The sequence below is a fragment of the Aedes aegypti genome, chromosome 2, assembly GCF_002204515.2.
Source record: "Aedes aegypti strain LVP_AGWG chromosome 2, AaegL5.0 Primary Assembly, whole genome shotgun sequence".
NCBI classification, from domain to species: Eukaryota; Metazoa; Arthropoda; class Insecta; order Diptera; family Culicidae; genus Aedes; species Aedes aegypti.
The window spans coordinates 264709848-264973096 of NC_035108.1; the positions used below are offsets into that span (position 1 = coordinate 264709848).

The 263249-nt window shown below is 38.7% G+C and overlaps 8 protein-coding genes and 1 long non-coding RNA gene across 20 annotated transcripts; 5 read left to right on the forward strand and 4 right to left on the reverse strand.

Annotated features, from left to right (window-relative positions):
• Window positions 1–1986: 1986 nt before the first annotated feature.
• On the reverse strand, window positions 1987–3998 carry LOC5572922 (ATP synthase mitochondrial F1 complex assembly factor 2). The gene is made up of 3 exons (XM_001654205.2): window positions 3781–3998; window positions 3356–3663; window positions 1987–2452 (listed from the first exon to the last, which is right to left on the reverse strand). Exons 1-3 carry the CDS (start codon window positions 3848–3850, stop codon window positions 2021–2023), a joined length of 810 nt encoding a protein of 269 aa, XP_001654255.1. The 5' UTR covers window positions 3851–3998; the 3' UTR covers window positions 1987–2020.
• A 12896-nt stretch (window positions 3999–16894) lies between these two features.
• Window positions 16895–21332, forward strand: LOC5572921 (conserved oligomeric Golgi complex subunit 4). Its single transcript, XM_001654206.2, has 4 exons — window positions 16895–17150; window positions 17228–18253; window positions 19964–21096; window positions 21178–21332. The coding sequence occupies exons 1-4, from the start codon at window positions 17061–17063 to the stop codon at window positions 21218–21220; spliced, it is 2292 nt and encodes a 763-aa protein (XP_001654256.1). The 5' UTR covers window positions 16895–17060; the 3' UTR covers window positions 21221–21332.
• A 14243-nt stretch (window positions 21333–35575) lies between these two features.
• Window positions 35576–52321, forward strand: LOC5572923 (trifunctional enzyme subunit alpha, mitochondrial). The gene is made up of 6 exons (XM_001654208.2): window positions 35576–35754; window positions 35823–35916; window positions 49656–50503; window positions 50569–50748; window positions 50814–51403; window positions 51466–52321. Exons 2-6 carry the CDS (start codon window positions 35844–35846, stop codon window positions 52085–52087), a joined length of 2313 nt encoding a protein of 770 aa, XP_001654258.2. The 5' UTR covers window positions 35576–35754; window positions 35823–35843; the 3' UTR covers window positions 52088–52321.
• On the reverse strand, window positions 44296–44645 carry LOC110676571. Its single transcript, XR_002500524.1, has 2 exons — window positions 44538–44645; window positions 44296–44473 (listed from the first exon to the last, which is right to left on the reverse strand). It is a non-coding gene; the product is annotated as an uncharacterized LOC110676571 (long non-coding RNA).
• Window positions 52322–62955: 10634 nt separating the features above from the next.
• LOC5572924 (testicular haploid expressed gene protein) lies at window positions 62956–81456 on the forward strand. The gene is made up of 3 exons (XM_001654209.2): window positions 62956–63613; window positions 80776–81116; window positions 81192–81456. The coding sequence occupies exons 1-3, from the start codon at window positions 63171–63173 to the stop codon at window positions 81347–81349; spliced, it is 942 nt and encodes a 313-aa protein (XP_001654259.1). The 5' UTR covers window positions 62956–63170; the 3' UTR covers window positions 81350–81456.
• Window positions 81359–92854, reverse strand: LOC5572925 (isocitrate dehydrogenase [NAD] subunit beta, mitochondrial). Its single transcript, XM_001654210.2, has 5 exons — window positions 92646–92854; window positions 92443–92490; window positions 91786–92367; window positions 91511–91720; window positions 81359–81947 (listed from the first exon to the last, which is right to left on the reverse strand). The coding sequence occupies exons 1-5, from the start codon at window positions 92685–92687 to the stop codon at window positions 81717–81719; spliced, it is 1113 nt and encodes a 370-aa protein (XP_001654260.2). The 5' UTR covers window positions 92688–92854; the 3' UTR covers window positions 81359–81716.
• Window positions 92855–92921: 67 nt separating this feature from the next.
• LOC5572926 lies at window positions 92922–104145 on the forward strand. Its single transcript, XM_001654211.2, has 3 exons — window positions 92922–93092; window positions 103304–103523; window positions 103597–104145. Exons 1-3 carry the CDS (start codon window positions 93013–93015, stop codon window positions 103645–103647), a joined length of 351 nt encoding a protein of 116 aa, XP_001654261.2. The 5' UTR covers window positions 92922–93012; the 3' UTR covers window positions 103648–104145.
• On the reverse strand, window positions 103953–208049 carry LOC5572927. 12 transcript variants are annotated; one of them, XM_021844998.1, is made up of 22 exons: window positions 207754–208048; window positions 193891–193983; window positions 193700–193832; window positions 180275–180423; window positions 179747–179923; window positions 166545–166707; window positions 166260–166477; window positions 165760–166134; window positions 165478–165694; window positions 163961–165406; window positions 163248–163588; window positions 149644–149844; window positions 143631–143930; window positions 143432–143542; window positions 142892–143372; window positions 142672–142763; window positions 137740–138039; window positions 115266–115838; window positions 107248–107595; window positions 107009–107181; window positions 105742–105910; window positions 103953–104268 (listed from the first exon to the last, which is right to left on the reverse strand). In XM_021844998.1, the coding sequence occupies exons 1-22, from the start codon at window positions 207757–207759 to the stop codon at window positions 104239–104241; spliced, it is 6096 nt and encodes a 2031-aa protein (XP_021700690.1). In that variant the 5' UTR covers window positions 207760–208048; the 3' UTR covers window positions 103953–104238. The 12 variants fall into 12 exon arrangements, with proteins under 12 accessions (XP_021700690.1, XP_021700689.1, XP_021700681.1 ...); XM_021844997.1 differs by having other exon boundaries at window positions 141688–142763; XM_021844989.1 differs by lacking the exon at window positions 105742–105910 and adding an exon at window positions 105983–106151 and having other exon boundaries at window positions 137740–142763; window positions 207754–208049.
• A 15605-nt stretch (window positions 208050–223654) lies between these two features.
• On the forward strand, window positions 223655–249726 carry LOC5572928 (uncharacterized protein KIAA0513). Its single transcript, XM_001654213.2, has 9 exons — window positions 223655–224501; window positions 238337–238457; window positions 239961–240071; window positions 240153–240389; window positions 240448–240701; window positions 240765–240954; window positions 241018–241351; window positions 241410–241504; window positions 248788–249726. The coding sequence occupies exons 1-9, from the start codon at window positions 224268–224270 to the stop codon at window positions 248856–248858; spliced, it is 1647 nt and encodes a 548-aa protein (XP_001654263.2). The 5' UTR covers window positions 223655–224267; the 3' UTR covers window positions 248859–249726.
• The last annotated feature ends 13523 nt before the right edge of the window (window positions 249727–263249 follow it).

Consider the following 263249-nt stretch of genomic DNA (forward strand, 5'->3'; position numbering starts at 1 on the left):
GGTACATAATGTAACCCACCATAAAAAGGGGTTTTGCTCCACGCGTTTTTTTTCGTGCTCTCGTTTTTTCCGCGATGTTTCAGGTGAATTGGCTGGTGCTACGCCATCCAGATTTCAATTCGGAAGCGAAAATTGGAAAAAACGCCGATATTAAACAGTGAATAAACTTTCAGACACGTTTAGTGGCTATTTTGTGGCTGGTTCTAATTGGTTTTGATGAGATTTGTGCGCCCACGTGATTTTTTTTTTGAGGCTGCGCTTGTTTTCCGGCCGACGCTACTACGACACCCAGACGAATGGTTCCGAGAGTATGAAAAAAAGTTTTTGTGAATATGCTAAGTGGTTACGTTATTCAAAAGATTTTAAAGTAAGAATTAGAAACGATAGTGATGAAACATGCACGCAATGTGGTCTAGCAATGACAAATGACATGCGTCACATGGAGAAGCAATTGGATGCCACCCAGATGAGAAGAATAAGAAGAAGGAAATCGATTGCTGATTGGATTAGATAACAACGCCGCCTTAGATGGATTTTGGTGAGATTGTTCTGATAACATATTTATTTGTACTTAAAGCTAAGTATGCTGTTTCGCTCAAGAAAAGTAAAGAAATTCCTTGATTGAAAGGGTCAAGAAATTTCCTACAGAGTCCCCCTTTGAAGTGACATTTCTTCTCAACTGCGTACTGCGATCAGAAAAATGTGATTTTCTTAACCATTTCTTGGGAGAAATTTTCCACGCATCGAGATAGGCGATTCCTTTTCTTGTCAGCAGCAAACCGGCCTTAAACATTAAATACGCGCCAGTTTCAAAGTAAACATCTTTGAAACAGGAAGTGTGTATGTATTATCATTATTCATTTGATAATGGTAATGCATACATGGGGGGCTTGTTGTTAGTGAAAGTGACTTCTGAATGGACGTGTCTCTCCAGCCATTTTGAAATGGGTCACCGGATCTGCAATAGAGCTATCACCTTCTAGCTCCCGGACTGAAGCTTTTTGCAAAAATATACTACATTTTTGCTGAAAACTTTTTTCCATAATACCACTGCCGGACAGTGGGGGTTAGATGGATCACACACACACACACACACATAATGTAACCCACCATAAAAAATAAAATGTAAAGGTTTTTTTTTCTCATTTTTTTACGTTAAGGTGAAGATGAATCGAAGCCAAATGTTGCGACCGTCACGAAATTATGTAAGATTTTGAATACTAATAATTCAGCCATTTATCGGTAGATTTTTAATATTTTCCCACCATTCGATTGAAAATTCATACAACATTTAACTCAAATAGAGAAAACTTTTTGATTTTTGACGATAGACTGTTGAAAATTGGGAAAATGTCGCCCCTTTCTTACGCAACCAAACACGTGGGTTGGGAAGCGCACTATAAAAGGAGACCACTTTCTACTTCTTCGCTCATTCTTCTTTTGATGTTAAGTACATCTTACGGGAATATACTGGGTGTCAATTTAAAATCTAAAATGTTGCGGCCGTCACGATATTATGTTAGAGTTTGAACTAAAGGAAGGCTGCAACTATGACAATCGAATAAAATTCAAAAGCAGAAAATCATTTGGCGTAGTTAACGTCATGCCGTCATGCGGTTGTGTCTTGTACACAACTCCCTCTGGTTTTTTACTTGAAATATTGCTAATTTTTAAGACTGTACAAAAATAAATAGTAAAACGAATGTAGATTTTGAAATATCACCAAAAAACAAAAAGTGTCCGGGCATAGAGGACTCACCCCAGGCGTGCGAATTTTTGTTTTTCGTGCTTTCACGATATATGAATGCAAAAATGATCAATGGTCAAGGAAAGCTCTTAGTCAATAACTGTGGAAGTTTTCATAAGAACACTAAGCTATGGAGCATGCCCTGTCCCAGCTGGGATTTAACACGCTCATAGAACGCTAAGCTGAGGAATATGTTTAAATAAAACTAATATTTCTCATGCAAAACAAAATCTACAGCATTTTAGCAATAAGCCAGATGAGTTTTTATTTACTTTAAATGGATATTTTCTCCTTCACAAACACATTACTAGAGTTAAAGTACACAAAAAGTATCGCAGCGGAGAGTCGAGCCTGCAAATCCAGCATGTTGACGTCATGAGCCCACTCCACTCGTCCCCAGTGCCCCAGCTGGAATTCCTCCTCTAACCGTGACAACAGGACAGCTTTTTCCACCGCAATAAACCGATCGACGCAAGCGCACGTCAAGATGACGGATTTCAAAGTGTCCACAGCGTACATTATTCCGTGCAGGGCGGCTTCGTTGTACGACGACAGATAGCGACTTATGTTCATTGCCGTACCGGGCGCAAAGCTTGGAACTTCAAGGGCATCTGTGGCCTCCAGTTGGACGTCGTAGCGCTTGTTGAACCATTCAATTACCGGGTTCCATTCGACAACTTGCAGCTCTTTGAGACGTTTGTCTTCCTAGAAACGAAGAAAAATTTCAGCAATTCAGTTAATAAAATAATTCGAATTCATGGTGTCGACTACCTGAAAATTGCCCTTAGGATTCCATTAGAACCCAACCCATAATACATTTTTTAAACCTGTCCTATAGTCTGCAGAAGTGCGTAGAAACCACAAAGAAATTTGTTAAGGATTGTTTGAAAATCTTTCCCAGGATAAAATACAGGATTCGATCATAAAAATGGCTAAGATTTTGTGAAATTTTACTAAAGAATCGGTGACAGTTTTGCTCAACGTTTTGTGAGAATTCTGCCTGTTTTCCGTGAATTTATGTCCCTGGCCTTGTGAGAAAATAAATAGAGAATACAGATATTTCATCGATCTAGGCTATTGAGTCAATTTTGGCCAAACTCCATTTTTTCCGACCATGGCGGACCTGGCGGAGTAGAGAATGTTGCGATATTTTTGCGAAATAGTAAATGGACAAAATAGCTAACATATTTTCCTAATAAAATTTTTAATCATTTAAAAAATAAAGCAAATTTAGAAAAATCACAATCTATAATGTAAAGAATTTTCAAAATAAAATAGCTTCAAATTGAAGAATCTAAAAATGTAATAATCTGCCTTGGAATGTTAAAACATCAAGCTGGTATTGCAGTAAAAGGGTGAGCTATAAAAAAGGTCGTCTAGCTCTACATGGACCGATCAAAAAAAGGTGGCTAGGCTGTATGCTAGGCAGGCCCGCCTAATACAAATTTTTTTTTTTTGATAGCCGGTTTTGTAAGTATGTATCTGGTAAAAATCATGCCTATTTCGTTTCAAATTGACAAATCTAATAATCTAGATTTTTCAGATAATCAGAGATTTTTGATTTCATTAATTAGTCAACACCCTGTAAATTATATACCTTGAACTTACATTCGATTGAAACAGAATCGCATCGGTGCTGGCATAATTCACCAAATAGTTCACGATGTCGGCTTTCTGTAGATTATTCGGATTATCAATAACGGTGCTGCTAAGGGCCGTCAAGTGCATTCGGGATCGATCGATAACATCCTTCTGGGCGTCCCATTCGGTGGCAATCGCAATAGCAAGGGGTTCACTCTCCACGAAGAAGGGGGCTCCTTTGGGTGTCTTCAGTTTTCTTTGGTCCAGTGTGATTTCAAACTTTCCATTACTGGTGATGATGCCGGTTTGACGATAAAATCGTTTCGGGGGAGCCGCTATTATACATTTCATTAAGTATTAATGACATTGTATTCAATTTTGTGTAAAATTTGTTGATTTTTTAAGATATTTTTTTCATCTCAAGATTAATTACATAATATTTGTACACTTACGGTAGTTCCGTATACTGATGTTAAATGATTTTGTAACTCTGGTAAGAACTTTTACACTGTTTCTAAACATTACGAAGCTGAAAACACCTTTTGGACTATTTTTTATCAATTGAACTTGCTAAGAATATCGCTAAAATTTCAACGCATATGCCGCGATTTGCCGAAACCGTGAAACAAACTCGTAAACAAAAACAAATCAGACACGTGCTTTGCCCTTCAGGATCGGACTGTAACAAAACGTCATCACCGTACACTGTAAGACCAAAGTACCTTGTAAAGGGTAAAAAGTACCCTCTTTGGGAGAAACTAGTTAACTCATAAAAAGAGTAAAGGGCTGTAACGATGTATGGTTTCATCGAGTCGCCAACGGTCAAGTTGAACTACGTACGCTTTCAGTGACGGGTATCAGGAATGACAGCTTGAAAGAAGAATGTATTGGTACATGCATGACGAAACCGTGTGTGCGTGGGTTTACTCGGGTACGGCAAAGGTGCTGCCGAACACGAGCGTCATTCGTGGTACAGAAGTGTAGCAGAACAGACGGCTGAGCTCGAGTGTGAAGCGTAACGAGCTGGTACAATGGCGACGACGGTAAAAATAGGTAAGTTTCGATCTTCTGAGTTGCAAAATTGGTGAAAAACGGGAGCGATACTATGGATAAAATGTGAAATTACCAAAAATGTCCGAATTGGAATTTTTCTACCCTGAATGCTTACGGCGTGGTTAGAGCGAAAAAAAAAACAAGATGGCGAACAAAGGAAAAGAAATCAACAGTGCAAATTAAAAGGAGAAAATGGCGGCAGTGAGATAATCAGCATTTTGAACATCTATCTGGATTTTATGGAAGAAAAAAATATATCACTTCGTGTGTGTTAAACAGCAGAAAGGCAGAGTGGAGAATTGGGTCCTAAAGCCCTGTCCCAATTTTAGTGCCAAACGCTTCAGTTTAGGCCAAAAACACATGTTTACTCAATTTTCTAATGTTTTCCGTTGGTTTGAGCCCAAAAAAATTTTTATTAGATTTTGTCACATCCTTTGGCTTAAACTCAAATTTTGGGTGTATTTTGTTTTCCGTGTCCCTTACGAAATGTCAGATAGGAACAACCCCAGTGGTCGAACTAAAACCCCTGTGGTGTTTTTGTTGACTAAGCGAACGTCAAACATGATCAAAAGTGTCAAGGTTCATTTATGGACCAAATTTTTAAATTAAAGTTTAAACATGATATAGCCATTATTTGAGCGGGAAAAATTGCTAAAGTAATTACAGTAACATGCTTTTTCGTGTTATTAAATAAAAACAAGATTTCATTACAAATTTTAGGACCCAATTCATCATTTGTTTTTTGGGTGAAAGATTGTCTCCGTGACTAGAGGTACAAAGGAACGCTGCGTGCGAAGAAAAGTGTACCTCGTTGGAAAGGCCATTTTGTGCCAAGCTTCGTGCTGGTGGACGCTTAGTGCGAAGTAATGCTTAGTCCGAAGTAACGCTTAGTGCGAAGGAACGCTTAGTGCGAAGGAACGCTTAGTGCGAAGAAAGATCAGTACGGAAGAACGCTTAGTGTCGAACTGACTGAGTTTATTGCATTTGTTGATCGATGGACACAAATTCTGGAGTGATGATGATCGGTTGAGTGGACATGTTATTGTGGATCGGAGTGGAAACTCAATTTTTGGATTACAGTGGACGTAGCAAGGTGATGTTTATAAACCATAAATAAAAGAAATTTGAAAGACGAAAGTTTATTGCAATGGATGGAAACATAAGATGCTTAAAAAAAAGTCAAGTTATTGGAAAATATTCGTTGTGATTTATCAAGTGGAAAGAAACTAAGGGAGGCATATTTTTTGATTTGTTTTTGGTTGTAGATGCGTCGGCGATGCCACCTTTCAAGATAGGTGCAGACCCCAGAAACGACTGGATCAAGTGGAATAGAGCTCTGGAACGGTTTTTAAATGCAAACAAAGTGGAACAGGACGAAGAGAAGTTCAACCTTTTGTTAGTTCTGGGAGGCATTGATCTTCAGACATATTACGACAAGGTTGCAAAATGGGAGGTTCAGAAAACGGTCGATGAAAATGAAGAAGTTTTGGAAGAAGTGATCGTATTGAAATACGAATCAGCGATTCTCTCCCTCGATGAATACTTTGCCCCACAGTTGAAGAAAAGATTCGAACGACATATTTTTGTTGGGCAGAGGTGGACACACCACAACGCAGAACAGGGTCACCGAAGCGGAACACAGAACCAGGATTTCGGTAGGAAAGAACACAACTACAAATCAACTACTGTACGCTACGAGAACTTTAATAAACACGTCTGAACGGATCGAACATCACATTACGGATGAATGGCAAACTTTCCATTCTCCCTTTCTTCATCCTATTTGGCGCGCTCACTGCCGCCGCTGCGACTGCCTTCAGCGCCGCCTCACTCATACAGCTACACACATCCAGTGTTGCCGCTTTGCATACGAGGCACAATCATTGCATACTCCAACACTCCTCCTCAATGTTGTCCTCGTACTCGTCCGCATCCTCTCTGCCTTCCTTGCTGGGTTGATCTCCTCCTGCTTCAAGCATCGACTAATCAACCAACCGGCCGGGTCGAACTCCACGATTACTCCTCCTGGATCGCCTAACTTCCCTCCAGTTATCAGCATCCGAATCTGGGCTTCCACTGTTGGACTCCGCCACATGCAGCGGCTCCACTTCCTCGCTTGAAGTGTCCGCATCGAAGTATTCTTCTTCATCATCATCGGCTCTATTCGGCTTCATCTCCGAATACCAGCTCACAACATTCACTGGTGATCTTCTTCCGCTCGTCGTCTTCTTCTCGCCAATTATCGGCCGCTGGCCCTCCACTTTCTTCATAATCTTCGCTAGCTTCAGCCGATACAATGGCCCCGACTTTTCACATATCACCACTTTCTTACCGGATGCATCACAAATGTCGCAACCATCTTTCTTGAATTTCACTGAGAACTCTTTCGCCGTCAATTTGTCCACTGACACGAGTCCACTCGCCAACGACGGAACGTACAACACATCGGTAAGTTTTATCTCCACTTCACTTCCGGTTCCGTCCATACCGTACACAAACCCATAGCCACAGCCGGCGGCGGTAACCACTTTACCGTTCGCCAATATAACGCTTTGACCTTGTCCTTCTCTTAGCGACTTGAACACTTTGAAAAAGTTTCTGTCACTCGTCATGTGCCTACTCGCTCCACTGTCAATGAACCAGCACTTTTGCTGATCCATTCCAGCCATAAAACACACACTTCTGGCACCACAATTTTCGTCCTTCACATGCTTCGCATTTTGCTTCACACGCGCACTGTCGTCCGGCTTCTTCTTATCTTCGCACTCTCGTTCTAGCTCCTGCTTCGCTAGCAAAAACGAACGACAGTCGCGACGCAAATGACCGGGCTTGTCGCAAAAATAGCATCTTCTCACCGGCGCTCTATCGTTGTGTCCACCCACGCTTTGCACATCGTTTCGCACAACAACACTTTTCATCGCCTTCGTCTCACACGTTTCGCCGGAACGCTCCCTCCGACGTTCGAACTCATCGATCAGCTTTGACTTCACAAGCTGCATCGTGATGTCCGCATCGGCACGACTCTCCAACGCCGTGACCAAACCACCGTACGAATCAGGCAAGCTGCGCAGGATCATCGCAATCCGCAGTGACTCCTCCAGCTGTTGGCCTGCATTCGACAAACGATCGAATAAATCCTCCAACACCACCAGATGACTCTCAAGGTCACCTTCTTCCGCGAGATTTGACGAGCACAACCTCTTCAACAAAGACACACGTGACGTTACCGTGTTCTTCTCGTGATAACCACGCAACTGATCCCAAAACGTTTTTGCACTGTTTGCTTCCTTCACCAGTGCAAACTGGTTATCGTCAATACACAATCCGATAGTGGCACGAGCTTTCCTATCGTCCTTCGTCCACTGATCGGTCACTACAGCCGGCCTCGCATCACCGACCACATACCACAGCTCCTCCCTGGTCAGGAGCATCTCCATCCGGAACTTCCATATTTGCCAGTTCTGATTGTTCAGTCTGGCAAACGCAAACTTGTTCACATCCGCCATTTTGACCACGCAAAATCACCACCGCGGAGATACAACTCACACACACTCACACACGGCGTGATCACTTTCGCTCTCTCGGATCCTTTTTCCTACGCAATCCAGAACCTTCCCTTCGGCACTGCTGGGCCAATAACCTGTTGGGCAGAGGTGGACACACCACAACGCAGAACAGGGTCACCGAAGCGGAACACAGAACCAGGATTTCGGTAGGAAAGAACACAACTACAAATCAACTACTGTACGCTACGAGAACTTTAATAAACACGTCTGAACGGATCGAACATCACATTACGGATGAATGGCAAACTTTCCATTCTCCCTTTCTTCATCCTATTTGGCGCGCTCACTGCCGCCGCTGCGACTGCCTTCAGCGCCGCCTCACTCATACAGCTACACACATCCAGTGTTGCCGCTTTGCATACGAGGCACAATCATTGCATACTCCAACAATTTTGAGGTCAATGCGGCAAAACAATCAAGAACCCTTTGAAGAGTTTGTGTATCGATTGCGGGAACAAGCTAACCGTTGCATTTTTTCCGACGTGGACGATATGATAGTCGATCAAGTTATCGAGGGTTGTAGTTCGACTGAACTCCACATGGCCAAGTCAGCTTGTTAAGCAAAGGAACTGCTTTTGCATTGGGGATTTTGAAAATCGGCTATCATGTGAACAGTATTTCTGCTAGAGATCGTTCAAATGTGGAGGTTCAGGGTCATGAAGAATTCCCGAAAATACCGGATGTAAAGCTGCCCATCCAAGTTGATGATTCGGTCCCACCAGTTGTGCAGGCAGTTCGACGTTTTCCCATGTCAATGGAGGCGGATGTGGAGAAAACAATTCAAGATTTGCTGGACAAAAACATCATCGAACGAGCGGAAGGACCGATAACTTGGGTTTCGCCACTGGTTCCCGTTAGAAAATCGGATGGTAGAATCAGACTGTGCGTAGACATGCGGGCTGCCAACAAAGCGGTGAAACGTGAAAACTACCCGATGCCTAATATCGACGATGCAATGTCCGGAATTAAAAAGGTATGCTAATAAATAAGAATGTTGTAGTTCGTAGAAAACATACGTCATGGTCTTTTTTTTATTTCAATTAGGTTGCTAAATTGTCCAAGATCGATCTCGAGGCCGCTTATTATCACTTTGAGCTTGATAGCAACAGTAGGCATATCACTACATTTGTGGCCAGGAGCGGGGTATACAGATTCTGCAGGTTGATGTTCGGGATCAAATCCGCCCCAGAACTTTTCCAACGAGAAATGGAAAACTTGTTCAGGGGTATCAAAGGACTGATAGTTTACATGGATGATTTCCTAATTTATGGGGAGACAGTCGAAGAACACGACGAAACTTTGCGTGAAGTTCTTCGCCGAATTAAGAAATTCAACATGAAGATTAACAAAGAGAAATCGGTCTTTGGAGTACCTAGCGTGGAGTTTCTGGGTCATATTGTGTCCGTTGAAGGTATTCGTCCGACAGACGGAAAAGTTAAGGCTATTTTGGATTTGCAACCACCGTCCTCCGTTTCCGAATTGAGATCTTTGTTAGGTCTCATAAATTTCGTTGGGAAGTTTATTCCTAATTTGTCGGCCCACACTTTCAATATGAGATCCCTTTTGAATAAGGGAACCTTGTTCATTTGGAAGGATAAACACAGTCAAGAGTTGGATGCGGTGAAGGGCATGATTGCAAGCGCAGGTTGCCTCGGTTTTTTTGACCCTAATGACGAAACGGTGTTAGTGACAGACGCCAGCCCATACGGTTTGGGGGCAATACTGATTCAGACTAAAGACGGTGTATCGCAAACGATTTCCTGCATATCGAAGAGTTTGGCTGAGTTTGAGCAAAAGTATTGTCAAACAGAATAAGAATGCTATGCCATCATATGGGCCATGGAAAAACTTTACGTATACCTATACGGTAAGCATTTCACGCTCGTCACAGATTGTAAACCTCTGGAATATCTATTCAACCGGGTAAAATCGAAAACCATCCGCGCGTATAGAGAGGTGGATTCTTCGGCTGCAGAGCTTCGATTTTACTGTAAAATACGAACCAGGGGAAGACAATTTGGCTGATTCACTCTCTCGGTTGTCCCAAGGCGTGAAAGATTACAGTACTCGCTCGGATGTCATTAGTTGGTTAGCAGGTGAGATTAAACCGTCGGTTTTGTCAATTGAGGAGCTGGAAAAAGCAACCCTGGCCGATAATGATCTACAGAAAGTCAAAGAAGCGATATACTCGGGGATCTGGGATGAAGTTCCGAATGAGTTCAAAACAGCAACAGTCAAGGATGATTTAACACTGTACGGGGAATTGATATTAAGAGGAGACAGGATTGTCATTCCCACTGCGTTGAGAGAAAAGATAGTCAACCTGGCACACCTAGGACATCAAGGAGGAATATCTATGAAAGCACTGCTTAGATCCAAGGTTTGGTTCCCATTCATGGATAAACTGGTTGATACAATTATTCGCAACTATAAGCCATGTAAGATGACTGCGCTACCGGATAAGCCTAATCCCATGACTCGTCGGATACCAACTATGCCGTGGCAAGATCTGGCCATCGATTTTAAAGAAGGACTCCCGGGGGAGATGTCACTATTGGTTGTTGTTTGCTACACATGCAGGTTTGTACAAGTAGAACCAATGAAACCGGCAACGACACAAAGGGTTATCGGAACTCTCCTGAGGATGTTTAGTGCTTTTGGCATTCCCCGGTCAACTACATCAGATAACGGGCCACAGTTTAGAGCGATTGAGTTTCGGAACTTTTGTTTAAGCTACGGCATACACCTCAATCTTTCTACCCCATATTGGCCGGAACAAAATGGGGCAGTAGAAAGACAGATGCGGAATATTGGGAAACGAATCAAAATCAGCATTATTCAGGGAACAGATTGGAAGGCTGATCTCTATGAATATTTGACGCTGTACCATTCAACACCTCAAGAGGCTACAGGAGTGTCTCCAGGTCAAATGATGTTTGGTCGTGAGATACGGAACCGAATCCCATCCATTCACCAACCACCAAATTTGAACTGGGAATCTTCCAGAGATAGAGACATGCATCAGAAGGAGCAGCATAAACTACGAGCAGATACATCCCGACAAGCCAAGGCGCATAATTTGGGGAGAGGAGATGTAGTGTTGATGAAGAACTTCAAGTCTGGATCGTATGAACCAAACTTCGGGGATGAGGAATTTGAAACAATTGACGTCAAAGGGAACGAAATCACTGTACGCTCAAATCGAACAGGTAAGGTGTACCGACGCAACAGCTCCCACCTCAAGAAATTGTTGACAGCAGGCTCAGCACTTTTCGATGAGAACAGGTCTTCTAATACACATCTTAGTATTACGGATCGCTCGGTGACCTCCACTGAAGATCAGGGGAAAGATAACAGTTCCTCAAAACGAATTAGCAGACGACCGGTTAGGTTTAACGATTTTGTAACTTAGTTAATGTAACAGTTTGAGAGGATATCAATAAAATGTTTGTAACACTTGTAATATGGATCTTAAGATATATTATGAATCCAAAATATGGGAGGAGTGTAACGATGTATGGTTTCATCGAGTCGCCAACGGTCAAGTTGAACTACGTACGCTTTCAGTGACGGGTATCAGGAATGACAGCTTGAAAGAAGAATGTATTGGTACATGCATGACGAAACCGTGTGTGCGTGGGTTTACTCGGGTACGGCAAAGGTGCTGCCGAACACGAGCGTCATTCGTGGTACAGCAGTGTAGCAGAACAGACGGCTGAGCTCGAGTGTGAAGCGTAACGAGGGCTAATTATTCGGCTGGTACAAGGGCCTTTACTCATTAAAGAGTAGACGGCTTGTACGTCAAATCAACGAGTGAATTTTACCCATTATCTAGAAAAATCGTTTTTGGGAACCAGAGTAAAATTTTTTTTTCTTTGCTGTCTTTAGAGCTCGGAACCCAGAGTAAAATTTACTCTTTTTTTTGCAAATATTAAATTTTAATTATTTTAATATTCATTTTCGTATATAAAATCATCAGCTCTGAGACTTATAAATACAAGAAAGATTTATTCAATAAACGATTTACAATAAAAATTTTGATCCAAGAGAATAATCCATTCGTCAACTAGCTTTATGAGGCAGGTGCTCCTGGTACTTTTATACAGCGGGACATGCAACGGGATGTATTGAGCAGCAAAGTCATTCTATAAAAAAATTTATTGTTTGTTTATAGATAGATGACGCGAAAAGAAAAGAAAGGTAACCTACCTTCTATGAATCCGCATTTTTAAATGCTTATTACTGTTATAATATTAACAAACTAAAGAACAACAAACGCTGTTTCGTGAATCTATTATACAAAATTGTAAGAACTTTTTCACCCATTAAAGGGTAAATAAATGGAATATATAAATGGGCATAAAATACCCTTTATTTCAAAAAAATTAAGTTCCCTTTATTTGACGTTTCCATATTGCGGCGCTTATATTAAATCCACATCCAGCGGCGGCGGTAACGCGCAGAAGATATGCACGCAATTCAAACGCAACGTCAAAATTCTAGTAGGCTTGGATTTTTTCATCCTTCGAAGACACAAATGTTCCAAATTTGCTAAATCTGAAACATTTGGTGATTTTCATTACCACTGCGACGATATATCGACATTTTCAGATAATCGCATTACGTGGATTTATCTTGCAGAGAACAATATATCAGAAAATAAAGGGTATTTTTCCCACATTAAAGGGTAATGCCGAGTTTACAGTGTATGTGACTAGGTCGTATCAGAGAGTTCAAGTGTGTGCTAGAATAAGGAGGTAAGTCGCATGATCGATTTCTCTAAATCATCAATCTTCTCTGCTGTGAATAGATGTAACAAGTTGCGGGTTTGTTAGCATTTTTAAACTTCCAATCGCTTGGTACACTGATAAAAAAGGCATGGTAACGCCGACTATATGAAGGGTGAGATTGAAACTACTTTACTACACGGAGAAATATTTTTACCTAGTTTTTGAGTTTACTTTACCCAAAATTAAGTATATCGATTATAGTTTCAACCCAAAATCTCTCGGTTTTCTCTTTCTCCCACACGAATGTTGTCAAAAATAGAGAAAGCTGCATCTACCCAATGGGGGTACTTTGGCCCAATAAGCCAAATTTGGGTAAATGCAACTTTTCTTATGTTTGGCTCGAAAGAACTCAATTTTGCGTTAAATCAACCCAAAATTGAGTATATTTTTCTAATGGAATTAAAGCCAAACTACCTAGTGGGGACCTTGGAAATTTAGCCAAAATTGAGTTATTGGGCTCAACTATGAAATTGCGTTGAAACAACCCAAAATTGAGTTGAATTCCGTCTCCGTGTACTTGATTTTTGCAGAGCATGTTTCATTACAGCGGGGATTCGCTGGTTGGAACACGACTGCCTTCCATCTAACGAATCCGACCCGATAGTTGGAACGACTGACAGCTGGTGAAAATGCTGCAGACTAACGCATCTGCAGCGCAAATCGTCACGAAACGCACATATACTAGCACATGTGTTCTATATATGGAGACTTCAATGCGACGGTAGTCAGACGTCAAAGTCAGTTTGACATCTTCTCCTGACATTCGAGTGCTTTTTAGTTGGATTTTTTTTCCAATCAGCGAACATCCAACCATCGAGTCATTCGATGTAGCGGACCCCCAGCGAGCGAATCCCCAGGGCTTATTCACAAATTTCATAACGCTGTAGGGGGTGGGTGGGTGTCCTCGTGTTGTTACGGCTCATACAAAATTGGTAGAATATTCATACAAAAAGCGTTACGAGGGGGTGGGTAGGTGTCTAAAGTTGCCATTTTTGGCGTTATGAAATATGTGAATGAACCCACACTGCATTGAAAATACAAAACGGTGGTTATAATTACTATGTTTTGACAGCACATTGGCACAGTAAAATAAACTATCTTTGTAGTTGTTATAAAACTGGAGGGTAGTAAACTTTGACTGCAGACTGGTTTGTTGTGATTAGAAAGAGAATGAAGAAATGGTGCCAATTTGTTTTTATTCATAGAACTTAACAGTTTATTGGATATTTATAAATGATAAATTAAACAGATTGATGTAATTGACGGAGTCAGTCAGGTCAACTTGTCGCAACTGTAGAGATTGTAGAATTCGTGCTGTAGGCTCGCCTAAGCTATCCGCTCCGTTTTGCCAGTTGCCGGAGAGCGGCTTTCCTAACCTCGCAGCATCCTGCTTCCAAAATGTTCCAATCGCCGAAGAGCTAGAACGTTCTATTTTCCGGATAGTGCTGTGAATTGAGTTTGGTCTGGAACAAATGCTTATAGTTAGATAAATCTAATATGCGCCCAATAAAATAGATTCAAACCTCGCAAATCCAGTTTCATCCGATTATTTGATCCTTGGCCGCACTTCATAGCAATGTGATCTGGAAAAGTAACTGATCGAAATCAAAATCTCTTCGCCCATGATTCCTAGCGGTGAATCTTTATTCACAGAAGAGAGGATCGATGAAGAGAAATCGAAATAGTTCCATCAGGTCCGTCCCACTTGTGTTCAGATTGGATATCACTTCTAGTACTGCATTTAGTCCCTCTGTACTGCAAAAGGTACCCAAGTTTGTCTTTGGTTCCATTCTGCAATCTGTTTTTATGTAGACGGTTTGATAGTGCAATAGGTAGATTTGGTTTCACTCTTCGCGCAATTCTCGCAAATCCACCTGTCAAATCATTTCCTTGAGCATTTACTCAAGGGTTCATTCATTTATTTCATAACGCTGAAATTGGCAATTTTCGACACCCACCCACCCCCTTGTAACACTTTTTGTATGAATATCATTCAGTTTTTATGACACCCTTTCGGCGTTATGAAATTTGTGAATGGGCCCAAACGCAATGATATCGGAACGGCAACGGAATGCGGAACCGGTACGCCAGCATGAATCACACCATCTCAACTGCGCTGACAACGAATGAAATTGAACAAAAAGTGCACACACTCATTTTATGGGTAAGCTAGGCTATACCCATAAATGGATAAACTTACAAAACCCATTTATGGGTATTTGATTACGAAAGGAAATTTAGAAAAAGTACTCATATTTGAGTATTTTAATTCTCTTTTTGTAAAATTCAATAATCATACCAGTGAATTCTAATCATGAGAAACAAAAGTAATAGTTTTATTGTAAGTTTAAGCACAATAATGTACACACATATTCCAATCTTCAAGAACGGCTTATGCCTATTAGATCCACACAAGTCGTTGTGCTGCTAATGATACGCCTTCTGGTGGCAAAACACTGTTCGAGATGAGTGACGGATGGTGCATCTTCCCTGAGAACATCCCTGTTTGTTTTCAGTATGCTACTGGTTGGAATTTTCCTGATCGATTGAACGCTGAAGAGATTAAGATGAATGCTGACGATTGGATCATACTGGACGATGACATTTTTGGAGTCAGCACATATTCCAATAAAAACTGAAACAGAAAATGATCTTCGTATGATTATGATTAAACAGTATAGTTTAAACACAGACAAACAGACGTAACACTTAGAACAAATGTCGATCAAAATGATAGTCACGAGGACATGTACGCCCAATGCTAAAATTGGGTCCTAAAATTTTAAATGAATTCTTGATTTTATTTGATAATACTAAAGAGCATGTTCTTTCAACCACTTTAGTAATTTTTCCAGCTCAAATAACGGCTATAACATATTTAAACCTTAATTTTAAAAATTATTCCAAATATGAACTTTGACACTTTTGACCATGTTTGACGTTCACTTTGTCGACAAAAATGCCACAGGGGTTTTAGTTTCACCACTGGGATTGTTCCTATCTGACATTTCGGAAGGGACACGGAAAACAAAATATACCCAGTATTTGAGTTTGAACCAAGGGGTATGACAAAATCTCAAAAATTGTTTTTTGGGCTTAAACAAACAAAAATCATTTAAAAATTGTGTAAACATGTGTTTCCGGCCTTAACTTAAGCGTTTGGTACTAAAATTGAGACAGGGCTTTAGGACCCTATTGGTGTGTTTGGCCGATAGGCCAACAGATGGCGGTAGTGTGCAAACGTCAAACACGAACAAAAACGATGCGAGCGCTGCGGGTTGTGAATCGGCCACCTACCATATTTTTGAACCGACCGTTAAAAAGGTGGTCGATGGCCAATGATGAGAGTGTGACGTCTGTTTGTCTGTGGTTTAAAGTAATATTTACTTACCTAGAAAACGTCCGTTTTGTTATAGTTAGTAAAAATAGTTCTTAAACAATTAAATAATTCCTCCTCCTCCGCGTCGTCGTGTCGTGTTGATTTATGTTGATGTTTAATTTTTCATCCAAATATGGGTAAAACAGCTACCCATATTTGGGTAAAGCAACTTTACCAATAATATGAGTGAACATTACCAATTTTTATTGGTAAATTCTACCTATATTATATGTTTTGTATCAACAACCTATAAATGGGTGAATCAACTACCTATTTATGGGTAATCTGATCTTAGCGTGTATAGGCAGCGATTTCCTTCATTCACATAAGATGGAAAGAAATCGATCATGTTACTTACGCCCCTATAGAGCTTAGTGACATTTGAACACACGTAGACTAGCATACGCTCGTCATACACAGTTTGTTTTTGTTTTCCTCAAAGAAACTTGCACACCCTTTCCAGACTCATCAAAATGCATATGGAAATATTACCCAATTTGAAAAATTTATACCCGGATTCTGGGTGTTTTTCGAGACAGAGTGCATATTGTTTTCCTCTAAGGTTCACAACTACTTCTACTCTAGGGCACTCATACCATTGGGCGTGATAACCACTATTCTGACACACGCTTGAGATATAAAAGTGCCCAATTCTGCAAAATGACGTCATCAATCAGCTGGAATGGACCAATGCACGCGTTCACTATTTGACGTTTGAGCGGTGCCGTGTTATTTACGTGGCCATGGCAACGAGTGAATTCGGCACCGCTCAGACGTCAAATTAATGAACTCGTGCATCGGTCCATTTTAGCTTGACATCAGTTTGGTTGCCAACATGTCAATTTTCTTGATGTAAACAAAATTTTCGGTCAAAAATCCCGGTTTCCTACGCAATATTTGTGAAATTTTTGTGATTTAACGATACGAATGCAAGTGCTTCAAACATGATTGGACTAGACTTATTGTTAGACGATTGCGACACAAGCACTCAAGAAGGAATTGATGAAGCTTGTAGGAGGATTTCTGTAAAAGAGGTTTGTGTACCCTTTACCGATAGTTTCAAGAACTAGACTTATTATCTCCATATTAATTATTACTATTGTATTATAGAAAAAACATCGATTCTCGCTTAGAGGAAATTCTTTCACAACAATGCCAACTGGAAGCGAAAATGCGAAATATCGGAATGGCTCTGAGCAATCTCTCGCTTGTGGCGGATAAGAGTCGCAATTTATCGGAAATGATTGACCACACCTCTCAGCTGGCAGAGAACGTAAGCGCCAAAGTTCGCCGGCTGGATGAGGCCCGGGGTCGCGTTTCCGAGTGCCAACAGCGAGTGCACGACTTGATTGATTTGCAGTTGTGCAGCCAGGGAGTCATAACCGCCATCAAGGAGGAAGATTTCGAAAAAGGAGCGGTGCACGTGAACCGGTTCCTGTCTATGGACAAAAACCTGCTCCAGAAAACAGCAGACGACGTTTCCGGTTCGATAACATCGGTCAGCAAAGCGGTTTCGACTTTAGAGCAAGCTGCCACCCAGATACGGCAAGTGGTCACGCAAAAGTTCGACGAGGCCGTTAAAAAGGATGACCTTGCTTCGGTGGAAAGATTTTTCAAAATTTTCCCGCTCCTTGGCATGCACGACGAAGGATTGGCAAAATTCATGACGTATATCTGCACAAAGTTGCAAGCCAAGGCTCAGAAGGAGCTCCGTTCCTCGATGGATATTGCCAAGGCTGAAAAACGGACCACTGTTGCCTTTTCGGATACGTTGACTGTTCTGCTTGAGAACATTGCTCGGGTGGTGGAAGTCAATCAAGCAATAATCGAGAACTGTTACGGCGCAGGAAGACTAGTGCAAGTTGTAGCAATACTGCAAAGGGAATGCGATGACGAGGTGGTGAAGCTGGTGCTTGAATTTAACAAAAATCGTCAAATTGGACGCAGAGTCGCACAAATCAACGACTACATCAAGAGCAGTGGTAATCCAGCGGCTATGGGTCACTATCGGAAGGCTTCCGGTGGAGGATCGGTTGACAAGCTGAATGCTAAGGATATCGATGCATTGATCGGAGAAATTACCATCATACATTCCAGAGCAGAACTATACATCAAGTTCATCAAGCGAAGATGTTTGGTAAGTGTTTTATAAATAATATTCCTGTATGTGAGAAGTTGCTAGATCAACCGTGAAGTGATATTACGCAGGTCTCTTTCTTAATAGAAGGTCTTAAATATCACTTTTAACCAAAATAGACTCTAAAGTCACTGTTTTGCTTCTCCTTGTAGTGAATTCTGATTCGAATACCTATCAACAGAGATTACGCTGAAAATGTTCCAAAATGTCATTTCAGGGTTTCCTCCGTAGATTTTTTCCAGTGGTTACTGTAGTAGATCTCCCAAAGGAATCTTCCAAGAAAATCCCAAAGGTTTATTACAGAGTTTATGAAGCAATTCGTTGATGTTTTTTTTTCAAGAAACTTTTAATGAATTTCTCGGGGAGTTCCTATGCCAATGTTTTTGTTTATTTTTCCAGACATTTTCATGGGTGTTTTTTCTCGACCGGGTTATCTGAAGCTTTGCAAAAAAATGCGTTTCAGTACCACGCATCTTGTGGCCGAATATTAGCTTAGTAGGTTTTTATGAGCCCGAAGTGAATCAAAAGTGCCAAGAATAGGATCCGGTTTGCTATTAGAAAATCCTCCTCCAATAAATTCGACCAATGATGCACCATTAAGTTCTTCCAGAAATTTATCTAGAAATTTGTTCAGTATTTTATTCGATATTCTTTCAATCAAATTCTCATGTGATTTTTCAAGTAATACTTCATTGGATTCTTCAAAATTTCATTTCCGGTTTCACACCAACAAATACTACAGCAATTATTGCGATCGTTTCTACACAATTTTTTGACAGATTCTGTTCAATGGTTTTCAGAAAATTCCTCCAAAAAATCCTGGAAATTATCCAGGGATTCAATTGTTTACTTTTTCAATTATCTTAGCAATTCTCAAATAATTACTTAACTTTTTGAAGGAATCTTTGGAGCAGTTTTTAAAGGTAGCCTTAGAGAAATTCTCCTTTTGAATTCTTGGAGAAACTGAGCGACAATTCTTTTAAAAAAAATCTTAAAATCAGTGGAGGCTTCTCTGGAAAAATTAGCAGTTCTTTGAAATATGTATACCGTGATGCTACCATATTTCGCGCACGCTCCTAATTTCGCTCACTGCCATTTTATCCATATTTGTTGATACATGTTGGACTATATAATTGCATGTTTTGTAACCATGGCTGAAGTAGAATTATTCAACAAAAATTTCTTTCGCTAAATATGTTAAAAGGTCAGTGAGCGAAATTGGGAGCGCGCGCGAAATATGGGTACTTTACGGTACTTACATTACTTTTGATGGCGCTACGTCCTTCAAGGCATGACCTGCGCCACAATGTTACACCAACTAACTCGATCCATGGCTGAAAACCTCCAGTTTCTCGATCGCCCCACACTTACAAGATCCTGCTCCACTTGGTCAAACCATCTAGCTCCTTGCGCTCCCTTTCGTCTTGTACCGGCCGGATTCGAGGTTAACACCATTTTCGCGGGATTGTTGTCCGGCATTCTCACAACGTGTCCCGCCCATCGTACCCTTCCAGCTTTGGCGACTTTCTGGATACTGGGTTCACCGAAGAGTTCATTCTTCTCCTCCATACGCCATTATCACATACTCCGCCAAAGATCGTCCTAAGCACACATCGTTCAAAAACTCCTAGCGCTTGCAGATTCTCTTCGTGCATGCTAAGTTCAACAATTCTGCTCGCCAACTCATCATACTTATAATATTTCTTTCAGAATGACCTTGAAAAAAGTACTCTTGAAACCGAGGCAAAGGACGCAAAACTCAAGCAGCTTGACGACCTGATCAAAAAATCCCGCCTGAGCACCCAGATGCAGGAAGTTCTCGGCACATATCTGCTCTTCGAGCGTTACTTCATGGAAGAGAGTGTCCTCAAAGCCATCGCCTTGGACAATCTCGAAGCCGGACAACAGTGCTCGAGCATGTTGGATGACGTATTTTTTATCATTCGTAAATGTATCCGCCGCTCGAACGGCACCCAATCGTTGGATGGTATTTGTGCCGTTATAAACAATGCTGCAAGCTGCCTGGAGCAAGACTTCATGAACGCGTTAAAGAATCCACTTAAAGCTGGCTATCCAACGGGTTACATGGACCTTGCACAATCGGCTCTCCAAAGCTCCATACAACAGGGGAGGTTGCAAACCAGCGATGTAGATCAAGCCAGAAGCAAATTTATTACGGCCCTCAATAACGCCGACATGTCTACGGAGTTTATAGAAACCCTACGATCTATGATGTCCGATGAAATAAAAATGAATTTCCCGGCCATGACGGTTCGAGAGAAGGAAAAATTGGACAGCTGTTTGTCCGGTTTGAAATCCGTCGGAGATTCGTTGAAAGCTTTGGTAGATTTTGGATTACAACAGTTGCGTACGTCCGCCATCAAACCTAGGCTTCACCCGTGGGTGGATCAATTTATTTCCCACAACCACAATCTGTCCGAAGAAGAACTTGCTACATACGAAGCCGGCGAAACATTCATTCAGTATTTGATTGTTCAAATAGACGGATTGTTCACCTTATTTAAATCCGCACTAACCCCAAGAAACTACGATGCTTTGGTTAGCATAGTGACCACTGAAATAACGGCACGGTTGGAACGTGCCATCAAAAAGTCCACATTCAATCGACTTGGTGGACTAGTGCTAGATCAGGAAGCCCGTGCACTAGCGTCGTTTCTAACAGGGGCCACGTCGTGGTCCGTGAGGGACAAGCTTGCCAAGCTACTGCAGATGGCAACGATTCTCAATCTGGAAAGTGTTTCCGAACTGCCGGAGTACTGGGATTCGTCGTCTGCCACGTGGCGATTGACACCCAATGAGGTGCGAACAATTTTGGCATTAAGGTAAGCGATAACTAGAGATGAGATTTTTGCTGTTGAAAATAATACCTATAAGAACAACATTAATTTTACTCTTTGTTTCAGGATCGACTTCAAAATGGAGGACATTAAAAGGTTAAAACTGTAAAAAATTTGAGAGGTAAGTGCTTGATTATCGCAGTTATGTTGCCGCCTGGAAATTTTTATTCGTGTATTCTATTCTATATAAAATATGCTACGTTATATTATCAACAATTCAACTGATAAAGAGATATTTATCTGAGACAACCGAAATCCCTGCGAAAAAAATGACATAATGTAGAGTTCCATTCCATTTCTGGGGGTGTGCTAACGTAAGAACTTCCACTACGATCACATAAGACGCGACGCGAGACGGAACACAACCCTTATTGTTCTTACAAATAAAAAGGATATTAAAACATTACCTTTTTATGTCGACCGGTTTCGGGCTCGATGTTGCCCATCTACGGGACGATGTCCGACTGATTATTCAGATTCACAAACACATATTCATTGACTTCCAAGCGTTAAGGTGTGAAGCTTTTCGGACATTTTTTAGCAACTTGGCCTGTTGCCAATCGATGTTATGGTTTTGTGTTTTATAGTGTGGGCTGCTACACTGGAATCGTTCGGTCGTTCATTGTCCACTGCATTTTTATGTTCACGCAGGCGAACTCTGAACTTACGGCGAGTTTGGCCGATATACACTGCAGGGCAATTTTGACACGGGATTTCATATATTCCTGATTTTTCCTCAGCAGGAACCTTGTCCTTTAGATTGCATAAATGATCCTTCAGTGTGTTGCCTATACACCACATGAATACCATGGTGTTTCAAAGCCGCCTGAATAGGGTTTGTCATTTTGGGGGTAAAATGGAAGACTTATCGTTTTTGTTTCTTCTTTATCAGGGTGAAGAGTTGTGGCAGTCTGTCTGTGTTTTTTGCTTTTATGTTTACGGAGGATTTTGTCAACGAAATCTTTACCGTATCCATTAACTTCGGCTGCAGCGTGAATTCTTTTTCGTTCTGCCACAAAATCTTCTTTTGCCATCGGTATATTGAAGAGCCGATGGGCCATGGAATGGAACGCTGCTTGTTTTTGGGCCCCGTAATAGTTTGAATCCGATGTGATGTACCGATTCGTTAACGTAGGTTTTCGGTAAATAGCAAACTTTAATTGATTGCCTGTTGTTTTGGAGACCAACAAATCTAAAACGGGAGCTGACCCTCGTTTTCTTTCTCTACCGTAAACTTTGTTGTTCTATGTCGGAGCATATCGAGTGTTTGTTGCAGGTAACGTTCTTTTATAACAGCAAAAATATCATCCACGTAGCGCCTCCAAACTCTGGGGAAAAGTTTGTAGTGCTTTGACAACTTTGCACTCAGGCAAATGGACTAACGATAAACATAGGAACCCCTTATGAAAATTCGCCACAAGAAATCGGATTGAAATTCATAAATTTGCCTTATGAAACCAGAAATTGAAAACAAAAAAAGGTATTCGCGGCAACCTGGAATCGAACCAAGAATTTTGCGATCGATAGGCCGAGCACCACGCGCCTATCGACGCACAGGAAATACAAATGCTTATCAAAAGTACAATTCTCACTAAAAACGTTCAAAAATTGCCAATTATTTGACAAAACATGATTTTTAGAGGTAATTTGATAGAAATAGTCGCTGAAATATAAAATCGATATTTCCGGTACATTTGACAGAATTAGATTAAAAAAAAGTACATTTTTTTTAATTCAATAAATGAAATCCGTATCCAGATCTAAATAAAATGATACAGTTAACTCTCCCTTACTCGATATTCCGTATCTCGATATTGAGATAGAGAACCATAAAGGAAGTTGGTTTTCATGGCTACCGCGATGGTCCCTTGGATCGCATTTGCACTGGTTTTGTGTTCTATAACTCGATACCTCCCTATGGTCCCCTCGATGGTCCCTTCAATATCGAGTAATGGAGAGTTGACTGTACGTAATTATTTCGATGCCCATTTGAAGTTCAATATCGTGGGCAAGCTCGAGGTGGTTTTTAAATCTATTGGGGAGCATATAATGGTAAAAAATACGATGGTCTAATGGGCTGATTCGTAGTGTAACTAAAAACTATTTTTTCTTAAACTGACACTTATATTGAGCTATTCGGTAATCCAATCCGCATGGTTATTAAATTAATTAACTCATTACGCGTGGTAAAGATGGACAAATTATGGGTGAAATTATGAAAAAAATTCACGTGCTCGGCTGGGATTTGAACCCAGGACTCTTGTATGCTAGACGAGCATCAAGAGTCCTGGGTTCAAATCCCAGCCGAGCACGTGGATTTTTTTCATAATTTCACCCATAATTTGTCCATCTTTACCACGCGTAATGAGTTAATTAATTTAATTTATTTTTTCTTATTTTGGCGCAAAAAAGCGCAAGTGAAGCCATTGTACATCGAATACTATGGAATATTTGCCACACATTGAGGGGTAAATGATCATTTTAGAGCGTTTCCCAGATATCTTGAACTACCTTTGAAAAAATACTTATTTTTGAAAGAGCTCTATGTTATACACTTCTTGACATTCTCGAATGGTAAACATGTCAAATATGGTTCAAACTATCTTCAAAACAAAGCCTAAGGTATATTCTTTCGAATGAGACCAGTTGAGAAAGATTTGGTCATGATTTAGTACAGAAACTGCAATTTCTATAGAACAAACTTCACGAAATTTGAAATATTCAAAAGGGTCAATTTCAGCTGACATCTCTCCAGGTCACATGCTGTAAAAAATCGAAATATACACCAATCGATCTGAAACTTTGGAGAATTGTTATTCAATACTGAAGAAGTCAAGAAAAAATATTCGAGAAGGAATTTGCAAACTTCATTTTTTGACTTTTGGCCAGCCTTGCGCCACTGTGCGACGCCTTGATGTGGAGTAATAGCTAAAACGATACATAAAGCGTTTGTATTGCAATAATCGTTCCACCTTTCATAAGGCAAAATGTATGAAATTCGATAGTCTAGTTTGCTGCGTGTGCTTCCAAATCGCTCATGAAAGCCTCCGCTAATAGTGGTGACAGTTTGTTGCCCATGCTAAGGCCGAACGTTTGCTTTTAGAACTTACCCCTGAACGAGAAGAAATTCTTGTTCATACAAGCTCTAGCAACTAGAAGGTACGCATCAATTTGGTTGAGAGGTACGCGATTTCGTTCTAGATGTCTTTGCAAGCTATCCAATGCATTTTTTACTGGCATGCTTGTGAAAAGCGTAGTAACATCAAACGATACCAAAATATTGCCTCGTCGTAGTTCAACGTGTTTCAGTTTTCCTACCAACTCTACTGAATTCTTAACGCTCTTACCGCGGCATATTGGATACATCTTCATCTCTTCAACCAACCAAGCAGCCAGTTTTTCGGTTGGGGCACAGATGTTGGACGAGATTGGTCGCATCGCTACCGGTTTTTTTTTATGAATTTTCGCTAAGCAATACAGTGAGGGTGCTTTTGAGTTTGGAACGAGGAAACGACGTTCAAGTTTCTCCTCTTCCATCCAGCGTGCAGCATTCTGGCGAACGGAGTTTGCTTCTTCGATCATCACATTCAGGGGATCTATTGGTTTGCCGTTCTTATACTTTTTCTTATCTGTTCTATCAATGATCACAACAGCATTCCCTTTATCCGCTCGAGAGTACATCACATCCCGAGCTTTGAGCTGACATATTACGCACCAAGTATCGAGACTCAAACGTTTTTCTCTAACCCCTTTGCTTATTGCAGTCGCTATACGCTGTTGTACATCATGCCGTACAGCAGACTTGCATATAGACCTGTTGTACTGGATGGCACTTTCAATATTGTTTACGGCTTCAGCAAGAGGAGCACACGAAGGAGAAACAGCAAAACCCAACCCTTTATTCAACAGATTCAGCTCTGCTGGTGTGAGTCTGGTGGACGACAGGTTGACAATAAAGTTGTCAATGATTTGGGGAGATGTAGAGCTAGTCGGAATAAAAATAAACCGTCTAATTCAATAAATTTTCGAAGTGGGTCGTATATTTAAATGGTTGAGAATCCCTACAATAAAGCATGCCTTTCAGTAACGTTATGATTATAGTATGCAGACTGCCCATGAACAAAACCGATGTTCAACTTTGGTTCAAACCACGCAAGGGGTCGTCCATTAATTACGTAAAGGTTTGTGGGGGAAGGGGCGGTTTAAGATTTCTTACGCGTCATACAACATATTTTTAATGTTCATACAAAAATCTTACTATAGGAGGAGGGGGGTCTTAAAATCGCCAAAACGTAATGAATGGACAACCCCCAACTTGTGTTGAACCACGAACGCGCTTTGTCTCTGTACCAGTGTACCACGCCGGATATATGTGTACTTCGGTTCAAACTCTGGTTCAAATAATGTCACAAAGCAAACAGACTGAGAACATTTGAAATCCACGCGGATAAATTTCTACGATCATATGTGGAATTTCTTGGTGAAAACCGCAAGACCCTTCAGTCTTGAATAAATTATTATTATTATCTTTATTAACGAGATTTGGCAACATTTAGCGCAAACTTTATGAATATAAGAAGGATTCAAATATTTCATACAACAAGACACGATAAGTATAAATTGAAAAGAGTGGATTGCAACTGTTTTCTGGGGATTATCAATTCCATTTTTCCAATTTTTAGGTCCGAGGAGCGACAGCGAGTCCGGACAGCAAGCGTTTGCCCGGTATAATGCCAACATAGGCTTTAACGCAACAAGCAGGAGAATGATTGCTTAAATAGTATGTAACACGTGTTTAATTAATCATAAGAAAACTAAGTTTACTAAGAATACTTTTCATAGTACAGTGTCCGTTCGACTTTGGCACGGTTTGATTTTGGCAAATTTACCGTTGGATTTTGACTCGGTTCGATTTTAGCAACACAGAAATCCTTGTACACAAAAAATTGAAAATGGACAGTCATAAATTCTGTCAATCTCAATGTTTCTTGGTGTCTTATTGAGGCTTACCATATTCAAAATAGGCAAACTGAATTCATGGTCATCATAACGGTAATACAAGTTTTAATAAAAACAGCTGTTAAATTTTGGAACGATTCAATTTAGGTAACATGAAAATTTTTGGCATGTTGCCAAAACCGAACGGCTACTGTATACCCTTCCTTTTCGCGAGGTTTTTACACTTGTGTTGAACAAAATACAACAGCACGACTACTTAAGCTCCAATTTTAAAAAATTAAAGGGGTCTGTTCTTAGCTGACACACCCACAAAAACACTTATCATATTTCAGCTGGATAAACTCTTATTCTGCTAGTACTGTTACTTATGCATCTTGTCCCGCCTTACCCTACTGTAAAAATGTCCATAGTATTGTAGAACAATGTGCTGAATGTTTGTGGCTTTCACTAAAATTTATTTTAAAATTTTAGCCTTCTGTGATTCCGCCTTTTGTGATTCGACCTTTTATGATCCGGCCTTCTGTGATTCGGCCTTTTGTGATTCGATGTTCACCTTACACATGTTTGGGTTTAGGTTCAGGTTCGAAGGTTGTTTGGGTTTAGGTTCAGGTTTGAACCAACGTGTTCGTTGTTCATTCGTGAATACTGAAAGTAAGAATCAAAGAAATTGAACTAATATTTTAGTTCCTTTAGTAAGGACATGTTTCCTTAAAGCCTCGGGCGGCTTTTGTTTTTCTTGTAAAACAAGAAAATACAGAATATTTAACGTCCATTTTGCTACCAATTGGAATCAGAATGGGTAATCCGTTTCATGGAAAATCGCAAATTAAAATGTATCCAACCTAATCAATAAAGTCTGTCCCATGTAGGACCCAAAAAACTGTTTGATAAATTTGAGCATTATCGGTTTCGTTTACGACCATTATGCCAAACGGCGTTATGCCAAACGTGAGACCTAGCCTACCAAAGTTAATCATTTTGTACGAACAATAAAAATGGAAGCAAATATCATGTTTTATGGTTTAAAAAAATCAAAATCGCGGTTTATCTATTCCATGACTGATGTGATCCTTTTGCGGAAGTAGCAAGACAAAATAAGCACCTTAAGGATAAACCGATTTTTGCTAAATGTGACCAACATTTTTTATTGACATAGAACCGCTAATATAACATGTTTTCTATCATCCATAAGCATAACGGGTTAAAAAAGTAATAAAAGTTACATTATATAAAATGATTAAATAAAAATATGTTTTTCAGTTGGCTCAAGGTGAAGATGCATCAAAGCCACAACTCAAATATTCAAAAGTACAGATCTAGCGAACCAGACTACCAGTCAAGCTGAAATCTTGATTGATTGTTAACTCGCTGATGTTGACTAATCGACCAAATTTTCAGCGTAAACCACTGTCTGGTTCTCTGAATTTGTGCTCTTAAAATTTTGAGGTTTGGCTTTGATTTATCTTCACCTTAACTATGCTGCAGGGCAAGAAGGGCACTCTCTTAGATTACATTTGTTTTGACTATCAATAGTTTCTCATCAATACTCATTGTATAGTCTGCACCAAATTATTCATTTTAAATTTTGTTTGCGAACAAAACTCTTGAAGCCATTCTCAATTTGGAGACTTGAATGCATTACCTATTTTATTGTACTAGAAATGGAAGCAAACGACCAGGAACGATTTAATTGTATGAAAACAAGCTAAACAACAGATTTTTTAAAGTGAAAGCATCTAGTCACAGCCTTGCTAATCGTATTTGAATTATTTCGAAATAACTTTCTTATCTCCATGAGGCGGGCTCAAATCAAGTACTTAACTTACTTAAATCAAATAAAGGTCCCTACAATTGTGTTGTTGTTTTTAATTTCTTTATAAACTAAAACACTCTACAAAAGGCTTGAAATTTTGGCTGGAAATCAGAAATTTTGTCAAAATATTGTTAGACGACAATAGTCTTTTTTTTTCTAGTCATTTTTTATAAGAATATTTATTATTTTCACAAGTTATGATAATATACCTATATTTCCAAATTCTTATTATTTCTAACTAGTGGTCCCGGCAAACTTCGTCTTGCCATCAAGTAGGCTGTTCAAATACGCTAAGAATCGTTCCATACAAAACGACAGTTCCATCTACTCTCGCTTTTTCCGACTTTCTCGTTGAATATCCTGGGATTTTTATACACACAAACACGTCGGAACCCTTGACGAACAAAACGAAGAAATAATCATTCAAATCCGTTGACCCGTTCGTAAGCCATTTCGTGACATACAAACACCATTCCATTTTTATTTAGATAGAAGATAGATAACTTTCATCAAGGATAGTACACACTTAAAAACGATATCGCTGTTCGGTAAATTATTTTACGGTTTTTGATCAGTAAATCACAAAAAATACTGAGATTCCAGTATTTCTTGATAAAAATACTGATTTTTCGGTAATATTTTTCTTTATTTACTGAATACGGTAAACGTTTGTGCTGATAGCACCGTAAAATCACAAATTACCGAGAAAATGTAAAAAGTCAGTAAATGTTAGTACTGACTTACCAGTACTGCATATTTTTTACCGAGTTTTCGTTAAAACGCAACGAAAACAAGTACCTAACCAAATTTACAATCTGTCAAGAGATATTTTTTTCTTAGTAAGAAGCTCCTGCAACAGAATGCCTCTTGATGAGGATTTTAATGGAATGGACGGACGGAAATTCCAATTTATCAATATTTCTGCCCCATCGCTGCTCACGGTAAGTATTCAAAAAATCTTTCGACGGACCAGACGGTATGCCACCTATGTTTGCGCAGCTAAACTCGCACAACATCGAACTGGCCGGAAAGATAGCATTGTACATCTGTACATTGTTATTGTACAGATTTTTTATCTTCTGTGAGATATGCAACACCAACAGGTTAGTCCAGCATTAAGTCTTCAATTCCATACTTCCGAGAGGCCATTCCAGTTCCGGTACAATGAATTTTCGATCGACTGCGCATCCCAAACTTTTCGCGGTTATCCAACTCGTCGGAGGCTAGTAGAGTTTTCAATTTTCCCGGGATTCGACTTCCCGGGAAACGGGAAATAAAAATGCCATATCCCGGAAAATCCCGGGATCCCGGGAAATTTTCAAAATCATGAAAATAGAGAAAATTTAATGGAATTTTCTTTTAAGCTATTCGTATTTCATGTATATTTATTTCACAGCAGTAAATATGTAAGGTTAACTCTCTTTCTTGTAAGTTTGTGTTTCAAAAAAAAATCTGTTGGCTTCGTTTAATCGTCAGGCTTGAAGCCTGAGAAAGTTTATAACATTGAACAAAAGTCCATATGGAGCTTATTCTTGACAATAAATCAATCATTTCACGCACTAGAATAAAAAAAGCTTTCAACTGCACTTATGAGAATACAAGATATGTTCAAAAAAAAAAAAAATAAGAAAAAACACCCAGTCAAATTGTCCCATTATGAAAAGTAATCGCATATCAGTCCCCCAACGGATTTCCGCACGGTGTAACACAAAAATGAACAATGTTTTGCTCATCTTATATTTTTCACGTACCAGAGTGAACAATGAACAATGTTTTGCTCATCTTATATTTTTCAGATACCAGACTGAAAAGCAATTTCTGAAATGTTACTTTATATCCATGGTAGTCAAGGAAATTTCCATTACCAAAAGATCCTAGACTGACTGGGAATCGAACCCAGACACCTTAAGTATGGCTTAGCTTTGTAACCGTGGACTCTAACCACTCGGCTAACGAAGCTCTCTAGTTAGAATGATATGAAAAGTAAATTGTGCGAAGGTTTTTGTTTCAAAATAGATGGTCTATCCTTTTTTTAATATAACTACCTTGGAAATATGGAAATCCCGGGAAACAGAAAATCATTTCCCGGGAAACGAGAATCCCGGGAAATTTCATTTCCCGGGAAATTTCATTTCCCGGGAAATGTTCCCGGGATTGAAAACTCTAGAGGCTAGTTTGGTCTGCATAATTAAGAGAACTTCCGACAAGCATCGTGAAAATTGAGTTTTTGGGTGCGTTACAATAGGACACCACATTCCAACCACGAGCAGTCGACAGAAGCGAAATATGAGAATTAAAAAAATATAGTGGAAATTATTAAAATTGTGGTGAAATTTGGGGCAATGGGAATGGGATTGGGGCTGTTGAAAAAACTGGAAAAATCAGCTATCAAAAGTAAACAAAAAGCACATTACCGAAAAAGACAGTAACGTTTTGGAAAGATTTTTACTGACTTTATCGGTAGTTTTTTGACAGCTCAATATTTTAGAGTTTGCGGAGTTTTCGGTACTCACAAAGTATTACCGACTTAACTCTGCTGTTTAAAAATCTAGTAAAATTTTACCGACTTCGGTAATAAAATCTTAGTGTGTGTCCGTCTAGGAAACAGTGTCACGATAGACAGGGATTCTTTCGAAGTGGTTGATGAGTTCGTCTACCTCGGATCCTTGCTGACAGCCGACAATAACGTTAGTCGTGACATATGAAGGTTCATCATCTGTGGAAATCGTGCCTACTATGGGCTCCAGATAAAACTGTGGTCAAGAAAGATTCACGCCCGCACCAAATGCACGATGTACAAAACGCTCATTAGACTGGTAGTCCTCTACGGGCATGAAACTTGAACTATGCTCGAGGAGGACCTGCAAGCTCTTGGGGTTTTCGAACGCCGCGTGCTTAAGACAATCTTCGGCGGTGTGCAGGAAAACGGTGTGTGGCGGTGAGGGATGAATCAAGAGCTCTACGGCGAACCGACTATCCAGAAGGGGGCCAAAGCTGGAAGGACACGCTGGGCAGGGCATGTTGCAATAATGCCCGACAATAGTTTTTCATTGATATGTTTTACTTTTCTGAAGCAACTGGGCTCATAGTTTGCAACAATATGCTCCTTCAAGTGCACCTTACTGACGAGTTTCAGATAATTCGACCGATAAAAGCTCCTGATACCAGTAATAGTGGAGGTAGTGGAGAGATCTTGGGAAATCCAGGGATTTCAAAAATAAAAATCCTGCATCCCGGAATTTTTTAAAGTTTCGGAAGCAAGACCCTCTAATTCTGGCAATGTTCAGTTGATTAATGCGATGTGATAACTCAAAAATATACATTTATTTAATAATATGAATTCAATTTGAAAGATGTATTACTGTTGGAGCATCGAATAAATCGAATAGCTTCAACATGGGAGGGAGGAAACTAGTTTGGTTTTTTTTTATAAGGTACCGCGGGGTAAGTGAAAACAATTGATATAGGGTAACCAATATATTTTGGACCTCTATATATTTTGGACCCCCTGGGCCGTTTTCCTACAAATTTCCTAGATAAAATCAAAAGGCCAACTCAATTTGCAAGTCATTTAGAAAGATAGGACTATTCCGCACTTGCATCAACCGTGTGTACATGGAAAATGTATTTATTTTATCTGAAATTAATTAAAATCAATCGGTCCATCCATGCAACCGTTATAACACGTTACACACAGAAATTGAAGCCGTCAGAAATTTTTCAAATGTAACCAAAAACTTTTTTCAAATTTGTGGACTAAATGCGTAGAGTTTCTTCGCTTATCCATTGTCAATCGATTAATTAGACTATGGGCAAGCATATTATACAACCATTATCGTGGACTTTGTCCCCAATCGATAATAAATGCCGGAGGTCCAAAATATATACTTTGAGGGTCCAAAATGTATTGGTGTGTCCAAAATAATGAAAACCAGTGCTTCACAATTCTATTATTTTCGACGTATTTTGGATCCTACATGACCGTGTGGGCATTTTAATCTCGTAAAGGAAGTTTTTCCCTACATTGTATCATGTTTTTTGAGTTGGTTACGCTGTGCAATTAGTTAATTATGACAAACAACCAAAATCACTTCCTTAGGGGGTCCAAAATACGACTGTTACCCTATTTTACTGGCTATGTGAATTAACGTTTTAAACTCATGCGTAAACCTTTGAGGCCATTCAGAACATTACGATAGGTAAGAGATTTCTGAGATTTTTCAGCCATTTTTGCATAATAGAGCGAAAAATTGATAACCTGTCAACTGTAACTCCGTAACAAGTTGGCGGCGTACAATCTTATTTTAATATTTTCAATGGAAAAAAGTTGCGGAAAATAATTTCCTGTACCACTTCTTAGTTGTCCTCTGTGACAGTTTTAAACTGCAATAAAAAAAGTTTTAGAATATTAATTCGACGTAGACCTAAAATAACTAAATTTAAACACCGTCAATTTTCTTATCAGGTGGGGCAAGTGAAAAGTTGAGTGAATTTGAGTTTTCGTACTTAAGTAGCCATAAGTAAACATGGTTCGCAATTATCATAGAAAAACAAAACGTGCTGATAATTCAAGAAACACTATACTCAAGCCTGACACGAATGCCATATGTTTGGTAAAGTGTCATTAATAAATAATAATAATAATAACTATACTCAAGCGTTAAAAGCTATTAGAAATCATGGAACTTCTCTAAAAGATGTTGTCAAACATTACAATATTAATATGTCTACTTCGGGCAGCCAATTAAAAGAAAGACGTTGACTGAAAAGTTGCAATATTACAGAAACCTCGTGGAATGTCTATGTAGGGGGACATGGGGCAAGAAGGACACCCGGGGCAAAAAAGCCACCTCTAATTTTACGTAGTTCAAATCAACTTTTTGATGTTTAACGCAGGATAAGAATAAATTGAGGACTAATTGAGGGTTGTGTAAATATTACAGTTAAAAATGTTTAGTACAAAAAATTAGAAAAATGTATTTAACTCACCAACGCAAAAAATGCGAAATATTATAAGAATGTAAGACTGGAAAACAAGGTTTGACTCCCAATAAATACAAAACATATATGTTTTTCCGCACAGTATTGATGATTTTCAATTGTTTAATATAGCTGTGAGGATTTTTTTTCGAAAAAGTTCTTTTGACATTGAGTTTTACATATATAAAAACAGTATGTCTTATGGGGCAAGAGGGACACCGTAATTTTCTCATATAAAATCACATGAACTTTTATTTTTCTTGTTTAATATTGCATTAAATCAATGCTTCCTACTAAATTAAATCAAAATAAACCATCTTGGACATTCAAAATGGTTTCTGAAATTTTTTACTATTATTGTTACAGTCAAATAAGATGAGAACTAAATTAATTTCGTAAAATTACTTTTTAACTATAAGTCAACTTTTATCCCTCAATTTTTATCTTTACCTACTTACTCTAGAATTTATCGTTTAGGTGGGGAAATAATAATATACAAAATTTGTGGCATTTTGCTCTGGTGGTGGTCTATAACCGAGACATTACCCACTTGCCCCACGGTACCTTAGAGCTATATTTTCTGTAATTATTTATATACCTACATTACGATAAGTTTTTAAAATGTTTCTGAAATTGTGATATGAAATATTCTCGATGAAGTCAATTGAAAAAAAAAAAACTATTTTGTAATAATTACCGTGAACGTACCATATTTGACGCGGGTCCAAACTTGACGCATTTTCTAATTAATGTTATCATAAATTAATTCTAGATCAGACTAGCACTCGAAAATGTATTGCTTAATCTTTATTTACATGTTATTGAAGGATTCCAATCCAAAAAAGTTTATATTTGATTGATAATAGTTAAAAAATAAAATTTATTTGGAAATGCATCCGACAAGTGCGTCAATTTTTTCATTCCTTAGTGAATGTGCTAACTATTGTTGATCAATTTTCGTGAAATTATTGTGCTGTTTTACAGCAATATCATCAACAATAGTCAGTAATATTCTTTTATTCATGAATTGACGTCGAAGGTTTTCTACTTTTAAGCTTTAAGACATATTTTTGTATGAAAATCTTGTGCGTCAAGTTAGGCACACAATGTTCCTAATTATTTGCTATTTTGTTCAGCATGTTTTGTTGAATCGAAAATAGGAAAATAAATATTTATGGTGCTTGCATTCAAAAAATCCGTCCGCAGAACAATCCAAGGCTTTATGTAATCACATGTAAAGGGTCATTCATAGATTACGTCACGTTTTCAGGAAGAGGAGGAGGTTCAGAGAAACGCAACGATTCGTACAAAATATTCGCACTTTTCATAAAATAAATGTGGCCAAGGTTGAGAGGGGTTGAAAATTGTACAATTTATCGCGGTTTATGGACGTCCCCTAATGTTTCAAGGAAGCTTCAATAAATGCGTCAGGAGGTGAGTTGTAGGTTCAATGGTTTGTTTCGTATAATTTATACAATAGGGGGTGTCCACGAGATACGTGTCACAAAAACATACCATTTTCTACAAAAACCCCGCCCATCCGCCCTACTTCACACTTTTTATATGAAGCCTTTAAAAAACTTGTATGATTCGTCACATCTTGCAGAACACCTCCTTCCCCCTAATAACATGACGTACTTAATGTATGACCCATATATGGTTCTCGATCTATTTCGAGGCCTATACTGCCGTTGGTTCTACGCATATTTGTCCCGCGGTCCATATAGGTGACATAGAATATGGGACAAGTAGGCGTAGTTCACGTGTTATAAGTAACGAAGATTATCAAACGGCCATTTTTGGAACCGGTTGTTTTCGTTCTAGTTTTTGACCAATTTGTCCCTTATTTTAGCAACTACCTTCCCCGTTCCAGCGCAACGTAGTTTCCAAACCTTTCCCTTGTTTGATATCACGACGAAAATACATTAAACTAAACAATAATGCTTAACTATGGATTGAACTCAATCGCCGGTTTTATTTTCTACACTAACTAAACGCATAGCAAAAGTGACTACCGAATGACGTCATTCAAAACTTTTTCCAAAGGTTCTAACTTTTATGTCCTCTCTAAAACGCTTTTTTCAATTAATTGAACTTTTGAATACTGAAACTCTTGTATATTTTAAACTTTAGCAATTATTTGTAAGTGCGTCAAATAAGGAACATAGTGCGTCAAATTAGGCACATTGAAGAATTGATGCGTCAATTAAGGAACCTAATGTGTTCCACAAAAAGTCAATCAAACGTAAAGAAAAAATCGTTCAATATTGTTTTACTGATTTTTCCCTAATTCTATAATAGTTGAGCTATCATAGGTTCAAATTTCAACAAAATCGGATAGATTTAGACGATTTGACAAGTGTTTGAATTTAGAATTTTCTTAACCGCGTCAAATATGGTACGTCCACGGTACATGTTTTAGCTTTTTTAATATTCAAGTGCTCCTCGTAAACCTCATTAATTCAGATGTCAAACCCGCCGTAGTGACTAATGTCGTTTTCGTTTTTAGGAACTGGGTCGGTGATCAACACATAAACAGACCAATGTCAAATAAATTGTAGTTCGGTCGAACCTGAATCGGGTTGGGGTTGAAACTGTGATTCAGAACGGGTTGCGCCAGTTCCAACCTAGGTTCAAAAACGAATTCGACATAACACTACTCCAACACCCGGACATCACGGACGTCACGTACGACGAGTGCGAACGCAGATAACACATTCATCCATTCATTTGTCATAAGTCATTGCAACGGGACAGACATCGTTGCTGGTCAGTTTAGTGGCTTAGTTTTCCTCGTTCCGTCTGATTGTATTTTGATATTATTTTACTTCGTGGACATTTTAGTTACTAAGTTACGAACCCTTTAATTTTCCAAAGTGCCAATTCTAGCTGTAAGTATGCTATAATTGCAATAAATTCCTACAATTTACAGCCTCTTTTCAATTGTTTCGTCACTCAGTGCAGCTAAAGCGACAAGAAAATGGCCAGCTTAAGACTGATTGGAACATCTATGCAGCGCAATCTGACCTTTGCCCGGTCGATCAATTTCAGAGGTAAGTGCAAATATTCTCGGAACTTGTAGGTATCCAAATAAGTCCCTCAGTGGTAGAAAGGTGTTTTCGAGATTCGCATCCTTATCAGTGCGCTTCTAGCTTTGGATATGTGTAATCCATCGCACACTGACTGTAAGTCTCCTCAATGTTGGACTTTGATCGCGAGAGCCGATGACGGAATGTTTCAGCTTCAGTTGATTCTTCCTCCGTTCGCTCTATCTTTGTGAACTTGTGTAATGAACGATCGGTGACTGAAGGTGAGATGGTTCGAAATGGAAGAGCAATATGATGTGTTGTCATGATGTTTCGTGCTATCAAGCAACATAAAATATAGGACTTGGATACTTTCGTTATGCAGTTTTGGTTTTTGGGATAAACTTTTGTTATACATATCGAGAATTTTTAGTATAACCGAGACAACTTTCGTAGTGTGATGAAAACATGTCTAGCGTTTACCATGTCCACTATCTCTACGTGTTATGAAACCATTTTAAAATACACAAGTCAGTGTAGGTGATGATTACGATTGTTATCATTGATAATGGTTACTTATCAGCTGTGGATCGGAATATTTTTTGCGACCTATTAGACAACCGGCTGACTAAAATTAGGTTACAAGTTTTAATTAGAATTATAATACAAATTATAAATCAGTCTTCAGACTAAATAATCGTAAGGTATAGGAGAAAGAAGTCTGTACAATAAATACCTAATGATAAATTGAGCCTAATTATGGTAGATCTGGTAGCAGGTCTCCTTTTAGAGAATTGGTCACTATTTCGTGCAACTCTACAAAACCACTATTTTTAATGGAACTTCTTTCGTTGAGAAAAAGTTTTAAGTTTTCTACAAAGTTTTATTTAAAATACTTCCAGGGGCTCCTCCAAGGATCCTTCCAGCCAGAATTTTTCCTAGAGATTTTCCATCTGGTATTCCTACAGACTGAGGTGCGTCCACGTTGTAAACCGTGGGTAGCACAAAAGGTGCAAAAATATTCAAACTTCGTCATTAAATCTCAATAAAATGTTTAGAATCTATCGCGGAGAATAATTTGTTTATTTTTAGTATTACAGTCAACTCTCCCTAACTCGATATTCAAGGGACCATCGAGTTAGGGAAGTATCGAGTTAGAGAACACAAAACCAGTGCAAATGCGATCCAAGGGACCATCGAGGTAGCCATGAGAACCAGCTTTTAATATGGTTCTCTAACTCGATATCGAGATACCGAATATCAAGTAAGGTGAGAGTTAACTGTACTTTCAAACTGTAATTCAATAATTCACTCCTTAATTTAAGGTGAACATGTATCGAAGCAAACATCAAATTTTCAAGAGCATAAATGTGAAGAACCAAGCAACCGTGTAAACTGAAAACTTGATCGATTGGACACTCGCTGGCGGTGACAAATCGCTCAATTTTTTTTTATCATGAATGGCGTTCTGGTACCGTGTGGGACCGAAATCCGTACACCTAAGCGCTAAGCCAGATAAAAGCCTATGACTAAAATTTGTGGGTTTGTATAGAGAAACGATCAGCCTTTGTTTCAGTTACCTTAACATCTATTTAGATGTAAATAATTACATCAAGATCTAAAAGTTTAGTAGAAATCATTAAAAAATAGGAATAAAAATGACTTGCCTTGAATCGAAATCCGTACACCTATGATTCGATATCCGTACAGCTATTTACAATTCAAAACCTGGATGCTAAAAATGGCATTTTTATCTTCTTCTCTCTATTACTGACATTACAGTCCAAATTGGACAACATTGTGTTCTAAGAGCACTTTCATGGTTTGTAATTCTTCGCAAAATAACATATTTTGCATTAGCATATTGTATACTGTGAATTGATGTGAATAACAGCAGTGACGTACGAAGTTACCTATACATTAATGCATAAATGAACAGATCACCAAAATTGATAGATTTAACATACCTGCTTTTCACCCACCGGCAACCCTGCTGCGGCCGTTGCAAGGATCCAGTTCACAATTCCGGCTTCCTCATCGGTTGTGAAAACTATGGGTGCACCTTTTTTGAGCGTACCGATTTATAACAGCATCTCTGACAGTGGTCTTCGGTATACCAAAAGCATCCGCAGCTTTCCAGAATGCTGACCATTACGCAATGCTTCAACGGCTTTCTCCAAATCCCCAGCGCTATATTTGGGCTTCATTGTATCATGTGTTTTGGCTAGAACATGATGAAATATGTTAAACTTTTCCTGTGTACGGATTTAGTTTAAGAGTTTTTTTTTTAATTTAGAGTCCTTAAATTGAAATAAAACTTGAAACCAGTCCAAACATTTTATTCCGATTTTAGCTCTTTCCCGATTTTTTCAACCCTAAATGCAACATGGGGCTGACAAAATCAGGGCATTACTGTATATTCATATATGAACATTAGATCAATCTAAAAGTCATTTTTTAATAGTAAAATTATTGATAAACATGCAAATTGCTACTGAAAAACAAATAATTTTTTTGACCAATTTCGAAACATGTTGCCCATGTAACATTGTTTGTTCCAGCACTTTTCGTAAAAAAGATGTTTTATATACAAATTTTCAATCGAAGTTTCTAAAAGAAGAGGGTTAAATTTGATGCTTTGATTTTGATACATGCAGTTTTATTACAGAGTAGTGCTCTAATTAAACGCAAAACCTAATTCGGCGCATCTAAACGATTTTTTTTTAATTTTGAGTTTAAAAAATTAAATTTTTACATTTTGATAATCGCACATAATTACGGCAATTTATGGTACAAGGATTACTCTAAAAATTTAACAGAGATTCATCCTGAAATTTGGCAAGGGTTTGTCCCGGTGTTATCCAAAGATTACTCATGGAAAACTTTGACGAAGTGTCCCATAGAACTTTTAGAGCACTTCCTCAAGATATGTTCCATTTTTTTTTTTGAAGTTCCTCCAAAGATATCCAGACATTTATTTGAAGAAATTTTTAGAGGATTGTTTCTAGTATTTTTTCATGAATTTCTATGCCTTTATATTGCTGGAATTCTTGGAAAATTTCTTCTCAAGTTTTAAGATAAACCTCAGATATTTGACAAACATTAAAGTTCATCAACTTATCAATTTGGTCAAGTATCAAAAGAGGCTGATCAATTATCAAGAATTCAAGAAAGGCCATGTGAAAACTGTTTTGGTGCAATAAAAAGAACTCCTTGGAAATGATTTACAATTTAAAGAGGGATCAGTACCCAGGACTTAACAGGCTATGTTTTTACATTAAAGCCAAGTCAGAGAAACTTAAAACGTAGGATTAAATGATGGGGGAATTAAAGGAATATCCCATTAATTTATAAATTTCAGAATTGTACATTTTTACCGCCAAAGTGTTGCAAGAAACGAAGACGCTTCAACGAACTATTCTCACAACCATATTAATGATTTCTAAATCATACATTATGATTTTCTTTCCTTATTACATTAGTAGCATTTTGCGAGACATTAAATTTTATAAATAAGAATATATTAAATTCTCAAAACAGCAATCAGTGAGAGTGGACGGCCGTTCAAAAAATGTGGCTGTCATTTTGTTTCGTACAAAAAGTTGAATTTCGTTACTTTAGAGTTCTGGCTTATCATGCACATTTCAAATTTCTACATTTTTCGAGAATACATAGTTTTTGTGCAAAGTTTCATCAGTGAAAGTGAAGCGAAAATATTATATTTGAAGAAATATTTAACTTTTGTTGCTGGTTGAAGATTGTTCGGAGTTATGTTTGATCCTTCGACCTTGACGCTTGCTCCTACGGGGGCCGGCGATGAGGGCAGGATCAAACATGTCGCGCGTCGGTCGAGTGAAAGTGAAAAAGTGGCGTGATCGTTTATTTATGTTTGATCCTTCGACCTTGACGCTTGCTCCTACGGGGGCCGGTGATGAGGGCAGGATCAAACATGTCGCGCGATCGGTCGGGTAAAGTGAAAAAGTGGCGCGTTCGATTAGTTCTTTTTGATCTTTCGAAGTTGACACTTGCTCCTGGGCAGTGCAGCAAGAAAGCCCGAGCAGTCGTCAGTTGTTTTCCCTCTCGGGTCGTGCGCCTATTTTCTCTGAGTGCTTTTATATAGCCGAGCAAACGAGTTAAGCTGAATGTGGATTGTTGCTGCTCAGTCAAGGATGACGGATCAATTGGTGAGCTCGTTTCATGCTACTATTTCTAATCTATAAAATAAGTATGACTGCACCTTTAATCGTTACAACGGTGAGACGTAAATATGATTTTTCAACAAACTATGAAAGGTTCGTCACTGTGAGTGTCGACATAAACTCTGATTCATAAATTATGAATGTCTAATTTTTTTTTTTTTTTTTCAAAACACCTTTTTCCTTTTACCTTTATTTTTGTAATTAAAAAAAACTTTGAATGGTTCGACACTACGAGTGTAGACTTGCGAAGGGTTCACTTTATTTAACAAACTGTGAAAGGTTCGTCACGTCAAGTGTCGGCATAATTTTTCTCTACACAGATATTGTTCATATCAAATGAAAAAATAATATTTACATATAAGCATGTTTATATCTCACCAATAATTATTTATCATGGTCTAATCGCTTATCAAAGTGAATCCTGTGACCCAACGATCCTCCCCATTAACAAACATCCCTCCCAGTAACCTTTGTGGAGATGCAGAGGCAAACACGGTCTCCAAATAGCAAAGGTTACACACTAACATTCCTTCCCCCAATCCCACCTGACTGCAAGGACGTGGCCGGCGCCGTTATTGACCATGTATAAATAGAGGCACTGAATTATGCACACTGAAGAAGATTATGGCCAATCCCAGCCGATCTTCTAGTTGATTCTTTGTGCATTTTCACTGACTCCGGTCAATCACGGAATAGCAACGATTAATTTTACAATCAACGAGCTAGCGCACATGGAAGCTAGTGTTGCCAGAAATTGTGTCCAAATATTTAAATTTTGAATCTTATGTTACATTGAGATGCTTCAGATTGCGAAGCGTCTTCATGTGTTTCCGAACGATCAAATTTAAACTGTGATTTTTCAATGAAATCTTCGAAATTTCTTCATAGGGTGATTATTTTTTTACAATATAGGACCCGAATAATAAATATCGCTTTATATCAGAAAAATTAATTCCCTCTGATGACGTGCGTTGGTTTATGGAGTTATGTTTGATCCTTCGACCTTGACGCTTGCTCCTACGGGGGCCGGCGATGAGGGCAGGATCAAACATGTCGCGCGTCGGTCGAGTGAAAGTGAAAAAGTGGCGTGATCGTTTATTTATGTTTGATCCTTCGACCTTGATGCTTGCTCCTACGGGGGCCGGCGATGAGGGCAGGATCAAACATGTCGCGCGTCGGTCGAGTGAAAGTGAAAAAGTGGCGTGATCGTTTATTTATGTTTGATCCTTCGACCTTGACGCTTGCTCCTACGGGGGCCGGCGATGAGGGCAGGATCAAACATGTCGCGCGTCGGTCGAGTGAAAGTGAAAAAGTGGCGTGATCGTTTAGTTATGTTTGATCCTTCGACCTTGACGCTTGCTCCTACGGGGGCCGGCGATGAGGGCAGGATCAAACATGTCGCGCGTCGGTCGAGTGAAAGTGAAAAAGTGGCGTGATCGTTTAGTTATGTTTGATCCTTCGACCTTGACGCTTGCTCCTACGGGGGCCGGCGATGAGGGCAGGATCAAACATGTCGCGCGTCGGTCGAGTGAAAGTGAAAAAGTGGCGTGATCGTTTAGTTATGTTTGATCCTTCGACCTTGACGCTTGCTCCTACGGGGGCCGGCGATGAGGGCAGGATCAAACATGTCGCGCGTCGGTCGAGTGAAAGTGAAAAAGTGGCGTGATCGTTTATTTATGTTTGATCCTTCGACCTTGACGCTTGCTCCTACGGAGGCCGGCGATGAGGGCAGGATCAAACATGTCGCGCGTCGGTCGAGTGAAAGTGAAAAAGTGGCGTGATCGTTTAGTTATGTTTGATCCTTCGACCTTGACGCTTGCTCCTACGGGGGCCGGCGATGAGGGCAGGATCAAACATGTCGCGCGTCGGTCGAGTGAAAGTGAAAAAGTGGCGTGATCGTTTATTTATGTTTGATCCTTCGACCTTGACGCTTGCTCCTACGGGGGCCGGTGATGGGGGCAGGATCAAACATGTCGCGCGATCGGTCGGGTAAAGTGAAAAAGTGGCGCGTTCGATTAGTTCTTTTTGATCTTTCGAAGTTGACACTTGCTCCTGGGCAGTGCAGCAAGAAAGCCCGAGCAGTCGTCAGTTGTTTTCCCTCTCGGGTCGTGCGCCTATTTTCTCTGAGTGCTTTTATATAGCCGAGCAAACGAGTTAAGCTGAATGTGGATTGTTGCTGCTCAGTCAAGGATGACGGATCAATTGGTGAGCTCGTTTCATGCTACTATTTCTAATCTATAAAATAAGTATGACTGCACCTTTAATCGTTACAACGGTGAGACGTAAATATGATTTTTCAACAAACTATGAAAGGTTCGTCACTGTGAGTGTCGACATAAACTCTGATTCATAAATTATGAATGTCTAATTTTTTTTTTTTTTTCAAAACACCTTTTTCCTTTTACCTTTATTTTTGTAATTAAAAAAAACTTTGAATGGTTCGACACTACGAGTGTAGACTTGCGAAGGGTTCACTTTATTTAACAAACTGTGAAAGGTTCGTCACGTCAAGTGTCGGCATAATTTTTCTCTACACAGATATTGTTCATATCAAATGAAAAAATAATATTTACATATAAGCATGTTTATATCTCACCAATAATTATTTATCATGGTCTAATCGCTTATCAAAGTGAATCCTGTGACCCAACGATCCTCCCCATTAACAAACATCCCTCCCAGTAACCTTTGTGGAGATGCAGAGGCAAACACGGTCTCCAAATAGCAAAGGTTACACACTAACATTCCTTCCCCCAATCCCACCTGACTGCAAGGACGTGGCCGGCGCCGTTATTGACCATGTATAAATAGAGGCACTGAATTATGCACACTGAAGAAGATTATGGCCAATCCCAGCCGATCTTCTAGTTGATTCTTTGTGCATTTTCACTGACTCCGGTCAATCACGGAATAGCAACCATTGATATGTGTAGTCAGTCTAAGCTAAGCTAAGCTAAGCTAAGCTGTTGCTGGTTGAAGATTGTTCGTAAATTAAAAAGCTGGAGAAATTTGATGAAGTGGGAAAGCCGACTAAAAAAAAAAGAAAAACATCGCTGGATTTGGAAGCAGATGACCCTGATTAGCAAGACTTCAAGCAGGTATCCTATTTTAATCATGGAGAAGTGCTTGGACTTATGATTGGTGAAAGAAAACGTTGAACATCAATTTGGTGAGAGAATTCCCTTAGATTATTTTAAAATGCTTGCTGTGAACGAATTAATTCTAGTTTCATGGCAAGTTTGTGTATGGATTTGGGAATCGTGGATAAGTATTTCACAGCGGCAGTTTTTCCGAGACAGCATCACTTTTGCTACTTGCTCCAGCCTCAATTTTGATTTTTGGCCGGTGAATCAAATTGTCATTTAAACAAACGAAAAACAAACAACAAAGCAAGCTCGCTCACAACCATTTTTCCCAACTGTTGCGGATAAGGACCGTGGCGATTCCCTAACCTCAAATCTACCTGTTCCACGAATAGAAATTCTTGAATTTCAGCAACAAATTTGCATATAATGAATAGAGATTTGTTAGAAAGGACGATTTCAATAATTATCTTTTTGATTTATAATCTAAATTTGCCGAAATAGTCATTTGTAGAGTCGTAGAACAGGTAGACAGTGAGATTACGAGTCGCCACTGGATAAGGATACAATCAAAAGCAAAATTGTCATGACAATCACAGAGCGTAATATTGTTGCAACCTTTTCAACTCGCGAATAGTCAGTTATTTTAAACACAAAACCAAATTTGTTTTATGGATGCTGTTCGATAATGTGTCAATGTTTACCAACACGGAGAAAGTTCTCAAAAATTGCAATGCGAAGCCCAGAAAATCGCTGCCCTAGTGGTGATCGATTATTGTCATATTCTGCACTGAACCAAGTATTCATGTCAGATTTATCTGAAAACACATATAGTTTTTTTCCATGTAGCTTTTCACATAACGTTCATCAATTCGCAATATGAACTGTTGCTTTTTAATTTTAATTACATCCATCAGATAAAACACATACATTTGATTATAAATACATATGTGAGTTATTGGATTTTGTTAATGAATTCCATGTGAAATTCAGATGAGAAGTATTCCTTTTGTTCGTGATTCTTATATGGTCGTTCAATAAATATGAAAAACAAAATTTCAGATTTTAGGGTTCTACTAAATAAAAAACACATGATTTTCGTTAAAATTTATTTTTCAATATAATATTTGAGTTTATCCGTATCACTATTTGCATTTGATAAAGATTAAGTTTGATATTATTTGAAGGCATCAATAATATCAACAAAGAATATTAAACTATACGATTCGAAGTTTGTTGCTTCCTGTCATGATCCATCGCCTGAAGATTGTACAATTTTGGTTGATTGGTTCCTCTATTTTTCTGTAAATTTTGGATTCAAAACGAATTATTATTCATTTATTTTGTACTTAACCCTTGCACTTACCTTTTGAGTCGTTAAACAATTAATTTGCTCACAAATTGTTGTGATTAGCATCTCAAGAATCCTAAACCTGCAAAAATCCAATACACCAAATACGCCATCTTGAAAATACTGTTTTGAAAACCTACATTTTCATATCTGCAAATCACATGTTTATTATCGGATAACCTACATGGCTTTTGTTCATATACAATTTACAATATTGACCAATAAATATGATAAGGAATTTTAATGAGGTTTATTTACTTATCAAATGAGTATTAATGGATGCACATAACATGGATAGGGTTTCAATGATTCTTGATGTATGTGACTTTTTTAATACTTTTTATGATATTTATTGGTTCAGTGTGTTCAAGTGATGATAAACCAGGCCCATGGCACGGGACGATTTTTAGCGTAGTCAACATCTCCATGTGTTTACTCATTTTCGGGTAACTTGAATCGAGAGTGCAATCAGAATGTGAAGTTTTGTTTAATGTTTATGATCCATAATCGAGCAAGAGTCGCAATCAAATCACTGATTGCTTGCTTGGAGGCTTGCAGGATGCCTTTTAAAGTTTGCTCTCCTTCCAAAGTCATCGAAATGTTGAATGTGCTTCAACTTTTTGGCACATTATTAGCTGATTTAACAATATCAAAAATTGATAATCAAATCATAACAAACAATTAAACAAAACAATGGTCTCTATTTTCACAGTTCTTACAACTGACAGTGGGCGATATTCACTTATCGCCCGGGACATCCTGGCTACAAAGAACACTGTGTATCGATATATGGTTGTCATGGGCCTGTGATAAACTGACGTTGTGGAACGAAATTGTTGCAACAAGAGTAGGAGATGACAATATCTTTGTAGCTGCGTGTTGGGTGACAATAGGGTCCTAAAGCCATGTCCCAATTTTAGTGCCAAACGCTTAAGTTTAGCCCAATAACACATGTTTACTCAATTTTCTAATGTTTTCCGTTGGTTTGAACCCAAAAAACATTTTTTTAGATTTTATCACACCCGTTGGCTTAAACTCAAATTTTGGGTGTATTTTGTTTTCCGTGTCCCTTCCGAAATGTCAGTTAGAAGCAACCCCAGTGTTAAAACTAAAACCCCTGTGGTGTTTTTGTCGACTAAGCGAACGTCAAACATGATCTTAAGTGTCAAGGTTCATTTATGGACCCAATTTTTAAATTAAAGTTTAAACATGATATAGCCGTTATAGGCCAGGGGAAGTGGTTCACCTAGAGTGAATTTCTATCAAAGAAAAAGTAGATTTTGTATGAGATTTGACAGAAAAATGAATGACAAGTTCATCCACTTCTCCTGGCCTATTTTAGCGGGAAAAATTGCTAAAGTAGTTGCAGTAAAATGCTCTTTCGTGTTATTGAACAAAAACAAGGTTTCATTAAAAATTTTAGGACCCAATTGATTCACTGTTTTGGCCATGCCTATTTTTGCTCCTGTGTTTTCAATACATTTACTTTGTTTCATAATGGGAATGGGAATGTTTTCTTTTCCTTTCAGAGAGCGAATAATGGCGCTTAAGCCAAGGCTCTAGAGCCAGGGCGTAAGGCAAAAATACCCATGTCCCATCCCAGGAATAGGAAAGTTCACTACGATGGAGTGCGCCCTAACATTCTTAGCAAAGCCACTCCCTACAATTTTATCTATCCCCTATTATCTATCAAACTGTTAAGATATTATCGTCTATCATATTATTCATGAGTGAATAATCTGATCGCCGTCAATTTCTAAACTATCTTCAATACGAAGTCTACACAGTGGGCCTGGTATTTTAATATTACCGATTTGTTGCAAATATTAATGCTGACAAGAAAATACTGGAATAAATTCCGGAATCTCCAAGATGCTTTTCAACATTGGCTGTGCAAGCGCTTAGAATAGAATAAAATACGAAAACGAATATATTTAATTCTCATACTCATGGCTTCTACATGAAATATGATTCACAGTCAAACGCGCACACTTTTTCAAACTTCGATAAAATTCCAAGTTAACGACATTTGATTCTCAATTGTCTTGATTTTTAAGGAACAATTGTTTCAAATACTATGGCGATCTCACATAAACGTGCAAGTTTATTGAAATTTTATATCTGGCCGTCTTATTTCATCCGCAATCCGTTGCACAAGAAAAATCTTTAAATATCATGAATATCGCCGATAATGGCTAACTTCCTTGAAATGTTACCTTTGAAATTCCCGTATTACACCGAATTCTTAATTTATTAATCAAAAGCCACCCAAGTCACATTGATAGCAAAATAACAGCTAATTCAGCTAAAATACGGTTTATACAACCTCTTTTCAGCTTAATAAATTGTTATCCAGCTACCAATGTAACCTGGGTATTAGTTTCAAATTCAATAAAATATGACAAAAATATTGGACACTGGTTTTGACAAACAAAATTTAGAATTTGATGCGGTACGAAGAGTCTGTAAAAGAAATCCAAACGGAATAGTATACTCTTATTGAAGTTCAACAAATATTTCGTCAAGACTCATATACAATTATGGGTAAGACAATCCTTATCCTACCCAGGTATTATTGTGCGTAGGACTTTTTTACCTGTCCTACTCACTTCTCGTTGCAATGCCTCCAGAGATTTCTCAAGTAATTTTCAGAGGGATTCCTATAGAATTTGCTCCAAGAAATTCTTCAATAACGCTGCTACCTCCAGTAATTTCCACAAAGGTTGCTCTGGTAATTATCCCAGGCACTACTCGAAGATTTGTTCCAGAGATGTTTGTAGTAATTCTTCCAACGATCTATCCAGTTATTACCCTAAGAGATCTTCCAAAGACTCCTAAACGGTTATTTCAAGACAAATCACAATGGTTAATTTACAATTTTCTAAGGTAATTCATTCGGGATTTTTTTTCTTCAGAAAATCCTTCTAGAATTCTTGTAGTAATTCCTACGCAGATTTTTCCAGTGATTCGTTTTTATTTCGATCCCTTTTAGAATTAATTTTCGTTTTTTTTTTAAAGTTGCGCCAAAAACTGCTCTAGGAATTATTGCAGAAGTCTATCAATATTTTTTTTCCCATGAAATTCTCCAAATAATTTCTACTGATTTCAATGCAGCGAATACACCTGCACACTTAAATCATTTCACCGGAATCCGTTAAATTTCTACGGAATTACGGTGTTCGATTTTACTGAACTCTTCAGCTGTTTAGATTACGGTGAAATTCTTGGATTCCGGTAAAATAATTTAAGTGTGTGCAGTTCTTTATATAGAAACATTTCTCGAGTATTTTTTCAATAAAATTCAAAAAATACTACCACTATCATTCCAATAATTCCTCCTCGAATATATTCAGAAATATGTCTGATATTTTTCAGGTATTGCTTCATAAAATCCTGCAGATTATTATCTTATAATTGTTTTGATTATTTTTCCCTGTGATAAGGTTACCTTAGCTAATTATCTAGAAAATCCTTCAATGTTTTTTCAGGAGTTTTTTCTGATTTTGTTTATCACTCTCTGGCTAATTTCTTGGAAAATTAATTCAAAAATGTCTGGAACAGGATAGAATATTTTGAGTAATTCCTGAAGGTATCCTTAGAGAAAATCCGGGTTCTAATTTTGAAGAAATCCTGATCGAAAAACTCGGAGAAAATTCTAACAAATCCCTGGAGCCATCTCTAAAGTAATTTGTGGAGATGCCCTTAGAGAAATGACTGGCTGAATTCTTGAAGAAGTCGTGAACGACCTCGCAAGAAATCATAGATAAATAAATGTAAGAACCACTGGAAAATTTCCTTGAAGCTTCCTTGAAAAATTTCTTAAAGCATTTCGATTCATATTTTGAAAAAAATTATGGTGCAATTCCAGGAGTAATTTCTTGGATTAATATTTCTAAATTTCAAATTATGGAGCATTTTTTTACCAAGAAGAAATCTGAAGGAAACCTTGAGAAAATACCTACCTAAATTAATTTCTGATGAAATTCCTGAAAAATCATGAGAATAGTAGGAGCGGTATTATTTATCTTGACGTCGTGAGAAATTCTTAAAAACAATTCCTTTTTAGAGAAACATCTTGTCGAATTGTCTGAGGAATCCATATTGATTTTATTTTTCTTTTTTTTTGGTTCCTGCTGATTGATTACTTTTTGTTAGCTTGGTCTGTTTTTTTTCAGGCAGTCTCTGGTTTCCTCAGAGACTTGATCACTGTTTTGATGCAAGTCTCTTGAAAGTATATGTTATACTTGGAGGTCTCTTAAGTCACTTATTTAAGAAAGATGGCATTTTTTCCCTTTCTCTCTGATGTAAATTGTAGAGGCTCCAGAGAATCCGATGATGCTATTACATGTTTTTTTTCAACAATGCACCTAGAAATTTGTTCTGAATTTGCTCCAATAATTCCTTTGGTAGGCCAACGCTGGTACCTCCAATAACCTTCACAGGGGTTATTTCAGAAATTCGGTTGCAGTTTCTCTACGAACTTTCATTAAGGATTTCTCTGGGGATTTTTTTTTAGAATTTCATGAACGGATTACTCCTGCAGTCACTTCTAGGGTAACATCTTAAGTAAATCATGGAATTTCAAAAGTTCGTTCATTCCAAAAAATGCTATAACAATTATTCTTGTTTTTTTTTTGGCTTTTTCCTACATAATCATTTCCAAGGTTTCCGCTCGCGATTTTTCAAGGATTCCTCCAGAAAACCTTGCAAAGTTTTGTTTTGTATCTAATATTTTTTCTCGTAAAATTTGAGAATTAGAAAACATCTGAGATATTAGAGAGTAACTTCTAAAGATTTCCTTAGAGAAACTTCTGTTACTCTTCTTAGCGGAAATCATTTATTGTTTACGATTTCGGAATAGGTGAGGATTTCTTGAGAAATTTCAGAAGAATTCCTTAAAATGTATTCTTTCTTTAATGACTATGATAGTTATTATCCATGGTAAAGCTTCTGATTCAATTCTCGAACGATAATCTTGGAGGAATTCCTTGTGAACTGTGAGAACGAGTCACTGGATCAACTTCTGAATAAATCTACAGAAATACATTCTGATGAAATTCCTGACTTTAAACAATGAAAGATACATCAGACAAATCCGCTTAGCATTAACGAACGCTCTCTTTTGTTCTACAGGCAATGCCCCATTGATGCAAAGCCGTTTTCTGGCCAGTGCTCCGGTCGGTAAACACATCAAAACGAAGGTCGTTGACAATGTCCTCGTAGTGACACTGGACTCACCGAACGTGAAGGTAAACTCGCTGGGTGCAGAAGTCCAGGCCGAGTTCGATGCAGTGTTTCGCGATTTGGAAACCAACTCGGCAGTTAATTCAGCTGTAGTGATCTCCGCCAAGCCAGGATGCTTCGTCGCGGGTGCCGATATCACTATGCTGGAGAAGTGCAAGAGCGCTGAGGAGGCTACCAAAATTTCACATGAAGGTCAACTTATGTTCAATAAGTTGGAAAAGTCACGAAAACCTGTAGTAGCTGCTATTAATGGCGTTTGTCTGGGAGGTGGACTTGAGTTGGCAATGGCTTGCCATTATCGTATCGCCGTTAAAGACAAGAAAACAAATCTTGGGCTTCCAGAAGTGATGCTTGGATTGCTGCCAGGCGCTGGAGGTACCCAAAGATTACCTAAGTTGAGTTCAATTCCTACAGCACTGGATCTGGCTCTCACGGGGAAGAATGTCAAGGCTGATAAGGCTAAGAAACTGGGTATTGTGGATTTACTTGTGACTCCCTTGGGACCTGGTCTAAAGTCGGCCGAGCAGAACACAATTGAATACCTGGAGAAGGTTGCTATCGAAACGGGAAAGGAGATTGCCTCCGACAAGCTGAAAGTTAACAGAAAGAAATCCGGATTGGTAAACGCAATCACGGATTATGCCTTCTCGATCGATTGGGTTAAGGATAAGGTATTCGGCAAGGCTCGTGAACAAGTTATGAAGTTATCTGGAGGGCTCTACCCTGCACCGCTCAAGGTACAGTTGTTTGATATATTTCTTGATGCAATAGTAGAATATAACATTAATGAATATGATTCTAGATTATCGATGTGATTCGAGTTGGTGTCGACAAAGGTTTCGAGGCTGGATCTGAAGCGGAGCGCAAGGGATTCGGTGAGCTGTCACAAACACCACAATCGAAAGGTCTCATCGGATTGTTCCGCGGACAAACCGAATGCAAGAAGAACCGTTTCGGTAAGCCTGCCAATCCACCCAAGAACGTAAGTAGTTTCAAGGTAGATTATTATGTAACAGTATTCAATAATTACTATATTCTTCGTCATAGATTGGTGTGCTGGGAGCAGGATTGATGGGTGCTGGTATCGTTCAGGTAAGCATCGACAAAGGATACCAGGTTGTGATGAAGGATACAACTGAGGCAGGTCTAGGTCGGGGTGTTGGTCAGGTTCAAAACGGTTTGCAGAATGCCGTTAAACGCAAGAGAATCAGTGGCATCGAAAAGGATCAAATTCTATCCAACCTGAATGCCACACTCAGCTACGATGCCTTCAAGAACACAGACATCGTCATTGAAGCAGTATTCGAAAATATCGATATTAAGCATAAAGTTATCAAGGAGTTGGAACAAGTGGTACCAAAGCACTGCATCATTGCAACGAATACATCAGCTATTCCCATTACCAAAATTGCTGCTGGCAGCTCGCGACCAGAAAATGTGGTTGGAATGCACTACTTCTCGCCGGTGGATAAAATGCAACTGCTCGAAATCATCACGCACCCAGGAACTTCCAAGGAAACCGCCGCAGCAGCCGTCGAAGTTGGTTTGAAGCAAGGCAAGGTTGTCATCACAGTTGGGGATGGTCCGGGATTCTACACGACTCGTATCCTTTCGACTATGCTGTCTGAAGCGATCAGGTAATTTCGATCCGATCCGACTCAATTGCTCTGGTTTCTATAAACGATATTTTTGTTTTTAGACTGCTGCAAGAAGGTGTCGATCCTAAAGACCTGGACAAGATGACCAAATCGTTCGGCTTCCCAGTGGGTGCCGCTACTCTGGCTGACGAAGTCGGTATCGATGTTGGTGCGCACATTGCCGTTGACCTGTCTAAGGCCTTTGGCGACCGGTTCAGTGGTGGAAACCTTGGTGTAATGGAGGACTTGGTCAAGGCCGGCTACATGGGACGTAAATCCGGAAAGGGTGTGTTCGTTTACGAGGGTGGTAGAAGCAAGAATCGTGAAGTGAACCAAGGTGCTCTGGCTATCTTGAAGCAGAAGTACGCACTCCAATCGCGAGGTGCTAACAGTGTTGAAGATATGCAACTGCGAATGGTTTCGCGTTTCGTGAATGAGGCGGTATTGTGTCTCGAAGAGAAGATCTTGGACAGTCCACTGGAGGGTGATGTTGGTGCGGTCTTCGGTCTTGGATTCCCACCATTCACCGGTGGTCCATTCCGTTGGGTGGATCAATACGGAGCCGGCAAACTGGTTGACAAAATGCGATCGTATGCTGATCTATATGGCGCTCCATTCCAGCCGGCCCAAATTCTGGTTGACATGGCAAAGGACCCATCGAAAAAGTTTTACCCGAGCAAGTGAAGCGGCGAGTTGTTTGTAAATTAATTTAGGACTGTTTAAGTTGGGAAATTTCAAGACGAAAGATAGATTCTTAGTTATTTTCAAAATCCCGTCGTTATATTTGAACGAAATACCTGCCTAAGCATACTGTAAGATCCTATTTTAGAGGATATTCTATATTTTTCGTTTTCTGTTGTTACTATTGTATGCATTTTTTCGTGTAACTTAAATAAAATCGAAAGGTTTAAACAATTATGCAGAACAATTTTTTTTATTGTTTCTGAAAGAAAATTGGACATTATGATTAGATATTGGTTTGACAATGGCTCTGTGATTGAAGTCAAATCTTATGCAAAATTTCACCACTGAATAAGTGTTCAAATGGACAAAATCAACAAACAACAATTCTGGATACCATTTTCACGGATAACATGGGCAAAATTCTCAAATAATCTATAACATAGACTTCCATAGACTTGTAAACATGGATGCAAATAAAATCCAAATGGAGAGACAATTTTCTTCTTATTTATGATAATTACAAATTGAACAGAATCTATACAAAAATGATCTTAAATGTATATATTTGGAAACAAAAATCACTTTTTTTATTTATTTTTTATTTTAAAATACTTTCTCTGGTCAACTAAATCGTGTGATATTCGGCAGTAAGATGCGTTCATATGCAAAGAACAGATGTGCAAATTTACAGTTCAATAAGTTTCTGAAAAGAACAAATCTGCCGAAAGTATAACAACTTACCCTGACGAAAAGTACACCCTGTCCTTCACTCAAAAAAATCGACACGTCGTTGCTACGTGGAAAATCACGTAGACCGTTTGAAATTCATTTCGCCTCGACTTCACCTGGCCAAGGTGATGTTTACCATGCTATTATTAAACACCAAATGGTGACTCGGTAATGTTTACCGTTGTTAACCAATCAGAGTTACGTGAAGTTCACATTGGCTCTTGAATTCATTTTGACAACCGCATTTCGCATTCATTCAATGTTGTGTTCAAGCGCGAAGAAGACGTCCACTGTTTTTTTTTTTCTAAGAGCTTGAGGAGCTGCCGGACTTGACAACAATTTTAAAAACAATTTCAAGGTAAAAAAAGTTTGGATTTGCAAAGTTTACATATTAATTAGTGTTTTATATCTGATGTTATTCCATACAGCGGCAAAGTTAACTGGAACATGGATACTTTTGATGGAGAATTCAATATAACCCCAGAGATGAAGAGCATTAATAAACGACAATTGCCGGCAAACAAATCCAAGCAGTGTTCTTATTTAACTACGACTTTAAGTTGCTTGATCTATATACCGTCAGTGCACAAGTACCCGTGAGCGAACTACTTGAGCAGTGATTGCATAGAATAAATGTCTAAAAATCTCGCCAATTTAATCTTTTTATTACCAAATTGAAAGATGAGAAACAGTACCAGGGCAGTTGATATCAAAATATTTTAATAACTTCCATTGAAAAATCATCTCGAGCCTACTGAACCGCTTTGTAAAAAGTACGGGAGAATCCACGTAGCTCTTACGTGTATCGTTGGTGGAACGGATGAAACTCAGTAGTTCATGCGTTCATTCTGTGGTACCTACGATTTACGTAAGTGCTACGTGAAAAGTGCGATGGAAAAAAACCACGTATGTTTTCACGTAGCAATGACGTGTGGATTATTTTGAGTGTTCGGTTCAGAAAGGGGTATGGATGGGCGCGTTCTGCCAACTCGGTCGAGGCAGATTTCTTGTGTGAACAAGTTTCAACACGGACGTTCTAAAGTGCCAGAATGAAATGTTGTGCTTGTGGTGAGCACTTGAAGATGGGATGGAAGGTCATTACTTCACGTTCACGCTTTACTTTTACTTCTGTACAAAATTAAATACAATAATAGAGCCTGAGCTTAACTACCTATCTAAATTAACAGTTGCAAATAAATAATCGTTCTTAGCTTACTAACATGTCGTCGCGTTAATTTTATCATAATGATCTTTTATCTACATCCGTCGAACCATTCTGAATGGCCATTGTGAGAATATCACCAAGAACTTCTAACATGCAATAAAGCTGGATTGTCTTACATTGAAACATTAAGATTTTTTCTCTTTCGGATAAATTTCATGTGATTCATAATCAGTTTCAGGGATTTTTATCGTGGGAATCCAAAGAGCGAATTTTGTATGACTTCAGTATAGGCCAATACTGCAATAAAGCATGTTACAATCACTAACATTTCTTCTCTCCCTATCCTTTTTTCATATTTAACCCGCCACTACCACGAGCAACAATTCATCGGAGAGAAAGAACATCCCTTATCTTAGCGTTATGGCCGAGGAAACGCGGATACGGGAACGACCGTCGAAACCAACGGATCCACGAAGGATCGCAGCAACTTCAAGCTAAATAGGACAAGTATCGATATAACAGTATAATTTGGTTCAGACTTAAATAACAATTTAACATTGACATTCAAGACTATAATCTCACGTAAAAGACAAGGGTAATCACAGTAGCATGACTAAAAAGTGCACTTAAATGACAAATTGTTTAAATTATTTCGAGTAGATAATAATAATACAATAATTGAGCTCTCGCCGAGCGGTGTCACGAACACATGCGCAAATTTGCTGGTTGAAAATACTGCCATTTGATTTTGCTGGGAACAGCTGATCTTTGTTTATATTTTCCACCAGCAATTTTTAAGTAGTGTTGGTGACATGTACCGTGTATGTACACGAACGCAGAAACCACTATAGGCCTTTTCATGTGACAGATCCGTCTATGCATTTGTTTACATCGGTGGAGGACCGGTGCTAACACGGGCCTGTCATTTTCATAGAAGAACTGTCAAAGTGCTTCCCGATCAGCTGATTTGAGACGTCATGTGAATAGGCCTATGACATTAATTTTTCAAACAAATTCGGGATGGCCTATTTTCACAATGTTTCCTTTTAAAAACTATAAGGGTACATCCCTATGGGGTTGTACGAACTGGTGACGTAGGACTACGTAACAATAGAAAATATATTGCATCCCAACGGCACAGCAGCAGCGTCCTCGGAAACATCCTCAAATTGCAGTATTGTCAATAATTCGTAATAAATCAATTATTGTATGCTGCCATGAGATGAATTAAGAAATTATAGCAAGTATGTGGTAAACACATTAGGGAATATTACACAATTAACTCTTTGACACATTTGTTGGCTTTGGAAAAGGCCGATTGAATTGTTGAATTTGCGTAACATGGACACATTTTGACGGCGCACTGGTTGCGTCCTCCTCGCCCGATGAGATTTGCGGTGCTGACAAGCGGTGCGCTTCAACAAGCGGCTTTGGTCGATTTTCTTCAGCCATCTCGAACAAATTTGGGAATATTACACAATCAACTCTTTAAAACACATTTGTTGGCTCTGAAAAGGGCCGATTGAATTGTTGAATTTGCGTAACAAGGACACATTTTGACGGCGCACTGGTTGCAATCCTCCTCGCCCGATGAGATTTGCGGTGCTGACAAGCGGTGCGCTTCAACAAGCGGCTTTGGTCGATTTTCTTCAGCCATCTCGAACAAATTTGGGAATATTACACAATCAACTCTTTAAAACACATTTGTTGGCTCTGAAAAGGGCCGATTGAATTGTTGAATTTGCGTAACACGGACACACTTTGACGGCGCATTGGTTGCAATCCTCCTCGCCCGATGAGATTTGCGGTGCGGATGACGATGTGCGCTTCAACAAGCGGCTTTGGTCGATGTTCTTCAGCCATCTCGTAGCTTGCCTCTGGTAGCGAGGAGCTGAGCCGGTTTGGAGGAGCTCTTACCAGCTCGAAAGCGAAAACAGAATGAAACCGAATTCAACGAAGGAGGGATGCTTTATACCCTTAGAATAGCAGGTGATGCTCCTCCTTTCAAATTCTTCGTTTTCTTATCTGGGAAATAGGCTGTATGAAACTGATGTCTGGGTAAGGGATGTACAAGATTAGCATTATGCTGTTATTACATCCCAACGGCACAGCAGCAGCGTCCTCGGAAACATCCTCAAATTGCAGTATTGTCAATAATTCGTAATAAATCAATTATTGTATGCTGCCATGAGATGAATTAAGAAATTATAGCAAGTATGTGGTAAACACATTAGGGAATATTACACAATTAACTCTTTGACACATTTGTTGGCTTTGGAAAAGGCCGATTGAATAGTTGAATTTGCGTAACACGGACACATTTTGACGGCGCACTTGTTGCAATCCTCCTCGCCCGATGAGATTTGCGTTGCGGATGACGATGTGCGCTTCAACAAGCGGCTTTGGTCGATTTTCTTCAGCCATCTCGTACAAACTTGCCGCCGCTTGCTGATCGGACACACTTTGACGGCGCACTGGTTGCAATCCTCCTCGCCCGATGAGATTTGCGGTGCTGACAAGCGGTGCGCTTCAACAAGCGGCTTTGGTCGATTTTCTTCAGCCATCTCGAACAAATTTGGGAATGTTACACAATCAACTCTTTAAAACACATTTGTTGGCTCTGAAAAGGGCCGATTGAATTGTTGAATTTGCGTAACACGGACACACTTTGACGGCGCATTGGTTGCAATCCTCCTCGCCCGATGAGATTTGCGGTGCGGATGACGATGTGCGCTTCAACAAGCGACTTTGGTCGATTTTCTTCAGCCATCTCGTACAAACTTGCCGCCGCTTGCTGATCGGACACACTTTGACGGCGCACTGGTTGCAATCCTCCTCGCCCGATGAGATTTGCGGTGCTGACAAGCGGTGCGCTTCAACAAGCGGCTTTGGTCGATTTTCTTCAGCCATCTCGAACAAATTTGGGAATATTACACAATCAACTCTTTAAAACACATTTGTTGGCTCTGAAAAGGGCCGATTGAATTGTTGAATTTGCGTAACACGGACACACTTTGACGGCGCATTGGTTGCAATCCTCCTCGCCCGATGAGATTTGCGGTGCGGATGACGATGTGCGCTTCAACAAGCGGCTTTGGTCGATTTTCTTCAGCCATCTCGTACAAACTTGCCGCCGCTTGCTGATCGGACACACTTTGACGGCGCACTGGTTGCAATCCTCCTCGCCCGATGAGATTTGCGGTGCGGATGACGATGTGCGCTTCAACAAGCGGCTTTGGTCGATGTTCTTCAGCCATCTCGTAGCTTGCCTCTGGTAGCGAGGAGCTGAGCCGGTTTGGAGGAGCTCTTACCAGCTCGAAAGCGAAAACAGAATGAAACCGAATTCAACGAAGGAGGGATGCTTTATACCCTTAGAATAGCAGGTGATGCTCCTCCTTTCAAATTCTTCGTTTTCTTATCTGGGAAATAGGCTGTATGAAACTGATGTCTGGGTAAGGGATGTACAAGATTAGCATTATGCTGTTATTGCATCCCGACGGCACTGCAGCAGCGTCCTCGGAAACATCCTCTAATTGTCGTATTGTCAATTATTCGCAATAAATCAATTATTGTATGCTGCTATGAGATGAATTAAGAAATTATAGCAAGTATGTGGTAAACACATTAGGGAATATTATACAAATAACTCTTTAAATCACATTTGTTGGCTCTGGAAAGGGCCGATTGAATTGTTGAATTTGCGTAACACGGACACATTTTGACGGCGCACTTGTTGCGTCCTCCTCGCCCGATGAGATTTGCGGTGCGGATGACGATCATCTCGAACAAATTAGGGAATATTACACAATCAACTCTTTGAAACACATTTGTTGGCTCTGAAAAGGGCCGATTGAACTGTTGAATTTGCGTAACACGGACACATTTTGACGGCGCACTGGTTGCAATCCTCCTCGCCCGATGAGATTTGCGGTGCGGATGACGATGTGCGCTTCAACAAGCGGCTTTGGTCGATGTTCTTCAGCCATCTCGTAGCTTGCCTCTGGTAGCGAGGAGCTGAGCCGGTTTGGAGGAGCTCTTGCCAGCTCGGAAGTCGAAACGGAATGAAACCGAATCCAACGAAGGGAGCATGCTATATACCCTTAGATTAGCAGATTATGCTCCTCCCCTTCGTGCTCTTCTCTTTCTAATCGACCAATCTGGGAAATGCATATGTGCCAATAATGAGTTGGACTTAGAATTACTTGATAATTGCGAAAAATGATAATGCGTGAGAAATTGGTCGAACATGAATGAAAGGGTTGACAATTACTAAATATTCAATAGATCGCTATTGATAATCAATAGTTTTCTTTAATATGAAGGTAAATTTCTGATCCATGGTGCCAAAATTATGAAAATTGTTCAATGGGAATTTCTTTTCAAAAGCATTCTAAACATGTCGCAATTTTGTTACATGTGATCATTTTCGTAATCGAAGTGTTCTCATAAAATATGGCAAATCAAAGACACTGTCGGAAATTCCACTCTAGTTTACAATCGTTATGAAATTTTGAGCACTCACCCCGACGGCACTGCAGCAGCGTCCACGAATTGTCTCAAATTGACGTGCCATCAATTATTCATAACAAATTAAATTTTGTACGAAGCTGCGAGATTGATTGAGGAATATAAGATGTAATAAGGTTGGAAATATTATTCCTTCAACTCTTTTCCACAAATATTATGGCCCTGACAAGGGCCGATGGCTTTCTTAGCCTCGATTCGGTTACAGATAAATAGCACTACGGGATGTTATCAGTTGATTGCCATGGTCAAACGGGGAATTTGCTTATACGACGAACCAGCTGAATGGTTCGTGACGTGGATGGCGCACAATAGCAACGGGTATTGGATCCCCGGGCACAAGTCGAAATCAGGAAACGATGCTCACTCTTGAAAGCTTGAGCGATTTCACCAGTCCGACGCTCGATTAGCAGCATCTCCTCGGATCAGCAACTCTGGGGGCTTCTGGTTTCTGGTTCCTAACGGGCTTGCTTCTGGACCACCGATCACAAGTCGAAATCTGGGAGCGCGGATAAATTTGCAGCGGCGATGACGATGGCTTGGACGCTTCTCTGAGCAGCAGTAGTTTGCCGCTCGGAGAAGCGCCCAAGCCATCGTCATCGCCGCCGCAAATCAATCTTGCGTCTTCCTCTTCCGACGACACAAATTGGACTGTGACGCGGGTGCAAAAGCAAAGCGAGAATGACTCGCCCGACCGTGTTCACAGTCCGACCGCAAGAAGAAGACTGAGGGAAGAAGCAGGGACCCATTTGCTTTTATAGTGGGAAGCGACACCGTCGAAAAGTGCTCGAACGTGATTGGTTGGATAAGAAAGAGATCAACATTTATCAAATTTTCAATAGTTAAACAACAAAATTCACTTATCGGATATATTACTTACGATGCGTACATATATTTCTGATCGAATGATACTAAAATCGTAATAATTGGTTCATAAACAACGTTCAAAATCTCCCCTAATTTCGTTACATGTCTCATTCTCCGTACTTTTAAAGTGAAATTTTGAGCACTCACCCCGACGGCACTGCAGCAGCGTCCACGAATAGTCTCAAATTGACGTGCCATCAAATATTCATAACAAATTAAATTTTGTACGAAACTGCGAGATTGATTGAGGAATATAAGATTTAATAAGGTTGGAAATATTATTCCTTCAACTCTTTACCACAAATTTGATGGTCCTGACAAGGTCCGATGGCAGATGAATAGCACTGCGGGAAGTTATCACTTGATCGCCATGGTCAAACGGGAAATCCTCAACGCAAACAGCAACGGGTAGTGGATCCACGGGCACGTGTCGAAATCTGGAAACTCGAGCGCTTCCGACGCTCGATTAGCAGCAGCTCCTCGGATCAGCAATTCTGGGGGCTTCTGGTATCTGGTTCCTATCGGGCTTGCTTCTTGACCGCCGATGCTGAATTTATCACGGGTCGAAATCTGGGAGCGCGGATAAATTTGCGGCGGCGACGGCGATGGCTTGGACTCTTCTCCGAGCAGCAGTAGTTTGCCGCTCGGAGAAGCGCCCAAGCCATCGTCATCGCCGCCGCAAATCAATCTTGCGTCTTCCTCTTCCGACGACACAAATTGGACTGTGACGCGGGTGCAAAAGCAAAGCGAGAATGACTCGCCCGACCGTGTTCACAGTCCGACCGCAAGAAGAAGACTGAGGGAAGAAGCAGGGACCCGTTTGCTTTTATAGTGGGAAGCGACACCGTCGAAAAGTGCTCGAACGTGATTGGTTGGATAAGAAAGGGGTCAACATTTATCAAATTTTCAATAGTTAAACAACAAAATTCACTTATCGGATATATTACTAACGATGCGTAGATACATTTCTGATCGAATGATACTAAAATCGTAATAATTGGTTCATAAACAACTGAGTTATTAACGTTCAAAATCTCCCCTAATTTCGTTACATGTCTCATTTTCCGTACTTTTAAAGTGCACCCCAATATAGAAAACAAAGACGTAGTCCTACGTCAAAATTCAAAAAAGCAAGGGAATATGAGTAAAAAAAACTTTGGGCGTAAAACAAATAATTTCAAAATAAATAATTAGTTACACAGGTAGTTTACTTGACTTTGTTTGTAGAAGTTCAGATAACAAGGTGGATTCTAATTACTAAAACGACAAATCAGAATGAAGATTTATCTCGACAGACAATACTTAAATTGGAAATATCATACAAATGACATGACAAAACAAAATCTTGGTACAGCAACGACGTTGAACAAAACTTTAATACACGCAGTTTAAATGAATAGTTATGAAATAACAGATTACTTGCTTTATTGCTTGTTTAGCTACATAAGTAGATCGTTTTCATGGCAGCGTAATAGCCGAGAAAACTATGAGTATAACGTTTCTATAATCCTTCTTATTATAAATTGAAAGGTAAATCAGATTAACTAATTATTTAACTAATATCAAATTTGTTCCACAGAGCTATTTACAAAACACCACACATAATCCCTTCTTTCCCAAATCCTTAGGCAAAACACTTCACTACCGCTATACCTATGTATGACTGATTCCATGTTCTTTTTACCTTGCATCATTCATACGTGAAGTGGAAGAGTAGAAGCAAAACTTAAAGAACCTTCTTGTCAAAGATGTTGCGTTGCCTACTTCCCAAACTCCAAAACCCCCGGTGTATTATGGAAGGTGTGAGTTTTTAAACTTATGCTGGAGACTTGGCCCCTGACCCCCTTGTACATCAATAAAATAAAATAAAATAAACTTACCCTGACGAAAAATACAAGCAATTACAACGATCCGAAAATACAACAAGTTAACTGAAAAAAAAATAATATTGGCCCATTAGTGGGGCTTGGTCTGCCGCTACGGCTATCTGGGCCCCCAAAAATCTACTTCAGCGATCAAATTTACTTGAGCAGCGTTCATTAATTATGTAAAGGCCGGTTTGCTACTGACAAGAAAAGGAATCGCCTATCTCGATGCGTGGAAAATTTCTCCCAAGAAATGGTCAAGAAAATCACTTTTTTCTAATCGCAGTACGCAGTTGAGAAGAAATGTCACTTCAAAGGGGGCTCTCTGTAGGAAATTTCTTGACCCTTTGAGTCAAGTAATTTCTTTACTTTTCTTGAGCGAAACAACATACTTAGCTTCACGGTGAAATTGACAAATTTTGACCCTCTCCGTAACGCTTTTTGTATGAAAAAAAATTGTATGAGCCGTAACGTTTGAGCCTACTGCCCCCCTTCTCCTAGTAGAGTGTTACGTAAATTGTGGACAGAACCTTGCGAGATAATTGAAAATCGACTACAATTTCTCAATATGTATCCATAACGCGCTTTAAGGCTAAGTACCCTGTCCTTTGGTTCAGAAAGGGGTACGGGCGCGTTCTGCCAACTCGGTCGAAGCAGATTTCTTGTGTGAACAAGTTACAACATGGACGTTCTAAAGTGCCAGAATGAAGTGTTGTGCTTGTGGGGAGCACTTGAAGATCGGATGGAAGGTCATTACTTCGCGTTCGTATCTATAAAGTTCTATACAATAACCGACCCTTAGCTTAACTATTTAAAATAACAGTTACAAATACAATAATCGTGTTGAGCTTACTAACATGTCGTCGCGTTAATTTAATCATAATGATCTTTTATCTACATCCGTCGAACCATTCTGAATGGCCGTTGTGAGAATATCACTAACTTCTCACATGCAATAAAGCTGGATTGTCCTACATTGAAACATTAAGGTTTTCACTCATTTGGATTCATTTTTTGTTGTTCGTCATCAGTAGTGTTGAGATGTCCTGAATGCCGCACATGGCGTACAATGATCATTGCCATGGAGTTTCTCGGAAGCTGCATGGGGATTGTTATCATGGGAATCCAAAGAGCGAATTTTGTATGATTTCATTGTAGGTCAATATAGTAATAAAGCATGTAACAATCACTAACATTTCTTCTCTCTTTATCCTTGTTTTCATATCTAACCCGCCATTACAACGAGGAAAAAATCATCCGAGAGGAAAGACATGGCAGCGTATTGGCCGAGAAAAGATAAGTATTATGCTTCTGTAAATATTCTTATTATTGATTGCAAGGTGAATCACATCAACTAAATTTTTAACTAATAACAAACTTGTTCCACAGAGCCATTTACAAAACACCACACAAAATCCCTCCTTTTCCATGTCCTTAGGCAAAACACTTCACTACCGCTATATGTATGACTGATTCATGTACTTTTGGCCTTGCATCATTCATACGTGTATTGGAAGTCAAGTGTAGAAGCAAAACTTAAAGAACCTTCTGGTCAAAGATGTTGCGTTGCCTACTTCCCAAACTCCAAAACCCCCTCGGTGTATTATGGACGGTGTGAGTTTTCAAACTTACGCTGGAGACTTGGCCCCTGACCCCCTTGTACATCAATAAAATAAAATAAATACCTAACGTCACTGTTACGGGCTGATAAGTGCCACCACATGGTGTTGTGATGCGGTCATTGCTGCGATTGCACGTGGCATTTGTACTGTAGGTAAATTTTGACCATCTTGAGGAGCTCTGGAGGAAGCTCACATTTCAATATATTTTCAATCAAAGTAAGTCGGGATTGAACAAATTGATTTCAGACGGAAAAAAAAATACAAAAAAGTGAACCTCAAGTCGGACATCAGTGGAAACCATTCTCGCAAAAATGGTCTGTTTCAGCGAAGACAAGAACGTGAAAATTCCAAATTTCAGTGACTTCCGCAAATCCTTTCTCTACACTCCGTGCAATTGTCCCTTGGTCGATTGTGACTTCTCTGGTCAGCGGAAGGAGTCCACCAAGCGCAAGTATCGCACTTCCCGCCGTACTCGCAAATTAGCCAGACCAAAATGTCGCGGAGCGAAGTTCTACCAGCGACCGGTAGCGCAATACGGCAGGACCATTCAGATGATACGAGCCTACCAAGAGCCTTACGCATCGACGCGGATTCAACAGTTGGCGCTTCCGAAAGTACGCAAATTGATCGCGGCTCGAGATGCGTATCGTCGTTTCATCAACCGGTGCTGGTACGATAGATTTGGGAAGCGAATCAAACGGAGCATGTTCACGGTGTACAGCCGACTGGCCAATGTCAATCTACCATCGTCAGAGTAAGTGATATGTCTAACAGAAAATGGCACCTATCGACGTCGTATATAGGGCCTTATACACGGCTAATGTAGAGCTGCTTAAAAGCTTATTAGCATTAAGGTGAAGATGAATCGAAGCCCAGCCTCAAATTTTCAAGAGCACAAATCTGGAGAACCATACATTCACTTAAGCTGAAAACTTAATCGATTGGTCACTAACTATCTAATCGATTATGTTTTGAGCTCAAAGGGGTGTTCGGTTCTCCTGATTTGTGCTCTTGAAAATTTTGAGTTTGGCTAAGATTCATCTTCACGTTAAGGACTGTTCTGTTTTATAAAGTGGACAGCTTGTATCTGTTATATCTTTTTTATTTATTAATGAAATCATAATCGGTTTTCTGTGCATCGTTCACCTACTATTCAACGATGTTATAAAATTATAATATCTAACAAATTGCTTGTGATTGAAGAACTAAAAAGTTTTTTTTCCAAAAACTCCTATGAAACGCTGTTCTTTGAATTTAAATATTATTTTTCACATAACAAAAATCCTCATTTTTATGAACAAAATGTATGTTGATGCCATTTACTATTCTACTGAAAGAAGAGCTTTCAAACTACCAATAATTTCACTAATCTCTGCCACTAGGTCGCTCTAGTGATTTATCCATTCAAAGTTGCTGTAAAACCATCATTTAGTCCCAATAGTAGTAGTAAAGTAAAAAGCGTATTCAAAATTGGTGTAGATTGCTGAAGAAACTGTATTTGTATGATAGATAAGAAAATCATGAGTTTTAATCGCATTCTAAGGTATAAATTTTACTATTTATAGCGTCTTATTGAAAAATCTTATTTTTTTTAAACATACACGCATATTTACAGATCTACAGCAATTTGTAAAGTTTTTATCCAAATATTTTGATCGGTTATCTCAGAATAATATATTATGAAAAAATGCATGGAAAATAAACTTGTTTAAGTGTTGCCAATTTTGATGATTTTCATTGTGCTTTGATAGTTTTTCTGAAAATAACGCAATTTTTCTGTATAGTGCTTTAAAAATGACAAGAAGATTAAATAAGCAACATTATGGAGGCGTGAGCTATTTGCCACGTAAACACTAGACTAGTACTTCCATCCGGACGCATTTTATACCTGGAAGATCTATACAGTTCAGTTATCAGTCAGGGGATTCTTCACGTTAGATCACTTTTTAAAAAGCACAAACTTTAAATACAAAAGTGTCTATTGATATAAGTAACCTTACTTGTACACCTAACTAGCAAGAACAAGAGACCGAGCCACGCTGCTGGCTCGCTTTTATTAATAATTAGTGCACACCTTGCACATTCCTATGCCTAACACCTGATTGGTGCACCGCGTGGCGTGATACCGCCGCGTTGCGCGCCAAACGTTCCTATTGGCTAATCCACCTACCAGAGTTTCCTGACTACTCCCCGTCTACTTGAAAGCCGTCCTCGGCTTTCGCGATCTTCGGCAGCTACGGTCCTCCGTTGCTCCGGGCGTTCGTCGGTGTGCAGGGTCTTCATTGTTGCGGGATTAACCTCGGTTTTCTAGGCTCAGGAATGGTACTAAGTTCCTCTCTCGATTCTGGTGGCATCATCTCTTTCTTGTTGACGTCACTAATGCGTAGGATAATACCTCGGAATAGCCAAATGAAAAAGACTCCAATGCATATGATCATCGTAGTAGAGATTGACCCGAAAGAAAGCCATTTGAAGATGTTGAGCCTTAACTGAATGTTTTCCGTGGTAAGGTTCAACTTCCTAAGGGTTTCTCGATGCTCCAGGTGAAATGTCTGTAAATACTCTAGGGGTATACGGTCTATAATTTTGGTAGCATTTACCTTTAGTCCGGTCGTTGGTAAGAATGATTTGGTTGGTATGATGGTGTCCAGGTTGACGTACTCCTCTCCGTCTATGTATACTGAGCAATTTGACATTTTTTTTGATTAGAAAGGATCCAACTAAACTTCTCGGTTCCCTCCCCTTGGTTATGCGACCTTGCCGCGATGGGAGGGCATAATCCATTAGCCCATATGATGGAAACCAAAGGCGTAACCTGTAGTGGTGGTATCACATTTTGGCATTTTTTGCTTAAAGCCGCGTCATAATTCATATGGCATAGACGCAATAATATCTCGGATGTGATCCAACGGACATTCTGCGTCATTGATAGAATTGATGCCCATTTCAAATAATTAATCTATTCGAAGTGGACATTAATACTATTGGTGACGTTCAGTTTGCCTTTTGCTAACCAGAATGATCCGTAGCCACTCTTACTATTAGCTAGCTAGATACATCGTTATCATATACGACGTAGGGAATACTTAGGAACTCTTAGGAAAATGACTAGTAGATTCACTGAGTAGAAATAAGTGGCGACAATCTTATTTTAATATGGTTTTTACATTGCCATAATAAGAAATACCTCTTTTGTAACAGCGGTATAAATAATCTAATTCCAGCTTCATTTTCGCAAAATTTACAAGTAGAAAGTAGGCGTTGTGAAGCATTGCATTTGCCACCGAAAAGTGAATCTTGTAGGAGACTGTAATAGAAGCCTAAGGTAACTTTACTCTTCAATATTCACTATAAAAATGACTATGGAAAGTAAGACGCTGAGATCGATCATTAGGGTACACTTGCTAGTTTCGAAAAATTGTTGAACAGACAAGGAAAGCGACTTTTTCTTTAAGGATATATGAACGTAATGACCAATAAATACTTTTAACAACAAAAAATGAAATTAACTAGAACTACTACTAAACAGCCTAATTTTGTTAAGACTTGACGACACTTGACATTTAAGACTCTAATCTTACGTAAAAGACAATAGTAATCAGAATAGCACTTGAATGACAAATTATTCAAAACCATTTCGACTAGACAGTATTAGTAATGCACTACTATTTCAAACAAATTCTACACTACTATTTTAAACAAATTCTAATGGAGCTGCTGATTTTCATAATGCTTCCTTTTCTCAGAAGCAAGGGAATATGGGTACTTTTCAAAAACTACCACGTCACAATACTAATAAAAAACAGTGTTCATGTGGGCGCCATTGCCTAGTCCGTCTGAGTATTGGTCCTGGTAGAGGGGAAACTTGGCAAAAGCCAGACCGAGGGTTCAGCCTTGACAAGTTAAGCTGTCAGGCAGCTCCAACTGAATACCATACAAAAAAAAAAAAAAAAAAAAAAAAAAAAAAAAAAAAAAAAAAAAAAAAAAAAAAAAAAAAAAAAAGGATCCAACTAAACTTCTCGGTTCATCCAAACAGTTTGATGATATGGTAGTGTTTCCGTTGTTGATGATGACATTGACTTCATCAATTCTCTTGATGTGGTTCTTGCTGTATGCCTATTCTATGGGACAATCGGCTGAGCTTCCACTAGTTAATTTCGTAAGGCATTCATCTGTCGGTTTGAGGTCGGAGTTGGAACAAATGTAAAGGTTTTTCAACTTTGGACATGGTGATTGAACTGTGTATGATTTGATGCCTTTAAGGAGATAATTTGACTGGATGTGGATTTTCGAACCATTATTGATGATGGGCTCTATGTAGTATAACTCGTAGTTGATGGCTTTTATCTTGGGAATCTTAAGAACGTAGATTATTTGTAGAGCATTGTGTAGGATATAAGCGCCTGCGATGTCGAGAATATCATTGGGTGAGTCTAAGCCAAGGTGGTTATCCGAGATAAAATTCCTGGCTAGCTGCAGCTCCTGTGCGGTGATGAGACGGCTGCTGGGGATATTTGCCCTAGCCAATGCAATGGCCTCTTCTATTGTTTCTAAGTGTTTTGTTAATTCATCTATGTTGAAAAGCAAGTTGACTGAACTCATCCGATCAATAATTTCGTTAGAGACATTTGAAATGAACATTGATAAAGATGTAGACATATTTTGAAATCTATTCTCAAAGTACCGGTTAATTTTGACTTGTTCGTTATTCTGGTCTATCAATAAATTTGTGGTTCTATTAATGATTCTCAAGTCTTCCGCGTCAGGGCTACCGGAGATGTATTTCCAAGCTGAACCTAAGGTTTCCCATCTCTTTCTACGTCTCGACGTAACTGGCCTAGTTTGGTGTAAGTTCCGGTTAGTTTATTTAATTTTAGATTAATCAATGGCCCTAACATATCATCTTTCCAAACCCTATTTTCGACTACTAGTTTAATCTGCTCGATCGCTTCCTCTATGCCCTCTAGGTTTATTTTGTGTAGAATCCTAAGGCTACTGCTGCTGATTCTAGTGTCGCCCATCATTACCACTGCAAGGGGGTTCTGCCCAAGGTCGTGGACATGTAAGAATTTTGAAGCCACCGTCGCCAAAAAACATAGTCTGAAAGTAAAATAGTTGGGTGTTACAGAAGTTTGATGTCAGTCTTGTGTGTTTTTATGTTATGTCCGTCGGTGACAGTCTTGTCCGTCTGTTTTGTTACGTCTATCAGTCTGTATCGGTTGCCAGAAGGGTGTGGCTTAGCCTTTCCTTTGACCAATACTTGTTTTTCACTTAAAATTTTGTATTTGTTTTCATCTGCTTTAGTTTTGTCGTTCTCGTTTGTGGCCATTCGCGTCTACGAAGGTAATTACCACAGTTGACCCTATGCGTGAAGCTCCGATTATTTTACATGGCAAAGCATAGGAAGTCAATTTTCAAATGCTTCTAAAAAATTCAAAACACTTTTTAATTAAATTCTGTTAAGTGTACGGGGTTAGACTATTGATCAACTATAGAATCAGCAGCATATTGAGAAAAATATATAAAACTCAAAATTATATGCCTAAAATGTAGCCCATCAAAAGTATATCAACAAATACTGAAAAGATTTTAAATAACTATTGTAGTTAATTTTATATGAGCATTTGAAATTTCGCTTCCTATACCTCGCCGGGTAAAATTTTCGACGCTTCACGCATCGAGCAAACTTTTCCCAGATGGCAGCACCGTACCTTCGTACACTCGAATTGCCTTGATATTGTCCCGAGCGGTTTGAATATTCCTTTGCCTCGCGAGATTAATTTCTGCAGGGATCAAGGATGAACTCGAAAAATTTCGCGGGGTTTCAGGTTGGTGGCGCTATGCTTCGTATCATTATAGAGCGCTGTTATAATTGCCAGTCCCTCGTAGAGAGTCAAGTTTTCGACTTTGCTACGATTAGCTAGGTACATTTCAAGCAATGTATTGTGGAATCGTTCCACAATCCCATTGCCTCTACTGTCACTAGCGAAGTGCAGAGCGACTCCTTGCCTCTCCAGAAATTCTTTGAACCGAGCATTTCTAAATCCTGTTGCCTGGTCACAAGTAATCATTTTCGGCAATCCGAAGATTTTGAAATACTCGATAAGTGCTTCTGTTAGCTCTTCAGTGCTTTCGCTGGAGATTTGATATAATTGCGCAAATTTGGAGAAGGAATCTACGACGGTTAGAAATTTCTGAGTCTCTTTAAAGGCTGGGCCACAATGATGTGAGCGGCAACGCGGCGCGGTAAGATTTGACAGTTAACCCATACATTTTCTGTCAAAACCTGCCGCGCCGCGTTGCCGCTCACACCATTGTGGCCCAGCCTTAACGTATACGTCAATAAAGACGTTTCCAAAAGGCTCGTCGTATATTCTTCTCGAAATTGGAATTTTGAATGGTCTTCCTTCGTACTTTGCGAATTTGCACTCTTCGCAATTTTTTACGAAGGTTTTGACTTTACCTAACATACCAGGAAAGTAAGCAGATTTTCTCACTTCCTCGTACGTTAGTTTGTAATTCCTATGGTTGAAATTATGCGATTTGCGTATAAAATCCTGTTGGTCCGTGGCTGAAATGCGATCAGGTAATAGAATGTTAGAATAATGTATCTTTAAATTTTTATTAAAATCTGTTTCGATGATTTCCTTACAAATCTTAATTATCTCTAACGGTCCAAAAATGCCGTTACTTTCGGCTGGATCTAAATATTTTTTGATTATAGCCGCCAATTCATCTCTTGAATAATTTGACTTGTGAAAGATATGCCTTCTTTGGCTGGGGAAGACCTTCCACATCACATGCGGGCTTTTCCGGTCATTGCTATCTAATCGAATAATCAATTGGTTTTGAAACTTATTGATTATTTCGGAACCATAGATAGCGTCATTTGGGTAGCATTCGCTGAAGAGTTCCTGTAAGTTTAACTCGACTGGTGGGATTCGCGATAATCCATCAGCTACCACATTTTGCTTACCCTTCTTGTAAACGATTTTGAAATCATACTGCTCCAAGTAAAGCCTCTGTCGAGTGACTCGTCCAGTGGCATCGGTAAGCTTGAGCTCTTTGGTCAGAGGCTCATGATCAGTGTAAATCGTAAAAGGTTTGCCATAGAGGTATGGTCGAAATCTTTTAGCAGCAAAATAGATAGCTAGCAGTTCTTTGGCTGTCGCGGAGTAATTCTCCTCTGCCTTGGACAGCGTGCGTGAAAGGTATGCTATCGGCCTCTCCTTTCCGTCTTCTAACTGCGACAGTACTGCTCCAATGGCAATGTTGGAGGCGTCTGTCGTAAGAATGAATGGCTTATTGAAGTCCGGATAAGCTAGCAACAAATCTGTAGACATGATTTGCTTTAGCTTTTTGAAGGAATGTTCAAAGTCTTTGGTGTCATAGTTTATGACTTTGCTTTTACCTCTCAACTGGCTGGTGAGTGGTTTGGCAATGTTAGCAAATCCCGGTATGAAGCGGCGATAATAGCTAACGGTTCCAAGGAAAGACTTAAGTTGTTTTGGGGTTTTTGGTAGTGGCCAATTTAGAATAGCCTCTATCTTACTGGGGTTTGGTTTCACCCCTTCTGTGGTAACAACGTGACCGAGGAACTCGACCTCCTTGCGGAGAAATTCCGACTTGTCGCATTGCACCTTGAGGTTTGCATCGCGTAATGTCTCTAGGACTTTCGCGATGTCCTTAACATGCTCCTTCAGAGAGGATGAGAATATTATGATGTCGTCCATATAGACAAAACATCTTATTCCCAGGTGTTTCCGAAGGACAGAGTCCATAAGCCTCTGGAATGTTGCAGGGGCATTCTTTAGGCCAAATGGCATTCGAACGAATTCGAATTTGCCGTGGTCTATATTAAATGCAGTTTTTGGGATGTCTTTAGGATCTATTTCGATCTGGTGAAATCCACTGGCCAGATCTAATACTGTGAAATATTGGGCCTTTCCGAGCCGGTCTAGTATTTCACTGATTTCTGGGATAGGGTATCGATCTGCAGGAGTTTTCTCATTTAACTTCCTGTAGTCTACTACTATCCGGTATTTCTTTTTTCCGGAGTTATCCATCTTTTTGGGTACCACCCAGATGGGTGATGTCCAAGGAGACGATGACTCTCTAATTATACCCGAATCAAGCATCTTTCGAACTTGATCGGATACTTCATCCCTTAGATGATAAGGGTATTTATAGGTTTTTTGGTGCACTGGCTTATCATCGCTAGTTTCAATTCGATGCTTAACCTCGTGCGTGAACGTCAGTTTTTGGCCTTCACTAAAGAAAACGTCCTTGAAAGGTTTGAGCGTTTTTACTAGCTCACGTTTTTCTTCCTCGTTCATGCGACTTCCGTTGAAGTTAATTTTGCAACAAGTCTCATTTTGATTCAAAAGAAACTTTTCGTTTGCAAATGGTTTCATATTGGCTTTCACACCTGGTTTAACAGTGGATAAGTGGACAGAAGCTTGGTGTCCCTTGGCGGAATATAAGCCAGGTTTCAGCGAAATGCTTGGGGTGAGGTTTATTTCATCCTCGATTAGAAATGTGCCATCTGCCGTAGTGCAAATCGTTACCATCTGATCGGTCTGTTCATGAAAGTTCATCAAAGAGGGATAGTATCGTGCGAGTTGATACTTTTTATCACCTACTATAAGCTGGTGGTTTTTGGAGTCAATCAAGGCTTTCATCGATGCTATGTTTTCATACCCGATTAGGCCGTCGAAAAAATGATGAAATTTGAAGACATGATAGGGGAGCTTTGTGCTGAATGCCTCCGAAAAGAGGTTAGCGTGAACTACCTTGTCAACAAGGAATTTCCCATTATTATTTGAAACAATTGAAGGAGACTTCGCTTTGGAAGATTTTTTAACATGTTCGGGGTTAATATATGATTTATTAGCCCCAGTGTCGATTAAAAAGTTGAGGTACCCTTTTGTGGTAGGAAACCTCAGGTATGGTATAAAGTTCAAATAGGTCGTTCTTTGTTCTTGACCGTCTGAAAATTTAGCTCATCGCATTCTGTGTCACTGTCCAATGTATCGTATTCTTCCTTCTGTTCCTCTTCTTCAGGTTCACTTATGATATCATTCTCCTCCGTGTGATTAGTCTCGGCCCTTGGCTTACTGTAGAACGGTTTTTTATGTTTATGAAAGGTGTTGGGTTGCGAAGCGCTAGCTTGTGGGGGACGAGAATCGTTTGCCTGTGCATTCTGTGATTTGTATGGAGTAAATTTGCTTGAATACGTTTGCTTTTGAATGGGTTTCCTAGTTTCGGCGTTTTGATTGATAACGACGGATTGATAAGCGTCGTCAAGGGATTTTGGTTTAGAATTGCGGATAATTGAAGCTAATGGTTCACTGATCCCATCTAAAAATTTGGTCACTGTAAGGATCTCCAGCAGTTCGGTTGTGCTTAATGGGTGGAGCTGTAGGTTTGACTTCAGCTTCGTATTTAATTCTTTTATCTCATTAAAATACTTGCTGTTGCTTCTATCACCCTTGCGTATATGAAACAATTGGTTAAGATTTGTTACGAAATCTCTTTGATCGCCAAAATTGTCCCGAAGAATTTGTTTCAACTCTTGTATTGTGTCTGGATTGCCGTTTGCACAAACAACTGTACGGGCTTCCCCTCTTAATTTATTTTTTATAGCCCTTAAGTAGTGGGCGTTTATAGAATCTGGAGCACCGTTCTCTCCTTTAATTTTGAACTCTTCGAAAAGTTCATCTACTTCCTGGAGCCAGGCATTTAATTCCTTTTTATTGCCTGTGTATTCGGACAATTGTTTAATTGGGTCGGGAATATGGTAAGCATTTCCCGTCCCTTGAACGAGGGCTTGAAGCTGTGCGATCTGTTCCCTCAACTGCTCAAGTTCACTGCTGTTGTCACGATCGCGTGGCATTTTTACGGATAGAAAGTAAGGCTGGTATAGGCGGGAATTATTACTTACGATAAAATTCGTAGCATCTATTCCGGTTCTGTGAGCGGCTTAAATGTTGTCGTCCGTCCGGTCGATGTCGCTGCGGTGCTCGAAGGATGGTTCCTCGTGCTGATGCGGAGCGTGATGCGATTCCTCTGGAGCTGTTACACTAAGCACTTTAACAACACTCACTTTATAAATATCCCACTTCTGACACCAGTCAGGGGATTCTTCACGTTAGATCACTTTTTAAAAAGCACAAACTTTAAATACAAAAGTGTCTATTGATATAAGTAACCTTACTTGTACACCTAACTAGCAAGAACAAGAGACCGAGCCACGCTGCTGGCTCGCTTTTATTAATAATTAGTGCACACCTTGCACATTCCTATGCCTAACACCTGATTGGTGCACCGCGTGGCGTGATACCGCCGCGTTGCGCGCCAAACGTTCCTATTGGCTAATCCACCTACCAGAGTTTCCTGACTCTCTAAATTCAAAATATTTCTCTCTACAGTGATACCTCCATGAGTCGATGTTCCATGACTCGATATCGACTCATGGAACCATACTAAAAACATAATTTCATGGTTACTATGATGGTCCCTAGAAGCAGCTTTCCAAAGAATTGCTGTTCCATGACTCGATATTTCCATGAATCGATGATCCCTTCAATATCGACTCATGGAGGTTTCACTGTATAAAAATCGACGAAATTGTTAGTCCAACATTATCTTGATTATTTTTATTGTGATTTCTTATTAAGCCTTCTTTGAAAATAAAAAATATAGATTGTCGAATAATTCAGCCATTTTCAAATAACTATTTATTTTGATAATCTCCAAAAAATCGCCCGCTCTAAACATTGTTCCAAGCATTGTTCCTTATTGGTATGAAATTCTATTATTTTGTTGCCTTTTTTATTATCACCACAACGTACAATGCACTTTTGTACGATTGCGATTTCATTGATAAATTTAAAAGATATTGCTTGCACAAGGTGTTCACTTCATAAAATGAACAGTCCTTACACTGCCCATGTTTGCATGGTCGACGTAACCACCAGCACTTCTTTGCTGGGAAATGCGTTTTTGTGTTCCCAGTTGCATTCTAGAATCTTTCAACAATTTCGGTCAAATAATCTGCGCCTTTGCTAAAAACTGAAATTCAAAAGTTGACTGGGTTTGATCAATTTCTTACTTTTGTCATCTGTAGACGCATACGTCGTTTTATCCATCCAATCGTAAACACCAGGTCACTGTCATAGCAATCTGGTTCATACGCTAAACTATCCGAATAAATACTCGGCAAAGCGGGTGTTTCTTCAAATAAGTTGATGTGTGTGCTCTTAGAATCGAAAAATATGGTTATTTTGATAGTAATATGAAGACTTACAATCTATTTGAAGGGTATACAATTTTAAAATTTTGAAGACTCTTTAAAAAGTGTCACGTAAGAAAATGTGTTTAAATTTTATTATTGTTCACGTTGAAATTACATTAATTATAAACGGATCAATCAATCATGCTCGAATTTTGGATAATTGATTATTTATAAATTATTAATATAATTTATAAATTTTTATAAACGCTTTAAAAAAATACAAATTTTATTTTTTCGAATTTTATTTTATATTTTCGCCGAAAAGTCTATTTTAGGACCATTTTTTTATACAAAATCGATGACCAATATCTCCTAACCGGGTAGAGAAGAATTGCAAATGATACAATCAAATAATACAATCAAAATATAATGTTAGTGTTAAAATTTGTTGTTGAAATAAGTTAAGGTTAAAGTTAAAATATCAAAAATAGTAGGGGTAAACGGGGCAGTATCACCACCAGTTGAAAACCGCATATATTCTTAGAATTTCATCAAGGAAATGAAGCAATAAACATGTTGTTCGGTCTCACCGCAACGATATCTCCCATTCGCTTTATGCTAGGCGCACTCGTAAACAGCAGCAGCGCAGCCGTGTACATTCAATTTCTCTGCTTTCTCCCCCAGCTAGCAGCAAGCAGCCCAATTGCTTTGATGCTCTTGCGTTGGGCTGCGTGATGCTAGCTGTCGGCGCTTCAATCCTTTGTAACTTTGTAACCCATTACACTCATCCGTACTACCTCTAGGATATATAAGAGGCACCTCGTTCTGTATGTAAGTTAGTTGTAAGTTGTAATCGTTCCGCATAGTATTCCCCACCGAGCAGGAGCACTGCCTCTCGGTGGTGGCAATAAATTATCGTGAGATTGAAGTAAAAGAGTTTCGTTAATCGTCTGCCCCTTCGGGACCTAAAGAAACACAACGTAGGGCCTGGTCAACCCTGGACGAAACATTGGTGCCGTGACCAGGATAACGGACACCCCGGAGGAACGATCGACGAGTGATGGACTACAGCATCGGACAACTCACCCCGGGCCGAAGTGTCGCCCAAACGGACCTCGCCGTCCACCTGTAGGACCTAGCGTCCACCCGCCGGACCATTGTCGTCCATGCATCGGACCCCTGCGTCCATCCCAGGACCTCTGCCGTCCATCCGGACCCCTGCGTCAACCTGTTGGGACCCTCGTGTCCACCCGCCGGACCAATGCCGTCCATTCCCGGACCATCGCCGTCCATTCCGGACCCCTGCGTCCATTTGTGGGACCCTTGCGTCCACCCGCCGGACCTTTGCCGTCCATTGCCGGACCCCTGCGTCCACCCGTCGGACCGTCCCGTCCACTAGCAAGGCCGAAGTGTCGACTTGCGAAGGAAACGTCCATCTGTGCAAAGCCGAAGAGTCGATTTGCCGAAGGAGAGCGTTAATCCCCCGTCGGACACCCGCTGGATCCACGCATCCAATTATCAGACCGTGATCGTCATCAATGGACCCAAGCGTCATTACAATCAATCAACGATCAAGCGAAGTTTTCATCCCGTCCAAGTGTTCTGCCACAGCGAGAAGCGAAAATCATTCCCGTTCACCATCAAGCGAACGGCATCAAGCAACACTACCTAGACTGACTGCGCATCACCACCGTCGAAACCGTACATCTTACTCTGCCAACAGAAAGCTGTCTTCGTTTGCGCCGAGCCGAGTAGCAAGTGGAAAACTTTCGTTTTCGGGCGGGAGTATGTTCGGTCTCACCGCAACGACATCTCCCATTCACTGCATGCAAGGCGCAGTAAGATATAGCAGCAGCGCTGCGGTGTATGTTCAATTCAATTTCTCTGTTTCGCCCCAGCTAGCAGCAAGCTGTCGTCGTTCGCGCCGAGCCGACTACCTACAGTAGAAAACATTCGTTTTCGGGCGGGAGTATGTTCGGTCTCACCGCAACGATATCTCCCATTCGCTTTATGCTAGGCGCACTCGTAAACAGCAGCAGCGCAGCCGTGTACATTCAATTTCTCTGCTTTCTCCCCCAGCTAGCAGCAAGCAGCCCAATTGCTTTGATGCTCTTGCGTTGGGCTGCGTGATGCTAGCTGTCGGCGCTTCAATCCTTTGTAACTTTGTAACCCATTACACTCATCCGTACTACCTCTAGGATATATAAGAGGCACCTCGTTCTGTATGTAAGTTAGTTGTAAGTTGTAATCGTTCCGCATAGTATTCCCCACCGAGCAGGAGCACTGCCTCTCGGTGGTGGCAATAAATTATCGTGAGATTGAAGTAAAAGAGTTTCGTTAATCGTCTGCCCCTTCGGGACCTAAAGAAACACAACGTAGGGCCTGGTCAACCCTGGACGAAACACATGTTATAAGAGCCCATTAACAAATTTCATAACGCTGGAGGGAGTGGGTCTGTGCCCATAAGATGTTACCGGATATGCAAAATTATGAAAACATCTATACAAAATGCGTTACGAAGGAGTGATTGGGTATCAGAAAAGACCGATTTCAGCGTTATAAAGTTTGTGAATGAATGCTAAGTCAGTGCCCTAAACTTAAAAAAAAAAGTGTTCGAAGACACTGCCCACATTGCCCCGAAATGCTCTAACACAAATCATCGTTTTAGTATAATGATGTTTGACTGTTAGAACGTTTTTTTTAATTTAATCTTTATGCACTAGTTGTTTATAGATGTAATTAACTCTCAAGTGTAGTGAAATAAATAATTGAATTTTAAGATTATTGGTCTCAGACAAACCAAAAATATGGTGCTCATAACGCCCCATCGCACGATGGGGGATCGCCATACAACCACACTGAGATTAAATCTCCATTATATTTTATGTGCAAAAATCAGATAAAACGGCTTCTAGAGTCTCAAACTTTGATCTATGTGTAACATTTAAAAACTATTAGATTCCAATAAAATTTACTGCCATTTCATTTATTTATTTATTTATTTATTTGATTACTTCCATCGGACATCATGGTCTTAATGAAATACTAATACTAACACAAAAATGTAAACATAGTCAATTTATAAAACGTGTTCTGCTTAAGCATTGTCTAAAAGTATTTGTTAAAATCAAATACACCATAAGCTTGTCGGAATTCATTGCAAATGGAATTTAACGGATCATTTGCTTCATAACCAGTATTCCTGGAAGCTATCTGGATCGGTTGCCTTGTCCGTAATACGCGCTCTGGAGCATAAAATTGCATATTTTGAAGCAAAGCAGGACAATCAACCTCCGTACGAACAATTTTCGATCCATAAACAGCTCGGCTATTTTTGCGCCGGACGTGCAGCGGTTCCAGTCCCAGCAATCTGCAACGATGATCGTAAGGAGGCAAGTTCAACGGATCACGCCACGGTAGATCCCTCAAAGCATGTCTCACAAACTTACGCTGAACTGCTTCTATTCTGGTTATCCACACTGCCTCATAAGGTGACCATACTATCGAAGCAAATTCTAAAATGGATCTAACCAGAGAACAGTACAAGGAACGCTGACACATCGGGTCATTAAATTCTTTTGTAATTTTTAAGATGAAGCCCAGTTGACGATTCGCCTTGTCAATGATAGTGGCATAATGCAGTTTAAATGTCAATCTGTAATCCAACAAAACGCCCAGATCTTTGACCTTGTCCACACGTTCGAGTTCCTGACCATTTATATTGTAATCGTACAAAATTGGTGATTTACAGCGACGGTATGAAATCACACAGCATTTGGAAACGCTAAGGGTCCATTCATTTATTTCATAACGCTGAAATTGGCCATTTCGGACACCCACCCACCCCCTTGTAACGCTTTTTGTATGACTATCATTCGGTTTTTGTATGGACCGTAACATCGTTAGGACACCCACCCACCCCCTCCAGCGTTATGAAATTTGTGAATGGGCCCTAACAGCCAGGAAATTCATGGTACACCAGCGTGCGAACTGGTTCAATAGCTCCTGGAGCTCTCTGCAGTCCGCTTCAGTTCTCACGACGAGGAAAATTTTTAGATCGTCTGCGTAGATTAACAAACCGCCATTTGCAAAAACGATAGTCACGTCATTGAAGAACAGCGAAAACAGTAAGGGTCCCAGGTTGCTGCCCTGCGGTACCCCAGATGCAGGGTGAAAAGGATGCGATACAGTAGATCCAACCTTCACACAGAGACTCCTGTTTTTAAGGTACGATTGTAGCCAATTACACATTCGTGTTGAAACACCGAGTCGGAGTAATTTCGCCAACAGAATCTCGTGGCTCACAGTGTCAAAGGCAGCCTTGATATCCGTGTAAACAGCAGCGTCTATTTGCGCTCCATTATCCATTGACCTAATGCAGGTCGAAGTAAAATCAACCAAGTTACTATCTACCGACCGCCTAGGGAAGAAGCCGTGTTGAGCCTCACTAATATAGCAACAGAACGAGCTGAACATTACTTTATTAACAATGGTTTCCAAGCATTTCGCACCTGCTGAAAGGGATGTTATTCCACGGTAGTTGGCAAAATCGGTCTTGTCGCCCTTCTTGAATACCGGCCGCATGTAGGATGTTTTCCAAGCAGTTGGAAACAGTTGCGATTGCAGCGTTAAAAATGCTTACCAGTGGAGCCACCAAAGAAGCACCACATTTTCTAAAGATGCAGGACGGAATACCATCAGGTCCAGGGCAATTCGATAATTTAAGCTTCTGTAATGCAGCATAAACCATTGATTCATTGACATGAAAGATATCAAGGTCAACAACGTCACGTGGCATTATACAAGTGGCAGCTTCAGTATCCTGAACAGTAGGAATGCGGCCAACGAAAACGCTTCATATAGTATCCACACTCAAAAATAGAAATAGTCACAGAATTACTAAAGTTTATGCACTAATGACTATTGTGCATAAACTTTAGTAACACTAAATGTCATTTCACCTGGGTTGAAGCTGAGCGATGCTTCAACCCAAGCGAATTGACAAATAGGAATAAAATTCCCTGCAGTGGTTCAATTCGGTACAACGAACAGAAAAAAAACTGTTGAGAAAATCCACTCATCAGTTTTTAGTTTCCGAAGGTCTTGTAGGTAAAATGTTATTTTATAAAATTTGATTATGGCGAAGGAGGCCGTCATTGAAATTTGTACGCGTCGTTGATGATTGTTGCTAATTCATCTCACGATTTCGAATCAAGGAAAATCAGTTGGTTTTGCACTGATACAGCTGAAAAAGTATCAGCATCATTTATGCATGTAAGCGCGTACAGTGATACTTTTTCAAGTCAATATAAACTATCAAGACTGAGTTTTATCACTTTGAAATGCAAGCTGAAGTTCAAAAGTTCATGCGTTCATTCTGGGCTACCTATGATTTACGTAAAAGCTATATGAAAAGTGCGATGGAAAAAAATCACGTATGTTTTCACGTAACAATGACGTTTGGATTATTTTGAGTTATAATTTATTTATTTACATTTCCATGAGTTCAGTTCACAATGATTAAAACAAACAAAATGGCGGATCAGGTCTTCATACATCAGAATCAATAATAAAACGAACTGAAACAAACAAATCCTTAATTTAAAATGAAGTTTTATTGTCGTTGTTTCAACAATAAATCTGATTTAAAATACTGCTAGAAAATACAAAAATATTTCTGTTTTGTAAAAAAATGGAATGGTGTTTGTATGTCACGAAATGGCTTTATAACGGGTCAACGGATTTGGAAGATTACTTTCCCATTTTGCTCATCATGAGTTCCGTCGTGTTTGTGTGCATAAAAATACCAAGATATTCACCGGGAATGTTGGAAAAACGAGAGTAATCGGAACTGTCATTTTGTATGGGACGATCCATAACGTTTTTAAACAGCCTACTTGATGGCAAGACGAAGTTTGCCGGGATCACAAGTTGAAGATATTTGAAGTTCTCTGTCAAAATTTCATGTCGATTGCATACAGAAACAAAGTTACAGCATCCCAAAGTTGTGCATTTTGTATGAAAATCGGCTTTAACTACTATTACTCTGAACACAACTGAAGCTAGGTATTTTTGTGTGTTCCAATAACCGCTCATGCAAAAAATTATACAAAATTTTAAACTGTCGATTTTAGCATTCAGCTTTCTTTATTGCAGTAGTGACTATGGTTTGACCATAAAAAATATCATGAGCGGAAATAGGAACACTTAGATGCAGTAACAAATGCAATTAAATTATTTTTTTATGCATGTGTTTCAAATTATTTTTATTTTGCCACTGATTACCTATACTTGGGCTACATTGTGACATAAAAATGGTATTGATAGACTCAATAGTTATTTTATGATAAACATTTGAACACATAACTTCCCTCAAATTAGCGGAATCTGGTGCACTGATTGTATTTTGCTATTGATTAGTTATTCGAAGATTTTAAAGTGTAACATATTAACAGCAAATTTAGCTATGACTGAATATTTTAATAATGATGTGATATTGAATCCCATATATTAATAATATAATACATAATGGGAAAACTAGATATGGTTACAAAATTTGTTATTTTTTATCATCATTTTGAATCACTCACATGTACCTCACTACAGTAATAAATTTTGAAATTTTGAGTTGTTATTTGACAAATTGAAGCATTGTGGTGACTTGGTTGGACCTTTTTCAGATCCAAAATGGTAAAAATGACCCCGGAACAATGGAAACAGCATCAACAATGGTTGTCGAAAAATGCGCTACCGAAACCGCTCAAAAAGCCAGAGAGAAAACCTCGCAAACGAGTGCCACTAATACAACTGTTGGATCGAGTTATGGATCTATCTGCGCCTCGTTGGACGTGTAAAAAATACGCAGGACCCGTGAAATTTAGAGCGGTGGAACCGGGTGCACTGAAAGCAGTTGCAAGTGATCGCGTAAAGACACTTTGCCAACCCAAAGAACGACATCGACGAGCGAAAGGACCTTATAAGGAAGACTTATCTATCCCAAAATCTGCTCTAGAAGCTGTTGGTAAGTTTGAAAGTAAAACTTCTGATTATTGTTTAACAAATAAATAACGTATGATTCACCTAATTCAAATTGAAGCGACATCACGTGTAGTTGATCTTGCTAAACCAAAAGTCTGTCGGAATGTAAAGAACGAATATCGCGAGAATCCTTTCACGGTGGACCCTCGAGCGCTTAAGGCAAAAGCGAGTGACCGCATACTGGAGCTTGCTAAACCGAAGAAGGTGAAGAAATAGAACACTAAATTTTTGAATATTTAGCTATATTTTGTTAAACAAATTTAATTGTAACATCCTTGAACGAGAACAATGGGAGTAGTTGGATAATAAATGGTTTCAAATGATTTTTTTATTCGAATGATGACTGTTTCAGTACTTTATTTCGGTAGGAAGGTAGGTATTTTAATAAATAAGATTTTTATTCAAATCAACGATCCATAGACGGGGTATACATAATGTTGCTAAAAGTAATGATCGCGGGAGCTAGTTTACGACTTAAAGTGGTTCGCTTGCACTTAGTACGGTGCAGTGTTTAATACAGATGCGTGGTTAATAGGTGTCTTACTTAAAACGCAGCCAAGATGTCGCCAAGGTTTGCAACTTCCTATTGCAGGTTGTGGATGACGGCTTTGGTGAAATCGTCGGTAGTTGATTGCCCGCCGAGATCCTTGGTGCGGACTTTACCAGCCTTAAGTACGTTCTGCACGGCCTGGAAAATCATCTGGCTGTATGGTAGCAGATTTACGTGACGCAGCATCTTTGATGAACACAGCAGAATAGCAGTGGGGTTGGCAATGTTCTTGCCCACACCTTCAGCGAAGGTGTGACGCGCGCCCTATAAGTTATAAAGAAAAAATAAAACAAAAATTAGGTTGTGCAGATCTCGAGTTAAAAACGCTGTGGATGTAGAGTACCTAAAGTACCTAGAGAGTAAAGAGAAGAAGACAAAAGTTTTCCTCTTATGGCAAACTTTGGACCGGGTCTTAGTCTTTAAATTTCGGCACATAAGAATGCCAAATTGCAATTTTTCACCTGAGTCAAATAGGGGAAGGCGGGGCAGTATGGTCATACGGGGTAAAATGGGCCACCTTTTATTTGAGCTTAAAAAAACAGATTTTGATCTCAATAACCTTAGGACCTCGTAAAGTATGCTTCAATTAGTCACCACTGTGAAAACCACGCAAAAATATGATTTTGAACTTCATATATCGATAAAAATCTGAAACGTTGATGCTACTACGAAAATCTTATAAGATTTTGAATGTAAAAATAAGCTTTGCATAAAGTTTTGTTTATTTATTTCAATTTTTTCACTGTAGTTCGTTCTTCCATTATTTATAGACATTATGTACTGCCCATAACTGCATAACAGTCACATTCGACATTTTTGACAAATTGGAGTTAATACCGGGGAGAGTCATCAAATGATAAATACTTTCGATCAACTTACTAAAATCTGTGAGTTTTTTCTAGAAAATTCGAAAAAAATACCAAGTTGTTTTGTCACACTGGCAAATGTAACCGCATAACAGTCACATTGAGATTATACATGAGCCTCATAATGTAGTAGTAACGAAATTTCTATCAGAATTATTTTCTGTCTATTCACCAAATATGCGGTATGAGTTGTACAAGATTTCAGCCTCAAATAAGCTCTTTTGAATTCTTAATGATTTTTTGAAATTTTTTCTGCTCGATTTACAAAATAGGCCCCTTAGTTTCCTCCCATACTGCAGTAAAATATAAACTTGGTATCCCATTTACTCAATGCCTACTTTTGTCGAATGTTACAAATATGCAGTTATGGGCAGTGTACAAGAAATTGTATGGATTCTAAAATAAATTCTCAATAAAACAAAATGTATATGAAACATCTAGGAACGGGGCAATATGGTCATAGCCGATCAAAGCTATCTTATCACAAAAATAGGTAACCAAAAATGGCATGTCATTTTAGCAGTTTCAATGCAATATTGTTGTCGCACGTAATTTCAATTAAAACTAGACTTTTTAACTGGTAAAACTTATTTGAACGACTAAGTTTGAAAACTGAAGCTCTTAGAACCATGATTTATTGAATTGTCAGCAAAATATACCTTTTCATGATTCAAATCAGACTTCAACCCAGTTTTTGTACTAAACTCTATCATACATTATTGTCTTCTTCTAAATTAAACCTTGCAAACGGTTTTCCAATTAAAATAATAAGATTTAGTATGGTGGCTCATATTGCCCCGTAGGGGGGACCATTTCGCCCCGTATAGTGTAGAGTCACACACAAAATAGTGTTTTTAAAAATGTTCCCAAAAAAAAAATCTAAGTAATCTTTTTACTAAAATACAACTGTGGTAAGAAAGAAGATACTTCAAACTACAAATTAAGCTTATGGATTAAATTGTATTGTGTTTCTATGCTTTCAAGAACTTTTGCTTAGGTGGACCATACTGCCCCTATTGACCCTAACACGGCACCGCTAAAACGTCAAATAGTGAACCCGTACATAGGTCCATTGTCGTTCTCGTATAGCGAGGTAATAATTCTCGACTCGAGTGAAGTGACTCTCCATTTGATTTACAAGTTAAGTCACTTAACTCTCTTTGTTTATCATCGTGAACTGAACGGAACTTTCAACTGCATCAGTATGCTTCTTCTTGAAAGTTTTTTAGTACTGCGTTCTCGTGTAAAAAGATTATGCCTCATTCATTTCTATGGGTTTTGACGTTATCTACGTCTTACGGCAATATACTGGGTGTCAATTGAAAATCTAAAATTTTGCGACCGTCACGAAATTATGTAAGATTTTGAACGCTAATAACTCAGTCATTTATCGATGGATTTTCAATATTTTCCCACCAATCGGTCGGAAATGTATACAACAATTTCCTCAAATGGAGAAAACTATTGATAATTGACAATAAACTATTGAAAATTGGGACCCCTTTCTTACGCAACCAATCACGTGCAAGCAGTTTTCCACGCTTCTTTTGCGTTCCGCTTCGCACTATAAAAGCAGACCGATTCCTGCTTCTTCGCTCATTCTTCTTTTTGCCGTCAGACTGTAAACATGGTCGGCGAGCAAGTCTCGAGTGCCTTTCGCATTCTCAGCTCAGTTTTCAATGGAACGCGAATGGAACAACAACACGCCGCCGCGACTGAAGCCGCTTGTTGAAGCGCCCATCGTCATCGCCACCGCAAACCTCATCGGGCGAGGAGGATTTCTATCAGTGCGCCGTCAGCTCCTCGCTACCAGAGGCAAGCTGTTGATCATCAAGCGGCGGCAAAGCAACGAATGTCTGGATTGTGAAATCGCTCAAGATTTCCTAATGGACTCGCGCTTCCAGAATTGGCGCTACAGGAATCGGGGCGCAAAGGTAAGTTTGTACGAGATGGCTGAAGAAAATCGAACAAAGCCGCTTGTTGAAGCGCACATTGTCATCAGCACCGCAAATCTCACCGGGCGAGGAGGATTGCAACCAGTGCGCCGTCAAAATGTGTCCGTGTTACGCAAATTCAACAATTCAATCGGCCCTTTTCAGAGCCAACAAATGTGTTTTTAAAGAGTTGATTGTGTAATATTTCCTAATTTGCTCGAGATGGCTGAAGAAAATCGACCAAAGCCGCCAAAATGTGTCCGTGTTACGCAAATTCAACAATTCAATCGGCCCTTTTCAGAGCCAACAAATGTGTTTTAAAGAGTTATTTGTGTAATATTCTGTAGCGTTCGATTATTATTTCGTTAAACTTCACGTTGAATTTTGATTGGGCAAGATTACCACTTCAAATTTAGTATGCAAACGAAGGGCGAGGATAAGTGAATAAATTTAAGAGTGTTCAACCAAACGAAATGCTGCATGGGCACGAAACAGAAAAAGGCGAAAACGGAGATGTCACAACTGTCAATCGGATGACAGTTAAAACTGTTTCCGGAAGACTGGCACGCACACATCGCTAAACAAATGGAGCACGAAGAAACCGACTGAATTACTGGCACAAAGTCTCAGACCCTCGGAGTAGACGGTTCGGTGCGGGTAGAGAGCGTCGTTGGCGGTTGAAAAACACAATTTCCACACCGCGTGGTTCGCAACGGAAAGCGGAGAAAAACGTAAGTGGCTGCACGCGGTCTTGTCCGAATCGCCAACACGAGCCCCGACATCCATGGTGCCGAGACTGAACAAGTAGGCATTCTCCTCGAGCCGTGCATCCGAACGATCTCGACGGTTTAAGATCGGCGCAAAAGAACCGCCTCATCAGAGATTTCCGCCACGCTGGACGGAAGGGAAAACAAGCCAGGAACACTGAGACCGGAAGAAAGAACCAGCGCGAGCCCAAAACAACACGATCGAAAAAGCCTGCAAAAGCAAGCTTTTTTCTCTTATCCTTTTGTCGGCTTAGTGTGCAGTCAGCGGGTCCGCACGGAGGAACCAAGTGCTTGGAAGACGGGCGGCATCCGAGCGTGGCCGTAGAAGCGACGGAGCGACATCGGCGTTGACGAACGCGGTCACTGGCAGGCCCACACACATCAGATCTATTCGGCTGGGTTCCCCGGTGACAAAAAACAGCATCATGTGCGTGCAGTCCGGTTGCGGAAAGGTGCAGTAGTCGACTGTCGGGGAAAGCAGCCATCCATATAGAATAAGCTCACCAGGATAAGGCCTACAGCCGTTTGTCCTCGCACAGTGCGCAAGCCAAGAGCCAGCGCCAGGGTTACAATTATGCCAGATTAATCTGGCACTGCAAGACTTTTAATCGAGGAAAAGACAAAAAGACAAACTACTCGTTTTGCAAGACTTTTCAAATCCAGCCAGACTTTACAGACCGACGGGTAGCCATACTTACTTTAATTACGCAGATTTAGAATTTTTCTTATGATTGATGAATTCGCTTTTCAGAATAATAGTTTGATGAGAGCCTGTAGTGTAGAAGTGAAGGAAATCGGTGCAATCGTTTTTGAGTATTGAGTATTCATGGGTTTAGTTCCACCCTGACCGTAAAGAGATCTTGAAACCTTCGAAAAACATCATTTTGTAATTTATAGTTTACTTGAAGATAACTCAACCAATCTAAACGATTTTTTTAAGAGAATCTCCTTTAAACCTGACATTGTTTTGCCCATGTATTTTTTTATAAATTAAGTAAAAACAAAATGGTGGCCAAAGGAGTTTTATACGGGGAATATTTTTAAAACCAAGTAACCAATGATTCAATGGGGCTCTGCACTGTTTTGATTTTGTATGGGATTTTGACGTTTACTGGCCTTGTTGTTTATTAATTTCATGGAAGAGTGAAAGAGAGGGATTGATTTTTGTGCAGAGCCCCATATCGATACCGATTTCAAAAACAAAAGAATTGTTTAGAACTGCTAAACTATTGAAAAACAAAAAAGTCATCGTGAATAAAATATTGTTTTGTGGTAGATAAATGATGATGGTAGTAGAGAGGTTACCCATTGTGACTTTGATTATTATGCAATGGTATTTTAGCATTTAGACTCTTCTGTTCATTGAAAAACTGACGGTAGTAGTTTAAACTGTGTCCAGATCAACTCTACTAGAGTGCAATTCTCATTTATAAATTTGATATAGAGTTTTGAAAACAGACATGGTGAAACTTTCTCAGGGATTCATTGTTTTGACTTTAATTTTGTACAATCATAAGAATCTATGTGCCAGAATGTAAATAAACATAAAGGACTTATTTGATAAATACCATAGCTGAAATACTAGAATGTTTTCCAATACAAACTTAAACATTTAGAAAAGGCCATGTTTTAGTGCTGATGTGAATTTATATTTTTTTTCTATGTTGTATATATTTTTGTTACCGACGAAAATGGAGTCTAGTAGTATACCTGCACAATGGTATCTGCCAGACTTTGCAAGACTTTTTATCTTGAACTCGCCAGACATTTTCAAAAATCTAGTGGCAACCCTGGCCAGCGCGGTCGACGAGCGTTCAGTGTGACACGAGGAGTGCAATGCCTCGGCGCTCCATCATGCTGCCCTTCCGTCAACGATCGGCCGATTGGATTTCCCGGGCGTAAGCCCAGAAGAAGAAAGGGTGCACCCTAGTGATGAACCGTGAGTAAAAGAAAATTGTAAGAGATAAGAAAGATTGAGCCAGAATTAGGGCCTAGTTAGGGTAGTCAGAAGGTAGGCTGGAAGATGGGAGAAGCTAAATAAAGTTTGCGTACGATGCAATCCGATTTTTTGAGGTGTCCAGTTTATTAGCCGGTCCGACCAAGCTTCAGTCTCGCTAGGTCAAACCTAACAATTCCCTAATGTGTTTACCACATACTTGCTATAATCTCTTAATTCATCTCATAGTATCATACAATAATGGATTTATTACGAATAATTGACAATACGGCAATTTGAGGATGTTTCCGAGGACGCTGCTGCAGTGCCCTAGTGTAGATGTAGTTGTGAACCTTAGAGGAAAACAATATGCACTCAGTTTAGAAAAACACCCAGAAACCGGGTGTAAATATTTCAAATTGGGTAATATTTCCATATGCATTTTGATGAGTCTGGAAAGTGTGTGCAAGTTTCTTTGAGGAAAACAAAAACAAATTGTGTATGACGAGCGTATGCTAGTATACGTGTGTTCAAATGTCACTAAGCTCTATTCCCCAGATAAGAAAACGAAGAATTTGAAAGGAGGAGCATCATCTGCTATTCTAAGGGTATAAAGCATCCCTCCTTCGTTGAATTCGGTTTCATTCTGTTTTCGCTTTCGAGCTGGTAAGAGCTCCTCCAAACCTGCTCAGCTCCTCGCTATCAGAGGCAAGCTGTTGATCACCAAGCGGCGGCAAGTTTGTACGAGATGGCTGAAGAAAATCGACCAGAGCCGCTTGTTGAAGCGGACATCGTCATCCGCACCGCAAATCTCAACGGGCGAGGAGGATTGCAACCAGTGCGCCGTCAAAGTGTGTCCGTGTTACGCAAATTCAACAATTCAATCGGCCCTTTTCAGAGCCAACAAATGTGTTTTAAAGAGTTGATTGTGTAATATTCCTCAATTTGTTCGAGATGGCTGAAGAAAATCGAACTAAAGGAAGGCTGCAACTATGACAATCGACTTAAATTCAAATGCAGAAAATCACTTGGCGTAGTTAACGTCATGCGGTCGTGTCTTGTACACAACCAGAGGCGCGTCCACGTTCGAAACCATGGGTAGGACAAACATTCGCAAATATTTGTTGCACAGTGAAACTTAGAAAAATATTAACCCTATGGAATCCTAGGCTGGAAATTGAAAGTTACTATATTTGAGGAGCTCAAATGCAAGGGATGTAAGTGACATCTTGGTCGGTTTTGAGTTGAGTTGAGGAAATTCTATTGCCCAACAGAAAAAAATACATAGGTAATTCTTAAAAGATTTGTTATTATTTTGATTCCCATAGAATGAAAAATTGCTGAAAAAAATTCAAAGCCGTTTTTTTAATGGATTTTATTAAACTAGAGCGACAGAGTTCCTTAACAATTAGGAATTAGGAAATTAGAAACCTCTAGTCTGAATAAAGCCACAAAAAATAAATAAAAGTAACCAAGAAAACAAAACCTAATAGAAGCCAGAAGATAAGATTTTGATTCTTCTAAGCATCAGAGTAGACATTTCTCAAAAATCTAATACATTTTTCAGAATTCCTCGAGACATTACGACAAGTATTACTGTATTTTTTTTCATTATTCTTTCTTAGAATTTCATTACAAATTCATTTAGTTATTTGCCTAAATGTTTGCATAGTACTCCGAAAATTTGTAAACTGGTTTAAGGAAATTTCCACTAAAATTTTGTTTAGGATAACTCAAGAATTCAACTTAGATTTTCTCAAGGAGAACCTGAATTCCTCAAAAGATTCTTTGATGGATTTTTCAAAAAAGTCCTAACTCAAGATTTTATAAAGTGATTCATCCATCGATTTCCCTGGGAAATCCTTGAAGATTCCCGATCAAAACGTGCGATAATATCAAACCCGTCCCGGTCTTCGAGGGTGTGCTCTTACGAAATCTGCAGCAACGAATTTATATTATCAATAGCAACGAGAAGTTGGCATGCTACGCAGTATTTTCTAAAGAAATTTCTCGAAAAACGTTGAACAGAATCTCTACAGGAATTTGTATAGGAATGATCGGAGGAATCATTGGAAAAATTGCTGTCGTATTTATTAACTAGTGTGAAAACTTTGTTTGAAGATTGGTTTTTTTTTTTAGATAAACATTTTTAACTTGAATGAAATGCTGGAGAAATTAAGGAATTTTGGATTTCTGAGTGGATACGTGGATGAATTTTTGAAGGAACAAGCGGGAAAAATCATGCAGGGTTTCTCAGGCTATTTTTTTGAAAACTCTTACAAAACTTTGTGGTTTCCTCAGAGGAAATTCTGTAGAAATGTAACAACCGGAGAATTCAGTTGAAGTGAAATAAATATTTGGAGGAAATTCTAGGACAATTTTGAAAAAGAATCCTGAGTAATGCCTGAGGAAATCACTGGAGGTAGTAGGATTTCCTAGTGCAAAATCTGGAGAAATTCTTTTAGGCATTTTTTGAAAATCCACTGAAATAATTTCTTGTAGAATTGGTAGAAAAATCACTTGAAGAATGTTTGGAGAAATCCCTGTAGGAGACCCTGAATGTATTCTAAATAAAATCACTATAATAATTTCTGAAGCTTTTCCTCGGGGAATCTGAGACAAAATTCTTGGTGAACCTTTTGAACCCGTTATAGTCCCGGAAGATTTCTTTGAAGCCTGTTCAATTTTGCATCAGGACTCAAAGCAAGCAGAATAAAGATAAAAGAGATTTTAGAGACATTTTAGAGACTAACATTGAAATAGAGGCCAGGTCCAAAAAAAAAAAAAAAAAAACTATTATCAGTCCTTTCCTTAGGATTATTCATTGGATCAACTTTTATTATCATTCATATTAAAAAAATATCCTTTATATATGAAACTATCCTTTTTGAATCAATGTTATTAAACACATTCCACAAAAATAGACAAAACTGCTTGCCTGTTCAACCAGTGAGGTTGTTCTAAATTGCTCATCTATTTCTAGATAACAAATGAATGAACAGCAAAAATTCTGTTAAATTGTGTAGTATTTTCAGAAGAAACTGTAGGTGCTTGAAAAATGTTTCGTCGCTCTAAAACTCCATCAAATAGTTTGTATGTATTTTAAACAGATGATAAATACAGTTAACTCTCCCTTACTCGATATTCCGTATCTCGATATCGAGTTAGAGAACCTTAGTAAAAGGTGGTATTCATGGCTACCTCGATGGTCCCTTGGATTGCAGTTACACTGGTTTTATGTTCTGTAACTCGATACCTCCCTAACTCGATGGTCCCTTCAATATCGAGTAAGGGAGAGATTACTGTAGTTAAATTTATTTTTTAAGCCTTCTGCTGAACTTTTTTTGTTAAATCGTGGGTAGGACAATCATTTGACTGTCCTACCCAGGTGTTTTTGTGCGTAGTACATGTCCTACCTGTCCTACCCACTTCCCGCGCCACTGTACACAACCCTTTCTGATTTTTCATTTCAATATTAAGTATCAAGACTAAGTTGTATCACTTTGAAATTGTAGGCTGAAAAGTCGTCACGGGCTGCCAGAACAATTGACAGTAGCCCGCTTTCAGCCTTAACTGAAAGCTTTCTCTGTCAATTGACCATTTCTGCATATGTATATCGTGTGACAAGCACGAAGATACTCTATGCCCTGGGAAGGCGAGAAAAAATCCTTTACGATAAGATCCTCGACCGATGGGATTCGAACCCACGACCCTCAGCTTAGTTTTGCTAAATAGCTGCGCGTTTACCACTACGGCTGTGGGTTAGGGCGATTCAAATTTTAAAAATGTTTGAAAATCCTATCTCCCATATGTTCCTTACCATCCGAACCATAAAAATAGTGTTCTTTGAAATTTTTAGCTTTCTAGGTGGTGATTTAAAGGTGGCCCAAAGACAATGCAGGTTTATATGGAAATTACTATGGAGAAATTTTGGGAAATGTTTAAAACACGCTAGTACTGTAATTTAAGTAGAACGTTATCATCCCGTATAAAAAATTCATTCATTTCATTGCTCTTCCCCTAGCAAACAAATTCATGAATATCTCTTCTGCTCTCCATCGGATCGAATTTCTCTCTTCAGCAAATTTCTTTATTATGGTTTGAAGAATGAGTTTTTACTATGGAATGATAACTTTGTACTTACATTATAGTACTAGCTTTTTTGGAACATTTCTCAAAATTTTTCCATAGTAATTTCCATCCTAGAAAGCTGAAAATTTCACAGAACACTATTTTTATGGTACGGATGGTAAGGAACATATGGGAGATAGGATTTTCAAACATTTTTAAAATTTGAACTGCCCTACTGTGGGTTGAAACTTACCGGTTCAAAGACAGCATGCTCAGAGGAGTACGAAGCGCCAGCAACGACACCGGCACCACCCACCAATCCGGAAGCAATATTGTCGATAATATTGCCATACAGATTCGGTGCAACCATGACGTCGAACTGGTTGGGGTTGCTCACCAGCTGCATCGTGGTATTATCTACAATCATTTTCTCAAACTGCGTACGCGGGTACAGCTTGGCAATCTGTAATAAATTTAAAGACCTAGATATTATAGTCTTTATATGAATCGAAGCCGATGAACTCTTACCTCTTCACATTTCCTCATGAAGAGACCATCGCCCAGCTTCATGATGTTGGCCTTGTGGACGCAGGTGACCTTCTTGCGGTTGTGCTTGGTGGCATAGTCGAAGGCAAACTTGGCAATGCGAGCCGACTTCTGGGCGGTAATAATTTTCAAACATTCAATCACCCCAGGGACGGTTTCATGCTCCAGGGCAGAGAATTCGCCTTCGGTTTGCTCGCGAATGACGACAGTATCGATGCCCTTGTGGCGAGTGTTAACGCCTTCCAAGCTCACCACATGAACAACGTTTGCATACAAATCCAGTTCGTTACGCAGCTTCATGTTCATTGTTTCCAGCTCTCCGGTACGGCTGTAATCCGGAGTGGCCAAAATACCCTTGAGGCAAACTTTATTCTTGCGGATTGACCGCACCACATCTTCCAGGGGTGAGCTCAGCACAGGGTTAACCTCCGATAGAAAGAAGGTTTCGAAATCTACGGGAACATCCGCAGCCTTGAACACCTCTTGCACCGAGTACATCAGTTCTGGGCCAACGCCATCGCCGGGAATCATAGTGCAAGTGATCCGACCCTCCTTGTTGGATTTCTTTTAGGAGGAAAAACAGGCAACCGGTTAGTAAAAAATCAATACATTCGAGTGATAACAATGCAGCAAACTTACATTTGAGGATTGAACCGCTCCAGTAGAATGGATCCCACGGCAGGAAACCTAAAATTGGAAAAATATGATAAGCTTTCTGCATTTTACACTATAACCTCAGCAATATCCCCCCAAGGACATTGAACACAATCGCGCAGCAGAACCCCAGAGGAGTGGTTACATAAACATTTTCCTGCGCCCCCGCGAATCAAAATAAAACCTACCTGCACCAGGCTTCTCGCCACATTGCGCGCGAGGAAAGACATATTGGTTAACGGCTGGATCCACTAAATGGTCACAGGACTAGATTTTATCGTTGGAATCGGGAACCAAACGAATCCCTCGGAAAAAGAACGCACTGCTGATGGATCTGTCCGTCACGAACAGCCAGAAAAAAAACGGCACTTCGAAAAGTGTTCTGGTGCTTCGGACTGGTGGGTGACAGCTGCCAAATTTGACATTTTCTTTCCGCGGTGAAACATTTCAACGATTTTTTGTTTGCTGCTTTCACGTGCATTTGTTATTGTTGTGTGTGAGACGGTGTTCGGATAAGTTTCTGCAAGTTTACTCGAGAAAGTTAAATATCACAAAATGAACGAATATTTGTGGGAATTTGCCCAAAAATTGCCCAGTGAAAATCAATTTCAAGTCATCCTGAAGTCCGCCTTATCGTAAGTTGTATTTCTTACCTGATCATTGAATTCAGTGAATTTTTGTTGATAAGAATCACTTTGAAGTTTGTAAACATCATTGCACAGTAGCTAAATATCATGAAGCACTTGGTCAAAAGTCGTTCCATGATAGCACTTTGCGACTTTGCTATTAATTTATTTATGTCAAGGACAACATAAATACTAATAAGTTTTGATATAATTGTTGCATGGTTGCTATTGATATGTTTTTGAATGTTATGTTTAAATAGCGTAATAATGCGCAAAAAGCTCGCTTGATATTTGATTTTGCTCTAAAACATCTAAATCATGTATTTTGGACAGGCTAAGGATAAGTCCAAAAAAGGGCCCATTCACAAATTTCAAAGCTGAAAGGGGTGGGTGGGTGTCTCTAAGATGTTACAGCTCATAGAAGAAAATGAAGAATACTCTTACAAAAAGCGTTACGAGGGGGTGGGTGGGTGTCTAAAATGGCCATTTTCGGCGTTATGAAATTTGTGAATCAACCCAAAAGTGATCGATTTACTGCATGAAAATAAGTATACTGTTTCGCGCAAGAAAAGTAAAGAAATTTCTTGACTGAATGGGTCAAGTTTTTTTTTTCTATAAGCTAAGTATGCTGTTCCGCTCAAGAAAAGTAAAAATTTCTGCCCAAGAAATGGCCAAGAAATTTCCTACAGTGAACTCCATTTGAATTGACATTTCTTTTCAACTGCGTACTGCGATCAAAGAATAGTTATTTAGGCAACAAGTTGCAAAATGAAGATTTTTTCAGCACGAGTTGTACATTTATCCAACGATGCTCGCCGAGTTGGATAAATACAACGAGTGCTGAAAAAATCGAGTTTTGCAACGAGTTGCCTACAACATTTTTTGCTATTTCAAAAAATGCCATTTCTGCTGGATGAACTCTAAAAGCACAAACAAACATTTCATGGGCACACATCCATGCGTAGTATCAATTGGGTCCTAAAATGTTTAATGAATTCTTGTTTTTATTTAATAATACGAAAGAGCATGTTATTGCAATTACTTTAGCAAGTTTTCCAGCTCAAATAACGGCTATAACATTTTTAAACTTCAATTTTAAAAATGGTTTCGAATATGAACCTTGACACTTGTGATCTTGTTTGACATTCACTTTTTCGACAAAAATGCCACAGGGCATATAGTTTGAACACTGGGGTTGTTCCTATCTGACATTTTGGAAGGGACATGGAAAACAAAATATACCCAACATTTGAGTTTAAACCAAAAGGTGTGACAAAATCATAAAAAAAATGTTTTTTGTACTTAAACCAATGAAAATCAATTAAAAATTGAGTAAACATGTGTTTCTGCCCTAAATTTAAGCGTTTGGTACTAAAATTGAGACAGGGCTTTAGGACCCTATTCAGTATTTTTCAATCACGTAGGCTGTGATACAAAAATACCGATGAATGTCACAAGTTTTCACGCTCCCATCGAAATCAGGTAAGACAGCACAAACAGTTGCTGACTACAAATGTTGGACTATTCGATTCCAAATCAGAATCACGTGGTCATTCATGGGGAGAGGGAGCGTCTGGCCAATGATCACGGTCCATACAAATTTTATAAATTTGTGTATGGACAAATGACCACGAAGGGGGAAGGGGTTGACCAGGAATCCCAAAAAAACTGATCACGTGGTGAATGGACAGCCCCTGTCGGAATCAGATCGCACAACGGATCAGATGCAATTATGCTAATTCTGCGCGGCATGTGAGGCGAGATGAGTCGAATGAGGAACAATTGTCGACTCGCTCCCATTGGATTAGCTTTAGTCGCCTCACATCACCCGAGGTGAGAAGGACTCGTCTCGACTCACATGCCGCGCAAATAAGCACAAATGGCATGAAGAGGCTGGGTTGTTCGGATTGTGCCTACCAAAACAGTACTGAAAAGTGCTACTTTTCAGCACCGAAAAGAGTGCTGAAAAGTAGCACTTTGCAGCACTGTTTTTCTCAGTAGGAAAAGTAGGCCGTTATGTTGATCAACTTCTCAATGAAAAATTGATTGATTTGCAACGGAATTGCAAAAAAAATGCTTTTCTTGAGCATTTCTTACAAGAAATTTCCTACGCATCGAAATAGGCGATTACTTCTCTGTTGAAGTACGTACTTCGCTACAGGGTGCTCCATTTTAAATGACATTTCTTCTCAGCTGCGTTCTGCGATCAAAGAAAATATAATGCGATTTTCTTGATCATTCCTGGGAAGCAATTGTTCATGCATCGAGATAGGCGATTACTCTTTTTGTCAACAGCAAACCAGCCTTAAAGAAACAAATCGAGAGGGATTCGCGATAAGGGCCTATCTGACAATTCAATAACAACGAGAAAATAATCAATGAAATTCTCATGTACAATTTTTAATCCCAATTGGAGAAAATATACTCAAACTTTAACCTTTTCACTTTAATACACATTTTATAAACCTAGTTTTAAAATCCTCACCAATACCACACACATCTCCTACAATTTGCCTAGCTATTTCGTACTAAAAAAATATTATAAGGTTTCGCCTTAAACGCACTCAAGAATGCCAGTATCGCCCAATGTTATGAGCCTGTAATCGATATTATTTTCAGTGTCGCCTATTGCTTTTGCGCCGTGTTTACATTCTGGTTTCAATTAAGCCCGCTATGTACGCCTTGTTTATTTTTTGTTTGCAGTGTCGCCGTTTACTCTCGCCGTGTTTTGATTTCGATTTCAGATGCGCCCATCACTTTGATAAACAAAAACACAATCGTAATCAATAAAGTGTGTGGTTTGGCATGAGGTGAAGCTTCGTCTTCTACAAATTTGCGTTTTTTGAATAGTTAAATTATCGATAGGGGAAAAGTTCAAGTGCAGTGAATAGACAATCGAGTTGCGATTTCAACTCTATATTTTCTTAAATTGTGTACATTTTGTCAGTTTCGCCTGATTCGCGAATCTTTCTAGAAATATGTTATTACGTACACACTTAAATTATTTTACGGATTCCTGTAAAATCTCAACAGCTGAACAGTTCGGTGAAATAAATTAACGGAGTACGGTAAATTTTTACAGTATTCGGTGAAAAATCACCGAAACCCGTAAAATTTCGACGGAATTACGGTGTTTTATTTCACCGAACTGTTCAGCTGTTGAGATTACGGTGAAATTCACCGTAAGAGTTAAGCGTGTAATGTTACTGAAGTTTGAGTTTCTGTGACTTATAAAGCTTATAAAATGCAGCATTAGCTTCTAAAATAACGTTTTTCAGCGGCCTGTCTGTTACAGTAGGGACCCGATTTTGTCAACCCCTCTATTAATTTTAGGCTGACAAAATGGGGAACCCGACAAAATCGAGTCATAATTTTTGTTTCTGTTTTTCAAATTCTGACGTGTTAATATTTGCATATGAGCCACTTTTACGACCTACATAGACTTTTGAGGGGGCAAGGGACATGGCCTTTTGTTTATCATGGAGGAGAAAAGCGGTCCTCACAATTTCATTCATAATTTCTCGCCAAAACGATTTTTATACACAACCTATGCACTCTTTTTGCGTGAACCATAAAACTATGCAGGATATCCACCCTACTTTTTCACAGTAAGCAAAGAGAGGTTCTGAACGCGTCTTGAGTAACGGGTCCATTAAATGTGTTGGATAATTACTTATTGGAAAAAAATCTGAAGATTCGATTTATAGTAACCCCTTTGATCGGCGACTTTGCTCTGGCCATTTAGACAATCAGAATTAATTCGAATCCTAGTTCTGCATAACCATTGAATTATCTTAGAATTTTTCTTAGGTCACCGAAATTCCTAAAAAAATCATACGGTACTGTATGTTTCTGGAACAATTTTTAAAATTATTACATGAGTATTTTTGAAAGAATTTTCATCAGGTTTCCATAGAATATTTTTTAAAGAAGTGTTAAGGGAAAATCTTGGAGGAATTCACGAATGAACCTACACACCTAATTTTTTTCCGTGAACTCGGCTGTGTTTTTCAATTTGAACCAATAATTGTCAGGTTGCTAAATAACGAAGCACGATTTACTGATACTCGAGATCTTATGAAATTCGTTTGTCGACTACTCGGCTTTGTATATCTCCATTGTGGGCTGTCGATAAAACCTTAGAACAATTTCTGGCAAGATGTTTTGAAAAGCCTGATTGTCTGGTAGACTCTATGAGCTTTAAAATCTGTCAATACTGCTGGAGATAATCCTCAAAGAACTCAAACACAAGATTAATTCCCGTAGTTAAATTGTTCTATCGTACAGAGGGCAGGAGGCATTGCCATTGCCCCTTCTGGCTACGCCCATGCATGCATGACATCAAACATCATCATCAGTATTAATGTCTTCTTATTATTTCTGGCGTTACGTCCCAACTGGGACAAAGCCTGCTCCTCAGCTTAGTGTTCTTATGAGCACTTCCACAGTTATTAACTGAGAGCTTTCTTTGCCAATAGGGTAACGACTGTTTATTTCGTTCATAACCGCTAACAGTTGGTGCCAGCGGCAAAAAGTACAGACAACAACCTTTCGAACATTCAGTTTCTCTTACTGGCCGCCGAGCAGCGACACTGATGTTTGTATTCCAATCAGTGATCGCGCTACGCTGGATTCTCAATTTTTTCAAACTTCTAACACAAACGCATGGAAGAATGGTAGTCGAAAGCTGTCAAAACGTATGGAAAATATTGAAAAACGTAAATTACTAGCAATTACGAAACTGAATCGAAAAAGTGGTGATTAGAAATCAAGCGTAATGTGAATAGATAACTTTTCGTGTTTAGTTCATCTTCCATGGTGCTTTCTTTGCTTCAGGATTTCGTTTTTACTACCACTGAAAAAGAGCCACCTATTGCCTTTTCAGTTTTGAATATCGCCCTATTGACCATTTTTTGCATTTGTATATCGTGTGGCAATTACGATGATACTCTCTGCCCTGGGAGTCGAGAAAATTTCCAACCCGAAAAGATCCTCGACCGGTGGGATTTGAACCCAAGACCCTCAGCTTGGTATTGCTGTATAGCTGCGCGATTACCGCTACGGCTATCTGGACCCCTGTCAGTATTAATGTAAACGTGGTAAAACATGACGAAGACAATTTTTTGATATATTTAAAATAGGCTCACAAAATCGAGTCAAAAAGCTAACAAAATCGGGGGCTGACAAAATCGGGTCAGTACTGTATACATTTCGGACACCCTCATGTAAATATAATTTGGACAGAGGCGTTATCTCAATATCAATACAATGGTTTCTTATAATAACGGTCATATCATAAAGTTTTAAGAGTTTTTATGTGACTTATGCATTTTTTCGCATATTGGATGTGTATAGTGATAATCAATAGTTTCTTTCCATAGATCACTAGATACACGAAAAACGACCGCAAGTATGCTTGCATGCGATATTCCAGTGTGTTTTTATCAGATGGCCAAATTATATCAACTGCGCAAAAATCATAATCTATTTTTTGCAATTTCTCATCGTAATAAGCTGTTTTTCATCACGCCAATTTGTCATGAAACGACCTACTTTCCTGCACCGAATTAGGTAGCATCGCAATAGTTATTACGTAACTTATTTCAGTTGCGTACTGATTCATTACGCAACGCCTTTTCATTACACAACTGTATTTAGTTGTGTAATGAATCATACAAAGCAATTCAGAAAATGCAAAATGATGATGAAGGCAATCCGAAATGATTTCTGATATCCTCAAGTGTTCTTTTCGGCAAGCCTTGTTGGATAAATGTACGACTCGTGCTGTAAAAATCCTCTTTCTGCAACTGTTGTTGCGTAAACTACTATTATCTATTGATGCCTCATATACCAATGTTAATATTTTAGATGGACCTAGCTTTAATTTTTGATATACTCCATCTTATTACCACTTTGAAACCTTTAATGGATGCCAATTTTGAGCGCTATTATCGCGTTTTACGTTTGTTCTGGAAATGGACATCCTCTTTCATTCATAGATTTCACATATGTTCTGTTGGTACAATATACAATTTTGCTATTTCTGAAGCGAATTTATAATGTAGTTATGAACACGGGCATCGTGAATTAGTAGCATAGTGTTTAAACAATGCAATACATGATTTTTCGTACACATATTCTTCACCATCTCATTGAAAATGATCATAGAACGACTAGATCCTCATCTATCTCCTAGTGGTGATAGTTTTTATTCTAGTCCATGCATTTTCTTCAAAACAACGAGCTACTCATCCAGTTATCAATGGCTTTCAGGGAAGATCATAAGTTATGCGATAGTTTAGATAGTAAATATATTAGAGTGTATCCAAATTTTAGTGTGTTTTTCTTTTTTTTTTTTTGGATGTAGGTTAAGGCTAAGTACTGCCCATATTCGCATGGTCGACGCCTTTACCTAATAATACACTTAGACATGCAAACATCGCTTATTTGTTCTGAAATATTTGAACTCTAAGAGGAAAACGGATTGACATGAGCACATACACCAACTTATTCAGAGAAACACCAGGCTTGCAATACTTAGTTCGTAGCCGCATCTCTCCATCCTCGCTTCTACCCACGCTCGCCAAATCGATACGCACTTGATCCGCCCACCTAGCTCGCTGCGCTCCACGCCTTCGTGTGCCAACCGAATCCGAAGCGAACACCATCTTTGGCCACCTTCTGGATACTGGGTTCGCCTTAGAGTTTGGCGAGCTCGTGGTTCATCCTTCGCCACCACACACCGTTTTTCTGGAAACCGCCAAAGATCGTTCTAAGCACCCGACGTTCGTCCAAGTGCTTGCAGGGCTCATCGAGCATCGTTCACGTTCCATGGCCGTAGAGGACTACCGGCCTTATGAGCGTTTTGTACATGGTACATTTGGTGCGGGTGTGAATCTTTTTTGACCGCAGCTTCTTGTGGAGGCCATAGTAGGCCCGACTTCCACTGATGCGCCTCCGTATTTCACGGCTAACGTTATTGTCAGCCGTCAACAAGGATCCAAGGTAGACGAATTCGTCGACCACCTTGAACGTATTTTCTTCTATCGTGACACTGCTACGTAGGTGAGCCCTGTCGGCCCCACTAGCTTTACAAATGTTCGGCCGACAATGTCCATATCATCCGCGAAGCAAACAAATTGACTGGATCTCGTAAAAATCGTACCCCGGCTCTTCGCATAACAGCTTCTAGCGCAATATTGAACAACAGGCACGAGAGACCTTGTCGTAGTCCCCGGCGGAATCCAAACAAACTGTAGTGTTCGCCTGAGACCTTTACACAATTTTGCACATCTTCCATCGACGCTCTTATCAGTCTCGTGAGCTTCCCGGGAAAGCTGTTCTCGTTCATTGTTTTACATAGCTCTACGCGGTCGATACTATTGTATCCCGCTTTGGAATCGATGAAATGGTGATGCGTTGGGACCTGGTATTTTCGACAGTTTTGGTGGATTTGTCGTACAGTAAAGATCTGGTCCGTTGTCGATCGGCCGTCAACGAAGCCGGCTTGATAACTTCCCACGAACTCCTTTACTACAGGTGACAGACGACGGAAGATGGTCTGGGATAATACTTTGTAGGCCGCATTTAGGATGGTGATCGCTCTAAAGTTCTCACAATCTAATTTGTCGCCCTTCTTGAAGATGGAGCAAATTACCCCTTCCTTCAACTCCTCCGGTAGCTGTTCTGTGTCCCAGATTGTGTCTGTCAGCTGATGCAGACAAATGGCCAGCCTCTCCGGGCCCATCTTTATGAGTTCAGCTCCGATACCATCCTTACCAGCAGCATTATTGTTCTTAAGCTGGTGAATGACATCCTTAACCTGCCTCAAAGTGGGGACTGGTTGGTTCCCATCGCCCGAAGTACTGACGAAGGCATTTCCTGCGTAGTCCCGTTCTTCATTGCCAGTGCTCTCAGCGCCATTCAGGTGTTCGTCGAAATGTCGCTTCCACCTTTCGATCACTTCACGCTCATCCGTCAAATTGCTCTCATCATTATCTCTGCACATCTCGGCTCGCGGCACGTAGCCATTGCGGGATGCGTTGGGTTTCTGATAGAACTTACATGTTTCTTGAGACCGGCACAGCTGTTCCATCTTCTCGCACTCTGCCTCCTCCAGGCGGTGTTTTTTCTCCCGAAAGAGGCGGGTCTGCTGTTTTTCTTCAGAATCTGCCTACATTCCTCGTCGAACCGATCATTCTGTCGACTCCGGTTTACGTACCCGACGTTGCTCTCAGCTACATTGTGGATGGCTGCTTTCACTGTTCTCCAGCAGTCCTCAAGAGGGGCTTCATCCAGCTCACCCTCTGCCGGTAGTGTAGCATCGAGGTGCTGCGTGTACGCAGTTGCGACATCCGGTTGCTTAAGCCGCTCTAGGTCATACCGTGGCGGCCGTCGGTACCGTACATTGTTAACGACGGGGAGTTTTGGGCGCATTTTCACCATCACCAGATAGTGGTCAAAGTCGATGTTAGCGCCACGATAGGTTCTGACGTCGATAATGTCGGAGAAGTGCCGTCCATCAATCAGAAGCTGGTCGATTTGTGATTCTGTCTGCTGTGGTGATCTCCAGGTGTATCGGCATGGAAGGCTGTACTGAAAGTAGGTGCTACGAATGGCCATATTCTTGGAGACGGCGAAATCAATTAGTCGTAAGCCGGTGGGCGCTGAACTTTCCAATAGTCGGTCTGAGTTCCTCCTCCTGGCCAACCTGAGCGTTTAAATCTCGTATGACGATTTTGACGTCTTGGCTTAGGTAGCTCTCGTACTCGCGTTCGAGCTGCGTGTAAAAAACGTGTGAGGGCTGTGCACGTTTATTATGCTGAAGTTAAAGAACCGGCCTTTAAGCCTCAACTTGCACATTCTCTCATTGATCGGCCACCACCCGTTCACGCGTTTCTGCATATCACCCTTCACTATAAAAGCTGTTCCCAGCTAGTATGTGTGGCCGCAGCTCTGGTAGATGGTATGATTACCTCTAAACGTTCGCACCATTGATCCCTTCCAACACACTTCCTGCAACACTACGATGTCGAATCCGGGGTCCATCAGTACGTTGGCGAGAATGCGTGTGCTCCCGATGAAGTTGAGAGATATACAGTTCCACGTACCGAGCTTCCAATCGCTAGTCCCTTTACGTCGCTATGGTCTTCGCCGATTGTCCCGTTTCGTATTCTCTCGTTGATTATTCGGTGCTTAATTTTTTACGGATGGCTTGCAGGGCCTGATACCAACCCCCTAGATTTACGGAGGACCATTCCCCCTAAATGTTCGGAGGACCATAGTGCGCAGTTTAGCTTAAAGTCCTTCTCTGGCACTCGGACAATGATCAGCCGCCCCTGACATGGGGAACAGACGCTGTTGTGAGCCGCTTCTAACATAGAGTACAGACGCTTCAGGTTCGCAGAAGCAAAATCAAGCAAACAACATAGAGTAAGGTTTAATTATGAAAAAAGTTCATGCCATTTTAAAGTTGGTCATATCAGTAAACAGTGCAAAATTTTAATTGCGCATCGAGGAAAGAGGAACTGAAGCGGCAGAAGGCTGATATCCGAAAGGTGTGCAAGGCATCGATTCGGTGTCATGCAAACAGCAAATCTAAGCGTTTGCCCGGTATAATGCAAACAGAGTATGTTTTTCCATTTTGGAGCCCGACGAGCGGCAGCAAGCGTTTCCCCGGTATAATGCCAACTGCCATGAAAACTGGTCAACGTATATTTACCCTTCCATTTGTATTGATCAAAAGTTTTATTTTCAATTCCGAACAGTAGCAATTTCAAAAGTAAGAATTGGCATTTTCATAACTGTAGACGACTTGAGTGATATATTGATTGATCACAGACAAACAGACTTAGAACAAATTGCGATCAAAATCACAGTCACGAAGACATTCTTGGACTTGGACTTGGACCAACGAAAAACACTTGAAAACTGAGTAAACATGTGTTTCTGGCCTAAACTTATGCGTTTGGTACTAAAAATGGAACAGGTCTTCAATACCTTTGACAGATACTTGGTACAAGTTGTCAAGAAAATAATTCCAAGGCTTGAAAGAAGACAATTATCAGTATGGAACTTATTTCAAGAAATTATAATGGTACGTATACCACAAGTGTGTCATAAGTATGAGACTCTATTAGTATTAAAATAATCGATTGAGAAACAGCAGTGATGTAACTATCTGAAGTTGGCCATTTTGTAAGTAATTGTTTTTTTTATAGAATTTCAGCATCCAGTAAGGCTGATGTAGGGAAAACAAACAACAAGTGGATGTGCCGCAAGTGCAAAACCTTATGGATGCACGGCTACTTTCACGTAGATGAAGTGGCAAGCACTAACCGATATGACAAGCTCATTGAGAAGTGCCAGAACAAATCCTCACGAACAAGAAAGCAGCAGGCATATCTGGATTATCTCACAAGTCGAAAGCGTGTTACTGTGGTGAGTATAATCTGCGGCTCAATTATTCATCTTTATTGCAATTAACTACTTCAATTGTTTCTTTTTTTTTTAGAAATACACTTGTAAGCTGTGCTCCTATAAAAACACGTGTCATCACCGATAGAGGTGGCACCACGTCCAAGTCTGTCTCCGCAGCCTTGACCTCACGAAAGGAACTTACAGCTCCTCCAGTCAATGTCACCAGTAATAAGCGAAAGAAGCGCAAGCGGGACCCAACTGCAGGACTTAACATTTCGGTTGCAGTAAAAAGCGGCCCTCAGAATGTACCAAAAAAGAGCACTAAACCGTCTTCGTTTAGCTCAAAGGAACCTAGTAAGCTCAATGCTTTGGCCAATATGTTGAAGAAGAAGACTGAAGGGATGTCATCAGTTGGGACGTTAACGGCCCAGGATCGATTGAAATTGTTGCTTAAGTAGTAACTATAATATTGATTTTTATTCGATAAAACTAGTATAATGATCACTGATACATACTTTTCAGTGGAAAATAGGAAAGATCAGGAGGATAGTAAAGTAGGTAGTGTGTGGTAATCAATGTAAAAGAAATGTGTGATTGAAACAATACCATGTTCAATAGAGCACTAGGGGTAACTTGAGTATCATATGATGTTCCTTTACATATAGTGATGACAGCTTCCATGGATCGTACGTCTAAACGGTAAGCTGGCTCCCGGTGGTTTCTGGGAGATGCGTCTTCAGTTTAATGGAATTTGCTCTTTGACGATCTGAAAAGGTAAGTTTGAGATTATTGAACATATTTTTAGTTTTATATTAGCTTTTATGTTTTTTCCTGAATGCAATACACTACTGACATATTTTTATGTGAAGGTGAACAGTCGACTTACTTGTCGGATTTGTTTGCTCCTTGTCCAGTATTTTTGCTTGTGTTAGTGTTGTGAGTGTAGAAAACGCTTAAGCCACTAAAGATATTGTTCACGTACAAATTTTAATGTGATTTAATTGAATGCTTTTTTAGCAGCAGTTATTCGATTTAAATATTCCATTCATTGTAAAAGCATGTTGATTTTCATAGCTCAATATCCTCACTATGATTACTTATTTTGAATACTTATATATATGATAATTCTGATATGTATGTGAACAAATCTTTATAAATTACTCTAATTTAGCGGAATGACGGAAGCGCAATGGTTTTTGTTTTTTTTTTCACATTTGTTTGCATCGCATACAACTAGGTTATCATCCGAATTCATTCAAACAAAAGCAGAGCCTAATTATGATGTGCATTGGATCTAGCATCCAAAAGTATCTGAATCAATTGGTATGAAGCCATTTGGCATTTGGTGTTTCGTTAAGAACAGATAACTTTCGAAAGAAGGGTTATATATCGATTTGTGCCAAATTGCAATTAAGCTAAATCTCGATTACTTTTTCAAATCGACGTAAGTAACTTCCATACAGTTTTGAGAAAATTAATTCAAAAGAATCACAACCTGTCTTCTAAAACTGTTTTAAAATGAATCACCTTTTTCACATATTTTTGCCGTGTACATTGCTTAAATTTTGCATACAATAAGCTCGCATTCTAAAAATAGGGAGTTCCTGTTATTTCCCACAAAAAAATTATTACAAAATGATAAGCCGATTTATTCAGTTACTTTCGACGTTTTTGTACCAGCGTAAAATCGGCTCAAGTAGTGTTTTGTTTTGATTCGTGGTTAAGTCACTTTGTCTCTCCATACAGCGGAGCGGCGAAAGTAGTGGTTAGGTAGCGAAAGTTGAAAATCTTACTTTCGTCGTTTTGTAATTCCGGAAAATAAACGTTCTAAAAGTGAAAAATCGAGTTGGTTTAGAGCAAAATGTGTAGAATTTTGTCTGCGAAACACGTAGAATTGATAAAGTAAGTTTGTATACTTTTTTGACTTGAGTCTGTTTGAATAAGTTTTCGAGAAATGTTCATTATACCAAATTACCTTATGGCCTGCACTCTACTTAACATCCAAAACACTGTAAAAAGTTCTTCCAATAATGCCATTTCAGCAGAGCTTTCACCACTTTGCCAGACTACTGCAGGTTAGTGGTATTAGAAAACGCATGCACTGTTTTAAAATAGTTTTGGCGCCATCAGGTCTGTCTGTATGTGCGTAAAGTGGTAATCGAAAATGTAAATGCAATAGCAGCTGTTGTAGGAAGCAGGAAAGGCAGGTAAATTAGTGATTAGTATGGTAAGATCTCACCTTCTGGCACATTTCTCGGTAGATTTCGTCGGTATCCCAAGGACCCCGTTCCGGTAGCGGTATTCCCCTTCTGCGCAATTCCTGGACACAATCAGTCAGGTCCAGGATTGGCAAAGGATCGACTTGTGCCTTGGATACCACACCTACCAGATACTCTACATAGTGTATTCTGGAAGAAGCATGTAAGAAAGAAGAAAAAAACACACTCTTAGTAGTAATCTGAGTCTTGACCCACGCTCACCTGTGCTAAATAGTCCCGATAGATTCCGTCGACGAGTCCGAAAGGGCGCGGAGGCATGCGTTTGTTCGCCCGGCGCACGATCGATTCAAGATCGTCCGCGCTCAGTATGTTCAATGGATCGATGCGTTGGCTTATTACCAGAGAGGTCAAATACTCTATGTAGTGAGCGCTAGAAAATATACGCGGACAAATGGGAAGATCGATCAGCTTGAGCTTTTGAGTCATTACAAAACAATCTGTTGTGGGGTACTGGTTGGATGTTGATTCTTAGGAAAAGGACTATAGCAGGCTGATTTGGAACGTACATATTAGAATGGATCATCTAATGATAACTATGCACCTGAAAAAAAAACTACTAATCGCCTATCTTGATGCGATCCTAATATATCAAGATTTTTTTGTTCGCGGTTACCTACGGGTTGTCAAATTGTATGCATTTAGTTTTGCATAAACTCTGAATCCAAGTTAAAAATTAACCAAAATCCAAGTTTTCAGAATTGTTTATGCTGTAGAACTATTTTTGAAACGCGTTTGAAGTAAAAGTTTGAAGATCTATCATCGTAAACATGGTTATGGGCAAAATGAAGTTGAAAAGATCCGAATTATTCAAAAGAACGAGTGATCCGTGGCTCTTTTTTGGCGAAGTTCATTTGAGCAGCACGGATCAAAAAGTGAACCGGAAAAAGAATGAACCGATTTTTGTTATTCTAGCTCCCAACCCTAAAAAAGTTATAACTTGTTAGATAAATTTTAGCACCTCGCATACTTTAGCAAAGTTGTTAATCATATAATTTATGTAAAACCTGAAAAAAGAATTGCCCATTTTCTCCCGTATGGCGATTTTGTCCCAACTTCTCAGTTTAGTCCTTCAGATGAGTTACCTACTTACGTCCTGTAAATTCAATGTTCATTAAAATATATTGATCCATCTCAAATGTAGTCTTGAGAGGAATCGGTGATAGTTACGGAATCTATAGAACTATTTGGAACAGTGTTAGAGAACAAACGACAAGAACTCGAGATTACCTGCACAGCCCAGCGTATCCGTCAGGAACTTCGCCATTACAAATGGTGTCCATCAGGCCAGCTGGGGTTTCTCTCTGAAGCGGAATGGGGCATTTCATTGATGCACCTCCGCCCTCCAAGAACTCTCGCTTCATCAGCTCGGAAGGTTCGGTGTCGTACGATACGTTGTGCATCTGAGTAGTAATAAGAGACATTTAGTCTTTGAAATATCAACCGACAAACCACCATCCTCATCTTACCGTTAGTAACGTTTGTAGATCCTTGGGTTCCTTGTCCCTCAGGTAGAACAAGCAGTTTCTTGGATGATGCGCATGGAGACCCAGTTTGGCACAGTACGGCGAGACGTCACACTTGGCGCCCATCATGAACGGTTTATTGCAGCCGAAGCAGAATTCGAACTTGCATTGAGTGCAGGTGAAATGCATGCAGCCACCACGTGACAGGGAATACTTGAATTTGCAGTTCGGGCAGCTGATGCCGTGCGCTTGCAAATGCCGGGCCACTCCCTGAGCTTGCAGTTCCGGATCGTTGGCCTCCTTCCACGCGGCGAATTGCTCGCACGAGATGCCCTCATGCTGTGATTCCCACTGAAATTGAATTAAATTATGGTACATATTAATGTACGTTATGGGCATGGACTTAGATGCATTTTTGGAATACCGGGTACCCCCGTTGGTTTGACCACATTTAATCTGAACACTTTTTAATTTGTACCCCGCTAATTTGCACATCGTTCAGATTAAAAATGGTTCAAACTTCATTTAGCTCATGGAACGGAGTAAAGTGGAATGGAACGCTGTGGAACGGATCGCAGAATCAAAACAAAACAGCGAAAGAGGTAACCAGAAATACGTTTCTAGGGTGACTAGATGTTCAAATTAAAAATGAACCCCGATGGTTTGCATGAGGTACCGTTCAAATTAACGGGGGTGTACGGTATTTCTAAATGACTTTAAAGTAAGTTGCAGTTTACATACATATTGTTTTATTTTGTACCGTGAAAGGTAGTGAGTAGAATAGATCTACAGTTAGAAATACAGTTAGGGTTCCGTTTTAGGAATTCTCCATTTTTAGTAGCCACCCTATTTTGGCAATAATATATTTATCCATATTTGACAACACTTTTGAACATCATGGCAGTGCCGTAGCGTGCGGTTGGCAAGGGCGCCAGCCATTGGGGGGCGCCAAAATGCGTAAAGTATTTTGTTAATTTTGAAAGGCATTTATTAAAAAGGGCGCCTCCTAAAACAAATTGCCAACAATTTTTTTTAACACCATATATATGCATGAATAATAGCTTGAGCCACATGGTTACTTGGGATGTTCAACGAAAACTTCAATCACATACAAAATTGCATCAGAGGGGCGCCCAACGGGAGGTTTGCCAAGGGCGCTGTGAGGCCACGCTACGGCTCTGTATCATGAGCACGACATTCAACTCAATTTTGGTTTTTTTTTTCAACACAATTCTGTAAATTAATTAACTCATTACGCGTGGTAAAGATGGACAAATTATGGGTGAAATTATGAAAAAAATCCACGTGCTCTGCTGGGATTTGAACCCAGGACTCTTGTATGCTAGACGAGCGCTTTACCAACTAAGCTACCGAGCCACTTGGTGACCCAATAACTGAGTTGGTTACAAGTTTAGAATTCAAATCCCTACAGACCACGCGGACCCCTTTCATAACCAATATCCATCCATCCCATGTTCCTACACACGCGGAGCGAGCGAGTGCGATTTGTTTAGTGTTGAAACTGTTTGCCTATCGTACCTACATCGCTTCCACAACAACTGTATTGTGGAAGAGTAAAGATGTTGGAAGGCTATCAACGTGTCGTTCTCACTCAAGTGACGACATGACTACTACAGAGAGGCAGTACACTCTAATATAAACTGACACTTATATTGAGCTATTCGGTAATCCAATCCGCATGGTTATTAAATTAATTAACTCATTACGCGTGGTAAAGATGGACAAATTATGGGTGAAATTATGAAAAAAAATCCACGTGCTCTGCTGGGATTTGAACCCAGGACTCTTGTATGCTAGACGAGCGCTTTACCAACTAAGCTACCGAGCCACTTGGTGACCCAATAACTGAGTTGGTTACAAGTTTAGAATTCAAATCCCTACAGACCACGCGGACCCCTTTCATAACCAATATCCATCCATCCCATGTTCCTACACACGCGGAGCGAGCGAGTGCGATTTGTTTAGTGTTGAAACTGTTTGCCTATCGTACCTACATCGCTTCCACAACAACTGTATTGTGGAAGAGTAAAGATGTTGGAAGGCTATCAACGTGTCGTTCTCACTCAAGTGACGACATGACTACTACAGAGAGGCAGTACACTCTAATATAAACTGACACTTATATTGAGCTATTCGGTAATCCAATCCGCATGGTTATTAAATTAATTAACTCATTACGCGTGGTAAAGATGGACAAATTATGGGTGAAATTATGAAAAAAAATCCACGTGCTCTGCTGGGATTTGAACCCAGGACTCTTGTATGCTAGACGAGCGCTTTACCAACTAAGCTACCGAGCCACTTGGTGACCCAATAACTGAGTTGGTTACAAGTTTAGAATTCAAATCCCTACAGACCACGCGGACCCCTTTCATAACCAATATCCATCCATCCCATGTTCCTACACACGCGGAGCGAGCGAGTGCGATTTGTTTAGTGTTGAAACTGTTTGCCTATCGTACCTACATCGCTTCCACAACAACTGTATTGTGGAAGAGTAAAGATGTTGGAAGGCTATCAACGTGTCGTTCTCACTCAAGTGACGACATGACTACTACAGAGAGGCAGTACACTCTAATATAAACTGACACTTATATTGAGCTATTCGGTAATCCAATCCGCATGGTTATTAAATTAATTAACTCATTACGCGTGGTAAAGATGGACAAATTATGGGTGAAATTATGAAAAAAATCCACGTGCTCTGCTGGGATTTGAACCCAGGACTCTTGTATGCTAGACGAGCGCTTTACCAACTAAGCTACCGAGCCACTTGGTGACCCAATAACTGAGTTGGTTACAAGTTTAGAATTCAAATCCCTACAGACCACGCGGACCCCTTTCATAACCAATATCCATCCATCCCATGTTCCTACACACGCGGAGCGAGCGAGTGCGATTTGTTTAGTGTTGAAACTGTTTGCCTATCGTACCTACATCGCTTCCACAACAACTGTATTGTGGAAGAGTAAAGATGTTGGAAGGCTATCAACGTGTCGTTCTCACTCAAGTGACGACATGACTACTACAGAGAGGCAGTACACTCTAATATAAACTGACACTTATATTGAGCTATTCGGTAATCCAATCCGCATGGTTATTAAATTAATTAACTCATTACGCGTGGTAAAGATGGACAAATTATGGGTGAAATTATGAAAAAAATCCACGTGCTCTGCTGGGATTTGAACCCAGGACTCTTGTATGCTAGACGAGCGCTTTACCAACTAAGCTACCGAGCCACTTGGTGACCCAATAACTGAGTTGGTTACAAGTTTAGAATTCAAATCCCTACAGACCACGCGGACCCCTTTCATAACCAATATCCATCCATCCCATGTTCCTACACACGCGGAGCGAGCGAGTGCGATTTGTTTAGTGTTGAAACTGTTTGCCTATCGTACCTACATCGCTTCCACAACAACTGTATTGTGGAAGAGTAAAGATGTTGGAAGGCTGAATTCTAAACTTGTAACCAACTCAGTTATTGGGTCACCAAGTGGCTCGGTAGCTTAGTTGGTAAAGCGCTCGTCTAGCATACAAGAGTCCTGGGTTCAAATCCCAGCAGAGCACGTGGATTTTTTTCATAATTTCACCCATAATTTGTCCACCTTTACCACGCGTAATGAGTTAATTAATTTAATAACCATGCGGATTGGATTACCGAATAGCTCAATATAAGTGTCAGTTTATATTAGAGTGTACTGCCTCTCTGTAGTAGTCATGTCGTCACTTGAGTGAGAACGACACGTTGATAGCCTTCCAACATCTTTACTCTTCCACAATACAGTTGTTGTGGAAGCGATGTAGGTACGATAGGCAAACAGTTTCAACACTAAACAAATCGCACTCGCTCGCTCCGCGTGTGTAGGAACATGGGATGGATGGATATTGGTTATGAAAGGGGTCCGCGTGGTCTGTAGGGATTTGAATTCTAAACTTGTAACCAACTCAGTTATTGGGTCACCAAGTGGCTCGGTAGCTTAGTTGGTAAAGCGCTCGTCTAGCATACAAGAGTCCTGGGTTCAAATCCCAGCAGAGCACGTGGATTTTTTTCATAATTTCACCCATAATTTGTCCATCTTTACCACGCGTAATGAGTTAATTAATTTAATAACCATGCGGATTGGATTACCGAATAGCTCAATATAAGTGTCAGTTTATATTAGAGTGTACTGCCTCTCTGTAGTAGTCATGTCGTCACTTGAGTGAGAACGACACGTTGATAGCCTTCCAACATCTTTACTCTTCCACAATACAGTTGTTGTGGAAGCGATGTAGGTACGATAGGCAAACAGTTTCAACACTAAACAAATCGCACTCGCTCGCTCCGCGTGTGTAGGAACATGGGATGGATGGATATTGGTTATGAAAGGGGTCCGCGTGGTCTGTAGGGATTTGAATTCTAAACTTGTAACCAACTCAGTTATTGGGTCACCAAGTGGCTCGGTAGCTTAGTTGGTAAAGCGCTCGTCTAGCATACAAGAGTCCTGGGTTCAAATCCCAGCAGAGCACGTGGATTTTTTTCATAATTTCACCCATAATTTGTCCATCTTTACCACGCGTAATGAGTTAATTAATTTAATAACCATGCGGATTGGATTACCGAATAGCTCAATATAAGTGTCAGTTTATATTAGAGTGTACTGCCTCTCTGTAGTAGTCATGTCGTCACTTGAGTGAGAACGACACGTTGATAGCCTTCCAACATCTTTACTCTTCCACAATACAGTTGTTGTGGAAGCGATGTAGGTACGATAGGCAAACAGTTTCAACACTAAACAAATCGCACTCGCTCGCTCCGCGTGTGTAGGAACATGGGATGGATGGATATTGGTTATGAAAGGGGTCCGCGTGGTCTGTAGGGATTTGAATTCTAAACTTGTAACCAACTCAGTTATTGGGTCACCAAGTGGCTCGGTAGCTTAGTTGGTAAAGCGCTCGTCTAGCATACAAGAGTCCTGGGTTCAAATCCCAGCAGAGCACGTGGATTTTTTTTCATAATTTCACCCATAATTTGTCCATCTTTACCACGCGTAATGAGTTAATTAATTTAATAACCATGCGGATTGGATTACCGAATAGCTCAATATAAGTGTCAGTTTATATTAGAGTGTACTGCCTCTCTGTAGTAGTCATGTCGTCACTTGAGTGAGAACGACACGTTGATAGCCTTCCAACATCTTTACTCTTCCACAATACAGTTGTTGTGGAAGCGATGTAGGTACGATAGGCAAACAGTTTCAACACTAAACAAATCGCACTCGCTCGCTCCGCGTGTGTAGGAACATGGGATGGATGGATATTGGTTATGAAAGGGGTCCGCGTGGTCTGTAGGGATTTGAATTCTAAACTTGTAACCAACTCAGTTATTGGGTCACCAAGTGGCTCGGTAGCTTAGTTGGTAAAGCGCTCGTCTAGCATACAAGAGTCCTGGGTTCAAATCCCAGCAGAGCACGTGGAATTTTTTTCATAATTTCACCCATAATTTGTCCATCTTTACCACGCGTAATGAGTTAATTAATTTAATAACCATGCGGATTGGATTACCGAATAGCTCAATATAAGTGTCAGTTTATATTAGAGTGTACTGCCTCTCTGTAGTAGTCATGTCGTCACTTGAGTGAGAACGACACGTTGATAGCCTTCCAACATCTTTACTCTTCCACAATACAGTTGTTGTGGAAGCGATGTAGGTACGATAGGCAAACAGTTTCAACACTAAACAAATCGCACTCGCTCGCTCCGCGTGTGTAGGAACATGGGATGGATGGATATTGGTTATGAAAGGGGTCCGCGTGGTCTGTAGGGATTTGAATTCTAAACTTGTAACCAACTCAGTTATTGGGTCACCAAGTGGCTCGGTAGCTTAGTTGGTAAAGCGCTCGTCTAGCATACAAGAGTCCTGGGTTCAAATCCCAGCAGAGCACGTGGATTTTTTTCATAATTTCACCCATAATTTGTCCATCTTTACCACGCGTAATGAGTTAATTAATTTAATAACCATGCGGATTGGATTACCGAATAGCTCAATATAAGTGTCAGTTTATATTAGAGTGTACTGCCTCTCTGTAGTAGTCATGTCGTCACTTGAGTGAGAACGACACGTTGATAGCCTTCCAACATCTTTACTCTTCCACAATACAGTTGTTGTGGAAGCGATGTAGGTACGATAGGCAAACAGTTTCAACACTAAACAAATCGCACTCGCTCGCTCCGCGTGTGTAGGAACATGGGATGGATGGATATTGGTTATGAAAGGGGTCCGCGTGGTCTGTAGGGATTTGAATTCTAAACTTGTAACCAACTCAGTTATTGGGTCACCAAGTGGCTCGGTAGCTTAGTTGGTAAAGCGCTCGTCTAGCATACAAGAGTCCTGGGTTCAAATCCCAGCAGAGCACGTGGATTTTTTTCATAATTTCACCCATAATTTGTCCATCTTTACCACGCGTAATGAGTTAATTAATTTAATAACCATGCGGATTGGATTACCGAATAGCTCAATATAAGTGTCAGTTTATATTAGAGTGTACTGCCTCTCTGTAGTAGTCATGTCGTCACTTGAGTGAGAACGACACGTTGATAGCCTTCCAACATCTTTACTCTTCCACAATACAGTTGTTGTGGAAGCGATGTAGGTACGATAGGCAAACAGTTTCAACACTAAACAAATCGCACTCGCTCGCTCCGCGTGTGTAGGAACATGGGATGGATGGATATTGGTTATGAAAGGGGTCCGCGTGGTCTGTAGGGATTTGAATTCTAAACTTGTAACCAACTCAGTTATTGGGTCACCAAGTGGCTCGGTAGCTTAGTTGGTAAAGCGCTCGTCTAGCATACAAGAGTCCTGGGTTCAAATCCCAGCAGAGCACGTGGATTTTTTTCATAATTTCACCCATAATTTGTCCATCTTTACCACGCGTAATGAGTTAATTAATTTAATAACCATGCGGATTGGATTACCGAATAGCTCAATATAAGTGTCAGTTTATATTAGAGTGTACTGCCTCTCTGTAGTAGTCATGTCGTCACTTGAGTGAGAACGACACGTTGATAGCCTTCCAACATCTTTACTCTTCCACAATACAGTTGTTGTGGAAGCGATGTAGGTACGATAGGCAAACAGTTTCAACACTAAACAAATCGCACTCGCTCGCTCCGCGTGTGTAGGAACATGGGATGGATGGATATTGGTTATGAAAGGGGTCCGCGTGGTCTGTAGGGATTTGAATTCTAAACTTGTAACCAACTCAGTTATTGGGTCACCAAGTGGCTCGGTAGCTTAGTTGGTAAAGCGCTCGTCTAGCATACAAGAGTCCTGGGTTCAAATCCCAGCAGAGCACGTGGATTTTTTTCATAATTTCACCCATAATTTGTCCATCTTTACCACGCGTAATGAGTTAATTAATTTAATAACCATGCGGATTGGATTACCGAATAGCTCAATATAAGTGTCAGTTTACAATTCTGTAGTTGAGCCCATTTTTTTCTATTTCTTTATTTGGCAGGCTCAAGCGCACTATGCATAGGGTAGGTGTACCAGTTATGGCCATAGTGGTTCCCTATTTCGCCATACGTGATAACTTGAATGTCTCCACATTTTGAAAAGTTTTGTGTGTTTTAGCAGTTAGATATAGGATATATCTTGATGTTAAAACATTCAAAAAGATTAAAAATGAGAAAGTCGTCGAAATTTCATATATAGCCAAATAGGGAACCACTATGGCCATAACTGGTACACTTTCCCTAACTGTTTTACAATATTAAATTTTACAAATGTTTTTAGTATGATAGAATACGTGTTTCCCATAGATAAGTCGACCATTTGGACTCAAGAAATACGTCTGAAAATGGCCTTAAGTTTTTGCATGCAATCAATTTAAAAAAGCTCCGAAACTGTTGATTTTAAAGTAAAAGGATCTAAGTAGAAGTTGTTCAACTCCATTTTTTGTTTCAATTTTTTACCATAAAATAAAACATAAGTAGATAATTATACTTACGGGCTTCCGACAGGACGCACAGGTAATCGACCCACAATCCGGGCAGATCAGTCTCTTCTGCCGCGGTCTGGCGATGAATCCGGACGAACAGTCGACGCACCACTTGAAGTTCGGGTCTTGCATTAGCGTCCGGTCGCGCAATTTCCGCTGGAACAGATCGTGCACCTCCGCATCGACAATGTTCTTCAGCAGAATGTCCAGATTGGAGAAGTACTCCACGACGTCATCTTCCGTCACGTCGGCACTGTTCAGGTCCGGTTCCTTGCAGTACGGACAGTTGCAGTTGGTAATCGAGCGGTGCATAATTTCCTCGGTGAAGTAAACCTTGGCACAGTCCAGGCAGCACGTGTGCGTGCACTTGAGCAACGATATAATCTCATTCATGGGGTACACCCCCAGGCACAGTTCGCATTCCTTCTGCAGCAGATCCTTGGCCTCGTCGATCGTGTGGCACTGGTTCGCGGCCCAGATGGCATTGTCCTGGGCGTAACGCATTTCGATCAACTGGACAGCCACTTCCGCTTGCTGGTACGACATCACGTGGCCTGCGTCCAGTAAACGACGCGCTTGTACCTGTGGGGATAAACGTTTTAATTGATGATTATTTCTCGGTTTTACTTGTAAGATTTACTACCAAAACTAACAAACAAGACAATGCCTTTATGTGTAAAAAATCTTTTCAATCGAAACCAAACAGATTCGATCCGTCAAATTCAAATTCAAAACAAAATTTTGTTGACGCAGGATTTTCAACCGTAGCATAATTTTAGGCTAATTTTTGCTTATGTACACCCCAAAAGAATCTCACTCAGAGTCGGAAAAAAAATGAAAACTCACTTCTCGCAAAAATTACTAGGGGTGATTGGGGCAATATGCATGGAAAAAGTGCGCATCGTACCTGCGTACTGTGCGTACACACATTCTTTCAGCTCTCGGAAGCTACCTAAAGCATTAAAACAGTACTTCTCAGTGTAACAAAAATATGAATTTTCAGTGCTAAAATGACAGTATTTTTCTACGTTTATTCAAAGTAGTCAAAGGTCTCTAAAGTGACTAGAAGTCACCTGAAGAGATCAAAAAATGGAATAAATGATATACTTGGATGTTCCCCAGCCTAAGTAATCGTTAAAAAGAGAACCCAATCTGGCATTCTTCGGAAAGGACTTTCTCAAGAATATAATTCAGTTCACTTTAACTAAAAAGATCTAAATAATATTAAAGCTTTAGAAAAAGCAAGACTTATGTTCGATGTCCGTGTGACATGGAAATATTTCCAGACAACTAGAGAAAATTTCCAGAACCCCATTCAGTGCCGTCGGTGTCAAAAGTGTGGTCATGGTACAAGAAATTGCCGCATGGATGCTAAATGCATGATTTGTTAAGGTTCTTTTCACGCTGAGAACGCCTGTCTTGTGAAGGAAGATAGCCCTACATGTGTTTCCTCTTCTAGAAATCCTTGTACGATTAATTTGGTCTTAACCGACTCTAGACACCTTTGTAGCCAACTGATTACTGATGCTGGTTTTGATTCTGATCATATCCCTGTTACATTTCAAATATCACATGTAGCGATTCTCAATCCTATCAGCTTCACTTTCAACTATTTTCGAGCCGACTGGAATATATATATGATATATATTGACTTTAATCTCGATGTTAACATTTCTTTACAAACAAAACTTGATATTGACAATGCTCTTGAAACTTTAAAAAATTCCATTGTTGAAACCAGGAGCATTGAAATTCCAAAATGTGAAGTAATATTTGAATCCGTGATTATAGACGATGATCTTAAACTCTGGATCCGTCTTAAAAACGTGAGGAGAAGGCAATTACAACGCACTCGCGATCCTGCTATGAAAATTATATGGCAGGATTTGCAGAAAGAAATCAAGAAACGGTTTTCACAATTAAGAAACAAAAATTTTGAAAATAAAATTTCTCAATTGGATCCTGGCTCTAAGCCCTTTTGGAAATTATCTAAAGTTTTGGAAAGCAAATTATTACTAACATTGAAAGAGGAAAGCAAATTATTACTATCAACTTTTACGTGTAACAAATTTGATCCGTTCCAACAAATCTGAAGGCTATTCTACTGGTCTTGCTCTTCTGTGGGCTTCGTGGCCGTGCGGTTAGCGGCGTCAGTCGTTTAGGCGTATTGTGCCACGAGGTGTGGGTTCGATTCCCGCTCAAATCGGTGGAAACTTTTCGTCAAACGAAAAATTCATCACTAGGCTACTGGGTGTTTCGTGTTGTCCGTTGCCTAATGTTCGTGATCGTTCAGTCTGTGCAGCCTTTGGCCTTAAAAAAAATTCGACAGTGTTTGGCATGAAGGCATGTTGGTAAAATTAAACAAAGTAATAAAAATAATAAAAGCTTAATTTTGTTTTACCAAATTAGGATGATAGTGTTGTCTAACACAGATCACTTAGATATAAGAAATGAATGTAATGTTTGGAATGATACTAATAAAGAATTAGAAAAAATCTCCAAGTCTTTCACTAGGGGTTGCACAAGAACAATCGCTTCAAAAACTACTCCAGATATTTTACCAAGAATTTATCCATGGACTTCATGGATTCTTGCAGGGATCGCTTCAGGTATTTCACCAGGAAATTCTCCATGGATTCCACCAGGAATTCCTTCAGGGATTCTACAAGATATTACTTCACGAACTTTTTGAAGCATTTCTCCTGGAAAATCGCTACGTTAATTATTCTAAGGAATTTTCCAGTTAATTTTCCATAGTTTCCCTCCCTTCTTCAAAGATTCGTTCTGGATTTTTAAAAAATTCCTCTGGGTATTCATTCTTCTAGAAATTCCTCCAATGCTTTGGCATGGAATTTGTGTGGGGCGAGATGACAACAGTGTGTTTGTGTCGTCTCGGCCCGATCATTGCCCGATGGTTGTCTGCGTGATGGGTGATTTCCCAGTTACAGTTTGATGTTACACATTGGCGAGCGTGACAGGTTTTGCTACGGATATTTTAGCTCAATATCATAGCAAAAAAAAATGAACTTTTACAACCAAAATTGCGGAAATTACCCATTGCGTAGTGCATTGCGGCGCTTATATTAAATCCACATCCAGCGGCGGCGGTAACGCGCAGAAGATATGCACGCAATTCAAACGCAACGTCAAAATTCTAGTAGGCTTGGATTTTTTCATCCTTCGAAGACACAAATGTTCCAAATTTGCTAAATCTGAAACATTTGGTGATTTTCATTACCACTGCGACGATATATCGACATTTTCAGATAATCGCATTACGTGGATTTATCTTGCAGAGAACAATAATGAATATACGCTTCCAATCGCAAAACGCAACATACTGTTAGCCATCTATACTTTGGTAGCGCAACTAGTCAGATGATGAGAGATTTGATTTTTCACGCATCCATCACTTGCCGCTGTGGGGAAAAATGTTTTATTTTCCTGATATAAGACGATTCACAGTGAAACAGTTATGCGGAAAAGGTAGGAATATCCATTCTCTATGTTCTATATACGTTTGTTTTTTGTATCATTGCACTACTATCATAAAAATTGAGATCCGGCTGGTATGAGCACTAGTTTGAGGTTGGAAAACCAGGATATGTGAAATTATTTTCATTGGAACTTTCGCCTGAGCGATTTTTGCGCTTGAATGAAACACGCTTCGGGACATTCTCCGCTACCCCTAAAAAAACCATTGGGTAGATAAATGAATTCTCTACCATTGGATCTCATTCAGTTTCATACATAAGTGATGTAAGCGGTGAAAATAAATATTTTGTTCCGAATGTTTTGAAACCATGAATAAGTTTGACATTGCTCTCGTCAACCATCATCATGACGACAGCAGCACACCCCACCGGACGAATTGTCGTCTTGGGAGCGAATAGTGCGACCGAGATGAAGCAAACCAAGATGGCTGGTAGGTATTGAGCTCTCGCCGAGCGGTGTCACGAACACATGCACACATTTGCTGGTTGAAAATATTGCCGTTTAATTTTGCTGGGAACAGCTGATCTTTGTTTATATTTTCCACCAGCACTCTTTAAGTAGTGTTAGTGACATGTAACGTGTATGTACACGAGTGCAGAAACCACTATAGGCAAATATTTTCAAAGCTAAACGATCACTGTTGACATCTGGTGGCCAGTAGAAAAACCGCCACAAAAGTGGTTTGGGTTGAAAACGCACCGTGTGCAGCATAGGAAGGAGCACACTATTTACACTTTTTCTCGGAATAGTTGTTTTGTAGACGATCAGAAAGCACTGAAAAACATGATACTTTTTTACTCGAATATGAACAGATCTGGTCGATGCTCTTGAACGATTAGTGTGAGAAAATTGGAAAATTGATGTTTGGTAACATAGGTTATAAACAAGGCTGGTAGCGAGTTACTTTTTAGTGACTTGGTCACTTTTTTGAGGCCAGTCACTTTAAAGTCTCTTTTTTGAAGACATTTCAACTAAAGTCACTTTTTTCGTCAAAAAGTCACTTTTTTCAACTATTTTGAGCTAATTTTCGGGAGAAAATTTTGAATCGGCCTTCTTAATTTAGGCTAAGTTTTAAGTTAGCAGGGTGTCTACTACTTGAAAAATCCTGGAAAACATGGAATTATCAGGGAATTTTATTCAACCTGGAAAAAACTGGAATTATTATAGGATTTACGCAGGGAAAATACTTCGAACCAGTAATTATTATGGCAGAATGTGTCCTTTTTGTAACACAAAATTTCTTCAATCAAAAAAAAATTTCGGCTGCGCCGCTATTATATCTTGACTATTCAGTCAATTCATTTTAAGTTATTTTTAATATTCCAAATAAAACTTGTTTAAATAAGGAAGTAGGACTTAGGATTGCTAAAATGGGAAAGGCAAGTACGATTTCCAGTTCTAGTTGGGTAGCTTTCATTAGCATATGAAATAAATAATGTTTGTAGGAAAAGATTAAAGCTTACAACAAATACGAAAAATGGTATATTTTCAGGTAAGCAGATCTTTTTTAAAGGCTTGGATACTATTTAAATGCATATTTCTAAAAAGTGTTTATTTTTAGTTAAGGTCTCTAAAGACATAATCAAAAGGGTATCTAAAGTCACTTTTTTGACTTAACCCTCTCATTCCCATGGTAGCTCCAGACTTACTATGGTTCTCCAACTTGATATCAAGATACGAAATATCGAGTAAGGGAGAGTTAACTGTAGATTATGATTCTATACTTATCAGATTAATCTAAAAGTCAACTAATGTTCTGAATAGTAAAACTATTGGTAAGCAATCAGTTTACTATTGTGAAACATCCAACAAATTTTTGAACTGATTTTGCAAAAAATTTACCTTTTGAAATATTGTTTTTTGAATTACTTTTTATAAAACCGCTTTTCCATAAAGAAACTGTCGATTAAAGTCGTCGAAAATAGATGGTTAATCTGCTTGCAATGAATTCTGGTGCAACATTCTAGAGGCTCCAGACAAACCTTCAGATACTATTACGTAACTATTTATCCAGAGATTCCTTCTGGAATACTTTCAAAAACTCCACCAGGAATGCCATCAGCAATTTTTCAATAGAAGCTTAGAGGAATTTCTTCTCAATTTGGTACTAACAGTTTTTAGAGCATTCCTGTGCTTCAACCTCCAGTAATTTGCACAGAGATTACTCTAAAGAAAAAAATCTCATTATTTCCTTCAGATTACTGATTCTTTCACAAATTTCTTCAATCGCTACTTGTAGGATTATTCCCGCAGGCTCTACAGAAGTTTTTCCCAAAGGTTTAGTACAGAGTTTTCGAAAAAAAATCGACATTTTTTACAAGAATTATACAATAATTCCGACGCCTTTTTTCATTTAATCCAGGCCTTTTTATACACTGATAAAAATCTCCATATCGTCGTTATTTGTTTCACACATAGATATTTGCAATTTGTATCGGTACATGGTAATTATGTGTGAGATACATAATCAAGGTTCATTTCATAATATATTTGAATTATGTGTGCGTACACATGTTTATTATCAAACACATCCATTAATTCTATAGGGTTGATCAATGAATAACATGGTTGATTTTTATTCAATATTAGTAACAAATATGTATGATGAAACAATGATAATTTATTCACTTTCTTTATCCCTAGCCAAATTATAATAATTTTTATTGCCACACAATGTTTCACGCCAATACAGAACTTTTCAGAATGACGAATGTCCTCCCCTGAAGGGGTAGCGGTTCCCCTCGTGGGTGCGAGTGCGACTTGGTTCCAGCCATCTGATGCCATCCGAAGCAGATTCTCTCGCAAATTGTTTGATTGCCGGCTGCTGAAAAGCTTTTTAGCCCTTTCGCATTCAATCTTCTAGTTGCTGAAATGAAACATCAATTAATTAGTTGTATTAATGTTTAATTAATATTGAAAAGACTTACCAAACTACATGCAATTGCGTGCTCGATGATTTTCAACCTGGTTCCAGAAAATGGTTGACTTCTTTTGTTGATGTTCACGAGTTCATTTTCCATATACGCGTTATGTGTGAAACTATATAGATTTTTGCTATATGGTTTCACACATATTTTTGATTCACAGTAACAGGGTTCATTCATTCTCATTTAAATGAAATCAATGTGTGAGATGGATTCTAATATTAATGTGTCGATACACATAAAGAAAATTATCACAATTTTTGCAGTGTAAGGATTCTCTCAAAAATTCATCCATAATTACTCTCCGGAATTGCTCAAAACTTACTTAAGGTATTATTGGATAAAATCTTTTCCAAGAATTGCTCGATGAATTGCATCTGGGATTCCTCATTAGATTCCTCTAGAAATTTCTCCAGCATTTCTTCGACCATTGATGGATAAATATGTTTTTATTATCATAGCGATTTATCAAGAAATATATTCATCAATAATTCGAGAGATCATTCAGTGATCCTCGTAGGTATTCATCATTATAACTCACACAAGTTTCATCAGAAATTACACTAGGTTTTTTTTTAGAAATTCCTCGCGGATTTTTCAAAATTTTTCACAAAAATATATGATTTTTTTCTTGATATTTCCCTGAAGACAACCCGACCAGTGGATTGCAAAAGGGTTAGTTATCGCATTTTCTCTAACAAAATATGTTATAATTTTGGCGGGTTGTAGTTAAAATAACAAAAATTAGAACACAATTTCTTCCACACTATACAAAATTGAAACAAAATCTGTCATAATTTAAGCAAAAATATTACACATTATGTTTCAAATCAAATAGAAATATAACTTGTTTTGTTATATTCCATTACTAAATTATAACAAAATTTGTTATTTTCTTTCCTATCATTTTTTATAACAAGTTGTGGATTAATTCAGTTTTAAATTAAAATAGCTTTTGTTATTATAACTGATTTTGTATTAATTGTGTTATAATTTCCCCCATCAACTCAAAGTGCTTCTAACTTGGGACTTCCTTGAAAAATGTCTGAAACGATTTTTGGAGCAGTTCTTAATGGAATCATCGATGTAATTTCTTCACCATGATAAAGAACCAACCAAAATAATGATCTTTTGAGCTAAAACCATGGCTCGCATGGAGAAAATTGTAGAAAACCATCCGTGATAAATGTAGGAGAGTATTTTAATGAAACAACGTGGTCCTTCTTAAAAAAAGGATTGAATTCATGAAGGTATATAAACGATTCTTAGAAGAATTACATAAAAAGTTCGTAAAAATCACAAAACAAACTCCTGAAGAGGTCTTCGGAGTAATAAAAAAATTAACGTCAAAACGAAAAGTTACTTGTCGTTATTTCACGAGGAAGTCTTAGAATGTGGAGAATACCTTCCATTAAACTTACTGATGGAATTTTTTTTCCTTATTCGGCGTTTAAAGGACGCGATTTAAGCAGTATTGCAATGAAATTCGATCTTCTGTCATCATTTTTTATTTGAAATATTGATTAGTGCACAAAAATGTTGACCTTATTAGGTAGAAGAGCTGGAATTTAAATGGGAACGTGAAATGACAAAAATTTCAATTTTACAAATGTTCCAAATTCTTATTAAAATTTACAATATAAAATACTTTGGTAATACAGAAGACACTAAATTTTTAAAAGATTGAAAATCTACTAAAAAAGGATTATTTGCGTAAATATAAACTACCCTGTTTGAAAAAATTCTAGGCGATATTTTGTAATTTTGGAAGCACAATAAAAATTTACAAATATGGTACTCAACTAGACCTACTACCAGCAGAAGATCATATAGAATATTCCCAAACATAATTGATATTGATCGTATAACAGTACACTGAGGCAAAAATCTCGCATGATTTTCATAAGATCACACTAATGAACGCGTTTTTTATTATTTTTTTGTTGGTTCATAAGACACTTGCGTATTTCATTCGACGAGGTTGAGATTCATAAGACAAGTGTAATTTTTTCATAACAATCAATTGTCAATGTCATAAGAACGCTTATGAACCCCATTGCTCATCATTGTGAAGAACCACGTGAGGCAAATTTTCTCGGTACAGCCATTTCACTATCAGAAATTCAATATGGCTTCCGAAATGGACGTGTTTGCTGATTTGTCGCTGGCTGACTCCGTTTCTAATGCATCAAAGGGTAAATATTTTCTATTTATCATCAATTCTGCTGTAACTAACACTTTCTTTCAGGAAGGATCCAAAGAATAAGAATTTTGAATGAAAATTCAAAACAATTTGTATGACGCGTAAGAAATCACAATCCCCCCTCATCCATTAATCCGTCCCTAACGGAAACCTGCACCAATTCAGGCGTTCTTCACAACTTTTCTCAATAATGTTTCGCTGCTATAATATACTTCTTCGCGTTCAAAATAGGTTAGCCAACTAGAGAAAATCGAATTTTCATCCATTTTGTCTTATCGCAAATCGATTCTAATGCTTACAGTAAAGTGCTTTAATCGAATTGCGACATGACAAAATGGATGAACATTTGATTTTCCCAAGTTGGTTAACCTATTTTTCAACGCGGATTAGTATTATTCATTCATTGAAATTTATAATCTAAAGCTCAAATTACACAAGACAGTCTTATGGAACCAAGAATGGATCAGAACGTAATTCATAAGACTATCTATGGATTTTGTTATCAAGTCAATGCTGGTTCATAAGATCATCTTACGAAATTCCTTCGAGGTGTATTATGGAAACAACATCTGCCGAAAACCATACGATGGTCTTATGAATTTCAAAGATTTTTCTTGTGTCGTAATTCCATAAGCAAATCTTATGACAGTCTTACGTTTGCTTTCCTCAGTGTATACTAGAATTGAAATAAAATTGATTACGGCTTGCTTTTCAAGTCACTTTTAGTCACTTTTTCAAGAATCGAAAGTCACTTTTTAGTCACTTATTTCTCAAATTTGGTCACTAAAATAACTTTTTTCGGTACCAATTCTTGCTACCAGCCCTGGTTATAAACATCCGGATTCTTTGTTAGTGGTTAAATTTGTTGCGAAATCACAAGTATCGCAAGAATAATGGTTTAAATTCATTATGCCAATGGAAAACAGTGCATTACTCGATTTATTATGACCTAACTTTTAGGTTGAAAAATTGAATTTTGGACGTATATTAACATTGTCAGTGATATTTCACTCGTTCTCCCTTAGCGAACTCTATGACGGTGGCGTATTATATTTTCCTATATTCAATCATGTTGGAACGAGTTGAGAAAGCCGCTGCAGCTTGCATACAAACAAAAAGCAAGATGATATAGGAAAATAGGGTAAGTGCGCGTAGTTAGGACCGCCACCTCTCACTTATATTGTAATGCGTGCAAATTTTCAACGTGGGGAAATATATATTCACACGTCAGTTTAAATAGACCAATCCAATTACCTGCGTAGTAATTCAATGTTGACAAAATTTTCTTTGTTTGCTGTGAGAACTGTCACAACATTGTTTTGTTTGCTGTGAGAAAGTAAATATAATAGCACTCATTTCTCTGTTGAATTGACGTTGACCGATAGCTCGAATGACGTCGAACAAACATCGATACGTTTTCATTCTAAGGAAATCGATTTGTGTAAGATTGATCGTGGATTTGTGTTCGTGGCATTTTGCTTGTGGACTTCTATAGCAATTAAGCAGAAGCACGTGTAGGGATTATGAGAGGTTAGAAGCAGAGTATAGTCAAAACAAAATATGTTCGTGAACCAACGAACTGTTTAACTAGTACTGAAAATGAAATCAATGCAGATCATAGTAGGCATAGGTTTACGAAAGAAAAAGAGGATCAGTTTGTTGATGTGTTTTGGGAAGAATAAACGTGCTTTTATAATGATGAAGAAAGTGTTAATTATTTAGTCTAGCTCGATTGAAATTCTAAGGGAAGCGTGATCGGGAAAGTGTCTGAATTCGGCTACTTAAAAAGGACTAGTCACTACATGGCGCATCTGCTCCCAGTCAGCTGGAGAAATAACGTGTGCAAATCTGAGGACCTGCTAGGAAATGTCCAAGGATTTTTTTTTTCACGAGCATGCATGTGAGTGACGAAAAACCGAATGCTTGCAACCGTTTATTATATCCTGTTTGTCTACGGTAGGTGTTGTAAAAAAAAAGAAACTTTGATAATGTGTGCGCTTAAATAATTAGTGAAGATAATGAGGATTTTATACAAAATGGACCAATGCAAGCGTTCACTCTTTGAAGTTTTAGCGGTGCCGTGTGACCATGGCAACCACTGAATATGGCGACACTCAAACGCCAAATTAGTAAACACGTGCATTAATTTATACTGCAAGTATCACGGTCTACTATGTTAATAAAAAAGGTACAAATGTTTGATTCCTGACACTAGTTGAACAAAACAACCCAACAATGATTGGACAAATAACTTCCGCTCTCTTAATTACCAACTGTATTCTGTCAATGCGAGCAGCGTTGTGAGATTTTTGAAGTTTATATGGTCGAGTTTGCAACTTTGGAATTGTTAGAGTTTTAGTAAGCATAATTTAATCATGAAAGATATAATTAAAAATATGAATATATTTGAAAGTTATCAAAAGTTGTAAGTGTAAATAAAGAAACGGTTAATAAATGGTTATATAACGCGTTTGAGTCAATGTTTTCTAGAAAGGACAAAGATCTTTGTCAATTTTGTGTGCAGTAATATAGTACTATTCTATGCAGATTTATTTGAAATCGTCAATCAACTCTAGGACATTTGCATTTAAGAAGGCCGCGAAGTTTTCTTGTTTCAGCTCTCTGGTGAACACCTTTCGAAAAAAAGGTAAAAAAAAAAACAATTCTTAAAGTATCTTGGCATGGCCTGCTGCTTGACTTTTAAACCATATACAAATACCGTTTTCCAAGACAACTAGTATTGAAATAAAAAAGTATAATCAATACATCCTTCGAAAGGAAAGTAGAGAAAGTATAATTTATCTGTACGGGATGCATTTGAACCTGAAGTAAGTGGACTGTTACGTGACTTATAAGTATTTGAATTGCTATTTGCTGATAAAATTAAGAAATGATTTACGGTTTCAAATATGATATTTCTTGAATTGAGATGGTTTAGACATGGCTTGAAAGAAATAAAATTCAATGCATATTCGATGCTAATTTTGATCATTTTTTATAATGTTTTCTATACCCACTTAAGTATGAGTGCATGTATAAATATCTGGGTAATAAGAAATAAGAATGTAACCAATATATAAGTTTAAAATTGAAAGTAGCAAGAAATACATAGAGAGTCCCCTAGGATAGCAGAAATTAGATGAGCCCCCTCTGAGGGTAAGATAAAAGAAAAATAGTCTAATGAGGGTCAACACAAACAGAGAACCCTGAAAGGGTAAGCTAAAGGAGCGTGTACCCAAAAGGGTTACTCAGTGAAAGTGAGACACCTGAAAAACGAAATCCATTGATAGGATAAGCTACGAAACAAAAGACCCCAGAAAGAGTAAGCTACAAAGAATAAATCTCCTGAGAGGGTAAGCTAACAAGCGAGTTTCCCGAGAGGGCTGTTTTTGTTCAAAGCGGGTTTCCTGAAAAAGAATCTGATAAAAGTAAGTCCCCTGAGAGGGTAACTGGAAAATAGATTTTTTTAAAGATTTACTATGAAAAGCAATTAAAAGATTAAATATATAAATAAATAAAGCGTGTATTTTGAGAGGATAGTTAACACAAACTTTAAAGAGACTATAATCTACATAAAATATAGCTAACACAATTTGTATGTAATGAGAGGGTAATTGAGATAAAGTGAGTATCGTGAAAGGGAAGTGGAGAAAAACGAGACTTGTAAAAAGGTAACATAAATAATGCGAATACCCGAATTATTAGGTGCCAAAGTGAGTTTTCTGACATAGTCACTGTTAAAGCGAGAGCCCTGAGGGAATAGCTATCACAAAACAATTCTTCGAAGTAAGTAATCCTAAACAACGGGTACTCTGAGAAAATATCTTACAGAAAGCGAGTTTCTATTTTTTCCGAAGTAGCATGTAAAAAATAGATAATCAGAATGTATAAAGCGATTTATGCTATTGAAACTTTAGAATATTTCGATCTCTTACACTCACTTTGATGTTATGAGCATGGAACACTTTTGCCAGTGTATTTTTTTAACATATATAGCCAGTAACACAGAATCAGAATAGGGTAAAGATCGTAAAAACACTCTCTTCAAAGTAGTACCCAGTAACAGTAACCAGTAACATAAAATAAGAATGTGTAAAGCATTTTGAGCTGTTGAAATTATAGAATATCCCTTTTTCCTAAGATCACATTGACATTGTTAGCCTGGAAAACTCTTTCATTATACTATAATTTTTGAAAATAGGTATCTTTTTAACGAATTGGAAAGTTTTACACGTTTTGTGTTGTTGGAGTTTTAGAAGATTTCGATCTTATATGCTCACTTTGACATCATGAGTCTGGAAAGCTCTTTTCAAAGTTACATTTCAAAAGCATAGATACTCAGTAATTTTGTGTTTTTGTTATTGAAATTTTAGATGGCTTCTATTTCTTATGCTCATTTTGGCGTTAAGGAATATTGTGGGAGTTAAAAATGTTCCGAATGTTATTCAAGACCACGCAAACAAACTAATTATAACCTTGATTTTTTCTAGAAGAAGTAGGTTTCCGGAGAAGAAACAATTTGAATCAAACGTTGAAAAAAGACAGTTGCTGATATCTTCAATCGTGGTGGATACAGGAAACGAACACTATTCAAAAAGAATCATAAAGCTGTTTGGGCAATACTAAATTTACTTTTGTCTTTTCAGGGTCATATCAAGATTCAAGTAAACAGTTTTATAACAGATAGCGGAATCGTAATGATGAAACATGGAATTGGTGACCAACCAGGAAGAAGCTTTTTATTATTCTCAAGTAATTCTCAAAACAAATCTTATATCATGCAACATAATTTTGAATAACATTTACGTACTAAAAGTAGAGGAAGGGGTGAATGTAGGGATTATGAGAGGTTAGAAGCAGAGTATAGTCAAAACAAAATATGTTCGTGAACCAACAAACTGTTTAACTAGTACTGAAAATGAAATCAATGCAGATCATAGTAGGCATAGGTTTACGAAAGAAAAAGAGGATCAGTTTGTTGATGTGTTTTGGGAAGAATAAACGTGCTTTTATAATGATGAAGAAAGTGTTAATTATTTAGTCTAGCTCGATTGAAATTCTAAGGGAAGCGTGATCGGGAAAGTGTCTGAATTCGGCTACTTAAAAAGGACTAGTCACTACAGCACGCATCTTGCATTCAATGCACAATCCAACAGTGTGGCAAACATGGTGTGAGAATATTTTGGTGGGACATGGTGTGAGAATATTTTGGTGAGGACTGCCACCTTTCACTTATATTGTAGAGCGAGTTGGAAGGACCGCTTTTGAAGAGATTTGTAGAGAGTTGAGAGGACCGCACAAATCAGTAAATAGGGTAAGAGCGCGTTGTGAGGACCGCCACCTTTGAATAATAGCGATTTGAGAGAACTGCTGACATCAAAATATAAGGTAAGTGCGCGTTTTTAGGATCGCCAGCTTTCACTTATATTGTAAAGCGAGTTGAGAGGACCGCTTTTGAAGAGATCTATAGCGAGTTGAGAGGACTGAAGAAATCAGTAAATAGAGTAATAGCGTATTATGAGGACCTTTGAATAACATTTTTTTTTACTGGAGTTGTCAATTTTGTAGTGTGTTCATGGACGAAGCTCTGACTGCCGATCCGGAGTTTTACCAAAGGGAGATCGGTGTTACGTTGCAGGAATTGGTGTTCGATACGACTTTGCTAACGATGTTTTCAGGATGTTTTATGACCCTTTTCCAGATCTCAACTAGGCAGTTCATAGGAAGTCTCTATGATAGTCCGGAACTTGAGCTTTGTAAAAGGGAATGTTTTTCGCTATATTTCGCAGAGTAGAGAATCAATGCATTGTCGTGCTGTTATCAGAAGACTTGTTAATTTCCGTAGGATGAAACGTGAATTATCGGTATTGATTCTTTTAGAGTAACATGCGGTTGCTGGAAGCAAGGTAAATGTGGACTGTACTGCTCAAAGAGGTATACGCATTCTGTTTTTGTCAGCGATGATGCTTGATGGAGGACTGCCGTACTCCTCGGGAATTCTTTTTGCGGAGTACGTGGTGAGAGTTTGATTCATTTGAAATAGGGTACCTATTCGGTACGCATCGGAAGGTAGTAGGTACCAAGGTTATTTTTTTTTGTTTCTATTTTTGAATATATTATTTCAAAGTCTATTTATTTTCTCCGGAGAGAAAGGGGGATGTGTGGGGCGAGATGACAACAGTGTGTTTGTGTCGTCTCGACCCGATCGTTGCTCATCGATCAATCAGTCATAGTGGAGTGGATTACAAAGGAAGACGTGTGTTCCCTTCCGAAGTGGTTGTCTGCGTGATGGGTGATTTCCCAGTTACAGTTTCACAGAATCATACTCCAGGAATTTTATATCGAAATACTCGTAAGATCTTTTTCCAGGGATTACATTAGGAAAATCTCTACAACCTAGTTTCCTCTAGAAAAATACCTTTATGGATTCTTCTAAATATTTCTCCAGAAATTTCTCCATGGATTCCTCCAAGGGTTATCCATGGATTTCTCCAATGGTACACTCCCGTGCATAAGTTTGGGTTCACCCCCTAAAAAACATACAAAAGTGTTCAGTCCATATGTCTCTGATTACACGTCCAATTGAAACTCTCTAACCCGCATTCGAAAGGCAAAGGATGCTGAGCAAATTAGAAATGTTTTTTCAGTGTGTTTTTTTGAAAAATGTCAAAACTTTATGTAAAAATTTAGTATATATAAAGGAAAAATACAAAAGAAGTAAGAAAAACTCTTTGCCTTTCGAATGCGGATTAGCGAGTTTCAATCGGACGTGTAATCACAGAGATATGAACTGGACACTTTTGTATGTTTTTTGAGGAACGAACCCAAACTTATGCACGGGAGTGTATCTGTAGAGATTTCTCCAAGGAATCTTCCCGCATAATCTTCGCAGTGATTTTCCTCCAAGGATTACTCCAGGAATTTCTCCAGGGATTCCCACTGAGATTCCTCCAGAGGTTCCTTCGGCAATTTACCCAGGTAGTGCTTCAAAAATACTTTCATCAATTGCTCCAGGTAACCTTTCATTGAATCATTAAGCAATTTATCCATGAAATCTTTCAGAGATTCCTACACGAATTCTTCCAGAGACTCTTCTAGGAATTCTTCTAGGAAAATCTCCAAAGGGATTCCTCCAGACATTTACCCAGCAATTTCTCTAAGAATTACTCCAGAAAAATCTCAACATGAGTTTTTCTAAAAAGGTGCCAGAAATTTCTTCAGGAATTCCAGAGATTTCGTCGGGTATTCATCTAGAGACTCTTGCAAGATTTGCAAGATGTAACAAAGTAGGGATTAGGCAGGGATTCCTCAAAAGGGATTCTCCCGGAATCCTTCAAGAGATTACTCTAAGGATTCCTTCATGTAATACTACAGAGATATCTCCATATTTGTTTTTTAGAGGGGATCATCCAGGAATCTCTAGCTATTACTCTAAGGATTCCTCCATTATTTTTTTCTAGAGGTTTCTCCATGGATTGCTCAAAAAATTTCTTCAGCGATTCCTTCAGGAAATTATCCAGGGGCTTATCAAAACTTCTTCAGTAATGGGGTATGTCTAGCAATTCCTGGAATAATTCTTGGCGGAATCCCTGGACGCACTCTTAGGTTAATAGAGATTTTCCTGGTGGAATTCTTGAAGCAGTCTCTGGAAAGAATCCTGCAGATTTTTTTTTAGATTTTTAGCCCTGGGCTAGTTTATCTCGGAACTCGTCACTATAAATTTTTTGTCATAAGTGACTATCTCGGGGATGGTATTCGATCCCAGGTCCTCGGCATGAGAGGCGTGTGTTCTAACCCCCACACCAGGTCCGTCCCCTTCTGAAGAAAGCTTTATAGGAATATCAGAAGAAAAAGTTTGAAGAATCCTTGAAGAAATCTCTGAATGAGTCCCTAGAGCAATCCCTACAATAATTGTTTGAAATGTTTCCGGAGAAATTCATGGAGGAATCCAAATAAAGATTATACTTAAAGAACCTATGGAGGAACCACTGGAGTAACTCCTTGTAAAATCTCTGGAAGAATCCTTGTAGAGATTTTCCTGCAGAAATGCCTGGAATAATCTTTGGAGGAATCCCTACAGAGAACAACTGAAAGAATTTCTGGAGAAGTTGCTGAAGGTATTCCTGGATCCCTGTCGGAACCGGTTAATACATAAAGTAACGAACAAAAGGTCTCCCTGGAGGAACTCATAGAGGAATTCTCGAAGGAATCTCTGGCGGAATTCCGAGAGAAATCGTTATAACGATTACGGTAGAGATTATCTTGGAGATATTTCTAATACTGGAGGAATCATCGACGGAATTTATAGAGAAATCTCTGGAAGAGTGTTTGGAGAAATGACTAGTGGAACCATTGGAGATATTTCGGGAGGAACTCTTGATGGAATCTCTGGAGGTTTTCCTAAAGGAATTCCTGGAGCTTTGTTTGAAATGGTCTCAAAATTGCGTTTGCCGTCTAAAGTTCTTATTCGTCAGCGAGAAATCGTCATTTTACTTAGAGGTTTAAACCATGACAGATTACTTGTGAAATGGTGCCGATTTGTTATTGGGACATGGGACATGGGTTCGAATCCCATCGGTCAAGGATCTTTTCAGGATGAGAATCTTTCTGACTTTCAAGAGCATTGTACCTACACGGTATACACATGCAGAAATATTCAATCGGCAGTAAATAGCTGTAAAAGTTCTCATAGGAAGCTGAGATACAGGCTCTTCCTGGTTGAAACGTAACGCCAGAAACAGGAAGAAGAATTTGGTATTTGGCATGGTATCTACACTGTTAAAAATAATGAAGATTACACGTCATGTAAACTTCATTTAGGCGATGTTAACAAGATGTCATGTAAATTTAAGCCTGAAATCATGTAATAATGTGTTACATGTCATGTAACCACACAGAATCCGGCTGGATTACATCATATATAATTGAAGTTTGCATGACATATCATGTAAATATCCAAGATATTCCACGCTCCAATTATGTGCATTATATGTCTCAGAAATTTACACGTTTCGTTCGAACTGTGTATTTAAATCTGAATGAAAATCATGAATTTTGATGGTCTGAAAATGCCACCTTACACCCTACCGGAAACTGGTTCTGGAATTTTCCGACCAAATCCCGCCAAATCTAATTGTTGGTATCCTTGGTGCTCCTGTAAATCGGAATGAAAAATCATGAAATACTTCTGGATAAGATATGTACCATTCCCTTCTGAAACAGGTTCTAGATGCATTTGTGCCTTTGTAGTTGCCGGTTCATATATTTGATATAAAGCTAGAAGAACAAAAATCAGTTCTAAAATGGATTTTTGAGCGTGTTTCAAAGTCATGCACAGATAAAAATATTTAAATTCCAATGTAGTGTAAACTGAGACATAGCTACTCTAGAGTAAAAATAAACCAAATTCATCTAGTTTTACGGCATTTAGTTTAGTTTTCAACCGAAGATGCTTGAATGTAACATGATCGTGTAAATTTAAAGTGCATTTGATTGAAAAATAAGCGATTTATCATTGACATTTCAGTTTATTTTGATGCTCCAAATATGTGCATGAACATAAATTTAACCTTCGCTGTTGTACTCTGTACAACAGTTGTTATTTATATGCTATGATTTTGTAACAAAGATATCTATCGACACCAAACCAATATGTATTCCTCAAGAATCTTCCTAAGAACAATACTCAACAGTTTCTGTTTACAGTATGACTCTTTATAATGCGGTAAAATAAACAAATGTACATAGAAGTTGCATAATAATTAGTAGACCGCAACTTTAAATCGGTATATCTCAAAATTCAGATAATTTCGAAACATGGGGATTTCAGTAAAGTTGTTCTGGAGGTCTAACGTCACCTGTTGGCAAAATTAAGAATTAACTAACGCACTCGCGATCCTGCTATGAAAATTATATGGCAGGATTTGCAGAAAGAAATCAAGTAACGTTTTGCTCAATTAAGAAACAAAAATTTTGAAAATAAAATTTCTCAATAGCCTCAGAAGCCAATACCGGCATTGAAAGAGGAAAACAAATTATTACTAACTAATTGCGAAAAAGCTCAAAAACTTGCTATGCAGTTTGAAAGTGCGCACAATTTTAATTTAGGACTTACTAGTCCAATTGAAAATGAAGTTACTCAGGAGTTCGAAAATATTCTCAATCAAGAGAACGTTTTCGAAAATGCCTGGGAGACTGATTTGGAAGAAGTGAGAACTATTATTAAAAAAATCAAAAACATGAAAGCTCCTGGCGATGATGGAATTTTCTACATCTTCATCAAGAAACTTCCAGAAAGTAGCTTATCATTTTTAGTTGATATATTTAACAAATGTTTTCAATTAGCATATTTTCCTGACAAATGGAAAAATGCTAAGGTTGTTCCAATTTTAAAACCAGACAAAAATCCTGCAGAAGCTTCTAGCTATCGTCCAATCAGTTTGCTTTCCTCCATCAGTAAACTTTTTGAAAAGGTTATTTTGAACAGAATGATGGCCCACATCAACGAAAATTCAATTTTTGCCAATGAACAGTTCGGATTCCGCCATGGACTTCGACCACTCATCAACTTTTACGTGTAACAAATTTGATCCGTTCCAACAAATCTGAAGGCTATTCTACTGGTCTTGCTCTTCTAGACATAGAAAAAGCATTCGACAGTGTTTGGCATGAAGGTTTGATTGTAAAATTAAAAAACTTTAATTTTCCAACATACATTGTTAGAATAATTCAAAGTTATCTGTCAAATCGTACACTTCAGGTTAATTATCAGAACTCCAGATCTGAAAGACTTCCTGTAAGAGCTGGTGTTCCTCAAGGCAGCATTTTGGGACCAATATTATACAATATTTTCACATCTGACTTACCTGAGTTACCTCAGGGATGTCAAAAATCTTTATTTGCGGATGACACAGGCCTCTCCGCCAAAGGACGAAGCCTGCGTGTCATCTGTAGTCGATTGCAAAAAAGTTTGGATATTTTTTCTTCATACTTGCAAAAATGGAAGATTTCTCCTAATGCTTCCAAAACTCAACTAATAATATTCCCACATAAACCAAAAGCTCTTTATTTGAAACCTTCAAGTAGACATGTTGTCACGATGAGAGGGGTTCCAATAAATTGGTCAGATGAAGTTAAGTATCTAGGGCTCATGCTAGATAAGAATTTAACTTTCAAAAATCACATTGAGGGCATTCAAGCCAAATGTAATAAATATGTAAAATGTCTCTATCCCCTTATTAATAGAAAATCAAAACTTTGTCTTAAGAACAAGCTTTTGATATTCAAACAAATTTTCAGGCCAGCCATGTTGTATGCTGTACCAATATGGACTAGCTGTTGTAATACCAGGAAGAAAGCTCTGCAGAGAATTCAAAATAAAATTTTGAAAATGATTTTGAGACTTCCTCCCTGGTATAGTACCAATGAGTTACATAGAATATCCAATGTTGAAACATTGGAACAAATGTCAAATAAAATAATAAATAATTTCAGGCAAAAATCGTTACAATCTTCTATTGCCACGATTAATGCGTTATATGTTTAGGTTAAGTTAGGTTAAGTATATTAAAAACTTTTTTTTCTTCTATAAGCAAGTGAAATCAACTCACCTGTAAAAAAACTGAACTGCTACGGCAACTGAAATGTAATATGTTGTTAACAAAATGTTAATTAAATCTTAAATTTGTTTTACCAAATTAGGGTGATAGTGTTGTCTAATAACACAGAACACCTAGATATAAGAAATGAATGTAATGTTTAGAATGATACTAATAAAGAAATTAAAAAAAAAAATAACTAACTCGACCAATGATAACCCTCGAGCCACTGAACAACTTTGCCGAAGACGCTATCTTTCTATGTACTCACAAGGGAAGGTGTTACACGGGATTTTCAACCGGAGTATTTTTGTTACATTCTACATGTCGAAATATGAAAAACCCCAAAGCCTTTCGGGTGATGGACCAGTGGGGTAAGCTGAGAAGCAGGCTCTGTTCCATGGGGACGTAACGCCAGAAAGAAGAAGAAGAAGATATTTTTAGCTGTGTGGGTCATATTTGACCCTTAATGCAATCATTGCACTTCTTTAATTTTGAGCGATGAATCGTGCTTAGTATCTCAATTATTGGAACGTTTACCTTATTGATGTTTGCATTGATTGCACTCTCCATATACGTCAAAATCGTAGAACAATATTCAGAAAATAGTTCATTTCATAGGGTAAACACCTGGGAGGGAGAAACCAATACAAAATTTCTGTACGTCATAGCGAGCCGAGATTCCGCTGTCACGAACTGTCACTGTGAGCCCAGATCTCAAACATTGGACTAACATGGAAAAAGCGCGTAACTGATTAAAACACATTTTCGCATTTCATCAAAAGTGACAAAAATTGAATGAAAATCAATTCATGCACATAATGCAAGTAATTTCACGTGAGCACCTTTCATCTGATTGAATATAAAGCATTGAAAAACGCATCGTTTTACTTTTTCCAAAGAAAATTAATATTTGGTACATAGAAAACTGTGGCCCTTTTTCCATGTTTGTCAGGAAAGATCGAAAGTACACAACAAAAGAAAACTAGCGGTTTTCCCCAAGCCTGCCTTGATTGTTGTTGGTACGCTGGAGTTATCTTGCAGTTCAAACAAACGTTGTTCTATATTTCGTGTGTAGTATTGGTGCCTCCCTCCCAGGTAAACACCATTGCTCACCTAGTTTTTGTAGCTTATCTTACTCAGATTTAACTCAGCTTTGTGATGGTGATGTCAGAATCCAACACGAACGTGTACATAACAGGTACGCTAAAAGTAAAAAACTGTTTTTTTCTGACGAAATTCAAGCTAGCGGCCAAATTTATAATGGCCGCCAATTAATGTTTGGCTTCAAATGAAAGCTAAATCCACAGACTGTGCTAAATCCTTCCTTTATACGATGCCACTAAGTTTGCTTTGTGTGCCAAGGGAAATGGAGATATATCAATAGAAGAAATACTTAAGATTTATAAAAAATGGGCTTTTTTCGTAAGCTTTTTATCTACCTGGCGTAAGAGGGGTCCACGGTGGTCAACGACTACCCTCTAGTTTTATCAAAATAGCGATCAGTAGCATAAAATTGGAATGCTAACGAATGCTAATTTTCGAAGAAAAGGATAAAAAAACGAATTGTTTTGGACTTGAGTTTTTTAAAAGCGTTCAACAAACTGAACCTGTTTAAATTTTAAAAGAGTAGATTTTGCTCTGGAGTGCTGGCCGCTGAGTACATGCTTCGTAAAATGTCCAGCTATACAATAAATTTGTATTGTTTTCTAACTATCTAGGTTTTAAAGGAGAAAGCAGAAGGAAGTTAATATTGACTTGCCAAAAAAGCCACTCTGAAAGATTAAAGATATTACAAGTTTTGTGAAAGTGAGATTTCATCATAGATAAGGTCACTACTCAAAAACAATGGGAAAATCCTTCAGAAATCTATGGACAACACTCTGGTGAAATTGCTAAAGAAGCTTTGTAGAGAGAAAGCGCTGGAAAAATGTCTGGAGTTGTTGCTATTGTATGTTCTGAAATACTTCCAGCAAGAACAGCTGTAAAAGTTTCTGGGAGATTTCTTGAAAGAATCATGGGGGTGATTTCAGTGGTATCTTTGGGTTCATTTTTGGAGGAGTCTTTCTCAGGGGAAAGACCTGTTGGCATACAGAAATTCCTGGATTCTCTTCAAGATACATGGTGGATTCCCGGAAAAAAAATCAATAGAGATTTTTGGCAGAAGTCTAATGTTTTGGTGAACTTCAAGAATTAATAATTAGTTTCCTCGTTAGTAGATATCGGAAAGCGTTATTAACATGTTAGACACGACGTTCACTTACTTCCAGGGGTTCTTCACATGGTTCGAACGGTTTCACCAGCGATCGAATGATTGTGCGACTTTCGCTTTCCGTGACCGTGGTGGTGTAGTCATCTTCGTCATCCGAGGTGAAATAGTCATCACTGAAGCACGTCTCCATGTATTTCTTGCGGAGCTTTCGTTTCTGTTCCGAGGTGACCGAACTTTCGCGCGATCCTCCAGGAGTGGTACCCTTAGATGAACTCGGTCCAGGCGTAGACCGGGATGATCCCGGCTCTCCGGACGGAATGGAAGCTTTACTAGTGCTCGCCGCAACGTTCGGCTGAGTAGGTGTGGTAATAGGGTTGGTAAGCTTATTATTAATGAAAGCCTTTGGTTGCACCAGTTTGGATGGTTTTGGTTTCGGCGTGATGGTGATCGATTTTGATGGTTCTTTTTGTGTCTTGTTGAGGAACTCTTTCTGCATGTTTTTGACGGTATTGGTTTGCAGTGAGCCAAATGGGCTCCCAATGGAGTTCTTGCGAAGAGAGTTTCTACGGCTTGAGGGATCGGATGTGGTGGCAGTTTTCTTTTTGGTATCACTAATGGTTTTAGTTTTGACGAGTTTTGCAGTTTTCAAGCCAGATGGAGTTGTTGGTGTGGATGGAGTGGACGTTTTCTTACTAGTTGTGCTCTGTGATGATGTTTGAGCACTCGGACCAGGAGTTTTGAGGGTCAATTTGGAGGATTTGAGGGAGGTTTTGCGAATCGATGAAGTGGCTTGAACGTTTTCGTAGATGTTGGATGACTGCGATTGAGCTTCAGATGATGATCGCGATGACAGCTCATCAGAGTGCGGTGAATGAATGATCACTTGTGAAGGCTGAATTTCTATGAAACTTGAAGACTCCTCCGAAGGTTCTCGGGATGTTGATGCTCGTGGAGTCTCATTATATACCTCTCCATTGGTGATTGATGTTGAAGTTTCTTGGTGAACAGGCGCTTCATGTATGGCAACAGTGTTATGATCAACGGGCGTTGATGAATCAGATGTATTGCTTAACATGACAGTGGCGATCTCATTAGTACCAATCTGCTCGTTCAAAGTATGATGATCAACAGATGTATGTACGGCATCGGCGGTATTGCTCAATGTTACAGTCATGTTCTCGTTAGTGTTATTCTGATCTTTTAAAACATGTTGGTCAACAGATATTTCATGCGTAGCATCAGGGGTATTGTTCAATGTCAAAGGTGATGGATGATCCTGAACAATGTCGGGATTGACCGGTAGTGAATTCGTAGACTCTTGTGTGCTTTCAATTGTCTGAATTGGCACAGACAACAGTTCTGCGTTTTCTGTATTGGTCGCGTTTAGTTGAACCGTACTATGAGAATTATCTTGCTCTGTCGAATTTGTCGTTATGGGTTCAGGTTTATCATTTAAATTGACAGTTTCTGAAGCAGATTGTCCACGTATAACAGGAGAAGCTACAATACTAGTTTCACTAGACTCATCTTCGCTGGAAATGTCATTACCTTGTAGTAATGCTTCAGATGATACGGGGGCTGTTGTGCTGGAGAGTTCTTTGTTGGTAGAAACAATTTCGATGCTAGAAATTTTATCTGAATCGGTAGTGATAACAGCTTGAACAACATTTTCTGTAAGCGTGAGCTGTGGGTTCGCTTGATTCACGTTTTCAATTGTAGTATTTTGAACATTGTCGGATGAAATTTGCACTGGAGTAAAGCTGTTCGATGCTTGAATTTCTGTGGTTGGAATATCCACAATATCAGTTTTCAAAGAAACTGTTTTTTCATCATTAGCATCAATCATTGCGGCGCCTAAACCCATTTTAACAACGGTTGCATATTCTGGAATATTAATGGATTGACTGGATTCTTCATGAGCAGTGGTGTTAGTATTTGCATTTAACACGGAGTGCTCAGAAATGCCGATAGAACCAGTTTCGTTAAGCATGTTTTGCAGCTCGATAACATTCACGTATTCAGGCATTTCATGCTTTATCGTTGGATTGTCTTGTTCTTGGCTGTCATTGTTTAATAGCTGTAAATTACCTGTGGTCTTGTTTTTGTTCACAGTTGCATATTCTGGGATGCTGCTTTCCGTGCTAGGAATTTCTTCAATTTTCTGTTGACCTTCAATTGAAGAGGCAGGAGAAACCTGTCGAAGTTGTTCACTTAAATCCCTTGCAACAGAGTTAAGCATTTCTATGGTGGCATCTAGTACATGTGTAGGAGATTCGGTTTCATCTTGTATAGTGACTTGATTTATATCATTTGGCATAGTATCAGCAACAACCGTTGGCTCCGCGGGAGCTTTTCCAGGTACAAGCGTTACAGAATCTTCCACATGTAGATTTGAATTTCCTGCTACAGGTGCTGGCGTAGATGCCCCATTGACGCTTTCAGCTGGATTTGCTATTTCTTTTGTGTCAACCTCTTCAACCTGTTGCGCTGTTTTAATGAACTCCCCTATGACCAACTTGGCATTCAATAAAGTTTGAACATTTTTCATGGTCAAGTTCAAGTTTTCTTCTGCTACCAGTGTCGGCTCTGTAGATTCAGTAGCATCTGCTACGAGCGTAAGCTCGCTGTTTTCACTAATCTCTGGACTATTTTGAACAGTCTCTGCGCTTGAAGATTCGTCGTACTCCGGCAGGTGGCCATCTGCAAGACCTTGCACAGCCAAGCTTAAGATATCCGTAACCTCACCGACCGAATGTTCTATAACGCTCAGAGTATCATTGAAATCGCTATCCAAAGGAAAATCACTTACTTCGGATGCACTGTTCCGCTCAATCTCCCTTACCATCGCTGCGTTCATTTTTGGAAGTTCTAGTTTGTTTTCTTCAATATTTATTTCTTCTAATTGATTGACCGATTCGGCAGTGCGACCCAATGGATGTACAAAATCCTCAGGCGCTATTTCACTGAACATCACGGAACCGTCATCGTCTTCGTCTTCATACTCAAAGTAGTCTCCATTTTCATCCATTTCGTACTCTTCATTGGAGTCCCATTCTTCGATCATTTCGTCACCTTCAGTCCAGTCGCCGTATTCATCTTCTTCATAGTATTCATCTTCGTAGACCTCATCCTCGTCTGCCATGGTTGCCATATCAGAGGCGATTTCGTCTTTCATTTGCTGGATCAGCCGCTTGGTATCCAGAACCAAGTCCGAGAGGTTGTTAGACGGTTTGGAGAGAGATATAGATGTAGATTCGTCTCGAAGCGGTTCTTGTTCGGGTAGTGGTGCATCAACGATCTCAATTATAGTAAGATTTGTAGCCGACGGTGCAGCAAGCGGCTCTTCATTTGATAATTCCGGCATTGGTTCAGGACTGCGGGAGATTTCCTCAGATGTTGATAGCGCAGATGTTTCAGGAAGGATGGAAACGGAAGGATTTGGGGATTGTTTGGAATTATTTACTACTTCAGGAAGAGGGCTATTAGATGATTCTTTGATCTGAACAGTATCTTGCGGTATGTTAGTGACGATACCGATAGTGCTGCTAGTCACGTTATTTTCCTCCGTATTAGTAATTTTATCTTGCGGTTCATGATTCTGCAAAGCTATGGGCAATGTATTTGGGATCATTTGAATTTGATCATTAGAACTATTTTTGGTTAAATGATTTTCTTCGCTAGTTAGTGGTTGCTGCACGGTTTGTATTTCTACAACGGTCCGTTCTTCGGTCGTTGTAACATTATCGTAGATTGGTTGATTCACTTCTTCAATTGGACTGTCCATATCATTTGACAACTTATCCAGCTCTTGTTCAATTTGTTCGATGTTTTCTACAACATGTCGTAGTTCCTCAACGTGATCTACATGCACCGTTGGAATGGGTGATTTATGGTTATGTGCAATCACTTCAAAATCACTTTCTGATGAGCTTTTGACTGGTCTTCGCTGAAGATAATTATCTTTGTTAACAGGGATTCTGGATACACGTCGTTTCTTCACCTGTTTTCTATCAGATGTCTCTGGTGGACTTTCTGGTGGAACTACTGCTGTCATTGCAGCGATTTCCGATGTGTTTACGTAGATAGCTTCCTCAACGGGAGTTTCAGTTGGTATTGGCGGTACAACTTCTAAAGGACCTAAGCTCGATACTACTTCACGATTTCTGCTGAGTAAGTCTTGAATGCGTTGATTCACAGCTACTATGTCGTAATAGTCGGTTGATTCAGCAGTGTTCCTCGCTTCGTCTGAGCTACTGTCAAATCGATAGTTCTTTGTCTTGTATTGTTCAAATTCATTGGTCAATCGTTCTGTTCGGATTGCTTTCATTAGAAAGTCTTGTATGTTGGCGTATTCGTTGTCTTCCTCTTGTGCAGTATTGAATCCCATTGAGGATTTTTTCTTCTGATTGGGGAATCCTGGAGTATCTTCGTCGTATGTTTTGAATGGGAAAATGCTAATTGTCGAATACTCATCTTCTGAATAGTTCGCGTTTATGAGTGTCTCTCGAATGTCGTCTTCTAGGGTTCTCTCTGCATGAATTGGAACGCTTTGAAGCTCTTGTTGGACTTGATCCACAAGAGATGGTAGGATTTCCTGAATGTTTTCAGTCATGAAGTTTCGAATGTCTTCGTAGATTGGTTTGGTGTCGTCCTCGGATAGTTGACTCGTGCGTGGTAGTGGAATTGGGCTTTTTACGGTGATGCGTTCACATGATTCAGAACGTACCGAAGCTTGCGACGCTGGTCGAGATCCGTTCTTCTCTACTAGTTTGGCAAGAAGATGTTGAATGTTTTTCAGCACATCCTCGCTTTTGTTTTCCTGATTCTTTTCCATTTGATCGATGAGCTTCTCGATATCTCTTAGAATTAGCGTATTAGATGTGGCAGATTCTTCTTCCGGCAGATCACATTTACCATTTCCACTGATAGCAGTATGGTTAGTAGCATCCATGCACGCTTCTGGCTTAACTTCGGGACAACTCACCGCTTCTACTTCGGTTGTAGCACTTTCCGAAGCCTGGTCCGACAACAGTTCTTTCTCGACGTGTGCACTTATAAATTCCTGGATTTCGGTGCCTGGATGGGATTAGGATTTGGAGTGGTTTTGCAGGACGTGTTTAAGGATATTGAAGGGGGCAAAGGGGAAAGAAAATAGTTTTGAATTAATATGGGTAATATATGTTAGTGTTTGCGAGTTCTCTTACTGATTCCACTCCGATCCTCTTTTAGAGCTTGCTGTAGGAGCAAGTTACCAGAGTCGTTGTCGGCTCCATTCGGAGGACCCCAGATGCGCATTAGGAAAGGTTTAAGTTGCGTTTTACTTAGCTCAACCATGGCAAGTTCCAAATTCCCATGGTGTGCTGTAAGGCTTGTGACAATGTCTTCCCGAGTGAAGTTACCTTTCGAAGCGATCTCATGATACTTCTTCTGACGTTGCTCTATGCACTCCGTGATAGCATGCCAGATGTTGCCCTTATGAAGCCGCAGTGCCTCACGAGCTTCTGTCGACGAAATAGTTCCAATCGTATTTTCCCGTTTCTCATGGCCGTACTTCGTAGCCAATGTCTGCACAGTACCGACCAGCTTGTACCAGTTGTCACGAAGCCACTGTACTGGATGCTTGTCTCTGCAATGACCTAATGCTGCCTGCAGCTCGTCAGCAGTGAAGTTGTATTGTGCTGCCTCCTGAAATCATTTGAAAGAAATGTTTCAATTGTATGTTTGTCAATATCCGCTGATCTTACCTTTATAAGACTTATCAATTCATTCTCAGCTGAATTACTTTGACCGTTGATCGACAACGATTCCATCAGTTGTGCGGCATCCGTAGAAGCTTCGTTCATGCTTTTGGCACCCTAGAAGCACAATACAATATGTTATTAATTCGTTCTTTCGTCCAACCTCACCTATAGCTGAAATAAAAGCAAAGCATTCGTAATTCACCGTCTGTCGTCTCTCGGGAAGCATTTCGTTGTGGGTAGTCGGTCTGGCCGGCGCTTGGCTCGGTTTGGTGTCAATGCGCCGTAAGTCGTTCATGGCCCGGTACTTGTGCTGATCAAGTGGCCGTGTGAAGCCGAAATTCGTTCTAGCGGCAGCAGTTTGGATGATCTGATGAATGGCACGATCCAGATAGGACATGCTGTCCTCTTCATGATGAGGTGACGTGTTTGACGATGGATGAGGTTCTTTTTGCAGCAACTGATGTGGCTGTGGGCTCAACTCGTGCGGAGTCGGTGGGAGACTCTGCAAGCGAATGTGCATTTCGATGAGATGTGATATGGTACAAAAGATCATTCTGTTAGTAGTATTTTTTTTTATAAAGCATGAACAATTCTAGGTAAAGCCCGTTGGTTTAGTTATGTCTACTTTTTGTTCTCATTGATAAAACAGAAGTTGAACGGTGTAGGTGGGTACTGATGATATCTACATAGTTGCAATCAAATTATATTAGATTCTCTTTTCAAATATGATATCATTCGCTCTCAGTTGCCCAAGAGTTGTCATTTTTTACTTTATAGTTCCAAATTTTATGCAATTGAGTACGATTCATCCAAAAACAAGAAAGGAGGTGCTTTTGAAAACCTGGATCGTCTGTTCTCCATGATTGGAGCGGCTCACAACAGCGTCTGTTAGCTCCTCAATGTCAGGGGTGTCTGATCATCTCCAAGTGCCAGCGAGGGACTCTAAGCAAAACTGTGCCCGGTGATCTTCAGGACATGTAGAATCCTGCAATTTAAGTACGTAGCAAGTACCTGTAAAGGTTGAAGCTAGCCTAAAAAATTAAACACATGAACTTCAACGAGAGTACCATTGGTACTTTGCGTACCTTCAAGAAAAAAATAGACCCCTTCGTGAAGTCCTTCTGCCCAGCAACTCCTATGCTGACAGGGAAGGGGGGAAGGTTTGCTTCTGCAAATCTGGAACGTCTGTACTCCATGTTAGGAGCGGCTCACGTCATGGGCGACTGATCATCGTCCGAGTGTCAGAGAAGGACTCTAAACTAAACTGTGCCCTCCGAACATTTAAAGAGAATGGTCCTCCGGAAATCAAGATGGTTGGCGTCAGGCCCCGCAAGCCAGCCGTAAAAAAATCAAGCTACGAATAATCAACGAGAAAATACGAACCGGGACAATCGACGAAGACCACAGGGGACTAGCGATTGGAAGCTCGGTACATGGAACTGTAAATCTCTCAACTTCATCGGGAGCACACGCATACTCGCCGATGTGCTGAAGGACCGCAGATTCGTCATCGTAGTGTTGCACGAAGTGTGCTGGAAGGGATCAGTGATGCGAACTTTTAGAGGTAATAATACCATCTACCAGAGCTGGTGCAACACACACGAGCTGGGAACAGCTTTTATAGTGATGGGTGATATGCAGAGACGCGTGATCGGGTGGTGGCATAAGAGAATGTGCAAGTTGAGGATCGAAGGCCGATTCTTCAACTTCAGCATAATAAACGTGCACAGCCCTCACTCCGGAGGCACTGATGATGATAAAGACGCTTTCTACGCGCAGCTCGAACGCGAGTACGACAGCTGCCCAAGCCACGACGTCAAAATCATCATCTCCTAAACGCTCGAGTTGGCCAGGAGGAGGAATTTAGAACGACTATTGGAAAGTTCATCGCCCACCGGCTGACGAACGAAACGGCTTACGACTAATTGATTTCGCCGCCTCTAAGAATATGGCCATTCGTAGCACCTACTTCCAGCACAGCCTTCCATACCGATACACCAGGAGATCACCACAGCAGACAGAATCACAAATCGACCAGCTTCTGATTGATGGACGGCACTTCTCCGACATTATCGACGCTAACACCGACTCTGACCACTATCTGGTGATGGTTAAACTGCGCCCATAACTCTCCGTCATTAACAAAGTATGGTGCCGACGACCACTCCGGTATGACCTAGAGTGGCTTAAACAACCGGATTTCGCAACTGCATACGCGAAGTACCTCGATACTGCATTATCGGAAGAGGGTGAGCTGGATAAAGCCCCTCTTAAGGACTGGTGGAGAACAGTGAAAGCAGCCATCAACGATGCAGCTGAGAGCAACGTCGGGTACGTGGGACGGAGTCGACGGAACTATTGATTAAATGAGGAATGTAGGTAGATTCTGGAGGAGAAGAATGAGGCATGGGCGGTAATGCTGCAGCAAGGAACCCGGCAGAACGTGGAACGTTATAAACGGAAACGGGAGAAAAAACGCCGCCTGGATGAGGCGGAGTGCGAGGAGATGGAGCAGTTGTGCCGGTCTCAAGAAACACGTAAGATCTACCAGAAGCTCGACGCATCCCGCAAGAGCTTCCTGCCGCGAGCTAAGTTGTGCAGGATGGGAGCATCTTGACGGACGAGCGTTAGGTGATTGAAAGGTGGAAGCAGCACATCGACAAAAACCTGAATAGCGTTGAGAGGACAGGCAATAAAGGTCGGGACAACGGAGGAAATGCCTTCGTCAGTATTTCGGACGATGGAAACCAACCAGCCCCACCTTTGAGAGAGGTTCTTCTTTGAGAGAGGTTAAGGGTGCCGAAAAGGAACGAATGCCCCCCGGGATAAAGTCCCCCTCATCAAACAACAAACAACAACAGTTAAGGATGCCATTCACCAGCTCAAGAACAATAAAGCTGCTGGTAAGGATTGTATCGAAGCTGAACTCATGAAGATGGGCCTGGAAGTGGCTGGTCATTTGTCTGCACCGGCTGATAGGCACAATCTGGGAAACAGAACAGCTACCGGATGAGTGGAAGGAAGGGGTAATATGCCCCATCTACAAGAAGGGTGACAAGTTAGATTGAGATGAGAACTTTCGAGCGATCACCATTCTAAATGCGGCCTACAAAGTATTATCCCAGATCATCTCCCGCCGTTTGTTACCTTGAGTAAACGAGTTAGTGGGGAGTTATCAAGCCGGCTTCATTGACGGCCGATCGACAACGGACCAGATCTTTTCTGTTTGGGAAACCCGCCAAAATGTCGTGAATATCAGGTCCCAACGCATCACCTTTTCATCGATTTCAAGGCGGCATACGATAATATCGATTACGTAGAGCTATGGAAAATCATGGACGAGAACAGCTTTCCCTCACAGCTCACTGATAAGAGCAACGATGGAAGGTGTGCAACGATGTGAATTGTGTGAAGGTTTCAGGCGAACATTCCAGTTCGTTTGGATCCCGCCGGGGACTACGACAAGGTGATGGACTTTCCTGCCTGTGTTCAATATTGCGCTAGAAGGTGTTATGCGGAGATCCGGGCCTAACAACCGGGGTACGATTTTTACGAGATCCAGTCAATTTCTTCGCTTTGCGGATGATATGGACATTGTCGGACGATAATTTGAAAAAGTGGCCGATCTGTTCACCCAACCAAGACAAAGTACATGATAGTTGGTGTGGCTGAACGCGACAGAGCTCGCCTAGGTAGCAGTGTTACGATAGACGGGGATACGCTTGAGGTGGTCGACAAGTTCGTTTACCTTGGATCCTTGTTGACGGCTGACAATAACGTTAGCAGCGAAATACGGAGGCAGAACTGAGGATGAAGAGATGCGGCCACCAACCGAATATTGTGACATAAAATTGTTGATTCAGTGTTATCTGTTTAGATTATTACTAAATAAATAAATTGCATCTTGACGGACGAACAATGGAAGCAATAACCGTATCAAATGAGTTCTTGGCACACATTTGAGATTCGCAGACGAGGCTTTCAAAAGCAAAGGAAAGGAATTAAACCTAAACTATCGATTAAACTGCCTTTAGGCAGTTTGAAAGGACTGAAGTGGTTCAACGCAGTTGAGGTTCTTGCATTTGAATTGAAAAACTTGTGCTGGCCACCGAAGAAGCATAGGCATAGATCGAAGCCGTTTGCTTCCATGGGGTTATTGCAATAGGCAAACCATGTCCATACGCCATCTGAGTGATTACCATGCCCATAGCAAAACTGAGTAAACATATCGGAGGAACACTCCAGTGCGTTTCTATCTTTCCGCAGGACGCCGGACTTAGTTGTAAAGGACAAAGGTAAGATTTTTACAAGATCCGGTCAATTTGTTTGCTTCGCGAATAGCATGGATATTATGGGTAGAAAATTTGAAACGGTGGGAGATTCGTTCAACCGCCTTAAGCTCGAAGCTAAAAATGTCGGACTGATGGTGAACGCGTTGAAATCAAAGTACATGCTGGTAGACGGATACTTTTGGAGGTGGTGGATGACTTCATTTACCTTGGATTGTTTTGTCGGCTAACAAAAATGTTTGTCTAGAAATATGAAGACGCATCATCTATGGAAGTCATGCCTACATTATTTAGGCTCAAGATGAAACTATACTTCCACAACAAATGTGCACAAAACGCTGATTAAACCGTATAGGAATGCTTCTATGGACACAAAACCTGGATCATTCTGCAGGAGGACTTTAGATCACATGAAGTCTCCATGCTGTGAACGCTTAGAACCATTTTTGGTGAAAGAGAACTGTGTTTGGCGATGAAGAAAGAAACCGAACGCGGTATCCTGAAAGTGGGTAAAGATGGAAAGGTACGCTAGGCTGAGATAGTCATAAGGTTGCCGGATAACAGCCCTTCGCTTTCAATTCGGACGGAACAAAAACTGTGTGTGGTACAGCGAGCATGGCGAAAAGATCAGGTGCAAAATAAAACTGGAGAGAATGGGTCTCAGTCGAGGACGGCGATCGTTCAAATTCTCACAGTTCCTTCTAGACATCCAAACCTCTAAATATTGAAGATGTAAGACCTTGAATTTTCTAATTTCATTCTTTTATGTTAGTCTATTGTTCATCAATCAAACATTTTCACAAACAAAATCGATGCTTTACTTGTAACAGTAAAACTTAGTACCGTTCACTTATCAGGCAATTAAGGTTCACTAAATCAACTAAAACGGACTATATTCTCAACAGAGATTCACTGATCAACTGATCGAATTCTTAATCAGCAGTTTAAATTGATTCCGATATAGGCTTGGTCTCTTGCATCGACCGGCACAACGACGAAGCGTGACACGAGTTTTCACGACTCATTGCCAATAATTTCGAAAAATTGCTGTCATCTGCATTGAAACATCGGCAAAATGACGTCAGTCATTAGCTAAGCCGGTTAGGGTTGGGAAACTCTAGCGATCGTCAAAATGCGTATCCGCCTCTTCTCTCGCTGCTCACGAAACGTAGGTTAGTGCTGTGACGACCAAGGGCACGGCAGTACAAATGATGCGATTAGAAACAGATCAACCAGAAGTGTGTTAGCAAGATGTTGTCATCGATGTTATAATTAGACCAAGAAGCTGATTTATGTAATTTTGAATCAAATTGGTACCGTAAAATGGGGTGACTTTGATAGTTCTTGGGAAGAGAATCTGATTATTGCTGCGTTCTGTTTTAAAGACTTTTAATTTATATTTCAAAAACAATTACTGGTATCTTAGTTATCGATGACAATTGAAAGTTTTTATAAATACTCATTTAGAATGCAGATTTTTTTTTTAAACTTCTTCAAAAAAGGGTATGTACGCGTTAGAATCTCATCAAATTTTATTATTTGAAAATAGAGACTAAAATGTTCTCGATTCCAACGAAAATAACTCTAACGTGAAGTTTCATACTAATAATCTTTACATTTGCAATCTTTTCACTTAACTGATTGACATAAATTATGTTCATGTCGTATAGCATGTTGTTGGTCCCGCACTATCAAAGTTACACGCATTTTCAAAAATACCCCGTTTTACAATACTTGTCTGCATAAAACGCTGCTAGTTAGTTACAAGATAAGCGGATGGGTTCGGTTAGCGTGGGCGGAAATATGGCAAAAAAAACAAACGTGGGAAAATAAATCTAAAGGAAGCTGATTGCTTAATGATCGGGGCGGGATCGGGACAGAAATAGCTCACGCAGTTGCGAAATCATGAATTCGCGTCGTTCGAACCTGGGTGTCATTCGAAAAGCTTTGGTGTCGATCGTCTGCCGAATGCGGATTGCCCACTTGCAGTAGCTGTGGAGTGGCTAACGAATGTGATCGTTTGTAAACGCCGCCTGAGTGTGGTTGGGTCAGATTGTTGGTTGAACTGTCCTGTGTTTCCTCGATGATTGAGACGTCTTCGCGCACTTTTTCAAACGTTTCGTATGTCTGGTGTGAAAATAATAATGAGCTGTGGGAATTGCTATGGTGTAGGAAAAAATGGTTTCCGTAGGCTGAGTTCAAATCCTAATATAATTAAATCACCGTTTAAGCATTGGGTACATAATAAAATCAATTTAGCAATACCGTAATGAATAGTGTAAGATCACGAATCAATTTTCGAATCATGTCTCCAGTTAGTCTAGTAACCACTTGAATTTTTTTAAGTGCGAACTTATCAAAATAGATTGATCGTCTGGCTTTATCGGTATAGTCAGAATTTGGGAGACTCAGTGGCTTTGGCAAAGAACGCTCTCAGATAACAAATTGCGGAACTGCTCATCGAAGCCGAGAAGCAGTGGGGTCGCAATGCCAAAAAAAGAAGAAGAAGAACAACAACCAGAGTGGTGGAAATAAGGGATTAAATGCCATGTCTGTAAAAATGCCGACAAACTGGTACAGTCAGGTCACCTATAAGACGCTGCCACCATATTTCCTCCCACGGCAATTGCTCAGCGGTTGCTCAAGAGATGAAAATTAGTTTTTGTATTTGACTGAGGCATGGTATGAGCTATTACCGACCAAATTTCATCAGAATGTATAGGACAGTAGCTGAGAAATTGCGATGGGCGTGAAGTGGGTGGCAGCGTCTAATAGGTACAGTCAGGTCTCCTATTAGACACATGGTTGGGGACAGGGCTTATGGGATTTCATCACTATGGGCGTGTTGTTGAATATAATCTGTTGAAGAGAGTTGAATATAATCTGTTGTAGAGTTCCATATTCGTCGGTCTTGGGCGAAACTTCTCCAGTTGCCATTCGCATCTTTGTACACTTGATATAACTCGTGATTCATGCGTTTGCGCCACACACTATTTTCGAGTTTCCCACCGAGTATTGTCCGCAGCACTTTACGCTCGAAAACACCGAGAGCTTTCCGGTCTGCCTCTTTCAACGTCCACGCTTCGTGCCCGTAGAGAGCCACCGGAAGAATCAATGTTTCATACAGGGCGAATTTTGTTTCTTGTTTCTTTGCAAGCTGCGGGACCTAAGCTGGTTACGTAGCCCGTAAAAGGCCCTATTCGCAGCCGCAACACGTCTTTTTACTTCGCGGGAAACGTCGTTGTCACATGTCACAAGTGTTCCAAGGTGAACAAATTCTTTAACAACTTCAAACACATCCCCATCAAACACTACCTCAGCACCTTCAACACCATGCCTGACTCTATCTCTACCTGCAACCATGTACTTCGTTTTGGTAGAATTAATGGTCAGGCCTATCCTCGCTGTCTCCCTCTTCAGAGGCACGAAGGCCTCTTCCACTGACCTGCGATCGATTCCAATTAGGTCTATATCGTCCGCAAAGCCAAGGAGCATGTGCGACCTTGTGATAATAGTGCCAGATCTCCTAATAGCACCATCGAGTGCAATGTTGAACAGTAAATTCGAAAGTGCGTCTCCCTGCTTCAATCCGTCTTACGTCACGAACGAGGTTGACACCTCGTCTGCGATCCGAACACTTGATTTCGAACCATCCAGCGTAGCACGAATCAGCCTAATTATAATTTATATAAACTATAGTTTCGCCGGAAAACCATTTTCAGACATTATCTGCCAAAGCTCATTTCTTTTCACTGAGTCGTACGCCGCCTTGAAATCAATAAACAGATGGTGAGTCTGCAAGTTATACTCCCGGAATTTGTCTAGGATCAGTCGCAGCTAAGCATCTGGTCCGTTGTCGAACGGCCCTCACGAAAACCAGCTTGGTATTCGCCGACGAAGGACTCCTCGAGCGGTCTCAGTCTCACCGCTAGCGCATGACGGCTCACCATAGTAGCATGTCCGAAAGAACTTGAAACTATTGAGAGCCAGAGCTACAGGTCTCAGTGAACACCGCTAGAGCATGACGGCTCACCGATTCTATACCATTACCCGAAATACCATTACCCGGAATGCAATTTACCGGAATACCACTTACCGGAATGTACCATTACCCGGAAAACCATTTACCGGAATGTACCATTTACCAGAATGCACCATTATCCGGAAAGCCAAATCTTCCATTTTCGACGACCTTTTTCAGTACATTTATATACAATATTTCTCGATTACTTTTTCAAATCGACGTAAGTAACTTTTAGACGGTTTTGAGAAAATTAATTCAGAACCTGTCTTCCAAAACTGTTTTAAAATGAATCACCTTTATAACATTTTTTCGATGTGTACATTTCTTAAATTTTGCATGCAATGAGCTCGCGTTCATAAACTATGGAGTTCCTATCATTTCAAACAAGAATTTTATGACAAAATCTCGCATAATCTGGGATAACGCCCTAAAAGCCATTGGTAACCACGTGTGTAGCTCGTTGTTTCTGAGAAAATAAATTAACAAACATCCAAACCAACACCACTGACAGGTAGAGAATGATCCTTCCTACACCATTGCGTTGTTAAATAACGTGTAACTCCATTCAAATTCATAGGAACAACGAGCTACACACATGGTTACCAATGGCTTTTAGGGTGAGATCAGAAGTTATGCGAGAAATGATAAGCCGTTTTATTCAGTTACTAAGTAACTGTTACGTGCAACGTTTTTCTACCAGTGTAAAATCGACTGAAGCAGTGTTTTGTTTTGATTCGTGGTTAAGTCACTTTGTTTCTCCATACAGCGGGCCGGCAAAAGTAGTGGTTAGGTTGCGAAAGTTGAAAATCTTACTTTCGTCGTTTTGTAAATCCGGAAATTAACCGTTCTAAAAGTGAAAAGTTGAGTTGGTACAGAGCGGTACGTGTAGAACTCCGCCTGCTTAACACGTAGGATCGATAAAGTAAGTTTGTATACTTTTTTGACTTGAGTCTGTATGAATAAGTTTTTCTCTTTTTTATTCTCTTTCATTGATGCCCAGCACAAATATGTCACACTAACCATGCACATTCTTGACTCTCTCGGTTTCCATAAACACTTTTTCAAAAGACATCTTAAAACAGCTATGGACCAAATATGTTTTTCTTCTTGCCGGCGTTACGACTCAACTGGGACAAAGCTATTCTAGTAGCATTTCTACAGTTAATAGCTGAGAGCCTATGTCAATCGACCACTTTTGTTTTCGTTCATAGTTTGACAAGCATATAGGTACTCTAGCTGCAAAAGGAGAAACAACAGTACGACGCATATTGTGGTCAAATATGAACCAAGTAGCTTTCCAGACTTCCTTAGCCTAGTGGTTAAAATCCGCGGCTACAAAGCAAAGCCATGCTGTATTACATCACATTGGCTGCAGGTGTCTGGGTTCAATTCCCGGTCGGTCCAGGATCTTTCAGTTATGGAATTTTCCTTGACTTCCCTGGGCATACAGTATCATCGTACCTGCCATAAGATATACGAATGCGAAAATGGCAACTTTGGCAAAGAAAGCTCTCAGTTAATAACTGTGGAAGTGCTCATAAGAACACTCAGCTGAGTAGCTGGCTCTGTCCCAGTGGGGACGTTAATGCCAAGAAGAAGAAGAAGCTTTCGAAAAACCTCACTGCCGAAGTGAATCAAAAGTGTCAAGAATAGGATCCGGCTCCCTATAGATCGAAAAACTATGTCTTCAAATTTAGGCTATACAACTAAACATTACAGGCAAGGATAAAAATAATGAAAAAACATATTTTTGTTATATATACAGTATTGGACAAAACATTTGCAACTTTTTCGATTTTCCATACAAAATGACCAGCTTTGGGAAGCTAGATCTCAGTTATTTATGGACCGATTCGAATGAAATTTTCACAAAACATCAGATATAACTTGAATTTTAACATATATTTTTGAATATTTTTTCTAATCACGAGTTTATTAGTAATAATGGTTTAACTAAAGTGCAACTTTCGACGAAAAATTCAAAACTATTTATCTCAAAATCTGATAGCCCTACACAAAAACTGTCTTCAGCAAACTTGTTCATCTCGCCAAAATCTACAACTTTGTTGAAGATACCATGAAGCTATTCCTTCAATATGTTAAGTTATGTCATTTATAAAAAATCGTCAAAAAATTCACTTCGATCAAACCGTTACTACTTTTGAACTTGTGATTGAAAAAATCACTCGAAAAAATATGTTAAAATTCAAGTTCTGTCTGATGTTCTACCAGAATTTCATTCAAATCGGTCCATGAATAACAGAGATATAGCTTACCAAAGTTGGTCATTTTGTATGGAAAATCGAAAAAGTTGCAAATGTTTTGTCCAATACTGTATTTTATGTCAAATATTAAAAAGGTCAATATAAATCGGAAAAATCGCTTATCAATTAAGATAGGGTGCATTGGAGTAAATGGAACATCCCAGCATTTGAAATTGTTTGGATTTATGATGGTTTTCTGATTCCCTCCAGTTAAAAAATCTACGTGATTTAATTATTGAGTCGTTGCAAACACTCTTATATGGGACCATCTAGACTGACACGACGAAAATCGCTGCAAAATTGCGTCGCTGTGGGTTAGACACGCTCATCAAACTGTGCTTGCAGCGCATCTGCATGTCGCTGTCGCTGTAAAAAATCGCCTTGATTTAGGGGAGCCTTTATGGTTTGAGGAAATATAAAAAATCAAGACGAAACTAAAAGTGCGTTGGTTATCGAGAGTAGGGACACTATAGGTTATTGTGACGTCCATCTCTGGTTTCCGAAATATTGAACCTCAATAGATCTACTTTTCCTTTGAATTTCCTTGATTGTGCTATTTCGCTACGAATGTCATAACTCTGAATGTCTGTACCCCGAATCCAGGATAATATACTAGAAAGGATAGTAATCATACGAAGAAGATATTTGGTCATTTTCGACTAAACACATTTTGCCAAAAAATGCGGAGATCGGTGGAACTCGAAAGAACCGCCAACAAAATAAAGAAGGGTGAATATCAGATGACCCGAAATGAGTCATTCTAAAAAAAGGATATACGGAGGATTAGCATTCGGTTGATTGGCATTTACAGAAACGAAATTCGTTGAATTGACTCTCGGTGAAAAGTAGCACAATCAATCGTGTTAACAATTCTAACCATTGCTTATTAATTAACATTTGGACACTTGGAGAGCCGACAGTCGAATGTCAAAATTAGAGTTACATAGTTGTAGCCAAATTTAGCCAGTTCAGCCAAGACAAGCTGCAAAGATAAGTTGAAAGAACAGCTTTTTTTTAAAGAAGGGTGAATCATCTATGAAATGCAAATTTATGAAGATGGTGCATATTGACATGATCACAAGTACGAAGATATCCTCTCCTCTCGAAGGCTCCTCTTCGATGCTTACGTATTTTGAAGGAAGAACATCCCCTGTCCAGTCTGAATACTGACCTGAAGGACCGTAAAACGGTTAAAAAAAACGTAATGAAAAAGGCGAGAAATAGAGCAATAATTTTACGGTAAATGGTCCTTCCGGGTAATGGTTTTCCGGGTAATGTCGGAGAACCGATATCTCTAAATCCTGATGTTTTGGAAGATTGGTGTCTTCGGAGGAGTTGTTCAGTAGTACAAGGGATGACATGTGGTTCATTCTGACACGGAACTACGCCAACACTAGTGAGCAGAGTTGCTCGCTGTCAATTTAAGAGCTTAAAATTTGCTGATTTGTACAGGCCGACTGCGATACAATTCAGATCATTCAATATCACATCAACATCACTCCATCACCCGTGTATTGATGGCGATAGACAATGGATATCACTGATGGGTAAACTTTAGCCTTAAATTAAGCAAATGAATGGTATTTTATCAGTAAGATATTTTCAACAGTGCTGCAGATGAATTGAAACTATGTGTTGGTCACTGAAAAACATTAATAGCTTGGATAATTTCCGCGCGATCACTCATTTAGCAGTGATTATGATCTAGTGCGATGTCGCATCACTGCTGTTGGTTGTCAAATCAAAGTGATATTATTTTTTTTATTTTTCGTCAAAATTTATATTGACTTCATTTTGGAAAACAGACCTGTCAAACGCTTATTGAAGATGATTATTGTTTCATTAATTATATAAATTTCAACTCTGGCTACCTGGTCACTGATTAATCACATCAAAATTTTTTAATAAATAACAACATAAAAGGTTTAGAGAATCAGTTCTTTAGAATTTATTTTCTTCCAATTTTAATTTTATGCTTAAAATTGAAAGAAAATAAATTCTAAAGAACTGCTATAAACAGAGTTAAAAATGATGATCCCCTCAAATAGCTTTCTAAAGAATATCTGTTCCATGACTCCATATTTCCATGAGTCGATGGTCCTTTCAATATCGACTCATGGAGGTTTGACTGTATCATCAAAATAAAAGTGGGGTTCATATTTGACAAACCTCATAAAGTTTGGCGGTCATGTTTTCCGATATACGAAATAGAATAAAAGTCAACGGTTAACTGACGTTGAATTTGTGACTGCTAGATGAAACAGAAGAATTGTTATTACTTTATTCATTTCATAGAATAGATCCTTTGATAGACCATTTATCTTGTATTGCACATAATCTTCCATAGGCAAGAATACCGTCGATAAGATAAGCATCTTGCTCAATATTTTTTGATTGCTACTTATATTTCACAACATTCTTAGATATCAAAACAAAAAAACTTCCAAAACATAAGATAGAGATCTTTCAACTATTTATGTGTGAATTCCAGAATTCCAAATGTTTAGACTGGTTTTCTGTAAGTAACGATCGAAGGAGACGAAGAAGTTATTTCTGCTGATTGAGTAAATTTCTAAAATTTCTCTAGAAACATTCTTGAAAATATTAGATAATTGATTATGCTACCTTTTCCCCACATGTCGTTTCTCCGGATGTCATTTCCCCGAAAGTCAGTTCCCAGAAAAACCCTTTTCCCCGAATGACTTTTTCCCAACTAACATGTTTCCCCGAGTCAAAAGGCGTAAGCATAGTTATAGTGACAGGTTAATGAACAAGAAAGAACGATAAGCAATCAAAAGAAGGAGATATTTGGTCGTTCACGACTAGGGTAGAAGCACCGGTTTTGACCTGGGAGGGAGGCACAGATACTACACACGTAATATGACATAACACTTTTCCAAACTGCAAGATAACTCCCGCTTACCAACGACAATCAAGGCAGGCATGGGAAAAATTGCTAGTTTTCATTTGTTGTGTACCTTCGATCTTCCTGAACAAACTTGGAAAAAGGGCCATAGTTTTATGTGCATTCAATTTTAATTTCGATTTGAAAACAGCAAAAAGTTGCGTGTTTCAGTACTTTATATTCGATCAAATTAAAAGGTGCGATCGTGACATTGGTTTTGGATGTGCAGGAATTGTTTTTCAAACGATTGTTGTCAACTTTGTCGAAATGCAAAAAAATATTTTGATCAATTACGCGCTTTTATCAAGTCCATTTTTTCAAGATCTGGGCTCACAGTGACAGTTCGTGATAGCAGAATCTCGGCTCACTATGACGTACATAAATTCTGTATCGGTTTCTCCCTCCCAGGTTTTGACCATACGCCAGTTGTAGCCATAGTGGATTATACACCATTTTACATAAGCAATCAGCGTGAAACCTTTTGTGTCCAATAGATTATATTTATATGATAGAGCTACATCCATTTACTCGTCCAAATTGATTCAAAACAAAAGAAAAACAATTCATTTTCCTTATAATTTGAACTCCCATACACCTAATTTGGCCAGGGCACTCCTAATTTGGCCACTCTCATGAGAAATCAATGCAATTGGCCAATTTAGGAATCAAAGTTAAATCTCTGGCCGAAACTAGTTCCGTTGGCCTATATTGACCAACGGGATTTTCAAAGCGAAAAAATAGTTTTAGCTCAGTTTTGATATTTTTCACACATAATATGGATTGAAAGCTTGCATTTGACATATTCGTAGTATCGATACGGCTCCCCATTTATTTTAATTTACACTTTCTCTTAAGCTGGCCAAAACCGGTGCTTTTACCCTAAACACATATTGTCAATGATGCCGAGGATGGTGAAACTCGAAGAACTGGCCAATATTATAAAGAAAAAAGCATATCAGATGACCCGTTTGTTCACCACCCTGAAATGTATGAAGTTATGCCAAAAACATTTCGGGGAAATGGGACATTCGGAGAAACGGGGTATTCAGGGAACTGACATTCGAGGAAATGGTGTTCGGTTAAACGGCCTTAGAAGAACCGATATTTGGGTTAAAGTAGCACAACCTGAATAACTCGCTTGAAGGCGTCAACAATAAATTTCGCTGATAGATTCTTAGAGGAGTCTTGAGAGCATTTTTATAAAATTATTGGAATAGATCCAGGAATCCATAGAATGATCCTTGAAAGGTGAACTCGTTGAGTTCTGGATTGCAGTTTGTAATGAAATATATAGAAAATACTGAACGTATACGTTCTTTACGTTAAATATCTATAGCATGTCATGCTCTAATTATATGCATTTGACGCATTTTGTTCGAACCACGAGGTTCGCATGACCGCTAAAAGAACTTTTTTTTTATCTTAGCACGAAATGAATTTACTCTCATCGACAGACACAACTACAGATTTTAACTTCTTAGCTTAGAGCGTCTCAGTTTTTCTTTTTGGAGAAATTTGAACCTGATTTTCTGTCACGAAATCAGCTCGACATTTCACGAAATTTCATTTTATTTCGTATAAATACAACCGGGAAACCTCGACGCAATAGGTATTTTCATGCGACAGCTCCGATTATGCAGGTGGAGGTGGTCAAAAAAGTTGAAATTTAGCGTTAATAATTTGTGTACAATCCCTGATAAGAAATCAAGCGTTATGTGAACACATAACTTTTTGTGTTCAGTTCATCTTCCATGATGCTTTCTTTGCTTCAGAATTTCGTTTTTACTACCACTGAAAAAGAGCCATCTATTGCCTTTTCAGTTTTGAATATCGCCATATTTCCGAAATACGTCACGCGTTGTACTTTGTACAACACCCTTGGTTTTTCATGTTCAATATGAAATGCCTCGTGATCTACATTATATATAGAAAAACCATTTTTGGCAAAGTTGATTATGATTTGTAAATATCTCAGTTGCCTGACCACTTAGAAAGATGGCATATTCGGCTATGTTGTTGTGTACCTCAAGGGCTATCATTTTTTGAGCCAAGATTTTTCCACCAGGCAGCTCTAGTGAGCATGAAAGTTTTGTTTTGCGGATATTTCGGGATCATGACCACTTTGAAAGATGGCGTCTTCGGCAAAGTTGTTCAGTAGCTCAAGGGTGATCATTTTTCGAGCTAGTTGATCCAAAATTTTGCCACCGCTTGTGAGTATGAAAATTTTGTTTTGCGAAAATCCCAGGATCCTGACCACTGTGAGAGATTGCGTCTTCGGAAAATTTCTTCAGTACCGTCGTTGGGGGTGACAATGGGTCAAACAGGGATATGTACGATTTATTTATTGAATAACTATCGCAATTTAACTCCAATAAACTTCAAATTTGGTGTGTATGTACACACTTAATTTAGAATGCCGAGTCTCGGCTAATTTTAACCGAGATCCGCACAGCCGAGTAGTCGGCAAACAAATTTCCTGGGATCTCAGCAAATAAAAGCCGAGTATCAGTATATCGTGCTTCGTTGCTAAGCAACTGGACAATTTGTTAGCTGAGTCTCGATTAAAATCGAGGAACCGAGATTCGCACAGCCGAGCTTGTGAAAAAAAAATCTAAGTGTGTACTTTGATGATACATTAACAACTTGAGCTTGAGCTTGAGCTTGATTGGCCGCCCGTGGATGCACTCCAGTATCGCCAGATCAGCTGCACTTACACAAGGAACCAACCGAATGACTGCTTGGGACTAACAGGCATCCTCAGTGTATAAGTGCTGATGATCTTCTATTTTTAGGCAACAATGGCACCTGCCACGTCAGAATGCAGACCAATGAGGGGAAGGGGGAGGAATTGATGATGCATTGAACTGGCTCCCACGTAGACCGTATATTCCACTGCATCCACGCCAGTTCATTCGGGAGTGTATGGATTGGGGGAAAGGCATGGCAGAGAGGTTTGCTTTTGTGGTTAGCAGACTGCCTATGTATCAGGCGTAAGGAAGGCGTGCGCGTGGAAGTAGGAAGCGTTAGGGAAACGGTTTCTTGTCCATCTCTGGTTCTAGCGTTTGCTATGAACGAATAGTATGAGTGGGATATATTTAGAATGGAAGATAGAAGCAAGTGAGAGATACACAACTACAAAGTACGAGGAAAGGGACGGGCCTGGGATTGAACCCATGACCTTCTGCATATGAAGCAGAAGCGGTAGCCATCAGACCACCAACCCCGTCATTGATGATACATTAACAACTGTTCAAAAAATTAAAGAAAAATATTTATTCACAGCGGCACCACAAGTGAATGAAGAATGACCCAATCTCACCCCATAGAGGGGGTGACATTGGGTCACTGTAATTAAAATAACTTGTTTTTGAAAAAAATGATTTCAAAACCATTCACAGCTGAAAAATATTGATGAAATACGATGCAAACAAGATGAAAATATATCTAAGATGTTTCATAAGTATGATAAACCCACTTAAAAGAACGATTATACCATAAAATTGAAGAGCTATGAGAATAAATATGTAAACCCAACATTTATCGTTAAGTTCACATAAATCTTCTTGTTTTTTTCCATCAAATTGTTTTCAAAGTCTCATCCCCATTGCCATAAAGCCTATTAAGGTTTCCCAAAGGCGTACTGAAACAGTGATTATTTTAAACCTTCGCAAATAGTTAAATTTCGGTGCGACATTCCATGATCAATACGTTTCAGCAGATGTTGACGTCATAATCCCCGGTATTTCAGCGATTCAACTCATTTGTACTTCCGTGAGATGTTTCTATAATATGAAAACACCAATGAAATATTGAATTTGAAATTGAATTGAAGGAAAAATTCATTTACTAAAATTTTACGATGTTGCTGCGCACGAAAAACAGTTGCTGGTTTGAGAAGTTGTCAGGATACGTTGAATTGTTATTCAATGCACGGAATACTCAAGTAGACTTGTTTGATGTCTCAGAGATGCTGTATTTAGAAAGAATAAACAAATCTTAATGAAAAAAGAGAACAACCGACACCGTAAAATGTCAAAAAAGTGGACTTGTGATTTCATTTACTATCGTTCTTACTTGACCCAATCTCACCCCCATTTTAATGTTTTAGACACCGTACCGAAAAAAAAAAATTTTTTTGTGGTAAAATCAAATAGATTCCGGAAAATACATGTGAAGTCTAACGGAAAGACTTTCAACTTTCTACTAATATAACTATGGACGTTTAAGTACATGCGTGATACTTTGCACAGGAGAAATCTAATGTTGTAAATTTTATCTAGTTTCAACATACAAGTTTATCGATATAGTAAACAAAAACTACTATTTCTTAAAATGTATATTGTGATGAATTACGTGTAATTATATGTTCCCTAACATATGAATTACAAATTTTAATAATATCAGCGTTATTGGCTGAAATATTTCATATATCATATTTTTCCATTTTGACCCAATCTCACCCCCTAGACCCATTGTCACCCCCATCGACGGTAGCTCAGGGGATATCATTATATGAGCCAAGAATTTGGAGATTTCACCACTAGGCGAAGCTATTGAAAATGAAACATTTGTTTTACAAATATCTCAGGAGCCTGATCATTTAATAAGATGACGTTTTCGGCAGAGTTGTTAAGTAGCTCATTGTTGTGTATTAATTGGACACGTTCGAAATAGACAAATGAATTTATATCAGTGTACAGAATTATTAATAACTGATTATCATGAATTTAGTGTGTATTCAAAAGTCATATGACCAGTGTTGGCCAGACTCATTTCCCCGAAATTCGAATTGTGAAGCCGTGAACTGTTATAACTGTGCGTTGTATTCCTGAGATGGAGGGGGAGGTGATTGGGCTTGAGTGTTGCACATGGGATCCGACAGTTTCGATCTCGGTGGGCCGCAATTCAAGTTTCGGTGAAATGATTCGCACTCACTCACTCACTCATTTCATTTCACCGAAATTTGAATTGTGGCTCTCTGGGATCAAAATTGATCGATTTTGTGTGCAGTACTCAAGCTTAACCATCTGCTTTTCTATCTTAGGAGGATAGAGCATGGTTGTAGTAGCTCGTGGCTTCGTAGTTCGGAAAATGATATTTGATTTGCTCAGAAACATGTCGGGTACATAAGTGTCAAACTGCATACTTTTTCGCGTTGACATTTATAGCCCCGCCTATCTCCGCCAGCAAAAGATGTTCCTACAGCGACGCCAGCGACATTCTTCCTTAATAGTTTATTACCTCTATTATAGCGCTCCTCCTGAAGAACAACATTACTGAAGACAACCAAGTTTCGAAGTTATCTGGAATTTGATATATACCGTTTTCAAATGATGGTACACTCGAACTATATATAGTGCGATTAATATTATGCGACATCTATGTATATTTGTTGATTTTACCGTATTATGAAGGGGCACACTGTAAACAAAAACTGTCGAGTATTGTTCTTGAGCAGATTCTTGAGGAATACATTGTGTCGCAAAATGATAGCATATAAATCACAACTGTTGTACAAAGTAGAAAAGTGCGACAACCCAAACATTTAAATAATTCGGATAAATTCTTTGTAGTATCTCCACTGATTCGGTGGTTGATACATTCTAATCGAAGTTGAATGCATGCACCTTAGCGTTCAGTATTCTAATAAAGTATCCCCAATATGAAATTCAAGAATATCTTTTTTTTACATTCTACTAAGTTTACGATAAGCTAAATCTATATCGGAAAATTATCACTAACATATATGTTGAAATTCCTGGCTTAATAATTTGCAGTCCAAATAATACATTCGCCGTTTAAAAGTTGAGGTTAACTTGTACTTAAACACCAATGACAAATCGGTTCATCGGTAACTTAGGTATAAAATCCACAAGAATTCAAGTAGTAGAGGGAAATCGATAGACCTTTATAAATTGTGACTGTCTATTCACTATGTTTTCATCAATTACACGTTACCGTCATCTGTTTTCCGTGATGATCCCATTCCAACGACGATGATTTCTATAGCAAATTATTTCAATTTCTATGTCTGTTTGCAAGTGGGAAACATTACCATTCCTTCTTCAAAAAGTCTGTGCCAATTTTCTGACTACCATTTAACGCAAATGTTAATTGTATAATTCGGTTGAAAGTTTGTACTTTCATCCTAATTGGAACAAAAAAAAAAATGCTAATAAATTGGAATATTCCAACGTTGCGTTGATTTAAAAGAGATCACAAATCTCCGGCATTTGCTATTATTTTATAATATTTATAAAATGAACTCAGACTACAGAAACGCCTGTTACAGGAGTGTTAGAAGTATTTTTTTTTGCATTTAGCCTCATACAATTACCTGTGTCGACATATCTTGTGGAGGAGGAGAGGTTCCAATCGAAGCCCTAAAGGGTACATTCGGCTTACTTTCAACGGCATTAGCAATTTCATTAGCTTCGACAAACTCTCGCGGCGGAGAGGTTCCGCATCCTGTGGATACTGTCTCACTCACTACTTTGTTCATATGTTTAGTCACTTCACAGTCAAGATTTTGCTTGATTTCACCACTGCCTTTCGGATTCTCTGGTTTCACTTGGAGGGGGGACCGAATTTCATGGTTTTCGTACTGATTTTCCTCGACAAAAATTTCATCAACCTTTTCAGATTCTTCAACACCATCATCAAATCGATCATCATAGTCTATAACGAGAACAAAAACAACGCACATTAAAATTTTTGGCTTCTTCGAAAAGCATTTTATTGCAAAGTAAATGTTTAAAACTAAATACAAAATTATAAAAAAATGCTTTTGTTACAATATGAAACACAACACACACTCTAGATCTAAAACTGTTTCTGCAGGAAAGGTATTGGGAAATGTTGGATTTTGTAACTGTACATAAGTCGTTTTCTAGGTATCGGTTCTGGTGTTGGGCTACATGATTATATAGATACAATATGAGGTGGATCTTCGGGGAGTGCAAAATATGGTTTGATTTTTTTGTTTTAAGGTGCAACATCTGAACTATTTTGCTTTAGTGCCGGGCCAAAAGGATATTTTGCGGATCCTACCTTTCTTCTTAGTATCGATTTCTTTGGTCGGTTGCGGTATGATCGTCTGTTGTTTCACCACATCGGATGCCGGACTTTGCACTGTTTGCTTTTCGCTGGGTGGCCCTTGAACGACATCTGGCGGTGGTGATCGTGGAGTTTCGGGATTTATCGTTGAGCCGGTAGAAACCGTTTTGCAGCAGATTGCACATATCTTGACGCCAGCTTCATTGACATATGTACAGAACGTGCATTCCCATTCATGATCAGGTGCAGGAATCGTAGGCCGAGGAGATGGCGAATCTTCCATTGAGAATTGTATTGATTCGGATTTCATTTCGTTGATTTGATTCTTAGCTACAACGCTCTGTATATGCTCTATTTCATCCTCATCGTTGGATTTTGACGGAGATTTTTTTGACTCAGATTCAGAATTCACAATGTTGGAAATTTTCTGTTTTTCTTCTTTTCGCTGTTCAAACTCGACTTCTGAATCTTGAGGAATAAATTCCGTACTGGAGTTCTTTTTCAGTTGTTTCTTTGTGACAAATCTACGCTTATGGTCGCCATCCGTGTCAGGAGTATGCGCATCTGATGGGATTTTCTTGGGCGTAGTTTTGCTCGTTTTTGCTTTAACAGTTTTGTTCTTTTCCGTATCGGAAAGTTTTCTGTTCCCTGAAGATTTAACTTTTTCTCTAGCTGCATCTGATTCACCAGTCACTGAATCAGATTCCATACGTTTCGGTGACAGAAGTCCCGAATTTCTTAACTTCTGTTGTTTCCGTCGTTCAAATTCAGCATCAGAATCGTTTGTAAAGGAATCTGAAGCAACCTTATTTGGTGACGGTACGTTACTGGGAGATCGGTTTTGTTTGGCCATACGGCGTTTCTCGAAATCCACGTCGGAATCATTGGTCATGGAATCTGAAGTAATCTTGCGTGGAGAGCTGAAGCTTTCGTTGTTAGATTTTGATTTATTGGATCCTCGACGATTCGATTCTCCATCGGAATCATTCGTGTATGAATCTGAAGTCACTTTTCGTTGAGACGACAGTGACATCTTATCAAAACGATCACGCAATAGTTCTTCACGATCATATTTTGAACGATGAATATCTCGCTTGTACGTTGTCGGATAATCGATTAAGGATCTGGCAGAGGATGCTCCACGACGATCCCGGTTGAATCGAGAAGGTTTCACGCTGGAAGACCGAACAAAAGCATTCGGCTCGGGTTCATCAAAGTCGATACTACTGTTCGAATTCACTCGATGGCGACGATCTCGTCTACCTCTAATCTTCGAGAAATCTTCGTCGGAATCTTCATCATCAGTAAGATCGTTGATGTAGCTGTTGCGATTGAGGTTACGCATTGACATGGTGGATTTTCGAGACTTCACACTAAGAGCCGGAGATGCCGCACGTGATCGTGAATTGGCTCGCGATCGTGGTGGGGGCATTGCCATACCTAGTAACGATACAGATAAGTTGATCATTAGTTTTCAGTTTAGTAGAAAACTTATTGACAAACGGACTCACCATGCATCATTGGCATCATTCCCATAGGATACGGATACATTCCACCCCATGTGTTATTCCAGCCTGGTGGATAACCTGACTGATCGTGCGGATAATGTTGTGATGGCGGCATGTTGAGGCTCATATTTGAACCATTTTGTGATTGACCTCCTGCCATCCAGGGGTTCATTTGACTCCAGTGCATCTGATTGTAATTTATCTGTGCCATAGATTGAGCCTGGTGGAATAAATCAAATTGAAACGTTATGAATCGGTAACTCAATGAGATCCGAAATATTATACCTGTTGGAGTGGACTGAATCCCCACATGTTGGGCTGCACCGGTTGATGGTGCATCTGGTTTAGATTAAATACAGAGGTACTGCGAGGATTGGGCAGCCCAGGGTCGGGACTACTACCCAATTCCGTACGCTGTGTGGAGAACATAAACTGTTGATTATTACTGTTTAGAGCGTTGCTCTCATTGGAAACTGGTGAAGAAGCGTTGGGCATCAGGTTGATACCCGAAGCAACACTGCCAGATCTTATTCTGGGTGTCGGTGGTTCGATCCATCTCGATTGCAACGCATGGTGCTGGTGATGGAATTGTTGTTGCTGTTGATTGAGTGTTGTTGATGGAACTGATGGTGGTTTTGTGCGAATGGCTTGCGCTGATGACTGGAAATTATTTTTCATAAAACAATATTTAATTTGCATGTAAACGACAAAACAAGAAGCTTATAAACCAATTCAACAGAAAGTTCACTCTTACAAAATAGAACGGACTAATCAGTATATCATACCTGTACATCAGCATTGGAAGCAAAGCTCGCTCGTCGACTTCTATCGTTATCCGCTCGCATGGTTTCTTGGTGCTGACGGTAACGTTGTTGCAGCATAGTCATTCGGTCCAGAGTCGCAGCCGTATTGTTTTGAATCTTCTCCATTGTGCTGGACATGGATTTGGGAGTACCGATGGCAAACGACCGTTTCGAAACTGTATCCAGCGATGAAGTAGATGCTGCATTGAACAATGATAAAATGAATCATAGCTCCAAATTTTTATCAACATTTTCCCAAAAACTTACAATGAATTTTGTTTTCTGGGGGATCCGGCAACGGCCTATTCGATGGATGTATAAATCGCTTGAGAGAGTTCATTTTCTCACGGAGAGACAGGGCCGGACTTGGTGGTGGTTGCGGTGGCTTTTGAGCGTTGTTCAAGACCTGTGGGATGGTAGTCGGGATGGTCTGGGAAGAAACAATCAATTATCAGGGGTTTCGTTCGCACCTAACGTTTCGGGAGCAGCGGTTTGTCAATCTACAATGCTCAACAGTGGTATTGAGATCCATTAGTATAGATATAGAACTGCACAATGCAGAAATTCGTAACATCTCAAGATTCCTGACTGTTCGATTTAACCCTTCATCTGTGCTTCATGTGCTATTTTTAAGGAAATGTTAGTCGTTGCTAATTTGGCAAAGTAAAATTTCACATAAAGCAGTGTTTTGGCAACGTCATTTGTAAAGCGATATTTCGAACCCCACAGAAAAAGCAGATATAATAAGCATTAGCAATTGAGCAAGTCAAATTCGTAAGCTGTGCAGTCCTAGGCAATTGTATTTGGGTCGCCTCCTCTCCGCCAGTTACATAAAACAGACATTTTGGACTTAATTACGGAGCTCTTAGGCAAAGTTGATGTATTCTTCAACAGACAAGAGATAAGAATCTTACAAATCCTATGATACATCTCCTACAGGGGTGGTGACAGAACAAAACGTGACTCTAAAATTACCGGGAAGTAGATTCGCGGGAGTTATGTGGTGGAAACTGGTAATTTGTGAGTTCAACATGAAGTGCAGGTTTGTCAATTACAGCCCGATCAGCATTTATGCGTCTGATGACAACAAGGATAAGTTCTATGAGAGCCTAGATAACGTTACGGAGAGTGCTCAAAAGAGATTAGTCATTGGCCTTTGAAAGAAAAGCAAATAGGGAAGGTGTACCACGTATGGATATAAGGTAATTTGCCTATGGTTGCAGTATTCCCTATTATTGCGGTATAAGCAGAGACCAATAGAGGCATAGTAGTGGGGTTAAGATTGGGTACCACTTCTACACGGCTTATACTATTTATAACATGATATATTCCGAAAAGTGACAGCTACTTGACGACGTCATTCCTATCCACCTATTTTTTTTTTAAATAATCTAGTAATCGTGTATGCCACAATGGACTTATGCACGGGTTCACTATTTGACGTTTTAGCGGTGCCGTGTTATTTATGTGACCATGGAAACCGGTGAATTCGGCACCGCTCAAACGTCAAATTAATGAACTATGGATCAATGCACGCGTTCACTCGTTGACGTTTGAGCGGTGCCGTGTTATTTACGTAGCCATGGAAACGAGTGAATTCGGCACCGCTCAAACGTCAAAGTAGTGAACTCGTGCATTGGTCCATTGCATTGGTCCATGGACCTATGCACGGGTTCACTATTTGACGTTTTAGCTGTGCCATGTTATTTAATATTTATGTGACCATGGGAACCAGTGAATTTGGCACCGCTCAAATGTCAAATTAGTGAATTCGTGCATTGGTCCTTAGGAATGGTCACGTGTTTACAATCAAATTTAATGTTTAAATAGGCCGTCAGTGAAATTAGTACGCGTCGTTGATAATTGTTGCTAAATCATGTCACAATTTCGAGTTTAAGAAAATTAGTTGGTATTACAATAAAGTTGCTGAAAAAGTATCAGCATTATTTCTGCATATAAGCGCAATTAGTGGTACTTTACCATAGCAATACCAACTATGAGCACTGAGTTTTATTACTTTGAACTCACGGGCTGCAAAGTCAGCATGACTGCCAAAACGATTGACGGGCTACTTAGCCTTAATTCAATGTTTTTAAAGTAAAGAGACTGCCTTGTCTGTGTATGCCGTGCCACTTCTAGTACAGTATTTGGTCCCTTGATTCTGCAAAAGGTACCCAAGTTTGACAGATCGCAGTATACTTTTCACGGCATTCTAGATTCTGTTCCATTACCTTATCTGCCCTTCTACGCCTACTTGTCCCATGTTCTAAGTAAACCTTATGGACCACGGGATAAATATGCGTAGAACGGCACACACTGGGGCAGAATCGAAAAAACGCGGAAACAACCTGTAGTTCTTCGGAATGAAGAGATAGACGATTGGTGTCTTCAGCGAAAATGGTCCTTTCAATGAGACCGATTTTTTGACATAAATTCATATATTTTTGTATTATTCGCATAAATGGCTCATATGCCATTTCGGCCAAATGACATTTTAGGTGTATGGTTTCTTCGCCAAAGTTGTTCATTGTTTTATGCTGAAAATTATTGCTGAAGACGTCAAATTTCCAAGGCCTACTATTTTTAAAATATAGACAATTTTTGAGAAAATGGTGCTCAAAAACGTAATATTTGAGTTTTGCATGTATTTTTTCAATTAAAATACCATATATCGCCTATGACTAGGTCATTTATTGGCATAAAGCAGGTCTGGTAAAAATTGGATGTTAAAAATATAATTTAGTTTGATTTTTCAAAGAATATTTCCAAAAAACAGGGATATTGCGTATAGGACATTCTTGCGATCGGGCAAGTTCGGGCAGTTGTTTTCATCGTCATCCACTTACGAAAGGTCAGAGCAATATTGTCTTTTAATTTCTAGGATATGATATTTAATATGTTTTTTCTATGCGATCTGAAAGTATGCTAAGCTTATAAAAAGATTAAAAATTATTCTACATCAAAATGAAGCAGTTTTCCAATGAAAACAAAAGTTCAAAATAATAATTAACATTCTTGCGGTTCACTGGTAGCTAAATTCACTCAAATATGTGTTATATACATTGCCTTTACATTGCTCTATTCGCAAAAATGACCTAAGCGCCAGACTCCTATCAAATCATTTCGGTCGAATGACAATTAAGGTATGTATATGATTTCTTCGGCAAATTTGATCGTTATTTTATGACATTAATTGCTAAAGATGTAAAATTTCCAAAGCCCACTATTTTTGACAAACTGATAAAATTGTTTTGAGTACTATATTCGGTTTCTCCGTACTACGCTCAGTACCGAAGTTTGGCAAACTTGTGTTACACTTGCACTCGTTTGTTTGTTACACTCTCAGTATTTTATATGTTTGTATATTACCTAACCTGCCATCAAATTTTAGGCAAATGGAAGCGAAATGATCGTCTTTATTTCGTCTTTGATTAGAGTGAATGCATCTGTGCATTGCGATAAGTTTTCGTTTTGGAATCATTGGCTGAAATCCAATATGCTACGAGTACTTCATGCACGCGGTATGAATAACTGTTCAACATAGAAAAGCTGTGCAAGGTTTGACATAGTTAACCGCAAGAATATTCATCATTATTTGGAGCTTTTTTAATTGGAAAACTACTTCAAGCATGTTTATAGCTTAGTCAACTTCCAGATAGCATTGAAAAAATATATTAAACATTATGCCCTTGGCAAAAATGGATAAGTGGATAGCGATTAAAAACACCGGCCCGAACTTGACTGATCGCAAGAATAGCCTATACACAATGACCCTGTTTTTTTTATTGAAACTTTCGTAAAATAATCAAACAAATATCATATCGAATATCATATCCTAGAAAATAATAGACAATAATGCTCTGACCTTTCGTAAGTGGATGGCGACGAAAACACCTGCCCAAAATTGCCCGATCCGCAATAATGGCCTATTCGCAATATCTCTGTTTTTTGGAAATATTCTTTGAAAAATCAAACAAAATTTTATTTTTACCATCAAATTTGTACCAGACCCTTTGCCAATACATTTCATAGTCATAGGCGATATATGGCATTTTATGTGAAAAAATACAAACAAAACTCAAATATTACGGTTTTTAGCACCATTTTCAGAAAAAATGTCTTTATTTTAAAAAATAGTAGGCCATGGAAATTTGACGTCTTCAGCAATAATTTTCAGCATAAAACAATGAACAACTTTGCCGAAGAAACGATACACCTAAAATGCCATTTGACCGAAATGGCATATGAGCCATTTATGCGAATAATACAAAAATATATGACTTTATCTCAAAAAATCGGTCTCATTGAAAGGACCATTTTCGCTCAAGACACCAAACGTCTATCTCTTCATTCCGAAGAATTACAGGTTGTTTCCGCGTTTTTTTGATTCTGCCCCAGTGTGCGGCAGTTATGTGCCATAACATTTTGGGCAACTACAAGGAACATGGAGTTTTTTCGTCTTTGGTATAAGAGTTAAATCCTCACTATCCATCGAATTTTTTTGATGATGATGAAAGTTTACAATATTATCAAGCTGAACTAAATGAATACTTTCAAAATTAAACGATTTTTATCGTTGGATGAGCCTTTTTAAATGATGCATCTTAAAAACCTATTATATTGACCGATCCTTCTTCCTTTAGTTTAGTTAAAAAAAAATACATGCAGCTGGTAAATCAGTTCGTGATGCATGTAGTTACATGAAAAACATTGAATTTTGAAGAAAATGTTTTTATTTTTTGAGAAAATCATATACCGCAATAACAATAACATTTAGTATGACTATTGATGATTAAGATTTTTGAATGTGATACAGGTATGTTCCGTTTTTATCACGTTCCGATTTTGTCACGCTCCGATTTTGTCACGTTCCGATTTCGTCAACAAATTATTCCGTTTTTATCAACACACCATTTTTTTTTTCAAAATGTTAAGAATATATACTTAATACTTATTTTGAAGCAATTTAAATGCTTTCCAATAGCCTCACAGTTGAATTTTCGACATGATGTTGATGTTGGGCACCTACGATACATGGTAGGTGTCAAGTCAAATACGATTCAATAAGGTTTGACTCCTTCCTATCCAATTGGAGTTTTTAAACTTAGCGTGGTCCGTTGGACAAGATTGACCCATCCTTCAATAATGGAGAGTTGCTCATGCCACGTCCTGGCAACAACTGGAATTTGTGATTAGTTGAGTACTTAAGATAATTGCAGAAACCTCTCCTTTCTCTTATATAACAAAGCATCAATAAATTTTCTATCTAAATGTGATAGAAATAGGAGCTGTCCACTAATTAAGTAAGACAATTTTTTTGTATGAAAATAAAAAATAATTTGTATGGCGCGTAAGATATCTCAAACCATCAACCCTCTTCCCCTCAAAACTCCTAACGTTAATGAATGATCTCATTTGTTTTATTTTGATTGTCGACCACGTCATATTTTGGACATTATCTGCCATCTCTCAAACTCGATAGCATTGCGCATATTATAGCAAACAGCCATAGATTAGATCATGTTCTAGCAAAACTAAGCAATCTATTGGAAACTTTGGCATCTCCATATAATGAGTTTGCATCGAGGAAAATGGTAAAGAGCTAAACAATTTGAGAAACTGCTGATACTGGACGTTCCCACGTCACACACGTTACCTTCCCAAATTTGCTGGGATCTTTATCTTTGAGCAGACATGAATCACTTCCCACGTGGAGACTAAGAGGTTAATTAGGAGTCTTAAACTAATAGCCATACGCTTATTCATAGAACTTTAAAAGAGAGTTTTGTACCGAAACGTTTTAATTTGGTGATGCTTGTTCTAGAGTTTGTACCCTTTTGTATTTTTAATGCACATCTATATGAATAAATATGGAATGGTGTTTGTATGTCACAAAATGGCTCAAGAACGTGTTCATAGACGTACATGATTATTTCACTGTTGCATTGGTCAAGTGTTTCGATTTGCTTGAGTGAGTTAAACGAGTTGGAAAATAACTGAAAAAACAACTGAAAATCAATCTGTCTTTCTGTACTGAGGGTGCGGTCTCCTACATTTTGTTCATTGAATTTGCTAACCGTTGCTAACCGTTGTTTGTTTGCTTGTCTCGCAGGAAACCATTTTCAAGATGCACACTCAAAATACTTCACACAAAGCTTCTGCAGTTTGATGCAGGCAATTAGTTCAATAAATTAGCTGAATCACATAGTTTCTGACCGTATGTTAGTTAAAAATATATTTCATAAAAATACTGAAAAACTTACGCATCAATAAGACCAAGCAAACGTTTTTTCAACAGTTGATAGTTTTGTGTCACATAAAATGTATAGCAGTTTTAGGCGAGACGAAGTAATGGTCGCACACTCCTTAGCATACACGGATCATTTTGAAGAAAATTTTAGCTTGACAGCAGCCTGGCTGCTTGTTGATATCCAGTTCGCACCCCCTAGGTTCTGTATGGGAGATTGCATGCCATTTTCAGCAGCCTACTTCATGGCAAACCAAAGTTTGAGGGGACAACTAGTGTTTAATAGTATTGAGTGTTTGATCCTTTGCTTGCGTCGCTTGCTCCTGCGGGGGCGGGTGATGTGAGCAGGATCAATGGTTGTGCGTCGCTCGCGCGGCATGAATAAATAGTGGCGTTAAACGGGTTAGGCGTGAATGTATCATGGATCGCATCACCAACCGCTGGTGACTCTTAGATCTTTACCTTATCCCACTAACCGAATATCCTTTCCATTACAACTGTGGAGATGCAGAAGATTCTTCGGTCTCTAGTAACAACGGTTGTCTAGCTAACATTCCTTCCCTTCCCCGATGACCGTAAGGACGTGGCCGGTGCCGTTACTGACTTTTAAAATTTGAGCTCTCGATTTGTGCACATTGAAGAATGGTTAGCTAATCTCAAGCGCCATTCATTGATTCCCTGTGCAACTTCGATTGCTCTAGTCAATCACGGAGTAGCAACTACGAATTGTACGGTCATATATGCTCATGCTCATGCTCATGCTCACAACTAGTGTTTAAAATTATTTTTACTTAACAAAAAAATAGAACTTTAGGTTAGTTTATTGCCAGTCTATTTGTGATCTAACGTAAAGCTGAAAGTCAATTGTGGCACTGTTCTGGATTGATAATTAGTACATCCCTGTCAATGTTGGTAGTATTAAATTTAGAAGAAAAATCACCACAATCATTTTACTGATAAGATATTGTTAATTCAAAGCACAGGAAACCGTAAATATTCGTTTCAGTTTGCGAAACTTTTGTAACATACATCCACATTTAATTTCCAATCGGGTGTGGCCAAGAATGCAAAAAATGTACTTTGGCAAAAAAGCTCTCAGTTGATAACTGCGGAAGTTTTCATAAGAACACTAAACTGAGAAAAAAGCTCTTTACAGTTGGGATGCAATGCCATAAAAAATTAAAAGAAACAGAAAGATGAGGATGAACAGTAGAAAAAAAGTTGTTTCTTGTTTAATCTCTCTTGATAAAAAAATCAATGATCGCTTAACCCACTTCCTTGTAGTTTTTTTTACAAATATAACGCACCTTATGATGCAAAGAACACTTATGTGATTATCGTTGCAATATTCTCTATTGCATTTATTGAAATTCAACCCAGAAAACTAAAACTAATAATGATTTATTACAAAATCATATTGATTGATAATAGTCTGCAATAAACTTTTATTACGAACCAATAAGAATGAACAATCCAAATGCTCCTCACAGCTGCTAAACATCATTACTGTGCATTTATATGATGAAAATGTGTATCATCCTGACAAAACTGCAATTTTCTTTTTAAATTTCCAAAATATTTTGTCTAAGAAAATTATTCCGTTTTTGTCACGGTTCCGTTTTTGTCAACTGAAAATTGCCGATTCTGTTGATAAAAACGAACGGAACATACCTGTATACCTATTTCTGTATATCACATTCAAAAATCTTAAACTTCAAAAGTCATACTAAATGTTATTGGTAGAAATATTTCAATATTATTAAGTTACTGTTTTGTTCCATTATTTTGAGTCATGAATGCACGAATAAATTATGTCAAGATAAGCAACATATTAGAGTTTAAAGGTATTTGCTCGCTTTACTAGTGATTTTAGTATTTTATTTTTTGCAAAAAGTGAAGTGTTAATGTTTAATTAGTAGTTTTTAAACATACTCTAATAATCCCTCCCCAAAATTAAATAAAAAAGTGCTGTGAAAAGATTTCTGTTCATTTTTACATATAATTTTCAGTTTAATAATTTGACAAATTGAAAAAAAATGCGATTTGAAATTTTTGAAAAAGTTACACATTTTCTTGGTGAGAATCGAACTCACGAGTTAGGGAACTCAGTTCGCTAGATAGGGTGCGTTATCCCTACGCCAAGAAAAGACTCATGGACGTAGAAGTTAACCTAAATTCGATTTCAACTCAATAATCACGTGGTCCTCTTTCGCAAAACGCACCTCTTTCGGATGAATTAAATGCCCATCCAAACATAACGCATTCTGTTGTACCTGTCTTTAGGCGAGAGCGCATTATTTGTTAGGTATTCTTCGTCCTTGGCGCTTGCTCCTGGGCAGTGCGTCAAGAAAGCCTGAGCAGTCTTCAGTTGTTTTCCTTCTCGGGTCGCGCGCCTATTTTCTCTGAGTGCTTTTATATAGCCGAGCATACGAGTGAAGCTGAAATTGGATTGTTGCTGCTCAGTCAAGGATGACGGATCAATTGGTGAGTTCGTTTCATGCTACTATTTTTAATCTTAAATATGTATGACTGCACATTTAATCGTTACAACGGTGGGACGTAAATATGATTTTTCAACAAACTATGAATGGTTCGTCACTGTGAGTGTCAACATAAACTCTGATTCATGAATTAGTTAGGGTAAGTGTACCAGTTATGGACATAGTGGTTCCATATTTCGTCATAGGAGATTACTTTAATGTCCTGAGTAGTGTGTTATCCTTTGACCGTGCCGCTTGCTCCTGCGGGGGCGGGTGAAGCGGTCAAGCAGGATTAATCGTGTTTCGCGCGCAGTGCAATGGGGGGGGGGGGAGGAGTGGCGTGATTCGCGGACTTATTTAGTAGTGTGTGATCTTTTGACCGTGACGCTTGCTCCTGCGGGGGCGGGTGAAGCGGTCAAGCAGGATTAATCGTGTTTCGCGCGCAGTGCAGTGTAAAAGTGCGTTGTATTTTGCGGTAAGCACAGTGCTGCGACGGAAGAAACAGCATTACATCCTGGTAAAATCATTCTTTATTATTATTTACCTACCTATTTCCATATGAAACTAAATACGTGCCAGGGTCGAACATTTAATGTTCGATTCGGGAAGTGTAAAAATATTTCAGATATCCATTTGTTATCTGGGTGTTTTTATGCGGGGCTTACTGTATATGAAAATGACCTCAGAATGTGTGTGTATTTACTGCCATTCTTGAAATGGGTCGTTGGAATTTCAGTAGAGCTATCACCTTTCATCTCCTGGGCTAAAATTGTCTGCAGATATAAAGATATCGAAGGGTATCAATAAATACATGCATACAATTTTCTTCCATAAAAGCACTGCCGGTCAGTGGGAGGTGGATTGTACACACACACACACACACACACAGGAGATTACTTTAATGTCCTCAAAATAAAAAAAATAAATGTGTGCTGTAGAAGTTAGATTTAAGATATATCTAGATGTTAAAACATTCAAAAATATTCAAAATGTGAAAATTGTCAAAATTTCTCATATGGCCAAATAGGGAACCACTATGGCCATAACTGGTACACTTTCCCTATGTTTAACTTTTTTTTTTTTCAAAACACCACTTTCTTTTTACCTTTATTTTTGTAATTAAAAAAACTTTGTATGGTTCGACACTATAAGTGTAGACTTGCGAAATGTTCACTTTATTCAACAAACTTTGGATGGTTCGCCACTGTAAGTGTCGGCATAAGAATGAGAGTGTTCTGTGATTTTCCAGCCAATCGAGCTTTTTGTTTCTTTTCAAATAAGTAAAATATAATAACACATGCTTTCGTCCTGACAGTAAGAATGTTACATTCAGGTATTTGTTCAACAAACTTTGAATGGTTCGTCACCTCAAGTGTCGGCATAATTCCTCTATATAGAAATTGTTCATATGAAATGAAAATATAAGCATGTTTATATCTCACAAATAAATATCATGGTCTAATCGCTTATCACAGTGAATCCTGTGACCCAACGATCCTCCCCATTAACAAACATCCCTCCTAGTAACATTTGTGGAGATGCAGAGGCAAACACGGACTCCAAATAGCAAAGGTTACATACTAACATTCCTTCCCCCAATCCCACCTGACTGCAAGGACGTGGCCGGCGCCGTTATTTACCCTGTATAAATAGAGGCATTGAATTATGCACACTGAAGAAAATCTGCCAAACTTCTAGTTGATTCTTTGTGCATTTTCACTGACTTCGGTCAATCACGGAATAGCAACCATTGATTAGTGTAGTCAGTCTAAGCTAAGCTAAGCTAAGCTACGGGAACCATCAATCAAGAGATTTACAGCACTGGACAGAATAAAGTACGCATTGGCCGTTTTTCCATACAAAATGATCAAGTTTGGAGTCTTATATCTCGGTTTCTAGTTGTCCGATTGACCTGAAATTTTCACCGCAGCTTGAAAGTAACCTCAAATTTGCTAGGCTAGAAATTCATAGTTTCTCATTAACGAACTTTTAAGTTATCGCAAATCTCAAATTTTGATAAAAATGACAAAATTTTAAAGTAAAAATAATTTTTAAATGAAGAGCAATATGTCCTTCTGCAAAAATGTACAATTTGATAAGACACACAAATTTGCAGAACATCATTTTTCGGTAAAACTGATTGTTTTCAAAATATTTTCAAAATTATATTTTGCATTTTTTTGCAAATTGAGAGATTTTCAATAATTTAAAAGATTGTGTTTCAAATGCAGTGATATTTTAATAGAGTAAAATCTATGTTATATCTAGGTTGTGGTGAAAATTTCAGATCAATCGGAACACTAAAAGCTGAGATTCAGATCTCCAAACTTGACCATTTTGTATGGGAAAACGACCAATGCGTACTTTATTCTGTCCAGTAATGTACGTCTATTCGTGCCTCGAAAAGCGGCTGCTTTCATTCCTAAAGTAACATAATTAACCTGGGCTGTTCTGGGCAGACTTGGCATGCTGCCACTATGGGAATAGGAAGTCGAGTGGTATGATGCGAACAACATGGTTTTGGTACCCAAAGACCACTACCCTCCCAACAGCCTAGAACTCCGCCCTATCGAACGGTGTTGGACCTTGGTCAATTTATTTGCTTAATTAGTCACAGAATTAAAACTTCATGTGTATAACAATACTAATCAGCAAAGTTCGTAATACTTTCGATGCTAAAAAGCTTTTTTTTATGGTTTTGAAAAGTATTGTATGGTGCCATATAAGAGAAACAAATAAATTGTATGAAGGATGCAAGGATCTAAATTTAGTCGTGCAATTTCAACCATATTATGTCTGAAATAAAAGTCAAAGTCTTATTTTGCATGCTTGCTGGATAAGATCACAAAAAAAGTTTGATAAATCATACTTTAAATTTCATGTAAACATGTATAAAACCAGTGTTCTATACAACTTTGGTAACCTATAGTTAAATGTTGTGACGTGCTGGAACATTTCTGAAAACGGCATCAGATTTAGTGACAAAAATCTAGAACTATAATTTGAACCTTGAGACACGAAACGGCCCAGATAGCCGTAGCGGTAAACGCGCAGCTATTCAGCAAGACCAAGCTGAGGGGCGTGGGTTCGAATCCCACGGGTCGAGGGTCTTTTCGGAGGGTCTTTTCGATATACGCATGCAAAAATGGTCATTGGCATAGTAAGCTCTCAGTTAATAACTGTGGAAGTGCTCATAAGAACACTAAGCTGAGAAGCAGGCTCTGTCCCAGTGGGGACGTAACGCCAGAAAGAAGAAGAACACGAAAAAATGTCATTTTTGTTACGTTGTGTTCTCAATCAGTTTACTTGAAGTTTTTAACCGTAAAACAAACATCCGTCTAAACAGAAGTCCCATTGAGAAGCCATCGGTTAGTATTTTTAGTTAGACTTTAGAATGATTGCTCCATTATCAACTTTGGACAAATATTAGAAAAAGGCACATCGACATTGTTAAACAATGATTGTGCCAATCACTGTTGAGACCAATTTGACTTCAATTTGATCAATCTATATAAATAAAAATGGAATGGTGTTTGTATGTCAAGAAATGGCTTACGAACGGGTTAGCGGATTTGGATGATTCTTTCTCCATTTTGTTCGTCAAGGGTTCCGACGTGTTTGTGTGTATAAAAGTTCCAGGACATTCACCGGGAAAGCCGGAAAAAACGACAGTGCACGGAACTATCATTTTGTATGGGACGATTCGTAGCGGTTTTAATCAGCCTACTTGATGGCAAGACGAAGTTTGCCGGGACCACTAGTTACACGGCATAAAAATCAACAAGGCAGGCTCTTCACTGATGTAAACATCAAGTTTTGTTGAAAACATGTGACGTCACTCCTATCGTACCATGTACCATCCGGACCACTAGATCATTTTTTTCGAAAATTTGTTCGAGGTGGATAGGAATGACGTCGTCAAGTAGCTGTCAGTTTTCAGAATATATCACCTTCTTAAATATAGTACACCGTGACTAGTTAGTTATAAAAAACACGTGATAAGATTTGAAACTCACAGATTTTGTGTTTGTTTTAAATCATAATGTTATCGTCGTAAATTTATATTTTACAGCTATTTTAACATGTTAGTACAAGCGTTTTGTTATTAAGGAAGTGAGCGAAGAGAAATGAAACACATGCGGATTTAGTTTCAAACAAAAACGTATATTTGACTAAAAATTTAAGACTAAATTACAAAGCTTGTCAAAATATCTCGATAATATGTATAGCTTTTTAATTTCATAGTTTCAAGTATAAAATTTCATGGCCTTGGTGAAAAATTATTTCAACTTGCATGGAAGTTTTTTATTTTCTTTACTTTGAATGGCCAAACGATGTGATGTTACATCGCTTTAGATAAAATTTCTTAAAAATGACACATATTTTTTGTTTAAACAAAAGCGAGTTGTTTCAATATTGAACTAAGGCCTTATGCATCATATAGGGTTCACGTTCTAATTAAAATTCCAAAACCGTTAGTTAAAAAACACTAATCTAAACAGAACTCCAAACCAAAGGTAAGGTAATAAACTGAGTGAGAGCAAAGCAGGGAAAACCCAATTCTCGTAGGTCTATGAATAAAGCGTTTTGCAAAGAAAGGAGAGTGTACAATGTTAATTTGGCAAATAATATGCTGAATAATGATGAATAGTTTCATGATGCACTTAATTGACGACTGTTGGGTTCGATTTAGTCAGAGTAGATACAACATTAGTCCCTCAAGAAATGCTACAGCAGCGTACCTGGTCCTGGTCCTGCTTACGACCTAGCAGGGGACTGGGAAAGAGAAAACTACCGGGGCGTTTGTTTCTTCTGGGTGGCGGCAGGGGGCCACTTGTGCTAGCCTCGCCTTTTGGCGGCAACGGGGGCTTCACTGCAGTGGGGGTGGTAGTGGTAGAGGTGGTTTGCAATTCTACGGGCTGCGTGTTGGATGAGAGAAAAAGAAACGATTTTTGGTCTATTAGAGTGATTGGCGCTGATGTGACGACCGAAAGAATGACGTTGACATGTTTTTTTATAAGGAGTAGGTTTAACGGTTGATCATATACAAATGACATGACATGCAGTGAGACATTTCAATTCGCCAGAGATCATGATCTTATTCTAGGTACAGCCAATTAGATGAGAGTTGCATTACGATTTGCCAAATTGGAGAAATGGTAGTTTGGCACAAATGGATGTTTGTGATCCGTTGAAGAGGTTAAGTGGTGTTGGTACGTTGAAAGGGCATGCAAGATACATTCATATAATGAAAATGTCAAACTACTTACGGTTCTGATATGTGATTGACGCTTTGGATGACGATGGTAGCGATCGTCGCAAGATGCGCAGAAAATATTATTTTCGCATTGCGCACAGCGAACCGCCGGCGTTACAGATCCACACAAGTCGCACTTCATGACGGTCATTCGTTTGATATCTGGAATTCAAAATGAAAAGCATTCAACGTTTATTTGACCAAGATATGCACATTTTTTATGTGATGAATATTACTTGAATCATCCATGTATAATAAGGATTGTAACCAAAAGAAATTAAAAACATATTTCAAAGTTCCAGAAAAGTGTTTCATTATTTTAATTGCCTAATATGTCCTCTATTTTCAATACCCTATTGCTATTAAAAAGCCTTTCAAACCAATTACAATATTGTCTTTAAAAATGCACATTCCTCAGAATATAAAAAATAACAAAACTGCTGAACCAAAATTATTCAGTAAATTTCGCTTATATAGATGATTTTGAATAAACCAACGAAAACATTTTGCATTTTGCTTTTTTTGATCAAGTGCGCATCGATTTGGCGAACGTGGGGTAGATCCGAGGATGGAGAATGAAGGGACTACGAATTAGGGAGGTATAGAGTTACAGAACACTATCTGCGGTCCTTGGGATCATCGAGGTAGCCTTGAAAACCATACTTTACTATGGTTCTCTAACTTGATGCAAAATATGTATCGAGTTAGAGAGAGTTGACTGTAACATTAAACTTGAATAAAAGACAATTGTTCTGCTTCGTTTCTAATGCGAACCAATTCAAGTTTCTTTGACGCATTGTCACCGCCTCGATGGGGTGAGAATGGGTCAATTTTCGTACTTTTATAGATTAGGCGCCTAATCAACGTTAGAGTGCAAGAGAAGAACTCTACGCTAAAATGCGTACTACGGTCTCGGTCTAGGAGATTGGTGTCAGACTTTGCAAGCCAACCGAAAAAATAACAAGCACAGAAACGTCAACAGAATAATCGGCATAGAGCAATGCGACGAAAACGGTCTAATGATTGAAAACTCGGTACCGTAAAACGGGATAACTTTGCTAGTTTTTTTTTAAAGAAAACTTTAATATTTATGCAGAATGATAATTTATATTTTTAAAACAAGTACTGGCATCCTAGCTATCGATTGCAGGTGATAGATTGACAAAAGATTTACCATGAATGGATATATAATTTTTCATAGAATTGGAAGTCGGTTTTCTGTTTTGGGGTTACTTTGATAATGGAGGTATGTGGTGGGTCACTATCGAAGTTACCCGTATTTTCAAAGTTACCCCGTTTTACAGTAATCATTTTATTTTCCAGAGCTGCATCAACACAACTGAGCTGGGATTATCTTGCACAGTTAATTAATAATCATGTTATAAATTTATAAGGTTCAATCACCGCATGACTTCATTATTATGAAAATTTATTGGCTTTTTTCGGTGAATACAATACCTATACTCAGAGTGAAAGGGAGTAACGAAAGTAATTAAATGACAAGATGGATAGACCGCAAGCGAGCAACGCTTGTCGTTTCGATTGTGTTGTTCACACATATGGCCCTCTGTTAAAACAAATTTTCAACTTCTATTCATTTCTCTCGTCGCTCGCTTGCGATTCTATCCATCTTGTCATTTCATTACTTTCGTTACACCCTTTCACTCTGAGTATAGGTATTGTATTCACCGAAAAAAAACAATAAATTTTCATAATATTCATGTTATAGGCAATTCCCGCCTAAGGAATCTTGCTGTTATAAGATTTTGACGTTTTAAAGTTTACATGTACACGACGAAACACGTGTCAAATGTACAACTTGAAATTGAAACTGCGAAAAGAAACCACGTGCTCCGGTGGGGATCGAGCCCACGACTCCCTATTCGCTAGATGGGCGCTTCAACTTACAAGCTGCGAAGTAGGCCTCCCTTATTTTTTGAAAATGCGAAATGTTATAAGTTTGTCATTGTAAAGTGCCCGTTTTGGTATGGAAAAAAAAAAAACAGGTAAAAATTTGGAGTCCGTACGTAGACGTTAAGTGGTCCCCAACGACCCTAAAGGTATTAGGTGTAGATGACCCCGGGCGCTAAATTGAGCTCGCTGCTCTAGTGTACGCAACATGAGTACGAAAAGCCACAGTAACAAATTGATTATCAGCATAGAATTTTAAATAAAATAATATTTTATACTGTGGGTATCTTCATAACACTGCTCGCTGACATAAAATTTAGAACTACAAAGAAATCGTTCAAATATTACGTAACGCGAAAGGTGTAGGGAGAGGGTCTTCCGTAGCGTTACGGTCCATACAAAAAAATTTAAATTTTTCATACAAAAGCTGTTGCGTGGGGGAGAGAGGGGGTCTAAAATTGGAAAATTTTGCGTTACGTAATATTTGAAACATCCCAAAGAAAACAAACTTCTATGCTGATTATCAACTCGTGCAGGACAATTTGTTACTGATGGCTTTTCGTACTCATGCTGCGAGCATTAGAGCAGCGAGCTCAATTTTGCGCACAGAGTCATCTACGCCTAATACCTTCAGGGCCGTTGGGGGACCACTTAGCGTCCACGTACGGACTTCAAATTTTTACCTGATTTTTTTCTCACCAAAACGAGACCTGTACAATGACAAACTTATAACCAGTGCACTATGGTCCAGGAATCAGTTTGAGGCGGAAAGATGCATTTTGAGCTTTAGAATGAAACATTAGACAAAAATGGTCTTCTACAAAGTTGTTTGTATTAGTTGAGCCCTTTGTTTGGGTTTATTGAAAATTAGGGTGGACCACATTTTAATAGAAATTGTGTAACTAACATTCTTATTTGTAGAAATTATATTATACATGCTTCAGCAAAGTTGTAGACCATTCAATTTCAAGCAACTAACAGAACACTATCTGCGGTCCTTGGGATCATCGAGGTAGCCTTGAAAACCATACTTTACTATGGTTCTCTAACTTGATGCAAAATATGTATCGAGTTAGAGAGAGTTGACTGTAACATTAAACTTGAATAAAAGACAATTGTTCTGCTTCGTTTCTAATGCGAACCAATTCAAGTTTCTTTGACGCATTGTCACCGCCTCGATGGGGTGAGAATGGGTCAATTTTCGTACTTTTATAGATTAGGCGCCTAATCAACGTTAGAGTGCAAGAGAAGAACTCTACGCTAAAATGCGTACTACGGTCTCGGTCTAGGAGATTGGTGTCAGACTTTGCAAGCCAACCGAAAAAATAACAAGCACAGAAACGTCAACAGAATAATCGGCATAGAGCAATGCGACGAAAACGGTCTAATGATTGAAAACTCGGTACCGTAAAACGGGATAACTTTGCTAGTTTTTTTTTAAAGAAAACTTTAATATTTATGCAGAATGATAATTTATATTTTTAAAACAAGTACTGGCATCCTAGCTATCGATTGCAGGTGATAGATTGACAAAAGATTTACCATGAATGGATATATAATTTTTCATAGAATTGGAAGTCGGTTTTCTGTTTTGGGGTTACTTTGATAATGGAGGTATGTGGTGGGTCACTATCGAAGTTACCCGTATTTTCAAAGTTACCCCGTTTTACAGTAATCATTTTATTTTCCAGAGCTGCATCAACACAACTGAGCTGGGATTATCTTGCACAGTTAATTAATAATCATGTTATAAATTTATAAGGTTCAATCACCGCATGACTTCATTATTATGAAAATTTATTGGCTTTTTTCGGTGAATACAATACCTATACTCAGAGTGAAAGGGAGTAACGAAAGTAATTAAATGACAAGATGGATAGACCGCAAGCGAGCAACGCTTGTCGTTTCGATTGTGTTGTTCACACATATGGCCCTCTGTTAAAACAAATTTTCAACTTCTATTCATTTCTCTCGTCGCTCGCTTGCGATTCTATCCATCTTGTCATTTCATTACTTTCGTTACACCCTTTCACTCTGAGTATAGGTATTGTATTCACCGAAAAAAAAACAATAAATTTTCATAATATTCATGTTATAGGCAATTCCCGCCTAAGGAATCTTGCTGTTATAAGATTTTGACGTTTTAAAGTTTACATGTACACGACGAAACACGTGTCAAATGTACAACTTGAAATTGAAACTGCGAAAAGAAACCACGTGCTCCGGTGGGGATCGAGCCCACGACTCCCTATTCGCTAGATGGGCGCTTCAACTTACAAGCTGCGAAGTAGGCCTCCCTTATTTTTTGAAAATGCGAAATGTTATAAGTTTGTCATTGTAAAGTGCCCGTTTTGGTATGGAAAAAAAAAACAGGTAAAAATTTGGAGTCCGTACGTAGACGTTAAGTGGTCCCCAACGACCCTAAAGGTATTAGGTGTAGATGACCCCGGGCGCTAAATTGAGCTCGCTGCTCTAGTGTACGCAACATGAGTACGAAAAGCCACAGTAACAAATTGATTATCAGCATAGAATTTTAAATAAAATAATATTTTATACTGTGGGTATCTTCATAACACTGCTCGCTGACATAAAATTTAGAACTACAAAGAAATCGTTCAAATATTACGTAACGCGAAAGGTGTAGGGAGAGGGTCTTCCGTAGCGTTACGGTCCATACAAAAAAATTTAAATTTTTCATACAAAAGCTGTTGCGTGGGGGAGAGAGGGGGTCTAAAATTGGAAAATTTTGCGTTACGTAATATTTGAAACATCCCAAAGAAAACAAACTTCTATGCTGATTATCAACTCGTGCAGGACAATTTGTTACTGATGGCTTTTCGTACTCATGCTGCGAGCATTAGAGCAGCGAGCTCAATTTTGCGCACAGAGTCATCTACGCCTAATACCTTCAGGGCCGTTGGGGGACCACTTAGCGTCCACGTACGGACTTCAAATTTTTACCTGATTTTTTTCTCACCAAAACGAGACCTGTACAATGACAAACTTATAACCAGTGCACTATGGTCCAGGAATCAGTTTGAGGCGGAAAGATGCATTTTGAGCTTTAGAATGAAACATTAGACAAAAATGGTCTTCTACAAAGTTGTTTGTATTAGTTGAGCCCTTTGTTTGGGTTTATTGAAAATTAGGGTGGACCACATTTTAATAGAAATTGTGTAACTAACATTCTTATTTGTAGAAATTATATTATACATGCTTCAGCAAAGTTGTAGACCATTCAATTTCAAGCAACTTTGCCAATTTTATTTTGTCTTTTGAATGCCATCAAAAGATATTTTTTATGTTTGCCTCAATCAGAGATATTCACAATCAAAGTAGGCATGTTTTTGAGAGAAAAACAACAATAACTCCTAAACGGAACGAGATAGCGAGTTTCTTCACTCACCAAATTACGCATTTTTCAAAGCTCTAAAAGTGTTTCATAGACTACTTTGATGAGAAATTTGAATTGAAAACTCTAGAGCCAGAAAACCAGTTTTGTTCGGACCACCCTATGTCACCGTAGGAAAAAAGCTCTAAATCGGTCAATTTAAGAGATACAAAAAAACTTTTTTTGGCAAAGTTGCTTGAAATTGAATGGTCTACAACTTTGCTGAAGCATGTATAATATAATTTCTACAAATAAGAAAGTTTGTTACACAATTTCCATGAAAATGTGGTCCACCCTAATTTTTAATAAACCCAAACAAAGGGCTCAACTAATACAAACAACTTTGTAGAAGACCGTTTTTGTCTAATGTTTCATTCTAAAGCTCAAAGTGCATCTTTCCGCGTAAAACTGATTCCTGGACCACTGTGCAGTGCTGGGAATGGTAATAGTAGTAGGCTTGAATTTCGCGAAAATCACGTGGCTCTCTCACTACAGTAATTTAAAATCGTGAATCTCATCAAGTAGCCTATATTGGGTACATGATTTTCTCTAAATCAGTAGTGTCATTGAAGGCTCTACATGCGGGAAATGCAGCGGGAAATAGAACATTTTTCTACAGTAATTTTGGGTTACCCTTAGCAACGGGTGTTTTGCAATTTTTAAGGCTTTTTGCCTACAGCAGCTGTTCCCGTAAGTAGAGTAAAACACCGTCTTGTTAGATGCGTGACTAAGCAGCTACTAAGCTGTAATTTATTGTAAGGTAATTAGATGTAATTCATTGGTAAGTATTGAAGTTTGTCTTACATTGTCAGTGTTTTTCTGGTTTTAACAGGATCTCAATCACTCGGATTTGAACTAGCACGCAATCTCGAAATCTACAGTTTTATGTAAGGTAAGTATTAATCATTCTATTTCTATTTCAGGTTATGAGGACAACGCTGGTAAGTATATGCAAACGAGTTCAACTTCAACGTACTTTTAATGCACTTTTTCGTCAAATGACTAACTGCCATTCGACCAATAATAACTTTACTTCAATAACTAGGCTATAATTAAACAATTCATTAGATAAAGCAATTCATACTGACTAATTTCAAACCCACTTTATAGAGCAACGATATATCACCATGAATTCAGGACTATGATCAACAATGCTGACTAATGCTTCTTCGGTGTCAACAACATTCAGTTTGCGATGACATCTGATCTCCCTTACACCGACAGTGCGGGAACGGATAGTTGTTTCACCGCCTCTCAGTAACGATGAGGGGTATCGTCGACAGCAGCGATGGGCGTGAGTTTCACTGGCTTCGCTGACTGTGATTGGCTTTGTTTGACTACTGTAGAGTGAATTTCAGATTTTTTCCCAACCCTGCTTATAAAATTTCGCATTCTCGAAAATAAAGGGACGGCCTACTGCGGAGCCCCTTGAGAGACCCCGACGCTCGAAGGCGAACTGAACTCGATTATCCCAAAGTTTGGGAGTGTCTGCTTGTGGCAACGCAATGCACAGTTCGAACGAAACGTGTAAATTTCTGAGACATATAATGCACATAATTGGAGCGTGGAATATCATGAATATTTACATGACATGTCATGTAAACTTCAATTGTATGTCATGTAATCTAGCTTGGTTACATGACATATAACACATTTTAACATGATTTCAGAATTAAATTTATATGACGCCTTGTTTACATGGCATAAATGAAGTTTACATGACGTGTAATCTTTATTATTTTTAACTGTGTGGAATCAAAGCGCAACAACGAAATTCTAAACAGAGCGTTTCGACTGATGACAGTGCGTGTCGTGTTTAGAACGATATCTTTAGATGCTGTATGCGTTATAGCCGGTATGATCCTCATTTGCATCACTTTGGCGGAGGATATTGTGTGCTACCAACGAAGTGACATCAGAAACGCACGGAAGATGGTCAGAGTCGGATCAATAGCGACGTGACAGCACGAGTGGGACTAAGCGGAAAAAGGGAGATGGTCCCAACGTCTCATCCCAAACCTGTTGACGTGGATGAATAGGAAGCATGGAGAGGTGAACTTCTTCCTGACACAGTTCCTATCAGTTCATGGATGATTCAGAAAGTATCTACATAGATTCGAGTCGCCACACTGCACAGATTTCCCAAACATCGAGGTGACACCGCAACATGTAGTTTTAATAAAGTATTTCGTTCCGCACGCTCGGAAGCAGTGACGGAGATCTAAACCTCGCCAACATCGTGCAGAAAATCTATCAACACGTAAGTATAAGGCACGCGGTGAACAGAGCGATAACGCAAACCATGTCGGCGTAGGTGAGAAGACCAGCGGACGTCGGGCCGCGATCGGAGTAGGTTAGATCCTCCGTCGGAGCCTAGGCCGAGTAGTTCGAGCGTCACGTAGTGACGGTGATGAGTAGTCGCAATCGCTAGACTTCGGCACTCTATCGGTTAACAACGGAGTAAGAAGAACGCGTGATGTTATCGGTTCTGGCAGACATCCCTCCGTCGGGGAAATCTCTATCGTATTAGGCTAGCATCAGCTTCGGGAACTACTCCGAGTAGTATTGACCACGACGAACCGCTGGCTTTGGGTCGTCGGGCAGGCATTACAATCTCATCTGATCACTTTGATCATCTTCGGATGGTGAAAGATATTATCAGCAATCCAAGAGCGCTTTGATATGATTCCATCTCTCTATCAGATGATGATCTTGAAGCTTGTTCGGTGACATATGGGTATATTTCTGTTTTAAATTTGTGAACACTATTATGCTGATATGGCTATTGTACGGATATTTTACTCAGTTGAGATGTCTGGTATTAGTAAATTCTACATAGTGAGCATTTTCTTTTGCTTTCAATGCTACGTGCTGAATAAGTTAGATCCGTTGATGAACCGCTGAGTTTGGAAGTGAAAAATTATGAAAAATAGTGCTGAATGTGACTGAACTTTGATTGAATTCTGATTTCAAATAATTCTAATGAGTCCTTGCATTTTGCAAAGTCGGGATTTTTCTACCTACAATATGCGGTTGGAGCAAAATAGTATTACAGAAACAAGTCCTCGGTGGAAAATTGTATTACAGTACAATTAGTAACTCTGAAACTTATGCCAAATGAAATGAAAGCTTCTCCCGCTACCACAGTATCTGCTAGATGAATATTGCTTGGGCCAGAAGATGCATCAGGAATTCATAAATTTCTCTTGAACAAGAAATGCGTGCAGTTTCGTGGGAAAATATCAGTTTTTATTTAAACTTTTGTAACGTGTGACGTGATTTACAGACAAAGGGATCTATTTTGTAAATCGAGCGAATCCATGTGACTCGCCTACAGTCACTGTCGATCAAAGTAACCCTGCATATTTCAGATGTCATCCGTCGACTCCCATAGTAATCAAGTCACTTAGAGTGACAACTGTCGATAAACTCGAGTGACCGAGCTGAGTCGAGCGAAGTTTTTGGTCGACAGTGACTCCAGTCGAGTACTTTTTGATCGACTCGACTTATAAAATAGGGCCCAAATTTTATCTGCTAAGGTTCAAGTAAGAAGGGCAAAGCAATGAAAGAAGCATTTTATTATGAATGTATCACGAAGGAAACTTTTAATTCATTTTATATGAAAGATTTTATTTTTTGCAATCCAGACTCATCCTATTCTATTTTCTTCATAACTCAAGACAGATTTCTGCTCAAGCGCTCCATTCAGTGACCCTAATGTTTGAAACTTGCCTTTGTAGTCTTCGAAGAAAACACGTGGTCTCAATAAAATCCATCCAAACCTATAAAAATATAAAAAATGAAATTTGATTTCCTCAAGGAACGAATAATCTACTTACTACCGTTGGTTGATATCTTCAGATAATATTTACTTCTTTTAGGTCAGAAAATACCCGGACGTCACTGACGGTCTGTTTAGAATCTTTCTGATTATGGCTTACTGATGTACGGATTGCTCAGATGATAAAATTTCATCTTGAAACAAGAGAGTCAAAGATGAAGTTAAAAATTCGATCAAAGAGCTCCAAGATAATATCCTAATATTTGATCCGTTTCTTGCTCAGATGATCGAAAGATGAGATTGAATGCAATGCCTGTCGTCGGGTGCTTGCGAACTGGAAGTCACCCCTCAATCGCAAGATCGACCTCGGCATCCATCTGGTAAGAGCATGACGAGCAGCGCTGTGGAGATAAACGAACCAGCAAGCATAGGAGCATTTATCATAAAAAGTCTCACAGGTGTGTGGCCGGCACCAACATTTAAGTGACGTTGTAGAGCAAGTCGCAGCCAGAACGAATAGAGCAACAGGTAACGAAAAGGCGTGGAGGCATCCGCAAGCCGTCAGTTCCCTGAAGTATTACCATTAGGTAGTTCCGAGTGAATATCAGACTTGTAGTCCAAGCCAAACGAAGGTTGCGTAGTTCAGAGTTGTTTTCCCCTTTTTTCTCTGTTACAACACTTGAGACGTGCATACGTAATAGACCGTTGAGTGAGAACCACAGAGCCTAAACCCTATCAGCACCTCAGATAGCCGGGTTAGTTGAATTTTGTAGCTGCTAGAAGTGCATAGAAATTGCTATAGAAATTCTATAGAAAAAAAACACTAGCGTTGCGAACAGCGCACAGTGGGACGAAACTGAAAATTGACGGTCAAAACCTGTTAGAGGCGTTTCAGTCCATAGGTGTCTTTGGAACATAGTTTTGAATTAGCATCTCGAGTAATGATAAAAAATAATTTTTAAATTAGACTAAATAGGGCACCCGAGCAAAAATATTTTAGATTTTTTTTTTTGGGCGATCATTATTTCAGCAAAGTTTCAGTTCTTTTCATTTTCAACAGCTTTGCTGAACATACTTGATATTTTTGACTTCGTTTTCACGGTTAAATTTTTTAAATTTAACCTATTTTACCATAAATATCAGTTTTTTGACAATTTCTATGCTCAATGTGCAATTTACGAACATGACATGTTCTACAACATTTTATATATTACAAAAATACACAAATTTGCCGAATATACCAAAGCTGTGAAATCATCACATTCCAAGATATAATGAAATTATGTTAAAATTTATATAATTTTCGACCATTTTTCTAAGCAAGTTTCTCCTGAATCGGCACTTTTTGGCAGCCATATTTAGTATACTTTGATGCCTTATTATATCAGTTAAAGCCCCATGGCAACAGAATGATCGGGTCTTACAGGGCTTATTGATTTCAACCATTTTTTTGACGAGCTTGGAATTTTGATCTTAAATAGTTTTTTGACCTTTTGTATACTCACAGTGCAATACTCTGTATTAGTTATATTATAAAATAACATATTAGAAAACACCTTTATCACACTAAAACTGCTCAATTTTAGCATCAAATCGTAGTCATCAGAAAAATAAAAAATGATCGTGTTACCAACATATCTCTATGACACCAAAATTTCATCTGGTCCAGTCTGTCTGAACACCAATCATATGTATTTTATGATGAAAAGCAAATAATAATTGAGAGTAAAACATAATGCCAGTGTATGGCGTGGAATTGTAATGCCAGTAGTATGGCGTGGAATTGTGGACGCGGCATCATTGTAACTATAGTTACATGTATACATGTAACTATAGTTACATGTACGGGTACTATAGTTACATGTATACATGTAATTAGCATGTATGGAGTAGGATTCACTTCGGCGAAGAAGGTTTTCCAAAAGCTGCTGAGCTCATATTTGCCCACAATATGCGTCGTATTGATGTTATTATTGAAAACGAAAGCTTTCAATCCATGTTTAGCAGGAAAATATGAAAACTGGTCCAATAATTGTTTTCGCACTGAAAATTAGAGTGACGAATATTATATCATTTGCACCAGTACTCACCATGTTTTTATTTTCTGTTCCTGAATTCGTCAATGTATGGATTTCTTATTCAGGATCACCTTGGTGCAAACAAGGTGCAAAGGAGCTAACATTTCAAAAGTATCTAGTAAACAGATGACAATGCGGAACACGTTTTTGTCTCGAGTACCAAAATACTGTAATTTACTTAAATAAGGGTTACTGCATCCATTGCCATTTTCAAAAATATCACGTCTAGGTTTTGATATATTGGTTGTTAAAGATGCAGTATTTGACGATTTCAGCCAACTTGTATGCAAGTTTGCCAACTTGTATGGCTATTTATTTGCCCAATTTGTCACAGAATGGAAACTTTATGTGTATAACAATATTTATCAATAAATTTCATAGTAATTTTGATGCTCAAATATTATTTCTTGATTGTTTAGAAAAGTATTGAGTTCTGCCATTAAGAAAAACGAAGAATCCTGTAGGTATGTAGATTGCAAGCACGTTGAAAAAATCGATTTAATTAAAATTTATTCGTGCAGTTTTAACCAAATTACACCCAAAATGAATGTTAAAGTCCTATATTGCATGTTTGGTGGATTAGATAACAAAAAGTTTGATAAATCATATTTTAAATTTCATATATACATCAAAGAACAACTGGCGACCTGTAGATATAAATTGTGTGTGATATTTCTGAGAACAGCATCAGAGCAACCCCAAGTCTACTAGAGACACATAATTTGATCCTGGAGATACGCAAAAATGTCATTTTTGTTACGCTGGGTGATCGTACATTATATAATATAACAGTACACATGTGAGGGCGATATACGTACAATTTGTATGCAATCTAATGGCGCATGTACAGTATTGGGCAAAACATTTGCAACTTTTTAGATTTTCCATACAAAATGACCAACTTTGGTAAGCTAGATCTCAGTTATTTATTGACAGGTTGGAAAGAAATTTTCACACATCAGATATAACTTGAATTTTAACATATATTTTTGTATGAGTTTTATAATTACGAGTTTAAAGGTAATAACGATTTAACTACAGTGAAATTTTCTACGAAAAATTTAAAACTATTTATTTAAAAATAGGATAGCTCTATACAAAACCTGTCTTCAGAAAACTTGTTCGAGATGAACAAATCTACAACTTCGCTGAAGATGCCATGAAACTATTCCTTTAATATGTCTATGTATGTCATTTATAAAAAATTGTCAAAAAACTTGCTTTTGTCAAACCGTTACTGCTTTTGATTGAAAAATTACTCAGAAATATATGTAAAAATTCATGTTAGCCATGTTCTGTGGAAATTCCATTCCAAACGGTCCATAAACGATTGCAAAGTTTTGTCCAATACTGTACGTATGTCGCCTCCACTTTTGTACTCTAATGCACTATATTATATGAGTTTATGTAGTGAACACTAGTAAAGGTAAAGAACTTTCTTCCATTATTTTCTTAACAAATTTTTTCTGAGGTTTCTGAGTACAGTCACCCCACAGTTATGGATCAACTAAGGGTCATTTTTCAGAACAATATGTGATTAAAAATCATGGTGACGCTGTACAAAACAAAATTACCTTCCTGGCACTGCAGAATATATTTGTTTTTGGGAAAACACCTTAAAATTCCCGATTATTTACGAAAAAGTATCAATTTTGCTAGAAATTTCAAACGATTTCCACCCCACAGATGTGGATCAGTGGGAGAGGAGGATCCTTATTATGGATCAATTCGACTCATATTATGGATCAAAACACTATAACAGCAATTTATCTGCGAGGAAAACGAATGGTGTGTTAGTGAAAGCATACGTTTTGGCGTTTGTTTCGGAATCGTCTTATCGTTGATTCATAACTGTGGTATGGTTTTTATTGCCCCACAGTTATGAATCAATGCTTCTGGGAATACGGTAAACATTTAATTTCCTACGGACGGAAAAAATATGCTGAAGCATATTATAATTGATTGCGATGCTATATAGATTTATGGTTCACGTAGGTAAAATGTGTTTTGGGTAATTCCAACAATATTTGAGAAGATATTCCAGTTTTAATGCAACTTTGATCCATATCTGTGTGCTATCCATAACTGTGGGGTGACTGTATGTTACCACATAATTCCAAAGAGATTCAATAAACACTAAACGATTTATGCCTATTTGTGTCGCGAAGGGTTTTATGCCTATTTGTGTGTGGGTTGACGAATATCTAGACTTTCTCACCTACAGATTCCAATAAATGAGACCATGTGGTTTGCATTTTTCAATATGACAAAACTTACCAGCAGATTTCACTGGAATTGGTGGAGGGGTGTTGGAATATTGTTGATTGGCCACGTCAATGACTTCGTACTCTGGATCTGCATTGATTGGTGGCGGAGGAGGTGCAGGTCCAACCCGATCGCTGCTCTCGGTCTGGAAGATGAGAAATTGTTAGAAATATTCAAATCATTATTTTTAATGATAAACGTACCACCCATGACGGCATGGTTCTTGAGATTCTAAATCTCGACGATGGATGGTTCGCCATTGATGGAGGCGTCGGTGATCTCAACGGCACGCTACCCTGAAAGAATAGTGCATCGATTAGCACACATTTCAAGAGTTGTGCTATTTACGTCCTTTCCGAACACAAGTTCAAGTGCTCTGAAGCAACCAGTGAAACTCGCAACGTTTTTTTTTCAGTTTAATTGACAACAAAATGATTTTTACTACTACAAACGGACAGCCTACGCATTCACACTAAGTAGACACCTTAACGCAAGGCGGTTGATATTGCGTAAACTTTGGCAGCCGACATTCCTGATCTAATTTAGCATGATGCTATCCTCATTCACGAGCATACACTTGTAAAGTTGTTTACCCCCATCATCGCACCCGAGTGATGTGCGGGAAGGTTGTATTTATTTACAATTTTCGCCGCTAGACAAAAACCTAAAAAAAAAAAAAATCGTTTACAAGTATGGGAAGGCGGCATACGAATCGGAAAAACTTAACGAAAGTTTTTTGTTTTTTTTTTTTACACCCAAGAATGTGATTGGCAGCCGGCGTGATTGCGGTCGGATGTGTATACCTACGAATGTACAGACTATGATCGTGCAGCGGAACTGTTGCTTCTTCAACTTGTTGCTTTCTTGTTTCGACCGGTCTATTTGTGGTTTTTCATTTCATTAGAATTACGTATCCTAGTGTTTAAAAATAAATGATTGGACAGTTTCACCGATATAGTTTAGGTGACATCAATGGCAAACTCGCGTCGTTGGCTTGTCAAGAAATGAGTATTTTATGTGTTAGAGTTGAGGGTAAGCCGCCAACCTCATAGGAAACAAAAAAAAAAAAATAAAAATGATCCCTCCAATATTAAGAAAGGAAGAATTATTGTTTACCGAAATTTCGGATGAAGTTGAATATTTTCCACATTTATTTCCATGCCATGTCAGCCAACTATAATTTTATCAACGTCAGATACAACGATAATACTAAAAAAAGAAAATCGGTGGATATGGTTTTTAAAAATTTACCTTATTTTTTTTGTTATTTTTATACATATAAAATATTGAACTTTTATGCACCATTCTATGAGACATTAGTAAAGTACATATAGAGCTTGAGATTAATTAGTTATAAATTTTTTCATTGAAATGATAACGCTACACTGAGAATCATGGATCCACACTAGGTAATATACTATGTTGACTTTCTCAATGTAAGGTCTAACTTTTTTTGTAGAATATCCTCTATCTTCTAGCAGTGCACTACAGTTTTCCAGATAAATAAACATTTTGATAATGGCATTGTTTTTTCATAAAAACTATTCCAAAAAATTTCCGCTTCGAAATCTTTTGTCAGTGTGACTATTATTGGCAGCCTTGTTTTCTTCGGCAGCTCATAAGAACTGCAGGCAAATCTCTTTGGCAGCTCCAAATCAGCCGTTCATATGAATTGATGACATCTCTGGCGAAATTGATTGTTCAGTCTCGAAAATCTAGTCAGCGGGAAGTTGACAGAACAAAGAATCATTTGAATGTTTTCATTGCTGTGTTTTGCTAGGAAAATATTGTGTATTTGGCGTTTGAAATTTGGTTGCCGATTCGAATGGTGCCGAAGCCGTAAAATAATCTACTAAAAAATCTACTGTTTTCAATTTCCAACGCTGTTTTTAGGTGATTCATCTGCCGAGCAAAAAAAAAAAAAATAAAAAATAAAGAAGATTGGTTTAATTTTTGGCTTCCATACAATTTGTGTGAAATGCAAAAAAACTTCAAAGTCAATTTTCTTCAAAGAAGGTTTTTGTCATTTATACCTCTTGCTTCTTCATTTCATTCATTTAGTTAGCATCTAAACAGATATCACTCAATCAACAATTTCACGCCATAATACACAGATACGAAGCAAACACCATCTATGAAGGTTTGCTGTCCGGCATTCTTGCAACATGCCCTGCCCATCGTATCCTTCCAGCTTTGTCCACTTTCTGGATACTGGGCTCGACGAAAAGTTGGGCGAGCTCGTGGTTCATCCTTCGCCGCCACACACCGTTTTCCTGCACACCGCCAAAGATCATCCTAAGCACCCGTCGTTCAAAGACTCCAAGTGCTTGCAAATTCTTCTCAAGCAGCGTCCACGTTTCATACCCGTAGATGACTACCGACCTTGTGAGCGTTTTGTACATGGTACATTTGGTGCGGGAGTGAATCTTTCTTGATCGCAGTTTCTTGTGGTGGTTATAGCAGCTTATACTCATGGTGCGCCTCCGTATTTCACGACTAACGTTATTGTCAGCCGTCAGCAAGGATCCAAGATATAGATGAACTCATCGACCACCTCGAACGTATCCCCGTCTATCGTAACACTGCTACCAAGGCGAGTCCTGTCGCGCTCGATTCCACCTGCTAGCATGTACTTTGTCTTGCATGCATTCACCACCAGTCTAACTTTAGCTGCCTCGCGTTTCAGGCGGGTGTACAAGTCTGCCACCTTTTCAAATGTTCGGCCGACAATGTCCATATCATCCGCGAAGCAAACAAATTGACTGGATTTCATAAAAATCGTACCACGGCTCTACGCATAACACCTTCTAGCGCAAAATTGCCCATCAGTCTTATTAGCCTCCCAGGAAAGCTGTTCTCATAGCTCTACGCGGTCGATACTATCATATATCTCCTTGAAATCAATGAAAGGTGATGCGTTGGGACCTGGTATTCACGATATATCTGGAGGATTTGTCGTACAGTAAAGATCTGGTCCGTTGTCGATCGGTCGTCAACGAAGTCGGCTTGATAATTTCCCACGAACTCGTTTACTACAGAAGATGATCTGGGATTTTGTAGGCTGCAATTAGAATGGTAATCGCTCGAAAGTTCTCACAATCTAACGTGTCGCCCTTCTTGTAGTCTGCATCATTTCGTTCCAATCCTCCGGTAGCTGTTTCCCAGTGTGTGCTCATCAGCCGGTGCAGACAAATGGCCAGCCTCTCCGGGCCCATCTTTATGAGTTCAGCTCCGATACCATCCTTACCAACAGCTTTATTGATTTTGAGCATCCTTAACCTGCCTCAAAGTTCGGGCTAGTTGGTTTTCATCACCCGCACTGACGATGGCGTTTCCTCCGTTGACCCGATTTTCTTTGCCTCAACGCCATTCAGGTGTTTATCGAACTGCTGTTTCTACCTTTCGATTACCACACGCTCGTCCGTTAAGATGCCCCATCCCTATCCCTGCGTTGTCAACGTATATTAACCATTAACCGATTTTCGAATAGTCGGTCTGAACTTCTCCCCCTGTCCAACCTGAGCGTTTAGATGTCCTATGATGATTTTGACGTCGTGGCTTGGGCAGCTGTCGTACTCGCGTTCGAGCTGCACGTAAAAGCCGTCTTTATACCATCATAAGTGCTTCCGGAGTGAGGGCTGTGCAAGTTTATTATGCAGAAGTTGAAGAACCTCAATCTGCTCTCAGCTCGTGTGTGTTGCCGTGGTACATGGTATGATTACTTTTAAACACCTTCTGAACGCACCATTGATCCCTTCTAACACACTTCCTGCAACGCTACGATGTCGAATCCTCTTTGCTTACAACATCCTCAATTTTAAAATCAGCATATCGTTGTAAGCTCTACTTCATAAATTCTGCGTAGTTGTACCGATTTGAGATTGAAATAAAGGTTTCAACATTTGCGTTTTGCATGAAAATATATCTGACAAATAAAATCCATGATAATACGAAGTACGTATCAGCAGAATATCACTCTAATACCCAACCCCGCCTTTAGATTTTATTAAGGAAATAAGGAAAATTATTTATGACTTGACTTGCGCTAAAAAGAGATTTAAACTATTAAAATCGGTTGAAAAATGGCAGAGTTATTGACAAAAATGATGTGCGTGCGGCTCAGATGAACCCAAACTTTTGCACGATACACCATACTGAGGGGTGTACCCAAACTTTTGCACGATGGCTTGACTGACTGTTTCATTAATTTAGATTATTTACAGATTTTTCCGCAAAAAATTAGTGAATATAAGATTAAGATTCTAATGACACCTTGTTTTAAAATTTTAGTCGATCCAATACTGAGGAAATTAGCTATGTTTTTTCAGTGTGTTTTTTGAAAAATGTCACAACTTTAAGTAAAAATTTAATACACAAAATTCAAAAAATGTTTTTGGAAAAATACATACGAAGTAAGAATAACTCTCTACCTTTCGAATGCGGCTTAAAGAGTTTCAATTGGACGTGTAATCATAGAGATATGGACAGAACACTTTTGCATGTTTTTTAAGGGGTGAACCCAAACTTATGCACGAGAGTGTACAATTTATATTTTTAAAACAAGTACTGGCATCCTATTTATCGATTGCAGTCAATAGATTGCCAAAAGATTTATTTTGGCAATATGGATATATAATTTTTCATACAATCGAAAGTTGGTTTTCTGTTTTGGGGTAACTTTGATAATGGAGTATGAATCGAACAAAATTGAATGAATAACGAACATTTGTAGGGCATTGCATACCTCTAGGCGTTTAACGCTATATGGAAATTTCTGACTTAGATTACAAAAATGGGCCCAGTTTGTGAAAAGGCTTTTCGCTAAGAGATTTGAGACCGTATTCAAGTTCTATGATAACTAGAGCCTTCCTTAGCCGAGTGGTTAGAGTCCGAGGCTACAAAGCAAAGCCATGCTGAAGGTGTCTGGGCTCGATTCCCAGTCGGTCCAGGATCTTTTGTAACCGCTCGCGTAGCGAAGTCTTAGAAGTGGTCCGAAGCAATCCAGCTCAAAGCGCTTCATAAAATCTGGATTAATTGAGCGTTACCTCACGTAACGCATCCAAATTAGTCCGACTGTTATTCTAGCACGGACAGAAACCAAGCCACGCGAACCGTTTGCTTTTTATTTTTGAGCACAGAAATACTACTCTCAGAATTATCTCAAATTAATTAACTGGATTAACCAATCAGGAGGCGACACACTTTGGCGCAATCCTTTCCAGAGGTCTACTGAAACCTCAAAGGCAGGCAAACGATCATTCCTAAATCGATTCTAAAGTGAATTAGTTCAAACAATAGGAAATATTCCAACTCCAAAATTCAATTGTGCGAATTGTGTGATAGTTCAATTGCAACGGTAAATCGCTTGTGAATTCGAAATAGAAAATTATATTAAATTTAATTCCCTCCCATAGTGGCACAGTGAGTGCACTTGCAAAGATAAAATATAAGCCAGTTAAAAAAGTGAGCTTTAGTAGTACAGGTAATATAGTGATGCTAGTATCCACACAATGTGATTCTAAATAGAAAATGTGTATCTGTTCGAAGGTCAAAACCTTCGAACGAAGGTTTTTATTACGGGCAGGTCCAAATCGAAAGTGGCCACGAGAAAAGACGGCACTCCCGTCGAACAAGCCGCCGCCTCGAGGGCGTTGGTCCCAGACTCCATTTTGGACCACGCTCCCCATTCCACCCCATTGTTGGGGGAACAATACCAGTCCGTCGCCGCATGCTTCGTAGGGGTCCCAGCAAACACCCTGAGCAAGTGAAGTCTATCAAGTGAGCAAGTGAAGTGACTGGCCCAACGCGATCCTTCACCGGCGCCGTCGCGCTAGCCCCGCTGCAACCAGGTGTGCAGTGAGACGTGTGAAGACCAGCGTTCATCCGATCTCGTGGTTCCGCTGACCACAGCCAGTCCGTTCACAATCGAACGGCTTACAGTGACTCCACTGTAGCGGGTACCAACCGCCAGCCATTGTTCGGCCAGCTGGACCGAATTAAAGTCGCCATCTTCATCAACATCCTCAAGCCTCCGCCAGCGTCACTAGCGTCACCAGCGTCACCGACATTGCCTGGCACCTCCAGCAACAGCGTCGAGCAACCTAGTTGCAATTGAAGGTTAGAAAAATTAGTTATAAGAAAACAATTGTATGCACACTACTAACACCCTAATGAACACAACCAGTGGAATACAAAATCCCGTTGAATACTGTAGTAATTTGGTGAAGTCAGTTCCGTTAGATTGAGAGTCTTTTGAGTTTGGTTCCGCGATCGATAGACCCGCCCTGGGTAAGTTAGTCGGGCACATTTTAAAACGTGCACTGTCGCATCACGCTGCAAAGCGTGTTGGCGCTTAAGCGACAGTGTTTCTCAAATTCCTTAGGGTATTGGATCACTCTGTCCGTAACAGAAGAGCAGTCTGGTTCAAGTTGAGTTCCGTTTAAGTTGATCGTTGAGAACTGCTCCTCTTCTGTTACCGAATCCGGTTTTCAGGATATCTACGGCGCAGGCGTACCGAAAACACAGGTTTCGTATCGTTTCGTCTAGTTTTTGCATTTTCAAGGGTTTGCCCCGTTATTATCCTGTTACACTTTTCGTAACAGAAATTTCTTTGACTTCCCTGGGCATAGAGTATCATCGTACCTGCCACACGATATACGAATGCAAAAATGGCAATTTCGGCAAAGAAAGCTCTCAGTTTATAACTGTGCAAGTGATTTTAGAACACTACGCTGAGTAGCCGGCTCTGTCCTAGTGGGGACGTTAATGCCAAGAAGAAGATTACTAGGCTGTCAAAGATAAGTGGCCAACTATTCAAAACTATAGTCACCCCACAGTTATGGATCAGCTAAGGGACATTTTTTAAAATAAAATTTGATTATAAATCATGATGACCTTGTACAAAACAAAATTACCCGCCTGGCAATGCCAAATATGGTTGTTTTCCAGAATACACATAAAAAATCGCAATTATTTACGAGAAAGTGTCGATTTCGATAGAAATTTAAAAAATTGTCCATCCCACAGATGTGGATCAGTGGAACAGGAGGGTCCTTATTATGGATCAAATCGACTCATATTATGGATCAGAACACTATATAAGCAATTTATCTTTACTTTAACGAATGGTGTGTTAGTGAAAGTATACGTTTCGGCGTTTCTTTCGGTCTCGTCTTATCGCTGATTCATAACTGTGGTACCGTAATCCGGGGTAACATTGATCATTTTTTTTGAATATTTCTTGAATATTTGGTTCGAAAATGCAATAGTTGCAAATTTTATATTTTTAAAACAAGTACTGGCACCCATAGCTTGTGACTATATACTTTATTTTGTTTTGTGAAAGGTTTAAGCATGTTAAAAAAAATGTTTTAAGTGATTTTTTGATTTAGCTGATATGGGGTAACATAGATCACCTATGTAAACAACGTTCGGTAATATTGAAAATGTCGTTACCTACTAAAATCATAGCCCCTGAAGCCGAATATGAAGGCTAAATGCTTACAAGTCATTTACTTTTTGAGTTATTTTAAAATTAAAAACATCTCGAACCACCGATTACGCCTAAAGGTAGGCAAATTTCTAAGGGAAAGTTACATTCTTAACAGTAATTCGGTAATGTTGCCTAATTGAACATACTTATGAAAGTTTTGACAACGGAATCGTTTTCGGCGATGCGTGTTTCAATGCCCCACAGTTATGAATCAACGATTCTATGAATATGGATAATATTTTATTTCATACACACGAATAAAATATGATAGAAGATGTTATGATTGATTGCAATGCTGTACAGATTTATGGCTCACGTAGATAAATGTGTTCTGCGTAATCGCAACTCTATTTGATGAGATATTCTCCGTATTTATTATTATTTATTGGATGACATCAACAGACAAAACAGGTCCCAATGATGTATAACTTATGTATATCTTATTCTAGTTTAACAAATAAGAAGCAGTTACTAACAAAATTACAATCAACGATAACAATACAACAACATAAAATAACATTATTCGTCAAGAAATGAAAGAAACACGGTTTTAAACTTTCTCCGGATCGTTTGTCTGGAGAGGTGAAAGTCGAAAACAGAAGCGACCCTGTTAAACACTCGTTTGATGCCTATGTAGGCGCTCTGTTGTCCAAAGTTTGTTCTCCGGAAAGGAAGTCGAAGCATCGTATTGTTTCGTAATACTCTTGGGCGGTCATTCAAATCTAGTGACTGCAGAAGTACAGGACAGTCGATTCTCCCCTGTAATGTGTCTGCTACAACCATAGCTCGTGCGATATCCCTACGTAGCTGAAGAGTCTCAAGATCAATTAGTTGGCACCGACTTCTGTAACTCGGCAGCCGAAGTGGATCACGCCATGGAAGTTGACGGAGAGCAAAGCGAATAAAGCGGTGCTGTATTGATTCAATTCTGTCAGAGCCGTTCTGGTAGTAGGGATTCCAAAATACACTGCAGTATTCAAGTGTTGATCGGACCAGCGAGCAGTACAGCGATTTCAGACAATATACGCTAGTAAAATCTTTGGCAACGCGAAATATGAAGCCCAATGTCCTCGATGCCTTCGCAACTACGTACGCCACATGATGCTTAAAAGTGAGTTGTGGGTCAAGAATCACTCCAAGATCTTTCACACTATCAACGCGCTGAATCACAGTGTTGTAGAGTTCGTACCGGAAAACTACAGGTCTACGAATACGGACAAAAGAAATCACAGAACATTTTCCGGGATTAAGGCCCAAGTAAAAATGGTACAAAAGTCAAAACTGAAAAAGCAGTTTTCTCTTTATAAATCGACAAATTGATGAAAATAAAAACACACAGCTCTTTTATTTGCCAAATAAAAAGGCTGTGTGTTTTTATTTTCATCAATTTGTTGTTTTAAAAAGAGAAAACTGCTTTTTCAGTTCTGACCTTTGTTCCATTTTCTCTTGCGCCTTAACGGTCATTCGATTCAGGGTGCACCAGCTGGCAAATGCTGCATGAAGATCCTGCTGAAGGCACATTGCGTCGTAGTCCGAATGAATTAGTCGATAGATCTTTAAATCATCTGCGAAGGATAACCGAGGCCCCTTGAGAGTGTAGTGAACATCGTTGAAGTATATCAAAAATATTAACGGTCCCAAGTGGCTGCCTTGAGGAATTCCGGATGTAGCTAGAAATTCATTGAATTGAAAACCTTCAATGGTAACCGTCAGTTTACGTCCAATGAGGTACACGCTCAAAAAAGCGTTCTGGAAAACGTGAACTGTCAAAAATACACCGTGAACTACCATGATTGGTCTCGTATACATGATCTAGTTCACGGTGTATTTTTGTTGTTGACGAGTTCACGCCTGCTGTTCACGGATACGAGAACGGATTTTTTTCTGTGTACGAATGGAGCCAGCGTAGCATGTTGCCGCTAATGCCGAACCTTTCCAACTTAGCCGTTGCGATAGCGTGGTTAATCTTATCGAAAGCGGCTGTCAAGTCGGTATAGATAGCGTCCGTTTGCGCTCCCTCTGCGAAACTGTCAGCAATGTGCGACGTTAGGCGTATTAGATTGGTGGCCGTCGATCTACCCGAGATGAATCCGTGTTGATCGTCGCTTAGGTGATTCTTACAATGTGTCATCAGTGGGTCCATTACCACGAGCTCGAACAGTTTGGAGATGGCACACAAAGACGAGATCCCTCGGTAATTATTGACGTCTTTGCGTTCGCCCTTTTTATGCACGGGAAACATGGAAGCATTTTTCCATAATGACGGAAAGGCTCCGCTAATAAGGGATAAATTAAACACATGTCGAATAGGAACGAGCAAGCTATCAATATGCCTCTTCAGGAAAGCAGAAGGAATGCCATCCGGACCAGGTTTCATCGTCGATTTCAATTGAGAGGCGTCTCAGGAAATCATGTCATCGTCGACGGTGAGGGTAGCCCACGAATCGTTGTCCAACGGAACGTTGCTGGCGGCTTGAGTAACGAGTACCTCAGGAATTACTTCATCACAAAAGGTGCTAGAAAACATTTGAGCGAAGAGTTAGCAAACGCTTTGAGGCTCTGAAGCGACATCTCCATTTAAAAACAAAGATGGAGGCAGACCAGACACTTTTCTCTGCTCATTCACGTACCTCCAAAAAGATTTCGGTTTTGCTGTAAGGTCTCGTTGAACTTGTTGCTGATAGTGATTGAAGCAATGCCGACTTGTTCTCTTATAGGCGGCATTTAACCTAACATATTGGTCGCGCATCCGCGGAGTAGGGTTTTTGGTGTAGCGTCTTAATGCGGTTCTCTTAGCGGTTTTCATCGTGCGAAGCTCCCTGGTTTGCCATGGCAAACCCTTACTGGCAAGAGTTTTTTTGGGAACATGCCTCTCGATCACGTGTCCGAGAATGTGAGCAAGAGTCGAAGCAGCATTGTCCACGTCACGAGTGTCGAGAACTTCTGTCCATTCAACGGCGGCGAGGAATTCCAGAATACCTTCATGGTCAGCTTTTGCGAAGTCATACGTCACTTGGGCGATTGACTCACTTGTGCTGTAATGCTGGACGATCAACTTGAGCACCAGAGGAGGATGGTGGTTGACTTGCTTTACCAATGATGAGGGTGCATTGGATATGGGCGGAGCGACATCTTGAGCACTGACGAAGCAAAGATCGAGGCTTCGGCGATTCTCATTGGTTACGTGGTTGATCTGTCGAAGAGTTGCTGTACTGTAGCCATCGAGAAGTCGAGGAGATATTCCAGGTAAGTTAAAATCGCCAAGCACAACGATTTCATCCATGGGCTTTGCGATTTCGATCACGGACGTAACAGACTGCAGGTGAGTTTCAATCAGCGTCTCATCACGCGCTCGATCGGGTGGAATGTAAATCCCGCACAGAAATAAGCTGTGACCAAAGAACTGAACGTGCACCCATAACACTGCGGAACACGTTTTTGTCTCCAGCACCAAAATACCGCTATTCACTTAATTAAGGGTTGCTGAATCCATTGCCGTTTTCAGAAATATCATAGCACGTCCAGTTTTTGAGATATTGACTGTTGAAAATGCAGAAAATGACTATTTCAGCCAACTTGCATGCAAGTTTCCCAGCTTGTAAGGTAATATATTGGCTTAATTTGCCACTGAATTCAAACTTTATGTGTATAACAATACTTATCATCAAAGTTTGTATTATTTTCGATACGGAAAAGTTATTTTTTGATGGTTTAGAGAATTGTTGTATTTTGCCATATAGAAGAAACGAAGAATTTTGTATGGAGACTGCAAGCATGTTGAAAAAATCGGTTTAATCGAAATTTAATCGCGCAATTTCAATCAAATTATGTCTGGAATGAAAGTTCAAGTTCTATTTTGCATGTTTGGTGGATTAGATTACAAAAAAGTATGATAAATTGTACTTTAAATTTCATGTAAACATTGATAAAAGCAGTGTTTTGTACAACTTTGGCGATCTGTAGCAAAAAATTGTGACGTGCTGGAACATTTCTGAGAACGGCATCAGATTCAGCAGCCCCAAATCTACTAGAGACACATAATTTGGTTCTTGAGACACGCAAACATGTCATTTTTGTTACGCTGTGTAATTGCTCGGTGCTACGTATAAGCCAACATTGATCCATATCTGTGTGCTATCCATAACTGTGGGGTGACTGTACATCAAATTGTAGAGCAGATCGTTTGTAAGCGTTTTTAAAATGCTAAAATTGTGTCAATTTTTAATATTCGTATAAAAAGCCTCAAATGTTCTTGATTCAAATGAAAACCGCTCTTACATGAAGTGTCATACTAATATTCTTTAGTTTTGTCCAATAAAACTACAGCTTATTTTGGATACAGCATTCCAAATTGGTTTGACAATACGATACAAAAAAACGTCTACGAGTGCTGAGAACACTACAATCAAGTTTCCCTTACCCGATATAATGTGTTTTGAACAGGAATATTTGAAGTTTTTCTTAATTTCATAACCACCTTAACATAGCGTACTTTGACCTTAAAATGTATGTCGATACTTCTCCAACTTGATGTCCCGAGACTCGATGTTGTATCTTCGAGTTTCCCGAACAAGTCCACCTTTTTAACCCGATATTGACATGCCATGATTCAATATGTTAAAATTTCACTATATTTCAAGCAAAACTGGATCTTTTCATAATGTATTCCCCTCGATAAAATATAGGTTGGTCCGAATTAGAACATGGGGGGTCCGAATTGGAACAAGGTTGGTCCAATTCGGACCTTCTGGAGAATTTTGTTCAAACATGTCTAGTCATGTCCTGGTAGGCGATACCACAAAACTCTCTGAGAGAAAAGTGCGCGCGTTAAATCAGGCTGCCAAGAAAACATATAACTTTTCATGCCGTTCATTATGCTGAAAATATATGACCAAGAAACTGTTACTAGGTCCGAATCGGACCATGTTCCCCTACTATTGTAATCAAACGTTTCCACCCAAATGTCTATTCGACGGGGGCCCAGATAGCGGTATACGCGCAGCTATTTAGCAAGACCAAGCTGAGGGTCGTGGGTTCGAATCCCACCGGTCGAGAATCTTTCGGTCGGAAATTTTCTCGACTTCTCAGGGCATAGAGTATAATCGTACCTGCCACACTATATACACATGCAAAAAAGGTCATTGGCATAGTAAGCTCTCTGTTAATAACTGTGGAAGTGCTCATAATAACACTAAGCTGAGAAGCAGGCTCTGTCCCAGTGAGGACGTAACGCCAGAAAGAAGAAGTCTATTCGACGAAATGTCCGTTCTCCTATTTTTTCGACTAAATGTCATAGTTTCAAGTTATGTTATATTGAAGTATTTCTATGCTAAGTTTCAAATTTTGTTCTGCGTTCTAGTACGTCGAAATAAGATTTTTCCCTTGCATAAAAAATGAAAACCAAACATTGGTTGGTAATATCAATAACAATTTGATGTGAATTGATCTTAATTTTGTGTTAATCTCCGTTGATGAAAGCTAGGCTACAGGATCTCGCCTGCAATTTTATAGCATGTTTAAAATTGCATGTTTTGATTTTTCACGTTTGATGAAAAATCATAGCATTAATCATTACTGAAATGTTCACATATTTTCCACGCAATCGATTGTGTCCTATTCACTAAAAGTGCAATTTAAAAGCTCATTGCTTCAAATATATCCGCATTCCAACAAAGATTCTATCCAACGACATACATGTGTGTCCTTTGTTCGCGTTGCACATTTTGGTACTCTGTCTGCAACACACGTGAGTTTCCAAAAACTTACTGACTATATTTAGCAATCGAGGAGTCTCAAATCACTCTGCCCTGTAGACAATTCACGCACAGCTAGTTCTCGTTTTGAACTAAACCTTGCACTTTAAGAAGATCAGAAGTGTTGGTTGTAAAATTCGTCTTCACCGCGGCAGACGTTTGGTACCGTCACAAATGACGGAACAGAACTCACTATCGGCTGCGCTCACATTTGTCACTGCTTCTTAAAATGTCGTATTTCTTCGTTTTCACATGACCAGCGTCCATTGCCGTGACTGTCAAGAGAAGATCTTCACAAACATTCTCACTCACACAAAAAATGACCGGCAAATTTTCCGTGCTCTGGTGATGATGGCATTTGCGAACGATATGTTTCTGATTTTCTTCTTGTTATAATCGTCCGCAGTTCTGCAACTACTTGAGGTTTTTCTGGTGTTTTCGTATTATGCAATATTGGTTCAGCTGTCTCGGAAAAACGTCTACATGTTTGTTCTAGTTTCGATTCATCTCCAAGATCAAAGATTGATCACCACGTTGCGCTGCCTTAACACGTTTCTGTTGCGCGTAAAGCTTTATCACACTCATTTTCCGCATTCCCTTTGGATTGCGACAGACAACTTGAGTTGCTGAAATAGATTCACGAGCGCATAACATTCACACTCCTAACCGAAAGGCAGCGGTTCAGATCTTGACTCCAGAATCCACACGATTTGCGTAAAAGTGTACACTTTCCCACTGCGTTTTCCACTGGCGCTTCGCATCTAACCGATATCTTATGGTGAAAATCAGCATTCTATTTATATAAGCCTGCACACACTTACACTCATCTTATAAACCCGCAGTACATTCCCGGGAGCACTATATTAATAAAAATAACTTTTCACTTCTTGGGCAACGGTTGCGAAAAAAGATTTATCCTTTCAGCTTTTCTGCCCTTTTTATCCACTTTCCAGCAGGAAAAACCGCATCCGGCTGATTGTTGAACAATGCACTAGCGGATGTCGGCCTAGGACCGGTGAATTTTCCAACAATTTCCTAGGACACTTTATATAACCCCACGAGACCGCAACCGAACGAGGTTCGCACGCCCAGACGTCTCGAAACTGACTGATCGCGATCGTCGTCAAGTTGCCGTCTTATGCCAGATTTTCAGACAAGAGAGAAAAGTGACAAAAGTGGATTCGTTGAGTTTTCCGTCATTGGCGGTTTTCTTTATGTGCCGTTGGTGAAAATCTAATTTTTCCTCATGTAGAATAGTGGTTTGACAATGCTTGAGCATTTTGAATTCATTTTCAAATTCAAAATCTGTTAACTGCAATTGAATACTGACCTGAAGTACGTTATTTTTTCTGTAAAATAAAACTTTAATCTTGTTTAATTTGAGCGTTCATAGTCTATAATAGATTACACAAATTGTTGTTTTAAACAAGTCCATTTGGAGACGTTTTTATGTTATCGTTAGGAACAATCGAAATTCGTGATTTCGCGGAAAACCAGTCAAATCTGGACAATTTACATAGAAATAATAAAAAAAAAACAAAGATTTCAAGACGATATTCTACCAAATATTTCCTTCATCCTGCTGGCTTGCCTGTTTCGTTTAACATTTTAAATTATCTTTTATGTCATCATCTCAGATAGTAGATCAAAATTGCTACTGATTTATGACCATTTAATTTACTCTAAATGTGTTCACACTGAAAACTTGCTTTCAAGCGGGGAATATTGTCAACAGTTATGTACAATCATTGGTTCAATGCCAGGTCCGTCCCTTCCCAAGTATATTGTAGTTGTATCACTCACTTCCACTCTTAATCTATCACACTTAAAAAAAATCGCTCATAGCAATCACTAGAACCAGAGATGATACATAAAAACATAGGCAGTCTGCTAACCAAAAGCAAGCCTCCCTGCCATAAAAATACTTGACCCCTTTACCTTCCCGTATTAACTGGCATAGTTGCAGGGGTATATCCGGTCTACTGTGGGTCAGTTTTAAATACAACACATTGTGCAACATCAATTCTTCCCCCTTCCCCTCATTAGTCTGTACTATGACGTGGCCTAAACATAGAAGATTTCCAGCACTTATACATTGAGGGTGTATGTTTGTCCCCAGCATTTATCTGGTTGATTCCTGGCTGATCTGGCGATACTTAAATAGCAATCATTATTAAACATTATTCGAAATATTACTATTCTACTTGTCAAGAACACCAAAAATAAAGTTTTTCCTTCTAAAATTTAGTTGTAAACCACTGTCTTGATCTTTTCGTTTTTTTTACACTTCATCAATACTCGATTACTGTTTCCAATCGACGTAAGTATTTTTCATACGGTTTTGAGAAAATTAATTAAGAAGAATAACAACCTGTCTTCTAAAACTGTTTTAAAATGAATAACCTTTTTAGCATTTTTTCGCTGTGTACATCGCTTAAATTTTGGCATACAATCAGCTTGCATTTAAAAACTAGTTAGTTTCTATTATTTCCCACAAAAATAACTATAACAAAATGGTAAGCCGTTTCATTCAGTTACTTTCGACGTTTTTCTACCAGTGTAAAATCGGCTCAAGTAGTATTTTGTTGTGATTCGTTCTTAAGTCATTTTGTCTCTCCATACAACGGAGCGGTGAAAGTAGCGGTTGGGTTGCGAAAGTTGAAATTTTTACTCACGTCGTTTTGTGATTCCGGAATTTAACGTTCTAAAATAAAAATCTAATTGGGTATGAGCGGAACGTGTGGAATTTCATCTGCGATACACGTAGGATCGATAAAGTAAGTTTGTTCACTTTTCTGACTTGAGAGTATTTGAAGTTTTCGAGAATTTATTAGGGGTTTCTTGCGTAAATATCTTAAACAAGTTGTCCTGGCAAACGTTGTACCGTTTTGACTCATATTCCGAACATTTAAGGTCAACAGAGACTTCAAATGGATCTGATTGGTATAAATTGGCTGATATTTGTGTAAATTTTAATTCCTTCGCCAAGTCTAACGGTTAGCTGTTGGGTGTACCAATAATAATGTTGATTTTATTAGTTTTAGTATTGTTTTTACGTAAAAGTATGGAACAACATTTTGATTCAAATGCCGAACACTGTGTTTATTCTGTCTCATATTCCGAACACCTTGATTCAAATTCCGAACAGCAGGAATAAATCGTATTCAAATGAATAATTTGGCAAATAAATAAATGTGAGCTTGTTCTACTGTTCTCAAACTAGAGAATCATCACTACTCCCACGGTATGAATTATATTGGAGACGTTAAAATTGAATTGAAATTGACTGCCATTTCCTTGTTATTTGATGACATATTTCAGCGAAACATTTCAACCAAATCGCCATACAAAAACGAAGTGTTCGGAATATGAGTCTGTTTGGAATTTACCGTTTTGACTCATATTCCGAACACTTAAGGCCAACAGTGATTTCAAATGCATCTGATAGGCATAAATAAAATGATATTTGTGAAAATTGTTATTTATCCGCAAGGCCTAACTGTTAGCTGTTGGGTGTGCCAATAAAATTGCTTGTTTGAACTTGTTTAGTATTGTTTTTACGTAAAACTATGGAACAACATTTTGATTCAAATGCCGAACACTGTGTTCATTATGTCTCATATTCCGAACACCTTGATTCAAATTCCGAACAGCGCGAAAAAATCGTATTCAAATGAATATTTTCGCAAATAAATTTATCTGAGCTAGTTTTACTGGTCTCGAACTAGAGAATCGTCACTACTTCCGAGGTATAAAATAGATTGGAATACGTTAAAACTGAATTGCAATTGACTGCCATTCCCCTCTATTTTGATGACATATTTCAACGAAACATTTCAACCAAATCGCCATACAAAAACAGAGTGTTCGGAATATGAGTCTGTTCGGAATTTGAGACAAAACGGTACTACTGTCCAGTAGGCTATGCAAAAATCCCAAAAAAAAAAATGCCAAATTTGTGTTACTCTTTTATTCAAGTTTCCAGATGGATTTCAACCAAAATTATTCTTCATACAAGGAAAATAGTCTGATTCCCAAATCATGATTTACAAGTCGTGAAATTCACAAATTGATAAGATTACACTAGGGTTTTGGTACTGGCAGTACCGGTACCGAAAGTACCGGTAATACCGATCATTCTTTGATACCAAAATACCACAAAGATCGATAGAAATAGTTCGGAATAATTCGTGTTCAAAGCGGGAGGGGGGGGGTTCGGGGTTGGTGTCAACAACTCTAGCAACATCCGGATTGACCCAGAAAGAGCTTTCTCCGTGTCTGAAAATTTTGTTATAAAAAAAACAGATGAACATTTTGAACGATTTCCTGCACTATGGCAATATCACACAATACACTCTCAAAAAAGAATTCTGGAAAACGTGAACTGTCAAAAATACACCATGAACTACCACCAATGGTCACATAAACATGATCTAGTTCACGGTGTATTTTTGTTGTTTCCTGTAAAACGTTCAACTGTGGGTGTACAGTATCGGACATAGAAAATGCACCAAAGTCATTTTCCCATAGAAAATGGTCAACTTCAGAGAGCTATATCTCCGCTGTTTCTAAACCGATGGCCTTAATTTTTTCGGTATCGAACTACAAATTACATCGTTTTTTGATAACTATCAATACAATTGTGTGAAAACTATTGATTCAAAAGTTGCAGATAGATTGAATGTAGACAAAATAAATGCACCAAGCCACAAAATTATGTAGCAGATAAACAAAGCATCAAATCATCTTGGTGTCTTCAGCGAATTGGTTATTTGTAGTTCGTTACTGAAAAAATATTAGAACAATTGGTTTAGAAATGGCGGCGATATAGCTTTCTGAAGTTGGCCATTTTGTATGAGAAATTGGCTTTGGTGCATTTTATATGTCCTATACTGTATAAAAGACAGATTTGAATGAATGTGGTCCACCACTTCAGACAAAACAAGAATTTCAAAGCATATTTGTAAGTATTTCATGAATTGTAAATTTGGAGCGGTTTAATCATTATTCTTTTAAGACCCTATTTTGTTAGTGTTATAATTCATAAAATGAAGAATAAGCTTAAGAAAAGAAATTTAAAGTTATTGCAAAAAAATCTTCCAGTATCGGTATATGAGAGTTACAGTACCGTAGAACAGGTACTCGTCAAAAGGTGTCGGTACTAGGAACCTTAGCTCTATTCCATTAAAACTTTTGAGGATATGGAGTTGGAAGAAAGCGGGTGAGAGTGTCTTCTACAAGACCTGACCATAAATTTACAATAATTTGATGACATTTTTCGCAAACCTAGGTAATACTTCATTTTTTTTGCGTGATGGAGCATATTTTGCTGAATTCAGAGATGAAATGTAAATTTCAGGCGACATTCGAGTTTTTTTTTCGTGAAGCGGCCCATTAGCGGCCAAAAACGGTTACCGAACATTAATGCTAAATTATTAGGAGTATCTGATACAACAAGTTTTTTTTGGTTTCTTTAAATATTTTGGAAAATAATCTGTGGCATTTTTATTGTTAAATTGTTTGTTGGGATCCTTTCTATTCATCCCTGATGAAAAGCTGTTCCCAATTACTTCACAAATAAGCTAAAAGAGCACCGTGGGTCGTTTTGCCTCAAGGGTACATATTAGATCAGATTCCTTTACACCTAAAAGCATTTTTGAGATAGATAGGCTTTATGAGAGCGTTGATGATTAACGGATTGCAATGATTAATTAAGTGATTAATGAATAAATTCAGTTTTATAATGATTAACAACTATGATTAATGATTGTTTTTTTTTAGAAATTGTTATTAACCCCTCTACCGGCAACTTCATTTTTTTTTTGCAAGAAAAAAGTTCAAATAGCGATAACTTTTTTTATTTGTCAGTATTTTTGCACCATTTTTTTAGAAGTTTGAGAATCCGTGTCGATTTTGATGATTGGTGATCTGGCTTTAAAGATATTCCTATGTTACTTGGGGGACCGACATTTTCCATACAACATTTCTTAGGCAGCCATTTTGTTTTACGTCAACTTACCGAAAAAATAAAATATTGGCTACACAATGGCATGTATTAAGTAGCGACTCTGTTAAAATCATACAAATTGATTAAGAATTCTTAGAGATATCTGAAAATTACGAGATAAGGTTTTTTGAAGTTTTTAAGATTTTTATTTAGCCAGCATGGTACCAACAACGTAAATACTCATTACTCAAAGACGGCTGCACCAAATTTCCTCCTTTTTTTACAACATGCTCTCATTTATGTATTGTTTCGAAGCGTGAATATCCGAATACGATAAAAAATCGGTAGCCTGAGATATATACGTGGGTTATGCATACGCGTCGGTCCCCCAAGGAACTTTGGAATATCTCTGGATCCAGATAATGATCAATGTTGGCACAGATTCTAAAACTAGAAGAACTTTTTGAGGACTTGTAAAAAAAAATGGTGCAAAAATTCCGAGAAACAAGAAACTAACTAAACTTTAGTTTTAGGTTATTAATTATTAAACTCAGTACGATTTGTGATTACGAGTGGGTTAACGCGCTTAATGTCAAATCTTCTCATTATTTTCAATTTCAAAATGTTTCAATTTATTAGGATATCTTCATGTTTTTGAGACGGAAATTACGGTGGTTTCGGAAATTGTTGCGGGGAGTGCTTAAGTAGCCCCCCAAAGATTCAGTAGCCAGTACCAAACATTACTTACAGCATATAAAGCTTCATTTGTTTGCAGATCGAGTCTAGAGAATCTAGAGCTGAGCGTTAAGTTAATCATGATTAAAAAATTGATGAATTTAGGAAAAAACATGCTGAAAGCTATTCGAGTTGATTTTTTCTTTAATCAGCCAATGTTACCGTAATTTTTCAACTTATCTGTCAGTAAAGCACAATTCATAACAACTCGAGGAATATTAGAGGAGACACTTGAATTTGCAGGAGCAGCTACTCTGTCATCCCACATCTAAAACAATCATGAAAACAGGATTGAAGCGAGAAAGCAACACCTTTCCCAAAGGAGAATCAGCAAATTTGTAAAACTGAAATAGGAGCGAGGAATTAAACTACAATTACTATCATGATTACTAACTATTGTCATTTTTAATGATCAATGGTTTTAGTGAATGAACAGGATACAACAGAAATCAATCGCCAGAACAGTCATTGGCCAGAAGATGTATTAACAACAACAACAGCAGCATGACTTTTAGGAGGGACGAAATCATGGATGCAACGGGAAAAGATCTTTAGCTTTTGTTTTGCAGATATTTCAGGATCCTGACCATTTAGAAGGTTGAGGACTATCATTGTTCGAGCTAGTTGATTCAAAATTTTGCCACTAGTTGGTGCTAGTGAGCATACAAGTCTTGTTTTTTTGATATCCCAGGAGCATGATCTCTTAGAAAGATTGCGTCTTTGGCAAAGTAGTACAGTTGCTCAAGGGCTATCATTATTTGAGCCAAGAAATAGGAGATTTTGTCACCAGGCGGCGTTAATGAGCATGAAACTTTTGTTTTGCGGATACTTCAGGATACTGAATCTGGCATCTTTGACAAAGTAGTTCAGAAGCTCAGGGATATTATTATTTCACCCAATTTCGAACTTCAAGAAGAAAGCGTTTGAGCTACTACAACTCTGCCGAATACGCATCTTTCTCAGTGATCACGCTCGTGAGATATCCGGAAACAGTAGTTTCATGCTCACTAGCGCCATCAGAACCCCAAAGAAGGTTTTGCTAGTATGTACTTTTAGGATTTGAAGACAACATTTTGTTTACATTCGAAGACCTAAGTAAAAAATCTTAAATATCAAGTTTACTTGGCAAGTTTTTATGCTTCGCACCACATGTGTTACATATGTTCATCAGTAATGCCAATAATTGCCTCATTCTTCATAAATTCGTCACAACTAAGATAAAAATTTGAGAATACATATTCAAGCTCTCATTGTGCGTTTTGAACGAATTTGTACAATTTTGATTCTATCCCGTTAGGCCGAATGCCGTTAGGCTGAAGGCCATTGGGCGAATGCCAAAAGACCGAAAGGATCGTTAGTCCGAAAGGTTCTTTAAGTTGCAAATGGTCGATAGTTCTAATGAACCGTAAGGTCGAATGGATAAATAACAGGGATGTTTACATTTATGCGTTGCTCAATCCTCTATCAATTCACACCGACAACGTTTTTCCAACGCTGCGAGCATCTCTTGTCAGTGTGACTATTGTCGGCAGCCTCATTCTTTTCGGCAGCTTTCCCATAAGAACTACTGGCAAATCTCTTCGTCAGCTCAAAATCAGCCGCATTTTGAGGCGTTTTCATTTGAATTGATGACATCTCTGGCGATATTGTTTGTTCATTCTGGAAAGCTGACAGAACAAAGAATTATCTGAAAGTTTTCATTGGTCTGTTTTGATAGAAACATCCTGTGTACTTGGCGTTTGTAATTCGGTTGGCGATAATAGTCGAATGGTGCCGAAACCGTAAGTCTCCTTATTATGTGGTAAGAACAAAGAAACTCTATGCCCCGGGATGCCAAGAAAATTATAAACCAACAAGAGACAAAATAAACAAAGAAAAAAGGAAAAGAATTACCGCTTTTACTGATATTTCGTTCCTATTGGGTGTGCCATTAAAATTATTTGTTAAAACTTGTTTAGTATAGCTTTTACGTAAAAGTTTGAAACAACATTTTGATTCTAATGCCGAACACTGTGTTGATTCTGTCTCATATTCCGAACACTTTGATTCAAATTTCGAACAGCATAAATAAAGCGTATTCAAATGAATGATTACGCAAATAAATTTATTTGTGCTAGTTTTACTGACCTCGAAGTAGAGAATCATCATTACTCCCGAGGTATGAAATAGATTTGAAGACGTTGAAATTGAGTTGCAAATGACTGCCATTTTCTGATAATTTGATGACATATTTCAGCGAAACATTTCAACCTAATCGTTATATAAAAACCGAGTGTTCGGAATATGAGTCTGTTCAGAATTTGCGACAAAACGGTACTCGTTTTATTGGGTAGGCCAATGCCATCACCACGTGGTGAGCTCAATGTTCTTCGCATTGAATTCCAGTGTCACGGAGAAGGCTCCAAAGTGCACTCCACTTCGTCACACTTTTCGGCTTGTTATTTCATTCTATGTGCCTACTTATAGGTGTAGAAGTCTTAGTGGTTTGATGTTTTTGTTTTCGTTCCACTTCCCACGCCTTTCGATTTCGATTGTATGATGGTAGTAATTGAAAGACTAAATTCGCGGGCGGTGTATTTGTGAGGAAAATGCCACCCACTTTACCGGTTTGGAAGACTGACAGCTGAAATCAAACGCCACTAGCGGGCAACAGTGACTGTGAGTGTATTTACTTTAGTGCTGGTATTGGTGAACCGGTACAAGAAAATTCTTCGTTTACATATAGCGGGTTTTGATTTTTCCGATGCAGAGTGCGACGCCGATTTTGAATTTTTCTAATTATTCTGTATTTAAATCATTTCGAACGTTATATTTACATGGTATCCTGTTCATCTGCTTGTAATGTTTAATAATCTAGAGCGAACGTAATTTCATTGCAAGACTTTAGTGATCTTTCATCCTGTCAGTTCCACATCAAATTATTTTCACTGGAATACATTTGAAACATATATCGATAGTAATCTTGATGTTGAGATTTCTTTGCAAACAAAACTTGTCAATATCAAGTTAATTGCTCTCAAAGCTTTAACAAATTCCATTGTTGAAACAAGGGGCATTGCTATATCAAAATGTGAAATAAAATTCGAGTCCGTGATTATAGACGATCATCCTGAACTCTTGATCCGTGAACGTGAGTGGAAGGCAGTTTCAACGCACTCGGGATACTGCTAGTTAAATTATATGGCAGGATCTACAAAAAGAAATAAAAACACGTTTTACTTAATAAAGACACAAAAATTTAAATCTATATTTGACGCTGGTTCTAAGCCCTTAAAATTTTAAAAAACTTTAGAAGGCGATTCGGACATTGAAAGAGGAAAACAAATTATTACTAACTGATTGCGAAACAGCTCAAAAACTAGCTATGCAGTTCGAAAGCACAAACAAAATTTTAATTTAGAACTCATCGAAAGCATTCTCAATCAAGAGAACAATTTAGGGTGACTGATTTGGAGGAAGTGCCCCTGGCGATAATGACATGTTCTACATCCCCATAAAGAAATTTCCAGCGAGTAGCTTATCATTCTTGGTTGATATATTTAAACACAATTTTCAGTTGGCATATTTTCTTGACAAATGGAAAATTGCCAAATATGTGCCAATTATAAAACCGGACAAAAATCTTAAAGAAGCTCTCATCTATCGTTTAATCAGCTTGATTTCCTCCATCAGTAAACTTTTTGAAAAAGTGGTTTTGAACAGAAAGATGGTCCACATCAACGAAAATTCAATTTTCGCTAATGCACAGTTCGGATTCCGACATGGACATTCGACCACATATCAATTTTTACGTGTTACCGTAATTCGGGGTGTAGTTGATCAGTGGGGAGAAGTTGATCATTCACATATCCACATGTATAAACTATCAATCGAGCTATAATTCGATTTCAATTAGCACAATTTCTGTGATGTCGCATTACCTGACAGCTGTTCTTGATGTTCCTAAATTCGATTTGAAATTCAAGATAATTATACCACGGGAAAACAGATTTTTTTAGGAAATGTTTGATGAACTGTTGAAGGGTTCTTCTCCAAACAATAGATTATTGTCAAGGCTATATGAAGACACCATTTCAATAAACTGTTTCATACATTCCAGATATGTTCTATGAATCCAGTTTTGAATTAGCATTGTGAATAAAAACACATTTTCCGAGAAAAAAATGTATGTGAGCGAGTTGCTAATTTCAAAGAAAATTGCATATCTTTAGGCGTTTGATTTAATGTATTCTGTAATTCCTAACATTCAAATCTAAAACTGATCGATACATCAACAAGTTGTAAGATTTTTGAGACTTGATTCATATTTAGTGACCCCAAATTTAGTGAAAAGCATATTTATTTATTTTAGGAAACCTATCACAATAATTGATCAACTTCACTTCGGAATCAAAAACTCCAATTGTTTATTTCTAAATATTTGTTTGTTATGACTAGAACATTTCGTCAAAATTTAGTTTGTATAATTCGATAAACATCCAATCAGTACAGGTTTTAAAAATATTTGGATGACAATACACGCATCCTACTAAGAGTTACAGAGCAGAATCGCTCAAAAGTAATCAACTTCCCCCCATTTTACGGTACTTACTTTACTTTTGCAGGCTCTACGTCCTTCAGGACATGACCTGCGCCACAATGTTACGCCAACTAACTTGGCCCATGGCTGCTATCGTCCAATTTCTCGATCGCCCCACACTTCCAAGATCCTGCTCCACTTGGTCAATCCACCCAGCTCGTTGCGCTCCCCTTCGTCTTGTACCAGCCGGATTTGAGGTGAACACCATTTTTGCGGGATTGTTGTCCGGCATTCTCACAACGTGTCCCGCCCATCGTACCCTTCCAGCTTTGGCGACTTTCTGGATACTGGGTTCACCGTAGAGTTGCGCAAGCTCGTGGTTTATTCTTCTCTTCCATACGCCGTTCTCACATACTCCGCCGAAGATCGTCCTAAGCACACGCCGTTCAAAAACTTCTAGCGCTTGCAGGTCCCTCTTCGAGCATTGTCCACGTCTCATGCCCATAGAGGACTACCGGTCTTATTAGCGTCTTGTACATGGTACACTTAGTACGGAAGTGAAGTTTACCAGACCGCAAGGTCTTGTGGAGTCCGTAGTAAGCACGACTTTCAGCAATGATGCGTCTTCGAATTTCTCTGCTGCAGTTGTTATCCGACGTTATCAATGATCCGAGATAGACAAACTCGTCCACCACCTCGAACTCATCCCCGTCAATCATCACGTGTCTGCCAATGCGAGCTCTATCGCGTTTGGTTCCTCCAGCCAGCAGATATTTCGTCTTCGACGTATTTACCTTCAATCCAACCCGATATGCTTCACTTTTCAACCTGATATACTGTCCAGAAACCACCCGGAACGTTCTTCCGACAATGTCCTCGTCATCAGCAAAGCAGATGAACTAGCTGGATTTATTGAAGATCGTGCCCCGCATGTTGAAGCCCGCCCGTTTCATAACACCTTCTAGCGCAATATTGAACAGGAGGCAGGAAAGACCATCGCCTTGTCGAAGTACTTTGCGTGTTTAAAACGGGTCCAATAATGCACCCGATATCTTCACACAGCACTGTACACTATCCATCGTTGTTTTGATCAGTCTAGTCAGTTTCCCGGTAAAACAATTCTCGTCCATAATATTCCATAGCTCTTCGCGGTCGATGATATCATAGGCCGCTTTGAAATCGATGAATAGGTGGTGCGTAGGGACTTGATATTCGCGACACTTTTGGAGGATCTGCCGCAACATAAAGATTTGGTCTGTCGTTGATCGCCCGTCCACAAAACCGGCTTGATAACTTCCCACAAATCTGCTTGCCTGTGGGGATAGACGGCGAAAGATGATCTGGGAAAGCACTTTATAGGCTGCGTTAAGAATGGTGATCGCCCGAGAGTTCTCACATTCTAACTTGTCACCATTTTTGTATACTGGGTATATTATTCCTTCCTTCCACTCCTCCGGTAGCTGTTCTGTATCCCAGATCCTGGCTACCAATCGGTGCAGACAAGTGGCCAACTTGTTCGGGCCCATTTTAATAAGTTCCGTTTCAATACCATCCTTTCCAGCTGCTTTGTTGTTCTTGAGCTGTTTGATACCATCCCTAACTTCACCAATTGTGGAAGTTGGCACATCTCCCTCATCCGCCGTACTGATGAAGCCATTCCTCCTGCTGTGCTGATCTTCCTCCTCTGCGCCGTTTAGGTGTTCATCGTAGTGCTGCTTCCACCTTTCGATCACCTCACGTTCGTCCGTCAAGATACCTCCATCCTTATCCCGGTACATTTCGTCTCGCGGCACAAAGCCTTTGCGGGATGCATTGAGTTTTTTGTAGAACTTACGTGTTTCTTGAGAACGATATAGCTACTCCATCTCTTCGCACTCCAACTCTTCCAGGCGTTGCTTTTTATCCCGGAATAGATGGGTTTGCTGTCTTCGCTTCTGTTTGTATCGTTCCACGTTTTGACGGATGCCTTGCTGCAGCATCATCGCCCTCGCTGCATTCCACGACCCCAATGGCACCTCCCGCAGCGTTGTTAATGGCTGCTTTGAGACTACTCCAGCAGTCCTCAAGAGGGGCTTCGGTGAGCACTCCCTCTTCCGGCAAGGCTTTGCGCGTATTCAGTTGCGACTTCGGGTAGCTTGAGTCGTTCCAGATTGTACCGTGGCGGGCGTCGGTACCGAATGTTGTTCACAACGGAGAGTCGTTGGCGCACTTTAACCGTCACAAGGTAGTGGTCCGAATCGATGTTTGCGCCGCGATATGTCTGTTGGGATGATCTCCAGGTGTACCGATACGGGAGGCTGTGCTGGAAGTTGGTACTACGTATGGCCATGTTTTTGGAGGTGGCGAAATCAATCAGTCTAAGGCCGTTTTCGTTCGTAAGCTGGTGAGCGCTGAACTAACGATTTTGACATCATGGCTTGGGCAGCCGTCGTATTCACGTTGCAGCTACGCATAGAAAGCGTCATTATCGTCATCGTCACTTGCTAGGTGAGGGCTGTGCACGCTGATTATGCTAATATTGAAGAAACGGCCTTTGATCCTCAACTTGCACATTCTGTTGTCGATTGGCCACCACCCAATCACGCGCCTCTACATTTCGCCCATCACGATAAAAGCTGTGCCCAGCGGTTGTGCTACTTTTCCCCGAATGTCGGTTCCCCGAATGTTGTTTCCCCGAACGCCAGTTCCCCGAATGCCAGTTACCCGAATATCCCGTTTCCCCGAACAGCCCACTTCCCCGAAAAGTTTTTGGCACTCATATTTGTCATAGCTTTATACATCTCTGGGGGTGAACGTACTGGTCATAGATATGCTCCCTTCTTTATTTGATTAGCGGTTCTTACGAGTTTTACCATCCTCAGCATTTTTGGCAACATGTGTATAGTCGAGAATGACTAAATACCTCCTTCTTTTGATTGCTTATCGTTCTTTCTAATTCGCCATCCAGCCACTGAAAACTAGTATAGCACCTATTTGAACTGCTACACTTTTCGGGGAAACGGATCATTCGGGGAAATGGCATTCGGGGAAATGGGTCATTCGGGGAACTGGCGTTCGGGGAACCGACATTCGGGGAAACGACATTCGGGGAAAAGTAGCACAATCGTGCCCAGCTCATGTCTGTTGCCGCAGCTCTGGTAGATGGTATAACCATCCCTATACGTATGTACACGGATAAAAATCTGATTCCCATACCATGATTTACAAGTCATGAAATTCATAAATTGGGTAGGTCGTGATATCAGGACGACAAATCATGGTTTCTGGAGTCATAATCATGATTCTTCATAAACGTAACATCCAGAGCGACAACACAAAGCGGTGCACTTTGCTTCAATTCATTCGCATCGATCACCCATCATTCATCACGATTGATTGTTACTGTGGTAAAGTACGTGGCGCTCAATCTGAAGGTTCTTGGATCGAATCTTGCTCTAGCAGATTTTATTTTTTTTGTTTTCATTTTATCGGGTTAACTGACAGAAATATAAATAGATCCGAAACAGATGCGCGAATCATGATTTTCGAGCATACGATGCATGATTTCGAGCACTCAGCTGCAACTTGTATCGCGTTACGACAATCTGATTCATGATATCGTGAGCCCAAATCATGGTGTATTTTTATAAGATGAAAACACACTATCCGGGTGCATTATCATGATTTTGGATTCTGATTTCTACCCGTGTACCGTCGACCCTTTCCAGCAAACCTCCTGCAGCGCTACGATGTCGAACTTGCGAACCCTCAATAATTCGGAAAGAATGCGGGTACATCCCAAGAAATTGAGAGACTTACAAATCCATGATCCGAGTTTCCAATCGTTAGTCCGTTTTCGATGCCTGGGTCTATGCCGATTGTTCCGGTGCGAATTTACATTGTATGCTTCCTGTCCTTATTTTTTCGGCTGGCTTGTAAGACCTGCACCATCCCCCTGTCTCGCCGGAGGATCATCGTGCACAGCACTGTTTAAAGTCCCACGCTGGCACTAGGACGATGATCAGCCGTTCCTAACATGGAGAACAGACGCTGTTTTGAGTCGCTCCTAACATGGAGAACAGACGCTCTGATAAGCTACACCCTCAGAAGAGAGGAGCCCCCCTTCCCTATCAGCATACGACCAAGGTCCCACCAGGGTTGGTTACCCGATCTTCCTGACGGATACTCGTACCCCAGGCGGCACCACGGGGAGGTAGGGATAGGAGTTACTGGACAATAAGCTAAGGACCACAAATGGGGTTTATTTTATACCTGCAGGTACGCGAAGTACCAATGGTACGCATTGTCCAGTCATTTACCACCCACGTGTACCAGATTTAAGTCTTTCCAACAAAATTGATGGCTTTTCTACTGGTTTTTCCCTTCTAGACACATAAAAAGCATTCGACAGTGTTTGATATGAAGGCTTGATTCTAAATTTAAAAAATCTTCAATGCTGTTAAATCGTATACTTCAGGTTAATAATCAGAATTTCAAGTCTGAAAGAGCTGCATTTTTAGGCCAATAATATACAATATTTTCACATCTGACTTACTTGAGTCACCTCAGGGAAATCAAAAATCTTTGTTTGCGAAAGACACAGGCCTCTCCACCAAAGGACGAAGCCAGCGTGACATCTGTAGCTGATTGTAAAAAAGTTTGAATATTTTTTCTTCATACTTTTAAAAATGGAAGAATTTTCCTATTGCTTCCAAAACCAATTAATAGTATTCTCACATAAGCCAAAAGCTCTGTGTCACGATGAGAGGGGTTCCAATAAATTGGTCAGATTAAGTTAAGTATTTTGGGCTCATGCTAAATACAATTTAAACTGTCAAAAATCGCATTGAGGACATTCAAGCTAAATATATAAAATGTCTGTATCTATTTTTTAACAGAAAATCGAAACTTTTTCTTTAGAACAAGCTATTGAACTTCAAACAAATTTCTATACCAATATGGACTAGCTGTTGTAATGCCAGGAAGAAAGTTTTGCAGAGGATTCTAAACAAAATTTTGAAAATGATCCTGAAGCTCCCTCTCAGGTATAGTACTAATGAGTTACTTGGAATATCCTTTATTGAAACATTGGAACAAATGTCGAATGAAATTATTAAACATTTTAGACAAAAATCGTTGCTACCTTCTATTTTCCCGATAAATTCCTTATATATTTAGGTTAGGTTCGCTGAAAATGTTATTATTATTATTATCTTTATTAAGGAGATTTTCAGCCCTATGGCTGGTTCATCTCCGTAATCGCTGAAAAGGTAAGATTCATTGAAAAAAAGGTTCCTTATTTATGAAGCATTCCATTGTAGGAAAAAAAAATCAGTCTTAAAGAAAGCTTTTCAACTTATTTTTGTACATTTACTTCAACTATACCATCTAACCGGTTTAAACCTCTAGTATACAGTATTGCCTTCTACTGACGGGTGATACCGAACGCTTTCATTGAGCAACCTACTACGCGAGGAAAACACATATACGTTTGTGCCATCCCGAACCGGTACACGTTCGGTCCCACACGAAGGAAAACGTCGCAATGGAACAGTTTTTCCTTAGCTCTCCCGTAGGTTAGATGGCTTGTTTTAGTGTGGTTTTAGGTGTTCGTTCTGAGGAAATGAAAAGTTTGATGTTTTAGCCAATTTTATATCTCGATTTTGTACGGTCGCCTTTCTTGACGGTCCTATTGTAGGTTATTGTTAATCAATTGGAAAATCGTTGGGGAAGCTTTCTAGATTAATGGCACTGCGAGGACAGTGGAAAATTAATGCGTCAAGTGGATGAGAAAAAGCGTGAAACAAGTGGCGAAGTATGGTGACAAGCTATGAAGAATTAGTTCAATGTTGTGAGCCTTGAGAGGATTACATAAATTTTGTTTGCCCTACCAGTGGGGGGTCGGGAAGGAACGCAAGGCTTCGAGGGGAATAGTGTGAAGGTAGTTATACCACAGTAATACCCGAGAGAGTGCAATGTATCGAAGTGTTTCAGCAAATTGATAGCTTGGTACAACAGGAACATAATAGTGCACAGGATAAGCGGCGAGAATTATTTTCTATTTTTATACCTCTGCGGATGATTCTTGATCCTGCGGTGGCCAACGTGCTGAGAGTGAAATTCATCAATCGGAGTGCTTTCCAGTAACAACAGCAATGGATATTGCAGCGTTTGCATCGACTATGGCCACCAAGGCAAGGGACCGAGCGAGTCAACCGAATGACCTGACCAGTGGGGAAACGTCTGGTTCGCTTAATGGAGCCACTATGGCCGATGCCCGAGCGACCAAGCTCAAATCGTTCATGGGTAAAACACCAAGCGCAATCAAGTCGAAGTTTTTATCAGTTCTGGGTAATAGCACCGAAATCATCAATGGAATATCGAATAAGGTAGGAAGGAGGAAAAAGGATGCTAGTGTGAACGTGATGCATACCTACTATATGCGAATGGTGATTGATGATGCACTTTGTAACGGAATTACAATGAAAAATGTTGCGGAATGCTAAGCACTGAATTTTTGATAAAGCAATTTGGTTCATGTTTTGGAAACAGCATTTCTTCTGACAAGTTGGCAATTTTCTGGTACTTTTTTAAAATTTTCGTGGGATTAAATTAAACTCTGATTCGATTAACGTCCAAACTGTTATGGTATAATCATCTCACGTACAACGTGGTTTCCGTGACTATTTGTTTTGTTCCATATATTGAACCATTCAAATAAACAAAATGCAATCGGCATTTTCGAAATAATCAATTTCAATTTTGTTGAAATACACAAAACAAATAGTATTCAACCATTATATATTTTTCAGGATCCTTTAAATGATTTAGTTAAAAAATGCTACACCACATATTTCAACTAAAAGTGATAAAATTCATGGATTTTTGTCATGTTTTCAATAATGAGGAAGGTAGTTCGATCGTCATGAAAATTATGCTTTTTCCATAATGCTGCAACAGTCAACTCTTGCTTACTTGATATTGAAGGGACCATCGACTTTGGAAGGTATCGAGGTGCAAAACACTTGTTTATCAATTATTTAATTATTTTGGAAAAATATATTCGAGATAGAATTTTTAAGGTGGAAAATAGTTAATCTCTAACACATGTACCTACATGACATGACATTTATTGAACGATTTAATTAACAATCGTTATTAATTATTTGATAAAACAAGATTTCGTACGTATACTTAACACATATTACAAAACAGTTAGTTTGCGTGTATCGCACTATGTTCAACACATCCCGACAGACATATAACAGAAATATAATAAAATTTTATTAGACTACGAAATGCATTATGATAGAACTTTGTCAGGAACTGTTATACACAGAAATTATTTAAACAAAAATATAAAATAATGTGTTATATTTCCCTTCAATTATTTTTTTGTTTATTCCTAACAATTTAATATTAAAATTAAATACAAACTCATGCATTTTAATACTTTACAATATTTGAAACTTTTCCTTTTCTTGTGTACCAACGATTATTTGGTTTTTATGTTTTTTCATCTAGTTTATTTTAATCAACTTGAATTCTTGAAGTTAATCCTGCTATAATTCTAATCAAAAATATTCATATGTATTCAAACAGTCAGGTCTCCTAATTGCTCACAACTATTCCACTATCATCATTTCTTCATTGCCTTGAATCAAACACAACTATTTTTTGTGGTTATGTAATAGAAATTCAGCGAAAGTTTTACTGTAGCGGCGATCAGAGGGCGCTATTTTTCTCTCATGTACAAGTGGATTGTCCGACATTTTCCCGAATGCAATTTCCTCGAATGACGTTTTCCCGAATTATGTTATTAACATACTGAAATCTATTCATGATCCTGTTGCCAAAAAGTATTTCACGTGCTAGCTGATGTAAGATTAGATAAAATTGATTAATTTGTATTAAAATCCATATGTTTTAAGAAACAAATGTTCAATAAGTAGATGAAAAAACCGAATTTAGTACTACACCATTTAATTCCACTAGAGTTTGTATCCTTTGACAGGATTGTACCCCGTTTGGCATAAAGTCGTTTGGCATAAGGTCGTTTGGCATAAAGCCGTTTGGCATAAAGTCGTTTGGCATAATGGTCGTTTGGCATAATGGTCATTTGGCATAATGGTCATTTTGCATAATGGCCGTTTGGCATAATGATTGACTTAGAATGAATATCGGCATTTTCGAAGCATTTACCGAGATCAACACCACCAACCCCATAGCAAATTTTTTTCGTAGGCTCTCAATAAGCGTGGTGGTCGTTCAGGGATATTCCAAGCTATGAATGTCAAAAATTGTAGCGAGCATAATTAAATAAAACTGGTGACGGTTCTGGTGGAAGATCTTTTCGGAATAATAAAAAAAATTTCAACATCCCAAAACATAGAGCATCGTTGAGCTTATTGCGATATACATATTTGAAAAAAGTCAATTAACAAAGCAAGTTCGCAGTTATTAATAAAGGGAACGCGCATAGTATATTTCTCTGCAGATCAAGCTCTGTCCCAGTTTGGACGTAACAATGGATGAAAATTATTTGGTAAAAGAAGGGAAAATTTATTTTCAAACTATTAAAAGCTCTTATTCATAAATCTATTGTTGCAGCATACTGCAAAAATAACCTAGGTACGAGAGCAGGTTATTTTTCGTTTAAAACATTCAAGGCTCTAACGAAAAATATCTTCTCACAGCATAACTCAAACGAACAACACATTTTTGAAAAAAAAAAAAAATATTTGTGGCAAACTTTTGAACGATTTTATATAAATTTTAATTTTGAAAGTTTACATCAAAAACACTGTCTATTATCGAAAGAAGGAAAAAATTGTGATTGAATTTGTTTTTGCCAGCATATTTCAAAAGGAAATCTTGTGTTTGCAAAACAAAAAAATAGATGATGGATATTGGCGCGTTCTATCTATATATTCTATATTGGCACGTAACTTCTTCTTTTAACGTGTAGTGTCTTCTGACTATCATTCCAACAGCACGTCTTGCAAGAATTGTTAAAAAACAAAAAAAAGGTTAACATTTAGTTTAACTAAATAATAAACTTCAAAACAGCATAAATATAAAGAACAGCCTATTATTAGAAGAAGGCAAAATAAATGATTAAACCAATAGAAGATTGGACGCCAAAAATTATTGTGGCATAATAAAACGAATTATAATTGCGTTCAAAATCATCGAAGTGATTTTGGTACTTTTCCCTGAATGTCGTTTATCCGAATGCCGGTTTCCCGAATGACCCTTTTCCCCAAAAAGTGGTGCAGTTTAAATAGGTGCTATAATAGCCTTCAGTGACTGTATGGTGAACGAGAAGAACGATAAGCAATTTAAAGAAGGATGTACAGTATGGCTCATAAAAAAATGCGAAAATCGTCATATCATGTTCAATGATTGGTTTTATATAGAAAATGTGAATGAAACATAAATATTATTCATTACTTGTATTATATACCTTCAAATTTTATCATTCTGACGTCGAGTTCAATATTTATGTGATGAAAGCTTCTAAAACATCAACGATGGCGTGAGATTCTTCACAGATAAGTGTGATAAGCGGCTCCGTTTTGTTGAAAACCTATGAGCTAGTATTGATATAAGTTGTCTCTAATCGAAGGAACAAATTTCATCCTCAAAAATTTGTTATAGGCCTCCGTATTTATTTTTTTACTAAACTTAAACAAAAAATAAAGGCATATTAAACCTATAAGACGCAAATGCCCTCAAAACTATGACCCTGGCAAAATGTTTTATTGTGACCATGAAAACACGTTCTCTAAGAACTCCTCCATCCTCTGATACCAAACAAACTAAAATTTATTATAATAAAATGTGATTTTTGAAGGTGGAAAGTTTATCACCAGAGTATACGCCAATCAGACGCTGTTTCTAGCTTTGGGCGGACAAAACCTTTGAACTTCTTTGATTTATTATATTATTTAGGACAGTAAGAAAAATATGACAAAAATTTTCCTAGATAGCGAAGTTATGTTAGAATATACTACAATAATCAGAAATTACATTCACTAGCAAAAACAATGAAAATAACGTGAATGCTAGATTCACGTTCAAACAATTTTCGTATTTTTTTTATGGGTCATACTGTATTCTGTCATTTTCGGCTATACACATGTTGGCAAAAATGCTGAAGACGGAAAAACTCGACAGAACCGCATAAATAAAGAAGGATGCATATCAGATGGCCAGTTCGTTCACCACCCCGAAATGTATTAAGTTACGACAATTATGAGTGACACAAACTTTTCGGGGAAGTAGGCTGTTCGGGAAAGCGGGATATTCAGGGAACTAGCATTCGGGGAACTGGCGTTCGGGCTAACGACATTCGGGGAACTGACATTCTGGGAAAAATAGCACAACTCATCGAAGTAACTGCATTAATCGATGTCTCTTTTCGCTGATTACTTGAGCAGATCAATGTTATCGGGGCCCAGATAGCCGTAGCGGTAAACGCGCAGCTATTCAGCAAGACCAAGCTGAGGGTCGTGGGTTCGAATCCCACCGGTCGAGGATCTTTTCGGGTTGGAAATTTTCTCGACTTCCCTGGGCATAGAGTGTCTTCGTACCTGCCACACGATATACACATGCAAAAATGGTCATTGGCATAGTAAACTCTCAGTTAATAACTGTGGAAGTGCTCATTAGAATAAGCTGAGAAGCAGGCTCTATCCCAGTGGGGACGTAACGCCAGAAAGAAGAATATCAATGTTATCGATTGCCACCCTTTTGTCAGTTGGAAGCAAAACAATATCTAAAAAAAGTAGCTCCAAAGAACAGCCTAAGTATAAAAGAAGGTGAAATTTATTTAAATTTCAAATCAGTTTTTATACCTGATTTGATTATGATGATAATTATGGTTACATCATATTCAGAAAAAAATGTTTGAAAGAAAGGTAAATTTGTGCTAAATGTATCAAAATCTTCTGTGCAAAAATCTATTCCAACAGTGGAACTCAAAATAATTAATAATTCAAATAATTAATATTTGAAAGAAGGGTAATTTCTGGAGAAATAATAAAATACTATTGGCAATAACTTTCCTAATATGCTTTAGTTTATTCAAGAGCATATGATTGTTGTATAAAGTGACATTTTGTATCAATTGACCTTACAACAAGCCTGATGTCATCAGAAATATTCAATTGAAACGTAAAAACAAATGTCATGTTAAGAAATTCTTGATTTCAGACTTATTATGCCAAACGACCATTATGCCAAACGACTTTATGCCAAATGACCATTATGCCAAACGACTTTATGCCAAACGGCTTTATGCCAAACGACTTTATGCCAAAAAACCTACCACCTTTGACAGATACGCGTATTTCGACCTCAACTGTAAGGCCGTCTTCAGTGTCGTGTACTAGACTCGACTTACTCGATGTTCAATATAATGTGTCACGTGCATTTGATTCAAAGCAACTTAAAGTTTTTTTTGCCTGACGATAAAAGCGAGCATGCAGTAATATGCAGTTTCATTGGAAGCGGTATATTTGGAGTACAGATATTTGGCTTATGAACATTTGGCCGAATGAACATTCGGCTTAGTTTTGCCTTCTCAGAAATATAGACTGTTCTTCATATTTATACTGTTCCAATATTCAGTGGCACTTAGCTGATAATATTTCATTTTGAATTTTCCCTTCTTTGGATAATAGGCTGTTCTTTCACATTGTTTCGTAATAATTACGCAAAGATACGTTTGAAGTAATAGCATACCAGAAAAAAATCTGATTAGAGTTTCAGTAGCTCTGTTAGATTTTATTGACATATTTATCTATAAAGAACAGCCTTCTAATAAAAGAAGGGCAAGTTTCTGGTGAAATCAGTAGTGGCTGCAAGCAGAACAATATTTACACAGTAAAGTTTCAAAGAACTGTTTACGATGATTAGAATTGGAGACTATGTTGATGCCAATGGTTATTAAACTAGTGTTATAAGGAAGAACAGCCTATGTTCTAAATAAGGGATGTCTATAAAATTGAAAACAAGCCAAACGTTGCACTTTTAGGGGAAAGGTAAGATTGTGAGGCTTGGGGATGCTACAAAGGTCATTAGCCAAATACTTCAGTTTACCGTAGCGTAACTGTAGTATAATTGGTAATGCGTGCGTGTACAGAATAGAAATTGTGGGTTCAAGTCCCGCTGGCTACATAATTAGCACAATGTTACCACAATTACACTTAATTTGGCAAACATATCTGTATCTACCGATATTGAATACCTTTCTCCTAGAAGTAAAAATAGCTGACTGCAAAAGTCGAAAATAAAAAAGAGAAGAGTTGTCAAATGAAGTTAAAAAAATAACCATCTGCTTATATTTTAAGAAACACGAACTACAAACGCGGAGGTAATGATCCAATGATAGCTTGGACACGGTGTGCTGAACTGTCAGATGCGTCCCAAATCAACTTAGTGACTCATTTATTCTTTCTAAGTTTTCATGCAGTAAAGATCTCATGTGGTTCACGTCTCACGGTGTGCTGGAACACACATATTATCGAACTTGCATGAACCTCCGATCTTTTTTCACTCAAAGTTATCCTTCATAGTCAAAAAAAGCTTGCGGAATATTAAAAAATCTTTCATCGGCAAAAAATTGAAAAAAGTCGATTTTTGTATTTTTATCCTTTTCCCATATATGAATTCATATAACTAATATAAACTACTATTATTTTGAGCGATTTCACCTGGTGCTTATTTTTCTAGCCAGTAGTGTGAAATTTTGTGATAATAAAATTGAGTATATGTGTAGTTCACTGCCAAAATTTCATGCCGATTGCTCATATGGAGAGAAAGTTACAGCATGCTAAAGTTCAGCATTTTGTATGAAAATCGGCTTTCACTACTATTATTCTGAACACAACTGTAGAACCAGAATATTACAATTGAAAACACGGGGTTCACCGTCCTGACCTTCCCTTGGTTGCTGGTGCTTGTTTAGAGGCTGTGTTACACGTGAATATATCTACGCATAAACATTCGCAAAGCTCGAAGGTTAGGTTTGAGTCGTGCAGTGACTCCAGTACAATAATTGTATCATTTTTGTGTATCGCCGTATTCATTTGTTGGAAAACTAGCTGGAAGCGATGAGGTTGCATATATAACGCTTTTGTATGACCTAAAACTTCACTGACTTATCAGCTGCTGTTTACCTTTTCTTTTCGCAGGCAGCTGTATTTTTGGTTCCGTCAGCTGTTGCATATAACTACGAAACAGTTTGGATCGATGGGGGTGTATGTATAATACAGTAGGGTGGTGCAAATAACAAACAAGTTTGAGGATCCCCTCTTACATATTTTATTTACAATCCTTATGATAAAAATATTATTTTGTCTAAAGTACAGCTATTTTTGTGAGGACTTAAAGGTGGCCCAAAGGTATACTGAAGGTTTATATGAATAATTATATGAAAACATTAAATTTATTTATTTTCTATTTATAGACACTTCTAACAACCGTAATTTTCGTTGAGTATCATAACGGTGTATCTGCAGAGATCGATTTCTTTACTTTAGGGGTCTATTTTGTAAATCGAGCGGATTCATGTGACTCGTCTATAGTCATTGTCGATCAAAGTAAGCAGATGTCACCCGTCGACTCTCATAGTAAACCAGTCACATAGAGTGACAATTGTCGATAAACTCGAGTGACAGAGCCGAGTCGAGCAACATTTTTGGTCGACAGTGACTCCAGTCGAGTCGTTTTTGGTCGACTCGACTTATAAAATAGACCCCTTAATCGATTGGTCACCACCAGCGAGTGACCAATCGATTAAGTTTTCAGCGTAAACGGATGTTTGGTTCTCCAGATCCGTGCTCTTGAAAATGTAAGGTTTGGCTTCGATTCATCTTCACCTTAAGGCGGTAAACATGAGTTGAACAATGATTTTATAATGTCAGATCGAAAGATGCTTCTTAGCTGCCACGGTTAAATATGTTGTTGTACTATAGCACAAAGATAAAAACCAGCTAATGAAAGTAAATTAATTCCAACTAGTTGTGTATGTAGTGCCTCATACTTAGGATGAGCGGTGAATGGCGTCCTACACATGTATCATTGGCTTACATATTAATCGGAACCATTGTACGTTCTTCACATTTCAACTTCTTTTCTACAAAAACAAATGTTTTATCTTGCGTCTAGCGCAAAAAGTTGCGAAAAAAAAAATCGAAAAACTGATTTTTGATAGAATTTAATGTGTTGAAATGGTTGAAATGCTGTTAAATGAGCGGTGAATGGCGTCCTCATGGTAATTTACTGAAGCTTTGTGAATAAAGTTGCTGAATAAACCAATTCATTTTGAGCCAATTTTATTTGCGGTGTTTGTAGAAGTTTAGTTTAGACTAATGCGATCATATATGTCCCGCGAAACGCGGGATACCCTGTCAGATCTCGTTCCCAATTGAACATTATTCCTTTTGGATGTGTGTTCTATAAACATTTTAGGTCTAAGTCTAAGTCTAAGTCAATTTTTCAGTTTAGACAAACAATTAGATTTGACGCAATAATATCATGTTGAAAATTGCGCTGGTCACCTTAGTTTAGACTAAACCCTCATATGGAACGCATAGATGTCTTTTCCCCTATTCGTCAGATTAATTTATTGTCTTCAGCACTCTTTATAGTTTGAAGAATAAGTTTAGATCTAGATATAATTATTTTTGTACTTCAATAAAAGTTTTTCCTTGTTCTGATCATTTTTCTAAATTTCTACATAGAAATCTTCTGCTTCTTCCTGGCGTTACGTCCCAATTGGGACAGACCCTGTTTTCTCAACCTGCTTCTTATGAATACTTTCACAGTTTTCTTCACCGATTGAACATGTTTGCATGTGTACGTCATGTGACAGGTAAGAATATACTCTATGCCCATGGAAGTCAAGAACATTTCCGACCCGGAATTATGCTCTACCGGTGGGATTTGAACCCACGACCCTCAGCTTGGTCTTGGTGAATTACTGCGCGTGTACCGCTACGTCTATCTGGGCCTTATTCTCCATAGTAGTTTCTATATAAAAACATTGTTTTTGAGCTACACAATTAAAAAATGTTACATCGAGTTGCATGTAACAAATCGACGTTCATTAAATTCAACACATTTTTCCATTAGAATTTAAAAATATATGTTGGCCTTAGCATGAAGTATTCTGTCATACAAATAAATTTAAATTTTACGTATAAAATAAAAGAAACACGTTTTTATTTACTTCAGGTGTAAATTTCAGATATTTTAATCTGTATACCTTCAAAAAACCACCGAAATGACTGTAATTTTGTCATACACACTCCCGTGCAAAAGTTTGGGTTCACCTCCTCAAAAATATACAAAAATGTATCTGTGTGGTTATTCGTCCATTTGAAGCTCTCTAAGCCGCATTCAAAAGGCAAAGAGTACTTGGTATGTATTTTTCCATTTTTTTTTTTGAATTTTGTATACTAGTTTTTACCTAAAGTTTACATTTTCTGAAAAACACACTAAAAAAACCATAGCTAATTTCCTCAGCATTGGATCGAACACAATTTTAAAACAATGTGTCATTAGAATTGTAATCTTATATCCTTTGAAGTGCACTCACGAATTTTTTGCGGAAAAATCTAAAAACTACTCAAAATTAGAGAAACACCCCTCAGTATGATGTAAATCGTGCAAAGGTTTGGGTTCATCTGAGCCACACGCAAATAATTTTTGTCAATATCTCTGCCATTTTTCAACCGACTTTAATAATTCATAGCTTTTTCAAATGCGAATAATGGCGCGTACTTGAATGACTGTTTTATTGATTTTGACTAGTTTTTAGCTTTTTCGGCAAAAACTTCGTGAGTGCTCTTCAAAGAATATACGTTTATGATTCTAATGACATCTTGTTTTAAAATTTTGGTCGATCCAATGCTGAGGAAATTAGCTATGTTTTTCAAGTGTGTTTTTTGAAAAATGTCACAACTTTAAGTAAAAATTTAGCATACAAAATACAAAAAAAATGTTTGTGGAAAAATACATACGAAGTCAGAATAACTCTTTGTCTTTTGTGGCTTAGAGAGTTTCAATTGGACGTGTAGTCACAGAGAGATGAACTGAATACTTTTGTATGTTTTTGAGGGGGTGAACCCAAACTTATGCACGGGAGTGTAGATCGGAAGAAAAATACGAAAGATGGGATTTTAAAGCTTTTATGTAACCTGAATTGTCCGAATAAGGCAGATTATCGTTTTGATTTATATTGGGCAGCATCAATTTATCACACAATTAATTTAGATTATCAAAGTCGATAAAGTGTTACTGGGTATTTGAATTACGGCTTTCTCCAGTAATTCTTGTGGTTACTAAATATAGAAAATCAAAATGATAGCTGTTGAAAATTACCGAAATTAATTCATTTTTATTTAAGACTCATGTAGCTATATGTCAATAAGAGTAATCAGCAAAAGAGACTATCATTCAATACTTCCCCGATCGGTTGCTCAATTTTCATCACTTAATAAATTTCAATCTTGTGACTTCCTTGCGACGCTTATCCACCTTTTAATTTCATTATTTACAAAAATATTCTACAGACGCTTAGTTCCAAACTAGTTCCCCAAGAATTTTCTAAAACTTTTGCGTAATTGAGAACGCTTTCAAAATCCTCTTGCTTCAACCATGGAATTTATTAATATCGATATTAAACTTAATTTTCACCGAAATATAAGCATCAAGATTACTATCGATGTATGTTTTATATGGACTCCAGTTAGCTCTGAATTGATTGAAAGTAGAATTGATAAGATTGAGAATCGTTTCATGAGGAATTTTAAATGTAACATGGATATGATCAGAATCAAATTCAATGTAAGTATCCAGTTGACCACAAAGTTTACTAGAGTCAATTAAGATTAAGTCAATTGTACAAGAGCGTTTTTATTACAATAAATAACATGATTGATGGAGATGACTCAGCCGACCAAAAATAATTATAATTATAGTAACATGATTGATGATTTAATAGACAATAATCCAAGTCAGTAAAATAAATAGATATTGATTCTTTTAACTATAAATTCTCATGTTATTAAGTATTTACGCTTAGAACTCATAGTAAACTACCTCTTCAATTCATCAAAGTTTGTCCGGTTGTTTAACAGCATCATCAACTTGATTAACGTTTGCTGGTCAATTCAACGTGAAGCCAATTAAAAAAATCGGTTTTTAGATGACTGCGCTGCAGCTACTACCATCATGGTAGATTTTAAAAGCCATAAATATTTTGCAATAAATTTTGCCTCCGTTAATTGTATGGCGCGTAAGAAATCTCAAACTCCCCCTCCCCCCATAAACCCTTACATAATTAATGGACAGCCCCTTAGTTGTAAATAACATCTAAAGTTGTGAATAGTAACAAAATTTGCAATAATTTTGTTTTTTTTATGATATGTATGAAACACGTTCTGTATTAATTTTGCTATAATTTCAATAGGATTGTTATATATTCTATATTTGTTTGGTGTAAATTTTGTTAGAATTTTTGTTATTTTAACGGTTTATGTTTTATAACAAATGGTGATATAATAAAATCATATCAAAGCAACACAGTCTGTTATTATCTTGTTTCCTTTATCTGGTCGGGAACTTCTTAGGATTTTTCCAGGAATATCTCTACAGGGATTCATGTAGAGATGTCTTCAATGATTTCTATAGGGACTTCTCAAGTGTTTTCTTTGGGAATTTTCTCAGGCATGCATCCAGGAATATAGCTACATGAATCATTCTTAGGATTTTTTCACGTAATTTTCCAGGAATTACTCTTAATATTTCTACAGAGATTCTTTCTGGAAATTCCTACAAGATTCGGAGAATTCTTCTGGAAATTTCTACAGAGATTCGCTGCCCATAAAAGCATAACTGTCCCATTTTGATTTTCGAACCAACACCTTTTTTCATCGCAACATTCATGTTTTAATATACACTTCACTATGCATATGAAAATTTATAAATTTTGTTTGAAAATGTTGTGTAAAAATATGAAGTTGGTACACTGCCCATAACTGCATATTTGTAATATTCGACAAAAGTAGGCATTGCGTAAATTGAATACCAAGTGTGCATTTCATGGCAGTATGGGAGGAAACTAAAATTTCAAAAAAATACCAGGAACTCAAAAGTGCTTATTTGAGGCTGATATTTTGTACAACTCATTTCGCATACTAGGTGAATCGTCAGAAAATAATTCTGATGGAAATTTGATTGCTATTACATTACGAGGCTCATTTATAATCTCAATGTGACTGTTATGCGGTTATAATTACCAATGTGACAAAACAACTTGGATTTTTTTTTCGAATTTTCTAGAACAATCTCACAGATTTCAGTAAGTTGATCGAAAGTATTTATCATTTGATGACTCTCCATGGTATTAACTCCAATTTGTCAAAAATGTCGAATGTGACTGTTATGCAGTTATGGGCAGTACAATCCCATATTGAAAAATAAAGGCATAACAGTCTCTATATGAACTTTGAAGCTCAATAGCAATTGAAAAACTAGAATTATGATCAAGTCTATATTTTTTACTGATCAGTATTAATAAAATAAGTATTCTGTGGGGTGGATCGAAAAGAATATGACATTAAAAAATGTACTAGAAAATTATAAACATTTGTATGAGAATGCAAACCTCAAACTTTGAGCGCTATTTTGTCAATGCCTACTAATTCTATATGGGTCAGTTATGCCTTTATGGGCAGTTCGCCAAAATGCAAAATGAATAAGATGTCATCCGGGATTTCATTTGCGATTTTTTTTTAGATTCTTCTAGGAAGTTCTTTCCTGCAGAAGTATTTTTTTAAACGCTTGATTAGTTCCTGAAAAGCTTTCTGGAGAATCTTAAAAAATACACCTTCACGTAAATCCTTCCAGTCGACGATTTGTCCTTAAAGGAAGTACCACACTGGACAACGGACTAGTGTGGTGCTTCCTTTCCTGACGAAAGTTTTCCGGTTCGAAGCAGGAATCGAACCTGCACTCCTTGGTCAATGCGGCTAAATGCTTTGTAAATTTAAAAAAGATAAAGAATGACCCCTTGAGGAACCTCTGGTTAAATTCCTGGTAGCATCCTTGGAGAAATTCTTGCAGGAGGGATTCCAGAGGAAATCTCTGGAGGAATTCCTGAAAAAATCTCTGGAACATCAAATATGCTTTTTGGCCATACAGTCTTTGTTTTTTTCAACGGCTTTTCTACAATAAAGACTGCGTAGACGAAAAACATATATCATTGAAATATGCAGTTTATTGTCTACCAGCTCATCCCTGGAACAATTTCTAGAGGAAATCATTTAGAGATTTTTTTGAAGAAATGCTTTGTGCAATTTCTGAAGGAAGAGCTGAAGAAATGTCTGCAGGAATCGTTGTGGAGATTTTACTAGAGAAATCCCTGGATGAGTTTCTGGAGAAACCTCTGTAGGATTCTTTAAAAAGCTTCTGGAAGAATTCATCACTGTAGAGATTTTGCTGGTGGAATCGGTAGAGAAATCCATAAAAAAAACCTGTAGAGATTTTTCTGGAGAAACCCCTGGAATAATTCTTGGAGAAATCCCAGGAGGAATCTGTGGACGATTCCATGAAGAGATTTCCCAAAAGGAATTAATGTTTCCCCAAAATAATCCCTGAAGTAATTCTAATGATAATTTCTGATGAAATTCCTGCAGGAATTCAAAGGAGAATCTCTGAAGAAATTTCAAGAAGAACTGTTGAAGGAATCCCCAAAGGATTTTTTGTAGATCCAGAACGAGTTCCTGGAGAAATTTCTGGGGAATCCCTGGAGGATTATCTGGGGAAATCATTGAAATAATTCATGTCGCAATTTTCCTGGTGGTAGCTCTAGAAGAATTCTTGCAAAAAATCCGTTTTCGTGGAGAAAAGTGTCCTTCGGCTGGAGAAACTACTTCGCGATATGGCAGTCGAGTTGTTTGCAAATGCATTATTTATTGCACCTAGGTATTTTGGCCACATTAGCTTCTCATATTCGTACAAGTGTTCCGAAGAGTTAGACGATAAAGTTTGAATATGAATTTTAAATTATGTTGTGAGAAATTTGAAATTCATAGTCTCACTTGAATCCATTTGCACGTCATTGAAATGAGAAAGCTTCAGTTTCAAATGACCCCGCATATTTCTACCGTTTTGTTTCATTGAAAAATGAATTCAATTCTCTTTCTTGCAGATCGACGCGGCGCTAAGTTTATCGTCCTCAGAGGACACTGAAACGACGGAGCACCGAAATCAGGCAAAGGTAGACAATATGCTGCGGAAAAAGTATGAAGCGGCACAGTGGAAGCACCCAGGTGAGAAAAACACGGGGAAAAGTTTAGAACTGTGTATGAATATTTTCCTGAGCATAGCGAAATGCGGAGGGTAATGTGGCAGAGACGAGATATAGTTTTTATCGCCTCGTAAAGTTAGTGTGCACGTGATAGAAGCTCAGGTGCAGGGGCCGCTGCTTTTACTGGCTTTCGTTTACGATTTACTACAGCTTCATAATTTCGGATCAATACATATTGTACGCGACCGACCGAAATTTTAATCTGAGAAAACTTATCTATTGGACGGAAATTTATTTTTAATTTTATCCAACAATGATCACTGATATCTAGACAACATCTTACTATCAGTTGATTAATCAAGATTGATGTGTCCATTTGTTTGAAATGATTTAGAGAATGCTATTGACCATGTCTTCTATAGAATTACGTATCATACAAAAAATCTGTGTGAACATACTGAAAGTAGGTAGGGTGTCTAAAAAGGTCGTTTGGAGTGATAAACTTCAACTAATTAAGTCAAATAACTATTAATTTCGTTCACCCTAGATGGAAAACCTGATGTACGCTCTCAGTCTCATTTCATTGAGAACCATTGCTAAAATGTTTTGAGTAACTTGATTTTCTTTAAACAATTGTGGACTACCGTGCATCTTCACAATTTCGATTTAGCACAACTTAAGATGAAGATAAATCGAAGCCAAATCTTACATTTTCAAGAGCACAAATCTGGAGAACCAAACATTCGGTATAGCTGAAAACTTAATCGAGTGGTCACTAGCTGGCGGAGACCAATCGATTAAGTTTTCAGCTCCCACGGGAGTTCGGTTCTCCAGATTTGTGCTCTTGAAAATTTGAAGTTTGGCTTCGATTCATATTCACCTTGATATCCATGGATTTACCGTTTTGACTCATATTCCGAACACTTAAGGACCACAGTGACTTCAAACTCATCTCACAGGTATAAATTAAATGTTATTTGTGAAAATTTCAATTTCTTCACAAAGTCTGACTGTCAGCTGTGCCAATAAAAATGTTCATTTGAACTTGTTTAGTATTGTTTTTATGTACAAATATGGAACAACATTTTGATTCAAATCCGAACACTGTGTTCATTCTGCCTCATATTCCGAACACATTGATTCAAATTCCGAACAGCATGAATAAATGGTATTCAAATTGAAAATTTCGCAAATAAATTAATCTGAGATAGCTTTACTGACCTCGAACTAGGGAATCATAACTACTCCCGAGGTCTAAAATAGATTGGAATATGTTTATATCTAATTTCAATTGGCTGCCATTTCCTGGAAATTTGATGACATATTTCAGCGAAACACTTCAACTAAATCGTCATACAAAAACAGAGTGTTCGAAATATGAGTCTGTTCGGAATTTGATACAAAACGGTAAATAGCGTATGCATTTGCCTCTATGGACCTTAAATAATTGACAAGCTTTATACTCAAAAAAATTCATTGTACTGTTCATAAATCATTCCATAATTAATGTCCTCCTTCCTCACAGATGATCACACCGAGAGTCATCAAATAGATTTTGAACTTCGTCGAGCCAAGGAGAGAAGAGCCCACGAAGAAGTGCTCTCGGGCCGCTATAGAAATCCAGCATTTAGCCATCGTAAGCCAATTTAGCTCCATAGCACTTCGCACTTTTCGAGTGTCACTTGACTTTTTCTCGTTTTCCATTTCCTTCCTCAAGCAACACCTAATGGTAGTATACAACCGGCGCCACCCATGGAACGGCCCCCATCAAACAGTTTTAGCACTGAGTTTAGCCATAGTAATTATAGTAACAATTCATGTTCGATCGATTCGAAATCACCTCAACCCCCTCCAGATGGAGATAGCGACGTGGCATTGGAAGTGGCCTCAAAATCCGTACCAGCAGTGGAAGCAGTTCCGTCCTGTAAGGACTTCGTTAGAGAACCAAAAATTGGTGAGTATTACAATCAGGATTCAAGATTAACGACTAACCAATTATTACTCCTCATTAGGTATTCCCAGCAGTGCCTCCACCAGTGACAATGAGTCCTGTGTGCTTAGTGCGACCCTGGAATCTTCCGAGTTGAAGATGTGGATTCGGTCGGAGTCGGAAAATTCGGTACCATCTTGGGCATCGTCGATCAGTTTAGACAGCCAGTCAGAGGAAGCCATACTCGATTTTATGAAACGGTTTGTGAAAATCCTCTTCCGAGAAAGCTCATCCATAACGTTGGAGCTCAAGTCGGACTTTGGACAATATGCGAGGGTAATTCCAATCTTTATTAATAAAATACATTTTCAGTTCTAATACATTGTACTTCAATTTCAGACAGAAACTGGTCGACTATGGTTCTCCCGTTTGGTGAACGCACAAAGAGCAAAGTCCAAGCGAGTGGATGAATCAACATTCTACTCGCTGATTCAATACTTTGCAATCATTCTATTTGAGTGTGCTGAAAGCGAAGATTTTTCACCGGCAAAAACTCTGATGAACATGTGCTTTACATTTTACCATGATAGTGAGATGCCCTATTGGTTCAACGATTTAGTAGATGTAAACTACATTGCTTCTTTAATTTCAGTTGATGTTCCTGGTTGTGAACCGTACCGCGAGTATTTGTACACGTACCTTCGGGATCAGCCTATTTGGCATTCGTTACGCTTCTGGAATGCAGCCTTTTTCGATGCTCTACGGACGGAGCGTCAGCACCATCCGGTTCCGCCTACGAAGGTAACCTCCATGACGAGTACGGTATCGCAACAGCAGAATAAAAGCGATGAGGCGACCAGCAGTAATACCCTCGTGGTGCCTGAAAACGAGCGATCCTCGTCTACCAGTGCCTGTGATCGAACGGATCCTTTTGAGTTACATGAGGACAAAAAGTACCATCAAAATCTTAGCTTTGGACAACTAGGGTAATTGTGAAGTACAAACAACAGGTTTTTATTTACTACATTTTATTTCGATTTTTAGGAGTTTCACGTGTAATATGCACGCTTTTGGGTTAAGCCGAGAACTTTGTTATGAATTTCTGATGAAACAGTGTGTTATTGCAAACCTCAATAATGGTAAGTTTTATAGATATCTATTAAAAAAATTATTGTTTGTAATAACAGTGATTTGCCATTTAAGCGTAATTTTTCAAATTTCATCAGATTGGCAAACTACTGTCCGAGCAGAACACATTTGACAATTGAGCCTACGCAACTGATATGACATTGGATCTAGTCATAACTAAATTGCCGTAATTATATTGTCACATGTGCTCAGTTCTTCATCGTATTGACATTACGTCCTCACTAAGACAGAGCCTTCCTTAGTCGAGTGGTTAGAGTCCGCGGCTACAAAGCAAAGCCATGCTGAAGGTGTCTGGGTCCGATTCCCGGTCGGTCCAGGATCTTTTCGTAATGCAAATATCCTTGACTTCCCTGGGCATAGAGTATCATCGTACCTGCCACACGATATACGAATGCGAAAATGGCAACTTTGGCAAAGAAAGCTGTGGAAATTGTCATAAGAACGGTAAGCTGAGAAGCAGGCTCTGTCCCAGTAATGACGTAATGCCAAGAAAAAGGAGCCTGCTTCTCAGTCAAACCAACCCGGTAAATAAAAGCGTATTCTAGAGCAAAAAAATGATATATTTTAACACTGTTCCTTCTTAACAGCTTAACTGACATGATCGATTTTTCTTCATCGATCTTTTTTTTTTGCTAATAACTTTGTCAAATTAAAGATATGACATTTCTTGTTCGTGAAGCAAGCTGTAGTGATTATTTATTTTACAGCACAAAAACATGTTACAAAATGTGAAGCTGTATTCTGCAATAATGCAAAGAGTGCACCTTTGAAGAGAAATCGATCAAAGCAGATATGCTCTTATGAAGAATCAATGTCTATTTCGAGACATTGGTACAAATTTGCAGAACCATCGTGGAGCACCAATCATGATTTTAACTGAAAGCGAAAGGTGTAATATACTTTAAATTTTAACCGTTTTCATTCTCTGAAAATAGTTAGTTGTTCACGTTTTTCAAAAGTCAATCATACTTTCAACAATTATAGTTGAGTCTATGTCTTCTGAACTACGTCAGCATAGCCTTGCCTATATCTGTTTGATGAGATTCACTTCAACTTATAGTAAATTACATTCGGTTCCTATCCGCACCGATATTTTTTTAATGATTCAATAGAATCACATTTTTTTTTCAAGGTGCATTTCAACTGGAATTCTTAATATTTTGAAATGAACCCTATCAAAGGATATCAAAGAGATCGTTGAAATTTCAAGACATTCAAAAAGAACCCTCGGGATGCTGAAGTTTCCAAGATATATAATAAAACATTCTTGAAGAGTTGAGGATCATCCTTTTAGCTGAAAACTTGACCAGTAAGAGTGCTTTTTCTAACTTAATTAGTATGACCCTTAGGAACAAGTATTTTCTTCTTCTTTCTGGCGTGACATCCCAACTGAGACAGAGCCTGATTTTCAGCTTAACATTTTTTTGAGAAGTTATTGTTATTAAATTGAGCCGAGATTCTGCTTTCACGAACTGTCACTGTGAGCCCAGATCTTAAACAAACATGATAAAAGCGCGTAATTGATCAAAACATGTTTTATTTCAACAAAGTTGTCAACAATCGGTTTTAAATAAATTCCTGCACACCCAAAACTAATGCCACGATATAATCTCTTAATTTGATCGAATATGAAGTATTGAAACACGCATCTTTTTACTCGTTTCCAATTGAAATTAAATGCACATAAAACTAAAGCCCTTTTTCCAAATTTGTCCATAAAGATTGAATGTACACAACAAAAAAAAACTAGCGATTTTTCCCAAGCCTGCCTTGATTGTCGTTGGTGAGCGGGAGTTATCTTGCAATTTGGAAACTGTTTCATATTTTGTGTGTAGTATCTTTGCCTCTCTTCCAAGTAAGGTTCATTATATGATAAATAAACATATTTTTATGGTGCGTAAGAAATTAGAAAACCCCCTGCCAACATATTCCCTAACGTAATTAATGGATGACCCTTTAGATCACGATGTTTTTTAAGGTTAGCGTGTTCAACAAAGAGGTACAATAGGTCTTGGTCTGTCATACAATAGAGTCCTATTTTTAGAAAATGGCGTCCTCAAAGCTGTTTTGTAGGTTAATCGTCATTATTTGAGCAAATAAATTCGATATTTTGTCACCAAGTGATATGCAAGTTTTTTTTCGCAGTTTTCTAAGCATCCTGATTAATTTTAAAGATGAAGCCTTCGACAAATTTTACTACTTCTAACCTTTGCTGAAGACGTCATTTGTCTATGTTTTATTACACCGAAAGGCAAAAAAAAAAGCAAAAAGCACAAACCGTAAGGCAGAATATACCACCAGGCTGAATTTGAAGAGACCGAAAACATCATAAAAAATACAAGGCAGAAATACCAAAATACCAAAGATCAAAAAATACCACAATAGACAGAAAAAAACGAAAAACGACAGGAAACCCTACAAAACAGAATGTACCAAAAGACAGAAAATCAATCAGTGAGCGTATTGGATTTCAAAGGAATTTGGAATGAAATTTTCATTGAATAAAATTATGGGGGTGTAGAGGGATTGCTGAATAGTGTGTAATGAGTTCCATCCGCATTACGCTTATACTGGAATGCAGCATGGCTCTCTGAAAAACTCCGAAAATAGGCTTGAAACTCAACTGGGTTTTTTATTTTTTCTAAAAGCTAATCTTTACCATAAATTTGAGTGGTTTCGGCTTATCGTGCACAGTTTGTTTACGAATTGAAAACGAGGCAATTAGTAATAGGGAAATTGGTCCTATTTTGGGAGCGAATCGTAGGTGACTCACTCACAGAGCTGAATCGTCTCTTGCAAAAAAAAAAAAAAAAAAAATAAAGAAAAAATAAAATACATATAACAATTCCTGAATGACATCATTTTTATACATGGAGCAACTTCAATTACACAGCGCAACAAAAATGACATTTTTGCGTGTCTCAAGGATCAAAATATGTGTCTCTAGTAGATTTAGGATTGCTGAATCTGATGCCGTTCTCAGAAATTTCCCAGCACGTCACAATTTTTGGCTACAGGTCGTCAAAGTTGTATAAAATACTGTTTTCATTGATGTTAACCTAGATTATAAAGCATATTTTATCAAACTTTTTTGTGATCTTATCCACTAAGCATGCAAAAGAGGACTTAAACTTTCGTTTGCGATATATTTTGGTTGAATTTTCACGATTAAATTTAAATCAAACCGATCTGTTTCTACATGCTTGCAGTCTCCATACAAAATTCTTCATTTCTCTTATATGGCAAAATACAATACTTTTCTAAACCATCAAAAAATAACTTTTCCGCATCAAAAATATTATAAACTTTGATGATAAGTATTGTTATACACATAAAGTTTGAATTCTGTGGCAAATTAAGCAAGTGAATTGCCTTACAAGCTGGCAAACTTGCATGCAAGTTGGCTGAAATAGTCATTTTTTGCATTTTCAACAACCAATATCTCAAAAACTAGACGTGCTATGACATTTCTGTAAACGGCAATGGATTCAGCAATCCTTAATTGAGTAAATAGAGGTATTTTGATGATGGAGACAAAAACGTGTTCCGCAGTGTTATTTATACTTGTCTAGATGCACTTGATTATGATATATCCAGCTCAAAAATATTTTCACTAGTAAATTTTTAAACTCACTTCCGAAAATGCGTAGTGTTAGTGAATTGTGACTCCTATGAAAAGAATCCGTTTGCTCATTACACTGCGGAACACGTTTTTGTCTCCAGCACCAAAATACCGCTATTCACTTAATTAAGGGTTGCTGAATCCATTGCCGTTTTCAGAAATATCATAGCACGTCTAGTTTTTGAGATATTGACTGTTAAAAATGCAAAAAATGGCTATTTCAGCCAACTTGCATGCAAGTTTGCCAGCTTGTAAGGTAATATATTGGCTTAATTTGCCACAGAATTCAAACTTTATGTGTATAACAATACTTATCATTAAAGTTTGTAATAATTTCGATACGGAAACGTTATTTTTTTATGGTTTAGAGAATTGTTGTATTTTGCCATATAGAAGAAACGAAGAATCTTGTATGGAGACTGCAAGCATGTTGAAAAAATCGATTTAATCGAAATTTAATCGCGCAATTTCAATCAAATTATGTCTTAAATGAAAGTTCAAGTTCTATTTTGCATGTTTGGTGGATTAGATTACAAAAAAGTTCGATAAATTGTACTTTAAATTTCATGTAAACATTAATAAAACTAGTGTTTTATACAACTTTGTCGACCTGTAGCTAAAAATTGTGACGTTCTGGAACATTTCTGATAATGGCACCAGATTCAGCAACCCCAAATCTACTAGAGACACATAATTTGATCCTTGAGACACGCAAAAATGTCATTTTTGTTACGCTGTGTTATTGAGAGTCAATTCTTTTAAACGATTCATGAGTGTGTCTTCCATCTCTAGAGTGCATGGTGTGAGGAAGAGCACTAGGTTGTTTGAACGAACAGTTTGTAGTTGGTCAATGATATGTTGTATAAATTTAAATTGTTCTTTGAAATTTGAAAACATTTTTCCAAATTGCTCCGTCGACGTCGAATTCATTGAATATTTGGTTTTGATGTAAAACGACATTCACTGAAACTCGATTATAAGTGCTTCCAGCCTCTTGGATTTTTTTTTCTCTTGGTCATTTCCGCCTTGAGGAATTCAGCCTTCTGACATTATGAATCTGGTATTTCTCTATTTGTGTTGGATATCTAAGAGACAAAACTTGCTTACTTACTGGCTCAACATCTGATTTACTTGCTCACATAATTGCAACTCTTGACTGAACAATTCTAACCAAAACACCATTTTCTAAGCAGTCAGGATCCTGAGATATCAGTAAAACAAAATCTGAATGCTTACAAGTGCCACCTAGTGTAAAGCTTACAAATCTACTGGCCCGAATAATGACAGCCAATGATCAATTGAACAACTTTATCGGAAGTGCCATCTTGATAAATAGTCAGAATCCAGAGATATGCGCGAAACAAAATGTGCGTGCTTACTAGCACCAACTGATGGTAATATCTCGAATCTACAAGCTTGCTGAATAACCGCCCTTGAAGTAAAGCAAATCATATCTTAGATGTACAATTCTAAGGGACCATCCTATGTCATCAGCTTTTGAATTGATGAACTACTCTGCCGAAGACGTCAACCTTCTAAATAATCACAATCCTCACTCATTTTTTTTTCGAAAAATCTCGGCATTTTTTAATAGTTATTTAACGAGATTAGCACTGAGATTAGAACGTACTCAGCATTCAAATTTTGCAGAAGTCGGTCGAAGACAGTACTGTGCTATATCTTACCATATATGAGATATTCAATAATACCCCAAAATATGAAATCTCATAAGCCCTGGTTCTAAATTTCGCGTAGCAGGTTTGCGCTTGGAAAAAGACCAGACTGTATTCGAATGCCAATTAAAACAGCATACTGTGGATCTGATGTTTAAGATTAAGTGCTACTCTGCTAAGTTATTTTTAGACATGGCTGCGTGCGTCTCAGTTTAAAAGACGATGTTTGTATGTATTGGATAAAATGAAATAAAACGTTATAATACAATTGTCGGTAGGCACAATACAATTCTTGTATTGTTCTTATGCAGAGATTGTATTAGGTGGGACCTTGCAATTTTTGAATCGATTGAAAATTCAATCGATTAAGTTTTCAGCTCAAACGGATGTTCGGTTCTCCAGATTTTTGCTCTTGAAAATTTGAGGTTTGGCTTCGATTCATCTTCATTTTAAAGGAACTCCTAGATAATTCGACGATAGAATCACTGGATGTATTCATGGAAAAACTCATGGAAGACCTTGAAATTCATTGCTTTGATAAATTCAAAAAATCTTCGGAGTAATTTCTAGAGCAGTGATGCTCAAGCTGCAGCGTATTGCAAACCAAATCACGATTTTTTATCAGAGCAGCCGGTGCTATCCCGTTAGGCCGAAGGTCATTAGGTCAAATGCCGTTAGGCCGAAAGGGTCATTATGCCGAAAATGGACGATAGATTTAATGAACCGTAAGGTCGAATGGGTCATGATGAATTTTCAGGTCGAATGGATCATTTGTTTCACCTAGAAGAAGACAATAACCACTGTGAAATATAACTAGAAAGAACAGCCTTTGATTTAAAGACGGAAAAAACACTGATGAATGAGTTAGCCATTTTAAATAGTAATGATCAAATGTTATTGTGGCCTAACGACCCTTTCGGCCTAACGGCATTCGGCCTAATGGCCTTCGGCCTATTGACATTCAGCCTAAAAACTCGATTAAGGTGAAGATGAATTGAAGCCAAATCTCAAATGTCCAATAGCACAAGTCTGAAGAACCGGACAACCAATCATACTGAAAATTCGATCGATTGGTCTTCACCAGCGATTGACCAATCGATTAAATTTTTAGCTTGAATGAATGTCTGATTCTCCAGATTTGTGTTCTTGAAAATTTGAGGCTTGGCTTCGATGCATCTTCAGAGTTGTGTGTGATCTGTTGAATCTGTTGCATGCTTCTGTGGAGGATTAGGATCGTGTCTGGTTCGCGTAGTAACTATACTATCGGTATCGGTCATCCGTGTATATGCTCAGATATTAATTTAAAATTATAATTTTATCGTTTACCAAAACGAATCCTTTTTCATATCCAAACTCCCAGTGTTTTCTTGTGGAAATGCAGAGGACTCCTCGGCTTCAATAAAGGAAGTAACCCATCAACATTTTCCTTCCATCCTTAAATTGATCATGCATGGATGCAGCCGGCACCGTTATTGTTTGTCATAATAATGAGAGCACCAGTACTTACACATTGAAGATGCTATTGATCCTGAGTAGCGTCCGTTGGTTCCCTATGTAAATACAGCTGTTCTTACAATAACGGAATAGCATCTGCAGGCGGTCAATCATGATCATGTATCTTATTACAAAATTTCAGACAATTCTGTCAATGCCAAAGTAAATCATGGAAATACCCAAGTAATTCTTCACCATACGTATTATAATTATCTAACTAAGAACGAAGCTGTACATCACGTAAAATATTTTTAGGAGTTTTTAAGCGCCTCCCTCTCATGGTAAAATTTTTGGAATGAGAATTAAAAATGAATTAAATAAAGTAAATTGCGTATAAGAAATTTTAGACTTCTCCCAAACCCTTACGTAATTAAAAAACGGCTCCAAACCTCGTAAGATAAATCAGTTAAAAATCACCATTATGCAGTTTGCTGCCTTAACTAGTTGTCAGCATCTAAATGCAGATGTTGTTATTTATTTCCAGAGCAACAAAAATTACTCAAGGACAACGTTGACCGGATGTATCGTGAAACCGACCCATGGCGTGAAAACTAGAGAACTAGCTCTACAAAAACACCAAGGAACAAGTGGCTGTTATCAAGTGTTTCAGAGTAGATATCTGATTTTTTGGCTTTAATTCACTACAATTCACTTATGATTTTCCTCCTAATCTTAAACAGTTGTATATTCTTCATATAAAAATGTTGATTAATTTTAAAAATTGCTACAAACTTAACCGTTTAACCCAGTGGTTACCAAATCTCGAACAGCAAAAAGATGAAGCTTTATTAATTGATAGAGAGCAAGAGGACAGAGTTTGTGATATATTTGTGATTTTAGCCGAGGAGCACCTGTTGATACTGTTAAGTTGTTTGTATTTTTATAGAGTGGAGAAAGAGACTTTAAATCGATGAATAACACATAGCTGGTTTACTACAAGAACAACAATTTAGGCCACAACCCGTTGAAGAACGTAACTACTAGAAGATATAGATTGATAAGTATTTTCTATACATTCCTGTCTCGAAGAAATGGAAATAAGCAAATAAAATATCTTATCTTAAAACATTCTCAACCCCTTAGGATGGGTAGTATTGTGGGTGAAATGGAAAAGCATTGTTAAACAAGATGTGACAATAAAGCATGCAATTAAGGTTGTAATGCTTGGCGGTAGTAAAAAGATTCAGTAAGCTTGCAGCGAGACACGGAGTGTCATTTATTATTCAAACCGCTTTTAGTAGTTTTATTAAAGATAAGATAATGCAATGACGACAAGCAATAGTTCTAAGTGAAATGTGATTGGATTGCATGATAAGGGTCTAAAATACTGATGATTGACGTTTCCAACTCTGCAAATTGTGTTACATGTGATGAGTAGTACTGTGGAAGGAGAAAAAATAAATTTGAATTTGACCAACCATTATTGAGAGCTTATAATATTATTTTAAGAAAGAAACGCATGTTTGTATGTTGAAATCATAATATACAAAACCACAGTTTATATGATGCCATTTTTACCAAAAAAGTGGTCTGAACCCTCCCAACCTGAATCGTTTACGGTATGCTACTATTGAATTATTTGAAGACATCATTCAACTCCTCCGACAATCCTTAAGGGAGACTTTAGGATTATCTAAGTTAATGAATCCAGCGCCGATTGACTACTGGAACGTTCAATTCGTATCCCCTACTTTCCACATGACCTTGCTTATCGGTAGACCTGGCGATCACCACAGCAGACAGAATCAGGAATCGACAAAATTCTGACTGATGGACGGCATTTCTCCAACCTATTCCTATTCTGGACCAATCATCGACTCTGACCACTGGTGATGGTTAAACTGTGCCCTAAACTATCCGTCATCTACAATTTTCGTTTGGGACCTGGGGTAAAATGCACTAGTTAAAGAAAATGTGCCGAAATGAGGACCAAACAATTTAGTATTTTAAATCACGAATCCAGTTGGTTTGTGTCCACCCTACGTGGTATTGAGCGAGTTTCTATTTTAATTATAGTAGATTGTGGTGAAAATTAACTTTTTTCATGCACTAATTTTTCGCGGATATTTTTTATGCGGGGCACGATACACTGCATTTTTAGGCAGAAGGCACCACAACATTGAGGCAAGACGCACCTAAACAATGAGGCAAGATGAACAAGATGGAGCAAATCGCGCAATAAACAAACGTAATTTTATTTATCGAAAAAATAAACATGAGCTTTGGATGATTTAAAAAAAAATAAACACCGTATTCAGCACATAGGCTGCACAGACTGAACGATCACTAAACATTAGGCAACGGACAATACGAAACATCCAGTAGCCCAGGGATGAATTTTTCGTTTTAAACGAAAAGTTTTCACCGACTGGAGTGGGAATCGAACGCACACCCCGTGGCACAATACGGCTAAACGACTGACGCCGCTAACCGCAAGGCCATGAAGCCCACATACAAGTTGTTACATTTGTGCATTATTATTGTTCTGTAGAGAGCAAGCTTGATGGAGTCCCTCTTGAGAATAGCTGGTCGCATATTTGTTCCATGGTCCATAAGGTTTACATAGAAAAGAACATGGTAGAATAGTGAAAGCAGCCATCAACAATGCAGCTGAGAGCAGTGTCATGTACGTGGGACGGAGTCGACGGAACGATTGGTTTGACGAGGAGTGCCAGGAGGTTTTGGAGGAGAAGAATGCAGCGCGGGTGGTCATGCTGTAGCAAGGGACCAGGCAGAACGTGGAACGTTATAGACGGAAACGGCAACAGCAGACCCGCCTCTTTCGGGAGAAAAAACGCCGCCTGAAGAAGACGGAGTACGAGGAGATGGAACAGCTGTGCCAGTGTCAAGAAACACGTAAGTTCTATCAGAAGCTCAACGCATTCCGCAACGGCTTCGTGCCGCGAGCCGAGACGTGCAGGGATAAGGATGGAAGCATTTTGACAGACGAGCGTGAGGTGATCGAAAGGAAGAAGCAGCACTTCGACGAACACCTGAATGACGCTGAGAGCACAGGCAATGAAGGGCGGGATAACGGAGGAAATGCCTTCGTCAGTACTGCGGGCGATGGAAATCAATTAGCCCCCACTTTGAGGAAGGTTAAGTATTTACCAGCCATTTACCAGCTCAAGAACAATAAAGCTGCTGGTAAGGATGGTATCGGAGCTGAACTCATAAAGATGGGACCGGAGAGGCTGGCCATTTGTTTGCACCGGCTGATAGGCACAATCTGGGAAACAGAACAGCTTTCGCTGTAGTGGAAGGAAGGGGTAATATGCCAAAATAGGACGATTGCCCCATCTACAAGAAAGGCGATAAGTTAGATTGTGAGAACTTCCGGGCGATCACCATTCTAAAAGCGGCCTACAAAGTATTATCCCGGATCATTTTCCGTCATCTGTCACCTGTAGTAAACGAGTTCGTGGGAAATTATTAGGGACTATGGAAATTCGCGGCAAAATTCTTGAAATTTCGCGAGTGACCAAAGCGATAAATTCAAAATTTCGCGGCTTTATCGAGGTCCCATACTTTTGCGCATATTTTAAACAAAAATACACATTTGCAGTGAAAAAAGCTTTCATACATGTAGAATTCGTGAAATTTAATTGAATATAGCATTTATTTTACAAATTAAGATGATCAGTTTAATATCAGATTGGTAATGCGAAATTTAAAACGAAAGTAGCAAGCCAGAAAGTCGTCCAAGTTTAAACTTAACTTTTAACTAAAAGGTTAATGTTTGTTACAAAATTTCGCGTTTAAGATGAATAAATACTTTTGCATGAGCAAAAAAAAAAAAAAACAGAAATTCACTGTGATTTTCACATAAATTCTCCAAATTTGATTAATTTCGCGGCATTTTGCGAGATTTCCTGAATTTCGCGGAATTCGCGGCTTCCGCGAGATCGCGAATTTCCATTGTCCCTAGAAATTATCAAGCCGTCTTCGTAGACGGCCGATCAACAACGGACCAGATCTTTACTGTACGGCAAATCCTCCAAAAATGTGAGTACTAGGTCCCACCGCATCATCTTTTCATCGATTTCAAGGCGACATACGATGGTATCAACCGCGTAGAGCTATGGAAAATCATGGACGAGAACAGCATTACCGGGAAGCTCACGAGTCTGATAAGAGCGACTATGAAAGATGTACAAAATTGTGTGAAGGTTTCAGGTAGTTTCCAAATTTCCCGGGATTTGATTTCCCGGGAAACGGGAAAAAAATGACCATTTCCCGGGAAATCCCGGGATCCCGGGAAATTCTGTAAAACGTGAAAATAAAGCAACTTTGGTGGAATTTTATTTTTCAAATTATTCGTATTTCGTGTAGGGTCGGTGTTCCCTTAGTAGATAGTCCCCTATAGTTGCACTAATAGCTTTTCACGGCCGTTTTGCTACAAATCGTTGCAAAACATTATTAACATGAAGCTCAGGAACCATTTACCAAAGTACCATTGATACACAACTCGATTTTGTTAAAAAAAAAAACGAAATATAGTTTTGCTCCCTTGCATCTATAGGAAACCTATTGTTCCTATAGTAGCACTACTAAGAAAAACTATTTTTCATAAAACTAAATAATAAATTAAACTAGAACTTTTTTATCAATCAAAAGCTTTTGATTCACTTTTTAAAGCAAAAATGTAAAAGTTTTGTAAAAAGACGGTTTTGATTTGTATTTTGCTTTGAATTATAGGCTATAGTAGCACAAGCGACAATAAACACAAAAAAAAATATGTTTTCGTATTTTTTGTGTTTTTTTTACAAAACTGTGATAAAAAGCTTTTAGACGTAAAAACAATGCCTGGCTTTATTTTTCGCTTTTATTCGAACATTTGTTCTTAGTCATGCGGCTTCATCGACCCTATATGTATTTTATACCAATAATTTTGTTGTTGTTTCTCTTCATTGTGTGTAATTTATTCATGTTTCTCTAGAGAAATGATAACTTCATTTCAAACGCTAGGCTTCAGAACAACAAAGTTCATAGCATTAAGCAAATGTCCTCGGGGAGTTTATTATCCAACTAGTCTTTATATTAAAAATTGTGACTGTTACATCCATGAAAACTATATAAGCCTAATGAATTCATAGAAAAGATCCCTTGAAAATTCCTTTATTTTATATACAAAATTCATGAAATAGATGTCGTCAAAAACGATATCTATTTTATGAACAACTATTTCATTACAAAAAACAAAATCGAAATATAACTTGTGATGTAGTGAGTTCATTGGTTAGAACTATATGATAAGTAAATGGTGCGATAGTTTTGTTTGAAAATAGATAGTTATTTCTTTTTTTATAAAGCTTCCCGGGAAATATGAAAATCCCGGGAAATATGGGAATCCCGGGAAACAGAAAATCATTTCCCGGAAAACGGGAATCCCGGGAATTCTCAAATCCCGGAAAATGTTCCCGGGAATGAAAACTCTAGTTTCAGGCGAACACTGCACTTTGTTTGGATCCCACCGAAACTACGACAACGAGATGAACTTTCGTGCTTATTGTTCAATATTGCGCTAGAAGGTGTTTTACGGACACCCGGGCTCAACAGTCGGGGTACGATTTTACGAGAATCAGTCATTTTTTTTGCTTCGCGGATGGTAAGGACATTCTCGGCCGAACATTTGAAAAAGTGGCAGACCTGTACACCCGTCTGAAACGTGAGGCAGCAAAAGATGGACTTGTTGTGAATGCGACCTGGATCTAGCTGGTGGGGCCGAGCGCGACAGGGCTCATTTAGGTAGCAGTGTTACGATAGAAGGGATACTTTAGAGGTAGTCGACGAGTTCGTCTATGTTGGATCGTTGTTGACTGCTGATAACAACGTTAGCCGTGAAATACGGAAGCGCATCATCAGTGGCAGTCGAGGCTTACTAAGGCCTCCACAATAAGCCGCGGTCAAGGATGGAAAAAAATCAGCTTAGTTATCCAGCAGATTTTATCGACGGCCGCTCGACAACGGACCAGATCCGAGCCACAAATCCTCCATAAATGCCGTGAGTACCAGGTCCATACGCACCATTAGTTCATCGATTACAAGGCGACATACGACAGTATTGACCGTGTAGAGCTATGGAAAATCATGGACGAGAACAGCTTTCCCGGGAAGCTTACAAGATTGATTAGAGCAACGATGGACGGTGTGCAAAACTGCGTGAAGATCTCGGGCGAACACTCCAGTTCGTTCGAGTCTCGGCGGGGACTACGACAGAGCGACGGACTTTCGTGCCTGTTGTTCAATATTGCGCTTGATGTTGTCATGCGGAGAGCCGGACTTAACAGTCGAGGCACGATTTTCACGAGATCCGGCCAATTTGTTTGCTTCGCGGACGACATGGACATTATTGGGAGAAAATTTGAAACGATGGCATATTTGTTCACCCGCTTTAAACGCGAAGCAACAAGAGTCGGGCTAATGGTGAATGCGTCGAAAACAAAGTATGCTGGCTGACGGAACTTAGCGCGACAGGGCTCGCCTAGGAAGTAGTCTCACGATATCCCCGTCTATCGTGAGACTTCTTCCTAGGCGAGCCCTGTCGCGCTAAGTTCCGTCAGCTAGCATACTTTGTTTTCGACGCATTCACCATTAGCCCGACTCTTGTTCCTTCGAGGTGGTGGACAAGTTCATCTACATCGGATCCTTATTGACGGCTGACCACAATGTTAGTCGGGAAATACGAAGGCGCATCATCAGTGGAAGTCGTGGCTACTATGGGCTCCAGAAAAAAACTGCGGTCAAGAAAGATTCAATCCCGCACTAAATTCACGATGTATAAAACGCTCATAAGACCGGTAGTCCTCTACGGGCATGATACGTGGACTATGCTCAAGGAGGACTTGCAAGCTTTTGGGGTTTTTGAACGCCGAGTGCTAAGGACGATGTTCGGCGGCGTGCAGGAAACCGGTGTGTGGCAGCGAAGAATTATCCACGACTCGCTCAACTCTACGTTGAACCTAGTATCGTAAAGGTAGCTAAAGCTAGAAGGATACGCTGGGCAGTCCAGGTTGCAAGAATGCCGGACAACCAGTAGCGTAGCTAGGGGGGTGCGGTGGGTGCGATCCGCACCGGGCCCCGGGTTCTTTGGGGCCCCGAAATCATGGTAAAAATTACTAAAAGCATTAGAAATTGAATTTTTGACAAACTGAAATAAGCAAGGAAAATCAGATTACGAGGGGCCCTGAATTGGAAATGAGTAGGGGCCCCTTTATCATCTACTATATTGCTGAAGGTAGCGTTTATTGTAACGCTATTGAACAGTGATTTTGTACAGAATATCATTGTTTTGGATTCGAAAATACATTGTTCTGTTAATCATCAAAAATCAGTGGGCCCTCTATAACTTGAGCCTGAGGAAGCCAGGAACAGGTTTAGGAACATTTTATTATAAGCCTTATCCTGAACCAAGCTTAAAAATGAATATTTGTACACAATATTTTATACATTCTTGAAAAGTACCAAAGACTTAACGCGAACAAAGTTCAATTAAATCTATCTAAAGCCTCATTTTCCTTTATTCGCATTGCATTGATTTTTACGTAAAGTATTGAGGCTCCAGAGATTACTACGCAAATACATAGATCCTCAGATTTTCATTCTTCTAGAGATTCATTCAGAGCTTTCATCAGGTATACGTACAAAGAATTCTCAAGGGATCCCCACAAGAGTTCGTATGGAGAATCCTCTAGCAATTCTCCCAGGAATTTGCCTTAAAATTTCCTAAGATATGCTAAGAGGAATTACTTCAAAATTTGCTCCAAAAAATCTTTCAGCAGTCCAACATCAGAGATACAACAAAAGTTCTCTCAGAAATTCTTGTAACGATTTCTCCAGGTATTACACTGAGTTATCCAGAAATATTCCAAAAGAAATGTTTCCAAGAAAAAAACAAAGGTCTATTCTACGATTCTTGTAATTCGTGTAAACATTATTTCGAGAGATCATAAAAGAATTCGTCGAAAATCTCTCATGGCAATTTTTCAGAAATACTTCCAGCCATTTTTAGAACCAATTCATCATTAATTATCAAATTAATTATCCGCCAAATTGCTCCATAAAATTCCCCAGGAGTTATTCCACAAAACCTTTAAGGAATTTTTCCAAGAACTTCACGATAAATCCAACCAGGATTCCTTATAAATTTCTCCATAAATAAGCATTGCTGCCAAAGATGTTTTGAATTATTTTTTAATACATCTCTACTTAGATTCTTCAATTTAATATAAAAAATTATTCAGTTCAAACACAAAATACTACAAAAATTAGTCCTGTAGCTCCTCAAAGAGTTTCACTAGAGATTTTCTAGCGATTTCCTCCAGCAAATTATAGTTGGGCAATTTTTCAATTATTTCATTATTAGTTTCTCTGAAGACATCCAGGATTTTCTCAAGAGTCCAGAGGAGATCCGCTAATCTTTGAAAAACTTCTCTCTTGTAATTTCGTGGGCTTCGCGGCCGTGCGGTTAGTGTTACCAAGCATTTAGCCGCATCGAGTTAAGGGGTGTGGGTTCGATTCCCGCTTCAGTCCGGAAAACTTTTCGTCAGGAAGGTTTTTCGACTGTGCCACTGGGCGTTGCATGCTAGTTCGTTGTCTAGTGTGGTGCTTCCTTCAAAGGGCAAATCGTCCACTGGAAGCCGGTGTCTTTAACAAAAAAAAAATATATATATATATATATTGTGAATTTCAACAGTGATATCTTCACGGTTTCGTTTATAAATTTATATAGTTTTTCTTTAAGGTTTTTTAAATATCTTCTTGGACAAAATCTCAGAGAAATCTTGTAACAATTCATTACTTATTTGGCTTTACATCAATAATCTTGATAAAGCCTCGCCAACAATAATTCGCTAATTCACTCGGTTCATGGCCGCTTGTAACAATTTATTCACGACCCCTTTGGAAAATTTTCTGAGGGATTCATAGGAAATAAAAATGCTGTGAGTGTCATTGGAAAAAGTTCTGGTTGAGATTTTCAAGGTACCTCGAATGAAAATTCTGGAGGAATTCTTCGGGAAGTCTGTGAAGAAATCGTTCAGTGTACTCCTAAAGAAATCTTCGAACTAATATTTGAACAAAACTTTGATCAAATACCAAAATTACATTCTGAAGAAATTTCAGAAGAAAATCATTCAATCCCACATAAACTTTTAGAAAGACGCTTTGAGAGTTGTCTGGTCGGATTAATTGAGGAATCCATATCGAGATGTGGTTCCTGTTCAGTCTCATTTTAGTTTCATTTTTCAGGCATAGAGACTCCATTCATTTGTTAAGAACAAGTAGCGGTTATCAGCCCTGAAGTGGTCGTATCGGCATATTACTCTTCATTAAATGATATTTTGATTTCTAAACAAAAATAAAAAACGCCTTCAACATAAAAAGGACACAATGTCCATTATTTTCAATCCTCACTATTAATATTGATTGAAAGTATATTATTGTTTCGAATAATTGACAAATGAATTGGCGCACACCGCTATTTGGAAGGGCCCCCAAATTTGGCTGCGCACCGGGCCCCGAAAACCCTAGCTACGCCATTGCGGACAACATCCCTGTGAAGATGGTGTTCGCTACAAATCCGGTCGGAACAAGAAGGCGTGGGGCGAGCTAGGTGGATTGACCAGGTGCACCAGGACATGGAGAGCATGAGTCGCAGTCGAGGATGGAGAGAAGCGGCCATGAACCGAGTGTATTGGCTATTCCGGTGGATCGGGTAAAAATGACCCCACTTCTTGCCACTTTATCAGTATAAATTTGACCCCAACTCAACTTGTTTTTCATAGTTTTGACTTCGGACGTCATGTGCGAACTAAATTAGACACTGAGACCAGCTATGACCATGGGTATTTTTTATGACACCTCCTAATTCCTGAACTGTCGAAATTTGTGTGTTAAACTTCGTCATTTTCATAAGCTTACTCAGACATGGTCTTTGGAATAAATTGAAGGGTATTGGCCATCTAGATAACAGCTCCAGTGACTTAGTTGGGAACTTTTTTGGGAGTATTGTCAACTATTCTTCTATTTCTCGATGGCCATTACCTATTAAATGATCTTGTTTGATCAGGTCTGAGTTGATTTTTCGAAATGATAATGCTACCCAAATATGCCAGCTTAGGAGAAACATAAAATTGGCACCGGTTCCACGGAGGTCCCATAAATAACCGAAAAATACCCAAAGCTGGTTTCATTGACTAATTTAATCATCACAACTCAATTGAACAACACATTTTTAAAAGAAAACATTTGTGGCTAAACTTTTTAGCAATTCAATATAAATTTTAATTTTGAAAGTGTACATCAAAAACACAATTTATTATTAAAATAGGGAAAATTAGTGATTGAGATTATATTTTATCCAGCATATCTCGAAAGATGATCATGTGTTTGCAAAAAAAACTTGTTGAATATTGGCAGGTTCCAAATTAATTATCATTATAACAGCACGTCTTGCAAGAATCGATAAAACAGCAAAATATAAAAGTGGTTAACATTTAGCTTTACTTAAAAATAAAATTTAAAACAGTATAAATATAAAAAACAGCTTATTTATAAGATATCAACAATTGCGTTGGCAAAAATGCTGAGGACGGTAGAACTTGAAAGAACCGCCAAATAAATAAAAAATAAAGAAGGGTGCATATTAGTAGGCCAGTTCATTCACCACCCTGAAATGTATGAAGTTACAACAATTATGAGTGCTAAAAACTTTTCGGGGAAATGAGTATATTGAGGAAACGAGATATTCGGGGAACTTGCATTCGGGGAACTAACGTTCGGGGAAATGACATCCGGGGAAAAGCAGCACAACCCATCGAAGTAACTGCAGTAATCGTTGTCTCTTTTCGCTGATAAATTGAGCTGATCAATGTTATCGAATTCCGCCCTTTTGTCGTTTGGAAACAATTAAATATTTGAAATATATAGCTCTAAAGAACAGTCTACGCATAAAAGAGGGTGAAATTTATTTAAACTTTATATCAATAGTTTCTATACCTTTAATTATGGTTACATCAAGTTTAGAAAAAAAAAACAGATCGTTTGAGAGAAGGGTAAGTTTGTGCCAAATATATAAAAATCTTCAGTGCAAACATTTATTCCAATAGGGAAACTTCTTCTTCTTCTTTCTGGCGTTACGTTCTCACTGGAACAGAGCCTGCTTCTCAGCTTAGTGTTCTTATGAGCACTCTCACAGTTATTAACTGAGAGCTTACTATGCCAATGACCATTTTTGCATGCGTATATCGTGTGGCAGGTACGAAGATACTCTATGCCCCGACTCGATAGTCATAGGATAGATAACGTATGAAGAGGCCCTTATACAATCAGTGACATAAGTTATTAACCAAATGCTGTTTTTCCATGCAAAATGTCCAAGTTTGGGGTGCTGTATCTCAGCTTCTGGTGGTCCGAATTGGCTGAAATTTGGATGACGAACTACAAATAACTTGAATTTTGCCTGTAATGGAATTATTACATTGCAGTCATTTTACGTAGAGTTTCAAAGGGTTGTTCGAAGACAAAAGTAAGTAACCGAGAGACATTGTAATTTAATTCTATATCGGTAAATTGTGGGTGGTTGGTCTGTTCCACAAAGTTGTTCACATCAGAAGTCACACAAATTTGCAGAACACACCAACTTTCCACGACTTACCATTTTCGAATTAAATTACAAAGTCTCTCGGTTACTTACTTTTGTCTTTGAACAACCCTTTGAAACTCTATGTAAAATGACTGCAATGTAATAATTCCATTACAGGCAAAATTTCAAGTTATTTGTAGTTCGTCATCCAAATTTCAGCCAATTCGGACTACCAGAAGCTGAGATACAGCACCCCAAACTTGGGGTGTGAATATATTCCTATATAATTTCTGATACCCTCAAGTGGTCTTCTACGAAATTGCAAAACATGTTGTACGTAACTCGTAGCAGAACTCGATTTTTACGGCACTCCTCGTAATTATTTATGACTCGTGCTGTAAAACTCATCATTATGCAATTTGTTCCGTAAACTACTATTACTACTCCCAAAACAGTACTGCAAAGTAGAACATTTCTGCACTGTTTGTTTTGACAACTACCGAAAAACTAAAAATTACATATACTTTGCAATTGGATAAAATGGACAAATTGATGTGAAGTTTTGCAAAAAAGTTACACGTCTTCTCGGTGCGAATCGAACACATGACTCCTTGATCTCCCTGATCGGTAGTTGTTAAACTTCACTCGGCTGGTTAGCCGTAAACCAAGAATCATAATTAGAGCAATTCTCGCTGAAACCAGGCCGCCATCGGCACCCATCGTTAGAATTCCAATTTTATGTCACTGATCGCTAGCTTTCGATAAAACTTAAGGGTGGTCCTTTTTGTTTTCTCAAATTGGTGGACCCCTCGTACGCCAACTAGCTAAACAGTTTGCAAAAAAGCCCATGTTTTGATAAATCTTGGGTATTTCTTCACGTGATATGTCTCATATTTCCCTTGGAACACATACCAAACTTAATGGCATCGTATAGAGAAAGGATATAGCTTTCATTTAAAGTTAAAAAAAATCCGGCGGCCATTTTGAATTTGGCCGCCATCTTGAATTTTGTTAGAAAAATCGTTTTTTCACCATTAGCGCACCGCTCGTTTTGAATTCTGAGATCACCATCAGAAAGCTGAGGAAAAATTGCGTAAGATAGGCTACAGAAACAAGGTGTGCAATGGTATTTACCCTATGAAATGAACGATTTTCTAAGACATGTTCCACGATTTTGACGTATATGGCGAGTGCAATCAATGCAAACATCATTTTTTGTACAACAAAGATACAAGTTTTCAATAGTTGGTGTATTTTTCGAGTCAGATGAAGAATAGGAGTATTATTTTGAGTGAAAAAATCTGGCGGCCATCTTGGATGTTGACGCCATCTTGGTTTTAAGTAGTAGAATGAGTTTTCACCTTGATAACACTCAACATGTTGAATTTTAATGCCACCGTTGCACTTACTATTCTTCTTGTTCTTTTTTTTCCTGACGTTACGTCCCTACTGGAATAGAGCCAGCCCCTAAGCTTCAAAAATAAATTAACAAGTAGAATTTTTTAACGCTTATTTGCCACCTGAATGATTGTTCTGCATATCTGCGAGTTGAAAAATAGCATTAATTCTTTCATTTATTTGGTCTAAAACCATTGATAGAAATGAACAATCTGTTGAACAGCTAAAATAAGATAAGAAATAAAGAATCTGTTTGTTTTTTAACGGAGATCTTTAATTAATTAAACATGCACACTTAAAATAAATCGCAGTATCCTGTGAAATAAATCACCGAAATTGAACTGTAAACAATAAAAATACAGATGTTCCTGTGAAATCTACTATTCTACCGACAAAATCCGTGACATCAGCTATTTTACCGGAGAAAATCGGTGAAATCTACTATTTTACCGGAAAAAATCCGTGAAACAAACCATTTTACTGTAACCTTGTGAAATACTAACGAACAGTTCGGTAAAAGCATTATTTTCACCGAACTTCTGTGAAATCGTGTGACAGCCACTCTGGCAGGCATGAGCTTCCTCTTGTTTCAGTTTTTGCACACCACTTACAAGCAGTGTAAGCTGGCTTAGTGATAGCAAGCCTGCTTCCTGATCGGCAGGTCGGGAGTTCGATTCCCGGTCAAACCATTTTCTTGTTTTTCTTTATGATTTTGTTCAACGATTTTACAGATTGTTCGGTGATTTTTCACCGAACCTTCAGCTGTTGAGATTACGGTGAAATTTCACCGTAATCCGTAATTTTTTTTAAGTGTGTGAAGAGCGCTGAGATGGTAAAAAATCATTCTACTGCTTAAAACTAAGATGGCGTCGAAATCCAAGATGGCCACCAGATTTTCCAAACCCAAAATGATTCACCTGCGTTTCGGCATCACGTTCACATTAGAACAAAGCCTGCTTCTCACCTTTCAATTTCGCTATTTTTCACATGCATGTTGGGTGTTAGTGAAAACAATACTTTATGATTCAGAAAATCAAGGATTTTTTTGCTTAAAAATTTAAGATTTCCATTCTAAATTAATGCACTTTCGGAAATGTTTTACGTTAAAACTACAGATATTACCACAAAACTTACTAATGTCGCAACAATTTATAAACTTCATTCGATGACAAAAAAAGCATATGGTAAAAAAAAATATTTGTTTATTTCAATCAATGTTTTTGGACGGTTTTTATTCATTAAATTTATTTATTCATAATAACTGAATTCAAAGATATGTCGAGAATTATTCTGTTATTAAAAATCGTATTATAAAAGAAAATTCCTATTTAATAACCTGTATTTATAACTAACAAAGCTGAGTATCAGGCTCGGTTCCACTAGGGACGTAACGTCAGGAAAATGAAGAATAATAAGAAGAAGAGTATACGTAACCTTGTTTTTATTGGTAACCTCTAAATTAGACATGCTGAGTGCTATCAAGGTGAAAAATTCATTCTACTAGTCAAAATCAAGATGGCGTCAAAATCTAAGATGGCCGCCAGATTTTATCACTCTAAATAATACTCCTATTCTTCATCTGACTCGAAAAATACACCAACTATTGAAAACTTGTATCTTTGTTGTACAAAAAATGATGTTTGCATTGATTGCACTCGCCATATACGTCAAAATCGTGGAACATGTTTTAGAAAATCGTTCATTTCATAGGGTAAATACCATTGCACACCTAGTTTCTGTAGCCTATCTTACGCAATTTTTCCTCAGCTTTCTGATGGTGATCTCAGAATTCAAAACGAGCGGTGCGCTAATGGTGAAAAAACGATTTTTCTAACAAAATTCAAGATGGCGGCCAAATTCAAAATGGCCGCCGGATTTTTTTTAACTTCAAATGAAAGCTATATCCTTTCTCTATACGATGCCATTATGTTTGGTATGTGTTCCAAGGGAAATATGAGACATAT

Excerpts from the sequence above, each read along its gene's own strand:
- LOC5572922 (XM_001654205.2), bottom strand. The coding sequence starts at position 3,850 with ATGTTTAGAAACAGTGTAAAAGTTCTTACCAGAGTTACAAAATCATTT. Across the intron at positions 3,664-3,780 it reads CATCAGTATACGGAACTACC|CGGCTCCCCCGAAACGATTT; the intron begins GTAAGTGTACAA and ends AATGTATAATAG. Across the intron at positions 2,453-3,355 it reads CGATTCTGTTTCAATCGAAT|GAAGACAAACGTCTCAAAGA; the intron begins GTAAGTTCAAGG and ends CTTCGTTTCTAG.
- LOC5572921 (XM_001654206.2), top strand. The coding sequence starts at position 17,061 with ATGATTGGACTAGACTTATTGTTAGACGATTGCGACACAAGCACTCAA. Across the intron at positions 17,151-17,227 it reads GGAGGATTTCTGTAAAAGAG|AAAAACATCGATTCTCGCTT; the intron begins GTTTGTGTACCC and ends TTGTATTATAGA. Across the intron at positions 18,254-19,963 it reads TCATCAAGCGAAGATGTTTG|AATGACCTTGAAAAAAGTAC; the intron begins GTAAGTGTTTTA and ends TATTTCTTTCAG.
- LOC5572923 (XM_001654208.2), top strand. The coding sequence starts at position 35,844 with ATGGCCAGCTTAAGACTGATTGGAACATCTATGCAGCGCAATCTGACC. Across the intron at positions 35,917-49,655 it reads CCGGTCGATCAATTTCAGAG|GCAATGCCCCATTGATGCAA; the intron begins GTAAGTGCAAAT and ends TTTGTTCTACAG. Across the intron at positions 50,504-50,568 it reads TCTACCCTGCACCGCTCAAG|ATTATCGATGTGATTCGAGT; the intron begins GTACAGTTGTTT and ends ATATGATTCTAG.
- LOC5572924 (XM_001654209.2), top strand. The coding sequence starts at position 63,171 with ATGGTCTGTTTCAGCGAAGACAAGAACGTGAAAATTCCAAATTTCAGT. Across the intron at positions 63,614-80,775 it reads GTCAATCTACCATCGTCAGA|ATCCAAAATGGTAAAAATGA; the intron begins GTAAGTGATATG and ends GACCTTTTTCAG. Across the intron at positions 81,117-81,191 it reads ATCTGCTCTAGAAGCTGTTG|CGACATCACGTGTAGTTGAT; the intron begins GTAAGTTTGAAA and ends TTCAAATTGAAG.
- LOC5572925 (XM_001654210.2), bottom strand. The coding sequence starts at position 92,687 with ATGTCTTTCCTCGCGCGCAATGTGGCGAGAAGCCTGGTGCAG. Across the intron at positions 92,368-92,442 it reads GAGCGGTTCAATCCTCAAAT|AAATCCAACAAGGAGGGTCG; the intron begins GTAAGTTTGCTG and ends TCCTCCTAAAAG. Across the intron at positions 91,721-91,785 it reads TCATGAGGAAATGTGAAGAG|ATTGCCAAGCTGTACCCGCG; the intron begins GTAAGAGTTCAT and ends AATTTATTACAG.
- LOC5572926 (XM_001654211.2), top strand. The coding sequence starts at position 93,013 with ATGAACGAATATTTGTGGGAATTTGCCCAAAAATTGCCCAGTGAAAAT. Across the intron at positions 93,093-103,303 it reads ATCCTGAAGTCCGCCTTATC|AATTTCAGCATCCAGTAAGG; the intron begins GTAAGTTGTATT and ends TTTTTTTTATAG. Across the intron at positions 103,524-103,596 it reads GTCGAAAGCGTGTTACTGTG|AAATACACTTGTAAGCTGTG; the intron begins GTGAGTATAATC and ends TTTTTTTTTTAG.
- LOC5572927 (XM_021844989.1), bottom strand. Across the intron at positions 115,839-137,739 it reads CATGTGAAGAACCCCTGGAA|GTACAAGCGCGTCGTTTACT; the intron begins GTAAGTGAACGT and ends TTATCCCCACAG. Across the intron at positions 107,182-107,247 it reads ATCTACAAACGTTACTAACG|ATGCACAACGTATCGTACGA; the intron begins GTAAGATGAGGA and ends ATTACTACTCAG.
- LOC5572928 (XM_001654213.2), top strand. The coding sequence starts at position 224,268 with ATGGATATTGCAGCGTTTGCATCGACTATGGCCACCAAGGCAAGGGAC. Across the intron at positions 240,072-240,152 it reads AAATCCAGCATTTAGCCATC|CAACACCTAATGGTAGTATA; the intron begins GTAAGCCAATTT and ends TCCTTCCTCAAG. Across the intron at positions 240,955-241,017 it reads CTTTACATTTTACCATGATA|TTGATGTTCCTGGTTGTGAA; the intron begins GTGAGATGCCCT and ends CTTTAATTTCAG.